Source organism: Anabrus simplex, chromosome 2, assembly GCF_040414725.1.
Source record: "Anabrus simplex isolate iqAnaSimp1 chromosome 2, ASM4041472v1, whole genome shotgun sequence".
Taxonomy (NCBI): domain Eukaryota; kingdom Metazoa; phylum Arthropoda; class Insecta; order Orthoptera; family Tettigoniidae; genus Anabrus; species Anabrus simplex.
The window spans coordinates 262,452,935-262,741,292 of NC_090266.1; the positions used below are offsets into that span (position 1 = coordinate 262,452,935).

Below are 288,358 nucleotides of genomic sequence, written 5' to 3' on the forward strand. Positions count from 1 at the left end.
CCTAATTGAAGGTTAACTCCTCATATGTTATAAGTAAGACTCCAAAGAGCAGCAGTACAGTGTTGCCAAGTTTCAGTTTCACGGACTTAGTGTAGTCTGACCATGATTGAGACAGTCCTTAATTAGCACTGGAGAAGGTTCCAGATACGATGTAAAATAATGCTGTAAGACTAACAGTAATAATTACTCAACAGTACGTACTAATCTGAACAAAAATGCAAAATTGTGGGAGAAAGAGCCCCGGAAAGAATATTAAAAATTTTCAATTAATTGATAATAACAACGGCAAAATAAAAAAACAGAAATGGCCAATGAAAAAGTAGAACGGAGCGGAAGAATACGTTCTCGGTACCAATTAGAAATGAAGTTGCCGGCGACGCAAACAGTCATGTCAAGGTGATGCAACCAATCAACAAGCAAGAAAAAATGACGTAAGTCAACGGAGAATAGAAAGAAAAAGGCAAGCACTATTAATCTAACCTATGACATGATTGCACGTCGAAGGGAACTTATATTAAATCAACCAAAGGCTACAAAACCGAGAACAATTAAGGTAAGAATACATATAACATAAATTCAGACAAGTAGGAGAGGTACCGAAAATAGTAAAAATTACCAACAAATCGCATGCATGAACCTGTCTGTGTCGGTGGGACGTAAAGCAACTTGAAAAGGAAAGGGATGAAGTACCGATATCTAAATTGCTTTTTATACCCTGAACATTCCAAGTCAGGACATTTAAATTACGACTGATATTCAGTTTCTCAGAGCTATTACCGTCAGAATAAGTAAGGGGCCTAGAGCCCTAACTTCACCTCTAATATAATTATACGATGTCTAATATTTTGAGCGAATTAAATAACCTCACTCGATCATCCAAAGGTAAACTAGGCCTAGGTCTAAATGGAATAAAAAGCAGATAGTGTTCAAAATACGTACGAAGTATTTTTATGTATTTTATTTACAACTTATAATCATAACACATAAAATGGCGCTTAAACGTCTCTCCTGCCTTAACATATAATACATTAACACATACGGTATATGTTACTGTACCGTACAATGACCTGACTACCAAATAAGTCCATGAATAGGTACTTTAAACTATGTACACTAAAGTAATCAGTGAAATTCACGAATTCGATTTTCAGTGTGAAATAAATCCTTCTTTGTCTTTGCACCTATACAATCCGTAAGCTATAACCGACGGGACCCTTAGCTCGCGGTAGTGGGAGCTATAATTGTCGGTGAGAACCGACGGATATCGGCCATTCGAATCGGACAAACATTCACTGAATAGCCCTCGCCTATCTTGATGTTATTAATTTATCGTAAAACTTAATTAGAAAGAGTTATTATTCCGCTTATTTCAGAATTGGCTCTTTGATATTTTCCGGGTTCTTCTGTGTCATCTTTTATATTGTCTGGAAAATGACCACGGTCAGTTGGAACCCCCCCCCCCCCACAATTCCCAACATTAGCATTATATCAAAACATATACATATATTGTGCTGCTCGCTGGTTATTTCACTCTGAAGTTCAGAGGAATGATTTGGCTTAACAGACCTGTGGCGCAAAATTTCCTCCGCTTCTTCAACACTTACTGTACCGGAACAGCTGTCCGTTAAGAAGTGCATTATTTTCATTAATTATTCTTTTGCATACTTCGGAATGGCTAGGTTGTACATCATCAGTATAACGGTTTTCGGCTCTTATTTTGGAAAAGAAGAATTTACAGTACTTTTACTAATTTTTTCAATCACTCATTCCTTTATTCGTTTTTGCGCACCACGCAAGTGCCGATACTCATTACTTGACCGAAATGGCCTCATTTCTGAACAGCAATATGAAACACAACAAGAGGGTTGCTTTGTTACCGTATCACAAACGACACATTCGCACAGCACTAGAATTGAGCGTTTTGCTTGTACAACCGAAAAAACAATCAGCGGTAGGGAGACAAGCACTGTTTTGTTTTAAACTTATCACAATCATACCACTATACCATTGCATGCAAGATTAGCGCAAGTGATTAGCAGGTAAATTTCCAGTAAGAAGTGAGCTATTACGTAAATGAGTTAATAGATAAATTACATTTTCATTACATTTCTTTAAAATTTCATCAGGGATGCCATCATTACCAGTAGTGCGAATACCAGTGAAAATGGAATGCGGTACAAAAGAAGACAAATAAATTTACGACGATAAATAGTATTCTGCATTGATTTTCCTCTCCGTGTTAATTTTGGCAGCGTCGAATTATTGTATTAAAATACCCCTTATGCAAGCAGTAAAAGTGCTTAACAAGTAAATGTGCTTCAATGTAAATTGGCTGAAGGAGAGGCGTGAGTGAGAGATAGGTCGATCGGAAGAGTGAGAGAGGAATGGATATTAACACTTTCAACAACAACTACAAAAATAACAAAAACAGCTCCAATTGTGAATATGTTTTTTGCTGATCGGTTTATTTGACACTTTGAATAATATAAAGGATTTTTGTGAAATAAACACGTTTCGCTCCGCATCATTCCGGCTAGCTCATTTAATGATAAATTTCCTTGGTCTACAAACAGATGAAGGTGAAAAATCTTTCAAAGCTTGAAGTTGAACGCCTGTAATAATGAGTGACGGGCAAGAAGAAGCTCGAAAATTAAGTCCCTGTGTCGAAAATTCTCACAACATGACGGAAGGCATGGGTGCCGAGCAACTAAAAGAAGCTGCTAATGCATGCTTTAAAAGTACGTAAGCGTGTACTTGTTTGGTACCAGAGGCATTAGCCGACAAATGTTTCAGTGCTGCTTCGTATAATTGGTTAAATAAAGGTTATTTTTGCAATATAGATGATTTCATTTGTGTCTAGTACGTCATATATTAGTGTTAATGATAGTGAAGTCGTTAATTCTCTGAAGATATAGGGGTTAAACGGTCTTCAGCCACCCTTCACACGATTTTTCTGTTATCACTTCAATTTTTATTTTTATTTTTGTTTCTCCAGCTATCGGCCGTACGGAATTACGTATTGAATGGGACAATACTGTTTGTATTACCGTACCGCTTGGAACTTTATGTTGTACGGGGTTCAACTTAATTTAATGGTCAATGTTCTGTTTTGGTTTTAACCTTTACGCTAGACCTCGATGGCTAAATCCCGCCGTCATTTCGGCTTATAAAAAGTAGCACTTATTGGTAGCATTTATTGGTTATTGCCTGACTAGTTATGATCTATGTTGCTGCTAGTTCTGTGGATTTCTGACAATTCTTCAGCTAGATGAGATGATTTCCTGTGTGAATGAGGGGTAGGCATGATTCAGGCTGAAGAGGTTGCCTGATGTATTAGAGAGTATCGCAGCCTGGGAGCTAAATTTTAACCTTCATTTCAGGAACATGAAGGAAGTATAGGAAGTAGAATGTCTGAACTTAATAATGACAGCCGGGCTGAGTGGCTCAGAGGGTTGAGGCGCTGGCCTTCTGACCCCAACTTGGCAGGTTCAATCCTGGCTCAGTTGGGTGGTATTTGAAGGTGCTCAAATACGTCAGCATCGTGTCGGTAGATTTACTGGCACGTAAACGAACTCCTGCGAGACTAAATTCCGGCTCATCGGAGTCTCCAAAAACTGTAAAAGTAGTTAGTGGGACGTAAAGCCAATAACATTATTATCTTAATGACTTATATGTTTGATTCATTGTTATTACTGTCAACTCTGATTAGAACAGAAGAAATTGATGTGACACTGGGGACTGATATGAATATAGTACCCCTACCCCACTTTCCATACATATTTTATGTAGTTTACCATATCTTGCAGATCCCGAACCACTGTACATTAGTAGCATCATGTTCTATTCTGGGAGACATTCGTGACATGGATAGAGGGATTTATGGCACGTGAAGAGCCAGGCGGGTAGAAGTTCGACAAAAAAATAAAGTTCTAGATTCCAATGATGGCACCTTTTTTTTAACATTTAATATTGCATCAAAGTGATAAGTTGAGTAATTACATTCAGAGAATAGCAGCTGCATCAATGCTAGCAATAACACGCTTTTGGTGTTGAAGACAGTGTGAACTTGTGATACTTGAAGGAAAGGGGGGATTCTTAAGACTTGCCATTGGAGGTTAAAGGTTCTTCCTGGAACTAGGAATTGTTAATAATAAAAGCTAAAGGAATATTATAAAGTTTTTGAATGAGGGGAAAGTCTTCAATCATATCTTTCTGTTTGATGGTGCTAGAAACTACCATTCTACACTTGTGCCAGAACCTTCATGTAAAAAAACAAGTTTACAAAAATCCTTTCTGTTCTTGTCGAGGACAGGTTCTGGATTTATTTTCCTGCTCCTAGTTCATAACTGTTGTTTGCTGTTAGAGAAATAGGTGTAGCCCTACTGACTTAATTTTTTTCTTCAAATATGGTACATTACTTACGTTTAATTTTGTTTCCTTGTAGTATGCAACAAAAGTTGAAGAATATTCCAATTGTCCTGATTCACAAAGGCATAATTGTTTTGCAGAATTACACAGGATAATGATTAATGTAATTTATCATATGTCCAAAACTGTAATTCAGTGTTTGATGTAATTAGAGGTATCTAGGTTTAGAGATGACTTCTCCCAGAACTGAAGAATTGCAAAGTTGTGCCTTCTTAACTTTCGAACTGGCTATAATGTATCCTATAGTGGCAGGGATATTTTACGGGCATTGTAAACTTTTAAGTATAAATTCTGCCCTATAAAAACACAATTCTATTCAAAAAATTCCATTGAATAAGGGGATGATATTACTAAAACATTATCCATGTTCCAAAAAGCTTAAATTGAAAAAAAAAAAAAAAATTCTGAATTTAAGTTATTGTTGTAAGACTTTTATTGTATCTTGTGTGTTTAGCCCATATTGAGATTAAAAACCAGTTATACAGAAGGAGCATCTTGGAGCAAATAAATGTATATTATATATAGATTACAATACCATACATAATTGAAAAACATGCAATTTCTACGCTTCACTCAGGATACAGTGGCTGAGTCTTTACTTTTTCCTCGATGATTGTCAGGCCTCTTTAGGTACTCTAGCTTGCGATAACAGGGCTAGTTAATACAATCAATCAATCATCATTGACCTGAATTTAGGACTACTGCCCAGATGGCTGATACCTACCCTATCAATTGTTTACTGAGATTTTTCTTAAATGATTTCAAAGTTCTTGGAAATTTATTAAACATTTCTCTTGATAAATTACTCCCTTCCCTATTTCCTCTCTTTATAAATTAATATTTGCCCCAGTTTCTTCTCTGGAATTACAAATTTATCTTCATTTTATGATCTTTCCTACCTTTATAACCTCCACTTAGGCTTATTCGTCTTCATATGTCATTCCATGCCATTTCTTCACTGACAGCTTGGAACATTCTGCGTAGTCAAGCAGCTCGTCTCCTTACTCCCAAGTCTTCCCATTCCAAAGTTAGCAACATTTTTGTAACACTACTCTCTTGTCGGAAATCACCCAGAGCAAATCATGCAGCTTTCTTTTGGATCTTTCCCAGTTCTTGTATCAAGTAATGGGTATGGGTCCTATACACTGGAACCATACTCCAAATAGGGTTTTATCAGAGAACTATACGGCCCCTCTGTTGCAACCTTACTACAACCCCTAATACTCCTGTATCCATATGAAGAGGTCTGTAACCTTTATTTACAACCTTGTTAATGTGATTACCACAATGAAGATCTTTTCTTATATTAACACCTAGGTACTTACAGTGATCCCTGTGATGTGCTTTCACCTCATCAACACAGTAATTAAAACTGAGAGGACTTTATCTCTTGGTGAAACTTACAACCTGACTTTTCATCCTGTTTACCATCATACCATTGTCTTCTGTCCATCTCACAACATTGTTTAGGTCTTTTCGCATTTGACCGAGCTCGATAGCTGCAGTCAATTAAGTGCGGCCAGTACCCAGTATTCGAGAGATAGAGGATTCGAACCCCACTGTCAGCAGCCCTGAAGATTGTTTCCTATGGTTTCCCATTTCCACACCAGCAAATGCCTGGGCTGTAGCTTAATTAAGGCCCCGGCCGCTTCCTTCCCATTCCTAGCCCTTTCTTGTCCCATCATTGCCATAAGACCTATCTGTGTCAGTGCGACATAAAGCAGCTTGTAAAAAAAATTTCCATTTGCTCACAATCCTGTAAATTATTTACTACCCTGTACAGTATAATATCCTCTGCCAAAGAGCCTTATAGGAGATTCTAATTCATTACTCTTATATACATAACAAACATAAAGGTCTAGTGATACTGCCCTGCAGGATGCCCCCTCTTAATTGTTGCAGAATCAGATAATGCTTTACCTAATTCTCTGAGTTCTGTTTTCTGGAAATTTAGCCACCCTTTCAACCACACTTTTGTCTAGTCCATTTTTTTTACTAGCAGCTTTATGTCGCACCGACACAGATATGTCTTATGGGAGAGGAGAGGCCTAGGAGTTATAAGGAAGCGGCCATTGCCTTAATTAAGGTACAGCCCCAGCATTTGCCTGGTGTGAAGATGGGAAACCACGCAAAACCATCTTCAGAGCTGCCGACAGTGGGATTCAAACCCACTATCTCCCGGATGCAAGCTCACAGCTGCGCCTCTCTAACCACACGGCCAACTCGCCCGGTTGTCTGGTTCAATAGCCCTCGTTTTCGTCAGCAGTCCTCCATGATCTACCCTATCAAACCTTGGATAAGTCATTAGTGATACAGTCCATTTGACCTCTTGAATGTAAAATGTCTCCTATATCTTATTGGAATCCAACAAGTTGAGCCTCAGTGGAATAACCTTTCACCGAGTGAGTGGTCACGTGGGTTGGGGTACGTAGCTGTCAGCTTGCATTCGGGAGATAGTGGGTTCGAATCCCACTGTCGGCAGCCCTATGATGGTTTTCCGTGGTTTCCCACTTTCAGCCCAGGGAAATGCTTGGGCTGTACCTTAATTAAGGCCGCGGCTGCTTCGTTCCCGTTCCTAACCCATTCCTATCCTAACGTCACCATAAGATTTATGTGTATCGCTGTGACATAAGCAAATTCTGAAAGAAAAAAAAAGAAATAATAATAATAAAAATAAAATTCTATCATCCTATTGAATAACCTTTCCAGAACCCAAACTGACTTCTGCAAGCCAGTTAGTAATTTCACAAACGTGTCTTAATATAATCAGTAAAAGTGCTTTCCCAGAGCTTACAAACAACACATGTCTAGCTGACTGGCCTTTGTTTATCCACTATATGTTTAATACCCTCTCCATTGTACAATGAGGCTACTGTAGCAACTCCCCATTCTTTGGTATAGCTCCTTCATGCAAACAGTAATCAAGTAAATATTTCATATTATGCTACAGTATCGTAACCCATTGCCTTTAGTATATCTCCAGAAAACTTTTCAACCCCAGTTAGTTTTCTGGCTTCCAACTTTTGTATGTTTTTTAAATAACTTTATTATCATAGGCAAATTTCTGTACTTCACCCGTATAGTCGCCTGTTCTACCTGGACATTATCCTTATATCCAACTATCTTAACATACTGCTGACTGAATATTTCTGCCCATGCCTTTAAGGGTGGAACAGTTTTCCAGAGGGATATTCAGTTGATCATTAATGAGCACTGGGAGTGGACTTGCGAGGTCTTACGGGAGGCACTGGTCGCATCCTGTCTCTCTGATAAACACTCCAGTTCTTTGAGAGAATTTCTGCATCCATAATATAGCTTTCTAGCCATGATTCATCTTCTATTACAATATCTGCCAAATATGAAAATGAAAATCCACAGCCTGTTTCCAGTCATTCGACTGGGTCAGGAATGGAATGAACGAAGCCCCCATCTAGCGGCGAGGATAGGAAATGTGCTGGCTGCCGAAGCCTGTTGCACTCCTCTGGGGCAGTGATTAATGAATGATTAATGAAATGAGATGATATTGGAGAGTGTTGCTGGCATGAAAGACGACAGGGAAAACATGAGTACGTGGAGAAAGACCTGTCCTGCCTCTGCTTTGTCCAGCACAAATTTCACATGGAGTGACCAGTATTTGAACCACGGTAATCTGGCAAATGTATTTGTATTAAATTACATAATTCTATTTCTTTCTTTACAATAGTTCTACAGTTTAATAACTTTTGTCATCCTTACTGGGCATTCACCTCTTTATACTCTCATAACTGCTCCCCTACATCAGCCTGTTTCCCTGAATGTACCTCCCTGTAACTGTTCTAAGCAAACCCCTAAGTGATATGCACCACTGCGGTTTAAGTGAAAGTCATCAGAGTGTAGATCCCTATGTCCTATCTACCCATAAGGATCTACAAATCTCGCTTCCAATTACCCGCATACCCACTCTGTGGTCTCATTTAAATATCCGATCACCCTCCAGTCAGTATCCCAGTGATAACAATCTCCACTTCTTTGAACTTCTCCTGCTGTCATAACCAGGTCCCAAACATTCCCAGCTATGTTAGTACCTATGTTGTTACCAGTGTGGAAAATTAGCAACTTTTCCTTACTCGCCTTTTTCCTTTCTTCTTCCTCAACGTCTGCCGTAAACTAATTCCTGGATATCCTCTACCCCGGCACTCTTCCTCCACATATTTTCCTCCATTACACTCTGGCAGATATATATTATTAACCTCTTCCCAATGAAAATTTCCTCAGTTGCACTCATCTTTTTCACTCTAAAAAATCAGGCCCTTATCATCACTGAAACTGGCCTCAAGTACTTCTCAAATATGAATGGTATGATCCCACAAACTTATCAGCAATAGTAACAGTATTTACACACTCATAAACTCGAAACTGAGCACTACACTGTGACATTAGCATTTAGAGATATAAACACAAGACAGAACTTTATACAGCAATGTCAACAAGGAAAAGTAGTGAAAGAGGATGGAAGTTTAATGCTTTCTTGACAATGTTTCACATATCATTTGTACAATATTCATTAGTGAAGCAGTTTCTTGAAAGTGATTGAACATTTCTCTACTATTCATTGATATGCAATTAGTATAATATTCAGTAAATAATAGTGTGATTATTGTGATGAAATAAGGAGCATGTCCAAACACCTGTTAAAAGATGCTGCCACTTCGTGAACGGAACAAATGCCTGATTTCAGAGATTTGCCAGCTCAACTTTTAACTATAACCCATTGTTTGTAAGTTAAAAGTTTTATCATAGTGATTCAAAAGAATTACATTATAACATTATAAAATTATCTGTTTCAGGACATATTTTTTGCAGCCTGTGTTGTTTTTCTCTCTTGAATATTTGAATAAGTAATAAGCCTCCTGAAATGTCCACTCATAAAGCTGAAGTTCAACATTTTCAAGTTAAATGCAAAGAAAATGTGTACACACTCCCTTTCTCTTTATCTCTTGGAAGAATGATGTTTAGGACTTATAACATCAGTTACCTCCACCATTAAGTTGGTAACAACACCGGGCGAGTTGGCCGTCCGGTTAGGGGTGCGCAGCTGTGAGCTTGCACTAGGGAGGTAGTGGGTTTGAACCCCACTGTCGGCAGCCCTGAAGATGGTTTTCCGCGGTCTCCCATTTTCACACCAGGCAAATGCTAGGGCTATACCTTACTTAAGGCCACGGCCACTTCCTTTCCACTCCTAGGGCTCTCCTATCCCATCATTGCCAAAAGACCTATCTGTGTGGGTGCGACGTAAAGCACAATTGTAAAAAAAAAAAAAAAAAAGTAACTTTTTCTGTTTAAGCTTTCTTCCTACTCTCTTTCTTAGAGACCATTAGTTTTTTTCCAGGCACTGTTCCACTGATGTCTTCAAAAATAATTCTCCAATCAGATTGTACTTGAATTCTACTGAGCACACCTTCAAAGATGTGTGGGTGTAGATAGCAAATTAGATTTGCGTTTTTCAGATATTAAATCTAATTTGTTGTGTAGTTCAGAAAATTCTTGATGTAGGTTAGATATTTTATTATGATCTGCACTTATACGACAAAGATATAAAATGATGATGTAAAATTTGTGAATGAATGTAATGTACCATCCTCCTCCTTTCCCCTTACTCAGCTCCTGCCTGCCACCTCCTGGACAAAAATATATTTATACTGGTCTGTCTTCAAACTGCCAATGTATCAACAATAAACCTGTGGCTTCTAATTTTGTTATGGCTGATGGCAATTTGCCAGAGTTGGTTTTGATGTAAACCAGATCTTGCTGCGCATGCTTATTCCTGAATGCTTTTTGTGCATCTTTTATACTAACTGCACCATCGGGAGGAACACTGTTGACAACCTAAAATCAGCAAATATACTGATAAAAATTAAATCATATTTAGCAGACTACAATGTAGTAAAGGAATGATTTGGCTCCGAACTTTCTATTAAGCATCAAAATTCTCTTAGTAGAAAATGGCAACATTCAGCCAGATACCCCATCTGTTAAAGACGGGCTGTGATGACAAAGGCATATCTGGCAGACTTTCATTATATGCAGCAACATGAACAAGAGCTTTCAGGAAGGCCTTTAATGTGAAATTTATGTCAAGTAATTATTTTAATACCATACTTGTATTTGTGCTACCAAGGAACTAGGGAACACTTCAAGCACAGTATAAGCTACTATACCTTCCTTGTAGAGGACTATTCATATTGTAATATTTGATGTGTATCGGTTCTGCATTGTGGTGCAAAGCATTGGCCAGACGCATAGGCAAAGGCAAATCTGTGCGCAGCTGATAGCTTGCATTCGGGAGATAGTGGGTTCGAGCCCCACTGTCAGCAGTCCTGAAGACGGTTTTCCGTGGTTTCTGATTAATTAAGGTCACGGCTGATTCTTTCCCACTTCTAGGCCTTTCCTATCCCATCGTCGCCATAAGACCTATCTGTGTCAGTGTGACGTAAAGCAAATTGTTAGGAAAAAAAACACAGCAACACAAACAGGAGCTTCCTGGAAGACCTTTGATATGAAACTTGCATGTCATTATTTAATTATTTTAATACTGTACTTTTATTTGTGCTACCAAGGAATTAGGGAACACTTCAAGCAAATTATTAGCTACTGGACTGTACCTTCTTTGTCAAGGACTGTTTATATTGCCATACTTTATGTTTATTAGTTCTGCAACATGGTGCAATGCAGGTGCCTGGCACATAACTTGTTGGGATAGAATACATTATTTTCCTAGCTTTTCCCATATACAGACGCACTTCACTCAGAAGCAGGATAACACTATCCTTATTTAAACTTGATGATAAGATACCATAAAATAGAGTTAAAAAGTAAATGCATTTTAGAATGAAAAAGAAAGTTTACATTCTGTTTTTAAATATGGTCTCTTAATGCAATCAGCAATTTCACAGTCATCGAGTTATTTGCTTGTCGCAAAATTTAGCTGCACTCAAGGTCCTCCTCCTTGGCTGAATGGTAAGCATAGTCTCCTTTGGTTCAGAGGGGCCTGGGTTCAGTTCTTGACCAGATCACATATTTTAACCTAAAATGGTTCATTCTCTTGTTTGTAATATCCCAACATCCCTGCAGCTTAGACATAACACACAACACTGTCCTCCACTACAATAACACGCAGTTTCGCATATACGACACATGCTGCCTACATTCGTCAGAGCTGCAGCAGGCTAGCAATAGCCGCATGAAATGATTGTTGTTGTTGTTATTATTATTATTATTATTATTATTATTATTATTATTATTATTATTATTATTATTATTATTATTATTATTATATTTAGATAAACACCCAGAGACATTTAATAAGAACAATAAAAAGGAGAAAAGCGTCAGTTTATGGTCACATTTCTCCGGCATAATGACTTCATAAAGAACTTGTTCGAAGGCAAGGTGATGGGAAAGAAAGGTAGAGGGAAACCACGGAAGTAGATCATTGAAGAGGTAGTTGACATGATGGGATGCCAAGGTTATGGAGATATGAAAAGGATCGCAGAGAGAAGAGATCGATGGTTGCAGCGACTAGGCAAAGCCTTTAGATGATGATGATGATTATTATTATTATTATTATTATTATTATATTGCATACAAGATTGGAACTTCCAGGCTCATTGCAAGTTATAAATCTCATTCCGTATTGACAGTTGTCACTTTACAAATGAAAATATTTATAAAATCCTCCCTATCAATACAAATCAAGTCATCTGTTAGGTGAAACAAAGTCTATACATGTTTCAGCCTAATCTCAAGGCCATCTTCAGTAGTAGAACAATAATTACATAATCCACAAACAGATTAAAAATCGTGATGAAGTGAAATGACAGTGATAATGATTAGAGAAATAAAAACATATTGAGGTACAAAGTCCTCTCGTCTGATAGGTCGTTCTTGAATTGTCAAATAAAACTTGCTGACTGTTAAAATGAAAACACTGTGCTAAGCAGTGTAGTGAGACCGTCAATGTGACTTGAGGCTGGCAAGGTCATCTCCATTCGAGACGACAGCTTTTATTTACAAATGTTACACACGTTTTAATCCGTGGTATTGACGGTCTCACTACACTGCTTAGCACAGTGTTTTCATTTTAACAGTCAGCAAGTTTTATTTGACAATTCAAGAACGACCTATCAGACGAGAGGACTTTGTACCTCAATATGTTTTTATTTCTCTAATCATGATCACTGTCATTTCACTTCATCACGATTTTTAATTTGTTTGTGGATTATGTAATTATTGTTCTACTTCTGAAGATGGCCTTGAGATTAGGCTGAAACATGTATAGACTTTGTTTCATCTAACAGATGACTTGATTTGTATTGATAAGGAGGATTTTATAAATATTTTCATTCTAGGCTCATCCACAATTAACTTCCCAGCAGTCAAATTTGCGACTTATCAACCTGCAGAATCAGTTATTGCATTGACAAGAGTCCTTATATTTGGGTCTTCCAGATCCTTGCAAATTTCGCCCTTGACCTGACAAGTAAAGATTTGAATTTATTTTGAAGAGTCTAAGCTAGATGTTTAATATTTTTACTTTAGTAATACAAAAATATGGTTTCTCATTTCCAAATTAGATTTCAAAAATAATTTTAAAATAGTAAGTTACAAAGAATGTTTAGCAAAAATGTTTTAGATATTTATTTTTTTGTATGATATTGGGAGATTTTTTTGCAGAGCAGGGTGATTTGGAATATTGTTATTGGTATGCTTTTCCATGAACCCTTTCGGTGCTAGATTGTTCGTATTTTCTAGCAGTGTGTTAGCTCATGCATACATTCTTAAAAAATATGTTAGGTGCTACCAGTAATGTCAGAGTAGTGATGAATATTTGGACCTCTTGTGAATTGCACAAGTTTCCTTTATTGTGCTTTTGTCATATGCAAAACCAAAGTGACATGCTGATTAATTTAAAACATTTTTGAACATTTGATCTGCAAGCATAAGATAACAGTGCTTGGTGTTAATGTTTCACTATTCCTAAAATTAAATTCAAAACAAAATTTCTCTGAAAAACAGCTACTGAACAGTTTCTATAAAAACACGGTCAGATTGTTGCTGCTGGGAAGAAACCTCCTATGTGTGAAACATAAAATTTTACAGGAGAGACAAACTCTTTCATTTTTTAGGTGATATGGTAAAAGACTGAGATTATGAACAGTTCTTGCTTATCATTGCCCCTTAGCATCTACTTGATGTTTAAATATCTGCAGAATGTTGATATTTGCTACCAAATTAATATAATTTTGTTAGATATTGCACATAGAAGATTTCATTTCTTCACAAAATGACATATAGGAGATTTGTTTCATTAGATTACATTGTTTATTATTTTTAAATGTTTACCAAATTAATAGTTGAGATTACAATAATAGCAGTACATAAATAAAAATTCTCACACTCATACACGCTCAAAAACACACAAGTGTGCTTGCATAGTCACTGAGCCACCTCTGAAGTGGTTACATAGCCTGTAGATGTCTCATAAGGCATTAATATACAGAGCTGAGCTTTGCAATCACTTAATTTAATTCATATTAAAAAACCTAATGTACAGTATGTTGGCAGCCACTTCAGTTGCTTATTTACCAAACTGAAACATACAAAAATATGCTTCACATTGTCACATACAGCCACCATAAATGACAGCCTTACTAATCTAACTTATCTACTGTGCGTTTTTTGTGCCATTTTTGAAAGTTACGAGACCACCGAATGTTCTTTTTTTTTTTTTTTTTTTTTTGTCGGTGTTACAGCCGTCATGAGGTTGAGTGAAGTAGTTCCTGGTACGGTTCTAAGATGATTTCTGTGGCGATACGTAAGGTTAGAATTTTAGCGATTTAATTGATGTAACGGGTATTACTGGAAATCCTGATGAATGCTTTAATAAAACTGCGCATATGAATTGAGTTGGTTAGGAGAATCTGATAGCGAAGTTCACTCGTAAAAATGTCTTCCGTGAGATCTAACATAATTATGTACATCTCTGTTGTACTCACATATGTACTGTCCCATTGAGGGCCGGTATTATAATATAGGTTTGAACTGTTGGTTCAGTTTAAACTTCGGTTTATCTGTTAGTCGTGTATTATAAAACTTAATCTTAAGTTTAACTAGCCCTCAAACGTTGTTGTGGCTGACCTGTTAAATATACGTTGTTGTGGGGTCGAAAATGATACCACATTAATTAATGGTTTATAACATGCTTTATATTATTTATATCATAACCATTCATAGATAATGTTGTAATATGTGTACACCAGAATAATTTGTAATATTTTAAACAAAATTCTCATAAAAGAAGTAACATTAAAAGTTATTAGAAAATGACTGTATGGAAATTAATCGATGGAACATGAATATTTTAAAAATATATTATAAATATGATAATTATCACCAAATTTTAAAGTGTTATATTAAGAGTAATGTTAAATAGTTGCAGTGGCGTTATACGTAATGATATTTAAATTTAAATCACTTTTAGCTTGATTTCGCAAGGGTTCAATATTCATGACATATCATCATCTCTACACTGTTTACACACTACGGAGCGACAAGTTTGGCAGACTGGGCAATCACATTTGACTCAATAGAGGTTGGTCTTCTTCTCAGTAGAACGGGGGCACAATGCACATCGTTTCCTCTTTAATCCTTAAGCAATTATTTGCTGTTTAGGACAAGGCTTTTTCAAAATCCTGGAGATTACCATACGGAGTTCCTTTGGTAGCCGGTTATTGATGAGTCTTTCGTTGAGATATGTTTCAGAAAGCTGTGTAGCCAGTGTTTTTATGAAGTCAAATCGAGAAATAGGAGTGTACTTCTTGAATGATGTGTGTAGTATGTATGAATTTACTATAATTATGTTCAACATGGCATAGAAAATAGCAAGGGGCCATCTACGTGTTCGTCTGCTTGTGCTGTACGTAACACGCTTCTGGTCGAGAGAATCTACTCCACCTTTAGTACTGTTATAAAATGAAATGATTTCCTCCTTGCCGGTTTCAGGGTCGGTACTTCTTGAGTGATGCATGCTGGAAACTAAGATGACAGCTTTACCCTTTTTTGGGACGTGCGAAATTAGAGTATGATCATTTGTAAATCCATACTCCGTTGAACCAACAATTCGTTTCCTTTGTGGCTGGAATTCGGGTGGTATTTCTTTTTTATTTCTCCGCAGCGTTCCCACGTATGTCAGGTTCCAATTCCTCAACTCTGTAACCACTTCCATAGATCCAAAATAATTATCGGCTGTAATATTACGGTTCGAGCCATTCAGTGGCTTTGCCAATCTCAATACGCACTGAGTTGGTTTGGTGAACTTCTTTTCTTCATTTGTCAAGCCAGCGCCATCACTGTCCTTCCCAGTATAAAAGTAGGCGTTTAGAAGGTAATTTGTGCGGGCGTCAGATAAAATCATGATCTTCAGACCATATTTTTCTGGTTTGCTTGCCATATACACCCTAAATTTACACCTACCATGAAAGCCAACAAGCATCTCATCTGTACATGCATACGAACCTATGTTGTAACAATTCTGGCTATTCTCAATCATCCTCTGAAATATCCATGATATTGGCGCAGCAGGATCTGTTTTCTTCCTTTCATCTCGGGTGGTACTATTGTCAAATCTTAGACAATATATGAGAAGTGAGGTCCTCTGTTTCGATAATATGGCACGAAAAATATCCCTGCCAGTACCATCTGTGGCAAACATTGATTCCAAAGTTTCATGGTTAGATTTAAATATAGCACTGAAATATAGAAGCCCAAAAAAAGCCCTAAGCTCTGTGACATTGGTGTCCCTTAGTTCAGTTCTGTTTAGGGCAGAAAACTGAGTACGATAGGAATAAAGTTTCTCATTAGTGCGCTTGACTACTTCTTCTAACATGTCTGTGCTAAACAAACACTCCCGTGCTTGTAACGGACTGCATGAATCCCCCAAAATGCATTTGCAGGCCCTTTGACAGTAGGAAGTTTGATGATCAGGTTGTGGGCAGGTGTTCTCACATTCCTAGTGGGTTCACTCGATGACCATTTGTATCTATTTTTACCAAAGAAATTAGCTGTTTCGCTATTGGGCTGGTTAATTGTATCACTATTAGCATCGTCAGAATCATAGTCTTGTTCGGAATCGGTATTATGTTCAGAATTATAATCCGGATTGTTTTCGTTTTTGCGATCACTTACATCACTTCCTTCATCTTGTTCTGACACACTGTTTACAAAATCAGGAAAATTAGGATCAAGCACAGGCATACGTCCACGAGATGTAGAAGCCATAATACCACTGAAAAGAAAAGAATAATATTAAACAATACTCAAAATTACACGAAGTGTCACGGGTGTAGACGTTGTTATCAAACGTAACATACAAACACTTACGCTGTCGTGGGGTCAATAATGGGACTACTTGATATTTCAACTTATGCACTGGGAAAACAAATCACACCACTACACATCCACTTCGGCTGCAAGTCAAGCTTGCACTGCTGATAAGGTTCAAAGAATGTTGAAGGTCAGAGTAGCAGGCTGATGCAACGCCAGGGCTGTCCAGTTCTACTGGTATCATAAAAGACCCCACAACAACGTTTGAGTGCTAGAGATTAATTTTAATGCCACTCATCTACCGTTTAAACTGAAGTTTAAGAATACATAAGCTTACAGCATGGCAGAACAAATGGATCTCGAAGATACTTTTGAGGTGTTTGAAGGAATACTAAGCAACGACGAAGAAGTGGATCAAATTATTGAACGACCACGGGCACTACGAGTTTTCCGAGCAAGGGGACGTCACTTTCATATATGGAATGAAAAATAGTTTTTAAATAGGTTTAGGCTTACAAAACAGACTGTCATAACCCTATTTCAGCAAATTGGTGCTAGATTAAACATGCAACGAAAAGGTAAGAATGTAAAAAATTACTTTTTGAACTCAAAATTGAAATATTGAATATCAAAAGTGTAAATTTTAGAAAATAAAGTAACTTCCTTCTATTTCAGAAATCATGCTGTAGAAACCCTCAGTCAGCTATTAATAGCATTGCGGTTTTATGCCTCCCGTAGTATGTTTATTGAAATGGGAGATTTCGGAGGAATTCATAAGGCCACTGTTTCACGGACAACCATTCTAAGATCAGTTCATCATACCAACTGTAGGTAGAGGAGGAAGAGTACATGATAACTGATGCAAAATGAACTGGATGAAGTTTAAGAGTGTCTGTCTTAAATTGGTGTTAAAAAGAGTTCAGACATAGTCGAAAAAATTAATTATCAGTGAGAAGGTTCCAAGGAAGATGGCTAAAATTGTGCAAACATTCTGGTCACAATAATGGAAATCTCTTCTGAATTCACTTGGTGGATGTGGAAAATGTTACATTACCACTTGTTGCACCTTGTCATCAGTATGCTGCAGTAGCTGACAATTTAAGTACGCTCTCTACCAACTTAGAGCAAGAGAACACCACACCCTTTGAACTGGAATGCAGAAGATTGGGAAGTTGTCTAGTACAACAAGTTTTGAGTTCCTGTTGCATCATGTTAATGGAACATACAGAATGTGCTAAGGTCAACTTAAATCCATAGACCTGTCATGTCTGGCAAGCTGGAGAGCAGTGTACTAATTGCACAAGCAGTTCTATTTCCTTTCAAGTAAAATTAGGACAACGTTTATTGCTTTTATCGGCCATTTTACCTACAAGAAGTAAACAAAACATTATCGATAGTCATCTTTTCTTGCAAGTCACTACAAAACATTATCGACAGTCATCTTTTCTTGCAAATCACTGCTACCAAGATCGTATATTTCCTTCTTCACCTCAGTTTAACTTAGGTCAGCCATTATGAGATTCAGCATTGGTTTAAAATCAAGTTACAGTTTAACTCAATCTTCATTTTAAACCCTCATAATACCAGCCCTAAATTGAAAGTCCAAATAATCACCATTGTATGAATGCAACAGAACAACCATTCTCAGATCAGTTCATCATACCAACTGTAGGTAGAGGAGGAAGAGTACATGATAACTGATGCAAAATGAACTGGACGAAGTTTAAGAGTGTCTGTCTTAAATTGGTGTTAAAAAGAGTTCAGACATAGTCGAAAAAATTAATTATCAGTGAGAAGGTTCCAAGGAAGATGGCTAAAATTGTGCAAACATTCTGGTCACAATAATGGAAATCTCTTCTGAATTCACTTGGTGGATGTGGAAAATGTTACATTACCACTTGTTGCACCTTGTCATCAGTATGCTGCAGTAGCTGACAATTTAAGTACGCTCTCTACCAACTTAGAGCAAGAGAACACCACACCCTTTGAACTGGAATGCAGAAGATTGGGAAGTTGTCTAGTACAACAAGTTTTGAGTTCCTGTTGCATCATGTTAATGGAACATACAGAATGTGCTAAGGTCAACTTAAATCCATAGACCTGTCATGTCTGGCAAGCTGGAGAGCAGTGTGTTAGTGCAGGGAATAATTTATTATACACATTGGGCCTGTTGGCACCTATAGATTCACATCAGAACACCATATCCACAAACCTGCTACGCTGGCGTAGCAGGGGGAGAAATGCTACTCTCACGTGGTGCGTCCCAGGTGGCAGATAGGGAGGTCCTAACCGGCTTGCTGGCGGACTTGAGGGAAATAAAATACTTCTCGCAGACCAAACACACACCTCCTGTGGGTGGGGGAGACAGACGAAGAATTCACCCACGGTATCCCCTGCCTGTCATAAGAGGCGACTAAAAGGGGCGACCAAGGGATGGTCCAATTAGAACCATGAAACTACTTGTAATTAGTACCATCACGCAGGGAACACCATGGGTTGCATTTACTTGCACGTAGTACCACTATGTTAGGTACGCAATAGGTTTGTGATTAGTAGCGACAGTGTGTGAATCAGCAGGTGGGTCCTACAGTACCTGTGATTTGTACCCCTATATGAGCGACACCATGGTTCTGCCTTACCTAGGCTCAGTTCCCACTATGTGAGGAATTCCACGGGATAGTACAAGTCCCTGTGGTTAATCCACTTATGTGAGGAACGCCATAGGTTTGCGTTGCCTGCAAATAGCGCCGCAATGTGCGAAACACCATAAGTCTGTGTTACATGTGCGCATTGCACTACCTGTGAATAGTACCATAATATGTGGAATACCGCAAGTCTCCGCTACTTTTGATTAGTACCGCAACGTTACACATAGCACGGTTCTACTTTCCTAGCGATAAATACCATTATGAGGGGCTGATGACCTGGATTTTGGACCCGTTTCTACTATAAGCATAATCGATTCAGCATCGTGCTATAGAAGCAGTCCTTTGGTCAGTAATACTATTTGTTTTGTGCCAGCTTCTGTGCATGTGAGGCACTGTGGGTCGGATCCACTGATCGTTTTAAATTCATATCCGTTCATCCATTCATTCTTCGTCCTCATGCTTTGAATTCTGGTCAGTGGAGGATTTTGGACTTTTAAGTTGTCATTTCATTTCATCTCATTTCGTACCATTAGGGGCCGATGACCTCGATGTTAGGCCCCTTTAAACAACAAACATCAGTCATAAAGTATCAGAATATCCAAACTAAGTGCATCTCTTTATGGCAATAATAATTCATGGTCAGTTGCTATTTTCCAGCAGAGTGTTATGCTCACATACAAACCCAAATCATAGTGCGGTTAGGGTCGCGCAGCTGTGAGCTTGCATTCAGGAGGTAGTGGGTTGAATCCCACTGTTGGCAGTGCCAAAGATGGTTTTCTTTGGTTCCCTATTTTCACACCAGGCAAATCCAGGCTGTATCTTAATTAAGGCCACAACTGCTTCCTACCCACTTGTAATCCTTCCCTATCCCATCGTCGCCATAAGAACTATTTGTGTTAGTGCGGCGTAAAGCAAATTGAAAAAGAAAATATCATAGTGCCATTGGTTTCAGAAAATGGCAGTGACCTCGCATTGTTCGGTAGCCTATCCATTCCTCTAATTACAATTGTATTTAGCATGTTTATGATGAGCTGAAGAAAGGCAATTTGTTGTAGGTTTCCATTTCCATCTTATCTATGGGATTACATGTCACGCACATTATACATGGAACATTGTGCCTGTACGTTTTCCACATTTTACTGAATCCACACCTTGATTGTTCTGGATACTGAATGAGGGTTGACGCCCTGTAGATCTATCTATGGAATTGACATCTCAATATATTTTCTCTGTTTCCACATAAAGACACATACCTTGTGAGTGAAAAGATCATTATTGATTAGTATGGATTCTAGTATTCAGTCTGTTAGTGACTCTATGAACAAACTAAATCCAGTCCCTTCTGGTTTCACACTTCTTACCTTGAAAATCCTCAGGCTGTTTCCAGTCATTTGACCAGGTCAGGAAAAGAAGTAATGAAGCCTTTATCTAGCGGCGAGGATAGGAAATGTGCCGGGAGCTGAAGCCTGTCGCACTCCTTTGTGGCAATGATGACGGAAAACTGGAGTATCCGTAAAAAAAACCTGTCCTGCCTCTGCTTTGTCCAGCACAAATTTCACATGAAGTGACCCAGGATTTGAACCATGGAACGCAGTGTTGAGAGGCCGGCGCGCTGCCACCTGAGCCACAGAGGTTCACGTCTTATCTTAAAATCATTAAATACCAATTGCAACCATTTTCCCTTAGTCCCATTGTTTCAGTTACTATCTTACAATTGAGCCTGTGAGCCTGTTGATCTCTATTCACCACTCTGACCTCAACATGTCATATACTTACCTGCCCAATATTGTTCCCACAATTGTATATTAATAAACAATATATACATGATACTTTTAGTTTTTCAGTTTGTCGAAACATGAAATGTAACACAGTAATATACCTGTAAAAAATGAACAATTATAAGTAGAATAGTTAATATAACTTATAGTTTTCAGTCTGTCAAAATACAAATTGTAACTTTATAACATACCTGTAAAAAATTAACAATTATAAGTAGAATTTGACCTTTGAGATAAACCTGCCTTCCTCTATTCATTTCTCTGCATTCTACCATCTTATGACTATCCTTTTGTTATTCTTCCCATCTGTATATACCCGCAAACATTTGTGGTATTTTTATGCATATTACCTCTAGTTTAATCCTTGCAACATTACTCATCGATTCTGCACTATATTTGTTGTCGACTCACTACTGCATTCATGGTGAATGACATAAACCGAACCAAATCTACTACATTACTGTTCGTTTATGTACAGAAGAGAAACTACAGGAACTATCCTGTATGCTATGCTCTTTCTGATGATGAACTATTTTGCTTCACACACAAACTTACCTACATGTTATATATGTTTAGTACTCAACTCAAAGGCTGGTTGGATTTTTAATCCTTGCAACATTACTCATCGATTCTGTACTATATTTGTTGTCAACTCACTACTGTATTCATGGTGAATGACATAAACCAAACCAAATCTATTACATTACTGTTCATTTATGTACAGAAGAGAAACTACAGGAACTATCCTGTATGCTATGCTCTTTCTGATGATGAACTATTTTGCTTCACACACAAACTTACCTACATGTTATATATGTTTAGTACTCAACTCAAAGGCTGGTTGGGTTTTCAACAGCTCTGCCATCAGCTGGCCAGGGTGTTACTGAAGAGGCATACTTGGGAAATGAAGAGTGAGTTGGTTTCCTGTTGCTTTCCTCACAGACCATGAAGTTGCTACTACATATCAGTCCACTAAGCTCATTCAAATGTATACACCAACCAACGCTATGAACAAAAAATATTTATCATTCATAACAGGGACTTGGCTGCATCAAGAATGACATTACTAGCATTGCTCATACCTCAAGTCACTTTCATTCTGTTAAAGTCAAGGAGAGAGTGAGACAGGCTCATTCTTTTTCTTCTTCTCCTTTCACTTTTCCCGCACCTGTGAACTGAGTCACACATATGTTGATTTGACCCTGTTTTATTGCCGGATGCCCTTCCTGATGCCAACCCTATGTGGAGGGATGTAATCACTATTGCAAGTTTCTGTGATAGTTGGTAGTGTGATGTGTTGTCTGAATATGAAGAGGAGAGTGTTGGGACAAACACAAACACCCAGTCCCCAAGCCAGGAGAATTAATCAGACTCTATTAAAATCCCTGATCCGACTGGGAATCAAATCCGGAACCCTCTGAACTGAAGGCCTCAATGCTGACCATTCAGCCAAAGAGTCTGACTGAGACAGGCTCAATGAAAGTAAGAAATTTGTTCTAGCCCATCCCAGAAGACGTAGTGCACTGTAATCACTGGGCCTTGCCAGTGAAGGCATTACATCTGTTACTGGTAAGGGGATTGTACAGTGCAAGCTTCAGTTGAGTTGCTCATTATTTCCTGTGCTGTGTGTGGGTGACTGTAGTATGCCCAGTGATGTCGGCTAGTCTGTGATAAGCGTACAGTGTGATTGGTTTTTATACTCCATTATTTGATCAGATTAATGCATTTAATGGCTTCTGAATTAAGTGTTGAACAGCATTTTTTTATGTGCTGTCTATTTTTAATGCACAACTCTGCTGGGAGAAAAAGAGAATTCTGCTAAGAATTTCCTGGAGTGCGAGTGCCAATGCATTATGGAATTTAGAAAATTGCAAAAAAAAATCAAAACTGTACGTTTTGTGCTAAATAAAATGTCAGTTAAACAACAGACTGTCTTAACTGACAAAATGTTTCTAAATCCTGCAACCGGTAACTATATTACCTCCAACCGGTAACCATTTCTGGGAGTTGTGCAAGCAACTTTTCATAAAATCACACAAAAGAAAATCGTTAGTAATTTTATTCAGGAAAATATAGTAAGAAATAAAACTCACCAATTGAGTGTTTTAAGGGTGTATTGATGAAATATTCCACACAAAAGTAAAAAGTCTAAAATATTCCATGAAGTTCTAGGAAACGCAGATGTCAAAAAAAGGAGCTTTATCTCTGTTACCGGTATGTTATATATAAACTGTGTGCCATTTTATGCTGATCAAGAATATATACACTTTTCACTATCCTGAACAGTTCTAAAGGTAAGAAAAGTAAAAAAGGACTGAATAATATAATACATGCACATCGCTCCAAAACACAGACCTCTTAGTTGGCCTCATCCTCGGCATCTTCAGGGTGGCTTCTCTTTCTTCCTGCCTTCATGGGTCTCCAGTAATCTTCTAATTTACGAGAGCAGTGTTGATGAACACCGCGATTACATCCTGGGCACGAGAAGTGGCTGCGTGATTTTTTTCTGCAGTTGAACAGACAGGGCACAAGAACATGTCTTTCCTGGGGGGGCTGTACCAGCTGATGTCAGAATCATCATTTCCTTCTTCCAGAAGGACATCAGTATCTTCTTCACCTTCTAAATTTAGTACAGTCAGGAATTTCACTACTTCGTGACAATTCATTCATTTTACTGTAGATAAAAATACCATGGAAACATTTGCTAGGCAACCACAACAAAGAAGACTGTCTGCAATATGTTCTTTTTTCTGCTCATATGTCAATCTTCTCCATGATTCTAAATAACTTTACTGATGTGTTATAATTATAAACAGACTTTCCTCTTTAAAGTGGTGCATAATATCTGACCATTACATTGACAATAAAGGAGCTATCGAGAGATTAGTAAGCGCTGACATAATGCGTCACGATGGCGACTTTAGCGGTAGAGCTACACGGAAATACATCGCAACGTTTACCGGTTGTAGGGTTAAGGACGTGAGCAATCGCCACAAAATTCTTTAACGAAACTGGCTTAGCAATGTGAGGTTTCATATTCTTCTGCATAACAGGCAGGAAGAAAATTGAATTTTATGCCGTACAAAGTTAGAGAGGTGCAAAGTTTGAGCCTATAGTATCCAGCTGCAAGAAAACATTATTGTAATTGAAGGGTACAGGGAAAGAAGTGGCTCATCAACATTTGACTAACTTTTCAGTAGAAGCATTCTAAACTTCAAAACCTTGTAGAACCAGTCCTTTTATGAATTTTAATGTCCATAAATTCACAAATCTTGGTACATTCATTATAAGTGTGTAACATACTTCAATTGTAGAATTTTAACATGCAAAGAGGTAAATTTTCTTTTTGTGACTATGTACATGTGTAGGAAAAAAGGGGCTCATTGCACTGAACTATTACATTAAGTGTCTGTCATCTCTATTTTAATTTTTGATGATGATAAGCACTTAATGTAATGGTTCAGTGCAATGAGTCTGTATTAATGTTTATTTTCATTTACATTAGTAAAATAACATGAGCATTATATAAACTATGGACATTTTTCAAGCCTCTGATACCGGGCGAGTTGGCCGTGCGCGTAGAGGCGCGCGGCTGTGAGCTTGCATCCGGGAGATAGTATGTTCGAATCCCACTATCGGCAGCCCTGAAAATGGTTTTCCGTGGTTTCCCATTTTCACACCAGGCAAATGCTGGGGCTGTACCTTAATTAAGGCCACGGCCGCTTCCTTCCAACTCCTAGGCCTTTCCTATCCCATCGTCGCCATAAGACCTATCTGTGTCGGTGCGACGTAAAGCCCCTAGCAAGCCTCTGATAAGCACAAAGTCACATTTTACAATATTTATAATAAATTACCAATTACTTCAGTAACTATTACATCTAATACATTCCATAACACAAGCTACAGTTCACCATCCGCGAGGAATTTCTGAGAAATAGGCCTAATCCTTTGCCTCATCACCTTAGAATCTTGTTAACTCTTGTAAGTCTTTGAACTTCTTGGCAGATGTGGGTGAAGCTCCTAGAGAAGAAAAGCATTGTGCTATTTTGGGGTAATTAAATGAAGGTGAAAATTTCACCATGAAGAGAATAATACACTTACCTTCATAAACATCCTCTGCCAGGTCAAATTCACCATCAGGATGGTTGGAAGCACCATGTCAATTCCATTTCGCTGCTATGGAGACGGATTCCCAAGCTCCCCGTTGTAATTTATCTGGGAGATCAACAGTGTTCCTCTCGGGAGCTCAACAATGGTCCTCTCTGAATCTTGATCTTTGTTACTGGCCGGGATGGAAATGGTGATTCCTTTGCGTACCTCTCACATATGAAGTTCTTCCAACTCCTAAACATTGTGTGGTCAACTGTTACAATGTTGAACTGTGAGGGCTTCTGAGGAGTGGTTTTGATGATAGAGATCCAGTCACTAGGAACAATTGCCTGGGCTTTTGAATTCACCAAACCTATGTTCTTATCACACTCAAGATATGCATAGCCATGTACTGGGAAAGTTACATTGATGGACTCCAGTTTTATCTCCATGTTCATGTTGAAGAGTTGCCAAAAGAAAGTGAAGTTCTTTCGTTGTCCACTACATGTGGATATATTTGTAAAACTTTGTCAAGAAATATACTTAAAAGGGGAATGGCCAAAAGATTTTCTGGAAAATATAATACCTATAGAAAAAAGGAAAAATAGTAAGAAATATGAAGAACACAGGAGACTACATTCTCAATAAGCTAAAATACTATTAAGAGCAATAAATAGAAGGATTTACAGACGAATGGAGAGTTATATTGGTGAAGAACAGTATGGATTTAGGCATGGAGTAAGCACAAGCGATGCCATTGGTTTACTGAAAGTCATAGGAGAAAGGTACATAGAGAAGAACAGAATACAGCCATTGTAGACTTACAGAAGGCATATGACAAAGTGGAGTGGGATAAGCTCTTGGAGGTACTTAAACATGGAGTGCAATGGTCAGAGAGAAGACTGATCAAGGAATTATATTACAACCAAACAGCAAGAGTAAGAATAAGAGGAGAATTAACAGAAGAAATAAGACTGGGGAGAGGTGTTAGATAGGGTTGCTGCTTATCACCAGCTTTTTAAAATATTTACTTGGAGGAAATTATTTGCGAATGTTTGGATGGTAGAAGGGGTGTCAACATTGGAGGTAAGAGAATTGAATGCATAAGATTTGCTGATGATATAGCGGGAATAGCTGAAAATGTGAAGGACCTCTGCAAAATGCTGAGAGAATTAAACAAAAAGTGTGAAGAGTATGGAATGAGCATAAACAAAAATAAAACTAAATTCATGACACTTGGACGTAAAGGTGAAAAAGTGACAATCAAGATAGGGGACGAAATTATTGAACAGGTGAATAAGTTTAAATATCTTGGAAGTATTGTGACTGAAGACCTTCACTCTATAACAGACATAAAATCTCAAATTGCCTTTGTCAAGGAAAGCTTCAACAAGAAGAAAAAACTGTTTTGTGGCCTGCTAGAGAAAGATCTGAGGAAGTGATTTGCAAGGTGTTACATATGGAGTATAGCTCGATATGGCGCTGAAACACGGATATTAAGGAAGGAAGAACAGAGAAGAATAGAGGCATTTGAGATGTGGATTTGGAGAAGAATTGAAGCTGGGAAGGTAGAATATCAAATGAGGAATTTCTGAAGAGAGTAGGAGAAGTGAGGAGCATGCTGACTGTAATCCAAAAAAGGAAGATGATTTAGGTAGGGCATAATCTAAGACATAATACTTTACTACGAGTAGCAGTGGAAGGGATGATAAAAGGAAAACAAGGAAGGGGGAGGAGACGATATCAGTTATTAGACAGTATTAGAAAAAGAAGGAAGATTATGCAGAAGTGAAGAAAAGGGCACAAAATCGAGAGATATGGAGGTCACAGCCATGACTGGACCTGCCAGATGGCAGAACAACCTATGATGATGATGATGTTATGAGTCAGAGAACATACTCAGGTGCTTTACATTAGAATGGTTGTAGATGAAATGATGCAACAAGGAGCATACATTGTCACTTCCCTTTTTGCCTTCAATCTCCAAATACACATGAAAAATACTTTGGGAAGTGGACAGTACATGGACGCTAAATGCAGACACAGATAACTGTCTCCTGTTGTAGACATCATTCCTGGACATGCTAGGAACAGCCAAATTTTCCCCTACAATTAAAGCAAATCACCTCAAATTCACATTGTCTTTTTGATTTCTCCATACATATTCTTTTTCTCAAATAAAATGCTTCTCCATTTTTTTCTTTCTTATGAATGGTGTTCATTAATGTCAGCTGACGTAATTCATAGTCCAGTCTGCAAACCTCTTCTGAGCTAGATTTTAGTTTCCTCTCTACTTCTATACCTTTCCTTTTACCGGGCGAGTTGGCCGTGCGCGTAGAGGCGCGCGGCTGTGAGTTTGCATCCGGGAGATAGTAGGTTCGAATCCCACTATCGGCAGCCCTGAAAATGGTTTTCCGTGGTTTCCCATTTTCACACCTGGCAAATGCTGGGGCTGTACCTTAATTAAGGCCACGGCCGCTTCCTTCCAACCCTAGGCCTTTCCTATCCCATCGTCGCCATAAGACCTATCTGTGTCGGCGCGCCGTAAAGCCCCTAGCAAAAAAAAAAAAACACCTTTCCTTTTAGCAATATACTCATCGCATATGCTACAGGTATCCGTCCTGCGATAACTGAAGGCAATGGTGAAATCCCTACAGATTATGCTCTTGTAAGTTTTAATAGCTTTCTTGAATGTCTGGATGTTTTTCTTCTATCATATGGAACATTGTTAATATTAAATCTTCCGGCAGGTAAAGTTTGGATGAATCATGTAAGCTATAGTGGCTTTGATGGCCTTTGAAAGAATTTATGTACTGACATATACTACTTAACGGTGTCAACACTGAGTTTATGGTGGTGGTGTTCATGTTTCCCTCACATATCTATTGGCGCTGAACCTGTGTTTTGCAAGGATTTCACAAGATATTCAATTCTTTCCTATGTTATACCATGTACAGTCATAAAGGCTTTGTTGGATTCATCATATTCTTTCACAACTTCTGTGTCATCTTCTGTAACTGGACTACAAACCTTGTACCTGTATGCTGCACCATAATGTACACCTGATTCACTAGTTTTAAGGTCTGTTTACCGGTAGAACAGAAATGAATCCGCACAGGTACATATTCTGTTCGTGTGATTCAACAATACTGATTAGTTGCAAGATCTTGTATCTTCCGAAACAGTCTGAAAACAGTGGAGTGTGCAATTACAGACATTCCCCAGTTCGTGGGAAAGCAGTTTTAGCTTTTACACTCATACACTGAGCGCGAGAAGAATACAATAAACTCCTTCTTCCCCTGCAGGTATGTCGATGAGAACCTTCATTTCCTACATACATACATCATCATTATAGACCGTTATGCCTTTCACCATTCAGTCTGCAAGCCTCTGTGAATTTACTAAATGTTGCCACAATCCTCTACTTGCAACTAGTGCTGTGACATCATTTAGTTCTACGACAGAATACTGTTGGTCGCAACTGCAAGTTTACTGCACCACTTACTATATTACCATCCTGGGAGAGCACACATCCTAAATACTTGAAATTATCTACCTGTTCCAGCTTTGTATCACCAATCTGGCATTCAGTTCTCTTGGATTTCTTACCTGCTGACATCAGTTTAGTCTTCGAGAGGCTAATTTTCATACCATACTCATTGCACCTGTTTTCCATTTCCAAGATATTAGACTGCAGGCTTTTGACACAATCTGCCGTTAAGATCAAGTCGTCAGCATAGGTCAGACTGCTTACTACATTTCCACATAACTGAATCCCTCCCTGCAATTTATACCTTTCAGCAGATGATCCATGTAAACCATGAACAACAAAGGTGAAATATTACAGCCTTGTCTAATCCCTGTAAGTACCCTGAACCAAGAACTCATTCTAAAATCAATTCTCACTGCAGCCCAGTTGCCAACATAAATGCCTTTGATCGACTTTAATAATCTACTCTTAATTCCATAGTCCTCCAGTATGCCAAACATCTTTTCCCTCGGTACCTGTTATATGCTTTCTCTAGACCTATGAAATATAACTGTCTATTCCTCTCATAGCATTTTTCAATTGCCTTCCGCATACTGAAAATCTGATCCTGACAGCCCTTCTGTGGTCTGAAACCATACTGGTTTTCATCCAACTTCCTCTCAACCACTGATCGCACCCTCCCTTCCAAGATGCCAATGAATACTTTGCCTGGTATACTAATCAATGAGATACCTCGATAGTTGTTGCAATCCTTCCTGTTCCCTTACTTATAGATACGTGCAATTACTGCTTTCGTCCAATCTGAAGGCACCTTACCAACCCTCCATGCTAATCCTTTTACTCTGTGAAGCCATTTCATCCCTGCCTTCCCACTATACTTCACCATTTCAGGTCTAATTTCATCTATTCCTGCTGCTTTATGACAATGGAGTTTATTTACTACCTTTTCCAGTTTCTCAAGCGTGATTTCACCAACATCATTTTCCTCCTCCCCATGAGCTTGGTTGTTTGCGACACCACCAAGAAGATTTTCAAAATATTCCCTCCACCTGTCCAGTCATTCCCTCGGATCTATTATGAGTTCACCTGAATTACCCAAAACACTGTTCATTTCCTTCTTCCCTCCTTTCATAAGATTATTTATTACTGTCCAGAAAGGTTTCCCTGCTGCTTGACCTAGCCTTTCAAAGTTATTATCAAAATCTTCCCCCGACTTCTCTTTGGATTCAACAATTATTTGTTTCACTCTGTTTCCTTCATCTGTATACAATTCCATGTCTGCATCAGCCCTTGTTTGGAGCCATTTCTGATAAGCCTTCTTTCTATGTTTACAAGCTGCTGTCACTTCATCGTTCCACCACGATGTTCGTTGTTTCCCATCTTTACACACAGTTGTTCCTAGGCATTTCCTTGCTGTTTCCACTGTAGCATCCCTGTATGCCGCCCATTCTCTTTCTATATCCTGAACCTGCTTACTGTCCACTGTTTGGAACTTCTCACTAATCATATCCATCTGTCTAATTTCTTCGTCCTGGAGATTTTCTATCATTTGTTCGCAGACAGGTTTCACTTTCTCTATCGTAGGCCTAGAGATACTCAGTTTACTACAGATCAGATAGTGGCCTGTATCATCGAAAAATCCCCGGAAAACTCCTACATTCCTAACAGATTTCCTGAATTTGAAGTTGGTTAAGATAGAGTCCGTTATGGATTTGGTACCCCTAGCCTCCCATGTGTAGCGGTGAATGGCCTAATGCTTGAAGAATGTATTCATAACTGCTAAACCCATACTAGCACAGAAGTCCAGCAAACGCTTCCCATTCCTATTAGCTTCCATATCTTTCCTACATTTACCAATCACCCTTTCGTATCCTTCAGTACTATTTCCAACTCTCGCATTGAAATTGCCCATTGGCACTATCCTATCCTTGCTGTTGACCCTGACTACGATGTCACTCAATGCTTCATAAAACTTGTCAACTTCACCCTTATCTGCACCCTCACATGGTGAATACACTAAGACAATTCTCGTCCTAATTCCTCCAACTGTCAATTGTACGCACATCATTCGCTCCTTTACGAGCCTAACAGCAACTGTGTTGCATGCAATAGTATTCCTGATGGACAGCCCTACTTCACACTCTGCTCTTACCTTTTTAACACCCACCAAGTACACTTTATAATCTCCTATCACTTACTTGTTATCATCCCTTACCTGAATATCACTTACTCCTAGCACATCCAGATGCACCCTCTTTGCTGACTGAGCCAGTTCTACTTTCTTTCTTCCATAAGCCCCATTATATTGATAGCTTCCCATCGAATTCCATTTTGTTCACCAGGTTGTTTCCAAGGAGTCCCTTGTCTGTCAAATGGCAGTGGGACTCTGTTACTCCCATAGGTCTGAGGCTTGCTTAAAATATTCTGAGCTCGGTAAATTCGTGAAGCAGGATGCTACTCCACTTACACATAGTCCAAGTGATGATCTCTCCTCTAACGGGTTAGAGACCACCTGTGGATGGTATAGTTATAGCCGCCTGAGTACAAGGAGGGCCATGACTCAGAATATGTCCGAGATGTCCATTCCCATTCCGTAGCAACTAGTATCCCGACTCTCAGGAGCACTTACTAGGCCACTCAGCCGTTGCCCATGGTTCACGAACTAGGACATGACTACAGTAACCCACACCATGTGGGTATGCTGTATGCTCTTTATTCTTCATCTCATTTCTCTGCAGGGAACTCTTCTTTCACAGACGGAGTTGCCCGCTGGGAAGTTCAAGTGAACGTGAAGATCGCCATTTTTCCAAAATATGCAGTAAGCCATTTCTTTCCCTTTCTGACCCATAGAATTAATGACTGAACAGGAAAAGTTGCTCAGAAAATTGCTGCAAGAAGGGGGTACAGTACATACTGCTCATTATTCAGTGGACACAGTGTGTGATGTTTTTTTCGGATGAAAATTCAAATGCAATTTTGAAGATTCATGAGGCTGAATTGCAGAGGGTGAACTGGAATGTCATCACATGCTGCAATACTGGTCTACAGTCTGAGGGAGAGCATGTTCAACACTTACTGTAATGGGGTAAGTTTCATTGTTTTTCTGTCTGTTTTTCAGTCTGATTATCCATTCAACGAAGTTGATGGTTTTTCTACAGTTGTAAGTGAATGGTGGGCATGCAAGAATGACTTCATCCCTTGGGGGACTTGCCATGTATAATATTCTACCTCTCCTGATTTTCTGTCCTTATCTGAATATCCTTATTCTGAACACATTGCTTGCTTACTCAGCCATTTCTTCGTTTTTTTTTTTTTTTTTTCCATAAGTGCTATTGATGTTAATAAAACAGCATTACATTTCATGTTTTTTCCTGGTCTGTTCAATACCGGGCGAGTTGGACGTGCGGTTAGGATCGCGCAGCTGTGAGCTTGCATCCGGTAGATAGTGGGTTCGAGCCCCATTGTCGGCAGCCCTGAAGATGGTTTTCCACGGTTTTCCATTTGCACACCAGGAAAATGCTGGGGCTGTACCTTAATTAAGGCCACGGCAGCTTCCTTCGCACTCCTAGCTCTTTCCTATTCCATCATTGCCATAAGACCTATCTGTGTTGGGGCGACATAAAGCCAGTTGTAAATACTGTAAAAAAAGGTCTGTTCATTGAAAGCAAGATCCTCTGACTCTCTTAGTTAGCTTCAATGAATGTTAAATAAATGGGTTGTTAGGCTTATTTTTACATATAGTCCCACTCAACTTTTAACTCTAACAAGTTTTTTAGGTGTCTTTAGCCTTTCCCTATAGCTGGGGTTGGTGATTTGAATTTTTGTAGCCCAGTTTTACCACTGGATGCCTTTCCCGACTTCAGCCCTACACATTCACAAACTGCTAATAATATATCATTTATATATGTAACAAATTCATTGTCAAAGTATTCCTACACCGAGTAAAAGAGATGCACGAATAACCCCTTCTTCAGTATATTTCTGAATATATTGAATGGTATTTCCTTCAGATCTGCTGAACCTGAAGTGTAGGGGTAGTGTGGCTGCCTCTTACCCAGAAGTCCCGGATTCGATTTCTGGCCAGGTCAGGGATTTTTACCTGGTTCGAGGTCCACTCGACCTCTTCTTCTTCTTCTTCTTCTCCTTCTTCTTCCTGACACGTTTCTGTTTATGCAGGTCGTTCAGAGCCTCTTCAAGTCTTCTCTTTTTTCCCCGCATTCTATCGTTCATCGCTGTCTGCCACTGTAGTCCTCTCTGATTTACGCCATCTTCCACCTGATCCCTCCATCTTGCTCGTGTTCTTCCAATTGGTCTACTTCCAGATTCTGTACATTCCAGAGCTCTTCTTGGTAATCTTTCTTGTCCCATTCTTTTGACGTGGCTGAACCATTTCAGCCTATTTCTCTCCATAGTTTCTTTTAGAGGGTTGATCTGTAGCGTGTTTCATATGGTTTCATTTCTTATCTTGTCCCTCCTTATTTTACCCAAGATCCCTTGCAGAAAGCACATCTCTGACTCTTGTAATCTACTCAGACCTTTTTTGTCCAAGTCCAACATTCTTATCCATAGGTCAATATTGGCAAATAATACGATATATATATATCATGGTTTTTGCTTTGATGGGTACTTTCCAAGTTCTAATTATGTCTGATACACGGTAATAAAATTTTGAGCAATTTCCTGTCCTCTCCTAAATTTCCTCCTTGATGTTTCATTTCCCAGTCAGCTTACTTCCTAGGTATTTGAAAGCATCTACTTCTTTAAGAATTTTCCCATTACACCTAACATCCTTCATATTTTCTTTTGTTTTCTCTACTGATTTTCATTACCTCACATTTTGTTAAACTTATTTCCTGCTTGCTTCTTCAATTGTCTTCTGCCAGGTATTTAGTTGTTCTTCCAATTTTTGTTCATTCTCTTCCCATATCATTACATAATCTGCATATGCTATGACTTTCATATCATTTGCTGTTGACCCTTCGCGAACTTTCCTCATAGTGTTGTCCATCACTATATTAAAGAATACTGGCTTAAGTACACTTCCTTGTCGAACTCCTCTGCTGTTCTAAACCATTCTGATTTTTTGCCATCTATTATAACACATTTCAGACATTTATTATACATGTTTCTAATTCTGAATTGCTATTCTCTTGACAATTCCATTCTATTCAGCCCTTGCCATATCTCTTCTCTTCTAACTGTATCATAAGCCTTTTGTATATCTATGAATGCAACTGCGATGTCTTTCCCAAATTCCCATTTCTTTTCTACTACTTGTCTAGCTGTAAATATGGCATCAATAGTTCATCTTCAAGGTCTAAATCCTTGTTGTTCTTCTCTTAATTGTGAATCTATCTTGTTCTTGATATTTTGTAAGATTATCTTTTCATAAATCTTCATGCAATGACACAGTAATGCTATTCCTCTGTAGTTCTCACAAACTGCCTTATTACCTTTTTTTAAAAATAGGTACAATATTTACCCTTGTCCAATCATCAGGAATCTCTCCGTCGGTCCATACTATCTTCACTATTCTATACAGCCACTGCATTCCAATAGGTCCTGCAGCTTTAATCATTTCCACTGTGATGTCATCTATTCCAGGAGCTTTGCTATTTTTCATTTCTGTTACATCTTTTTCTATATTCAACATTTGTAGATCTTCTCTTCCTATTTCATCTGATCATTTATTCATCCCTTCTACTGTAATGATGATATTTATTTTATCTTCATCTATTTCCTTGGGTTCATTTTTGTTTCATTTTGTCCTTCATGTAGATTTTGGAAGTATTCCTTCTATACTTTCAAAACTTCTATTTATTCCCACACAGGTTCATCTCTGTTGATGACTTTTGATGTATTTTCCTTTTGCTTCCTTCTGTTACCTAATATGCGGTATAATATTTTCTTGTCATTCTTATAATTCTCTTCTATCTCTTTTGTAAATTTTTCCCAGGACATCTTTTTTAGCCAATGCTATCATTTTCCTTGCTGCTCTGCTTAGTCATTTCCATTTGTCTCTATTGTGTTCCGTTCTGTTTCTGAACCGTTCTCTCCACGCATTCTTCTTCTTCTTGACTGCATCTGCAATTCTCTCAATCCACTATGGAGTTTCTTTGTGTCTGACTTTTGTTGATGTCCTTCCACAGGTTTCTTCTGCTGCTTTGACTAAAACCTGTTTGAACCTTTTCCATTCTTCCTCAACATCCTTCCTCTCATCTTTAGGAAGTTGAGTTTTAATCTTTTCCCTATATATCTCTTGGATTTCTCTATCTTTTAGTTTCCAGCATTTGATTTTTGCCAGTCTTTTCCTCCCATATTTACCCAGAGCAAATCATACTCCTTTCCATTAGATCTTTTCTAGTTCTCATATCAGGTAATCCTGGTCTGGGTTTCATGCACTGGAACCATACTGTAATTAGGGTCTTACCAGAGACTTATATGCCCTCTCTTTTATACCCTTACTACAGCCCCTAAATATTTTCATAACCTTATGAAGCAATCTGTAACCTTAATGTAACACCTCATTAATGTGATTACTCCAGTGGAGATATCTTCTTACATTAAAACTGAAGTACTTACAGTAATTAAAACTGAGAGAACATTCCCTCTTGGTGAAACTTACAACCTGACTTTCCATCCCGTTCACCATCATGCCATTGTCTGCTGTCATGTGTGATATCTGAATCCATCTCATTTCAGTTTCAACTCGGTTAACCCCCTGCGGGTGGGGGACGCACTTGTAGAATACACTCGCGTTATCCCCTGCCTGTTGTAAGAGGCAATTAAAAGGGGCGACCTAGGCGCGGACATGGATTGCGGTTTGGTATAATGTGTTGGACCTCCTGTGGATGGGAGAGGCTGAATACATTCACAGGTAATCCCTGCCTGTCGTAGAAGGTGACTAAACGGGTCATATGGCCATGGTCCCTTCTTTATTTTTTATTGATTTTTGAGGGTTAGTTGTAGACCATTTCTAAATTTTTGATGTGTGTGCTGCTCGGAGAAGGGCCTCTTACGTATGCTGTTACGCCCAAAAGCCCACGTCAGTAACCACCCAGGAAGCGGTGGGTGGGAGCACCATTTACCCTTGCGGTAGCATCCGCCTGACAACACAGGTCCCCGCACAGCCGAATGCCAGAATAACATATTAATTTTAATGATTTATTATTTTTTCTCTATATTTAGTGCTCTGTACATGCTGTGGGGTACATTCTATTGTGGGTGACTGGAGGAAGGGAGTCCTCATGCTCATTGCCTCAGTCATCCCGTATTAGGCATCGTCCATCATCAAACCCCAGGCCGTACCTGCTATGACCAGGTGGATATCGCCTTGGCAGCTTGGGTTCGGCTACAGAGACCCGTGATTGGAGTGGGTGGCATTCGGGGAAGATGATTTCGGGCATGGCTTCGAAATGAAGTCGCCCATCCCAAGGTGGTCCCTCACTGAAGTCTTTAACTTTTGTTTCCCTGAGATGTTCAACTCCCTGGGAACATGCGCAGCGTGAAGGAATGGGATCTAGCTTCCCTAGGTTTCTGGTTGCTACCAGACCCGATGGGCATGATTTTAAGCTGGTAAAATCGATCCTTTTTAGTAGACACATTGAAGGCGTCTACGGCGAACCTGAGGATCTCAAGAAAATGCGCAACGGTAGTTTGCTTTGAAGACTCGTACAACACTGCAAGCTGATCAGTTGCTTAAGTGCGACCACTTTGGCCAAATCCCCGTCAAAGTGGAGGAGCACAAATTCTTGAATCTTTCATCGCGACCTTATTTTGAACATTGACGAAGAGTTGATGGAAGACATGAAGAACCGTGGCGTGACACACGTCCAGCACATTACGTGCAAGGTCAACGGTGAAGACGTTGCCACTGGTGCCTTCATTGTCTCTTTCAAGTTGTCAGTGTTACCAGAGAAAGTCAAGGTAACAACTTATTGTTGTGATGTGAGGCTGTATATCCCGCCTCCTATGCGATCCTATCAATGCCATAGATTCGGACATATGGTATCTCGTTTGAATCAGTCTGTGTGTGGTACAAGTGGAAGAGTAGCTCACAGCGCGGAGGAGTGCACAACTTCGTATAAGTGCACTAACTGCTCTGGTCTTCATTCTCCTCAGGATCGGAACTGTCCGACATATCTGAGTGAGAAGAAGATCGAGGAGATCAAGACCCTGGATGGTCTTTTTTACCAGGAAGCGCGCCACGAAGACACCTGCCCGTACACTCGATTACAGCATGATAGCTCAGAGTCTCCCAGGTTTGTCTTTCACAACGTTGTTACCCGTGATGATTGCTGCGCCCAAGGTGACTGTTGCTCCTCAGAGTAAAAGCTCGAAGTGGGGGACCACCCCACCTTCGACCAACCAGAAGTCTGTGCCAGCTGGCAGGTCTAAGCCGGCACGGCAAGGGGGGGAAGGCTGTCTCCCCCCCTAAGAGGTCGGCGAAAGCCATGCCCCAGTCGGCGGAGGTGGCATCATTGACCAGCGCTGGGGGAAATCATCTCTCAGCCTGTCTAAACTAGAAAAGAAGGCAGCGAAGAAGAAGGCCCTTACTGAGCACTCCCGCACTTCCCCTCCGAAAGGTAAATCATGCCCTCCATCTGGAGGGTATGAGTCTACGCCAGCAGGTACTCCTGCTCCAAAACCTGCACGCTCTCCTCATAGGGGACTTCCCGCCCCCGAAAAGCGTCAAAGTTTTGGGCGTCAACCCTGCCATCTGGAAGCAGTTGGGGTGTGGGTATCGCTGCCTGTCATAGCAACAGTGTGTAACATTTATTTTCCACCAGGCCAGCCTCTTAACATAAATGATGTCACTGATCTTATAGATCACTTTCCACCTCCCTTCCTCTTGTTGGGAGATTTTAACGCCCATCAACCCATATGGGGGGCTCTGAGATGCCTTGCCCCCGGGGAAGAGAGCTCAAAACGTTAGTAACAGAGCTGGATTTATGCATTTTGAACACAGGAGAACCAACTCACTTTAGTGTACGTTACAGCACATATTCTCGCATAGATGTAAGTCTGTGCAGCCGAATGTTGGTTCTGCTGTTTCGGTGGAATACACATGATGATCTCTGTGACATTGACCATTTTCCCATCATCCTTACCTTGTTGTTGGATTCCTAAACATGCTGATTGGCCAAAGTACACATCACTAGCTGTCTTTAACGACGATACCAGGCGGACCGTCAGCGAGGAAATAACTTACATCCTTGTTGCTGCTGAGGAGTCCATTCCGTCCTTTTCAGGGACTCCTCGCCAAAATCTCGTTCGTTGGTGGAACGCGGAAATTGCAGCAGCTATCAAAGAATGCCGTCGCGCTCATAAACGTTATTGTAGGCAGCCTACTGTGGTCAATTTGGTAACATTTAAAAAACTCTGTGCTAAGGCGCGAGTTCTTATTCGCCAAAGTAAGAAAGCTTTGTGGGAGAGATGTGTTGTCTCTGATGTCACATACTCCATCATCTCAAGTGTGGACTAAATTTCGACATATTTCGGGTATCAAAGGATCATCTTCTGTACCGGAAATTTCCATTGCAGGCAGTGTCGTCACTGAACCACTCTTGATTGCTAACCATCTAGCTAGTCATTTTGCGGATGTATCTGGCTCCGAGAATTACCATCGTGATTTCGTCGCTCTGAAGCGGGAGGCAGAACGTCATCACCTTAGTTTTGCCACTCAAGCTCCAGAGGACTACAACGTGCCGTTTATGGACTGGGAACTCCGCAGTGCCTTAGCGCTTTGCAAGGACTCGTCTCCTGGACCAGATAATATCCATAACCAGATGTTGAAAACACCTTAGTGAGGATAGTCTATTATATCTCCTTCGTGTGTTCAACCGAATCTGGATAGAGGGTGATTTTCCGTCTCAGTGGCGAGAGGGCATAGTCATTCCAGTCCTCAAGCCTGACAAAGATCCTAAGTATGCAGGAAGTTACAGACCAATTTGTCCTACAAACTGCCTGTGTAAGCTATTTGAGAGGATGGTAAATCGCCGACTTGTGTGATGTCTGGAGAAACAAGGACTCTTGTCCGAGTACCAGTATGGTTTTCGAGATGCTCGACCTCTGACCACTTGGTATGCCTGGAGAGCTCTATCCAGGAAGCGTTTCTCCGCAAACAGCATTTGGTATCTGTTTTCTTTGGCTCAGAAAAGGTCTATGACACCACATGCAATATGGTATCCTTTCAGTCTTGCATCAATGGAGATTCTGAGGTCACTTGCCGGTATTTATTGCGAATTTTTTGTCCCTACGTCTATTCCCTGTCTGAGTAGGGAGGACATATTCGCAATACAACGTTCAGGAAAATGGAGTTCGACAGGGATCGGTTCTTAGTGTCACTCTGTTCACGATTGCCATAAACGGTATTGTTGCTGCTGCTGGTTCAGCAGTAATACCGTCACTATATGTGGACGATTTTGCTCTGCACTATAGCTCATGTAATATGGCAGTCGCAGAGCGACAATTACAGCAAGCTATTAGGAGAGTGGAGCAGTGGACCTTCGAACATGGCTTTCGGTTCTCCACCGCAAAGACCTCTGTTGTCCATTTTTGTCGCCAATATACTCTTCACCCTCCTCCTGAACTTTATTTAGGAAATGTCGCTATTCCCGTAGTTGACACTTACCGATTTCTTGGGCTCCTTTTCGATAGTACATTATCGTGGGAGCCACACGTGTGGCAGCTAAAAGTGCAATGTACCAAGAGGCTTAATCTCTTGAAGTTTCTTAGCAGCACTAATTGGGGAGCTAACCGCACGGCGCTCGTACGATTCTATAGGGCACACATTTTATCCAGAAACTACGGTAGTGCAGCATATGACTCAGCAAGACCAAGCATTCTTGCGAGACTGAACAGAATCCACCACAGCGGGTTTAGGTTGGCAACGGGAGCTTTTTGAACAAGCTCCATAGCTAGCCTGCTCACTGAATCTGGTGTGCCACCTTTACACCTGAGGCGTCAGCAGCTCCTTTTGTCGTATACTGTAAATTTGTGACAGATGCAACTTCACCCAAGCTATCCTTGCATATTCAACAATGGACACTGTCGGCTGTACGCCGCTTGTCCTCGAGCAACACGGCCGGTCAGAATACGCTTGGATAGCAGTCACAGATTGTTTCACGTACCTTCGGTTCCTTGCCTCATCAGACAACCAAGTGGGGTACCTCTGTGGGCAGTATGACGACCTAAAATAATCCTGGATCTGCACACTGGTCCGAAGGAAAACATGGACCCTTCAATTTATCGGAGGCTCTATCTGTCCGTTGTTGGCCAGTATCCAGGTTCATTCGACGTTAACACAGATAGCTCGAGAACAGACACTAAAGTGGGCTGTGCGTTCGTTGTCGACACTGGTAGGTTTCTTTTTGCTCTCCTGGAAACCTGTAGTGTGTACACAGCAGAGCTCTATGCTATCTGTGAAGCTCTGCGGTACGCACTGTCCGATGAGCGCCGACACTTTCTTCTGTGTACTGACTCCTTGAGCTCACTACAGTCTATTGATACCTGTTTCCCTCGGCACCTGCTGGTGTTCGGATGCCGGCACCAGAATCACGTTTCTGTGGCTCCCAAGCCACATGGGTGTAGAGGGAAATGCATTAACAGATAAGGCTGCCAAGGAGGCAGTAACACTGCCCCCCGTTGCCTTGCAAGATTCCAGCAAGTGATATTCGCTCTCAGCTGAGACATCTGGTTATGTCCCATTGGGAGATGGAGTGGCAAGCCACTCCTCTTCCAAATAAGCTGAGAGCGATAAAAGGTACAACGAAGGTATGGAGAACTTCCCTTCGGGCTTCTTGGAGGGAAGCAGTGATATTATGTCATCTTCAGATTGGCCACGGTATACTAACGCACTCCCATTTATTGAAAGAACCCCCTCCGGTGTGTACTTGCGGCGATCATTTTACCGTGGTACACATCCTTACGGAGTGCGTGGACCTGGTCGGTCTGCGCCGTAGTCTAAAACTCCCACGTACCATCTCCCTCATCCTGCCCGATGACGAGCAGTCCGCAGACCTCATCATCTGTTTTATGAGGGATAGTGGTCTTTTTTCTCGTGTGTAATATTGTATTTGTTTTAGTGTATTTTTTGTCGACTGCGCTTTTACCCCATTGACTCTATATTAGTTCGTGTTGCGTATTTTAACGTGTTATTTTAACTCATAACGTGAATTGTATGTACAAAGGGCACTAGAAAAGTTTTGCAATACGCAAAAACGGTTGGCTGGACACTCCTGTTATGGTGAAGGATGAAAAGAGGGGTGAAAACTGGTCTAGAAGACAGCAAGGCGCGACCTTCACACCAGTTCTTACCAAGCAGTGGGATTGAAAGCAAGTTAAAATGTCAATGTGGTCTAAAGGTGAATATCGTGCAATTATCTGCTACACTTTTTCACCATTGCATGGAGGAAATAACTCCTGTGCTGGGGAAAGACTGTCTACATCGGACAACAATTTTCTGCTGGTACAAAGAGTTCCAGAGGGGAAATTTTGGGGTTGAAGACAATTCTCGTTCTGGGCGACCGTCTGAATCAGCGACTGAGAAAAACATTGAAGCTGTGAGGAAAATGTTGCAGCAAGAGTGGCGGTTGACATATCAGCGGGTAGAAGAAACCCTCCACATCCCTGCACCAGCTATTCATTCAATTCTACATGACCATCTCCATGTTAGAAAGGTTTGTTCTCTTTGGGTGCCCCATTCACTTTCAGAGGAACAAATCGCACATCGAGTGAAATGGTGCCAAAAAATGCTAAAACAGTTTGGAAATGGAACTTTGCGTAACGTCAATAGCATCGTTACAGGTGACGAAACTTGGCTTTGTTATTACGATGTCTCAACAAAATCCCAGAACAAGGTGTGGCTGTTTGAAGATGAGGGTACTCCTGTGACTGTGCGAAAGTCAAGGTCAGTGAAGAAAGGATGATTGCAGTATTCTTCACTAAACGGGGCATCCTGACTTGGGTTGTGCTAGAAATAAAAAGGACAGTTACTGCGAAGTGGTACAGTGAGACTTGTCTGCCTCAGGTCAAGCAGCTCCGTCCAAGGTCACTGCTCAACACTTAACTCTTGCATCACGACAATGCTCCAGCACATCGTGCTAATATAACAATGGATTTTCTTGCCAGATCAGGGTTGACTGTGCTTGATCACCCTCCATATAGTCCTGATCTTGCTCCATGTGACTTCGCACTCTTCCCAGAAGTGAAGATGAAGCTGAAAGGGCGGCGTTTTGCATCCAACGAGGAGCTTCTGGCAGCATGGGATCAAGAGTGTGAAAATGTAACCGAAGAAAAGTGGCAGAGTTGATTCAGTGACTGATTTTGACATATGGAGAAGTGTATTGAGTGTGGTGGAAATTATTTTGAAAAAGTCTAAAGCATTCACTCACATTGCAAAACTTTCCTACTGCCCAGGTATATCTCTGAATGTCCTGGCAATGCTTTATTCCATTATCACCTCTGTTTTCTATTCTTTTATTAGAAAATAAGGCATTGCAGATTAGATCCACTGATTGTTTTAATCTCATAATCATTTTTCATCACCATTTATTTTAAACTCTAGTCAGTGGATACATTTTAATATTTTACTTATCTCATGTCGTCCATCTCGTACCATTAGTGGTCAATGACCTTCGATGTTAGGCCCCTTTAAGCAAAAAGCATCATCATCATCAATTTATGACTGTTGAGTTTTTCAGCCTGCTGAAACTAATTATGAATAAATAAACTACCTGAAAAAAAATGATAGTCGAATTTTACCTGAAAAATAAAGTTTTGTCAGGCTGAAGAACCTAACTGATTGAGTCAAACAGAAAATTTGCTGTCCATCTCACAATATTGTCCAGGTGTTTTTATAGCCGCTCACAATCCTATAACTTATTTACTACTCTATACAGTATAACATCATCTGCAAAAAGCCTTTTATGAGATTCTGGTTCATTACGCATATCATTTATGTACAAAGAAAACATAACTGTCCAATAATAGTGCCCTGCGTCACCTGCTGTCTTAATTGGTACAGGATCAGATAATGCTTCACCTACTCTAATTCTCTGAGTTCTGTTTTCTGGAAATTTAGCCACTCATTCAACCACTCTTTTGTCTAGCCTAATAGCCGTGATTTTCATCAGCAGTCTTCTATGTTCTAAACCCTAACTAACCCCATGGCACTACAGCCCTGAAGGGCCTTGGCCTACCATGCGACCGCTGTTCAGCCCGATGGCGTACATATTACGAGGTGTTGTGTAGTCAGCATGACAAATCGTCTCGGCCGTTATTCCTGGCTTTCTAGACCGGGGCCGCCATCTCACCGTCAGATAGCTCCTCAATTCTAATCACGTAGGCTGAGTGGACCTTGAATCAGCCCTCAGATCCAGGTATAAATCCCTGATCTGGCCGGGAATCAAACCCGGGTCCTCCAGGTAAGAGGCAGGCATGCTACCCCAATACCATGGGGCTGGCCTTCTATGATCTACCCTATCAAAATTAATGAATAGGTCAATAGCAGCAATACAGTCCCTTGGACCTACTGAATGTAAAATATCTGCTATATCTTGCTCTAAACTACAAGATAAGCCTCACTGGTACACTGGATTCTCTTTTATTCAAACTGCAAGGGGAATCAGAAAAATTCTAATTATCCAAAATTCGAATTAACCAAGAATGATTATTTTAACAAAAATATAGTACCGTATTGTATAAATACATAAAATGTAATAAATTCATTGTAGCCTAATTAATAATTATTACAGTATTATGCATTCTACCGTAACTTAACAGCTGCCATGTTTTCCTGTACTGTAGATGAAAGTTTTCACACAAAAATATATGGTATAAACACTAGTAAAACAACAGCATTTACAGTATTAACATGAAATTTGGCACATGTAACGATACACTCATTCCATTGCTCACTTAAAAAAATAGTGATTTTTGTTTGTTAGGGTTTGTTTAGGTTTACATAATAGACAAAATTTTCAATTTCATTTAAAGCTTGAAAGATGTTATCATAAACATTTGACTGAGTTGCAACAAATTTTCTTAAGCTTCCTACCATTTCGCCAAGCTTCAGAGTGGTTGGTACAGACTCTTCTATAATTGCAGAATCTTGTTTCCTGTCTGATCTGCACATACTGCAACTTCAGTATCAGCAGCTAAGTGTATGTCATAACTGACATCACCACCTCTGTTCCAATAAATTCACTGTGGTATTTGAAATCAGCCAGAATGGTTAAGTTAATAACTGACATCAGTCACTACTTCTTGCCATCACTCAGGTTCCATGTCCATTTCTAGTTCTTCTGGAATGATTTCTGCATTGGTTTCTTTATCTTTGAAACCTTACAGAAAGAGTTTGCACTTGTTTGTTCACATTCCAATGTTGATGACTTTGAAATGGGGTGAAGATTTCCGGTCGCCAAGTGCGTATGCCCGTAGACAAGTGGTGGTCAAGGCCATGCCATTGTTACACTCATTGACAGTCGCAGAGATGACGGTTAGTCTGTTAACAATAGCGACTACCTGACCGTAACTAGGAAGCTACAATAAAAATAAAGAATTTTTCGGAATTATTTGATGGCTACAGTTTGTGGAACCATTACAAAAGTAACTTAAGAAAAAATCCTGTCTTTGAATTATCCAAATTTAAGTTTCAAAAATTTGAATTAAATACACATATTTTTTTGCATTGAATAGCATAGGAATTTCAAGGGGAATAAACTTTTATTCGAATTATCCGATTTTTTAATTATCCAATGTCGAATTAACCAGAGTTCACTGTATAATCTTTGCCAAACTCGAACTGCCTTCTGTCAAACAAGTTAGTAAATTTGCAAATGTATTTAATACAAAATCAGAAAGCATCCTTTCCCAGAGCTTACATGAAACACTTGTTAAGCTGACTGACCTGTATTTATCCGCTTTAAGTGTATCACCATTTCCGTTGTACAGTGGAACTACTATAGTAACTCTCCATTCATTTGGTATAGTCCCTTTGTGCAAACAGTAATCAACTATTTCACATGTGACACTATATCCCAACCCATTGGATTTAGTATATCTCCAGAAATTTTATCAATCCCGAATGCTTTTCTACCTTTCAACTTTTGTATCTTTTTTAACTTTCAGTATTTTGCCAGTAGTTTTAACCTCCTCTGCCTGGATGTTTCCTTATATCCACCTGTCTTACACTGGGCAAATAATGGGGTTGTTCTGCTGGGACCACTCACTTCCTTCCCACTTCTAGCCCTTCTCTATTCCGTTGTCGCCTAAGACCTATTTGTTACAGTAAAACATTAAGCAAATTGTTCAGCTATCTTTACATACTGTTGATTAAATATTCCTGCCTTCTGTTGGTTCTCGCATATTTACTCCCCTTGTTCATTAATGATCCCTGGAATGTCTTTCCTGTTTCTGCCTTAAAACACCTATACATTCCCTTCCATTTTCCCTAAAATTCATATGGCTGCCCATTATGTTTGTTATCTTGTCATTCTTAGAAGACTGCATAGCTGTGAGCTTACATTTGGGAGAGGGTGGGTTCGAATTCCATCATCGGCAGCCCTGAATATGTTTTTCCGTGGTTTCCCATTTTTACATTAGGGAAATGCTGGGGCTGTACATTAATTAATGCCAGTGCCACCACCTTCCCAATCCTAGCCATTTCCCATCCTTGCGACTGTCAAAAACTTTCAAGGTGTTAGTGCAGTGTTAAAAGCACTACCAAAATAGAAACATTCATAGCAGACTGTTTTGCTAAATTCAATTTCCTACCAACTTCCTTCAGTGTCCCCTCATTTCCTTATTAACACTTATTTCTTTGTAACCTGAACCTTGTTCTTTATCACTTTATTTCTCTGTTATAATAAAGTGGGTCTATTCCTATCTTTACCATCTGTAAAGATACATACCTAGTTTCACATTCCTCAACATTTACTTTAAACCCGTCCTGTTGCGAGTCTATGTGGGATTGAGATGTACAGAGACCAATAAGAACTAACTGGGATAGATACAGAGAAGTTATAGGGAAGGCTGTACAAAAAATTCCAATGAACCTGAGAGGAGAGAAAGAATTGGATGACCGAGCTCGATAGCTGCAGTCGCTTAAGTGCGGCCAGTATCCAGTATTCGGGAGATAGTAGGTTCGAACCCCACTGTCGGCAGCCCTGAAGATGGTTTTCCGTGGTTTCCTATTTTCACACCAGGCAAATGCTGGGGCTGTGCCTTAATTAAGGCCACGGCCGCTTCCTTCCCATTCCTAGGCCTTTCCTGTCCCATCGTCGCCATAAGACCTATCTTCTGTGTCGGCGCGACGTAAAGCAACTAGCAAAAAAAAAAAAAAAAAAAAAAAGTTGGATGAGGCAGTGGAACTATTAGAAGAGGCCATTATTGATTCATTCCATGAAAACTGTCCTCTCAAAGAAAAGAATACCAAAAACTAAGGTGGTGGAACAACAAACTAGCCAGAATGAAAAAAGAGGTTAGGATGTTGTATAGAATAACATCTAGAAATGGTACATGGGGCATATATAATAGGAAACTCACTGAGTATAAACTAGAGATACGGAAAGCAAAAAGAAAATCTTGGAGACTGTTATGTGAGAAAGTGGAATCACACACTGAAACAGCAAGGCTCCAGAAGATTATGAAAGCAACCCATATAAATCAAGTGGGGACACTGGAGAAACCAGATAGGTCATTTACTCAGGCGGGGAGGGACATGCTGGAGATACAAATGGTGTGTCACTTTCCCGAGGCTGAGGAGATGACAGAAGAAGAAACGGTTGGAACAGAGACTGGAGCTCGAAGAGCAGACTGGAACCGTGCCAACAGAATAATAAAATATAACCATGTAAAATGGGCAATCGACACATTTCATCCTATAAAGGCTCCGGGGCCAGATGAGATACTTCCGATTCTCCTACAGGAAGGACGGGAGATACTCGTCAATGTCTTGACGGACCTTTTCAGAGCTAGTTTAGCTTTAGGGTATGTGTCAAAATCATCGTCTGAAGCTAAAGCAGTATTCATACCTAAGCCTGGAAGGGCAAATTATGCCCAAGCCAAAGCATACAGACCATTATGTTTAACCTCCTTCATGCTGAAAGCAATGGAGAAAATTCTGGATAAATATATCAGAAGAACGGTGCAACTGAACTCAACGTTACATGAAAATCAGTTTGTATATACCTGGCAGATCCACTGAAGTAGCACTCCACCAGTTGGTTTGTAAACTAGAGGAAAGCCTAGAATATAAAGAAATTGCACTGGCAGCATTTCTAGATATAGAAGGAGCCTTCAGCAATACAACCAATGACTATGATCAAAGCATTGGAAAAGAGCAAGGTGAGTAAAACCGTCGTCAACTGGATTAAATCCATGTTAGACGGAAGGAAGATAAAAGCAACCCTGTTTGAAGAAATGCTGACGGTTAGGGCCAGCCGAGGCTATGCTCAGGGAGGAGTTCTTTCTTCTCTGGCGTGGAACCTCGTGGTGAACAAAATCATAGCTATGCTCAACAAACAAGGTTTTATACACAAGGATATGCAGATGACCTAGTGATTGTGGTAAAAGGTAAGGTGATGAGTGTTATCCAGGACCTCGTGCAAAGATCTCTTAACCTTGTGGAGAACTGGTGTCGGGAAGAACAACTATCAGTCAACCCGAACAAGATAACTCTGGTCCCTTTTACGAGAAGGAGGGTATTAGAGGGAAAGAGATCACTGAAGCTCTTTGGGCAAGATATACATACATACATACATACATATCTTTATTGCCCACCCTAGTATACACCATCATCGGCTTACAGGTAATAAAGACAGAACAAAACAAAACAAATAACCACTGCGTCTCTCTTAAAACTACTTAACTAAATTAACTACTTCTACATCTACTCAGTATCATCCCACACGTGCGTGGATAGCCAGCACACATGCAGGATGCCACTGCACTACAAACTACCCTAATCACCTACTCCTTCCCACCACCTAAAAAATTTAGTAGACTGGTCGCTGCGTCAGCCCCGGTATGGAACACATGCCCACCAGCCTTGAGAACGGATACCATATCTCACCGACACTTGCTGACACTGTGTTCCTTCCCTATCTTGCATGGCAAGCCACCTGTGGCGAAACCTGACCCAACACGTGGCCTGCCATACTCTTCCAATGTGTACGTCTCACCTACTCGGATCCATTTTCAGCGCACTTCCTTCCCTCTCCTTTTTCTTCACGAGCAGACATGCCCAAGCCTAAATTCTTTGGGATGGGTCAGGTCCCCACCCCTCCCTCTTCCCTTGATACGTCATGCTCTCCTCTCTCGCACTCTTCCCTCAAGCTACTGAATTAATATAACAGTTCATCCTTTTTAATTCTCCATCACATACTTTCACAATTTTCATTATACCAACCCTTTCTACTGTACTACACTACCCACTTCAACTCTCATAATTTTCTATTCCATACACATTCACTTACATCATCTCCTCAACACATATACTTCTAAACAAACCCTTATTCTACCACACCGCACTTACACACATACAAACAGTTACCATTCCGAGTCCATACGTTCACAGTCTTCTCGATCTACAGCACCACATTTACACACATCAAACTGTTTTCTTACCCAAACAGTTTGTTCACTCAGACTTTTCCCAGTTCTTTCCATCTTATTAAACATAAGACTTAAACATCAGCTATCAATCATTTTACACCCTTCATCAACGCACCTAAAGCAGTTTAACTCTTTTCTTTTTTTTAAAGACACTTTTACATACTGGCAACATTTTCTCCTTCATTACAGTCCCACTTAATCTACCTTAATTACTATTACATACACTTTTTTTTTTTTTTGCTATTTGTTTTACGTCGCACCGACCCAGATAGGTCTTTGGCGACGATGGGATAGGAAAGGCCTAGGAAGTGGAAGGAAGCGGCCGTGGCCTTAATTAAGGTACAGCCCCGGCATTTGCCTGGTGTGAAAATGGGAAACCACGGAAAACCATCTTCAGGGCTGCCAACAGTGGGGTTCGAACCCACTATCTCCCAAATACTGGATAGTGGCCGCACTTAAGCGACTACAGCTATCGAGCTCGGTATACCCTTTCTTTATCCTCCCTCCTCACACATATACACCTGAACAGTCGAAATTTTTTCCCACACCTCACTTACAAACAGTTTTCCATTCCAAGTCCATTAGTTCTCTCAGTCTTCTCACAACATTTTTTTTTTACTAGCTTCTAACTAAGCGTCATTTCAGCCATCAACAATAAACTTAAACTGTATACCAACTTCTTAAATTTACACTACCCTCAAAGCCTACTCAACCTGCCCTTTTCTCAACTCCTAACTAATTTTCTCAGGCTTCCCGTGTTACAAACTCTTTTCATAAACATATCTACTCTCGTATTCCTCATGTCTTAAATATACTACACTCTCCCATACTACTACTCCTCGATCTACTTCCCAACAACCTGCCGTGGACGGATCACCATTCCACAGGGCAAGGTGCTCTCCCCCTTCCCCTAACACTACAGCCTACCGGGCGAGTTGGCCGTGCGGTTAGGAGCTCGCATCCGGGAGATAGTGGGTTCGAACCCCACTGTCGGCAGCCCTGAAGATGGTTTTCCATAGTTTCCTATTTTCACACCAGGCAAATGCTGGGGCTGTACCTTCATTAAGGCCACGGCTGCTTCCTTCCCCTTCCTAGGCCTTTCCTGTCCCATCGTCACCATAAGACCTATCTGTGTCGGTGCGACGTAAAAACAAATGGCAGAAAAACACTACAGCCCCTTCTGATATCATGGTCACCATGATACCCTTCCTGCTTCTGCTTAGGGTGGATAACCATTCCTCTGAGCAGAATGTCTTCCCCCTTCCCCCCTCAGCATGAACCACTTTATTTGTACAACCTCTGTTATTCCCTCAGTTTCTTTAGAAATCTAGCTCTAGCCACATTTAAGAATTTCACTATATTTGTCCCTTTCTCCCACTCTCTACATAACCAAGATGTCATCTTATAGCTTTTTCCTACCTTATCCACCTCCTTCTTACTTAGTAGTTTAATCTTTACCTCCTCCAAAGCTCGACATTGATTGAAAATATGCAGGTCTGCCCTCCTCTCTCCACATAACACAACTATCCTTATTCTCACTTCCTACCCATCCCCTGTTTCTCGGAACTCCCAGTACCCACCAGTACAAACCTCTCTTATCCCTTCTACCCTCAAACTCAGTTTTTGGGTTTATTACTTCCACCATTTTATTTAATACTGATAAAGAGACTCTCTCTCTACATTCCCTTATTTAACTCTTTCTATGTCTAGTAGTCTTCCCTTTATCCTTTCCCATATCCATTTATTCCCACCTCCCCCCAAACATCTCCATATACCCCCAATCCAATCAGTTGTAACTTTTTTTTTGCACTTATTCACCCAGTAACCTTAATTCGTCATACTTTTCTGAAAACGAAATGCTTCTTGTAATAGTAACCCACCCTTACCGTCCTCCAATCTAATCCAATACTCAAACACCCTCTTAGCTATTTCAACCTCCATCGATTCTTTACAGACTAATCTGGCACCGGCATTGGCTGTACAGTTTGGTAGGTTCATCATGATCTTACTAAATTTCGCCACTACCTGGTTTAGTTCACCCATGCCCTCCTCCATCCCTCATACTTCCACCCCAAAAAGTTTTTTTCCCATTACCAGTGATTTAAACACCGTTTTCTGAATTTTGTATTTAACATCTGGAAATTTATTTTCTAATGCCCCCACTGCCGCAAGTGCTCCTCTTCCCTTTAATTTAGCCCTCCTACACTGTTCTTTCCAAGAACCATTCTTAGTAATTATTACACCTAGATACTCAATTTTTCCCCCTGGTCTAATTTCTTCCTGATCAAGCCTCCAGACTTCCTTAGTCTTTCTCCCACCCCTTTTCCTTCAAACCATTATCTGAGTCTTTCCTACATTTACTCTGAGAGACCACTTCCTAGTATACTCAACTACCTTGTCCAACCCGTTTTGCAGCCCACTTGCCGTCAAAGCCAAAATCAATGTCATCCGCAAGTAGCAAGCCCGGAACCTCCATTTTCCCTATCCAAGGACATTGCCAACTCTCTCCTCCATGGCCAAGTGAAATATTATTTATAAATAATATTGGGGATAGCTTACACCCTTGTCTCACCCTGCTCTTCGATTCAGAACACTTACTCATCCTTTCACCCTGCAATTTAATCATCACAAACACTTCTTCATATATTGTTTCTATTGCCCCCATCATTTTCTTCGACATTCCAACCTCCCTTAATCCCATAAATAGCGCCTCCCTACTGAAGGCTTTTTCTAAGTCAATCGCTGCTACATATAATTTACGTCCTGCTATCCTCACATACTTTGTAATCAAGGTGTCCAGAATCCAAACATTATTGACTGTGTTCCTTCCTTTCCTAAATCCATTTTGAAACTCAGATATCCTCCCATACTGTTCCGCCCAATTTTTTATCCTATTCACCAGACCTCCTGTGTACACCTTTGACAGCGCATCTAGGAGTGTAATTCCTCTGTAGTTGTTAGGATTGCTACTAGCCCCTTTATTGTTATAAATTGGGAATAATACCCCCTTCCTCCATTCCCTCGGAAATTTCCCCATTTCCAGCAACCTATTAAAAAATTTTACAATCCCCCTCAACATCAGTTCATTTGCCCCAACCTTCTTCCACATGCTATTGGAAATACTGTTCACACCTCCTGCTGCCTTGGGTCTTGCAATTTTTAATACTCTCATTACCTTCTGCCTTGTTATCTCCTCATCCAGTATTTAAATTTCTACTTCCAATTCACTTCCTACATATGACTTGTCTGTTTCTCTACCCGAATTCCCTTCTCCTTCCAAAAGCCTTTTAAAATGCCTAACCCACTCGTTTTCTCGTATTTTATCCCCCTTCCCCACCAGTTTCGTTCTTCTAATCTTGTTTATAGACTCCCATGTCCTCTCAAATTTCTTTTCTCTACAATATCTATTTATTTTTTCAGCTTCCGCCTCCTTCCATCCTCTTTTCTTCTCATTCGATACCTCCTTGTATTCCGTTCTCAATTTACAATATTCCTTCCTTTTTCCTTGCTCCCCCTCCTTCCTAAACTCCGCTAGGGCTCTCATTACAACCTCTCATTTTCTCCTGCAGTCTTCATCAAACAATCCATTCATTTTGTTCTTTATTCCCTCTACCCTTCTCCTCACTTTCTTCCCCACCCTCCATACAGGGAGTTCTATTAATTTTAGCACCCTATCCATGTCATTCCCTTCTGCCACCCTTTCAATTCCTACCCTTAATATTTCTCCCTCTTTCAAATCCCGTCTCAATTTCTCTTTCGCATTATTATCTCAGACATACTTCCATTCTCCATTCCTATATCTCTCCCTACTTTCCTCCAGTTTGCCCTTCTCATCAGCCACCACAGTTCTCAATTTTATTTTGATAGGCATATATTCAATTAACCCACATTCTAACACCTCAAAACTTATTATTCTCCTTAACTCTATCTCTGAGCTTATTCCTATATCCACTACACTCCCTCCATTTGTTGTAATATACGTCAAATCTCCCACACCATCCCCCTTCATCCACCCATTTAAAATAAATAAATGTTCTATAGCACATAACTCTAATAACCTTTCTCCATAACTATTTACACAGAGGTGCCAACTATTACGAATTGTCCGTAATTATTACGGAAAAATGATGACAAAAAATCTATGAAAAAAGGAAAAATGACAATTCTTTTGAGTATTACTGCTCAGCCCTCCTCGTTTCACTGCTTCTGAGTTGGCAATGATCCTTATTCAATAGTTACCAGTACTGGATATTAGGCAGCTTTACTCCAAGCATCATCATCAAACTTTTGCTGCCCGTGAGCGTCGTGAAATTCATTGCTCTTTTCCACTGTAAAACCTTACGTAATTTTTGTATTTGTTACCTGACAGTAACTGTCCCACAGGAAATGTTTTCAGTGTTGATGGAAAATATCAGGCAATTCAAGGCTATATTAAGCACAGCTACATAGAAATCGCTTATGGTTCAGAAGACAAAAATGCCATCACAGGGGGGGAAGGTTGCTTCAAGAAATAGTACACTGAAAAGTAGCTGATGGGGGAAAATCAAGCTAGCCTACAAAGAATGTTTTATCACAGAAATGGTAATGTGCACATTTTATTGTGTAATATGACATACTTTAAATTAGATTAGATTGCTGTCAGGAAGGGTGAAGGAAGTGTCATTATCAAGATGCGAGGATTATGCTTTGGATTTGACTCAAACATTTTTGAGGTGGTGGTGGTGGTGGTGGTGGTGGTGGGGGCTTGAGAGAGAGATTACTGATAACCAACTTCAGAAGTTGGCACCTCTGTTTACACCATTATCCTTACTCCTTCTTTGCAGCCCCCCGCCTGCTTTTACTTCTTTCCCATACACCGGTACTCTATCGCTCACTCTCGCATTCCAATCCTCCAATAAAATCATCCCATCTTCTACATACAGCCCTTTAATTGTGTTTATTTCTTCAGTTAGTTTATTAAAGAAATGTATATTTGCGTAAACTGAATCGCTTAGATGGTTATAAAGCAGGGCCAGACAAATTGCTTCCGATGCCCCTTTCCCCATTTTTACTCTCAGCCACACTACACCCTCTACCCTACTCTGTAACATCTCCACCCATTCAGCTACCTCATTTCTTATTAGAACTACTATGCCCCCTGGGTTTCTATCCCTCTTCCCTATTTTTTTTCCTTAACATATTAACTACTCTGTAACTGTCCCATGTATTTTCAACCCCTTTCCCTAGCCACGTCTCCACTAGAGCAATTATCTCAAAATCTTTCACTAAATCCACAATTTCCCTATTCCATAACTTCCCCATCACCCCTCAGTATTCAGCATCCCTATCACCATATCTGGTTATTTCCTCCCCCTCTATGCTTCTGCGTTTCACCACTTCCCCCCTTACTTCTCGTAATTCTTCCTTGTGGTTCCTCCCCATCCCTCTCCACTTCCCTCCCTTTCTTCTCGCCCCCCTCCGTCCCCTTTTTGGAGCCAGAGCCTTTTATCCCTCCCCATAGATCTTTTAAACTTAACAATCTCCCCTTATTTACCGCCTGATTTCTCTCCAAGTTTCTTTCTACATATCTCTTATACGGGGATGTTGAGTCACTACCCTGACTCTTTTTTCCTCCTATCACCTCTTCACTACCCAAACTCACTTCACTTCGATCTAGTGTCATATTTGTTGATTCACTCATTCCTGCGTTGTTCTAACTCACCAAGGTCTCTGCTATCCCCGTCACCTGACCACTGTCACCACAGTCCTGTCTTCTCTCTTCCTTCTCCCCACTGATGACACCCTGCTCTCGATTTCTGCAACTCATTTCCTCCTCACATTTTTCCATCCTCAGCAGTTCCTTTTGTGCCCATGATCAGGTTCAATTTCTGCCTGAAGTCACCAAACACCTCCCCACTATCTTGGCTCTCAGTCCCTGCGCTCTGGCCCGCCACATATGCCGCTTTAAGATCTCCAACTGCATCCTTTCTTCTTTCTCTGTCTCAGCCTTCAAATCAATGTTCGACCCTTTCAAATTTCCAGCATTCCTCAGAATTATATCAGCCATCAGGGTTGAAATTAATCTTATCTTCATTAGCCTATGTCCCTTTTTCCTTCCTACTCTATATATATCATCTGTATCCACTTCAGAGAAGTTCATCTTCATTTTATTCAAAACTGTGTTCACCACTTTCAATACTCATTCCACTTTTGATTCTAATCCTTCCTCTGGTACACCATAAACAAACACATTTTTTCTTGATGATGTATTCCTTGTTAGTTTCACTTCTCTCTTCATAGCTGTCAATTCCTCGTCCAGTACCAAGACCTTCTTTTTCAAACTCCCCACCTCATCTTCTATCTCCACTAACTTGTCATTTACCCCTCCAATTTCTTCTTTATTTGCATTGCCCAGTGTTCCTGCATCATTTCCTTTATTTCTTCTCCTTTGCTCGCTTCCTTCACCACTCTCTTGATCTCTTCAAGTTCCTCCCAACCGAATGGTCCCTGATTTGGACCCGGGTTCTTTTCTATACCTCCTACCACCAGCAACGTCGCAATAACCGTCACACACATCATTTCCAGCAGTCCTTTAGAACCACTAATTTCTCTCCCTCTCTCTGCTCCACTTTTCTTCCAACACCACCTTGCACCATGCCATCTTTCAATTCTTAGCCTGTATTGCTGTAACGTTACTCCCATTTTGCAACCTCAGCTAAATCACACGTCCGCACTTCCCGCTGTCTCGCTCATGACTGTGGGCAAAATATATATATATGGAAGAACAGGCACTGCACCTAGGTGTAGTGTTAGATAAAAATCTAACCTGGAATCCACATATAGAAATGAATATAACCCGGGCCAAGAACTTGCTATGCATGTAAAAGAGCTGTCGGGAAGACATGGGGCCTAAGACCATCAGTGGTAATGTGGATATATACAATGATCATTAGACTGTTGATGGCCTATGCTGCAATCGTTTGGTGGCAGAAAGTAAGCCAAGGAAAAGTTAGTAGTAAATTGGATAGCCTACAGATAGCATGCATAGCCATAACTGGGGCTATGAGAACTATGCGGACAGAAGCCTTGAATACTTAACTAGACTTCCCATCACTATGCAATTTCATAAAAGGACAGGCTAGAATGAGTTCATGTAGATTGGTACAATCAGAGTGCTGAAATGCACAAAGACCCAATCGAGGACACTAAAATTAACAGAGGAAGTTCTGCACATGCCTTCTGATCATATGATACCAAAGTGCAACTTTGAAAAAATGTTTGAGACCCAGATAATAAAAAAAGAAGACTGGGATATCAACAAATGGAATACTGAAAAAGAATTTATAGTGTCATGGACTGATGGCTCAAAGACTGGGGATGGCACAGGAGGAGGGATCAGCGGGGGAAGACCTGAGAGATCAGTCCAGATGAGCCTGGGCAAACACACTATAGTCTTTCAAGCGGAAGTGATAGCTGTCACAACATGTCTTGAAGAAAATCTGAAAATGAACTATAGGAATAAGAACATTTTCATTTTTATGGGCAGCCAAGTGGCCATTAAGGCACTAGAAGCAATCCAGATAATATCTAAAATTGTCTGGTATTGCTATTCACTTCTCCTGAAGCTCTCAAAGTATAACATTGTCAAAATAATATGGGTACCAGGGCATGCAGGTATAGAAGGAAATGAACAGGCAGATAGGCCAGGAAAGGGGCAGAAACACATTTTGTAGGCCCAGAACCTGTATGTGGGATTTCCTATGGACAAGCCCGATGCTACATAGGAAAATAAATGTGTACAAAGGAAACAAATGGAGAAGTGAAAAAATCCTCCAGGATGCAGGCTTGCAAAGGAACTGATAAAAGGACCAAGCAAGAAGCATACTAAAGAACTGTTGAAAGCAGAGAAAATATAAGATGGGTAGTAGGACTGTTGACAGGACACTGCCATCTGAAAAGCTCAGATGGTTGAGGCGCTGGTCTTCTGACCCCAACTTGGCAGGTTCGATCCTGGCTCAGTCCGGTGGTATTTGAAGGTGCTCAGATATGTCAGCCTCGTGTCGGTAGATTTATTGGCATGTAAAAGAACTGTGGGGCTAAATTCTGGCACCTCGGCATCTCCGAAAACCGTAAAAGTAGTTAGTGGGACGTAAAGCAAATAACATTATGATTATTATTATTATTATTATTATTATTGCCATCTGAGAAACACCTACATAGAATTGGAATAATAAGAGAGAATATATGTAGGAAATGCAGTGAAGCAGAGGAATCAGCTGAACACATACTTTTCGAATGTGAGGCACTGGGTAGAATCAGACTCTCCACTCTAGGACTACCAGGTGAAGATAGAGAAAAAATCCAAGAAGACCCAATACGAACAACCTGCAGCTTTGTGAAGGGAGCAGGTATATCTGGGTGGGAATGAAGGGAAAACATGGTAGCAAAAGATTTTGGAGATTGACGCTAATTAGGAACTAATATGTAGAGGCCCCATGAAGAAAAGAAGAAACCCATCCCGTGGGCTGTTTATATTTTTGTTTTACATTATCCACTGATCATAATTACTTTTTTTAAACTGCCCCATGCCTTTCTATCACATTTATGTTTAACTACGGCAAAAACATCTTTGTGATTTATTTATTTATTTATTTATTTATTTATTTATTTATTTATTTATTTATTTATTTATTTATTTATTTATTTATAAAGTGGTGAAGTTAGGGCTTTTGGCATTCTCTACACTGATTACTTATACCATCAATCACTAAGGTTTCTCTATAAAGCTCTTCCAGTTTTATCAGTACCACATATAGAATATTCTTCCCTCTATTTGATTCTGTCACTTTCTATATCAACTGTTCTTCCCAGATTAACTGATTTACCACCTGTTCGACTGCTTAATATCAGTCAGACATAACTACAAAATCACTGTTTTGGGATATAGCTATTTTAAGTTTTGTGATCACAATTAAAGTACTTTGTCATGTTGTTTAATAAGCTTAATTGTTAGAAGATCGAAGCACATTTAATATGCTGTTGTTATGTCCTATTTTCTCTAATTAAGGCAATCCAGTTTAACCGCAGAGGTAATTAAATAAAATGATGTATGCATATACGTCTCTTGCACCCTAAATGTTTACATGTAGATACGCTCCTCTGACCCTAAACCAAAAGCAGTGGTGAAGTTATTGTCAGGCTAACAGGAATTTCACAGCCATAAGAAGCATAACTCAACTCTCAATTTAGTTCAGCTTTATTAATCACATGCTTATGCTTGTTGTTTAAAGGGGCCTAACATCAAAGGTCATCGGGCCAGCGTATTAATCATGTATATGATAGGTTATAACTATGTAAGGGGTGTACACCTCAAAGGTTAACGTGCACTTCACGTCCTATTCTGGTATTATTGCACTACACTCTCAAAATCTAAAGCTTATTACGGGTAACATAAAACTCACTGAATGCAGGGAAGTAAATGAAATTATTAAATTATTGTTAATCGTGGTCCAGGACACAAAATTTAGGGAACTTGTTCACATTCAGTAATAATGAAATTAACTGCAAGAATTTTAAACACGGCTGTAGTACAGGTTAAGTGCATGAATGAATGCAATAAGTACACTGAGCTCTGATTTTCATTCTGAAATTTCCCTTGAACTTCCTTCAATGTTTTCTGTATCTTGGGCAAGTTCCTTAAATCCTTGATATATTGGGTGGTACCTATCTGGTATTATTATACATTTGTGACAAGAGGTCAAACAGATCTTTCTTTTTCTCTGCACTGATGTGTTGAGGACACTCATATGCTGGAACTAACTCTTCTGTTGAATTACTTGGTCATCACTGACTGGTTCTACCTCTCATAGGAAGGACATGAAGATCTGGTTCATCATATGAGTATTTGAAAAAGATTTTGTACAGCTCACATTTGCAATACTGGACCCATACCATCTTCATTCAATTTTTTTTCTTTCCTATTTTCTTCTTTTGTCCTGTTCGTTATCATTTCCTTTTGAAGTGTAGCAGAGTCTGAGAATTTACATTCATCCATCTCTATCACCATGTGCACTACTGTGTACCACCCAGTTGGATCAAAAATGTCAATATTCTTACTTTTTCTTTCTGTAGTGGCATGAACAGAATCCACTTCCATTTGAGAATGTCCAGGCTCGAAGAAGCACTGGTTAATCTATGGCATGTGTAAAGGACTAACAGCATGAGGACAAATGGTACTCATATTAATGTTTCCGTTCTGACCCCCACATGTGCATCCATTTGCATGCTTCTGAAGGAAGATCCAAATGCAGGACGAGATTTCTATTGAAACTCAGTGTACTTTCTAAGACCTTTTTAATAGGTGCCACCGCCCTGCCATTTTCACAGACCGTCCGGCTAACATAACCTAGATATGAGTTAGTTTCATAACATTAATACATATTTGAGTCATTGGGTGTTCCAAATTAAGATGTAAATACTGTAAAACTGTTTATTTAAATGACAAATCTCCATTATTGTCAGCATAATTGCATCAATTACATCCAAGTTCAAATGTTCAGCTTGACTATCACATAGTATATTGCGCAAGCAGTGTGGATTAGCACGGCACTCCACAGCAACCGAGCGGTGTTACATGATGATGCATGATTAGCAGAACATGAGAAGTTCAAAATACTCATGTCTCGTTCATGATAATGACACTAAAATAGTTCAATTTCGCAGTTAATGTTTACCTGTTTGATATTATTGTTAATGCTGCTCATTCTGGGGAGAGCACTGAACCTCTTTTCCTTTTCAACTCATCCCACATAAAGCAATCGACTTTGTTAGAACCCACATCAGGAACAGTAAGGTTGTATACCGTCAGCCGTCTCTTTTAGAAAATAGTCCTGGAATTTGTCTTCGTACATTGAAGAAGGGCTTGTAAATCAAACTTCACTAGCACAATTTCACCATTTCTTTTTTGTCTTCACATATTCAGTGTTCTTGAAGTCCTTGGCCATTTATTTTCTTATGTGATCATTATTCTCAAACCAAGGGAGTTGGCCATGCGGTTAGGAGCCCACTGTCAGCAGCCCCAAAGATGGTTTTCAGTTTTTCCTCATTTTCACATCAGGCAATTGCTGGGGTTGTACCTTAATTAAGGCCACAGCCGCTCCCTTCCCACTCCTTTCCCATCATGTCCATAAGACCTATCTGTGACGTTGCAATGTAAAGTAACTTGTAAAAGGAAAAAAGAAAGGAAAAGAAAAATCATTGTGTTCAAGCTTCAAAGTTGAAGCATTTGTCACATCTCTCCTCGGTCTGTAAAAACTAATATTGATCTCTGTCATAAATATCTGCCGATATAACCAAGGCTTCTCGGGTGTTTTTCCTTCCTCCTCACAGTGCTGCTTGTACAAATCATACATTATTGTCAAGTTCATATGGGCAGGTAGGTAATCACGCATAGAGTCCTTTCTTTTGTAGAGTGAATGGAGAGAAGTGAAACTTAAAAAATAATAGTGATATTGTGTTTACATCACACCAACTACTTTTGACTGTTTTCAGAGATGAGATGCCGGAATTGTGTCCTACAGGTTTCCTTTTATGTGCCAGTAAATCTGTCGACACAAGGCTTGCGTATTTTAGCACCTTCAAACACCACTGGACTGGGCCAGGATCGAACCAGCCAAGTTGGATTCAGAAGGCCAGCGATTCAACTGTCTCAGCCACTCAGCCCGGTGAAGGAAAAATTTGATATGATTTCTTGTGATTTCTCTAGGGTCTTCTGGTCTCTTTTTTCCTTCTTTCGTTCCCAGTTATATTGTGCTCATTCCTTTTTCATATGGTTGATCACACAAAAAACTCTGTAATAACACAGGTCTTCAGAAAGAATTCCATATATACTTTAATTTTTTAAATTCCCCTTAATCAGAGTGATGTACTCACTTTTGTCCTTAAACTTTGCTTGTTGTACTCGTAAACCAGTGTGTTGAGATAACATCTACTGTAATAATCGTAGCACTGTCTGATACACTTAGACCAATATTTTCCTTTTATGCTTCATACAGGAACTTCGACATTTGTTGTAGAAATATACAATTTTCCTAGTAACGCCTGAGATGATCTGTCACACTAGAGCAGAGTTCTGTTGAATAACTTCAGTTTTGTCATACGAATATGTTTTTGTACACTTAGCAGATGTTTCGACACCTCTCTCATAGAAATGGATGTCCAAAACACTGTCATAAGAAACTCCCCTATCAATTGCATCAGTGATGGGTATGATGTGCGTTCTGGATTTTCAGAGCTGTGAGTACTTCTGGAGCATAGACAAAATCATTTTTATGGTTATTGTGCTTTCAGACCAAGGCCACTTCTTAGTAGAGATAAGAAACCAGCTCCTTTTACCAATTGTAAACTTGCCAGATGAGCGATATTTGTCTTCCTGAACTTGTTCAGACCCATACCTGCATAGACTCGACTTGCCTGTCTCTGTAGTCGTCACGTGCGTATATACTTTCCAGGTGTTTACTGGTTTGCACTGGGATTGTACTCGTGTGCTCACCACTCAAGTAGAGTGAGTCTTGAAGCGCATGGAGAGGAGCACAAGCACAGTGGTTGACAAGTATACTTGTGGACTAACTGCATACATAAACATGGTTCCAACTAACAATCTGGCATCTCCAAAATAATTTTAAGTTCCTTTTTTTGACACCAAAAAATATGTAGATATTAGTAATCTATGACATTCTCGATTTTAATTGCTATTATACTGTATGTGTTTTAAATTGTTTAAAATAACTGAGTAAATTTTAGTACCAAAAGTTACACTGAAAGTTAACTAATAATATTAGTTTAAATTGGTGCAGTAGTATTCGATAGCTTATTGCACATTGCAAATTCTCCTAATAATGTTTAATACATCAAAGAAAGCTTTTGTAATACTGTGATCAGTACACTTGACTTCATTGAGGAATGTTATGGTTCAGTACCTGGTGAGTCTTATTAAGTATTCATCACCAATGTTCAGGTGTACAAATTGAAACGTAATATGATGAAAATATGCAGGTAATTGTCATCTATTTCATAAAATGGTTTTGCATGTTGAATGTGATGGGATCTGGGATTGTCGAGGTATTTTACTGTAGAGTGCCTCACCCAAACCTGGCCGTTGGTAACCTAATCATTGCCCCCAGCTAAGCCAGGGACCACAGACCAAATATCCTAAGTCAGAGTTCACTGACATTAGGGAGGCTAGGTTTTTTCTGCTCCTCCTCATGCTAATAGGAAGTGGGCAACCATTCAGGTTGTGACCTCACCCAGTATTAATTTCAGATATTTCACAAGATCCAGTGTTTCAAAATACAGCTACGTCATTGGCCTGTAGTGTTCACAGTCACGTAATCATGGAATAGAGTGATTATGAAAACTGATGTGTTCATTTAAATCTTGCAAATACGGTGTGCATGGTATTCCACTCATCACTTTTTCTCATTTGACCCATATTTGTCATGAATATACATTGAATGATTTACACTTCAGACCACCTGCGGAGTAGGTTTTATCCTCACCCGCCATGATTGTCTCCCATTTTATACATCCTAATTGCTACGTAGGACACTAATACGCATTTACCTTCCATGCTAAATCACAACTGAAAGCACAGTCAGACTGCTGCACGCTGGGCACACCTATTAAGTACAGCAGGAGGAAGGAATACCAGTGTCATATTCGTCAGAGTCACCATACTCTTGGAACTACAGTGTGAACGCCCTGTTAGACTTATAAGAGGTAGCCAGAATTGCTCCTGCATAAACAGCAATGTCTTGGCTCCACATGTAGACAACCTGAAACACCGGACTTGTACTCGTTCCATTTCTGATGTCTATTACTTAGCACCCTGGACATCATTTGTCTCGAAATGTTAATCTCTCTTGCCATTACTTTATGTTTTCGCACAGGATTTCAGCAGATTTGTTTTGTTTCACAGCACTGATGAGCAAACCTCATATGGCCTGAACAACGGTGGTTAGACTACTCCTGGTTCCACCAAAGTATTTGATCAGAGATGGTTGAAAGTTGTCTTCCTACGTTGTGCAGCTCTATTACCATGACACAGTTTTCATAATCACTCTATTCCATGATTACAAGACTGTGAACACTACAGGCCAATGATGTAGCAGTATTTTGAAACACTGGGTTCTGTGAAATCTCTGAAATTAATACTAGGTGAGGTCACCACTTAAATGGTTGCCCATGTCCTATTAGCATGAGGAGGAGCAGAAAGAACCTAGCCTCCTTACTGTAAGTGAACTCTGGCTGAGGATACTTGGTCTGTGGTCGCTAGCTTAACTGGGGGTAATGATTAGGTTACCAACGGCCAGGTTTGGGTGAGGCACTTGGTAGGTTACAATATAACAGAATCAATTTAGAGGTTAATGCAGACTGTTTATGGAAGTGATTCTCCTATATACTACCAGATGGTAGATTTACTGGCATGTAAAAAGCTCTTGCAGGACAAAATTTTGGCACTTCGGCATCTCCAAAAACCAAAAAAATAGTGGGACGTGAAGCCAATAACATTATTATTATCACTACCAGATGATGTCAATGGAAAAATGGCGGAACTTGTCGGGTAGTTTGTAACAGTAATTTTGGTCAGATTAGGTAGAATATCTTGCTTACAGTACTGGAATATATTTGAGAAAATAATCTTATTTAAAATTACCTGTCTTTTTGTACTTATGATCCAAGTAATGTAGTTACTTGGTGCTAGTATGAACCATTGCAGAAATTATAATATTAGTACCAAAAGCTGTTAAATACTGTACCAGTATATGAATGATATGTCTCATAAGGGAACTCTTTTTAGTTCTAGCTTAGGTGGTAATAGTGATAACACAGTGTGTTAACATCCCTTTCAAACTGATGACTAAGTTAAGGGCTTCAGTAAGCAAGGATTTTACTGTGTAAATAGTTATTTAACATGTTAGTAAATCTAACAGCAGGAGTCGCTTACATTTAAGCAATCCCAAATGCAGAGTTCAGTCACACAGCCTTGAGAAGGAAGGGATCACCAAACCAAGTGCATTATACAGCTGTCCATTTCTTGCTTAAAATTGGGATCAAATTCACACAAATCAAGGAAATAGTTTAGTATGTGTATGAAGTGTGAACACTTCAAATGTAAATTAACTACATGAAGATGTCTTTTATTTGTGATACAAGTAATGTAGTTACTTGGTGCTGGTAGTATGCATGGAAAGTAGGTCACCTTAATGCCTGTGTATGAAGAAGTAAATACTTGTGTTTCAGGAATTATTGTTTCAAAGTGGATAACCAGAATTCATCTTTACTTTTAGGATCATAATACACACAGTAAGGAAACAAGAAAAAAGATTCAAAGTCTGTAAATGTCATATAAAAAGAATGATGAATGCTCACATATTTGACTCTGTTATGCCGAGTATTAAGTATACAGTACAGTTGCTGCAGGATTACCTATTACTCAGTTTGAAACTTATGAAATGAACAACTGTTATAAACCATGTATAAGCAATCAAGTTAGTAACATTCAGATTGTCTCAAGGTCAGTACTGAACTGATCCAATTTTAAAAATAATAATACAAAACCAAATATTACTAATCTCTAAATCTTGCAGACTCCTTATCATAGAATTTAAGATTAGGAAAGGGAGGTTAGTTCATTATTATCTCTTCAAAAGCATATTTAATATCTTTTGGTAGCGGTTCAATGTTGCATTAGCACCGATATGACTTTGGCAATGCTGAGATTGGAGATTACTAGCACTGGGAAGGTAACAGCCATTTCCTTGATTAGGTAAACATCAATATGTGGCTGGTATGAAGATGGGAAACCGTGGAAAACCATCTTGAGTACTACCGATGGTGGGTTTGAATCCATTGTCTACACGACACTGCAGATCTGACTTGCTTGGCCTCAGATTTTATATTTTGAGTACTAACATACAAGTTCTTAATCTATATAAATAAAATTGTAGGGGGTCCGCTGTCTGTAATTTCTTTTGTTTTGCCAATTTTTCAGATATTTATCCGTTTTAGGTCAACTCAAGACCGAATCGGTGGTTTTTACGTTTCGTGTCTGTCTGTTTGTCTGTTTGTCTGTCTGTTTGTTTGTCTGTTCCACCATCACGTCGAAACGGCTGGATAGATCTCAACCAAACTTCATATTTAGAGTAAACTCATCCCGGGGATGGTTTCTATATGCATATCATTTTAAAATCTTTCAATACTCGGGGGGTTTATAGGAAAACCAGAATGGTTTTTCCACCATCACGTTGAAACGGCTGGATAGATCTCAACTAAACTTCATATCTAGAGTATACTCATCTCGGGGAAGGTTTCGATATGCATATTATTTTAAAATCTTTGAATAGACCGGGGGTTTATAGGAAAACCAGAATGGTTTTTCCACCATCACTTCGAAACGGCTGGATAGATCTCAACCAAACTTCATATTTAGAGTATACTCATCCCGGAGAAGGTTTTGATATGCATATCATTTTAAAATCTTTCAATAGACGGGGGTTTATAGGAAAACCTGGATGGTTTTTCCACCATCACTTCGAAACGGCTGGATAGATCTCAACCAAACTTCATATTTAGAGAATACTCATCTCGGGGAAGGTTTCTGTATGCATATTATTTTACAATCGTCGAATAGACGGGTGGTTTATAGGAAAACCAGAATGGGTTTCCTCCATTTTCTCTTATACTATTGATTTTCTGTAAACTTCATTTACCGTACGTGAAACGTCTCTTCATTATAAACAACTTTCATTATGTTCATAATTTACCTTACTCTTCACATGACGGAGAAAGTTACAATTTTCCGCTGGTATCATGCTCTGCATTGAGTGACCGACAGACCGACAACGAAACTACAGGTTACCATGGCAACGTCTCTGACTGCATGCTAGCAGGGAAGTAACGTATTGCCATTTTCTACATCATGCTTTTAAATTCGTGGTTGTTCCTTGGGTAGAAGGCAAGAGAGGCGTCAATCGGCCTATCTGCGGGATATTGGCGGAATATCGTTGGATATTATAACCGCCCTCAAATAGATTAAGTAATAACACCATTAGTCATCTTCTTATTATTTGTTTACCTAAGAATCACTGACCTAAATTTCTCCTCTGTTACTGTTTTATTATATCCATTACTCACACTAGCATAATTTATTGAGGGGCATTTGATTTTCCAATACATTCACTTGGCATTTACATATTTGTCGTTATCCGGCTGTCCGCAGTTATAATCCATTTTCTATTACTTTCAACTTTCTTAACTGTATTATTTCTTCCTTAATTACGCCGTATGTACGCGAGTGCTACAAACTACTGGATGTATTTCCACCAAGACTCATATTTAGAATACACCTGTCCTTGATAGGTTTTGGGCAAATATTGTTTCTAAATCCCTGAACTGACTGGGGGTTTATACGAAACCGAAACAGTGATTTTGCACTTCCACAAAATATACACAACCAAACTTAATGGAAATCTACCTACCTTCGTAGATAATAATTTCTAAACCTTTTTTCTCATGTGCATCATTTTGATACGAGGATTAATAAGGGAGATATCATTAACGGACCGTTTTTCTGTACAAGTCCCATCGGACTTAACTCCCGAGCGGGTGCGTGTAAAGTGTACTCCTTACAATTTGAAAACTACTGAAGACATTCGAACCAAAATTTATATTTAGCATTCACCTGTCCAAAGGTAGGTTTTAAACGTAAATAACATTTCATGTTCCGGAATGGACTGGCGGTTTATAGGGAACCGAAATGGTGATTTTACTCTTCCACAACATATACAGAACAAGACCAACCTGACTGGAAATCGACCAAACGTGATGGAATTCCACCTCTAAACCTTTTTTTCATGTGCATTCTTTCGTCAGGAGGATTACTAAGGGAGATATCATGAATGGTCACTTTTGCAGGTTAAGTCCAGCGGACATAGCCCAAAAGGTGTTTTACATGGAGCAGATTCCTTATCTATATAAATCAAATCGTAACGACTGTGTGCCTCTACACTGACTATTTTGGCGAAATTTTCGTACAGCTTTCCGTTTAAGGGGTAATAATGACCATCTCCATAATTTTTGGTTTAGTTTCCTGAAAGTACTAATTTTTACCCGCCTCGCCCAAAATCCAAATTGCGCCATAATCTGCCAGAAGAAAAAGAAGATAATTGAAATTTGACAAAATTATACGTTTAAGCCTGTAACGAACGGAAAACTTCCTAGATCATTAAATTTTTCACTTTGAATCCCCAAAGAATATCGAAATACGCAGGCAATTTTAATGATGGTGCAGACCTTCGGAAATTCCTATCCTATAACGGATTGCACAATCTCCGTTCAATTTGGAATGATCTACAACCGTGGTCTTATGACTTTTTGCCGTATCTGTATCCCTTTTACGTTTGATTTTTCTCTTTAATCGATGTTAAGTCAATTTTGAATTTTCACATGCATAATTCATACTTTCAATTACTTATATGAAATACAGAATCATTAAACTCTTCACGAAAATTGGCCCACCCAGTAGCCATATGTGAGCCAAATGCTATGTATGTATCCGAAAAGTAATGTAATGTGAGATAATCTTACAAAACCTTTACCCTGTTCCACGTTTCTAATTCAATCTTACCCAAGAATAGATGACATATCATAGGACCAGCCATTTAGGCCAATAAATCCGGCGTGTCTTATGGTATAATCCTTTGTCGATATGACGTACGTTTAGTAGCAGTTAATCTGTAAATGAAGGTCTTCAATATTGTAAATACGCATATACTTTCGTATGTCGATCTATATATATTCACTGATGTCGGTTTTTAGCGATCGAGAAAGGGTGGGTCTGCTATTGTAATAAGTACTCCCCACACCGACTTTGACTGGCAGTAGGAAAGGGTTCCTTCTCCAACTCCTGTGTAACTGTCATTAGTAAGGAAAGCCTACAATTATAATGAATAGTTCCCTTCTCGATTTGACTTGCAGAAGGCAAGTGAGCATGCAGTTTTGTTTAAAACTCCCCTACCCGATTGTGTTTGGCAGTAGGCAAGGGTGCCTATCATTATAAAGAAATGTCCTCATCTAAAATGTGACTGGCATTAAGCATAGTGGCCTGCTATTTTGATGGAAACTCACCAACTTGGTGTGACTGGCAGTAAGCTGGCTGGCAGTAGGAAAATGGGCCTGGCATTATAATGATAACTGCACAACTCAATTTCGAGTGATAGTAGGGTAATTGCCTGCCATTATAATAAAAACTCCTCAACTGAAATCTGTCTGGAAGTAGGAAGGGGGCTGCCATATTAACGAAAACTCCCCAAATCGATTTTGTCCGCGTAGTAGGCAATGGGGCCTGCAATTATTACGTAATCATCCCAACTCGATTGTGAATGGCAGTAGGCAAGTGAGTCTGCCGCTATATCACAAATCCGTAACAAACACTTTACATTGGAAACAACGTACGGGGAACTCCCCATGCTCTTTCTCGGATAACGCTAAGAGACATGCAATTTTAAAACAATCTTATTTACTGCATGTACACTATTTACTTCGATAACCGAATACAATGTAGAATACCGTAGCGAAGCACGGGTACATTCGCTAGTGTTTTTAATAAACTTGTACTGTAATACAAATAAAATAATACACCTCCCTTTGTTAAAAATCATAGTTCTAACCAGAAATATTTATGAGTTTAGTAATAACTAGCTAATACACTGTTTAGTATTGGATGTGACGGTATTCTTCAAATTTTAGTTTTCTAATAACAGAATCCAGTATTATTATTATTATTATTATTATTATTATTATTATTATTATTATTATTATTATTATTATTATTATTATTATTGTTCAGTCAAATAATAATAATAATAATAATAATAATAATAATAATAATAATGGTATTTCTCTATCTACCACTTTTCCCCACACCCATGGGGTCGCGTGTGCAAACTGTGTTGCACAAGTGGATTTGGCCCTGTTTTATGGCCAGATGCCCTTCCTTATCCCAACCTTATGTGAAGGGATATAATCACTATTGAATGTTTCTTTGGTGGTTGGTAGTGTGGTGCATTGTTCTGAATATGAAGAGTAGATTGTTGGGAGAAACTCAAACACCCGGTCCTCGAGCCAGAAGAATAAATCATGTGCGATTAAAATCCCTGACCCGTCCAGGAATCGAACCCAGGACCCTCTGAACCAAAGGCCTCAACACCGGGCATTCAGTCAAGTAATCGGATAATAATAATAATAATAATAATAATAATAATAATAATAATAATAATAATAAAAATAGATGGTAGTTGTACATGTGTATAATATTGTATTCATAATATGCTAAATAATAAATAATAATAGTACTTATCAATGGTTATAATGGACCTTCATTTCATAAATTTGGTAGAATTAATATTTAATTATATATTCAATAAACTGAAGTGTTACTTATGTATATAATGAAAAAAATGACTAAATTCTAGCACCTCAGCATCTCTGAAAACCATAAAGGTAGTTAGTGGGGATCATTTTGTATATCCTATTCATGTTCCTGTCTTTCTACATAAGACTTGATTTGTCACTTGCTTGTTCCTTTCCATTTCTTATCCTCCAGTCTGTTAACTTGAGCGAAGTCCCATGCATCTCTTTTCTTTTTCTTTTCTTTCAAATTTATATTTGGCATGTCTTTTTAACCATGGTTCACCTCAGCTGCTGTCCCTCTTCTCTTCTTTCATCCTTGGAGCCATATGTCAAAATTGGTATGGAATAAGATGAGTTGCCTGCATTTCAGATGTACATTCTTATCCTGTACTATGTCTCTAAAAACATTGTAAGCATTCCTCTAGTTTGGATCCAGTTGATACGTTTAGTGATGGAAACTGTACTGATATTATGTTGTCTTATTATTTGCATTAACTAACTCTTTAAATTGTGTCTTCTATTTTAATAAAACACACTGACTGGCCATTTTTCTGTGCTGTTTTTTTGTCATGATGATGATGATAATAATAATAATAATAATAATAATAATAATAATAATAATAATAATAATAATAATAATAATAATAATAATAATCACCACCATCATCATCATCATCAACAACAACAAATGACCTCCGTTACAATGTGCAAGCTTCTTAATCTGATGCCTTTTAGGCTTCCATTGTGTCAGTTTTGAAGTTCCATTTTGCTCTACTGGATGGTACAGAGAAAGTGCATGTCTGTTGGATGAACTGTTGCCGAGTTAGTGAACCATGGACAACGGCTCAGTGGCCTAGTAAGTGATCCTGAGAGTTGGGATACCAGTTGCAATGGAATGGGAGTGGGCATCTTGGACATATTCTGAGTCATGGCCATCCTTGTGCTCCGGCGGCTAGGACTATACAATCCACCGTGGTCCCTAACCCGTGTTGCGATACATTGACACAATTAAACATGAGTATGTATTTCCAAGTACTTGCAGCAATCGCTAGGCAAAAACCAACGAAAGTTCGATATGAAGGAAGCGAAAGACTCCGAGTAATATGTGCTGGTATGCCGCACAGAGAACTTAGCAAAGCAGAGCGCAGGGAAACGTGTAGAATGGGGTAATGGCACTATTCAAATGTCATGCTTCGAACAACCACAAACGGTGTAGATCAGATCCCAAGTCATGTGCCGATTACAATTATGGGCCTTTTCCCAAGGGGAATTTCCGCGGTAGGTACATATTAAGCAAAACAAAAGAGAACACAAAAATGAAAACTCCCACAAGCACAGGTTTAGAAAAGATGAACATATATATTGAAACAACTTCAAAGAGATACAAATGTTTTCACAACAGAGAGTAAAATTAGACCATTTGATACACCATAGAAAAAGGGAATCGTACAAGTTATTGACAGGTCTTATTTTGGTTCATACAGGCACTAAAAGGGGTAACCACACAAACCACAATAAACCTTTGGTGTGCCCAAGTACGAGATAAGGGCTATAGGAATAAATTAATGTTCTCATTATATTCAAGTTCCAATATGACAATGTCCACATGAATGCCGCGCAAAAAGCAGCAAGAAATTATGAAAAGGAACAAGTAAAAATAATACAAGTTAAAGGGAACTTTCCAGTACCCCAAATGATACGTAATAAAACAACACCATATCCCCCTAAAATCTAACACACACTTGTTTAAGACAGGAAGATACTAGAACATTCGAAATGTAAACAACAGACGCAGTGCGAATTTGGCAGAGCACAAAGTTACCAAATTTTTATTAGCATATTATGAGAAAATACGAATGGTAAACGAAAAGGAGAATGGAAAGAGGAACGGGAAAAGAAAACCAAGAAACAAAGAGCAGGGAAAGGGAAATGATCAGGCTATCAAGTCCCACTTCAAGCAAGGAAAAACAAAGTTCCTGCACAACGCTTTAAAAGTTGAGGGTCACCATAGTATCGCTAGTCCAGCACACTCCTTCCTTCACATTTCCACCACAAGTCTAAAGCCAATAGTTTGGCACAGCGAAATTTCGTAGAGTCCTGAAGGGACTAGAGTTCGAAATCCAAGCATTAGCCAAGCCCATATGGTGAATGAGAGGGCAAAATTGAATGGATGACAATAATAATAATAAAAGTCTGCTCACCCAGTACGTAATGAAGAATGAAGTAAAATTGAAATGCACACGGTCCAGCCGCGTGCACTGCTCAAGCTCTCACTGCCGATTACAACATAGCAATCACACCTGATCGCCGGACAAGAGAAAGCGGCGAGTATATATACGGAAGCGAAGCGAGCTCGAGAAAACACTGGAACCAGGTGACGTCACGGTGATTGCGCGTGGAAGGGCAACAGTCAAAGCAGTGGTGAGACAGACTTGTAAGCTGAAGGTTCGTGAAACAGCGCAATATAATGTGCACAAAATCGGAGCAGAGAAGTATGCATAAGGTAAGCGAAGTTGAGCTCGTAACATACTCCCACCACCAGAAGAAATCCGAAGGATTGGTGTCCAAAGTTGACGAGATGGCACGATGAGAGCTGAAGGTGGTGAAAGCAGTACAGGTGATCCAAAGCGATGCGGACGAAGATGAAGAGTGGCGGAGATCCGACTACGGTAGAAACGACGACAGCCGAAGAAGCAGAACCGACGTAGAGATGAAGACAGTAGAAGCGGCAGGTCCCACGAAGTCCCAAGGAAGCGCCATCTCAGGGACAGGCAGGATGATGCAGCATAATAGGAAAGAAAAAAATAAAGAGAATAAGTAACAAGAGAGAATAAGGGAAGAAAAGGGGGAAAAGGACGGGGGGGAAGGAGAGGGCAAGGGAACGAACCGGATAATTTTAATGATAAAACATGATTATCTAGTGCTCTGCATGACAATTTGACAATAGAAAATTACAATATTTATCATTAATATATCCCGAGGGGATAAAAAAAAAAAAAAACTTAGTTATAAGAGGGGGAGGATCAGGCATGAAAATTTAGGCAGTGGGAGGAGAGCTGGGTGAGCAGGGGCAAAAGGAAAAAAAATAAACAAGAAATATGAAGGAAGGAGAGTGATAGACAGCAAAATAATACTGTAGAACCAAGGATATACAAAAAAGATAACAGAGCTGATCAATACCCATCTCCCGCCCTAAAAAAAAAAAAAAAAAAAAAAAAAAAAGGAAACATAGGGATTAGGTATCGAAAGGCTTTTGTCGAGAGAAATGAGCCTTTTGGAGGTCAGTAGGGGATTCCACAGACTGGAGCTGAGCGGTATTAAGCGAGGGAAAAGAAAGAATACGAAAGGGACCCATCCAACGAGGGGAGAGTTTAGCAGAAATATTCTGAGGTGTAGAGCTAAGGGGGTGATTTTTAAGAAGAACTAAATCAAACAATTTAAATTTAGAAGGTAAGACACGAGAATTACACAGTTTTTTATGAACTTTGCTGGCCTGAAGGAGCTTTTGATAAGCGGAATACAATTGGGAATGATTAAGACGATCGGAGGGGGCGTCCAAAAGCGAGGGTAGATCCCACGTAAGAGCAAGAGGAGTATTCAACTCACGGCCGAGAAAGAGTTTAGCCGGAGTACAACCAGTAGAGGAATTAATGGTGGAGTTGGGGGCTAGAACAAAAGAAGGAAGTTCGGTGTCCCATGATTTCTGGTTATGGGAGTGAAAAATAGATAGAAACGTTTTCAGGTTACGGTGGTAGCGTTCAATGGTATTTGCCTGAGGGTGATACGGGGGAGTACAAACTTTTTTTATACCAAGAGAAAAACAAAAATTATAGAACTGTCTAGAGGTGAAAATCGAAGCATTATCAGAAATGAGAACTTTAGGGAGACCAGTGATAGGAAAGATGTAATTGAACAAAAGATTGATAACAATTTGTGAGGAGATATTTCTCAAAGGACGAACAATAAGAAATTTAGAAAACCCATCTAACAGAGTGAAAATATATGAATTGGACTTAGAGGATTTAACAATAGGCCCAACAATGTCAATGTAATACTTTTCAGACGAGTAAGTAGCAGGAGAGGCGGCATAGGAACCATAAGGAAGGTGATTTAACGGTTTATGTTTCTGACAAGAAGGGCAAGATCGAACCCACGAAAAAATGTCTTTACGCATTTGCGGCCAAAAAAATTGGGAGGCAAGGCGAGCGTAGGTCTTAGCTCTCCCAAAGTGGCCGCCCATAGGCGAATCATGAAAATATTGAAATACCATAGATCGGAGAGTGGAAGGGAGAACCAAGCGAGGAGTAGCTTTAGGGGTAGGTTTAAAAAGAAGGAGTTGGTGGTGGACCCGAAATGGGCCAGAATAATTAGGAGAAGTAATTTCTTGAGAAATTTGTTGACAGTATGGGTCAAGCTGTTGATGGTGCAAGCAAGATTGAAAAGAGAGGGGAAAGTTAGTTAAAGAAGAGACGGAAATAACAGAGTTAATGGGAAGGGAATCAAGTTCGGAAGGTTGAAGCTGGTGGTCATCAGAAAGACGGGAAAGAGCATCGGCGACAGAATTATTATAACCGGAAACGAATTTTAAGGAGAATTTGAAGCGAGACAGGCGGAGTAACCAACGACCAGTACGACCAATTTTTGGGGCATTATGTAGGAGCCAAGAAAGAGCCTGGTTATCAGTGCTGACAATGAATTCACGATGGTCGAGATATTCAGCAAAGTGTTCTATTGAGAGAATAAGAGCCAGGGCTTCCTTTTCGTAAGTAGAATACTTTTGTTCAACAGGGGATAACAGGCGGCTAAAATAGGCCACAGGAAGCGTACGGTCATTAACAGTTTGTTGAAGGACAGCACCAATGGCAATGTCTGAGGCATCAGTGGATAATTCAAAGGTAAGATTAAAATCCGGAATTTGTAAGAGGGGAGCATGAGATAATTTCGATTTAAGAAGATCAAAGGCCATTTGTTGCTGAGGGGACCAGTGAAATTTCACCCCTTTCCTTTTGAGTTTATTCAATGGATCAGCAATGGATGAAAAATTAGGGATGTACTTGGCGTAGAAGCCGACCATTCCCAAAAAGGATCGTAAATGTTTCAAGTTAGTAGGAGGGGGTATCTTATTAATGGCGGAGACACGGTCAGGATCAACAGCAATACCATCAGAGCTCAATATGTGGCCGAGAAATTTAATCGAAGTTTGGGCGATCAAAACTTTAGAGGGATTAACGGTGAGACCGACATTGCGAAGACGAGTAAGGACTTTGCGTACATGAGACAAATGCGATTCAAAATCAGGAGAAAAAACTAAGATATCATCAACGAAAGGAAAAAAGATACTTATACTTAATGTCAGCAAAAAGGGAGTCCACAAAACGCTGCATTATTTGGGAGCCTAGATTAAGGCCAAAAGGAACTTTTTTAAATTGATAGAGCCCATTAGGAGTAATGATCGCCGTATACCGAGAACTGAGGTCATCTAAGGGAAGCTGATTGTAAGCAGAATTGAGGTCGAAAATTGAGAAAAATTTGGAACCGGAAAAATGTTGGAATGCCGAATTTAATTTAGGCATGGGATAGGCGTTGTAGACGATTTTCTCATTGAGCTTCCTGTAATCAACAATAAACCTCGCAGAACCATCAGGCTTGTCCACCACAAAGGCGGGTGAGGCATAATCGGAAGATGATGGAATAATGGTATTGTCTTTAAGCATTATCTGAATCAACTGATTTAAAGCGTTCATCCGAGGAGGGCTAAGGAAATAAGGAGAAGAACGGACAGGAGTAGAATCCACTAGATCAATATGTGCAAAAAAATTCTTAACCGTACCCAAATTAGGGGTAATAACGTCAGAAAACTCAGTGAGCAAAGCCTGAACCTGGTCGGAATGAATAGAGTTAATAGCAGGAAGTAGGGAATGTGAACGAAAAGGAAAATCAGAGATGTTAATCAACGGAACAAACTTGTCCGAAAAGGAAAAAAAAACTTTACACTGGGCGGAATCAAAAAGAAGACCAGTATGCGAAAAAAAATCATAGCCTAAGATAACCGGGAATGACAAGTCCTCAACAATCTGAAAGGTGAAAGGCCAAGAAAGGTGCTGTAGTTTAATATGTAACAAGATACTACCCAAAATTTGCAAGGGTTGATTAGAGACTGAAAGACATCGAAGGGGAGATGGAAGATATTTCAAATGAGGATTATTGTGAAGTAAATCTTTATAAAATCGGGAACTAATAAGTGACACTGCCGCCCCAGAATCGAGGAGCGCAACAGAAGGAAGGTTATTAACAGTAAGCAAAACATGACAACTCGGGGGTGAAAGAGAAATAGAATTATGAATGGATTGGGAAGATGCGGATACAGAGGTAAGCTGGGAGGAATAAGGCAGATTTTCCCTATGTGAACGTCTACTGCCTAAGGACGCGGGTGAAGGGCGTTTCTCGAAGGCAAATTAGTACATTGACGGGCAATATGGCCCGGTAATTTACAGCGATAGCAGGTTATGGGAGGACTAACACTAAGGGGAGGTACTGCAGACAAAGAAGAACGTAAGGGAGAAGCAGTAATCGGTGGAGGAGAGACGGAAGCGTAGTAGGAACGATCCCCTAAAGAATGTATGGTATGTTGTTGAGCAAGATTGTAGAGTTGAAAAAGGGAAACGGGGGGGGCAAGAACATTAAAAAGCATGCGGAATGATGGGGCGGCATAAAACTGAATAATAGATATCAGTTCGGAAGTATTATATGAAATATTTAAAACATCACTATAAGTGATGATAGAGTCCAAATAGTCGCGCGCAGGTTCGTTGGGTAGCTGGTGGCGTCTGATGAACTCGGTACTTAATTTGTGACGGACTTCTAGGGGTAAGAAATAATTGTGTATCGCATGTCTCAATTCATACCAATTTGTAAAATTTGACATATTATCCAACCAAAAGGTGGAAAAAAAACCCGTAGTTTTGGTGGACAGGAGGCCAATTAATTGGGGAAAGGAGGCAACTTTTATATTTAAGAACTTGCGAACCGAAAACAGCCAAATGGTAAGATTTCGGGGATCTGTTGCTAATAGTTGGGGAACTTGTAATAACGACTGCTTAATGATTTGTACATTAAGTGCACTATCAACAGAGGGGGTAGTAGGTACTGGGGGTTGAGAATATGGAGGAGGAGGTGGGGCCATGTGATGTAGTAAAACGGAAGGTTTAGTATCATCAGATTGAAAATCAGGTGTGTGGTTGGATGAAGACGGGTATATGGAGGGAGAAGACGAAGCAGAAGAAAAAGAAATTAAATTCGGTACAGAAGGGTTGGGCAATGATAAATTTGGTGGTAGCGGAGAAGATAATAATGAAGAGTCGTCCCCTAAAGGGAAGTTATCGGAAAAGCAAGCCATGAATGAAAGCACACAAGAGAATGAGGGCAGTCAAAATAGGAAGTAATCTGCTACCATATGCTGCGATACATTGACACAATTAAACATGAGTATGTATTTCCAAGTACTTGCAGCAATCGCTAGGCAAAAACCAACGAAAGTTCGATATGAAGGAAGCGAAAGACTCCGAGTAATATGTGCTGGTATGCCGCACAGAGAACTTAGCAAAGCAGAGTGCAGGGAAACGTGTAGAATGGGGTAATGGCACTATTCAAATGTCATGCTTCGAACAACCACAAACGGTGCAGATCAGATCCCAAGTCATGTGCCGATTACAATTATGGGCCTTTTCCCAAGGGGAATTTCCGCGGTAGGTGCATATTAAGCAAAACAAAAGAGAACACAAAAATGAAAACTCCCACAAGCACAGGTTTAGAAAAGATGAACATATATATTGAAACAACTTCAAAGAGATACAAATGTTTTCACAACAGAGAGTAAAATTAGACCATTTGATACACCATAGAAAAAGGGAATCGTACAAGTTATTGACAGGTCTTATTTTGGTTCATACAGGCACTAAAAGGGGTAACCACACAAACCACAATAAACCTTTGGTGTGCCCAAGTACGAGATAAGGGCTATAGGAATAAATTAATGTTCTCATTATATTCAAGTTCCAATATGACAATGTTCACATGAATGCCGCGCAAAAAGCAGCAAGAAATTATGAAAAGGAACAAGTAAAAATAATACAAGTTAAAGGGAACTTTCCAGTACCCCAAATGATACGTAATAAAACAACACCATATCCCCCTAAAATCTAACACACACTTGTTTAAGACAGGAAGATACTAGAACATTCGAAATGTAAACAACAGACGCAGTGCGAATTTGGCAGAGCACAAAGTTACCAAATTTTTATTAGCATATTATGAGAAAATATGAATGGTAAACGAAAAGGAGAATGGAAAGAGGAACGGGAAAAGAAAACCAAGAAACAAAGAGCAGGGAAAGGAAAATGATCAGGCTATCAAGTCCCACTTCAAGCGAGGAAAAACAAAGTTCCTGCACAACGCTTTAAAAGTTGAGGGTCACCATAGTATCGCTAGTCCAGCACACTTCTTCCTTCACATTTCCACCACAAGTCTAAAGCCAATAGTTTGGCACAGCGAAATTTCGTAGAGTCCTGAAGGGACTAGAGTTCGAAATCCAAGCATTAGCCAAGCCCATATGGTGAATGAGAGGGCAAAATTGAATGGATGACAATAATAATAATAATAAAAGTCTGCTCACCCAGTACGTAATGAAGAATGAAGTAAAATTGAAATGCACACGGTCCAGCCGCGTGCACTGCTCAAGCTCTCACTGCCGATTACAACATAGCAATCACACCTGATCGCCGGACAAGAGAAAGCGGCGAGTATATATACGGAAGCGAAGCGAGCTCGAGAAAACACTGGAACCAGGTGACGTCACGGTGATTGCGTGTGGAAGGGCAACAGTCAAAGCAGTGGTGAGACAGACTTGTAAGCTGAAGGTTCGTGAAACAGCGCAATATAATGTGCACAAAATCGGAGCAGAGAAGTATGCATAAGGTAAGCGAAGTTGAGCTCGTAACACCCGTTAGAGGAGAGATCCTCACTTGGACTATGTGCAAGTAGGGTAGCATCCTGCTTCATGAATTTAATGAGCTCAGAACATTTTAAGCAACCCTCGGACCTATGGGAGTAACGAAGTCCCACTCCCATTTGATAGGTGAGGGACTTGTTGGAAACAACTTGGCGAACAAAATGGAAATCAATGGGGAGCATTCAATATTAATGGGGCTTACGTAAGAAAGAAAGTAGAACTGGCTGTCAGCAAAGATGATGCATCTGGATGTGCTAGGAGTAGGTGACATTCGGATAAGGGGAGATAACGAGAAAGAGATAGGAGATTATAAGATGTACTTGACGGGTGTTAGAAAGGGAAGGGCTGAGTATGGGGTAGGACTGTTTATCAGGAATACCATTGCACACAACATAGTTTCTGTTAGGCATATAAATGAGCAAATTTTAATTTTTAAAAATTTAATTTCATGTGGCTATTTCTAGCCGGGTGCAGCCCTTGTAAGGCAAGACCCTCTGATGAGGGTGGACGGTATCTGCCATTTGTAGGTAACGGCATGTTATTGTGGTGTAGGATAGTGTTATGTGTGGTGTCTGAGTTGCAGGGATGTTGGAGACAGCACAAACACCCAGCCCCCGAGCCATTGGAATTAACCAATGAAGGTTAAAATTCCCGACCCGGCCGGGAATCAAACCTGGGGCCCTCTGAACCAAAGGCCAGTACGCTGACCATTCAGCCAATGAGTCGGACAAATGAGCGAATGATCTGGGTAGATTTGGCAGTTGGAGGAATTAGGATGTGAATTGTCTCAGTGTATTCACCATGTGAGGGTGCAGATGAGGATGAAGTTGACAAGTTTTATGAAGCATTGAGTGACATCGTAGTCAGGGTCAACAGCAAGGATAGGATAGTGCTAATGGGCAATTTCAATGCGAGAGTTGGAAATAGAACTGAAGGGTACGAAAGGGTGATCCAGGAGATAGTGGGTTCGAACCCCACTGTCAGTAGCCCTGAAGATGGTTTTCCGTGGTTTCCCATTTTCATACCAGGCAAATGCTGGGGCTGTACCTTAATTAAGGCCATAGCCGCTTCCTTTCAATTCCTAGGCCTTTCCTGTTCCATCGTCGCCATAAGACCTATCTGTGTTGGTGTGATGTAAAGCAACTAGCAAAAAAAAGCTATTCACCGCTTCACATTGGAGGGTAGGGGTACCAGATCCATAATAGACTATATCTTAACTGACCTCAAAGTTCGAATGGGGAGACTGCTCCAACATAGAGAACTGATCACCCTTCAGTTTGCTCTCCATCATGTACAAGATGCAGATTGGGGTGGACCAACTAACCAGTTCCCCTTCTACCGGCTAGGTGAACAGGCTTGATTCCGGAGAGGTTTCAGTACAGTAGACCAGCTCCATTTACTCATTGAGAAAGCAATGGAGTACAACATCTGACTCCACTTGGCCTTTGTCGGCTGCCAAATGGTGTTCGACTCCATAGAGATGTGGGCCATGGATGAAGCATGGATTGTCTTTCAGTACTCCAATCTCATCCAGGACAGTTACACCAATGCCACACTCCAGATGAAAATCGAGGATGACATGGTAACAGAGAGAATCCTGCTTGAGAAAGTACAGCAGGGAGGTGCCATCGCTCCAAAACTGATTACCTTGGCCTTAGAGGCATTCTTCAAGATGCTGTCCTGGGAGAATAAGGGGGTCGGCATCGATAACACCTTCCTCAAGTTCTTGAGGTTTGCTGACAACATGCTGAGCTGAAACGGTCTAGACGAACTGAGGACAATGCTCGATCAACCCCACGAAGTTTTAAGAAACGTTGGCTTGAAGATGTACCTAAAGAAAATTAATATCCAAGTCCGGATATCATTTGAATGGAAGTGCACAACCATGCCCTTGATGTAGTTGACCACTCGGTTTCCTTGGCCACAAGAAGCTTAATAAAAAGAACCAGACAGCGGAGATGAGGTGGATTGGCCTGACGTGGGCGGCTTTCAAGAAACTCTAATTCATCCTTAAGAACCCTACGATCCCAATAAACCTTAAACAGAAGACAGATGAGTCATGTGTGTTGCTGGTCACCACAGATGGTTGTGAAACAGCAACACACACAGAGCAGTGGCAGGAGCCTAAAAACTCGCCAACAAGTTGTGAAGCAAGCCATGCTCAGGACCAGTCTCAGGGACAGTGTGTAGAACGAGGAGATACGTAGGCACACTGGGGTCACAGACATTGTGTGATGCATTACCAGACTTAAGCGGCAGTTGGCGTGTCATGTATCATGAGGCAGAATGATGAGTGGCGGTTGAATAAAATCCTCCAGGAACAACCAAGAAACACCAGCAGAGTGTGGGTAGATGACATCAGGAGAGTTGTGGGAAGAGGCTGGCTGCAGGGAGCTGCCAGCAGAGCAACATGGAGGGGGATGGAGGTGGCCTGCATCCAGAAGTGGATGGCTGTTTTCAGAAGAAGTAGAAGAATAAGATGATGAAGATTGGGAATTATGTACCTGTGCTGGAAAGTAAGATACTCCAAGTAATGTGTGCATGTTTCATCTGGCTTATATGATGTCTAGTATTCAGCCCGAAGGCATGTTTGATGCTTAACAGTTCCACCAACAGCTGTTATAGAGGGCCTATGCATCACTGAAGTGGCATTCTAGGGAAATGAGGAGTGTTGTAGTTTCCCACTGCTTTCCTCACTGAGCCATATATTGCTATTGCCTATTGGTCTGGCAAGCCCACTGAAATGCATGCACCAGTCAACCCTGTGAATGACATTTTCACACCATTCATAACTGGGACTGGCTGCATAAGGAATGGCTTTTCTAAGATCGTTCATACCTCGGTCAGTTTCATATTATCAAAGCCATGGGTGGGACAGAGACAGGTCAGTGAAAGTAACAAATTTGTTCTGGTCAATACCAGACGACATAGTGCACTGTAAACACTAGGTCTTGCCAGCAAAGGTAGACATCTGGCTTGAACATAGCTTAATTTACTTTGCTCTGTCATTATTCCCCATCACACAAGCTCATTGCTGTCTTGTCCGGCTCCATGGCTAAATGGTTAGCATGCTGGCGTCTGGTCACAGGGGTACCGGGTTCGTTTCCCGGCAGGGTCGGGAATTTTAACCATAATTGGTTAATTCCGCTGGCACAGGGGTTGGATGTATACGTCGTCTTCATCATCATTTAAATCCTCTTCATGATGCGCAGGTCACCTACGGGCATCAATTTGAAAGACTTGTACCTGGCAAGCTGAACTTTTCCTCAGACACTCCCGGCACTTAAATGCCATATGCCATTGTATTTCGTTGCTGTCTTCTAGAGTATTTTCAACAGATTTAGGTTTTCTCAGAATGTTAGATGGGTTGATTAAGGCAGTTGCTCATCAAATGTGTAAAGCCTAAAGTAGGTAAAGTACTTTCCACTGCTTGATTTATAGCACCACTTAATTCACATTTAAGATCATACAAATGATTAACATTGGGAACAAAAATGTGTATGTCACTACCTGATGATGAAGCAAAGACTCTGAAATGCATAGTGGAGCAAGTAATCACAATATAAAGATAAAGTTGGAATTCAAGAGGACAAATTGGGGCAAATATTCGCTTATAGGAAGGGGAGTTAGGGATTGGAATAACTTACCAAGGGAGCAATTCAATACATTTCCAGTTTCTTTGCAATCACTTAAGAAAAGGATAGGAAAATAACAGATAGGGAATCTGCCACCTGGGTGACTGTCCTGAATGCAGATCAGTAGTGATTGAAAACTTGTGATTAATATATTATTTCATAAAGAATAATGTTATTACTTCAAGATACAGATAATTCTCACTGCAGTTTTGTGAAGAATGTAGTTATACTATAAATAAATTTCTTCCTAAGAATGGTGTGCTCTGGGGCATGATAGCAGAGTGGCTTGGTCACTGGCTTCTCACCAAGGTGGCTGCGATTCGAATCCTGGCTAATGCCTGTGGTATTTTTGGAAACTCACATCCCTGTGGTTTGGGTTCTATGTAAAACTGAAAGTCCATGGCTATGATCACGATATCAACAGCCACCTAAAACTTACGGCTTATTTTCTCTAGTGATGTGTTGAAAAATGTCCAAGTTGCTGGGCATGACAAAATTGAAGATGACCTGTTTTCTTCTTTTCTTCTACTCAGTTAATAAAGTCTCTTACTTTCTTGTCTAATAAAGAAGATAAATTCAGTGGTGATACTCAGAAAGAAAAAGAAAATCATGCTTCTTGGCTGAATGGTCAGTATAGTGTCCTTCAGTTCAGAGGGACTTGAGCCACGTCTGGTTAATTCCTGTAGCTGGGTGTTTTGTTTTAAATTGAACACACATTTTCATAAAATACATCACACCACCAATGACCACAGAAACTCGCAATAGTGAATTCATCCCTCCTAATATGGTTGGCATCACGAAGGGTATCCGGCCATAAAACTGGGCTTAAACTACACATAGTGCTGACTCCAAGTTATTGGAAAAGAGACTAGGAAGAAGAAACAGAAAAGACTGAGTAAAGTTTAAAGGCATTTCATAGCTCTTCAGCCGGATGACTTCTTTTTTAATGAATGAAGCATAAATTTTTTGTACATATAGTCTGACCGATTAAATAATCATACGGAAATTGGCATGGAACAGGGACATGTGGAAAGGGAGTGCAGAAAGAATATGTAGGAAACTGTTTTGGTTACATTTACAGGATTGATGACCTGGAGCAAGGCCGTACCCAGGATTTCTTTTGGGGATGGTGGGGGAGGGCAGTAAGATTTTTTCGGGAGGGGCTTCAAAGAGAAACAAAAACTAGAGGCACAAATAAAGATGTTATATTTTAAGTTATAAAACAGGTTTTATCCAATAAAAAGTCTTCAAACATATTGTGAGCAGTACAATACCTTTTAAATAAAACTCTGTGGTTTAAGTGGACAGGTCAGTTAATTCATAACTGTATAGTGGGCGCTATCCTGCGTGCATACAGTGCAAGACCAAAAGTTCTGTCATTTGTTTAAATATGTTGTTTAAATTAATAAACTTAATTGTTTGCCCATACTGAACTAAGATTACATTTTATTAACATTTTTGGGTCCACTTTATTCAAAATTGTAAGGTATTGAATAAGGTGGACCCAGAAACTTTTAATAAAATGTTGTAAACATGATGATCAAAATATTTTTTCACACTAATTACTAAAAATGTTCACAGGTTTGTTACATTGCTGAAAAATTTTTCAGCAGCTCAATAACATGAAAATATTTCTGTATGTTCACTAAAAATTTTTGTGAATTCATAAAAAGCCACCCAAGTCTCATATTTTTTATTTAATAGTTCATCCCTGTTTACATAGAGTTCTATGTGAATTTCATTAATTTACAACTTACATTTATAAAGTTATTTGCTGGGCTGAGTGGCTCAGACAGTTGAGGCCCTGGCCTTCTGACCCCAACTTGGCAGTTTCAATCCTGGCTCAGTCCAGTGGTATTTCAAGATGCTCAAATACGTCAGCCTCATGTTGGTAGATTTACTGGCACATAAAAGAACTCCTGCAGGACTAAATTCTGGCACCTTGGCATCTCTGAAAATCATAAAAAGTAGTCAGTGAGACTTAAAAACAAGTAACATCATTATTATTATTATTATTATTATTATTATTATTATTATTATTATTATTATTATTATTATTATTATTATTATTATTATAAAGTTAAGAAATACATTTGTTTATCACTTATACAATATTCTGAATTTTGCCAAGTTAAGCCAAAGTATATTTCACTGAATATATCTACTATCATTTATTTATTTTATTTTTTGTATTTTGGTAATAGTGAAATAGGGGTCCAATTCACGTTTTTGACATATTTGTATTGTCATCACTTCATTCTTCAATTCTGTTAATTGCAAAACAATACTTAAAAGATGAGGGTTTAAAAAAAATTTTTAATTGGGAAGGAATTATACTTTAGCTCCTGTAAAGAACACGCAGAAACAAAAAAGTTTTTACATCATCTCGGACCAAAGAGTTCCTGACTCTATATTTTAAAAAACAAAAGAGATGCACACAGAAGTAACATATCAGCATTATTTATTGTTCAATCAAAAGTGCCTCTACAACAATACAGTTTTTTTCTCAATTTGAGTTACGGAATACAGCACACATCATTACTTTTGCATTGATGGATGCCTGAATTCGTCTTGCCATACTGTCCACTAGTTCATGAATGCAGTGTTTATCCAAATTGTCCCACTCCTGAGTTGTGATTCGGCGTATATCTCGCAGAGTGTCCAGTAGTTCTTGACGTCAATAAACAGCCTTCTTTAATTTATCCTAAGCATGCTCAGTAGGATTCATATCCAGGAACATGGCAGTCACTGTGTGATAGTACATATATCACACCTTCGCACTCTATTCACAAATAAGAGATATTATTGTCATTATTTGTATTATTACTATTAATATTATTATTTTATTTGTTATTTGTTCGTAATATTTTAAGCTGGAAGGTCTTCATATGTGATATGAGTAATTTGTTTTGTAGAAGCAGATGGGGAAACAGTGCTATTTACAACTCGAAAGTTTTTGTGAGTCATCTGGAATAGCCCAGAGTCCAATAACTTGGCCTTGTTATTGTCTTGGGACCTGGAAGATGTTTGGGGTGTGGTCTTGGTATGGCAAGAGAACCTTCCACTTGTGATTGGATGGCCAGGATCAATATAGACGTACCATGTGAGAGTAGGGGGAAGCTGAGGTCTATTTAGGTGTGTGAGAAAATGGTGGAATGCGACTTGACTTAAAACTTTGGTGGAATGGACTTGCCTTAAAACTTTGGTGTAGCCTGCTTGACTTAAAATTTTTGTGGACCGGGCGAGTTGGCCGTGCGCGTAGAGGCGCGCGGCTGTGAGCTTGCATCCGGGAGATAGTAGGTTCGAATCCCACTATCGGCAGCCCTGAAAATGGTTTTCCGTGGTTTCCCATTTTCACACCAGGCAAATGCTGGGGCTGTACCTTAATTAAGGCCACGGCCGCTTCCTTCCAACTCCTAGGCCTTTCCGATCCCATCGTCGCCATAAGACCTCTCTGTGTCGGTGCGACGTAAAGCCCGTAGCAAAAAAAAAAAAATTTTTTTGTGGAATATGAAGTGTGGTGCTGGCCTACAAACTGTAGAGTGTTTAGGCACTGGGTATTATATCACTTGTGGTGGATTGGTGTCTTACACATTGGTGAAAGCTATGGGGTTACTGTATTTCAGACTTTCCATAATTGATGGTCTAGAACAACAGGCATGTGTTTCTCAAGTGAAAGTATCTTTAAACCAAGTGTTAGAATCAGTGAACACAGAATTATAAAGGTACAGTATCAATGTGAAATAACCTATGCCAATAATGAGATTATGCAAGTTGTGTTGATACACAGAGACAGTAAAGGGTATTTATCTACATGCACGTGCTTTGTAATTAATGTTCATCGGGCTGACTACAAATGGTAGCTTGGTCCTCGCTTTTGGTTTCCCACCATTTTTGTTGTTGTTGTTGGATAATTGTGTAATTGTGGAGTCTTCGAGCAGTATTTTGTGAGTGTATTCTATGTATATTTTGGTGTGTTGATGAGGTGCTCATGCACGGTTATTTTCAGAATATAGCTAGTTATTTTAGAGTTATTGATGAACCTAGGTGCAGTTCCTACCTTTTTAGTCATTTTCAGAAGGTTAGGTAAGGCCTGAAGCAGATGTACCAGTTCACAGCTTTATGTACACGCCTTGGAGAGAGAATTATCATGCTCTTATCAAACTTTGGGGGATCCATTAAGGTGAACTCTGGCGCCCATATTATGGATATTTCGATTATTTTTAATTAATCTATTTTATTTCAATTACTGTATTAATTTATTCAGTTAATTTATATGATAATAATATTACGAGGGGGAATCAAATATAAACGGGATTTTATTTTTTATTTAAATTCATTTATTGAAAAACACAAGGTAATTATACAATTTCTTTTTCCACATAGTTTCCTGTTTTGGAAATGCATTTGTCCCAGCATATGGGCTGCTTTTTGATGCCCTCATCATAAAAAGAACAGGGTCGTATCACCAGCCATTTGCACACGAAGTCTTCCACACTCGTCATCTTCAAATCGTTGCCCTCCTAGAGCTTCTTTAAGTGGTTCGAACAAATGGAAATGGCAGGGCAATAAGTCCGGGTTGTCAGGAGGATGATCAAGTGTAGTCCATTGCATTTCCTGTAGGTTGGAGACAGAGCTGCAGTTTGTGGCTGCGGATTGTCGTGGAGGAGGATGACCTGTCGAATTGGTTGGTCTCGTCTTTTGTGGCAATATGCAACCCTCGCCTTGTTCAACAGCTCGCAGTATAAGCAACATTTATTGTACGTCGCTCATGCAAAAAAAAAAATCTGAAAAATGCTTCGCCGATCGAAAAAAACTGTTCCAAGAACATTGCTGGCTGACAGTCGAGTCTTGGCTTTCACTGGTGCTGCTTCCCCTTTCCTCTGCCACTCCTTAGTGGCTTGTTTTGATGCAGGAGTGTAGTGGTGGACCCATGTTTTATTGCAGGTGATGATCCGACTCAAAAATGCATCACCTTCTTCCGCAAACCTTGCTGTAAGCCTCTGACAGACTTCCAAACATCTCAACTTCGGATTTTCGGTCAAAAGGCGAAGGACCGATCTGGAACACACTTTACGGAACTGTAGGTTATTTGTGATGATTGATTGACAGCTCCCATAACTGGTTCCGACTTGTTCTGCAATTTCTGATACTCTCGATCGCCGTCAATATTGTCTTGAACCGCACAAATGTTTTCGTCTGTAATGCTGGTCTGAGGACGGCGATCGTGTTGCTGATTTTCCACACATTCTCGCTCTTCCTTGAACTTTTTATGCCAGGCAAACACTCGCATCCTTAACAGTGTTTGATCACCGAACTGTGCAGTCAATCTCTGGCAAATTTCAGCTGCTGTAACTCCTTCTCGAGCAAGAAATTTTATAATTATGCATTGCGCAGTGGAGGGGTGCACCTGTTGTTCCGACATCGTGAGCATTACTGACAAAACGGTGGGAAATGTCTAACAGCATGCTTTCCCCACTCCTAATGGTCCCGCCTAAGCGTAGCAGAAGCACGGGGCCAGTCCTACCAACTGCTGATGTTTAGGAGCAAAAATCCCGTTTATATTTGATCGACCTTTGTACAATTCTAGTCGTGATATCATGAAGTTGTTAACGAGAACCATACGACGAATGCACACATTATTGTCCATTAAGACAAATTGTTCTATGTCACTGTGGGTCAGAGAATGTTGTTCCTGTATTGTACAGACGTGATATTGCCGTACATGACTAGGAGTGGCGTACAGTGGCCCAACGTAACAACACTCCAAAACAACAGACTCACCACCTTGCTGTATGTGCTGGACAGTGTGTCCGAGATGTGTAGCCTGACTAAATTGCCTCCAAAAACATTGCCGACGATCATCAGAAACAAGGCTTTTCGACACTCATTGTTGAAAAGACTGTATGCTGATTCTGAAGAGACCATTCAGCATAATGTACTCATCTGTACCGCGTACCATGATGTTTAGGTTTGGAAGCTGGGCTTCGCCATGGGTGTCAAGAGTGAGGTTGTGCTTCATCAACCTGTTTATTCACAGTTTGAGTTGAAACACAGTTACCTGTGGCTGCCCAAAGATCATTTTTCAGTATGATGGCATTGCGTTCCAGGTTCCTCCGAGCTGAATTTCGAAGGTAACTGTCGTTGAGTGCAGTCGTAGCCTTGGACAACCTGTGCGATGCAAGACATCGACAGTTCCTTTCTTCCTCTACCACTTCCGTGTTCAAACTAAATCACTTTGACTACGGCCTACATCTTGAACAAGTGCCCTTGCTGACCATCCTTCTTGACATAATGTTGACTCTGAATGTGTACATTGCATGTCGTGTTATCCTTGATGTTCACTCACTGCTTAGAACACACCTCTGCTTCCTCTCTACTGCTAAAACTTAATCCAAAATTCTGCATCCCATTTGAGTGTGGTGTTCTGCCATCATCATCACGAGTCTTTTTACACATTACTGAGCATCTTGAACGCATTAACTATGCTTCTTCATTCTCGGCGGTTTTACGGTCTGCAGAGGAAGTAAACCAGCGAGCTTCTTATGTTGGCCAATCCATCTGCCTGCTGTCCTTCCCCCTGTTCTTATACCTTCCACCTTCTCATGTATGATGCATTTCTCAAGATTTTCTCCATCTCAAGATGTGCCCAAAAAACTGAATGATCTTCTGATTGACATGGGAAGAAAGATGTCTGGAGATGCCGAGTTGCTCAATGATGGACATATTCGTTCTTCTTTCAGCCCACTGTACATGCAGCATTCTGCACCAACAGCACATTTCAAATGCATTGATGTGTTGTTTGTCACTGGCCTTCACAACCGTACAGAATTACAGAGAAAATAAGAGCTCCAACAAGTCGGATCTTTGTGTGTGTTTTTATTTATTTATTTCAATATCCTGGAGAGTTTCTTCGTAACAACTCTCCCTAAGTTGAAACATTTTCTAACTTTTGCCCCATAACATCTTTGTAGTTGATAGTTGGACCAGGATGGATAAAATCGTGTACTGCCTCCAGTCTCCTTAATTGACCTGTGCTCTAGATGTGTGTTTCTTGGTCATTTTTCATTACTGGTCTGAGGACGGTGATCGTGTTGCTGATTTTCCACACATTCTTGCCCTTCCTTGAACTTTTTATGCCAGCATTGCTTGCATTTTTCACTCTTGCTACTAAGTCAGCAAGTTCATCTTTGCTGTTTTGCAAGAATAGTGTCGTCAGCAAATATTAAATGGTTAGTACACAGTAAAAAAGCAAAGCAAAGTCACCTCCGTACAGGCCATGAAGGCCTTTGGAGGAGTGGAAGGTAAAGGCTTCCACCATTGTTAACCTCGTCACGTGATGGGGTAGAGTGGTTAGCTCTACGCCCGGCCGCCTTTGCCCACAGGAATTAACCTGGTACTCATTTTTGGTGTAGGCTGAGTGAACCTCAGGGCCATATGCACCTCCGGAAGTGGAAATCTCGTTTCTTAAATTTTACGACTTCCTGATGGGGATTCAAACCCACGTCCTTCCGGGCGAACCGAGCATGCCTTTACCGCCTTGGCCAGGCAGCCCCTGTAATACACAGTACAAGTACATAAATATATTACTGCCCACACATCAGTAAAATATAACACCTCAAATAAGTACCTATTAAAATACCTTTTTTATTATTGTTATTTATATACTGTATTTTATAATACCTTTTCATAAAACTTGGTAAGTCTGTTGTAATCTTAGACAGGTAATTTGTGAAATCTCAATCAAACTATCGCTCTTAATAAATAATTAGTAGCTATCAGAGAGTCGAAATGATGCGATGGTGAGATTTGTGATGACCGAAAACAATTTTGACCAACTTCACTTAATTTCTCCATGAATTTACTGCAGAGAATGACCCTTTAGATGAAGAAAACAAATAGAACTAAAAATTGTGACTATTTTTTTGTTGTTTGTTTTTTACACACCTGTTATAAGTTCATGCAGATCATGTTTAACATACAGTGGAACCTTGGATTGCAAGCATAACTCATTCCGGCAACATGCTTGTAATCCAAAGTGCTCATATATCAAAGCAGGTTTTCCCATAAGAAACAATTGAAATGCGTATGATTTGTCAACGTAAAACAAATTAAAGTGAACATTTCCTTACAATAGAAGCATTGTTGGTGTGAGGGAGACGAGAGATGACATGAGAGGAGTTACTGTGTAGCACAAATTTCACTAACGGAATCACTGCTGTCTGTTGGCTCACTGGAATTGTTTTCTTTTTGTGCAACATTAACGAGGAACTTGTCCAATGACTGTTGCTTTTGCCTCTTTTTGAGAATTTCATGAAAATGTGACATTGCATTGTCATTGAACTGATTCATCGCTCACACTGCTACAGCCTTAATGGGTGGTGATTTTCTACAAAATTTTGCACCGTTTTCCACATTTTTTACTTCTCCCGAATCTCAGTTGAAGTGAGAGATTCCATTGACTTTTCCTCCTCCTCTTGCCCGGACGAGATCTCCATGACCTCCTCCTATTGCTCGCGATGCAGATCCATCAGTTCGTTGGTGGTCAGTTCCTGGCTATGTTCTTCCACCAGCTCTTGAATGTCCACGTCATTCACCTCCCACCCCATAGTCTTCCATAAGGACACAATTTCATCGACAATCGACGGCTCATTGTCACCAACAATCCCCTCAAAGTCATGTCCAAGAACACAGTCAGGCCACAGCTTTCCCTACACCCCAGACTTTATCGATGATCTTCAGGCAGTTTGCGTTGGGGAAATGATTTCTCCCAAACTCTCGGAGGGTAAGGTTTGATCCTTCGGTTACTTCAAAGCATCGCTGAAATAGTGCTTTGGTGTATAGCTTCTTGAAGTTCGAAATGACTTCCTGATCCAGAGACTGGAGTAGTGGAGTAGTGTTGGAAGGAAGCAGCTTAACCTTAATGAACTTGAATTCCTCCAGTAAGACGTCCCCAAGGCCTCAAAGTCTGGAGGATGAGCAGGAGCATTGTCCATAACCAGCAAGTCTTTGAGCAGCAGATTATTTTCTGAAAGGTATTTCTTCACTACAGGACCAAAGATCTCGTTTACCCATTCAACAAACGAACAGAGGAGGGGAAAACGTAGACACACGTGATGCTCGTATTGCGGAACCTCACTCGCTTATCAAGTTACAATTTATTTAAAATGTTTGCTCGTCTTGCAAAATACTTGTAGACCAAGTTACTCACATTCTGAGGTTTCACTGTATACTTAATAGTCTGAAAAAGGGGAAAAACTTTTTCCATAGTGTATAGTAATAAATTCAAACAAACAATTTGCTTTCTAATCAACATATGGAGTTTGTAGTCTCCAGTTTGTCAGGGTTCTACTATACTTCGTCCCGAATAGCTGTCACAGTCATATTTATTTTTTGAATAATTCACAGTGGTCACTAAAACAAATTATTTCATCATTTTGAATTTTCATTTTGCATAACAGTATTTTAAAGCCCTTGCCTGATTCAGCTGATTATCATATGGCTAAATTTTGACTCAGAAGCATGAAAATAAGGCTCACAGAGAGAATCTCACGTTGTTTGTTGTTTGAGTCATCAATCCAGACTGGTTTGATGCACCTCTCCATGCCACCCTATCCTGTGCTAACCTTTTCATTTCTACATAACTACTGCATCCTACATCTGCTCTAATCTGCTTGTCATATTCATACCTTGGTCTACCTGTACCATTCTTACCACCTACACTTCCTTCAAAAACCAACTGAACAAGTCCTGGGTGTCTTAAGATGTGTCCTATCATTCTATCTCTTCTTCTCGTCAAATTTAGCCAAATCGATCTCCTCTCGCCAATTCGATTCAGTATCTCTTCATTTGTGATTCGATCTATCCATCTCACCTTCAGCATTCTTCTGTAACACCACATTTCAAAAGCTTCTATTCTCTTTCATTCTGAGCTAGTTATTGTCCATGTTTCACTTCCATACAATGCCACGCTCCACACGAAAGTCTTCAAAAACATCCTTCTAATACCTCTATCAATGTTTGAAGTGAGCAAATTTCTTTTCTTAAGAAAGCTCTTCCTTGCTTGTGCTAATCTGCATTTTATGTCCTCCTTACTTCTGCCATCGTTAGTTATTTTACTACCCAAGTAACAGTATTCATCTACCTCCTTTAAGACTTCATTTCCTAATTTAATATTGCCTGCATCACCTTCCTTCGTTCGACTGCACTCCATTACTTTTGTTTTGGACTTATTTATTTTCATCTTGTACTCCATACCCAAGACTTCGTCCATACCATTCAGCAGCTTCTCGAGATCTTCTGCAGTCTCAGATAAAATAACAATATCATCGGCAAATCTCAAGGTTTTGATTTCCTCTCCCTGGATTGTGATTCCCTTTCCAAATTTCTCTTTGATTTCCTTTACTGCCTGTTCTATGTAAACATTGAAAAGGAGGGGGACAAGCTGCAGCCATGCCCAACTCCTTTCTGGATTGCTGCTTCTTTTTCAAAGCTCTCGATTCTTATCACTGCAGACTGATTTTTATACAGATTGTAGATAATTCTTCGTTCTCGGCATCTGATCCCAATCACCTTTAGAATCTTAAATAGCTTGGTCCTTTTCTAGATCTACGAATGCCATGTATGTGGGCTTGTCCTTCTTGATTCGATCCTCTAAGATCAGACGTAAAGTCAGAATTGTTTCACGTGTTCCTACATTTCTTCTGAAGCCAAATTGATCTTCTCCCAACTCAGCTTGAACTTGTTTTTCCATTCTTCTGTAAATAATGTGTGTTAAAATTTTGCAGGCATGAGATACTAAACTAATGATGTGATAGTTTTCACACCTGTCAACATTGGCTTTCTTGGGAATAGGTATAACAACATTCTGCTGAAAATCGGATGGGACTTCTCCTGACTCCTACATCTTACACACTAAATGGAATAACCTTGCCATGCTGGTTTCTCCTAAGGCAGTCAGTAATTCAGAGGGAATGTCATGAATTCCAGGTGCCTTGTTCCTATTTAGGTCATTCACAGCTCTGTCAAATTCTGACCTCAAAATTGGGTCTCCCATTTCATCAGCATCAACAGCCTCCTCTTGTTCCAGAACCAAATTATCTACATCTTCACCTTGATACAACTGTTGGATATGTTCCTGCCATCTTTCTGCTTTGTCTTCTTTCCCTAGAAGTGGCTTTCCATCTGAGCTCTTAACATTCATACACCTAGATTTCCTTTCTCCAAAGATTTCCTTGATTTTCCTGTATGCAGCATCTACCTTTCCTAGGACCATACAACCTTCGACATCCTTGCACTTCTCCTTCAGCCAGTCTTCCTTAGCTACCTTGCACTTTCTGTCCACTTCATTCTTTAATCGCCTGTATTCTTTTCTGCCCTCTTCATTTCTAAAATTCTTGTATTTTCGTCGTTCATCAATCAGGTCTAGTATCTCCTGAGTTATCCACCGATTCTTAGTTGATATTTTCTTCCTTCCTAACATTTTTTCAGCAGCCCTGACTATCCACTCTTCCTCTATTGTGTTTCCTTCAGCCTTTTCGTTTAGTCCTTTTGCAACATGTTCCTTGAAACAATCCCTCACACTCTTTTCTTTCAACTTGTCTAGATACCATCTTTTTGCATTCTTTCCTTTCTTCAATTTCTTCAGCTTCAGATGGCATTTCATGACCAACAAGTTGTGGTCAGAGTCCACGTCTGCTCCTGGGAAAGTTTTACAATCCAACCAACACCTGGTTTCTGAATCTCTGCCTAATCATAATGAAGTCTATTTGATACCTTCAAGTGTCTCCAGGTCTCATATATGTATAAAGCTGTTGTTTATGATGTTTGAACCAAGTATTGGCAAGGACTAAATTATGATCAGTGCAGAATTCAACCAGCCGACTTCCTCTTTCTTTCCTTTGTCCCAGTCCGAATTCTCCTACTGTATTACCTTCTCTTCCTTGGCCTACCACTGCATTCCAGTCTCCCATCACAATTAGATTCTCGTCACCTTTTACATATTTTATTAAATCTTCTATCTCTTCATATATTCTTTTGATTTCCTCATCATCTGCTGAGCTAGTAGGCTTATAGACCTGCACTATTGTGGTGGGCATTGTTTTGGTGCCTATCTTGACGACAATAATTCTTTCACTATGCTGGTCGTAGTAGCTTACCCACTGTCCTATTTTCTTATTCATTATTAAACCAACTCCTGCATTTCCTCTGTTTGATTTTGTGTTGATAATTCGGTAGTCGCCTGACCAAAAATCCTGTTCTTCCTGCCAACATACTTCACTTATACCAACTACATCTAACTTTAGTCTATCCATCTCCCTTTTCAGATTCTCTAATCTACCACGATGATTCAAACTTCTAACATTCCACGCTCCGACTCACATGTAAGAAAAATTCAACAGTCCATATTTCTCACTAAAATTGTAATATATATATATATATATATATATATTTTACATTATTCAGGCAGATGTTAGCTACATTCATAGAGAAATATTTGTTATAAGTTAGTTTAAATTCAGTTGTTTTATTTACCAGTGTTTGATTTCCTAATAGTATTGACTTAAATATTGATTTAATGGCTTGAATTATCAAGAACCTGTATGTGCTGTTTAAACTTCTCATGTTCCATTTCATTTTGGGAGAGGGTTAAGCCCACTTACTGCCCTCCGAACCCTGGATATGGCTTTGACCTGGAGGATTACTAGAGTTGAACTATAAAAATTTGGTAAGAGAAGAATAGAAAAGGGAAAATTGAACAAGACTAGATTTGAACAGAAGAAAAAATATCTGGATGGAAGTTTGTACAGGATCATCTTTTTTTTGCCAGCCCACTGATTAGATGGAACAACATGTAATATCGGCGTATATTGACTTTGATGATGGTTACCTCATTGTAGTTCCTCTTTAAACAATGATCACCATCACCAGATATTTATTTCTTAAAAATGTATTGTTTTCTTTACATTTATTTTTTTACCTATAATTACTGTAATAAATGTGTATTGAATAGCTGGAACTCTTTCTTAATTTGAATTGTAACTGTCTTCAATATGGACCACTATAAAAATTTTAAATTATTATCTTGAATGTCGTTGCACTTATGCTGAAAAAATTGATCTCTTGGATAGTTCAGTTGGATCATTTGGATGAGAATGGCTTAAGCTTGGCTACTGTTTGGCAGATCATTTTCAAATTTAGTTGAATATTATGTGATAGGAATATTTACTATTTAGTGTCTGAATGGTCCATAATTTTCTCTCAGTTATGTAATTGAAATGTTACAGTACTCAACTTCTTCTGATTTCAGATCAAGATTATAATAGAGCAATTGAATTATACACTAAAGCTATTGAGTTAAATCCTTCAGCTGTGTATTATGCTAATAGAAGTTTTGCATATCTTAAGACTGAATGTTTCGGTTATGCATTGAATGATGCTTCAAAAGCCATTAGCTTGGATAGTTCCTATGTGAAAGGATATTATCGAAGAGCAGCAGCTTATATGTCTATGGGCAAATTTAAACTAGCTTTAAAGGATCTCGAAACGGTAAGTTGTAAGTTGTGATTTATAATTTTATGTATCTTTCACCTTCATTTTTTTCAATTTTCTTAGAATGTGTACAAAAATATAATTTTATGCATTTGCTGCTTTTGATTTTATGGCATGTGAAGCAAGACAAACTGTTTGGAAATCATGAAGACCTTTCCTTAGCTTCCTCAGGAGAAATCTGCATTGACCTCTTTCACATATCTGGCTCAGTTATCCAGAAAGAGAGGGAGATTGTGTGCCATAAACTTATAGATGACAATGTGGTTTGAGTAAGGCACGTCATGAGAGAGAAACCACAGGCTACTGCATCAGCTCAGTAGAGAGACTGGGTTGTCATGTGGCTGTTGTCATACGGCTGTGAATAAAGTCATTAAACTCTACCCATACAAAATTACACGACTGCATGCGTTGGGAAATCCTGATTTGCCAGCCTGCATACATTTTTTGTTTGTTTTTGTTTTGTGGGCAACTGTGAGACTGAGGGATGTTGTTTACACCAGATGAGTGTTGGTTTCAGTTGACAGACTACATAAACACTCAGAACTGCAGAATATGGGTATCAGAGCCATCCAGTGAGCATGTGGAGGTATATGTGAACCGTTGCACAGAAAGGGACCTAAAGTCGGCAGTGGAAATTACACAGCAGAGCTGAACAAGGTGTCTGGTGCGTAAAAATTGCAATTCTATATTTTGACTTCTTACACTACCTTTAACCAGTGGCGGCTGGTGCAGAAAATAAGTTGTGTGCTGTAACCCATCCCCCGTCCAAAAATAAAAATATTTCGAAACTTATGCGGTTTTCAAGAGGCTCTCCACTGAGTTTTTCATACTGAACAAACACGCAAACAACCCCAACACATATACACATTCCTCATACAAAACTAATTAAACACACAATAACACTTTCAATCGCAAAACATTCACAAACTCAGAAACACTTGCTGTGAGCCCGCAAAAACAGAGCTTTGCAACGTTATAAAAATCATTGAAATAAAATCAGCAATGTCGTAATGCAAGATTACATGTTATGTTGTTATAGTGAAATTTATGTCCGCCTCCGTAGTGTAACAGTTAGTGTTATTAGCTGCCATCCTCGGGGGCCCGGGTTCGATTCCCGGTACTGCCAGAAATTTAAGAAAGGCAGGAGGGCCGATATGTGGTTAAAATGGAACATGCAGCTCACCTCCATTGGGGGTGTGTCTGAAAAGAGCTGCACCACCTCAGGATGAGGGCACGAGTTTAGTTAGTGAAATTTATAAACTAGACATTTTGTAATTAAAGGACATCACAACATCAAGTCCTTTATTTTGATAACATAAAAAGTACATATTTTATAGTTCATCAATTTAAAAATGTGGCTATGGAGTAGGCAAGTTGGGTGTATTAAGAGACCTGCAGCTGATGGCTTTCTCTACAGTATTTTGTTTCATGTTTGCTTTGAGCGATCCACTCGTAAATACTACCGCTGAGTCACCTCCCACGTTCTCATATCGGTCGAAATGCTGGTGTGACCAGTGCTGCCTCTCTGTGGCCGAACAAAGACTCGCTGTGAAGTGATGTCTTGGCTGCTCTTTACACAACCTATTGAAGAAGTTAGGCACGCATGCGCAAAAGGCAGAGTTCCTGCTTTGTGGCAAAAGGCTTAGAAATTCTCGCTGAGACACGCTGAGCTGTGATATGCACAGCCAATACCCAGCATGGAGCGCACGACTAACGTGGTTGTGAGGAGAGTTGAATGATTTGTTATTCTTTGGCTGGCGTCATTTTCATTGCACTGTATGTGATTGTAGATAATATTATTAAAGTCATTCATTTTTCAAATAGACAATGTGCTGCAGCACTTCAGCACATAAGGTACGGCCACCCCTGCCTTTAAGTCTTCTTAATAAAGTAAGTTACAGAACAGTTCAATTCTTTGCCTCTAGATGTCATGAAATGTACTTTTTTTGAATTGCCATACAATAATAATACAAGTATGCAGTATATAATGTTACATAGTAGAAACCTAGTGTAGACACTTCAACATATAATACATAACTTTGCGAGTAAATATATATTTGCATCTTAACTTAAAATGCTTTTAGAAGAGAGAGATGTGTTCATTATGAATGCCTGGGACTAGGGACCTGAAAAATTAGCATCTATTTGTTTCAAAATTAGCATCTATTTTTCCAAAATTAGCATCTATTTACAAAGTTAAAATAATCACATGGTATTATTAATTTTAACGATTCAAAGTTTATGAATGTGCAATTATTGTCCTTGGTTCACACACAATACAAATTCATTGTTCATACGAAAGCATTGTCAGTACTTCGGCATTGTTTTTTTCAAATTGCACCGTCTGTCTGTAATCACTGTGTTGTAATGAGACAACACGCGCTCACTATCTACATTATTCGTTGGGGTCCACAACAACTCAAGACAGTATTTAGCAGATATGCTGAACTCTGTCTGAACTGCAGTTAATGCAAGCATGACATCACATTTTTCACTTTCTTTCATCTGGGTTTGAATTGCATGTTTCAGAGAACAGTAACCAGACCAGATATTGTTTTGTGAGAGATCTGTTACTCCAGATAATTTCTCAAGCTCATCTAATTTATCAGTGTTATACAGAATTATATTTTTTGGATACAAAGCTTGAGAAATTGACACAAAATGCTTATGGTTGGGGTCTTTAGCTTTCAATGTGGCTAGCTTGCACTGTGAATAATGAGCAGCTTTGACAAATGTGTCTCTACATGCAGCCTGCTGTAGAGGAGTGAGCTTAATCAAAGCATCATTAGTTGCTGCACAAAAATTCCCCTCACAAATTAAGGTAAAACTGGCGTCAAGGTTATATAGTTTGGGGTAAAGGAGATGAGAGGTAGGATACAGAGACCCTTCAAGTTCAGTAAGGAGGTCAACCAATCCAGCTGCATGATCTGTGACAAAAACCATGTGGGAGTGAAGCCTATTCACTTCTCGGTCACTCAGATCAGTCAGGTACCTTCTGCTGCATCATGACAATGCATCTACACACAGGGCTGCCAGAACAAAGGACTTTTTAGAAAGGGAAAAGTGCGAGTGTTACCTCATCCCCCCCCTATTCACCTGACCTGGCCCCATGTGACTTCTTTCTGTTCCCTAAGACCAAGGAAAAAATATGTGGGCAGCGGTTTTCGTCAGATGAAGAGGCCATTGCAGCGTATGAGAGTGCACTAAGTGACACCCCGAAAGAAGCTTGGACTGAAACGTTTTCTAAGTGGTTTCAGAGAATGGAAAAATGTATATGTGCTATGGAAAGTATTTTGAAAAGTTGTAATTGTTGTTTCGCAAATAAATTTTTTTTCTCACACTCTGCTAAAAGCTTTCGGTATAGCCCTCGTAATTATATTTTCGCTTTCTTGTGTTCATAAATGCAGACTTTACCATTGCAACCACATGATTTAAATCTGTCATGACCATGACCCAACTATTGCCAACCAAGCTGATCTTATGTGCCCAGCACTGTACATGCATTAAATGACCCGCTATGACCACACTTAATATTTCATAACACCGGGTCATGTACGGGGCACTGTTACTAACAAACAATTTAACTGCGTCATATGGTACACTATAACTGCACAGAGCTTCTAAACAACATGAGAGCAGTTTGTAGCATTTCCTGCATCAAGATAGTTCACAGAAACAACGTGCAGCTCTCTTTTTGATCTGGCTGGAACTTAGAATATGGTGATAAAAACAACACGGCCCATTCCATCTGTAGTTTCATCACAGAGTATGTTGATGTTCTTCCCCACTAGAGCCTCTGCTGTTCTTTTCTGGTGGTCAGATGCAACTTCTAGAAAGGAAGAAAGACCTCAAATTATAACAAAATAATTTAAAATTACTGGATCAATTGGGTATGGGTAACATAGTTCGATATGGAAATCGCACTCAAATTCGGTATCCTTCAATTTTTCACGTGGTTTCGATGTCGTAATACCTAAACCGTACCCAATCAATGAAATAGAAACTTGCCCTGTAAATATACTTCACGTAGAGTTCTCACACATGACAGCTCTTCATTTGAAAACTCAGTAATCCAGGCTCTTAGCTCCTTGTTTTCCAGCTTTTCTAGAGGTATATTTGCTTTGGCAAATACTTCAACTGTGCGTTTTGAGAAGTTATCTCTGGAAGTTTTTCGTCGTTTACAACTATCTAACTGTGTAAGCATAGAAGATTGCTTTCTTCGAGACGTACTAGCAGCAGGGGTTGAACTTTCGTTATCGCGTCGCTTACCCACGTGTTTATCAGATTGAACATGTTTCACAATGCTATCTTTTTTTTTTTTCCCACCCAACTCTGCAATTACAATAGTTGCAAAACACTGTTGCTGAATCTGTGACATATAAACCATCCTTTGCATATTGCTGAGCCCTTTCGTGCGCAGTTTTTGTTGTGCGCCCCATAACCTAAATGATCGCGCGACTTGCTACTCTTCACTAGTTTCAATTTTGAACAACAGGAAAACAACGCTGTGTCTATCTTGTTATTTCTGTGACACTCGATTTACATTTCAATAATAATCGATACAGATCTTATCTCCCTTGCTATTCCCATTGTAAATATCAATTAAAGTCAGCAAGCAGCAATCAATCGGCTACTTCTCTTCATCGATCAGAACGGTCGAAAGATTTATGCATCATATTTTGAGTATTTCTGACGATTTTGCCGGTAAAATAGCGCATTTTTGTAGAATTTGCACCAGAATCGCATATTCATACTAATTTTGTATTTTGGGTCACAATTCACACTTTGTTGCACTTCTATTTATGCATAAAAATGATTTTATTCCACATTAGAATTACCGTAGGCTTGGATTCAGTACAAGATTTAAAAATTCGCATTTATTGCAAATGCGAATTTTTTTCAGGTCCCTACCTGGGACCCACCTGCCCTCCCCAAAAGGAACACATATTTGTATAACATAACGGGACATTTCATGCACCATTGTCCATTAGTTGACCAACTATTAGCAGTGGTATTGGCTGACATGACATCATTCCCAGAATTCATAAGTCACAGTTTCTGTAAAAATGAAATGGCGTATGGCTTTTAGTGCCGGGAGTGTCCGAGGACAAGTTCGGCTCGCCAGGTGCAGGTCTTTTGAATTGACGCCCGTAGGCGACCCGCGTTGTGATGAGGTTGAAATGATGATGAAGACGACACATACACCCAGCCCCCGTGCCAACGAAATTAACCAATTAAGGTTAAAATTCCCGACCCTGCCGGGAATCGAACCCGGGACCCCTGTGACCAAAGGCCAGCACGCTAACCATTTAGCCATGGAGCCAGACACAGTTTCTGTTACCAACCTGCAGAGAATGAAAACACAAGAAAAGGCTCTGTTAGTGGCTGTAACCTATCTTTGCAAATCCAGGCCATTCTCTGTTGTGAGAACAGTGGCCCCTTTAGAGTCAGCCTCCCTTCGAGAGGCTTTTATCTATGGTTGCGGTGCATACTGACTGCATGGCAAGAAAAAAGGTAATTTTGTATCTGTAACCTGTCTTTTGCAAACCCCTAACCTGGAGGCCTATGCCCCCAGACCCCATTTGCTTGTAACAGTAATTACTCTGGGGGCTTAGCGCCCCCTTTAATTTTTTTATTACCGCGGTGCATACCGTCCGCACGACACTCACTCACATATATGTGACCAGTTGTGCAGAAATGGACCCAAAGTTGGCAATGGAAATTTTACAGCCGAGCTGAAGAAAAGTGTCTGTGATGTAATAATTGCATTTCTTTGTTTTGACTTATAGCACTACCTATTGGTCTTCTTAATAAACTAAGATATGCAGCAGATCAAATCTTTGCCACTTGATGTCATGAAAACTTTGTACAATTGGTAAAAGAATAAGTGAAAGCTGTAAGTGCATATTTTGCAAAATACAGTTTTCTTACTAGCAACAGTCAAGAAGTATTGCACTTAAAGGCATGAGCTCTTTGTTTAAATGCTCAGTATCTTATGCCAATTTTAGAACCACAAAGAACTTAAAAAATGAAATATCCAACTTTCAGTCCTTTTTTTGCACAACAGGTCACATATATAAAAATACTGTAAGTATAATAAAAGGAATATTGAAAACCTACCTTATTGCAGGGTAGGGTAGAGTTCTCCGGCTGCTCAGAAGAAATGATGCACTCTCTCTGGTAACGGAAAACCACTCTTGAAAAGAAATTCCACACCATAGTGTATGAAATGTCCCTTTTTTCTTTCGAATGCTGAAATAAAGTAGCCCCCCACACTTCAGATGACGCCACCTATTCTCAGTATTCTGCTTATGAACAGAAAGCTCACCACCCGGCATGTGACGTCGAGGTGAACAAATTCCTCAGCCTCTAAGCAGTCATTTACTTTCCAGCAATGGGAAATAATTATTGAGCCAAGCAATACCCACTCTTTAATTAAAGCCAACAGTGTATCTTTATCTCGTCTCTCAATGGAAACAACAAAGAAATTCATAAAATTCTCCCTTTTCACTCCAAAGAGCCACTGTTCTGTAATTCTCCGTCCCCTGGGATATTTGGATCTCCTAAATTTATTTCAGTTTCCACCACCAATTTTTTTTTTTGCGTGCATGTGCCCCCCCGCCACACACACACACACACACACACACACACACACACACACACACACACACACACACACACACACACACACGACACACACACCACACACACCACTAGTCAATAATAGTTTTTCTTGCTACACCTAGTTCCAACTGCAGAAGAGGGGTTTGTGGCTTACTCAGCAGACATCACAAAATAGAAAAGAACCCTATCTGATACAAAGATAGCCTGGACTTTTTGAAAAAGGTTTTCTTCCTTCCACTAATGTTCCACGAGCACTTGACACCAACTACGCGTCGATTGCTCTTGTAAATAATGTTATTTCTAATAACACTCAACTTTGTCATCCCTCCACACTTCTCACAATTCCTCTCCCTTGTTATTAAACCATGGCATTTATAAAGGTTCAAAAGCTCCTCTAAATTATCCTCGAAACCACTAAAAGAAATAATTTTCAGTTCACAACCTCTACACAAAATATTTAAATTTTAACACTAATGATGGACTTTAGTGTCCGAAAACCAGTTATGAATTAAAATTAGTGTGCTGATACGACTGTATATGATTAATAATAATAGAAGTACTACATCAGCACTGTTATTAAGAAATGGCTTTGATATTTTATAATGATTATAAGGCATGTGCCTGTCACACAAATAGTTAATCATTGGAGAACTGTGTGAGAGATACATTATAGTGTCTACTGGGCTTGTCACACAGTTCACACACACATAATGCGTCATTAGGGACATGAAACTCTCTCCTTCTGCGTACACAAAAATGAAAACCATGGATTGCAAAATGTGTCATGGTGTCATGTAGATTGTAGTTGGCTCTTTTCAAGTCAGATGAGAGCATTGCCTCTGTTCCGTAAAAGTAAATCCATATTTCTTTCTTCTTTACTTGAAGCTGTGAACAGTTCCTGATATTGACCAGTATATGGTAGTAACAAATTTATTCTTATGTACTCGATAAGAAATTGTTCATTAGCAAGTTCATATGTCAGCCGGAATGGAGTGAATTTTGAGACACAACACCTTCTGTAAGGAGGTAGATTTGAACTGTTGTATTTCTTCCAGATTACTTTTAGTCAAACAAATCCATATTAGTTCCATACCATAAGTTAAACTAGTGGCTAAGGACAGCCTATGCAGATGCTGTATATATTTCATAGCTATTAGTGCAGCAGTCACTCTGTTTCTCACATGATTTGTGAAGGTGATTCCCATTGTCTGTAGAATTACTCCTAAATAATGTACCTAGTTGAAATTTTTTACTTTAGTTTATGGCAGATTTCTCTGTTTGTAGTAAATCTTATCCCTGTTTGATACCTTACCTCATTTATGGAAAGCCATATGAACTCTTTTATTCTTGCCTATCCTTAATTTGTTTCTCTGTGCCAAATGAGTAGGTGATTCATACATTCTTGCAAATCTTCCAAATTACCATCTATTATCATCTGTGTGAATATAAAGTGATACCTTATCTTCCAACAAATCTGTGATATCAGCTGTTGCTGAAATAAACCGTAGTGGACTTATTGGGTCACCCTATAGGGCACCATTTAGCTCCATAATTGGATTTTAGAACTGAAGGCCATTGGTAATGATCACAATGTTATAAGGCAAAGTGGTAATTGTAATCATTTTCAAATAATTCCTTTCACCAAGTACAGTCTGAAGTTTGTTGTTTATGACCTGGTAGCTCAGAAGATCAAATGCCTTCTTAACATTTACAAAAACAATATGAAATTTTCTTCTATGGTGTCAAAGCGCCTCATCAGTATCATATAATACCAATATAAATGGTCCGTTATTGGACATTAGAAATTTTCCAGCTAACTCATTCCTGGTTACCAGCATTTTGCCCTCGTGTGCTAGGTTGGGCTCATCAGTTGGTACCTAGTACACCCACCAAGACGCTGGCTAGTGCGTACCGTGGAGGCCACTGCATAGGCTACTTGGGGCCACCGGCAGTGCCAATGCACTGAGAGACTTTGTCTCTTTACCAAAAAGTGATGCCTGCTTGTCTATCAACATCTATATCATCAATATCAGACATTAAGTTTCTTATGCACATAGCGTTGATTTTACCCTTTTGGAAACCAAACTATTGATCTGGGATTTTGCTGGAAATTTTTTCTACCTATCTCTCCATCAGAATTCTTGTAAAAACTTTGAAGATGGAGATCTCAAATGCTATTCTTCTATAGGAGTCTGGGGAGCGGCACTTCCTTTACTTTTATAAAGTAGCGTGATGCGAGATAGTCTCCATGATATGGTATTGTGTTAGCTTCAAGTCAGTATTCTGCTCAGATAAGGCATTGCCTCTTTCAAATGTTCATTATGTGTTTCATATGGTCCTGAGGCCATCACATAACGATGACAGTGAATCTGATAAGGATATGGATGATTATGAAATTAGTGAAGAAACATTACTAGTCATAGTTTCAGTTGATGATGTTCCGTTTGTAAGTCAGGTAAAGTGAATAATTTTATATTTTTGCTGAAACGATGTCGTTCTACCACCAACTCTACAGATTTTTGCTATTTAGGTCATTGATTAAGGCTTGTCATGGCGACTAACCTATTTATGGAGTTTCAATTTCACAGAACCTGTTCTTATAGATTATATCACATGATCATCTATTTATAGTGCTAGACTTGATAATATAGCTTTTCGACTTGTGTCATATCAAGGAAACAAGGTTAAATTCTTTACATTTTGCAGTGAACTTTTGTCCACATCTTCAGAAGAAAATCATGCCATTCTGTTGTAAAGAAACTAAAGATTTATTGTGCCCCCACAACCTGAAGTAATTGAACAAAATTCTTCACCTGATGTAACGAATGATATGACAGCGGCCAGATTTCAGCAATCTAACTAGAGAAGGAGGCGATGCAGAAGTCTTCAGGAGGAGGAAAACGAAGAGAACAGTGCAGAAGAAGATCCCTTACCCTCAAATCCTAGTACTCCAGTCAAGCGTACCTGGTGGCGTATAATTTAAGACAGTGTCTGTGCCATGTGTGAATGGTTAGCTATTGTAGATGTTCATTCTAATAAAGGGTCTTTCTAAACTTTTAAATAAAAAATAAACTTTTCACACTTAATTTGATGTAAGTTATGTCATTTTATGTTCTGCGTATGTTTAGCTTAAAAATAATTAATTGCTAATCAGACAAGACTGGGTAAGTAATATCACATAGATAAGCAATGTTTTTCTTGTTCTTACATTCGTTTTTAATGTGTGATTGATAATAATGAAACCTTCTTTCTTAAATACTTGAAAAGTTTGTATAATAAGTAATAAAATAAGCAAAAACTTCAACTGCATTTTTCTCAGAACACATTTTCTTAATGTAAACAGTCAATAATTAATATCTACTAAAATATTGTGCCTAGAAGCATGGACTTTTTTTAGATGCTCAGTATCTTATGTCAATTTCAGAATCACAAAAATCTCAAATGGAAAATCCTACTTTAGGTCCCTTATTGCACAACAGGTCACATATTTATTCCTTGTTCCTTTATTCCTTTGTTTTGTAGATTATTCATTTTTTTGTGGAGAACATTGATTAGTTTATATGAGCTGTAAGGTAAAACTGTATTGTTGAAAAGAACTGATCCTCTGCTGAGTATCAAAAACTTTCCATTTATTACATTTGTAAACATGATAAGTTAGTTATAACTGCAAGAATTGCAGAAGCATATGGAAGAAGTTGAAAATGTGAACAAGGTTAAATTCACACTTCTCTTCAATATATCCATGCTATGGAACATCTACCACTCCACACTAGCTCAAAGTCACCCATACCGTGATGTTACAGTATGAAGTGACAGACTTTATCTTCTGCACGCTTTCTTGCTCCACGTCAATGTTGTCATTCATTTGAAGTTGATGTCGTTCAAGGCTGAAAAGGATTGATAACTCCGTAGAAAAAACAAAATGAAGAGAAACGATGCTTATACTGATATGGTCATAAAGTACGGTATGACTGTCAAAAGTCTGCATTCATATCTTTTTTAAGGAATATCATAAATTTATGGAAAGAAAGAGTGATTCAGGAGCACTAGACAAGTCTGACTTCCGTATGGTTTGTGTAGAGGTGTCTGTAATTTATTGCAGGCTTTCTTTCTGTTGTTTTGTTGTCGCTATCTTCAGTTTCACTATTCCCAATAGCATGTAGAAATTTGTAATACACGTTCTAATAAGGTTCTTAAACAGAACATTATCATTTAATTCCAATTTCATCATAATTCCAACATTCTGTATTTTAAAATAATTCAGTATTTTATTCATATCGATTGTCTTTATTTTCCACATCCATCTTTCAACACAAATATTGCACCCCTTATACCAGTTAATGTAACAGCTTCAGTTTTTTCCAATGCAGCTTCATGTCTACACTGGTGATAAATTAAAAACTAATCATGCACCAGTGTGGACAGCATCCAGTGCATTCATGGGAGGCATGTGCTGAACTAACTCAGTGTTGAAAGCAGTACTGACAATTGAAAGCAAAGTTGAAGAGGAAAGTGCACTGGTGTGGATATAGCTCACAAGGTTTGTATACATGCCATGTTGCTCAAAAAGTATACAGTTAGATATCTTTCTCTTTGTTTATGGACTTGGTATTTTTTTCTAATCCCTAACATATCAAGCTCTTCATTTCATATTTTTTCTTTGTTTACACAATAATTTACTCTTTATCCTGTCGTATCCTAGATAGTATTTTCCTTGACTATCTCTCATTGCTCTTCTTATTTTTCATGGAAATCTGCCCTCTGACACTCTGGTCTGGTGAATTTATTTGGCCTTCACATTCAAATTACGATGAGTGATATTGACTTCATTGCTATTTTCAGTGATAAGTAAATCACCATGTTGAATGCCTTAAACCATTTTGGAACATTCTGAGTTGTATATGAGGGGTACTCTACTTTCGTGGACAAGATGCCAGCTGTAACCTTTCAGTATAATGCTCGTCTGCTGAGATTTGCTATAAAGTCCTTGTTCACTAAAGTACCGGTATCCATTAACTCGATTAATCTCTCATTGAACAACAATGATGCATTCCAAAAGGGTTGAATTTGATCCATTGCGGTAGTTCATTTATAATTAAAAGCAGTCGTGTAACCGAACGGAGCCAAGCTCTGCATTTGGATACAAGTAGGTTCGAACCCCACCATTGGCTGTCCTGACAATGTTTTTTTTGTGGCTTCCCATTTTCACTTCCAGGAAAATGCCGAGACAGTTCCTGTTTATAGACCATAGCCGATTGATTCCTTCCACCTCCTTGCCCATTTTCATTCACCATCATTCAGTTCATCTTCATTAGCTCCTCAGCTGAGGTTTTTGGCATCAGGAAGGGCATCTGGCTGTAAAGACATGCCATGCAATTTTTCATCTCGCCTCATCGCCAAGTATGTATTGGGAAACGAGACTACACATGCAAAAACAGTAGTGTAGTTGGTATCATTCATTGCCATTTCTTATCACCATTATATAACGGATATCAACATTGAAGAATTAAAATTTAGTCTTATTTCTTGTATCACTGCTGAAGAATCATCAGGCTTCCATTCATTAAAGTATTAAGGTGTACATCACTACTACATAGTGAGCCACGTGATGGCAAATGTGGTTAGTTACTTTATCATTAACAGAACAGCAGTTAGATTTCATTTGAATCTTTCTTCTGAGAGAACTAGGCAAAGGTCTTAACTTCACAAAATGTCAAAATTTCCAGGAAGTTGAATTTGTTTCACATGCATGATTATCATGCCTAGTCTCCTGGGATGTGAAAGCATAAATCAGAATATTTACTTCATAATCAAAGAGAATCAGTTCCAATTTTCTTGAAATTTCTGAAAAATAACTGTTTCCATGTGTGTGTTCATAATTCTGTTTTGTTGCTTATTCAGGTTACGAAAGCAAGACCTAATGATAAGGATGCTAAAATTAAGTTTACCGAATGCAGTAAAATTGTTAGGCAAATGGCATTTGAAAGAGCCATTGCTGTAGATGATACCAAAAAGAGCGTTGCTGAAGCCATTAGTGCTGATTTAGAAAATATGGGTAGGTATTTATTTACATTTCTTTGTTAGTGGAATGAAATGAAACATTTAGTTTAATAGTGAACTAAAGCACACTACCTAGTAAGAAATATTTGTATATTTCAGTAATTGAATCTGACTATGCTGGGCCTATGCTTGTGGATGGTACTGTGACTTTAGAGTTTATGTTATCTCTCATGGAAACATACAAGGCAGAAGGCAAACTTCATCGTAAATATGCATATCAGGTATGTTCAATTCTCCTTCATTATTTGGGCACTATTGATTTGCATTAATTGGGAGTAAAGTTCTAATTAACAATCACTTGGGTTTTTCTGGGCTGAAGAGTTGTTGTTATTCTCTATTTTTAACCATCAGCAAGGTGTAGTACCTGTTTCAGGAATATCCAGAAGTCGTGAGATACTTGCACCATATACAGTGGAGTCACGTTATTAGGACCACCTACTACATCCGAAGTTGGTAACACATAGCCTGTGAACTATGTCCCATGTCTTGAATTGGTGTGGTGGGTATACGATAAGGTGTATTATAGACTCTCTGAACGCACGTCACTCGCTGCTGTGAGTAAAACGGGTGATTTATCCGAGTTATGAAAGGGGGAAGAAACCAATGTGAAAGGCAAACGCTAGCTACAAAGGTGCATGAGGGCCGCTCGATATGCCACAGGGGGGCAGTTCACTGTCAGAATGAGCCTGTGGGCTACGAAACTTGTGTCTAAAATGACAGTTGAGCAAACCCTGCTGAGGCAAACAGATGTTTAGTGCACCTCTGCTAATGAAGATGTATCTGAAACAAATGCTTGAATTGACACAGCAATATCGGATTTGGAACTCTACTGATTGGTTGAAGGTTGCCTTCTCCATTGAGTTCACTTTTGTGTTTCATTGCATGGATGGACATTGGCGTCTCAGGCATGAAACTGTGGAAAACAAATACCTGTAACTATTTTTAGAAGAACACAAGCCGATGGCAGCAGCATTGTAGACTGAGAAATATTTCCATGCTATTCTGTGGAGCCACCCACGGATGTGGAAGGTGCTCTCTCTCTCTCCATTTGTTTGTGAATTCATCCTTATAGATCACATACCTAAGTACATCGGCATGTGTTCTTCGTCTTCCGTGGAGTGGAGGGGATATTCCAGCAAGATAGTGAACATGTTACAAAGATACAAATGTCTGACAGTGGTTGAAAGAACATGACCAAGACTTCAGAGTACTTCCCTGGCCCCCTAATTACCCGAGAGTTGTGCCCAGTTGAGCATCTGTGAGACAACCTTGATTGTCATGTTCGCTCTAATGAGTCCTCTGCTATGCACCCTCCAGCATGATTCAAGGTGCCTGTGGTGGCTAGCTGCCAGCACCTTACTGATTCACTCCCACCCCATCGAACTGCTGTCCATGCAACACACGTTGGCTACTCTGGACATTGGTAGGTAGCTATAATAACGTGAGTCTACTGTGTTAAACGTTGTGTAAGAGTATACAACTCGAATTGCATACCGGTAACTAAATATATAGCTATGACAGTTGATGTCTGACTGAAGATATGTCTATTGAAAAAAAGATTTAGGGCTATAGTTACTCTGTGCAATTTTATTGTGCCTTATTGAACAGACTAATATATATGAGACGGGTGGTGGTATTTTGTTGCATACTCAGGTTAGAAAGATAACCCTAATAATTAGGATCCTAGAATTACATTTACCAATTGCATGTAAGTGACAAATATAATTTGTTGTTAATTTCTTCCAGTTATTATACAGATTTCAGCATATTTAATTGTTTGTATTTAAATATAATCATCCCAATTAATTTTAAATATGTCTCTCAGATATTATTACAGGTAAAGCAGATGTTCATGACATTACCATCCCTTGTTGAGATATCAGTTCCTGATGACAGCAAGTTTACTGTATGTGGAGATATTCATGGCCAGTTTTATGACCTAATGAATATATTTGAACTTAATGGACTTCCATCACCGACAAACCCATATGTATCCTTTTATAATTTTACTGAAGTTAGTTTTGTGAATTCTTAAGTGTGGATAAAGGTATTGGAAATTAAGATTTTATTTTTTCCCCCTGCTATTCTTACTCCCACCATCTGTAGTATATACTCATATTTGTGAGGTGTTAACTTACCTTCATTTTTCCTGACTTTTTAATGGATTTAAAAATGATCAGGCAGTGAGATTAGTGAACTGTTATATATGTTTAAACCTCTTAACCGGGGAGTTTCGACTGAGAAACCAACATTTGTAGCGGGGAATATATTTTGACTGAAAATAAGTTAATTCGTCATGCCCATTATCATGATGTGGGTGACAAGTTACCTCTTCATGCCCATTATGCTTCCGCAAATGATGAAGGAACTCGTCCCACTCATTATTTATTTATTTATTTATTTATTTATTTATTTATTTATTTATTTGTGTCTTTATTAAGTGGCGAAGTTCGGGCTCATGGCCCTCTCTTACACTTAACCACATACAATTTTTATTTTTATTTTTACAGTATTATTCTAAAATATCATTGTAATCAATTACTGTTATTGAGATATGTGGGTCAGATAAGGAATTACAATAATACAATTAATTAAGGTTACTACTGATGAAAAATTATAGGATAAATAGAATGGATAATAACAAAAAAATATCAACTTATAACCTAAAGAATATATCTACAATTAGCTTAAAGGAAAACTTATTCAAATATGAGACTAAAATAAATTAACTGAATATTAGTATGTTACAATCTGAGTGTACTAAAATCTATGTTACTATGTAGTCTGTTTCTACGAACAGTCTATAGCCTTAAATGAGAGTAGTAAGAATGTAAATGGGATAGCCTAAGAACTTAGATCTAGTACATAATTTTTGGTTTAATTCACACGTCATTCACTCTTACATTCATTTGAGTCAACTGTACATACTCTGGAGGAATTTACGGTAGGCTGTTTTAAATGTCATAGACGAGCAAGACTTTTTAATATCTTCCGGGATCGTATTCCATAATCTCGAAGCAGAGACCAGGAATGAATGGCTGTAGGTATTTGTTCGATGCAGTGCTATTTCAAGTAGTGATCCGGAGCGAGTGTTCATTTTGTGAAACGAAGAAAGAAGCCTAAAATTGGATGACAGATAGGTGGGGCTGTTTCAAGAAAGCAACTGATAGACAAGGGTCATTTGGTGCATTTTTCTACGGTCATTTAGACATAGCCATCCCAGCTTTTTGTAGTATGGTGTTATATGAGCATCATGTCAGAGCTGGAAGCCATATCGAATGCAAGAGTTCTGTACATGTTGTAGCTTTGTTGCTTGTTCACAGGTTAGGTCACCGGGCGAGATGGCCATGCGCGTAGAGGCGCGCGGCTGTGAGCTTGTATCCGGGAGATAGTAGGTTCGAATCCCACTATCGGCAGCCCTGAAAATGGTTTTCCGTGGTTTCCCATTTTCACACCAGGCAAATGCTGGGGCTGTACCTTAATTAAGGCCACGGCCGCTTCCTTCCAACTCCTAGGCCTTTCCTATCCCATCGTCGCCATAAGACCTATATGTGTCGGTGCGACGTAAAGCCCCTAGCAAAAAAAAAAAAAAAAAAAGGTTAGGTCAGTCAATAAACTGTCACAGTAGTCAAAGATAGGAAATAGAAGTGTTTGTATGAGTTTTAATTTAAGGTCCAGTGGGAGAACATTTTTATGATGCTTCAAAGGATAAATGGATGCATGTACTTTTCTGGACACATTAGTTATATGCTCATTCCAGGTCAGAGTCTCGTTTAAGATGACCCCAAGGTTTGTAACAATCTTGGAGTATGGCACTTCGGTATCATCAATGGTAATTGGAGGAGGATTGTGATTACTATTTAGAGCACATAGTAATTTTTTGTGTCCAATTATTATGCTTTGGTCTTTCGTGGGTTGATGAGTAAGGCATTGTTTCTGGCACACGTTGTGAGTCGTCGTAGGTCTGTATTCATATGCTGGATCGCTTCGCATATACTATCTACACTGGTATGGTAATATACCTGTAGGTCGTCAGCATACAGATGGTATTTACAGTGGACAAGTGGGGACGAAATATAATTGATATGCAGGCTGAATAATAAAGGACCCAGCATGGATCCTTGAGGCACGCCAGATAATTTGATAGCCCATTTGAACATAACATCATTTACTGAGACACACTGATGACGATTTGTGATGTAGGATATAAAGAAATTGAGCGCATTCCGGTCGACGCCAAGGGAGCGCAATTTTGAAAGGAGTAGTTGTATGTTGACTGTATCAAATGCACTGCTAAAATCAAGGAGTGTGAGTACCGTCACCTGTCGTTTATCCATAGCAAGCCTGATATCATTTGTCGTCGTACTGTGGCCCTTCCTGAAGCCAGATTGCAACGGGTCTAGTAGTGAATGATTTGTGTGATATTCAGTTAGTTGCTTGTGAATTAGTCGTTCAAGGGCTTTTGCAAGCGGAGGGAGTATTGATATAGTGTGGTAGTCTGATGGATAATTTGATGTGGTGTTCTTTAATACTGGAATCGCTAGAGCATCCTTCCAAATGTCTGGAAAAGTTCCTGTATTTATGCTGTAATTGAAGATATGAGTAATGATTGGTAATACTGCACCGATGACATTTTTTATGAAGCCTATTGGAATATGATCTGCTCCTTTCGCTTGAGATTTAATGCAATTTAAGATTCGTTTTACTTCGTTTAACGGGATTCCGGACTGGGGTCGAGTTTCTTTGATTTGTTTACCAGTGAAATGAGAGTTAAGTGTGTCCAGCGATATTGTTGGAATATGAGGTTCTTTAATTTTTCCTGTTCCTATTGAACGTAACTGATTCCACGCATTAACTGTATTGAGATTTTTGGTTTGATTTCTGATATATTTAAATTTACTGTTTCTAATTAATTATTTCGTTTTGTTCCGTGGACGACAGTATTGTTCGAAATCCGTTTGCTCTTTTGTTGCTCTGTACCGGCGAAACAAAGCATCACGGCGGGCCATTGTTGCTTTTATCTCAGTGTTTAACCACGGAGCAGGAGAGCGAGAAACCCTTGCCTGCAGAACGGGAGCATGCTTGTCATAGAGTCCTAACAATAAGGAGTTAAATTGATGTACTTTCAAGTTCACGTCGTGCAATTGTTGTATGGCATCCCAGGGCAAATTATATGCATCATATTGTAGTAGAGATAAGTCTATATTTTTCATGTCTCTGTAGTTTATATACTTAGCTTTACACTTCGGCACCCGCAGTGAGTAACACAGATAAGATCGTGTATAGAGATACCAGGGACAGAGATTTGTCCGTGCTTGACAGCCTTATGGGGATTATTTGTCACTAAGTAGTCAATTAGAGTGTGGGTTGAGCCGTTATGTGTGTGTACGTGATTAGTTGCGTCTAATGGTAAGATGGTCATATCCATTGAAACGAACAGTCTGCGAATTCAGTCCGAGTCGCTAGTCTGGGTCAGGAGATTTATGTTAAAATCACCGAGCATTATGATGTGTTCGTAACCTGGTATAAGTTTCAGCAGATCCGCTTCAAGTGCGTCTATATTACTTACCTTGGGTGGCTACTATTAACACTTTCTGGTGGTTGACAATCGCCTCAAGGAATATATATTCAGTATGCAAGGTGTCATTAGGAGAAGATTTACAGATTATTTTGCTCTCAATGTCATCTCTACAGTACATTGAAACACCACCACCTCGTTTACCTGCGCGGTCATTCCTGTATAAAGTATACCCATCAATTTTTACAAGCACGGAACTGATACTGTTAGTCAACCAAGTTTCACTCAGACCGATTAAATGCATATTTGTATCAGTAATTATAGAACGGACTTCGTCAAAGTGACTTAAAAGTGATAAACAGTTAATGTGGCAACATTGCAGGGTTCTAGGAAACTGCGACAAGGCACGTTTCAATAGGATTCCAGTGGTCTCGGGTTGGGGTAGGGGAGCTACTGGTGATAGTGAAAGAGGGTTGTCATTGTCTTGGAATACGTCCAGGTCAATGGCATGCAGGAATTCCTCATCCGCTACAAGCACAGGCTCATTAGTCTTAGCCATTATCATGCATAATTGAAGAAACACTTACCGAGAATTTCCAAGGTACATTCGCTGACTCAATTCGCACACACTCAGACACACACACAAATATATACACATGAAAACTACTGAACATTTTAAGACTTAAAATTTAATTCACTGTTACACCTGCTGAGTTTAGAGTTCTGTTCAAGTCACCTACAGTACTAATATATTCTTTCCTTCTATTACTTAGTAACACTACTATGTGTCCTTCGACTGTCCATACCCGCTTATGTCCTAGGATATCCTTAGCTCTGTTTAGAATCTGTTCCGGATACTCGTAAGCGATTCAGTTATTAGAAATTTAGATCCTTTGAGAAGTTTTTTTTTTTAACTCTCCAAACCTGGTTATGATCTTGAAACCTACCGAGCTCGATAGCTGCAGTCGCTTAAGTGCGGCCAGTATTCAGTATTCGGGAGATAGTAGGTTCGAACCCCACTGTCGGCAGCCCTGAAAATGGTTTTCCGTGGTTTCCCATTTTCATACCAGGCAAATGCTGGGGCTGTACCTTAATTAAGGCCACGGCCGCTTCCTTCCCACTCCTAACCCTTCCCTGTCCTATCGTCGCTGTAAGACCTATCTGTGTCGGTGCGACGTAAAGCAACTAGCAAAAAAAAAGATCTTGAAACCTAAGGAAGTTCACGATGATCGGTTGTCTTCCCGTCACTATGGCTTCAGCTGTTGTACGTTTCCGCTCACCAAGCCTGTGGCAGCGGTCAATGTCTCCTAGTGAGATGTCCGGTTGTAGCTTATCATTGATGAAGTCCGTAACTTTTTTATACACGTCTTCATCAGGTTCCTCGGCAACACCGTGCAATAGGAGGAAGTTACAACAGCTATACTGAGCCAAATCGTCAATCATTTCTTCATGACGGGTTAGAGTCTCATCCATCGTCGATATCTTAGTCCTTAGTTCAGCAATTTCAGTGGTCACTTGGTCCTTGAAGGTTTCAAAGTCAGCAGCCAGGCTCTGTATTTCTTGTCGTGGGTTGGTAGTAGTGTCGCCAGCACTGGTGGTCGCTGCTGCTAGGCGAGCTTGGAAGTCACTCAGTTGACTTTCAAAGACAGTTATTCTTTGATTAGCTTCTTTAAGTGTCATGTTTTAGTGTTATATTTCAACTAGAACACTGTACAAATGTTTTCCGTGACAGAGTTCGTACCTAGATGTGGTTGTTCTTGCTGTTTTCGCAGGATGTAACAAAGAGCACTTAGCACTCACACTGCACCGGCTGCCATTTTCTCCAGGCTATGTGCTTCTGCGAATGATGAAGAAACTTGTCCCACCCATTATGTACTTCCGCGAATGATGAAAGAATTTGTCCTGCCCATTATGTGCTTCCGCAAATGACGAAGGAACTCGTCCCGCCTGTTACGCGTGTATGCCCTCATGGAAGATGAGTTATCTAGCCTGCCCATTTTGACATAAATATATCTTACGACTGGTGGTCATCTGAAAATTTGTGTTATGGAATTTAGCATCACAAAAGGTGTGATGGAAGTGTAACTCTTGCAGGCTGTGATGTAAGGTATGGATCGATGGTCATACAGTGTTACGTAGCAACCGTGCAGGCTATGTCTTATGGCTGGTGAACATCTGAAATTAGAAGCCGTTGATGGATGGCCATGACCGAGAGACATATTTATGATCATTTGATTTTCGCAAAGGGAAAGGTGGTTTCTGTTGATTTGCATTTGTTATTTCAAACCATAATTCAGTATTTGATTTGACTTCTTGCAACTCCTTCAATATTTATTTTACTATTCGATGCAAACATAAAAGGACCACTAAGGGTTACCTTGGCTATGCCAGTGCGAAATGGCTGCATCACTTGTTGTAGGCAAGCTAATATCTTCTCCCTCTCCTTCATTTTCAGTAGCAAGTTCACTGTCACTATCCATCTAATTCATCATTTGAATCAACGAGATGAACAGTTTTATCATCCAAACGAGCACGCTTAGCCATTATGAATAGTAACACAGTAAAGGTTTCCACCTATTCAATACTAATATGTATTTACAATATTATAAATTACATGGAACTAGTTTCGACCCACCTAGGGGTCATCATCAACCATATTAAAGCATACATAAGTTTTTTGTCGAATCCTAAAACATGTTATTTTTAACTGTAATAATTTATAAAGTGAAGTGTGGTAATGAGATGAGAAATGTTAGTATGGTACAGGTGAGTAGTAATTAATAATAATAATACGAGAAATATATATACAAAGAAGTTTGGAACAAAGTACAAGTGGTGTAAAAATATAAACTCATGGATATCAGTAGTCCTCGTACTAAAGAATACAATGTAAAATAACACGGAAGAAAATAAAATGAAAATAAAATAAAATGAAATATTGGCACGCAATGTGGCGTAGCAAGTCGGGAACCTACTGACATCGATCATAGAACTACACTCAGCAACAATAAGAGATGAGGTAACACGACCCGTCCACCAGATAACAATTTTCGAAGGCTCTAGATGAGTTAACTTGTCATTACCCGATTGAGTAACAATTATTGATATATGAATTAACTCGTCACGCCCAGATAAGTGGTTAATGGAGTGTTTGAATATAATTCAGTGCCTTTATTATCTCTTATCAATAAATATTCCTTGACATAATCTAGCTTTTCAATGGAGATTTTGTGGATCGTGGGTCTTTCTCTGTGGAGTGTATATTTGTCCTGTTTGGATTCAAACTGCTCTATCCAAATCACTTTTATATGGCAAGAGGTAAGTACCATATGTTATTACCTCAAACTTTTTAATATCTGGCAAATGTATTTACTATGTTTTCACTTTGTAGAGAAATGTTTTCAAGAAAGCTCTTGTAGGTGTTGACCATGGTATTCAACGTTAACCCATTCGCAGTTGGCCTTTTAAATCTCTCGCTGGCACTAACATGTTGCCCAAATAAGCCTTGTGATTTCACTGTGTGCATTGAATTGGTAAACAATTCATATCTTTGGTCATTTTTTGTGATATTTGTATGAAACTACAGTGATTGTGAATCTTTCCTCTACATACTTAAAAAGTTACAGACTTATTACATCAGTACTTGAGGTATTATATTTAGTTTTATCTCACTGATTTTTAGAAAGTTTCTTTGCAAGAAAATGAGAACAGTAGTTAAAAATTGTGTTCAGACTGTACAATCTACACGGTCAGATGTTTCCGCTTGTGTTATGAAAGAAACCCAGATGGAGTTCAATGGCAGCAGTGTATTTCCTCATACCGGTACTCAAGTAGATGTGCTGGCTAATTTCTCACTACGAGTTACAAAAGCAAACAGCTACAGTCTGACACTTTTGTTTACCTTTTAATAAAGATAAAACCAACCAAAAACCAAACCCCATGGCACTACAGCCCTTGAAGGGCCTTGGCCTACCAAGCGACCGCTGCTCAGCCCGAAGGCCTGCAGATTACACGGTGTCGTGTAGTCAACACGACGAATCTGCAGATTACACAGTGTCGTGTGGTCAACACGACCAATCCTCTTGGCCTTCACTTTACAATGGCGAAAAATGAAAGTATCCTCCTATTCAATACATCATATATTCCGTCATTAGACGGAGTAAACAAGTTCACGTCATTAGACGGAGTAAACAAGTTCAATGACGGAATATATGATGTATTGAATAGGAGGATACTTTCATTTTTCGCCATTGTAAAGTGAAAACCGTCAATACGGAATGATTCTAATATCTTGTAATCCTCTTGGCCGTTATTCTTGGCTTTCTACACCAGCGCCGCCATCTCACCGTCAGATAGCTCCTCAATTCTAATCACGTAGGCGGAGTGGACCTCGAACCATCCCTCAGGTCCAGGTAAAAATCCCTGACCTGGCCGGGAATCGAACCCCGGGCCTCCGGGTAAGAGGCTGGCATGCTACCCCTACACCACGGGGTTTTAATAAAGATACAGACCTATAAATAACACATGGGATTACACATGTATTATATGTATATTGAATATTTAGATCAGATCACTCATAACTGTGGCTCAACAATTAGAGGATGTCGATGAGTTTGCGAAATGTAGTTTTGATTTGTGCATCAAATTTGATAGCAGCCATTCATATCTATTTATTGCTTCTAGACAACAGATTGTAATGAGTTGGGATTTTAAAATCATTGAGGATTAATTGACTAACCAATCATTATCATCATTCATTTTGTCACTTTCATTGGCATTGGTAGAAAATCTAAGTAAGTTTGCTATCTAGCAACCCCCTTACAGTGGCAATTGAGACCATCTAATTGGTCTGAAATTAAGTAGTCTAATCTAGGTTGCGGCTCTTTCTTCACATTTCAAGAGCTATGTTAGTTTACATCATTTTTTGAAATGGAACAAGCAGCTGGCTTATGTCTCACTATGAATTACAAAAGCCAATACTCATTGTTTCACTGATGCACCTCTTCTTTAATGACCTCATCAGTTGCATGATTATAATCAGAATATGGGGAGAAGGTAGATTTAGTTGGTGAAGTGGCACAGGCATATCGATCAAGAGGAAAAATATGAAGTGGTTCTATAAATTGTTCCTTCACTTGTTGGACATAGCTGTTTACAACAGCCTGGTCATTTGGAGAGCCTTAAATGTAGGGAAAAGAATGATACATGTCAATTTCCATCTTGGGGTAACATGCAACCTGCCAGAACAAGACCATCTACATGGAATAAAAAGATCAAAAAGCTTTCGCCCTTTATGCTTAAAGAGAGACATTTCATCTCCAAGATACAAAACTAACAGATGCAAGCAGGTTCAACAAAAGGTGTTCTCCAATGTGCTGTATAAATGCAAAATGCAATGTAATGAGAGTCAACAAAGAAACCAGAAAATATTTATTTGGTGTTTTTTTTAAACTGCCAGCATTCAAACTTCAGTTGTAAACTTGCACGGAAAAAAGGTAATCTTCTCACCTAGTGAATGGGCGGATGCTATCTTGAAATGCAGGAACAAAAGTAATAGTACCTGTATGAAACTTGAGAAATTCCTATCAAGCAAAGAATTATGTGATGCAATCATGAAGAAGGCGGTAATTGAGAATATCACATTTTCTTGGCTGAAAATCCACATAATATTTGTTAGAGAAGAGCCTTTTAAGTTATATTATGAAGAAAATATTCAAGATGCTTTTTCCTTCGGAAGTGTTTCCTTGTACTGTTCTGAACAAAAATCATACAAGAAGGATAATCAAGAACAGGAACCAATTGTTTTGCTTGAAGAAGCTGAATCCGTATGCAGCTCCTCATCTGGGGGCAAAGGAGAAGAAAAGGGATATGATGGACTTACTGAACTACATACCACCAAGTGCACCATGCCTACTTCCAAACCCTGCTTATCTGTAATACTGTTGAGGACATAGGCCCATTGGAGGATATGTACATAAAGAGGAAATAAATTGACCAAGTGTGTATCGGGGTTGGGTAACAGCTCAGACTGACTGCGCCCGAGGCTAACTCTGGCCCGGGTATTTGTTATATTGTCAACACAGCCAAGACGAGAATCGCTCAGAAAGTATACATACCACTTTAAAGAACTTTTATAACAGCTATACCGTGCGTTAGTGTCCTCTGTCGTTGTTTTCTCGAACATATAGCAGCTTGTTTTTGCTCGAGTTCGCTTCTACACTCCATGCTTCCAGCCTTGCTTCTAGCTGCTCAAGGCGCGCGCTTTCAGAGTTTTGTTTACATCGTGCAAAGTGTTCAGACTGCATTTTGTTTCTGCTCTAATGATTGTATCATTGAATGAAGGTGGAATTGTCGAGATTTTAGAAGATATTTTTTATGACAGTGGTTCAGAAGAAGTGGTAGATGATTCAGATTTAGACCCTGATTTCGAACTTCATGTTAGTGATGAAGGTATTTATAACCTATTCTATCATACTCCACCCAGGTGTGATTTTGCACTTTGTAGTTTATTTAGCTAATGTATCATGATCTTCATATGGTTTGATTTTCATTTAGAATGAAGTGACGCCAGCGATGATAATTCAAAGGCAGGGACTGATTCACATTCGCCGGGTACTTTTGGTGATTTGGATGCACCTGCAACACCCGTGCAGATAAAGGAAAAGCGGAAAATGGGAAAGTAACGAGGAAAGAGACATACTGGTGGTATCCAATGTGTTCTGTAGCACTTTATGTCCCTGAATGCTTCAAACTATTCCGCACTCAAGCTCATTGTTATTGTAAGACTTTGTTGTCAGACTTTTTTGTTGTTGTTGCAAAAGGCATACCGTTGGAAAATGTGTAATGCGAAGAGTATTCAATAGATCTTAATGCAAATTTTTAATCTGTAGAATAGACACTTTTAATTTTTTGATGATATGTATGTGTTACAATTGCAACCTACCTACTATTTTTTACAATTTTTTAAAAACCTTCAAAATATGGCAGTCTGCCTGCCCACATGCCACCTTAAGACACGGTATCCAATGTGTTAAGCTTTAGACAAAATCATATACAAAATTGACCTTCATTTCATTTATAACAGTGTACTAGCTGATAAACTTTTGCACTCTGGGAGATGACATGTTTGAAGCCCACCATCGGCAGGCCTGAACATGGTTTTCTGTGGTTTCCGTTCACACCAGGAAAATATTGGGGCTGTACCTTAATTAAGGCCATGGCCCGCTACTTTTCCAAACCTAGCCCGTTCCCTTCCTTGCATCACAGAAAACATTTGATATGTTAGTGCGACATTAAACCTCTAGCAGTTTTGTATTATTTTGTTTATTTTTTCAGTCAATCAGTCAGTCAATCAATCAATCAATTAATAAATCAATCATTCACTACTGATCTGCATTTGGGGCAGTTCCCCAGGTGGCAGATTCCCTATCTGTTGTTTTCCTAGCCTTTTCTTAAATGATCACAAAGAAATTGGAAAATTATTGAACATTTCCCTTAGTAAGTTATTCCAATCCCTAACTCCCCTTCCTATAAACGAATATTTGCCCCAATTTGTCCTCTTGAATTACAACTTTATCTTCATATTGTGATCTTTCCTACTTTTAAAGACACTACTCAAAACTTATTCGTCTACTGATGTCCTCCCACGCCATCTCTCCTCTGACAGCTCGGAACATACCATGTAACATCACATGTAACATACCATTTAATCGAGCAGCTCGTCTCCTTTCTCCCAAATCTTCCCAGCCCAAACTTTGCAACATTTTTGTAACGCTACTCTTTTGTCAGAAATCACCCAGAACAAATCAAGCTGCTTTTCTTTGGATTTTTCCCAGTTCTTGAATCCAGTAATCCTGGTGAGGGTCCCATACACTGGAACCATACTCTAGTTGGGGTCTTACCAGAGACTTATATGCCCTGTCCTTTACATCCTTACTACAACCCCTAAATACCCTCATAACCATGTGCAGAGATCTGTACCCTTTATTAACAATCATATTTATGTGATTACCCCAATGAAGGTCTTTTCTTAATTAACAACTAGGTACTTACAATGATCCCCAAAGGGAACGTTCACCCCATCAACGCAGTAATTAAAACTGAGAGGACTTTTCCTCTTTGTGAAACTCACAACCTGACTTTTAACTCCGTTTATCATCATACCATTGTCCACCGCCCATCTCACAACACAATCGAGGTCACCCTGCAGCCGCTCACAGTCTTGTAACTTATTTATTACTCTGTACAGAATAACATCATCTGAAAACAGCCTTATCTCTGATTCCACTTCTTTACACATATCATTGATAAATATAAGAAAACATAAAGGTCCACTAATACTGCCTTGAGGAATTCCCCTCTTAATTATTACAGGGTCAGATAAAGCTTCGCCTACTCTAATTCTCTGAGTTCTATTTTCTAGAAACAGAGCCACCCATTCAGTCACTCTTTTTTCTAGTCCAATTGCACTCATTTTTGCCAGTAGTCTCCCATGATCTACCCTATCAAATGCCTTTGATAGGTCAATCGCAATACAGTCCATTTGGCCTCCTGAATCCAGGATATCTGCTATTTCTTGCTGAAATCCTACAAGCTGAGCTTCAGTCAAATAACCTTTCCTAAACCCAAACTGCCTTCTGTCAAACCAGTTATTAATTTCGCAAACATATCAAATATAATCAGAAAGAATGCTTTCCCAAAGCTTACATACAATGCATGTCAAACTGACTGGCCTGTAATTTTCAGCTTTATGTCTATCACCCTTTCCTTTATACACAGGGGCTACTATAGCAACTCTCCATTCATTTGGTATAGCACCTTCAACCAAACAATAATCAAATAAGTATTTCAGATATGGTACTATATCCCAACCCATTGCCTTTAGTATATCCCCAGAAATCTTATCAATTCCAGCTGCTTTTCTAGTTTTCAAATTTTGTATCTTACTGTAAATGTCATTGTTATCATAGGTAAATTTTAATACTTCTTTAGTGTTACTCACATCCCCTATCTGGACATTATCCTTGTAACCAACAATCTTTACATACTGCTGACTGAATACTTCTGCCTTTTGAAGATCCTCGCATACACACTCCCCTTGTTCATTAATGATTCCTGGAATGTCCTCCTTTGAACCTGTTTCTGCCTTAAAGTACCTATACAAACTCTTCCATTTTTCACTAAAATTTATATGACCACCAATTATGCTTGCCACCATGTTATCCTTAGCTGACTTCTTTGTAGATTCTATTTCCTAGTAAGTTCCTTCAATTTCTCCTTACTTCCATAACTATTTCTAAATCTATTAAGTTCCAACCTGCACCTCCTTCTTAGTCTCTTTACTTCTCTGTTATAATATAGTGGATCCTCTCCATTCCTTACCACCTTTAAAGGTACAAACCTATTTTCACATTCCTCAACAATTGCTTTAAACCCATCCCAGAGTCTGTTTACATTTTTATTTACCATTTACCAGCGATCATAGTTACTTTTTTAAAAACTCCCTCAAGCCTGTTTTATCCGCCATATGGTACTGCTTAATAGTCCTAATTTTAATACTTTCCTTTCTTTCACATTTATTTTTAACGACAAAAACAGCCTCGTTATCACTAATACCATCTATTACTTCGGTTTCTCTATAGAGCTCATCTGGTTTTATCAGCACCACATCCAAAATATTCTTCCCTCTAGTTGGTTCCATCACTTTCTGAATCAGGTGCCCTTCCCATATTAACTTATTTGCCATTTGTTGTTCATATTTCCTGTCGTTCGCATTACCTTCCCAGTTGACGTTTGGTAAATTGAGATCACCCGCTACAATCACGTTCCTTTCCTTATTGTTTCCCACATAGCTGATTATCCTATCAAATAATTCCGAATCCGCGTCAGTGCTACCCTTTCCCGGTCTGTACACTTCAAAGACATCAAGTTGCCTATTATCTTTAGAGATCAGCCTTACACCCAGAATTTCATGTTTTTAATCCTTAACTTTTTCATAGCTTACAAATTCTTCTTTCACCAGAGTGAATACTCCACCTCCTACCATTCCTATCCTATCTCTACAATACACACTCCAGTTCCGTAAGAAAATCTCTGCATCCATTATATAATTTCTCAGCCATGATTCAACTCCTATTACAATATCTGGTAAGTATATATCTATTAAATTACTTAATTTGATTCCTTTGTTTACAATGCTTCTTCAGTTGAGCACTAACATTTTTATGTCATCCCTACTTGATTTCCGGTTCCCTGTTCGCTTAACACCGCTCCCTAGGCCACCCCGTTTACCTGAATGTACCTGCCTATAACCCTTCTAAGCAAGTTTCCTAACTTATATGTACCACTGCGGTTTAAGTGAAGGCCATCTGGGCACAGATCCCTGTCTCCTACCCACCCATTAGGATCTAGAAATCTCACTCCCAGTTTCCCACATACCCACTCCATAGTCTCATTTAAATCCCCAATCACCTTCCAGTCAGTATCCCTCCTACAGAATATTCCACTGATAACAATCTGCGCTACTTTAAACTTCATCCGTGCTGCATTTACCAGATCCGACACATCCCCAACTATGTTGGTACTTATACCTGCTTGCCTTACATTGTTAGTACCAACGTGAAACACTACCACCTTCTCCTTTCCCTCTTCCTTCTCTTTACTTTCCTCAACATTTGCCTCAACCTAATTCCTGGATAACACTCTACCCTGGTTCCCTTTCTTCCTCACACTTTCCCCACATGTCTAACGATGGAATCCCCCATGACCAGAGTCTCAACTCTACCCACCTCATTTGATCCCCTCCCATCCTTGTCAGCCTTATCTTCTCTCACTGCTGCAGAAGCTACTTCCTCCTCCCTTTTCTCCTTCCCATGACCCTGTTCCAGCTGTCTTTTCCTTTCTTTACGCTACATTTCCCTTTCCTACCTTTTCCCTTCCTCCTACTTCTACACATCTCAGCAACAGTTCCCTGTTCCTCATCTTCCCTCGGTTGTTCTACCTGCAGTGACTCGTACCGATTTCTAACAGACACCTGTCCTGAATTCTGATCCTGAACAGAGCCCTTAGCCTGCAATTTCCTTCCCCTTAAAACATTAGACCACCTGTCTTCTACAATTCCCCCATTTCCTTCCCATCCCTCCTTTACACCTACTGTATCCTGTACATAATTTGAGGGAGGCCTACTTTCCTTCCTGTCCTCTGAGAGAATCGTAATTATCTCCCTCAAACTCTCCAACTCCTCCCTCATACTCCTTAATGCCTGGCCACACCCACAGTTCCTACAGTTGCACTGTTTAGTCATTATTTATGGAATAATGGGAAGAAAAGGAAAAATAAAATAACTTATTCTGTGCAAATAAAAATTAAAGGAAAGAAATAATGCCTATAAAAATGAAAGAAAAGAAATATTGCCTAGGATAGTTCACAAAAATCACACAACAGCAAGGTAATTAATATAAGCTACTACTACACTACAATACTACCGGTACTTAGTTGCACAAATTTTTTTGTACAACACCCTAACAGAATGAAAATTGCTGTTAATTACTGAAAACTGAAAGTAATACACAGGAATTAGGTCTACACAATTCTAAACTGCAGTTAAGTCTGCCCTAATTACTGTAACAGAATTCTAGTAAGAGAGTTAATACAGATACCACAGATACTATAGATACTACAGATGCTATACTACACAAATATTTCGCAGTAATAGAACAAACGCACTAAACAAAATACCTACTATAATACACTACAATGATTTTAAACTACGTTCAGACGTAACCTAATTATAATACAACAGGTTTTTACTAAGCACAATCTGAAATGGAAATTACAATTAAAGTTTGGAATTCGCAAGACTACTCACAATAAGCACTGAAAAATACGAGGTTGTCTACAATAATTTCTCAAAAATATTTCTGTCAAAACAACTCCTACTACTCCAGGAACTTGAATTGCAATTACTGGAATATATGAACTTGATTATTATTATTATTATTATTATTATTATTATTATTATTATTATTATTATTATTATTATTATTATTATTATTATTATTATTATCTAACCGCTCATAAATACTGAAAGATCGAGGGAGCGCAATATAAATTACGGATACTTTAACTACCTACTCAGAACTACAAATGATTGGAATACAAGATCAGCTGATTTTTATTTACTTGACTACACTGCACACTTTGTTCACGGCTGTAGCCAACAATGCAATATGTGAATATGAAGAGGGACAATAATCAATAACAATACGACTGTAAACTATTACCATGTAATCTCTTTAACTTCTTTTTAAATGGAAGTTTACAGGCGTGTCTTTTTTTTTTTAATGTAGTAAATTATTACCTTCGTGATAGTTTGAACGGATATCTATACGAAATAGCGGAGAAGTTGCGGCAGAGGTAATCTACCTTTGTAAGTATTATACCAACGAACCTACAGGTATTTACAAATATTTTTAAAGTTAATATTATTACCTAAAGTATTTCCTAAACCTAAATTCGAAACAAGGTACACCTAGCTAGCCTACTTAACCTAGAAAACGTAATTTACTGAAGACCAACTGAATTACTTGTTATAAAATTTAAATAAATATCACTACTCCCAATTTCTACCAACAAGCACTAAACACCACTATATAAACAGCACTAAATGAATCAGAAATACACAAAATTAAGCTATTTCAATAGGTTTTAACTACTTTATCACTACAATAATGCAAGGTCTCTCTCAACAGCCAACCGTTTTCAAGCACATCCAACAATGCAGATGTTCAAATTAATATTTGCATTATATTTTAAATTATCTGATTTGTCATTTGAAGTGAAAGTGACCAAAGTCATACATAATCTTAGGCAAGTGTTGCAAGTTTGACTTAACCACTGTTCCACTATAAGTTTCAGTGCAAGTCATTATTAAATCTGAAATATTAATTTAAGGCAAAGCAGTTGTGCACTTTTTTAATAAAGGCAACTGTGCTGAAAACAATTGCTACAAGGACATACACACTGGGCGAGTTGGCCGTGTAGTTGGGGGCGTGCAGCTGTGAGCTGGGAGATAGTGGGTTCGAACCCCACTGTCGGCAGCCCTGAAGATTGTTTTCCTTGGTTTCCCCATTTTCACACCAGGCAAATGCTGGGGCTGTACCTTAGTGAAGGCCACGGCCGCTTCCTTCCCATTCCTAGGCCTTTCCTATCCCATCATTGCCATAAGACTTATCTTTGTCGGTGCAATGTAAAGCAAATAGCAAAGACATACACAATTGTGTAATTTCAGTAAAGTCCATTTATCTCAACATTAGGTTAACCACCTAGCCGCATCAACCGCTTGTACATGTTGTGGCATACTGTCCGCTAGTTGCGTGAACCGCTTTCGAGCGTCAAGCCATTTCAAATGAGCACTGTACATCGCACAAGCTGCTTACAAGTGTAAAACCTTTCTGAACCTTTCTGTCATCTCTTGAGTGTCGGTTTTATTGCTGATTGCAGAATTCAAGTGGGAGTGGGGAAATTGTCTTCAGGATCTTCGCCTTTCCTGCCTATAGCACACTGCTCTTGCATCTAGTAGGTAGTGCTATCGGCATGGTGACTTACAGTGGTTATGGAGCTAAAAACAAATGGATTGATGATATTGTGCATATGTTGTTAGATTCAGAAGACAATGATGTTAATAGTGACAGTTATTTCAGCAATCTGAGTGGTGGCAATGATGCAGAATATGGTGACAGTGACATTATGGACATGCAAGCAAAGTGGGCAGAGTTTGGAATTGAAAGGTTCTTATGTACCACCGATTCTGGTTTGCATGTACACTTTGAAGATAACTGAAGTTATAGATATTTCTGAGCATCTGGATGTAGCGCTGCATGAAGGACAGTATAGAGTGAATAAGAATTTTCAAGCATTTCTTTTCTGATGAACTATTAGGACTTATAGCATTGGAAAGAAATTGTGTATATGTGCAATATCTTTTGTTTCATGTTAACCTTACTCTAATGAAAACAAAAGTTCATGAGGGAAAGTTTACTAGAATAAATTATTCAACAGGTGAAAAATAAATACTTGTTTAAGGGGGTTAATTGATTTTACTTTCACCCCTTCGCCTTTGACACGCCTAGTTAATGTAACCACTAAGGGGAAACCAAGCTTTGTCAGACACGATCAAATGTGACGGATATAAATCTCTCTAATGCATGGATTATAGCACCCATTGGGATAAGTTAACACGAGCGACAGGATCTGCAACGTTTAACTTGCGCTCTGCGGAAACATTATAGGGAAAGAAAAAGAAAAATCAGAATTTTAAGCACTCTCAGCACTGAGACAGATGAGTTGCCACACTCCTGTGCTAAACAGCTAGATGGTTTACGAGGGTTAACCTGAAGTCTTGCTCGGATATCTTCAAGATTTTCATCAGTTGAGACCCTCTTTTATAATGCCCCTCTCTGTTTAATATAGATCCAGTTGCATGTAACATTTCAAACAAAGCACGGATATATGGTTTTGATAGTACGGAACTTTCTGGAAATCGTTTGCAATATACGATAAAAAGATATCAGTTGCTCAATGATGTACCATAATACAGTAATAAGTTAAGGTGCATTTTATAATTACTGAGAGCGTCAAGTAATGTGTGACTGGGAATGTCAAGGAAATCATGTGTTTCACTAGCACAAGTACAGAACCTTACAGGACAGAGGATGGGATAAAGAAGCTGTTGTCTCCTGTTGGGTAGCTCCTTGCTTATTCCTTGAATAGCGGAATATATCCTGTCCTTCCTGTCAGCTCACTAACCACGTCTCACCTGAGATTGCCATAAACTCCTGTTTGGTGTTCAGTGTGTAACACTTCCACCAATGATGATATAACAGTTCATGCTAGATGGAAAGTCAAAAACCCTTTTGTTTAAGCCACCACCATAGTTTAAAGATTAACTTAGAAGGTTCCATTTGTTTGAGCCTGGGTCAGTTCTTTCCTCTGACACAAATTTAAGAATTGGGGGGTTCAGGATGTAGTTACATTGAGCTGCCGAACTAAGTAGCCCAGATGGTAGAATTGCTGGGCTTCTGAGCCCAAGTTGGTGGGTTCAGTTCCAACTTAGTCCACTGGTGTTTGAGAGGCTCAAATACGACAGATGTCTTACCTAAGACCGTATGTGACAATTTCAGGGGAACAACACTACTCAGTGTGACGTATAAAGTATTACCATAATAGTAGCAACACGACTGAAACCATTCATGGAAAGTGCACTGGGGGATTACCTTGTGAATTTAGGAGTGGTAAATCCACATCTGAAACAGGCTTTCAATATAGTATTAGACCTCAGTTGTACACTGCATCATTGGCAGCATGTGTGGGTTTACAGTAAGGATTACTGTACACTCTGAGAATAAACATTATGCAGTACAAGGATTTCATAGCTGACAGTTTCCTCACTTTATATCTTACACCTGGTAAACCTACTTAGCATTATTCATACATTCCACAGCACCTTACGCTCCCCACTCTCCATTATTTTCTGCTACACCCCGCATTTGTGCAGAACAAAATAGTTTTCGTGACTTATGCCCCAACCCTCGTATAGTAATACACAAGAACCTCATTTATCCAGATTAGGTGGGACTGGAACTGATCCGGATTATCAAAAATCTGGATAATCTGGAGAAACTAAACAAACAAATACAGTACATGGCATATAATCTTTTAACATAATTTGTACCCTTTTCTCAATTTAACAAAAAAGTATAACAACACTTTTCTTACATTTACAACTGTTTTATGCACTAAAATGATGTGTGAATTTTTTCTGTTTTACATTCGTATAGTGTTTGCGCCCAGCACGATCATAAAGACGTTTTACTATCAATAGTTCTGCCGGTGTGGTTTCAGTCTAGGTTTCTAAATTGGTCATCAGTTTGTCCAGCTGCATTGCTGCCTCTCCACGAGTCATTGTTTCTTCTGATGGAGCACTGGTTTCATTTTTGAATTCGCCATCAGTGAATTAGTAGTGCGTTGCATTCAGAAGAGGGTGGGTTCGAATCCCACCTCGGCTGTCCAGGGAATGGTTTTCCATGGTTTCCTATTCTCAATTCCATGTGAATGCCAGGACGGTACTTTTGATAGACCGTTGCCAAATTACTTCCAATTCCTGTCCTTAACTATCCTTGGCGGAAAAACATTCAAGAAGAGTCAAACCCGTAAAAGAAATACTGTATGAGTAAAAATACATTCCTTTTATTTTCAATCTGGATAAACCAGAGATCCGAATTACTGAGGGCCGGATAAACAAGATTCTTGTGTACTGTATAAAGTTAACAGGATACTTGCCTCCAGCTTGAAAGTATCATGGCTAGAAGAACTGGCTAAAGCATTCGTTCATAATTCAGTTTGAAAGAACCACAGATGATAAATCAAGTCATATGTAGAAATATAGGAACATGAGAAAGAAAACATAATAGAATCACTGACCCTTCACTGTCATATCTATATATATAAAGTAACTTGTCCTGACTGACTGATTCATCATCGCTGAGCCAAAACTACTGGACATAAAAGAAATTTTGGGGATACATTGATATTAACATATAGGTGCTTGTTAAGAGAGAATTTTTGAATATTCCATCGCTAAGGGGGTGGAAAAGGGGGTGAATTTTTAAAATTAGCATATCGGCAGTATATCTCAAAAAGTTAACATGTTGCAGACGTGAAAACTAGTATTTGGTAGGGGTGGATGAAAACGGAGATGAATTCCTTTTACGAGGATACATATATCTCAAAAACTGAAGATGTTACATTTTTGATAGTTCGTATATGGAAGCTCTTCTAAGGAAACAGGCAAAGTGGGGAGTGTGAAAGGAAGTGAAAAAAATTGAATTCTTTTTCTGGAGAAACTTATATCTCAAAACGGAAGGTTACAGACATGGAAATTGGCATCTGGAACCTTCTTTAAAAATAAAGAAACATGCACTTTTTGGGTGGGGGGAAAACCAACTTAACAGGCGGGGGTGGAGTGGAAAAGGAGTTGAATTATATTCATGAGGATACTTATATCTCAAAAACTGAAGATGTTACAGACATGAAAATTTGTATTTGGAATTTTCTTTCAAAGTAAAGAGACACATAATTTTTGTCTTTGGAAAATCCACTTAAGGGGGGTGAATTAATACTTTGTATGAGGATACTTATATCTCAACAACTAAAGATGTTACAGATGTGATAATTAGTATTTGGAATTTTCTTTAAAAATAAAGAAACACGCATTTTGGGGGGGAAATCAACTTGGGGGCGGGGGTGGTGAAAAAGGAGTTTAATTCCTTTTTGTGAGGATACATATATCTCAAAACTGAAGATGTTATAGTCGTGATAATTGGCATTTGGAAGCTCTTTTATAAATAAAGAAGCAAGTATTTTCAGTTTTCGGAAAATTTACTTAGGGGGCCGGTGAAAGGAAGTGAAAAATGTAATTCTTTTTATAGTGAAACTTATATCTCAAAATCTTAAGGTTACGCACGTGAAAATTTGTATTTGGAATCACCTTAAAAAATAAAGGAACACGCATTTTTTGGAGGGGGGTGGGGGGAATCAACTTAACGGACTGGGGTGAAAAAGGAGTTGAATACTTTTTGTGAGGATACTTATATCTCAAAAACTGAAGATGTTAGGGTCATGAACATTTGTATTTGGAATCTTCTTTCATTGTAAAGAAACACATGTTCTTTTGTCTTTGGAAAATCCACTTAAGGGGGTGAATGAATTGAAAAATTAGTTGAATTCTTTGTATGAGGATACTTATATCATAAACTAAAGATGTTAAAGATGTGAAGATTGGTATTTGGAATCTCCTTTAAAAATAAAGAAGCACGCACTTTTGGGGAGGGGGAATCAATAATAATAATGCTATTTGTTTTACGTCCCGCTAACTACTTTGTTAAGGTCTTCGGAGACGCCGAGGTGCCAGAATTTAGTCCCGCAGGAGTTCTTTTACGTGCCAGTAAATCTACCGACACGGGGCTGTCGTATTTGAGCACCTTCAAATACCACCGGACTGAGCCAGGATCGAACCTGCCAAGTTGGGGTTAGAAGGCCAACACCTTAACCGTCTTAGCCACTCAGCCCGGCAGGAGGGGGAATCAACGTAACGGTTAGGAAGGGGTGTGAAAAAGTAGTTGAATTACTTTTATGAGTATACTTATATCTCAAAAACTGAAGATGTTACAGACGTGAAAATTAGTATTTGGAATCTCCTTTAAAAACAAAGAAACACACATTTTTTAATTTTTTGGGGGGGAAAATCTACGTAAGTTGTGTGGGGTTAAAAATAAGTAAATAAGGAGTTGAAATATTTTTATGAGGATACTTCATCTTAAAAACTGAAGCTGTTACAGACGTGAAAGTTGGTATTTTGAATTTCCTTTCAAAATAAGGAAACACATGATTTTTGTTTTTGGAAAGTCCACTTAAGGCGGGAGAGGGGTGAAAAGAAGTGAAGAAGAAGAAGTTGAATTATTCTTGTGAGTACACATTTATCTCAAACCTGAAGGTGTTACAGACATACAGACATGAAAACTGGTATTTGGAATTTCCTTTAAATATAATGAAACATGTATTTTTTTGTTTTCGGAAAATCCAGTTAAGGGGCTGAAAAGAATTGGAAAAGCGGGTGAATTTTTAAAATGAGTTCCGGTATATCTACATTATATGTCAAAAACTAACATGTTAGAGACTAGAAACTTGGTGTTTGGAAAGTCCTTTAAAAGTACAGGAACCTGTACCTTTTTGTTTTCGGAGAAGGCACTTAACAGGGGGTGAAAAGAAGTGAAAAATAGTTGAATTATTTTTTATGAGGATACTTATATCTTAAAAACTGAAGATGTTACAGACGTGAAAATTGGTATTTAAAATCTCCTTTAAAAATAAAGAAACATGTATTTTTTGTTCTCGGAAAATACACTTAGATGGAGGTGAGGGTGGGCGGAAGACTGATCAAGGGGTTGAATTAATTTTATGGGGTTCTTATGTATATCTCAAAAACTGAAGATGTTACAGGTGTGGGAATAGGTATTTGAAATCTCCTTTAAAAATAAAGATACATATATTTATTCTTTCGACTTGAGAGAAGAATGTTTCTCACATGTACAGTTCTATCTGCATGGTCGTCTTAGCCACAGAAGGTAATACCACAAACATCGTTTACAAAGAATTTGTGGGGTAAATGAAACTCAATTTTTGGGTGAGTTTTTATACTTTAGAAATTTTCAGATAATGTCTTAGTACAATGCCGAGGAACGATTACTTTGATCAAATTACGAAACCCACGCGAGCAAAGCTGCAGGTAATTGCTAGTATAGAAATATATTAACGTCGAAAGGAACATATACTGTAAATACATTACAACTAGTACTCACTATGTTACTTTGAAAGACAGATGTTTGTGTCTTCCTTTTGATGTTCCAGTCTTTCTACATTACTATAAAGACAGCGGTTTATGTGTTCCTTTTGATGTTCCTTTCTGTGTATGATTTGACTTTCACTTGCCATTCTGTTTTATCCTATTATGTTCCTTTTTATGCTCCTCATTGACACTCAAGCCATTCAGATGACAATGCTTGCACTGTGGCTTTTTCTCATCGTCTGCACTCCGAAATCATTAAGTACAGAATATTCATCTAGATTTCCTGCTTTTCTTCCCATCTATGCCCAAGTCCTTCATTTTCCTTTGTAACCTATTCTCCTTCATTTGCCTCTCATAATAATCCCATCACAAAATCAAATTCATATGCTTAGGATTACTTATAGTTAACTGAATTTGAGCTTTTCAGTTGATCAGACTAGGCAGATTGGATGTGTGGTGTGGGCCATGTAACTGTAAGTTTACATTCAGGAGATGGTGAGTTCGAAGTCCACCATCGCAGCCTTGAAGATGACTTTCCAAGATCTCCCATTTTCACACCAAGCAAATGGTTCCTTGGCAGTCCTAGCCTTTTCCTACCCCATTGTTGCTAGAAACATTTGTGAGTTAGTGGAACATTAAACCACCAGCAAAAATAATCAAAGTTATAAAGTTTTAATTTTAAAAATGTAAATGCACATTTTAGGTACAAGTAAAACATTAAATTACATCAGTTGTTTAGTATAATGTTATAAAACTGCATAGAAAAGCATGGAAGAGTGGTTAAGACAAAAATGATAAGCACCTAGAAGAGAAGAACATAATATATGATGCACTGTGTAATCTTACATTATCCTGAGTTGACAGACTTAAAACTTAAAAACCAAACTAAGGAAATGCTGAAAGGTAAAACTTCTGAACAAGGGATATGCACAGCCTTATCTAGTTTGTTCATTTTTAACTTTACCGTTAAATCTGTACTGTAAATATCCTCCTACTATTGCTCCTACTTGTTTATATTTGTAATGATTCTTGCTATTTTTAAGCCTGTTACCTCCGGTTTACAAATTATATGTATGGAGTTTAGCTATCTTTAGTTCCTTTACAGCACAGTCAGCGTGATAACAGTGTTGTAAGGTAAGGTTCTTCTTGTACGTTTTTCTTCTTACAGAATATGATTGACTGTTGGTTCGTTTTTAAATGTCAGTGCTTGCATGTTTCTATTATCATAGGTTAGGATTTTCATATCCGTGTTGACGTATAATTAATATAGTAGGATTTGAGGGATGTTCCACCATTCGACACAATGTAAAATATTTGAAATTTATTTAAATAAGTAAATAATAAATGAATTGATTAATTAATTTAATTAATAATAAATTAATAAATTAAATAAATAAATAAAATTTATTAAAATAAATTGCAAATATTTTACATTGTGTTGATTGGTGGAACATCACTCAAATCCTATTATATTATGTTTCTGTTATGAAATCTGTACTTTCAACAGTGGCTGTACTTGATAATATACTTCATTAATGGATTGGTTTGTAAAATAAAGTGATTTTGGGTGAAAATAGGCAGTTAAAATCCTCATTCTTGGCTGATGTGAATTTTTTCAATTTGCTTTACGTCGCACTGGCACAGATAGGTCTTACGGCGATGATGGGATAGGAAAGGCATAGGAGTGGGGAAAGAAGCGACCATGCCTTAATTAAGGAACAGCCCCGGCATTGCCCTGGGGTGAAAATGGAAAACGACAGAAAACCGAACCATCTTCAGACTGCCAACAGTGGGATTCGAATTTGCTATCTCCTGAATGGAAGCTGACAGCTATGTGTCCCAAACCGCACAGCCCCTTGCTCGGTGCTGGTGTGAAAATGGGAAACCATGGAAACCCCATCTTCAGGGCTTCCAGCAGTGGGGTTCAAACCTACTGTCTTCTGAATATAGACTTACAGCTACATGAATCGTACTGCATAGCCAACTCAGTCGATCAGTCTGTTTTGTATATTAAGTAGTACACTTTTTGTAGTTTTTATTGTATATTAAGTAGTACACTTTTTGTAGTTTTTATCACTAACTCTTTATGCTAATATGGTAATTTAAGATAAATATGGTTGATTGCTCTTGGCTTATTTGTGGTAAAGGGGGAAGATTGTATAATTGATGAAATACCAATATTTGCTAGTATACAGGTTAGTAATTTGCTCGTGCAACTTCACCATTTGAATCCTGCACAGAATTGGAGATGAAAATGTTACTGGAATATTTCCATCCAACAGAATAAAGTATTGCTGCATTACACTGTTGAAAATATCCAACGTGCCACTCTAGGTCAGATTTTCTACTTTTACATGAGCTGTTGAAGTTTGATTTCCTCTTAGTTTAGAAGATAATTTCTGTCAGGTTAACAGCTTCTTTTCCTAATAAATATTTTTATTATCTTTATTATACTGTTCTGGTGAGTGGCGGCAGAAGCAAATTGCAATTTTATAGTACCTTCCATTATGCTTTATCAGTTTATGTTGACATCAGCAGTTTTTGTGTACAGTTGAATACTATGTAGAAGTAAATTTTCTTTACTCAATTTTATCATTGGCCTTTGTATTCATTTTAGTTGTGAGTTGGGGTGTATTTCCTTTATTAGACACACTATATAGTGTCGTAGTATTTCTTTTGACCATAGAGCATCCTTTATACAGTAATTTGTGATATATAATGCTTTGGGAAATTGAGGTTTATATTTCTGATTTGTATCCCTTAGGTAACCATGAGAGTGAGAGTATGAATAAAATGTATGGCTTTGATGGAGAAGTGAAGGCCAAATATACTCCCAAGATGAGTGAATTATTCACTGAAGTTTACAATTGGTTACCACTTGCTCACCTTATTAATAAAAAAGTGCTGGTAAGTGAGTCTCTCTAACATAGGCAATGACAATTACAGTAGATGGTACAATATCAAACATGTAGTAGGTAAGAAAAGAATTAGAATAGGTGTTCGAATAACAGTTAATACATTATGATCAGGATCAGTACAATGGAAAGTAAATTAGAAATCTAAATAGAAACAGAAATAGAGATTAGATTGAAAATAATGTCTTTTCCAAGCAAGCCACAAATGAAATATATATATAGTATAATCCATGGGGCATTCATTTGTGTGTTCTTTTGAGGATTTTTACTCACTTCTTGGTGAAGTAGTAAGCCCATACTTTGTATGTGTATTTTTTGTATAGTGTAGTTTTCCCAAAAAAACTTAAAAGTACGAAAATACAATAATGTTTGCATAAATAATGACATATCGCTCGCACTCTCTCTCTCTTATCATGGCCATTGCAATGTCTCACTTATCCATGTACAGCCACCTCCAATAATAATGACAAACATCATACATGCATCTTTATTATAAACTAGTTGATGTACCCGTGCTTCGCTACGGAATTCTACATTGTACACAGAATTCTAGGTTAGGTAGTGTACACGTTGTGAGCAAGATTGTCTTAAATTGTATAGCTCTAAACGTTGCCCTAAAAATGCGACGGGAGGTTACCAAACAACTTTTCTCATATGAAGACTGAGGGAATTTTCACTGTAATGGTAGACCCAATTTCATACCATCATTCACAATCAGGTTAGAATGTTTTCAGTATAATGCCTTTTTACATTCTCAGAAAGACTGTCTTAGTGGTTTTCCCAACTGAAATGAACATACAATGACATCAATAGGAATGGCGCGATTAAAAGCAATGCTTTCATATTACAAAATACTCGTTCAAATTAAACACCACACATTTTCTCACTTTTAACGAACAGGGCTATGCTGCCTATCTAACAGTCCAAAGTTCCAGACCAAAGACCAAACCGCAGACAGTCGTAATCCGCGAACACTCTTCGGCTTTCTCCGGCGGGGAGAGGGTCGAATAGTGGAGACTCCCAGGGCAAAGCTATGCCCAATTACTATTTTGTTTTCTAGGAGTACCCGATGAGTCGGAAAATATAAATTCACTACACTGGCGGCGTAAAATCTATCTGACTTGAAGGCAAATTTTTCCTCCAAGCCAGAAGAGAAACCCCCTCTTCACTGCTAGTTTGGAATAAATTGAATGTAGAATTTAATAAAAGTGAAGAGAAAGAAGCTTTTCTTAAGAAACGGCTCTTTTCAGAGTTGAATTTTGAGTTATTTAGTGAATATTGTGGTGCTATAATTTGGAAAAGGCCTAAATTGTTATTCTAGACCAGGCCATACTACTACTAGTACTAAGTGAGGCTCTGCCTTAAGTATGCACACTGCTCGTTCAAAACAGCGCGTCAGAGTAGCGATGGAATAGCTGAAATACTATGATGATCCAGTGTGTTACGTACCAGCTGTATCAGAAAATGTATGAACCAGAGGAATGGCATGCTAAAGAAGAAAGTTTTCTAACTCCCTGGCTATTTCCCGCCAATATTCAGTCAGGCTGTTATTCTCGGTACGCAGCAGTAATCCCATCTATCGGAGTTGAGAGGCAGCATAAGAGACACAGAACATCGCAATAAACAATGGTCAATGTAATGTTATTGTTGATCAATGTTACGCGCTTTTGATATTATAGGCCTTCACATTTCGTTTTATTCCCACTCTGAAATATCACTCTTATCATAGACGGTATGGTAAAACTGAATAAAAGATAAATGATCTGAAATTGTATTCTCCATAACTTTATCATACAGTACTTTTCGATAGGCCCAATAACATTGGTATTTAAAAATGACATTTTAGGCGCCTTCCCCTAAACTACAATTTCATCCAGGATGAATAAAATTGTATATAGCTTAGACTGTAGTTTCTTATTCCCCTACTCTATATACCGATTTTCATTCAATTCTGTTAACCCATTTTCTTGTGGCTCGGCATTGATATGGACTTGGCAACAAAAATACAAATTCATGAATATCTGTGTTATCATAGCCGGTACGGTAAAAATGGTCGGAAATTTAATTCTCTGTAACTTTGGTTATGTATTATTTATCGATACGACAAGTAATAATACAAATATTTGAGAATTACATTTAGGCCTTCCCCTAAACTACCATTTCACTCAGCGTAAATACAATTACTTATAGCTTAAATTGTAGTGGCTCATTCTCCGACTTTGCATACCAATTTTCAATGAAACAGGACCACTAATAACGTAAATATTTAAAAATTAAATTTTAGGCCTTCCCCTAAACTACCATTTCTTTCAGCGTGAATGAAATTATTTATAGCCTAGATTGTAGCGACTTATCCTCCGACTTTGAATACCAATTTTCATTAAATTCTCTTTGGCCGTTTTCTAGTGATGCGTGTACATACATACATACATACATACAGACAGACAGAAATTACGGAAATGTAAAAAGGGCATTTCCTGGTTACTGTGGACATGACCGATGCAGAAATACAATTCTTTTCAAATTCTGAGCAATGTACAGACAAAACTCTTATTTTATATACACTGACTGACAGAGCAAATGCAACACCAAGAAGGAGTGGTCAGAACTTTATGCCAATTGCAGGGTAGACTGACGTCACTGAGGTATGCTCATGATGTGAAATGCGCCGCTGTGCTACGCACGTAGCGAACGATAAATGGGACACGGCGTTGGCGAATGGCCCACTTCGTACCGTGATTTCTCAGCCGACAGTCATTGTAGAACGTGTTGTCGTGTGCCACAGGACACGTGTATAGCTAAGAATGCCAGGCCGCCGTCAACGGAGGCATTTCCAGCAGACAGACGACTTTACGAGGGGTATGGTGATCGGGCTGAGAAGGGCAGGTTGGTCGCTTCGTCAAATCGCAGCCGATACCCATAGGGATGTGTCCACGGTGCAGCGCCTGTGGCGAAGATGGTTGGCGCAGGGACATGTGGCACGTGCGAGGGGTCCAGGCGCAGCCCGAGTGACGTCAGCACGCGAGGATCTGCGCATCCGCCGCCAAGCGGTGGCAGCCCCGCACGCCACGTCAACCGCCATTCTTCAGCATGTGCAAGACACCCTGGCTGTTCCAATATCGACCAGAACAATTTCCCGTCGATTGGTTGAAGGAGGCCTGCACTCCCGGCGTCCGCTCAGAAGACTACCATTGACTCCACAGTATAGACGTGCACGCCTGGCATGGTGCCAGGCTAGAGCGACTTGGATGAGGGAATGGCGGAACGTCGTGTTCTCCGATGAGTCACGCTTCTGTTCTGTCAGTGATAGTCACCGCAGACGAGTGTGGCGTCGGCGTGGAGAAAGGTCAAATCCGGCAGTAACTGTGGAGCGCCCTACCGCTAGACAACGCGGCATCATGGTTTGGGGCGCTATTGCGTATGATTCCACGTCACCTCTAGTGCGTATTCAAGGCACGTTAAATGCCCACCGCTACGTGCAGCATGTGCTGCGGCCGGTGGCACTCCCGTACCTTCAGGGACTGCCCAATGCTCTGTTTCAGCAGGATAATGCCCGCCCACACACTGCTCGCATCTCCCAACAGGCTCTACGAGGTGTACAGATGCTTCCGTGGCCAGCGTACTCTCCGGATCTCTCACCAATCGAACACGTGTGGGATCTCATTGGACGCCGTTTGCAAACTCTGCCCCAGCCTCGTACGGACGACCAACTGTGGCAAATGGTTGACAGAGAATGGAGAACCATCCCTCAGGACACCATCCGCACTGTTATTGACTCTGTACCTCGACGTGTTTCTGCGTGCATCGCCGCTCGCGGTGGTCCTACATCCTACTGAGTCGATGCCGTGCGCATTGTGTAACCTGCATATCGGTTTGAAATAAACATCAATTATTCGTCCGTGCCGTCTCTGTTTTTTCCCCAACTTTCATCCCTTTCGAACCACTCCTTCTTGGTGTTGCATTTGCTCTGTCAGTCAGTGTATATAGACTTATGCCTTTCACCACCCAGTCTGCAAACTTTTGTGAATTTATTAAACATTTCCACAATCTTCCTATTTGTAATTACCTTTGTGGTCTCATTTAGTTCCATACCTCTTATCTTGAATTCGTTAGAAACTGCTCCCTCTACTTCTTGTACCCTCCATGACTGAGTCCATTATTCTGTTTGGTAACCTGTTCTCCTCCATTCTTCTCATCTGACCCCACCTCCAATGCCAGTTTATGCATACACCTTCATCAATCAAGTTCATTCTTAACTTATTCTTTATCCCCTCATTCTGAGTGTCGTCCTACCATTGTTCCCACTTGTTCATATATGTTACTTCTAACTTATAAATGATATATCCTGAGTCTACCCAGTTTTCATTCCTGTACAGCAAAGTTGGTCTGAAAACAGACCGATGTAGAGATAGTTTCATTCGGGAGATTTCCACATGACTGAATCCTTGCCTGCCTCTTTATACCTTTCAGTAGATGATCCATTTAGGTTATGAACAACAAGGATGAGAGATGTCAGCCTTGTCCAATCCCTGTAAGTACTTAGAACAAAGAACTCATTCTATCAATTCTCACTGAAGTCTAGTCGTCAACATATATGCCTTTGATTGCTTTTAATATTCTACCCTTAATCCCCCAGTACAGCTAACATCATTCCACTTGGTCCTCTGTCATATGCCTTCATTGATCTATGAAACATAGACATAACTCTGTATTCCTCTCATAGCATTTTTCACTTACCTGACATATACTGAAAATCTGATCCTGGCAGCCAGTCTATGGTCTGAAACCATACTGGTTTTCATCCAACTTACTCTCAACCACTGATCGCACCCCCCCACCCCCTTCCAAATTGCCAGTGAACGCCATGCCTGGTAAACTGTTTAATAAAATAGCTCGATAGTTGTTGTAATCCTTCCTGTTCCCTTGCTTATACAGAGGTTGCCAATAAAATGTATACACACTTTGCAGAAGATATCTATTTAATATATTACAAAGCTGGGCCAAAAAACAACAGTAATGTGTAATATGATGTTCTGTAAGCAGATATACTGTATTTTTAGGTAGGTATATGTATTAAATTAGGCATATACTTCATGTCAAGTAAATAATGCGAAAATCAATTCGCATGCAGGTATTTCCTCTGCTACGTGCTGTGCACTGTGCCAGCTCACGCTACTGTATTGCATTCCATTCAGACAGAAGATTGTGTTGTGTTGTGTTGTGTAGTTAATCTACAGTAGTAGCCATGAGGTAGGTGCACCAGTGGTAGAAGATAGAGCAAAAAGCACGGGTATGTTATGCTAATGTTGCTACGTGACAGGCAACAATGAACAAATGTAGCCGAGGTCATCGTATGATGATCTATAAACAGATGTAACTCGCATGACATTACGCTAGTTTTGCTACAATGAAATGGAGCCAAGATTATCGTTTGAACAACGGAAAGTAATTTTGAATTGGTACTGGAAAACCGAGAATGTTGAAGTTCAACAGCAATGGAGACGTGTACAGAACAGAATCGCCAACGTGAGTGACAATTGCATGCATTCGATACAAATTTGAGACTCATGGTACCATATGCAATGTTCACAAGGGCAGAGCTGAGAAACCTCACACAGCAACAGGCCCCACATTCTCGGCTATGGTTTTAGAACGCTTTGAGCACTCACCGCAGAAATCTACAAAGAAATGTACACGTGAAACTGGGATTAGCAGAACCAGTGTACACCGTATTATTAAAACAGCAAAGTTGAAAGTATTCATTCCAAGACTAGCGTGCATTCAATGAAGATGACCCTGACTGGAAAATGCAGTACTGTGAGTGGTTTTGGAACATGGTGCAAGAGGATGAGGCCTTCATAGGGAAAGTTGTTTGGTCCATTGAGGCACAATGTAAGTTAAACGGAACTGTTAACCAGCATGACTGTGTCTACTGGTGTGCAAACAATCCATATGTTTTTGTGGAAAAGGCTGTTAATTTACGTGGAATTAATGTTTGGCACGGGTTGTCATGTAGGGGGCGAGTTGGCCGTGCTGTTAGGGCCGCACAGCTGTGAGCTTGCATCTGGGAGATAGTGGATTCGAACCCTACTGTCAGCAGCCCTGAAGATGATTTTCTGTGGTTTCCCATTTTCACACCAGGCAAATGCTGGGGCTGTACCTTAAGGCCACGGCCGCTTCCTTCCCATTCCTAGGCCTTTCCTATCCCATCGTTGTCATGAGACATATCTGTGTCGGTGCGACGTAAAGCAAAAAAAAAAAAATCTATCCCATCGCCACCATAAGACCTATCTGTGTTGGTGTGATGTAAAACCACTTGTAAAAGAAAAATTGTCATCTAGGGGTCTAATTGGACTATTCTTTTTTTGAAGGAGCAGTAACTGGCCAAGTGTACCTGAACATAATATGCACATCCATCTCACACATCATTTGCAGACTCTTATGTAAATGAGGAATTTTACTTCCAACAGGATGCTACACCACCACATTACCACTGAGATGTCCATGCGTACCTTGATGATAATCTTCCAGGGCACTGGATAGGACCTAGAGGTCTGATTGAGTTTCAACCGCGTTCTCTAGATTTAACTCCGTTGGACTTCTATCTGTGGGGAACTGATAAGGACGATGTTACCGTAGAAAACCAGTTACACTGGCAGCAGTTCAGGAGGAAATTGAAATGGCATGTGCTGTAATTGCTGAACACACTTGAGCAAACGTTGCTCGATCAGTAATTAAACGTAGTCATGATATGGGCCTTTGGGCTTATGCCGTGTCAAGAAAACAAGGTGAAACTCTTTACGTGTTGCAGAGAACTTTGCTCAGAAGAAAATCTTGACTGTTCACGAGGAAGTCTTCTACAATTATGAGGGTTTGAATTTAAGAATACCTTACCGTTGGAGCTGTAGTGGTACGCTCATTTGTCACCAGATGGCTCGGTTTATGCTGGCACAGCGGTCTAAGCGGGAGCTGACAACAACATTAAGCTCCAATTAAGATGTTCTACCACACTGTGTGTGCCTGAGAAGTGTCAGAGAGGACATCATATGAATCAGGGACGAATGTGGTAGAAGAAATAAATAGAAACTGATAAAATAAAATTCAATGAAAGACACCAAGATAGAATAGAACAGAGCTGAAGAATGATTTATGTTTGTAGTTTAAAGGGGCCTAAAACTAGTTCATCGGCCCCTGAGCTGAAGAATAGGAAGAAAATATGTGGAGAAAACCAGAGGATAATGGTAATGTGAGACCGTGTGAGGGGGGTTGGGGGGTGGATAACCAGTGTACACATGTTATGAAAGTGACATTAACACATAGCTTGGAATGAACCAACTGATGATGGCGAACGTACAAAATTGGAAAACACCGAAACAAAATAACAATATATAGAGGACAGAGAAGAGAACTACCTATGTAAATCCTTAATGGTTGGCAACCACATATTACTTAATTGATAGGCAGTGTCCCTGTTCAAATTGTTAGAATTTTTACACATTTCCACAGCTTTACATGTTATGAATCTCATTTTTTGGTCCATATTGAGCTTCAGTGTAGTATTAAAATCTAATTTTGAGTAGAAAATTGTCCATCTTTTCAATACAATATATTTTCTTTCCACATTAGAACCTTTCCATTATTGTTGATTCTATTAATGGGACATGTTTTGCCCTTATTTTTTGGGCATCATCAGCCATGTTTCTTAACTCAAAATCATAAAAATATATTCAGGATCCTGTTTATATTAATCTTGTAGTATTCTTTAAAATGCTAGGTTATGAAAGTTAGTTAAAATATCCTTTTGGCTTAATAAGTGTCCACATTTGACTAGATAATGGTGGCCAGTGGGATTATACATATATATTGAGTAAATACTAAATAAGAGTATTAAAATAACACTCAAAACCTATAATTTAAAATTCTTGAACAACTTTGGCAGGTTTTAGCATTTGGTCTTATTGTCCACTGTTGTATTGATTCATTTTTGAAACATGTACTCTTGAAGATACAATTTTAGTTCACACTGGAAAATTCTCTAGCAAAGTTATTATACTAGCTGAACGTCTAGTAAATTTTGTTAACAAACGTACTTAAATACCAGTAACATTAATAACTAATAGCTAGGTTTGTAACTTATTGTAAGTGATCTTGTGGTGTTGACGTATTATCATAACATTTTCACCTTTAACATTGACTAGCTAAAATCTATATGATTATATGTTGTTCCATGTGCACTGCTAATGATCAAGAAGGCAGTGATTCTTTACGTCATATACGTCGTTTAATTACGGGAAACATAATCAGTGTAATAATGCAAGTAACCCACCACTTGGTTATTGTTTTCTCTGTTGTTTGGCGAATGTTGTGTTTCTGTTGTGCTAGTGCCACTTTCTTTCCAAACTGCCAAAATGGAGTTGTAAGTTTACAGATGAGCTTTGGGAAGAATATCTGTTTTGGAAAACACTGTGTAATAAAGAAAGCAGGGTACGTGTTCACATTGTGGCAGTGTTTTTTCTGTGGCATATAGAGGTCAGTCTGTTATTGTAGACCATGTGCAGAGTGCGAAGTACAAATCAGCTGACTGTAGTTTGAAACTAATTTTGCAGCTGTTTGACACAAAATTTAGTCTTGCTCATACGTCATTGATATGCATCTTTATCAGTTGACAAAGTCAAGGAAGATGTAAAAGAAGCCTCTTTTTTGTAATCATGTCCATTGATACTTCTGATATGTGGGATGTAAAAATGTTATCAATGTTAGTGAGGTATTTCTTACCTTCAGAGGCAGTGAAAGTAAAACTTTTAGATATTTTGTCAATTCCAAGGGAAACATTTGAGATATTAAGCATCTTTTTAGCATCTGTCATCAAGAAGTATGAACTTGAGCAGTAAGTTACAGGTTTCTGTGCAGATAACTGCAATGCAAACTTTGGGGGTGTGAAAAGAAGAGGTGGAAAAATGTGTACCATCAGCTGAATAATTAATTTTACAGAGAACGTTTAGGTACTGGCTGTGCTGCCCATTTAGTGCACAGTTGTCTTCAAACAGCAGTGGATGTTCTTCCTATACATTTTGAAGTTCTTGCGGTGAAGGTATTCAAGTACTTTCACATATATACAGTGCGTGTCACAGAGTTGATATCTTTTTGTGATTTTGTGGATGTTAAATGCAAGAAGCTCTTATAACATGGGAACACAAGGTTTATTTCTCTTCTTCCTGCCTTAGAAAGGATCATCTAGATGTTCCAAGGACTTAAATCCTACTTCTGCTCACAGAGCAATGTCCAACAGTAATTAACCCTACAAGTGCCAATGCTATATTTTGTAGTGCCATGTGTTAATGTTGAAGCTGTAGTGGTTTAGAGAATACTTTATAAAATTGGTAAATATTATCAGAAACCAACATTATATGCACCAGTTTGATCAGAAAGTGTTGTTTCATGATAAAAAGACATAAAAACAAAGTAAAATTGCAAGAAAAAAATGTCATCATTAAAAAAAAGCAGAAATATACAAAATTTTCCACATACAATCCTGAAATAACCCTGGAAGTTTCAAGAAAATATGTACGTAATTAGCACTCCTAGAACACTTTGTCACAATGGGGGGAAAAGAAAACATTCACTTTTTCCTCGCAGCTTATTCTGATTCTACTTGCTCTTCCTGGGCTTTCTTCCTTTTGTATCCCCTTGTTCTGAAGAAGTACTCTAACTGATCCCAGAATGTTTCATGGACTCCCACATTACATCTGTTGTCGCACATACAGCGCACTTCCTCAGTTGTCTGCAATGGTGTACATCTGACAAATTATCCAAACTTCCTCTAGCCTCACCTAGATTTTCAGTGTCCTCAGAATCATTTTTACTATTAATTTCTTTAAAGTCACTACCCTCATCAAAAGCTTGTAAAATATCCGATTCAGTTAGCAGTGTTTTTGATTTTGATGCTGTCATGTTTGTTTACTACAGTCACATGGCAACTACTAGATACGAGATTTGTATGGACATGAAACCCTTAACAAATACTACGAAAGTGACAATAGTGGTGATAAGTGTGAACTAGAGACATTAAAGTTGATGTAGTACGAATGTTGCATCAACAGATGACTTATGAGTCAAGAAAACATACGTTTACTGAAGATCTCAAAAAGCAATCCTGGCACCTGGCACTTCTTGAGTTAATAAGTTCTTCGAGAATGAATGTTCAGTAAGTGTACTTGCAGTTTGTTTGTGGACAGCTGCATTTATATAATCAGGCAATTCTCAGAATGGAGAAGACTAAGATCACTGTAACAGAAGTGGCCTGTGAACTCAAACACCTGAAGCAAAGCCTAGCAGACAGAAAAGAGAACTACTTCATACTAGAAGGAGCTAAAGTTCTTATTAGAGAACTTGAAGAAAATGGAAGTATGGAAGTTTGTTTTGATTTTCTCATAAAATTCCCTGCAGGTAAAATTGAAGTTTAATTTACAGTAGAGCAAGACTCGAACTGTTTTTTTGTCCAGTCCATTTCTGTCAAGTGACCACACATTTTTCATTATGGAGAACACGTTCCACAGGAGCTGATGTCCCAGGTAGAGAAAAGGAGAAAATGGTTGCATTTTATTCAAGATGTGTTGAGTATATTGAATTGTGGGAAGGAATCTTTCACGAAGTGGAATCCTTCAACTGAATAAACCAAACTGAAATTAAGTGGTCTGAAGTTGGGAAACAGCAGAACTAATTAAAACTAAAGTGGTGCAGTCAGAGTGTAGAATAAACATTGATGACTTGTTTGATAAGGTATCTTGGATTAAGAGGTCTATTAAACAGCAATATTTTATCTCAAGGCCAGGTTTTGGGCTAATTAAAGAAAAACTGATCAAAATTTTCAAACACTTCGATCAGCAGAATATTCCGATTCGTAATTTTCACAAAGTACCTGAGTTAGTTTTTTCTCTACCTGGGACATCAGCTCCTGTGGAACGTGTGTTCTCCATAAAGAAAAATGTGTGGTCACTTGACAGAAATGTCTGGCTCCATGGCTAAATGGTTAGCGTGCTGGCCTTTGGTCACAGGGGTCCCGGGTTCGATTCCCAGCAGGGTCGGGAATTTTAACCTTAATTGGTTAATTTCGCTGGCACAGGGGCTGGGTGTATGTGTCGTCTCCATCATCATTTCATCCTCATCATGACGCGCAGGTCGCCTACGGGAGTCAAATCAAAAGACCTGCACCTGGCGAGCCGAACATGTCCTCGGACACTCCCGGCACTAAAAGCCATACGCCATTTCATTTCACTTGACAGAAATAGACTGGACAAAAAAAACAGTTCGAGCCTTGCTCTACTGTAACTTAAACTTCAATTTTACCTGCAGGGAATTTTATGAGAAAATCAAAACATACATCTGCTTAGGAAGGTTCATTCCAGTGAAAAATATACCTGGTCCTATAAGAAGAGTGAGGCTACTCCTCCTCGTTAAAAACTCAAAACTGATGGTAATCATAGAAACTATCTTACAAGGTTAACACAGTGAAGTAATAATTAATGCGGAAGTTTAAAAATCAGCTGTTGTCGCACAGGTTTGATCTCTGGACCATTTTCTGAAGCCGGAAACTTAATTAATTGAACATCCAACTAGGCCTTTGGAATTGAGGATCTGGGAAAATGTTTACATCAAGAAAAGTAAACAAATTCTCATCAGTTTTAAAATACCCGAGAACCATGACTTAGTTACAAAGTTTGTTTGTCTTCCCGAAGCTGGAACTAGGTATTAGTTGAGTTTGAGTGTTTATTTAAAATTAAATATTTCAATGGCTGATAATGTAATGATGGTGATTAATAAAATTTCTCTTTACGTTTGAGAATTCAAAGTGTCCCAGTTTGTGGAAAACAAAATATGGTAACCCTACTACTACAGCATCCCTGTACGCCACTCATTCTCTTCCTTTATCCTGAACGTGCTTACTGTGTGTTGTTTGGAAATTTCAATAAGCATATCCATATACTTCTGTCTAATTACCTCATCTTGGAGATCACATATAATAATAATAATAATAATAATAATAATAATAATAATAATAATAATAATAATAATAATAATTGTATGTCCCACTGGCTACTTTTACATTTTTTGTAGATGCCAGTATGTTGTAATTTTGTCCTGTAGGAGTTCTTTTTATGTCTAAGGATGTCAAAAGCCCCTTAAATTTAAATAGCATATATATTGTGGATGTGGAGCCTCCGTGGCTCAGACGGCAGCGCGTCGGCCTCTCACCGCTGGATACAGTGGTTCAAATCCCGGTCACTCCATGTGAGGTTTGTGCCGGACAAAGCGGAGGCGGGACAGGTTTTTTTCCCGGTACTCTGGTTTTCCCTATCATCTTTCATTCCAGCAACACTCTCCATTCTAATTTCATAACATCTATCAGTCATTCATAAGCCACTTTGGGAGTAGCAACTCCATTGTACTAATAGCCTATATTTGATTCATTCATTACATCCCTGACCTGGTCAATGACTGGAAAACAGGTTGTAGGTTTTCATTCATCGTGGATGTGGCAAGCCTTTATTGGTTGCAGCGAGCAGAACTATTAGCTGTCTGCTGTATGATAAAATCTTTCTTCAAATATGGTACAGTCTTCACAACACAGCACATTACACCGACACATCAGTGAAGTCAGTAAAGGAGTAAGCTATGTACATGTGCAGCTAGATTCAGTGCAGAATCTGTGTTTATTATTATTTATAAGTTTCATATTCCGTATTGATTGTATTCAATGTAATAGACAAGAAAAATGTTCCACCGATCAATACATTTATTGTGAATGAATTATTGCACTAGTACCGGTTTCGACCTATCTTAGCCATCATCAGCTAGCACACAAATTTACAGTCATAGGACAAAATTACAAAGATGTTACGTAATAGCATCCGGATGTCTGATAAAAAAATGGAAGTAAAATATATTGCAGTAAAATATATCTCCAAATCGGTACACAACCTCCACAGCAACAACAATAACAACCATATAACGTGCATAGACGAGAGAAGTGTCACCACCAACTGCTCTAAAATTAAACCCTATCTTACTGTATATATAAATCTTACCTGACTACATCAACAGTTGAATTGCACAGTACTCAATTTTCAAATTTTACTGACAAGATTTCTTATAACATACCAATACAAAGTATATCAGCCATAGAACATTCTCGATATTCAACTTAATCAACACAAGAACTACAAGAGGATTGAAGAATGAATGCAACGCAACATGAACTCAAATTTTAATAGACGTTTTTAAAATATACCATGTTTTAATGTGTTTAATGTGCTATATTTTTTAGTGTCTTATGATGTGGCATATATATTTTAATGTGTTTATGTACTCATGTCCATGCTCAATCAATAGGTTTTAGTTTATTCTAACCATCACCACTTTTAATCAGAGATATTTTAACGCAACATACTGCAATATATTTTACTTCCATTTTTTTATCAGACATCCGGATGCTCTTACGTAACATCTTTGTAATTTTGTCCTATGACTGTAAATTTGTGTGCTAGCTGATGATGGCCAAGATAGGTCGAAACCGGTACTAGTGCAATAATTCATTCACAATAAATGTATTGATCGGTGGAACATTTTTCTTGTCTATTACATTGAAATTGTATTTAGTCATAGTGAACATTACATATTGTACTGTTCCAACAGTTGTTTCCCATTGATTGTACTCATAGTTGCCATCATTTAATTGCTAATAGAACGGAGACAACTCCAAAAGAATAGAGTGTAGTAATAGAATCATAGAGTAGGAAGATAATGCCCTGAAATTTTGTAAAAAGGGGGAATATAGGTCTTGCCGTTCTTTTACTGAAAGCTGTTTAAAGAACTACTATAATTGTAAGTAAACGTGAAAAGATTTCTTGACATCACTAGTGTCAGAACAAGAAGGGCAGTTCCAAAATATTAATGCCTGGTAAATATGTATTTGTTCTTGTCAAATGGAGATGGAACTCAAGAAATTCATTGTGTGTTATGCATAAAACTGTTTATAGTGTTAATAAGTTCGCAAAAAGTTACTATTTTTCAGACTTATGACACCAAAAGAAAACATTAAGAAATTACAACTATCTCTCACTGTGGGTCCTGAAAGAAGTGAATCACTGCTTTGTAGTGGAAATACTAAAAAGGACTGAAAGAAAGTGTGCATATGTAGACATTAAAAGTAAGTAAGAAAGAATGCTAAAACCATAACATATTAGTCAAGCAGGAGCTTGAACATGTTATATATCGGTTCTAACTGCAGTTATTAAGATAATGATCAGGAAACTGGTATTGCGATGGCTGATGAATCTGAGGGTAGTTTGAAAAATGGAGGGTAAGAGTTGACTGCTCGGTCTGATGAAACTGCACTAGAGAAAAAGCCCACCTCAAGCTGAGGAAATTGCCTATATCTCCAGGTGCCAGCCTAAACACGATGTGATGATTTTGCCAGCTGATCGGTGTACACACTAGGAAGTGAGCAAGCCCAGCAGTTCACAAGGTCAAGTCATGACGAACTCAAATATCTTGGGCCTCATTTGTGATGAATCCAGAATACCTGTGTTCAGTTCAGTGCGGTTAGATGCTTGTTGAACATGGATATTCAAAGTGAAGTCGAGAATAATATAAAAAATAGAATCCATAGAAAGAAAATAGTGCTGGGAAGAGTGAAATGTGGGAACAATTTCATGTTGTTGTTGTTGATGACAAGAGACAGAAAACGTAATTTGTGCAATTCAAAATAGGACAGTGCCTCTTATGAAACTCAAATACCAACTAGCACATTAGCAAGGCATAATTGCACTCATTCTCCTTGAAGTCAAATGAGTGCTTCATGCAGTCAAGTTATTTCTATCTCTATAAAACATAAAATAACAGAGGCTTGTGTTAAAATGTATGCCTTAGATCTAAAAACCAAGAAACTAAACCCCACAGCACTTAACGCTCTTGAAAGGGCTTTGGCCTGCCCAGTGACCACTGCTCAGTCCGAAGGCCTGCATATTACGAGGGGCTGTGTGGTCAGCACAACACATCCTCTCGGCCGTTAGTCTGGGCCTTTGAGACCGAGGCCGCCATCTCACTGTCAGATAGCTCCTCAATTCTAATCACGTAGGCTGAGTGGTCCTCGAAACAGCCCTCAGTTCGAGAGAAAAATCCCTGACCTGTACCTTAGATCTACACCCTTTTAATATTTTGTCAGGTACAGGGTTTCAAACGGTAGCACAAGAATTAACGTAGGAAATGACTTCGGTAAAATAAAAGTGTCGGAGATGCTACCGCACCGGTCTGTTGTTTCCTGGCGAATTCATGGCGTTCCCGATGATATTCGTCGCTCTATAATACCAGACATTGGTGATGCAATGCAGTGTTATTCATGTGCTGCTACTACAAACATGTAGGTGGATGATTACAAAAAGAATAATTTTATTTTAATTATGGTTCACTACATTAATGAGTAGGCAATGAAAAACACAGTCCTTTTAACCTGCCTCTTCCCCAATACTCTGAAGTCTGGTGAAAACATCTTGAAAGAATTTACCACCCAGTGTGCAGCGTTAAGAATTCTGATGCCATATTTACAAAGGGTTACGTTTGTAACAGATCAAGGTTCAATGTTAGGAAGGTCTTAACTGTTCACAAAGGCTTTCCGCAAATATTTGTGCAGGACATGGTTTAAATACAGTTTTGCTGCACACTTTCCAAAATGAGTTTCGGAATTTGCAGGTGCAGGATTTACAATACATAATCAAGGAAATACAGAAAGCCGTGGCCTATTTCAAACTTACAGGTTTAGTTATTTAATCAAAAGGTGTAGTCGAATGTTCCACCTTTACAATTAAAGATTTTTTATTTATTTCATTAACATTTAAAAAATATCGGTACACGTTTCATCTATCTTGTTGAATAATTGTAAGATTAAGAACAATGGACAAGGACAAAAACACATTAAAATGATTTGGTTTACCGAATACGTCAGTTAATTCATAGAATAAGATTTAGTTTGCCGAATACGTCGATTAAAACTTAAGTTTGGAGAATGTTATGGAGCACAAATGTTTAGTTCTAATAAAGTGAAGACAAAAAATATTAAACATATGTTAAACATGATAGTTCCGATAAAATAAAATTGAGTTGTTCTTGTTGGCATGATGATGTTTACAATTCTTAGTTGTAAGGCAGGAGGAATATCTGACTGTGGTTTCATAGCTAAAGAAATTGTGTGCAGTTGAGAGTCCCTAGAACGAAAATGGTGGCTATTAGTAACATTAAAAGTAGGCAAGTTTTGAAGCATCTTGTACTTACAAAAGAATGAAATAATATGTGACACCTGACTACTTAAACCCCTGCCTGCCCAAGAATGGTTAGCTTAAAACATGTGTTGATGTTGATGGCTGACTGGAGGTGAACTGTGGAGGCCGTGTGTGATGGAAGCTGGTTTGAAGGGAGAGTAGGGGAGGGTTGGATCCAGTAGGCAGGGAGCGAGGCGTAGAGGTTTGTTGTGAGACTTGTTCAAATAGGAACCGCTGAGTAATGCTTTGAATAGCACATTCACAGTTTCTGAAATTTCATTTAAATTGTAAGCAGGATTGCATTTTTGGTTTGTATTTATAAAGATGTTTTCTAAAACATTATGTAAACTGCCCTTATTATAAAAGTAGAGAAATTTTTAAGTCCTGCTCTATGGAGGTGAAGGAATGATTGGACTCAGTTATGTGAGTACTCATGGTGGAATATATTTTGTGTCTGGAGGCGTTGACGTGTTCTTTATATCTAATTAAAAAGCTTCTTCCAGTTTGCCCGACATAACTCGCTGAATATTGGTTGCAATTTAACGTATCTACACCTGATTTATGGTATTTATTTCTGGTATTATTGATTTTGTGCTGGCTACAAAAAAGATTAGCATTGTTATTGATTGTTTTAAAGACAATGTTGACATTATGTTTTTTAAGAGTATTTGTGAGTTCGTAAATATTTTTATAGAGCAGGACTTCAAAATTCTCTACTTGTGTAATAAGGGCAATTTACTTAACGTTTTAGAAAACATTATTAATGTAGACCAAAAATGCAATCCTGCTTACAATTTAAATGAAATTTCAGAAACTGTGAATGTGCTTTTCGAGACATTACTCAACAGTTTATATTTGAACAAGTTTCACCCTCCCCTATTCTCCCTTCAAACCAGCTTCCATCACATACGGCTTCCACAGTTCACCTCCAGTCAGCCGCCAACAGCAACACACGCTTTGAGCTAACCATTCTTGGGCAGGCAGGGATGTAAGTAGTCAGATGTGTCGCATATTATTTTATTCTTTTCTAATTACAAGTTGCTAATTACAAGATATAGCAAATATCCTGGATTCAGGAGGTCAAATGGACTGTGTCGTGATTGACCTATCTAAGGCATTTGATAGGGTAGATCATGGGAGACTACTGGCAAAAACCAGTGCAATTGGACGTGACAAAAGAGTGACTGAATGGGTGGCTAAGTTTCTAGAAAATAGAACTCGGAGCATTAGAGTAGGCAAAGCTTTATCTGTCCCTGTAATAATTATGAGAGGAATTTCTCAAGGCAGTATTATTGGACCTTTATGTTTTCTTATATATATCAATGATATGTGTAAAGAAGTGAAATCAGTAGATAAGGCTTTTTGCAGATGATGTTATTCTGTACAGACTAATAAAAAAGTTACAAGATTGTGAGCAACTGCAAAATGACCTCGATAATGTGAGATGGACAGTAGGGAATGGTATGATGATAAACGGGGTTAAAAGTCAGGTTGTGAGTTTCACAAAGAGGAAAAGTCCTCTCAGTTTTAATTACTGCGTTGATGGGGTGAAAGTTCCCTTTGGGGATCATTGTAAGTACTTAGGTCTTAATATAAGGAAAGATCTTCATTGGGGTAATCCCATAAATATGATTGTAAATAAAGGGTATAGATCTCTGCACATGGTTATGAGGGTATTTAGGGGTTGTAGTAAGGATGTAAAAGAGAAGGCGTATAAGTCACTGGTAAGATCCCAACTAGAGTATGGTTCCAGTGTATGGGACCCTCACCAGGATTACTTGATTCAAGAACTGGAAAATCCAAAGAAAAGCAGCTCGATTTGTTCTGAGTGATTTCCGAACAAAGAGTAGCGTTACAAAAATGTTGCAAAGTTTGGGCTGGGAAGACGTGGGAGAAAGGAGACGAGTTGCTCGACTAAGTGGTATGTTCTGAGCTGTCAGTGGAGAGATGGCATGGAATGACATCAGTAGGCGAATAAGTTCCGGTGGTGCCTTTAAAAGTAGGAAAGATCACAATATGAAGATAAAGTTGGAATTCAAGAGAACAAATTGGGGCAAATATTCGTTTATAGGAAGGGGAATTAGGGATTGGAATAACATACCAAGGGAAATGTTTAATAAATTTCCAATTTCTTTGCAATCATTTAAGAAAAGTCTAGGAAAACAACAGATATTGAATCTGCCACCTGGGCAACTGCTCTAAATGCAGATCAGTAGTGATTGAAATGAAATTCAACTTGCCTACTTTTAATGTTACTAATAGCCACTATTTTCATTCTAAGGACACTTAACTGCACACAATTTCTTCACCTATGAAATCACAGTCAGATATTCCGCCTGCCTTATAACTAAGAATTGTTAACACAATCATGCCAACAAGAACAACTCAATTTTATTTTATTGGAACTATCACATATGTTTAATATTTTTTGTCTTCACCTCATTAGAACTAAACATTTGTGCTCCATAACATTCTCCAAACTTAAATTTTAATGGACATATTCGGCAAACTGAATCTTATTAACACATCATCATTACGCCAAGGACTCAATTACCATACTTTTACTGAACTATCTCATGTGTTAAAAATCTTTATTCTTCATTTTAATAGTACCAAATATTGTGCTCCAGATCATTCCAACATAATTTCTAACTTGAACATTTAACTGACATATTCGGCAATCTGAATCATTTTAATGTGTTTCTGTCCTTCTCCATTGTTCATAAGCTTACAATTATTCGGCTGATGATGTCTATAAGATAGATCAAATCATGTACTGATATTTTTTAAATGTTAATTAAATCATTAAATAAATAAATAAATAAATAAATCAATAAATCAATCTTTTAGTATTGTAAAAGTGGAACATTTGACTATACCTTTTGTTTAAGTATACAAACGACAATACAGACTTTATAATGAAATTTATTTTCTGAATTTCTATGCCAACCAGGCAAATAAAGCTAACGTCTATTTGAATTACAAGTTTAAGTTATAAAAAATAGGCAAGGACATCTTTTTTTTTTAAAGAAATGTTTACATAATTAACTTATGCCTAATTTCTTGAAGTTTAATCAAAACAAGAACAATACATCTTTCTGCCACCGATAACCCAGTTTAAATCTAATTCACTATGGATTAGAAATGAAATTAAGCTCCTATTAGAATGGGACTCTTCAGAAATTTGCAGTTATGAAAATAGCCAATGTAATCACCAAAAAACAGACCATTCTAGACAACAAATTCAACACACTCATGCGTAATAAGGTAGAAACTCGCCTTCATATAATAGGCATACTAATGATTCCATCTCGGGAAACTTGAAGTTTCACGACCCTGTTTTAAATCTTTCTGGCACCCAACTCAGTGCTTCAGATGTTAATATCTTGGAAAAAGGCCCTGAATTCAATTGGCCAACTACCATTAAATTAAAAGACTCTTATTTCCATTACAGCTGAATCTGAGTATGCTACTATACAGAAATTGCCATTTGGCAATCAAACAGAAATTAGATTTCATGTTTGTAAAAAAAAAACCTCTCCAACCTAATTGAAATCAATAAATCTACAGCTTATTTATTCCCTAAAAAAGCTATTGATTCTTTGAAACAAAAAATCAATGAGAATGATCTGATAGTTACTAAAGCAGACAAGAGCAATGCTATAGTAATTATGAACAAAGAGACCTGTGTGCAAAAGACCAAAACATTTTTTTCTGAATATTTGTTTAAATTGATTAAAAAAGATCCAACTAATAATATTCAAAAAGAATTTAAAACAAATATTGAAACAAACATCCTTCATTCTCAGTGACTATGATTCTTTGAAACTAATCAACATAAACCCCAGTATTCTTACAGCTAAAGCATTACCTAAAGTCCATAAAACAGATATTCCCATAAGACTCATAGTTAACTGTAGACTACATAGTAGGGTGGGCCGAAAAAACTTGAATTCTTGTTTCCAAGTAGTAACACTGCAGAAAAGTTGCTAATTGGGGAGAATAAAATGGGGTAAAAAAAAAAAGAAACAGAATAGGTTCATTTCTTCCGGTTGCGCATGTGCTCTAAAGTTTTCCAAAATTTGGTAAAATGTGTATTTTTACGATAATTTTCTACCTTGCGTAACTTGTCAATATTTAAATGTAATAGCTCTAGTCGACTCTTACCCGAACCAATAATGATTTAAAAAAAGAATAGTTCAAATAGGGTAAGTTCTTCCGCTTGCACAACAGCTGTAAAAAATCTAACAAATTCTCGCGCTCGTCGTAACTCGGTCGGGTCAAGGACTCTGACGCTCAGCCCACCTACCACTCTCACCACCACGCCGTGCCATTGTTGTGTCAGTCTGCACTTATCCCTCGTGTTTGATGTTTGTTTCATTCGCTCTTCCAGTTACTATTGTGGCATTTGCATCTACTGTATTTCGATGTTTGTTTTGTGTTATGACATTTTTGTGTAACTTTATGACTTAACGGTGGTATACTATGGCTGTACCTCAGAAACTCATCACAAGACAGGTATTTGATTGCCCTATATTTGCTGCACCTAAAGACTTTTCATCTAACAAGCTTCCTACTGGTGAGGACGTGATTCGGTGTTATTCACAGGAGAGATACCACTTGGCGCTTAAAGTTAATAATAAGAGCGTCAGTTTTTCACACGTTGCCAGTACAGTAGCTAACAAAATAATTGGTTTGTATCTGAAAGCATCCATCCCAACAGTAACAGATAAGAGAATTGTGCAACTTACATAAGTGTTGCATGATAACTATTATAGCATTCGTAAATCATATACTCGGGATTCATTTAAGCAGAAAATTGACGAGTTTAAGCAAAAATGCTCATTGCTTTTTGATGTAGCAGCTTGCAAATGCCCCATTGTTGTTAACTGCATTTGTAACAGAACCCCTGATTTATGTAAATGCGATATAACTGTCAACTGTGTGCAAAATCAAACAAAATACCTGCTATTGAGCTAAGATTTGTTTACATATTATGAGCACACGGAATAGGAAAAATTAGAGGGTTGGATGTTTCTAAAACAAAGAAACGTATTAAATCATTGGAAAGGAGATCGCGTGGCAGCCATAACTCTGGATGATGAATCTGAATCTCATCTGAAACCCTCGTGCTCGTATTCAAATGTAAATATTGTTGAAACTGATGATGAAGACCAATATCTTGCTCGCTATCGCTACCTTTAGTAGAAGGATAACAACTTTAGCTTGTTTGATGAAAAGTCTTTTGGTGGAGAAAATAGAGGGCAATCAAATACCTGTCTTGTGATGAGTTTCTGAGGTACAGCCATAGTATACCACCGTTAAGTCACAAAGTTACACAAAAACATCATAACACAAAACAAACATCGAAATACAGCAGATGCAAATGCCATAATAGTAATTGGAAGAGCGAACACACATCACATACATCAAACACGAGGTATAAGTGCAGATTGACACAACAATGGCATGGCGTGGTGGCGAGAGTGATAGGTGGGCTGAGCATCAGAGTCTTTCACCCGAGCGGGTTACGATGAGCGCGAGAATTTGTTATATTCTTGACAGCTGTTGCGCGAGCGGAAGACCTTAACCGATTTGAACCATTCTTTTTTCTAAATCATTATCGGTTTGAGTAAGAGTCGACAAGAGTTATTACATTTAAATATTGACAAGTTAAGCAAGGTAGAAAATTATCATGAAAATGTACATTTTTCCGAATTTCAGCAAACTTTAGAGCACGTGCGCGACCGGAAGAAAATGAACCTATTTTGTTTCTTCTTTTACCCCATTTTATTCTCCCCAATTCGCAACTTTTCCGTGGTATCACGACTTGGAAAAAAGAATTTGAGTTTTTTCGGCCCACCCTACTATATAGTCTATAGACTATAGACTTACAAGACCAATATAAATGGTCCGTTATTGGACATTATAAATTTTCCAGCTAACTCATTCTTGGTTGCCAGCGTTTCGCCCTCGTGTGCTAGGGTGGGCTCATCAGTTGGTACCTAGCACACCTACCAATACGCTGGCTAGTGCATACCGTGGAGGCCACCGCGTAGGCCAACTGGAGCCACCGGCAGTGCCAATGCACTAAGAGACTTTGTCTCATTATCAAAAATTGATGCCTGCTTGGCTATCAGATGATATAGATGTTGATTCCCATAGGGAATCTGAAACATTTGTCCTGAATGAGCAAATTTATAATACCAATATAAATGGTCCGTTATTGGACATTATAAATTTTCCAGCTAACTCATTCTTGGTTGCCAGCGTTTCGCCCTCGTGTGCTAGGGTGGGCTCATCAGTTGGTACCTAGCACACCTACCAATACGCTGGCTAGTGCATACCGTGGAGGCCACCGCGTAGGCCAACTGGAGCCACCGGCAGTGCCAATGCACTAAGAGACTTTGTCTCATTATCAAAAATTGATGCCTGCTTGGCTATCAGATGATATAGATGTTGATTCCCATAGGGAATCTGAAACATTTGTCCTGAATGAGCAAATTTATAATACCAATATAAATGGTCCGTTATTGGACATTATAAATTTTCCAGCTAACTCATTCTTGGTTGCCAGCGTTTCGCCCTCGTGTGCTAGGGTGGGCTCATCAGTTGGTACCTAGCACACCTACCAATACGCTGGCTAGTGCATACCGTGGAGGCCACCGCGTAGGCCAACTGGAGCCACCGGCAGTGCCAATGCACTAAGAGACTTTGTCTCATTATCAAAAATTGATGCCTGCTTGGCTGTCAGATGATATAGATGTTGATTCCCGTAGGGAATCTGAAACATTTGTCCTGAATGAGCAAATTTATAATACCAATATAAATGGTCCGTTATTGGACATTATAAATTTTCCAGCTAACTCATTCTTGGTTGCCAGCGTTTCGCCCTCGTGTGCTAGGGTGGGCTCATCAGTTGGTACCTAGCACACCTACCAATACGCTGGCTAGTGCATACCGTGGAGGCCACCGCGTAGGCCAACTGGAGCCACCGGCAGTGCCAATGCACTAAGAGACTTTGTCTCATTATCAAAAATTGATGCCTGCTTGGCTATCAGATGATATAGATGTTGATTCCCATAGGGAATCTGAAACATTTGTCCTGAATGAGCAAATTTATAATACCAATATAAATGGTCCGTTATTGGACATTATAAATTTTCCAGCTAACTCATTCTTGGTTGCCAGCGTTTCGCCCTCGTGTGCTAGGGTGGGCTCATCAGTTGGTACCTAGCACACCTACCAATACGCTGGCTAGTGCATACCGTGGAGGCCACCGCGTAGGCCAACTGGAGCCACCGGCAGTGCCAATGCACTAAGAGACTTTGTCTCATTATCAAAAATTGATGCCTGCTTGGCTATCAGATGATATAGATGTTGATTCCCATAGGGAATCTGAAACATTTGTCCTGAATGAGCAAATTTATAATACCAATATAAATGGTCCGTTATTGGACATTATAAATTTTCCAGCTAACTCATTCTTGGTTGCCAGCGTTTCGCCCTCGTGTGCTCATTCAGGACAAATGTTTCAGATTCCCTATGGGAATCAACATCTATATCATCTGATAGCCAAGCAGGCATCAATTTTTGATAATGAGACAAAGTCTCTTAGTGCATTGGCACTGCCGGTGGCTCCAGTTGGCCTACGCGGTGGCCTCCACGGTATGCACTAGCCAGCGTATTGGTAGGTGTGCTAGGTACCAACTGATGAGCCCACCCTAGCACACGAGGGCGAAACGCTGGCAACCAAGAATGAGTTAGCTGGAAAATTTATAATGTCCAATAACGGACCATTTATATTGGTATTATAAATTTGCTCATTCAGGACAAATGTTTCAGATTCCCTATGGGAATCAACATCTATATCATCTGATAGCCAAGCAGGCATCAATTTTTGATAATGAGACAAAGTCTCTTAGTGCATTGGCACTGCCGGTGGCTCCAGTTGGCCTACGCGGTGGCCTCCACGGTATGCACTAGCCAGCGTATTGGTAGGTGTGCTAGGTACCAACTGATGAGCCCACCCTAGCACACGAGGGCGAAACGCTGGCAACCAAGAATGAGTTAGCTGGAAAATTTATAATGTCCAATAACGGACCATTTATATTGGTATTATAAATTTGCTCATTCAGGACAAATGTTTCAGATTCCCTATGGGAATCAACATCTATATCATCTGATAGCCAAGCAGGCATCAATTTTTGATAATGAGACAAAGTCTCTTAGTGCATTGGCACTGCCGGTGGCTCCAGTTGGCCTACGCGGTGGCCTCCACGGTATGCACTAGCCAGCGTATTGGTAGGTGTGCTAGGTACCAACTGATGAGCCCACCCTAGCACACGAGGGCGAAACGCTGGCAACCAAGAATGAGTTAGCTGGAAAATTTATAATGTCCAATAACGGACCATTTATATTGGTATTATAAATTTGCTCATTCAGGACAAATGTTTCAGATTCCCTATGGGAATCAACATCTATATCGACTTACAAGACTTCCAAATTTTTTCACAACTTAAAAAAAATTTACAAGTTTGAGAACCTCAGCTCTATTAGGAGGGTGAGACTTGTTCAGATAGAAACTATTGAGTAATGCCTTGAAAAGCACACTCACAGTTTCTGAAATTTCATTTAAATTGTAAGCAGGATTGCATTTTTGCTCTATATTAATAGAGATGTTTCCTAAAACGTTAAGTAAATTGCCCTTATTATAAAAATAGAGAATTTTTAAGTCCCGCTCTATGGAGGTGAAGGAATGATTGGACTTTATTGTGAGAAACTGTTTTTGCAGGCACTTCGTAGACAGGATAGTCAGTAAAATTGTTAACAAATCCACCTCAGCTGTGCTCAGAGATAGACAAAAGAGAAAACAGGTAACTATGCCACCTTCACTTACACCAATAAAAATATTTATGAATATTTACGAATTTTGTAATTTGCCCAAAAGCCTAGTGTTACAACCACAACATAAAATGTACTCTTTTGACATAAAAAACATGTATTCCGATGTACTGGTCAAAAAATACCTTAAAGATAATCAAGGACAATTTTTGAAAACATAGTAAATTGAGGACACAGGAAATTGAAGAGTTCTTAAACATTTTAGAATTATTTGTAACTTCTAACAACTACTTCACTTTTAAATGTAAAATCTATAAGCTGGACAGTCTTCCTGGCAGAAATTTATTTGAACCATTTGGAAAACACCAAGATTCAGAATAAAATCAAAGGAATTGTGTTCTGGACGTGCTATGTCGACAATACCTTTGCCGTAATAGATCACATCACCACCAACGGCGATATCATCCTTGAACAACTAAATGTGGTTGACCGATTGATCAAGTTCACTTCAGAAGTTGAAACCAATAATTCTTTAAACATTTTATATCTCACTATTAATAGCAGCTCGAACAAATTTTCTTATAATATCTATAGAAAGCCCACCCAAACCGTAAACACTATTCGTCAAGATTCTATGCACCTGGACTCTCAAAAAAGAGCAACATTTCATAGCCTAATTCATAGAGCTTACCGGGCGAGTTGGCCATGCAGTGAGGCGCGCATGGCTGTGAGCTTGCATCTGGGAGATAGTGGGTTCGAATCCCAATGTCGGCAGCCCTGAAGATGGTTTTCCATGGTTTCTCATTTTCACACCAGGAAAATGCTGGGGCTGTACCTTAATTAAGGCCACAGCCGCTTCCTTCCAACTCCTAGGCCTTTCCTATCCCATCGTCGCCATAAGACCTATCTGTGTCGGTGTGACGTAAATCTGCTAGCAAAAAAAATTCATAGAGCTTTTAACATCCCTTTATCTGTCGTGAATTGGAAAAAATAACTCAATACATCTACTTTATTGTGAGAAAAAAATGTTTTTGCAGGTGTTTCATACACAGGATGGTCAGTAAAATTGTTAACAAATCCACCTCAACTCTGCTCAGAGAGACAAAAAAGAAAACAGATAAGTACGCCACCTTCACTTACGCCAATAAAAGTATTTACGAAATCACAAATACTCTTAAGAAACATGATGTCAACATTGCCTTTAAAACAATCAATAACAAGCAAATCTTCTTTATAACCTGGACAAAATCATTAACATCAGAAATAAATACCACAAATCAGGTGTATATATGTTAAATTGCAACCAATGTTCAGTGAGTTACGTCGGACAAACTGGAAGAAGCTTTTTAATTAGATATGAAGAACACGTCAAGGCCTCCAGACACAAAAAATTTTCCAGCATGAGTACTCTTATAGCAGAGTCCAATCATTCTTTCACCTCCATAGAGCGGGACTTAAAAACTCTCTACTTTTAAAATAAGGGCAATTTACATAATGTTTTAGAAAACATCTTTATTAATATAGACCAAAAATGCAATCCTGCTTACAATTTAAATGAAATTTCAGAAACTGTGAATGTGCTTTTCAAGGCATTGTTCAGCAGTTTCTATTTGAACAAGTCTCACCCTCCCCTGTTCTCCCTTCAAACCAGCTTCCATCACACACGGCCTCCACAGTTCACCTCCAGTCAGCCGTCAACATCAACACATGCTTCGAGCTAACCATTCTTGGGCAGGCAGGGACGTAAGTAGTCAGATGTGTCTCATACTATTTCATTCTTTTGTAATTACAAGATGCTTCAAAACTTGCCTCCTTTTAATGTTATTAATAGCCGCCATTTATGTTCTAGGGACACTCAACTGCACACAATTTCTTTACCTATGAAATCACAGTCAGGTACTCCGCCCGCCTTATAACTAGGAGTTGTTAACATCATCATGCCAACAAGAAGAACTCAATTTTATTTTATTGGAACTATCACGTTTAACATATGTTCAATAATTTTTGTCTTCGCTTTATTAGAACTAAACATTTGTGCTCCATAACATTCTCCAAACTTAAGTTTTAATCAACATATTCGGCAAACTGAATCTTATTAACACGTCGTCATCATCACACCAAGAAGGACTCAGTTACCATAATTTTACTGAACTATCTCATGTGTTCAAAATCTTTATTTTTCATTTTAATAGTACCAAATATTGTCCTCCAGAACATTCCAACATAATTTCTAACTTGAACTTTTAACCTACATATTCGGTAATCCGAGTCATTTTAATGTGTTTTTTGTCCGTGTTCATTGTTCGTAATCTTACAATTATTTGAATGATGATGTCTACAAGACAGATGAAACCTGTACTAATAGTTTTTTTAAATGTTAATTAAATAAATAAAAATCTTTTACCGGGTGATTTGTTCATGCAGTCAGGGGTGCGCAGCTGTGAGCTTGCATTCAGGAGATACTGGGTTCGAATCCTACCGTCGGCAGCCCTGAAGATGGTTTTCCGTGGTTTCCCTTTTTCACACCAGGCAAATGCTGGGGCTGTATCTTAATTAAGGCCATGGTCGCTTCCTTCCAACTCTTAGGCCTTTCCTATCCCATCATCACCATAAGACCTATCTGTGTCGGTGCGACGTAAAGCCACTAGCAAAAAAATAAAAATAAAAATAGTATTGTAAAGGTGGAACATTTGATTATACCTTTTAATTACGTACACGAATGACAATACGGGCCTAAAATGAAATTTATTTTATGCAACAGGTTTAGTTAGTCGTGTCAAGCAACTCTGTATCAGCATGTAGAAACAAGATGGAATATGAAGCTGAGAATGCTAAACTCTGTTCATAAGCAATGCGGTAAAATGATTAGAAGACCTATCGCCTGCAACTGCAGGCAAAAAAGAAAAAAGTGAGAAATAAACTGGAAGCAGTCCTTAAAGAACTCATGAATGACTTGATTTACTTCCTAGAACCTCTCAAAGAAGCCATGGATGATTTAGAAGGAGACAGCAGTTCAACAGTACAAAACATGCTCTTTTGGTTCCACCATCTAGTACTGCGAATCGTACCTGGACGTGGATAAGGAACTAGAATTCTAGCCTGAGATTACAGCGGTGGTTAGTTGTGATTGTTACAAGTACATTATTTACAAAACAGAACCAAATGTCTGTTTCGTGTAATTCAGAAGAGAAAGGTGCAAACTGTTGGAACGCAGCACACCTGTAAACAGCCGCTCAGCCATCCTGGCCGGTATGCCAGCCGTAGCAAGCCCAGCCTGTAAAGGAAGACAAGTCCTGTTAGCCGAGCTGCCTTGATGTGGCCGTCGTGACGTAACAAGCCCAGCCTCGCTCTGTAGTGCAGGCAGACACGCACGAGCCCAGCTGACCCTGAGACCACTTATTGCCCATCTCTAGACTGCACATTATACTTTAGGCACCACATGTTTCAAGACTACTGTAAAGTCAGTGTGAAGTCAGGTAAGGAAAGGGGGAGAGTGTGTATGTTTTTTTATATAATAGATAAGTGACATCGTCACCGACTTCTTCCCAAGGCGAATGTGATTTAAATCCCAGCCAATACACATGGGATTTTTAAAATTATAAGTCGTATATATTCAGATTCCATGTAAAACTGGAAGTCTCGAGGCTGTGTTAATGATTTCAACATTTTTGTGGAAGTATATAATAATAATAATAATAATAATAATAATGTTATTAGCAGGTAGGGACCCTCTTTGGATGCAGCCTTGCCTAGGGAGTGGCGCACCTGCCTACGTGAGTGCCAGAGCACACTGACCCGTTGTGTATCATCTGGTAAGGATCTCAGCTCAGGGTTACGAGTGAAGACCTCAACGGCAGTGAAGGTGGAGATGAAGATCATTGGTGTGGCGGAACTGGTGGAAGAGGCATTTTTGCTTTTTAGGATAGTAATAAAAAGCCTGTTTAAAATCCAGGTGTGTCTGAGTGGTATCCACCGGCTTCCTAGTCCGCCTCTGACACCTTGTGGGTTCGGCGGCAATACCAAGCTCCAGGAAATAACCATACCTGGTTCTAAGCACCCAGCACTGCTGGATCTCCTGTTACAAGCCAAACATTATTTGTGGGCGCAGTAACAACATCACCCCAGGTGGTACCCAATCCATCCGTCGCATTGAGACGGCAACCAGGCTTTGGGATTCTGGGGAGCCTGGACGACCACGAAAACATGGGAGAGAGTCTGAGCTTTCTGGTAAACTGTCCCACAAAACGCCCACATACATTAGTACATTCAATATCAACACTTTGATTCAACCAGGAAAATTACTAAATTTAGTCACAGAAGTTGATCGACAAAAGATTCTTATCCTTGCCCTGCAGGAAACTCGATCTACTGATGATGCCACCTTGGATTATGGAAATTACCATATATTCAAAAGTAAAACAGACCAAAAGATTCTAAATAGGACCACTTTATTTTGTATGAGCTTCATAGTACGTAAAAGTATACTGAACTCGATCCAAGAAGTTAATTCCATCAACAATCGTCTAATGACTGTGAGGATTCAGTGTACCAATAAAAGATACACATTAATAAATGCACACACTCCTATAAATATAGACAACAAGAAGAACCCCAAAAACGTGGACAAATTTTGGTACAAAGTTGAAAAGGTAATGTCAAAAATTCCAAAGGATGACGTTAAAATCCTCTTAGGCGATTTCAATGCACAAATTGGCCAAGAAAAGGAACACAGGAAAACCGTCGGACTTTAGCCCGGCGCATAAATTCACCAACAAAATCTGTTCAAGACTCATTGAACTATGTCAACAGTGCAACCTTAAAATCATGTCGATATCCCTCAGGAAGCATCCCAAGAAACAAAAAACCTGGAGGTCACCCATCAAATCCATTGGCAGATTTCAGATTGATCATGTAGCTGTCTCATATCCGCCACAGAAAGAGGTACATGTTGTACAAGTGAGACGAGGAGCAAACATCGACTGTGATCACTATCTGACAAGAGTTAAAGTAAAATTTACTCCAAGAAAATACCACCCCAAGAAAATCCAACAACAGAAATTTGACTTAAAAAGCATTCCTGTTACAGATCTCAAAGAAGCATGGTTAAAATCAACCAGCTAAAACATGGGATGAATTCCACACCAAAATCTTACAGAAGGTACGAGAAATGGTACCCTTAAAAAGGAATACAAAACACCCCTGGTGGAACTCGGTATGTGATCAAGCCCTAGAGATAAGAAAATCTGCATTTCAGAAATACAACAGTAGAAAATCCCAGAAAACTCAACAAGAATAATATGAGACCAGAAAATAAGTATCCAAAACCATCAGGCAAGAAAAAAGAAAGCGCCTGAAAGAACAACTGGACTCAATTGAAGAAAACTTTAGAAATCACAACACAAGGGGTTTCTACAGGACATTCACAGAAAAAATCAGAGGATACATTCCAAAGAAGTTATGTTTCAGGAAACAAGATGGAAAATTGGCGCTTACTAATAAAGAAAACGACCAAGAACTTGCTCGGCACTTCTCAGAACTTCTTAACTGCCCCGAACCCACTGAAAGATTTCTTGAAGAAGCATCCAGTTTCACTCAGCCAGAATCACCTCCACCAAACCAGGAAGAAATTCAGCGCCACATTAAATGACTAAGGAACAACAGAACCTCAGGAAGAGACGGGATTGTTGCAGAATTCCTTAAGAATCTTGGTCCAAATTCACTCATGAAACTTACAGAAATCATACAGAAAATCTGAAAATACGAAAAATTCCCCGAAGAATGGAAATGTGCCTTAATTCATCCACTTCACAAAAAAGGAGACAAAACTGATGTCAACAACTATAGGGGAATATCCCTCCTTGAAGTCGGCTACAAAATTTTCTCTGCATGCCTGTTGAAAAGAATACAAGAACAACTCGAACATAAGATTGGTGAATATCAAGCTGGGTTCCGCTCTCACAGATCGTGCACTGAACAGATCTTCAACTTCAAAACTGCTCTAAAATTCAGGGCCCTCAGAAACCTTCCAATCATCTGTACCTTCATAGATTTCAAGAAGGCTTATGATTCAATTGATCGTCAATCTCTGTTCAGCATCCTGAAGGAACAGGGACTAGACTCTAAAACGCTGAACTTGACCAAACAGACCCTCACTGACACGAAGTCAAGAGTGAAATTCATGGGAGAAATCTCAGACGAATTCCTGATAAAAACTGGTGTCCAGCAAGGAGATGGATTGTCACCCCTCTTCTTCAACCTCGCTCTAGATAAGGTGATGAGGGAAAAAAGACCTGAAAGCACAAAATAGCTGGAACCCAGTAAACATTGGGACACAAAAAAACAAACTTGAAATTCCATGCTAAGCCTTTGTGGATGACCTGGCCCTTTTGTCCAGCGATGAAGTCACAGCGATAAAGCAAGTTGAAATTCTCCAGGAATGTGTCAGAAAGGTTGGACTTCACATCTACTTCCAGAAAACTGAATTTTTCTGTTCAAAACTAGACATCCATAGTCTCAATGCAAAATACAGACAAATCAACAGAGTCCCTCACTTCAAATGCCTGGGCAAAATCCTTGAACCAACCGGACAGGAAAAAAATAACCCAAAACAACCGTGTCCAAAATCTACGAGCATATGGGAGAACAAGAGAAATCTACAACAAGAAATGTATGTCTCTCCACGTTAAGATTAAACATTACAATACTGTAAGCAAACCTGAGGCTTTATATGCAGGGGAAACTCTAACACTTTATAAAAAGGGCGAGCTGGAAAATATCATAAAAGAAGAGCAAAAAATCGTGAGGAAAATTTTAGGACCAAGACACACATAGAAGGGTACCGCCTCCAAATGCGGAAATCCACAGAAAAAATATCTAATATTGTGGCAGAACTCAGGAAAAGAAGGCTAAAATTTTATGAACATGTTAAGAGGCTTCCATAAACCAGACAAACCCACAAAGTTCTTGGAAGATTTATAAACTGAAGAATTTCCCTTGGATACAACAAACAAAAGTGGACATGAAGAATGCACAAATTCAACCTGAAGAAATTTAGAATAGAAATATATATAGAAAGAAAATTGACAAGTGGGAAGTTACTCCAGAGAATGAAGTTCCAAGTCAACAGATGAAAGCATCCTGGATCCTCTGCAACCAAAATCATAAATAAAGCTTTGTATGTTCCAAAAGGGACCATTCACGCATAATAATAATAATAATAATAATAATAATAATAATAATAATAATAATAATGTTATGGTTTTGCATTACAATAAATACTTCTACAGTTTCCCAAGATGCCAGAGTATGTATTTGTAATAGTACAAGCTTGCTTTCTTTTATATGTATTTTGGAAGTGAAATTTCTTTCTCAGTTGTCATTTCTGTTTTATTGTGTGGAGATTAAATATCTTCTCACTTTTAATTTAAGAAATTCCTTCTTCTCTGAACTTATATTTTAAGTTTTTGTACAGTAATTTTTTCCATGTGGTCTTTTCTTTTTTTACCAAGATTACGTGTTTATTGTGTCAATCGATAGAATGCCCTAAAGTAGGTATTCATTAGCATGGGTGTACATCGGTTGCCATTTCCTGCATGTACTTCATTGTTTGGTAATTTTTTTAAATGAAGTATATTATGGTACCTTAAATTGTAAGTAATAAATATTGATTCTTTTTCATAGGCTATGCATGGAGGTCTCTTTTCCAGAGATGATGTCACGTTGGATGATATTAAGAAGATAGATAGGAATAGACAACCACCAGAAGAAGGTATGATATTTATGAACTCTCAAAAATCAGTTCTCAAGTCTCTTTGTAATTTTAGTAAGCGAGACCTATCACGCCCCAATAACCTGGTCCCCGTCGTTATGGACGGCATGTTGTCATCAAGCAAAAAAAAAACGCCTATTGCATGTTATGGATGTAGATTTATCACGGATTATTTTGATGAAATATTTCTTGTACTTTACTGATTGTTTTGGAAAAAATACTTTTCTTGAAATACTAGTAGAATTTATTTGTATGTGACGTTACATGTTGAGTTTAGTATGGTATGCTCGAAACAATGGTTGAAGCATGATGGTACATTTCAGCAGTCAGCACATGTGGTTCTTACATTTTTTCTAACAAAACGTATGGTGTTGGTTACCATATTTTTATCTGTCTAAAAGCCTGAAGTAAGTGCGGCCAGTATTCGGGAGATTTTAGGTCATTTTTGTGATACTTTTATGAAACTAAAACTACAGTGATTGTGAATGACCTGTTTTCCAGTTAAATGCACAAAGTGAAACCACAAGGGCTGTTGGCAATGTGCTAACACCAGCAGGAGATTTAAAAGGCTAACAATGAATGGGTTAACAGAAATAATAAAGAATCTTGAATGAATGACATATCAGAACAATGAGTCAAGAAATGAGGTGAGTCAATGGGAGGAGTTGGTAGGTTATCTCAAGAGAGAGTAATCACACTTCATTTACAGTACATTTAGTTCAGCAAAACAAAATCATCGAGATGAAAATAACAAAACAGAATAAAGAGGAAAACTTACAAAAGGGTTTACAGCATGCAGTTTTGAAGGTAGATAGGTTTTGCTTTCAAATTACATAATCAAAATGAATAAAAGTACGTGTAAGAAGTTAATGAATATAAATTGCTCAAGTCTACAGCCAAGTAAAATAACATAATTTTATAAAGTGTGGATATTAGGCCCAACCATTCATTACCACTATCTTTATAACACTGTACCACAAGATAGAAGTTTAGTCAACATGTTACAGAATTGAAAACAGAAAGGGCAGAATTGGGTGACAAGCCTCTAAATAAGTGGAATGTAAGTAGATGAAAAGAACAAACAAGTGTCAGAGAATTGTTCCCATGTAGATGTTAGTGTGTAGTCGGACTAGTATAACATAAGGTTCCTTGACACCATTGAGCTATTTTCCCATTCTGAAAAAAGAACAAGTAAAAAAGGAAAGATAAAAATAACAATGCCTGGTTACATTAAAAGTACTTGCCCCATCAACAAAATGCAAGTACTGTAGTCTTCAGAACGACTACGTTCGAGAAAACATATTGGAGTACAAAACGTTTCTCAAATCTGCAAAAGGGCATCAAAACATGCGAGCCTTCAAATTCTGAGAAAGGTCATGGCTACTCAGTGGCAGTGCTATAACACATCTTCTGTACCTGACGCTTAGTAAAAGTAAGTTTTATATACAGCAGGAATATTTTCGTGATGTATCATTGTAGTGTAAAGATATGTGGAACAGGTACTGCTGGCAAATTTTCAACGGGTTCTCGTTGATATTATGATGCCAATTTTAAGTTAATGGTTATTAAAAACTGAGAAATGTAGAATAATTGTACAGGCACAAAAAAAAAAAAAAAAAAACCGCACCGGGCGAGTTGGCCGCGCATTTAGGGACGCGCAGCTGTGAGCTTGCATCCAGGAGATAGTGGGTTCGAACCCCACTGTCGGCAGCTCTGAAGATGGTTTTCCGTGGTTTCCCATTTTCACACCAGGCAAATGCTAGGGCTGTACCTTCATTAAGGCCACGGCAACTTCCTTCCCACTCCCAGACCTTTCCTATTCCATCGTCGCCATAAGGCCTATCTGTGTCGGTGCGACGTAAAACAAATATCAATAATAATAAATAAAAAATATGGCCTAACTAGCAAAGATATGGAAGCAAATAGGAATGGGAAGCATTTGCCGGACTTCTGTGCTAGCATGAGTTTAGCAATTACGAACATTCTTCAAGCATAAGGCTGTTCACCACTACCAGATCCATAATAGACTATAACTTAACCGACTTAGAATGCAGGAAATCTGTTAGGAATGTACAGGTTTTCCGGTGGTTTTTCGATGATACAGACCACTATCTGATCTGTAGGGTACTAAGTATCTGTATTATTTAGTTTATTTTCTGGGTTGAACTGTGTTGTTGTTATCTGTACATTATGTACAGTTTGCCGACGTTTCAAATATATTGCAGTATTCTTTTTCAGGGCGACTGAAATACCCCTACTCGATCTGTGGTAGTCAGTCCCCAGGCAGCAATCACACTATAAGGGTGTTTCCTGACCTTGGTCTTTTATATCCTAGCCTTTCTGGCTGACGTAAGCCCCCTGGCTGTCTCGTGATAATTTTGAAAGGTATGTGTCACAGCCAGGTAGTGGGGCCTGCCCGCGCTGTTATGTAATTGAAGGTTCGGACTGCGTGTTAATGTTGTGGTCTGTATGTCTTAAACTATGAATGATAGGCATCCAAGAATTACTTCTTATGTCAGCCAGAAAGGCTAGGATATAAAAGACCAAGGTCAGGAACCAGTCAGCCATAAAGGCTAGGATATAAAAGACCAAGGTCAGGAACCACCCGTATAGTGTGATTGCTGCCTGGGAACTGACTACCTCGGATCAAGTAGGGGTATTTCAGTCGCCTTGAAAAAGAATACTGCAGTGTATTTGAAATGTCGGCAAACTGTACATAATGTACAGGTAACAACAACACGGTTCAACCCAGAAAATAAACTAAATAATTCTACACACCGTGGAAGCTTCATCTCTAAGATAAATATCTCTGTGCCTGGGATAGAGAAAGAGAAATCTGTCTGCGAATGCGTAAGGATAGAAAATCTCCAGGATGAAGAAATTAGACAGAGGTACACGGATATGATTAGTGAGAAGTTCCAAATGATGGACAGTAAGCAGTTTCAAGATATAGAAAGAGAATGGGTGGCATACAGGGATGCTGTAGTAGAAACAGCAAGGGAATGCCTAGGAACAACTGTGTGTAAAGATGGGAAGAAGCGAACATCTTGGTGGAATGATGAAGTGAGAGCAGCTTGTAAGCTTGTAAATGTAAAAAGAAGGCTTATCAGAAATGGCTCCAAACAAGGGCTGATGCAGACATGGAATTGTACGTAGATGAAAGAAACAGAGCGGAACAAATAGTTGTTGAATCCAAAAATAAGTCGTGGGAAGATTTTGGTAATAACCTAAAAGGTTAGGTCAAGCAGCAGGGAAACCTTTCTGGACAGTTATACAGAATCTTAGGAAGGGAGGGAAAAATGAAATGAACAGTGTTTTGTATAATTCAGGTGAATTCATAATAGATCCGAGGAAATCACTGGACAGGTGGAGAGAATATTTTGTAAATTTTCTCAACGTAAAAGGAAATCATCTTGATGGTGTCGTGAATAACCGAGCTCATGGGGAGGAGGAAAATGATGTTGGTGAAATTACACTTGAGGAAGTGGGAAAGGTGGTAAGTAAACTCCTTGTCATAAAGCAGCAGGAATAAATGAAATTGACCTTAAATGGTGAAGTAGTAGTGGGAAGGCAGGGATGAAATGGCTTCATAAGTGTAATAAGATTAGCATGGAGTGTTGGTAGGGTGCCTTCAGATTGGATGAAAGCAGTAATTGTTCCTATCTATAAGCAAGGGAACAGGAAGGATTGCAACAGCTATCGAGGTATCTCATTGATTAGTATACCAGGCAAAGTATTCACTGGCATCTTGAAGGGAGGCGCGATCAGTGGTTGAGAGAAAGTTGGATGAAAACCAGTGTGGTTTCAGACCACAAAGGGCTGTTAGGATCAGATTTTCAGTATGTGCCAGGTAATTGAAAAATGCTACAAGAGGAATAGACAGTTATGTTTATGTTTTGTAGGTCTAGAGAAAGCACATGACAGGGTACCAAGGGAAAAGATGCTCACCATACTGGGAGACTATGGGATTAAGGGTGCATTATTAAAATCAATCAAAGGTATTTATGCTGACAATTGCCCTGCAGTGAGAGAATTGATGGTAGAATGAATTCTTGTTTCAGGGTACTTACAGGGTTTAGACAAGGCTGTAATCTTTCACCTTTGTTGTTCGTAGTTTACATGGATCATCTGCTGAAAGGTATAAAGTGGCATGGAGGGATTCAGTTAGGTGGAAATGTAGTAAGCAGTCTGGCCTATGCTGACGACATGGTCTTAATGGCAGATTGTGCTGAAAACCTGCAGTCTAATATCTTGGAACTGGAAAATAGGTGCAATGAGTGTGGTATGAAAATTAGCCTAAATTAGACTAAATTGATGTCAATAGGTAAGAAATCCAAGAGAATTGAATGCCAGATTGGTGATACAAAGTTGGAACAGGTAGATAATTTAAGTATTTAAGTTGTGTGTTCTCCCAGGGTGGTAATATAGTAAGTGAGATTGAATCAAGGTGCAGTATAGCTAATGCAGTAAACTGGCAGTTGCTATCAACAGTATTCTGTATGAAGGAAGTCAGCTTCCATATGAAGCTATCTTTACATCGGTCTGTTTTCAGACCAACTTTGCTTTACGGTAGCAAAAGCTGGGTGGACTCAGAATATCTTATGCATAAGTTAGAAGTAACAGACATGATATTTAGCGAGATTGATTGCTGGTACAAACAGGTGGAAATAATGGCAGGAGGGTGCTTTGAATGAGGAGATAAAGGCTAAGAATTAACTCGATGGATGAAGCTGTACGCATAAACCGCCTTCGGTTGTGGGGTCATGTGAGGCGAATGGAGGAAGAAAGGTTACGTAGGAGAATAATGGACTCTTATGGAGGTTAAGAGAACTTGAAGGAGGCCAAGACTACAATGTTTAGACTCAGTTTCTAACGATTTAAAGATAAGAGGTGTGGGACTAAATGAGGCCACAGCACTAGTTGCAAATAGAGGATTGTGGCGACGTTTAGTGAATTCACAGAGGCTTGCAGACTGAATGCTGAAAGGCATAATGGTCTATAATGATGTATGTATGTATGTATGTATGTATGTATGTATGTATGTATGTATGTATGTATGTATGTATGTATGTATTTTTAAATATTCTTGGGTAATATTACATATTTTTACATATTATGTGAGAAATATAAAATTTTTGTTCATGTCTAATCAATTTCTTTTTTAATGTGTCACTTTTAGTTTTCAGATTATAGGCCTAGTAAAATTATTGCCGAATTTCATCATATATAAAACATATTTCAATTGCTAAAGTTGGCTTTAAAATTCCTTTAAAATTTGGATTTCTAACCCTTTGTCTGTCTGCATATGGATTAGAGTAGAAAAGCTTCAGGATATGGAAAAGGGTTGTTTAGTGGACAGTCTAGCAATTCTCTGATACTGCTATTATGAAAGATCGGCTGAGAGTTGCTTGATCTCACAGTGCATGGATAGTGGTGGCTCAAATCCATAGAAATTACAGTCATTAGTACCAAAGCTTAACATTCCACTGGTATTGATCTTAAGAATTTACCAATGGAGTAGTAGACATTTCCTGACATTTCAACTAAAGAAGTTGAGGGGACTGAAATCATCATGACGGTAGTTGACACTAATATTTTCTATAGCAGTGTGAAGATTTTGCCATTGAATTGAGCTTTAATCCCCCAAAATAGCAGATACCATATAATCTTGAATACCACCCACCACCGAATAAGACCCGAACCCTTATTTTTAAAGAACAAATTTTAAATTAAAAAAAGTGAAGTCAAAATTATTTACAATCTTTACTAACACACATCAGATGATTAAAAAATACAAATAAAAGTAAACAAACATTTCCAGAATGATATCCAATGAGTTCATTCATCATCATCAACAGTACAAACTTCGTAACTTTCATCACCATCACCTTCCCACAAAATGTTGGCATGGCTGCCATCCATAGCATTAGAAATGCTACATTCCCTGAAGCTCTTCCATATGAGGTCCCCAGGGATATGGTTCCATGCCGTCAAAATCCACAAACACAGCAGCTGAACTTCCGGGCGCTGAATGCGACCAGTTGGCGTCGGTGTGTGATTATCAGCTGCCATCCATTCTGTATAGAGCTGTTTCAAGGCTGCTTTAAATGGACGGTTCACGCAGACATCCAGCGGCTGTAGCATAGACATCATCCCGCCTGGAATGACTGCTAGGTTAGTTTTCCTGTCCTTGATATGTTTCTTCACAGGGTCTCTTGTGTGGCCGCGGTAACTGTCAAGAACAAGTAATCTCTTTTGTCCCAATAGTGCACCAGGGTGACGTTGCCAGACACACTTTACCCATTCTTCCACAAGTGAACTGTCCATCCAGCCGGAGTTCTGAGTTCTGACGATAACACCAGCAGGTAGATTTTTAGGAAGCATCTTTCGCTTGAAAACAATGTACGGCGGCAATTTGGTTCCGTCGGCGAGAATACACAACATTACCGTACACCGTTGTTTTTCATTACCACCTGTTCTAATGGGAACACTTTTCGCACCCTTTTCGCACCCTTAACATTCACAGTCCTGTCCAGTGGCATTTCAAGGTAGACTGGCGTCTGATCTGCATTGCCAGTTTGGGAAAACAAATATGCATTTTCCTTCCGCAACCGAATTATGTGACGCTGAAACGACAATAACTTCTCATCGTAGGCACCAGGAAGACGCTGTGAAATTGAGGTACACCTTCGTATGCTCAACCCAGTTCTTTTATAAAAATTACAAACCCATCCTCAGCTTGCCTTAAACCCTTCTGATGAAAGTTCCTTTGCGATCTCTAATGCCTTTAGCTGACACATTTCGGTTGACACTCCATATCCCATTTCCCGCCTTTATGTCACATACTTATCAAGTCTTTTTTTTTCAGTTTCTGGAAACTGTACATTCAATCCATGTAAAGCTCTACGATCACCAATACATGCTAATAGCACATTTTTCTTCTTTCTCCAATCGCGGAAACACGACTCGTCAATATCGTATTTCCTACCGGCGGCACAATTTCCAATAAATTTGGCTTCCCGAACTACTTTTATTTTCTCACTCGCAGTAAAAGATCGCAAACACTTTGTGGAATTCATGTTGATACTCCGAGAACATGCGTGAGACTGTCGCCAAGTGTGGAAGTAGCGTATACTGAGAGCGGAGAGAGCATTGTTGCCAAGCTGCACCGGCGGTGATGCCCGATTTACGCACATTCGGAAAGATAAATTTCCCAAAATTTTAAATAAGACCCACACCCAATTTTGGAAGCGATATTTTTGAAAAAACTGTGCGGGTGGTATTCGAGATTATACGGTATTTACTGCAAGTTCTTGACGAGCTCTTGATAATGTTCTCAAAGTTCAGAGAGGGCACGAACACTCCTCAGTTATGGTTTCGTGGTAGAGGATGATCATGTGGTAGAGGATGATCATTCTGCCAGGCTGAGTGGCTCAGACGGTTGAGGTGTTGGCCTTCTGACTCCAATTTGGCAGGTTCCATCCTGGCTCAGTCCGGTGGTATTTGAAGGTGCTCAAATACGTCAGCCTCGTGCTGGTAGATTTACTGGCACATAAAGAAACTCCTGTGGGACTTAAACACCGGTACCTCTGCATCTCCGGAAACCATAGTAGTAGTTTGTGGGACATAAAGCAAATAACATCATTATTTATTATTATTAGAGGATGATCTATGAGAGCTTCACCAATTTAAATATTTGTGATGTCTAATTAACTGTATGTGGAAGCTGTCCTGGACCTTATCATGGCGGAACAGAAACAAAATATGTTAAAAGATGAACATTAGAGCTTTGAGAAGGATTCTGCTCAAACATACAAGGGGAGGATGTCACTAAAATTGCGGAAAGTCAATGTACAGTATCCATTATATCATAGCTCTATAGAGTTCATAAAGTTCAGAGAGGCCAACAGCCATGGTTTGTTATTGGGGAATGTGCTATGAGAGCTTAACCAAGCGGATGTGGAAGTTTAAAAGCTAGCAAGCAAGCTCGTAGTTTTGCATGACTGATGATATCATGATCATGGCCACAGACCAGTTTTACATGGCTTCCAAACTACAAAGACGTGACTTTTCTCTTTTGTATTATAGATACAGTTGCACTACTTCAATTCATTTCCTTGTTTAATTTAATTCCACTAGTATCTGTCATAAATACATTTTCAGTCATTAAACTGTAGTTACCGAGCGAGTTGGCCGTACATTTAGGGACGCACAGCTGTGAGCCTGCATTCGGAAGATAGTGGGTTCGAATTCCACTGTCGGCAGCCCTGAAGATGGTTTTTCGTGGTTTCCCATTTTCACACCAGGAAAATGCTGGGGCTGTACCTTAATTAAGGCCACGGCCACTTCCTTCCCACTCCTAGCCCTTTCCTATCCCATCGTCGCCGTAAGACCTATCTGTGTTGGTGCAATGTAAAACCACTAGCAAAAAAAATATTGCACTATTGGCTAAGTTTTTTTTTCTTTTCCTTGTGACAGTGACCATTGTGTTCTCAAATTGCGAGGAAATGTATTGTACCACTCGCTCGTCCCTCCATTTGCCCACCATAAATCCCTCAGCGTACTGAGCGATGGTTCCACCTTTAGGCAGTATTGCCGTCTTCACAATTGGAGGGTTGTGCTGCCAGTCAGCTCGGAGTGTTCTTGTACTGTATGTGTTTTCTGACAGCAGCTTAGACGCTGGCGCAAAACTATTATAATAATTGTCCATGAACACGGCATGGCCATTATTCAGAAGTTGCTCCAAAAGATCAGTGACCACGTTTGTAGAGTGTCCTCTCCCAGACAACTGGTCGTTGGCTCCGGCATACACAATAAATTGGAAAATGAGGCCCTCAGGTTCATTTAGAGGGGCATAAAGTTTTATACTATACTTATGCCATTTCCCCTTTATATCTTCTTCTTTCTTAATCTGCTTCTCCCTTGGACACAGCAAGGGATCCTACCCCTATTGCCTCAAGGGCAGTGTCCTGGAGCGTGAGACATTGGGTCAGGGCCTAGGCGGCCTCACCTGCAATGCTTAACAGGGGCCTTGGTGGGGGATGCGATGATTGGAGGGGATAGACAAGGAAGAGGGAAGGAAGAGGCTGTGGCCTTAAGTTAGGTACCATCCCAGCATTTTCCTGGAGGAGAAGTGGGGAAATGACGGAAAACCACTTCCAGGATGGCTGAGGTGGGAATCCAACCCCCCCCCCCCCCCCTCCTACTCAGTTGACCTCCCGAGGCTGAGTGGACCCCGTTCCAGCCCTCGTACCACTTTTGAAATTTCATGGCAGAGCCGGGAATCGAACCCGGGCCTCCGGGGGTGGCAGCTAATCACACTAACCACTACACAGAGGCGGACCCTCCCCTTTATATACTGCTCATGGTGTGGGTTATTGTAGTCACGTCCTAGATCGTGAACCATGGGCAACGGCTGAGTGGCCTAGTAAGTGGTCCTGAGAGTCGGGATACCAGTTGCTATGGAATGGGAGTGGGCATCTCGGACATATTCTGAGTCGTGGCCCTCCTTGTGCTCAGGTGGCTAGGACTATACAATTCACCAATGGTCCATAACCCGTTAGAGGAGAGATCCTCACTTGGACTATGTGCAAGTAGGGTAGCATCCTGCTTCATGAATTTACCGAGCTCAGAACATTTTAAGCAAGCCGCGGACCTATGGGGGTAACAGAGTCCCACTCCCATTTGACAGGCGAGGGACTCCTTGGAAACAACTTGGCAAAAGAAATGGAATTCGATGGGGAGCTATCAATATTAATGGGGCTTATGGAAGAAAGAAAGTAGAACTAGCTGAGTCTGCAAAGAGGATGCATCTGGATGTGCTAGGAGTAAGTGATATTCGGGTAAGGGGAGACAACGAGGAAGAGATAGGAGATTATAAAGTGTACTTGACGGGTGTTAGAAAGGGAAGGGCAAAATCTGGGGTAGGGCTCTTTATCAGGAATACCATTGCACGCAACATAGTTTCTGTTAGGCACATAAATGAGCGAATGATGTGGGTAGATTTGTCAGTTGGAGAAATTAGGACTAGAATTGTCTCGGTGTATTCACCATGTGAGGGTGCAGATGAGGATGAAGTTGACAAGTTTTATGAAGCATTGAGTGACATCGTGATCAGGGTCAACAGCAAGGATAGAATGGTGCTAATGGGTGATTTCAATGCAAGAGTTGGGAATAGAACTAAAGGATACGAAAGGGTGATTGGTAAATGTGGGGAAGATATGGAAGTTAATGGGAATGGTAAGCGTTTACTGGACTTCTGTATTAGTATGGGTTTAGCAGTTACGAATACATTCTTCAAGCATAAGGCTATTCACAGCTACACATGGGAGGCTAGGTGTACCAGATACATAATAGACTATATCTTAACCGACTTCGAATTCAGGAAATCTGTTAGGAATGTACAAGTTTTCCTGGGATTTTTCGATGATACAGACCACTATCTGATCTGTAGTGAACTAAGTATATCTAGGCCTAGGGTAGAGAAAGTGAAATATGTCTGCAAATGAATAAGGGTAGAAAATCTCCAGGACGAGGAAATTAGACAGAAGTACATGGATATGATTAGTGAGAAGTTTCGAACAGTAGACAGTAAGCAGGTTCAGGATATAGAAAGTGAATGGGTGGCATACAGGGATGCTGTAGTAGAAACAGCAAGGGAATGCCTAGGAACAGCTGTGTGTAAAGATGGGAAGAAGCGAACATCTTGGTGGAATGATGAAGTGAGAGCAGCTTGTAAACATAAAAAGAGGGCTTATCAGAAATGGCTCCAAACAAGGGCTGAGGCAGACAGGAATTTGTACGTAAATGGAAGAAACAGAGCGAAACAAATAGTTGTTGAATCCAAAAAGAAATCTTGGGAAGATTTTGGTAATAACCTGGAAAGGCTAGGTCAGGCAGCAGGGAAACCTTTCTAGACAGTAATAAAGAATCTTAGGAAGGGAGGGAAAAAGGAAATGAACAGTGTTTTGAGTAATTCAGGTGAACTCATAATAGATCCCAGGGAATCGCTGGAGAGGTGGAGGGAATATTTTGAACATTTTCTCAATGTAAAAGGAAATCATCCTGGTGGTGTTGCGAACAGCCAATCTCATGAGGAGGAGGAAAATGGTGTTGGTGAAATTACGCTTGAGGAAGTGGAAAGGATGGTAAACAAACTCCATTGTCATAAAGCAGCAGGAATAGATGAAATTAGACCTGAAATGGTGAAGTATAGTGGGAAGGCAGGGATGAAATGGCTTCATAGAGTAGTAAGATTAGCATAGAATGTTGGTAAGGTACCTTCTGATTGGACAAAAGCAGTAATTGCACCTATCTATAAGCAAGGGAACAGGAAGGATTGCAACAACTATCGAGGTATCTCATTGATTAGTATACCAGGCAAAGTATTCACTGGCATCTTGGAAGGGAGGGGGCGATCAGTCACTGAGAGGAAGTTGGATGAAAACTAGTGTGGTTTCAGACTACAGAGAGGCTGTCAGGATCAGATTTTCAGTACGCGCCAGGTAATTGAAAAATGCTACGAGAGGAATAGGCAGTTGTGTTTATGTTTCGTAGATCTAGAGAAAGCATATGACAGGGTACCGAGGGAAAAGGTGTTTGCGATGCTTGGGGACTATGGAATTAAAAGTAGATTATTAAAATCAATCAAAGGCATTATGTTGACAATTGGGCTTCGGTGAGAATTGATGGTAGAATGAGTTCTTGGTTCAGGGTACTTACAGGGGTTAGACAAGGCTGTAATCTTTCACCTTTGTTGTTCGTAGTTTACATGGATCATCTGCATAAAGGTATAAAATGGCAGGGAGGGATTCAGTTAGGTGGAAATGTAGTAAGCAGTCTGGCGTATGCTGACGACTTGGTCTTAATGGCAAATTGTGCCGAAAGCCTGCAGTCTAATATCTTGGAACTTGAAAATAGATGCAATGAGTATGGTATGAAAATTAGCCTCTCGAAGACTAAATTGATGTCAGTAGGTAAGAAATTCAACAGAATTGAATGTCAGATTGGTGATACAAAGCTAGAACAGGTCGATAATTTCAAGTATTTAGGTTGTGTGTTCTCCCAGGATGGTAATATAGTAAGTGAGATTGAATCAAGTTGTCGTAAAGCTAATGCAGTGAGCTCGCAGTTGCGATCAACAGTATTCTGTAAGAAGGAAGTCAGTTCCCAGGCGAAACTATCTTTGCATCAGTCTGTTTTCAGACCAAATTTGCTTTATGGGAGCGAAAGCTGGGTGGACTCAGGATATCTTATTCATAAGTTGGAAGTAACAGACATGAAAGTAGCAAGAATGATTGCTGGTACAAACAGGTGGGAACAATGACAGGAGGGTGCTCGGAATGAGGAGATAAAGGCTAATTTAGGAATGAACTCGATGGATGAAGCTGTATGCATAAACCACCTTCGGTGGTGGCGTCATATGAGGCGAATGGAGGAGGATAGGTTACCTAGAAGAATAATGAACTCTGCTCTGGAGGGTAGGAGAAGTAGGGGTAGACCAAGGCGACGATGGTTAGACTCAGTTTCTAACGATTTAAAGATAAGAGGTATAGAACTAAATGAGGCCACAACACTAGTTGTAAATCGAGGATTGTGGCGGCGGTTAAAATTCACAGAGGCTTGCAGACTGAACGCTGAAAGGCATAACAGTCTATAATGATAATGTATGTATGTATGTGTGTATGTATGTATGTATGAAAATCAAGCGACCCTGCCAAAGTACCATAGCTTCGTCAATGGACAGTTCCCATGAAGGATAATAAATGCTGGACATTTTATTGTTGAAAAAATCAATAATTTGTCTCACCTTTTCCAGCCTGTCTAATGACTGGGGTTCAGGATCATTAATAAGTCTAACCGGGGAAAAGTGTAGGCACTGTAATACAAGTAGGAAATGATCCCGGTTCATGTACTGTCGAAACGCAGGAGCGTATAAAAGCCTGTTAGTTTTCCAATAATCTTGTAGTCTGCTCATTTGCAGTGTTCCTGTATGAATAAGCAAACCCACAAATGTCTTTAGTTCATTGACATCGACATCCTTCCATCTCATAATGCACGATTTCTCCTTTGTGCTTGGCCCACAAAACAACAAAACAAATTGTTATCAAGCAACAGTAGAAACTGGTCATTTGGCTTGTTTCCTCCTGGTATCGGCACTAGCAGTTTGTTTTTTTTCCTAAATTGTGTATTCTTCAAGCCAAATATTCGATTTGACCAGGTTGGGTTGAGTTCCGGTTCATCCTCACATTCCGTTTCAGAATCAGCACTTCCTTCACTCATAAACTCATCATCACTGCCGGAAAAATCAACACAGCAGTGAGCCATCACACACTCATGATAAAAACAATTTAAATATATTTCAAAGTTATAACATATAGGCTCACTACTGCCACAATCGTAAAAAAATCACCACAAGATGTGAGCGACGAACGTCGAGCGAAAATATATTACGCCACTACTACTCAAGGTGCGTACGACATACGATATATCTTTGTCAAGAGCTGAGCTTACACTGATGGCTTAGAAAAAGCATGGCAACATGGGCCGGATCCGGGTCACGCGCACTGACAGGAAGCGTGCTAGGGGCCGGATCCAGTCCGTCAGCATTGATCGTGTTAATGTAGCCATTTCCTCCTAATGCAACGCCGAAGCTACACAGACAACAATGAACACAGAGAAATGATAAAATTGACAACAAGCTCAAAATTACTTACCTTGGGGTCAGTAGCATACGAAAATAAAGCGTGGAGGGCCCAGAATAATAAGGAATAAAGAGGACAGGATCTTAATAACTACTTGAGGGGTTGCCTGATCAATATCACTAACTACCAAATCAAAACTCCAAATTAGAATAAAATATTTACTTAATGAATTAGGCTTTAAAGTTCATTTGATAACTACAATTGGATATCTTTTAAAATTAAATCAGTGAAAAATAAATTGAGGAGCAGGTATCACTTATTCAGTTATTAAATAATATTCAATTGAACCATCTGTTTCAAAGCTAAAAATGTTGGATAGCTGATACTTCATAGATTTTTACAATGAAATGAAATAATATGAAGATTTTAAAATAAAACAGATATATTTAAATAAATGAATAAATAATATTTAATTAAAACCTTGAAAAATTAGAATACCGAAAAGGTTGCAAATAATTAAATAAATTATAATGACTTGGACCATAAGGAAAATTCATAGGTAAATTCCAATAAATAGATGATCATCTAAGTTAAATTAATTCCTACTTAATAAATAAATTATGGGTCTGTAGCTAACTATAAATCAGGTTAAAATTGAAATGTTTAAAATGTTCACTCGATAATAATTAGGCAATGACTAGAAGACGAACACACTCCCAAAAACGAAATGCGACCCCAACAAAAAAAAAAAAGAAAAAAGAAAAAAGTTACACGGATAAATAAAGAAGATTTAAATGACAATAAATAAATGAAGCAAATTTTCCCAACTAAGTAGAATTTCACAAGGGAAACATAATATAAGAGTTCCACAATTTATGGAACAACATGAACTGGCATTTACAACCACCCAAGCCAAGCTAACAAAATCCTCTCATAGTAGACAATGCCACCCAAAATTAAAGCATCCACAAGATAAGATAAAAGGTGATACAACAAAAGATCAAAGCAAGAAAATAAACAAAACACAGATATGAATTAGAGATGAGAGCGTTAACAAAGGAAAATAAATAACGGTAGAAACAAATTTCAATTTTCTACAACTGTAGTATTACGTTATTCATTGCATTAATCATTGGTTATAACTGTCTGAATTTGAAATTTAATTTAACAGGGTATTAAAATGATAACCAGAATTACATTTTTAATTTTAACGGAAGGAGGCTTTGGACACGTCATAATTGCATATGAGGCATAATTTGAACACAACCCCAGGAAGGCAAGAAAACAATCTCATAATAATAAATCACCAACACTGGGTAACACACGAAAGATACAGAATAGGAGGTTACATTACAAGCATGAAAGAACAGAATGAAATCGAGCAAAAATAAAAGGGGGAGAAAATATGATACACACGATAATCTCACACAAACTAAACAAATAGAACAATACTAAGACTCATAAGCTACTTATGCCATGTTTTCAAATTACCCCACAATCAAATTACAGTTATGTGTGAAAATCTTAACAATACAGATTTAATATAACTGATCTGTAACAATTTTTTTTTAAAATTCCGATGAAAATGTCATTTTGATTAACGTAGTGGTTTACGGAAAGTCTAGTTGACCAGTTTCAAACTTTAGTAGGGATGTTGATTTGATTAATTCATAATAATGTTGCCAGAAATTCCATGCTGTTAGTTGCAGATAATGCCTTCTTCAAGTAATCCATGGCAGTAGATGTTCACCAAAATATTAAAAGGTATCATTACTTACATTTTCACGGTAGATTATCCTTATTCATCTTTTCCAAGTGCTCAAAACTTACGATACAGTTTGAAGTTAGGTTCACACTCCCAGCAATTCAGAGCTCACATGTTATACAAATACACCAAAGGAAAATAAAATTAGGAAATCATGAAACATTAAATATTAAGACAATGGCCTCAGTTTACAAGGGCACTAGCGCGGAGTATCACACTCCATGTTCCCAACACTTAAATATGTTTAGGGAGATACACGCCAAGCGACCTCCCTGTTGTACCACAGTTCAAGGACAAGTAGCCGCAGGCCATAGCTCACATTTCAGGAAGGAGTTATGTGCATGCGCGCAATTAACGATCGCTTATCGAGCGATGAAAGATCGTAACTCAGCGCCACAAGGCAACTTGCAGATTTAAGTATATTTACATTGTCGATTGCACCAATCAACAGCAATTCGGAACAGTGAGTGATAAACGGAGATAACATTCCAATACATAGACAAATACACCCATATAGATACTTACTGCCAAATTCATGTCACACTTAAATATCTTAATCTCTTCTCATAGACACATTTCCCTCGGTGTATAATACCGGTACCGGTACTCAAATAAAACTATCTTCACTTTACTGGATCACATATTATCTCACATGACAATATCTACCTTCCTATTCCACCATAATATTCCTTCTTGTTTTCCCATTGACAAAAACAACACATCTACTGCATGTCACTACCTAATTCCAAATACTCGTTAGGTTACTCGATCCATTCATAACATCCACTTCTCAATAATTGATCTTTTTCTGTCGTAGTAAACTCTACCTATTCCTGATAACAATAGAAAGATTACCATAGTTATTGCAGCCTATTCTTATTTATACACACTGTCAATTATTCCAAACTATATATCGATTCTAACATACCTTATTTGTGAGAGCTTGACTTTGAGGTTACACTTCCCTGAATGTATCCTCACTACAGGTACATACCTTAGGCCCCGAGCTCGATAGCTGCAGTCGTTTAAGTGCAGCCAGTATCCAGTATTCGGGAGATAGTGGGTTTGAATCCCACTGTCGGCAGCCCTGAAGATGGTTTTCCGTGTTTTCCTACTTTCACACCAGGCAAATGCTAGGGCTGTACCTTAATAAACGCCACGGCTGCTTCCTTCCCACTCCTAGCCCTTTCCTGTCCCATCGTCGTCATAAGACCTATCTACGTCGGTGCGACGTAAAGCAACTAGCAACAAACAACAACAACATACCTTAGGCTACAATTTCCAAACATTGTTTTGCGTTAATTCAATTAAGAATTGCAATTTAGGAAAACTTAGCTTATCATTCTCCGGTCCAGGATGATTCATCAGCCATCCAGTCTAGGGCTGCTCCACACGGGCGGTTGGAAACCAAAGATCAGCTGGTTTCACACTCCGCATCAGGTGGGCTGGATCCATTGTGACATCTTCAAGACTGCCCACTGCACATCTAGTTGTACATTATGTCATTCTTCAGGCTTGTGCTTAGGTTAACAGAATACAAATATGAGATATTGGAATTCATATAGATATTTTTAATGAGTTGGTAATTTATAATTGCATTTCTGATTTTGATATCCAATGAAAACTGCTTTCAGTTGTACTATATTAGCTTCAGTACTGCTTCAGTCTCTATTTTATTTATAAGAGAGCTAGATTTGGATAATTTACTTGTTTTCTGTCGTGTTAATTTTCCTTATTCTTCTTCCTTTCTGAATTTATCGCTCGAATTTCGCTAAGCAATCTTGGTATTCTGCTGGTAGCTGCTACTTTTTCTCATATGTCAACTTGCTTCTCTTATTATTTACCTTCTCTCTTATTTTACCATGAGATCACTGCTTCTTTATAATAAACTAGCAGTTACCCACGACTTCGCTCGTGTGGATTTCGTAATTTGATAAAAGTAATTGTTCCTCGGTACTGTACTTTTTTTATAAATCCCTAAAGTATAAAACCTCACCAAAAAATTGAGTATCATTTACCCCAGAAACTCTTTGTTAACCACGTTTGTGGTATTGCCTTTTGGAGAAAAGATGACCATGCTACATAGAACTGTACATGTGAGAAACAGTCTTCTCTCAAGTTGAAAAATATAAATTTTAAAAAATGTTTCTTTATTTTTAAAGGAGATTCCAAATATCTATTTCCACATCTATAACATCTTCAGTTTTTGAGATATAAGCAGAACGAATAAAAAGAATTCAACCCCTATATCAGTCCTTCTCCCAACCCCACATAGGTGGAATTTCCAAAAACAAAAAAATTCAAGTTTCTTTATTTTTGAAAGAGATTCCAAATACCAATCTTCAAGTCTGTAACATCTTCAGTTCTTGGGATATAAGTATCCTCATAAAAAATAATTCAACTCATTTTCACTCCCGTTAAGTGCCTTTTCCGATAAAAAAACATGTTCCTGTATTTTTAAAGGACTTTCCTTATACCAAGTTTCTTGTCTGCAACATATTTAGTTTCTTGCGTATGTATGTTCATACAAATAATTCAACTAATTTTTCAATTCTTTCACCTCCTTTAAATGGATTATCTGGAAACAAGAGAATACATGTTGCTTTATTTTTAAAAGAGATTCCAAATACCAATTTTCACGTTTCCAACATTTTTAGTTTTTTGAGATTTAAGTATTCTCATACAAAGATTTCAACTAATTTTTTAATTCTTTCACTCCCCCCCCCCCTCCCAAATGTTTTTTCCAAAAACAATAAATACATATTTCTTTATTTTTAAAGGAGACTACAAATACCAATTTTTCACGTCTGTAACATCTTCAGTTTTTGAGATATCAGTAAAATATTTCAACCCCCTTTTCAGTCCTTTTAAACCCCCCACCTCAAGTAGTTTTTCCAAAAAAAAAAAAAGATCATGTTTCTTTATTTTTAAGAGATTAAACATACCAGTTTTCACATCTGTAATATGTTAAGTTTTTGAGATATACTGTAGATATGCTATTTTTAAAAATTAACCCCCTTTTTCTGTTTCCCTTAGGTGGAATTTCTAAAAACAAATTATCTATATTTCTTTATTTTTAAAATACATTTTAGTTTTTGAGATATAAGGATCCTCATACAAAGAATTCAACTCATTTTTCAATTCTTTCAACCCCCTTAAGTGGATTTTCTAAAAAGAAAGAAATACGTATTTCTCTATTTTTAAAGGGGACACCAAATATGAATTTTCACCTCTGTAACATCTTCAGTTTTTGTGATATAAGTATCCTCATGAAAATAATTAAAATCATTTTTCACTTCGTTTTACCCATCTCCTTAAGTGGATATTCCAAAAACAAAAGAATATGTGTTTCTTTATTTTTAAAGGAGATTCAAAATACCAATTTTCACATCTGTAACCTTCCGTTTTTGAGATATAAGTATCCTCATAAAAATAATTCATAAATAATTTTTCCACCTTCTTTCACTCTTTTCCCCGGATTTTCCGAAAACAAAAAGTATGTGTTTCTTTATTTATAAAGGATATTCCAAATACCCATTTTTATGACTGTAACATCTTCAGTTTTTTTCATATAAGTATCTTCATAAAAGGAATTCAACTCCTCCTCCCCCACCCCACTCCCCTGCTAAAGTGATCCTTCCGAAAACAAAAAATATGTGTTTCTTTATTTATAATGGAGATTTCATAAAATTGAAGCCAGTTATGAAGCCTTCCTCATGCAAAGAAAAGCTACAGCTAACACCATCCGCAGTGCCAAGAGAAATTACCTCAGGAGCCTAATGCAACAGGCTGAAAATAATTTTCAGGGAAACAACTCAATAGACCTGTACGAAGTACTTAAGAAGCAAACGACCCAGTACACAGCTCCTACGCTCATCCTCCACGGGCCAGATGGAAAACTTCAACTAAACAATAAAGACTGCACCAAAACTCTTGCAGATTATTTCCAGAAGCTACTAAATGCAGAGGAACCTAAAGAAAAGCTTATTTTCCATGAGCCTTCACACAGGAACCCTGATTCTCAACCACCTACGAGAGAAGAAATGAAGGACATCATCGGTGGTCTCAAGAACAACAAAGCTTCAGGTGAAGACGGCATAGTTGCCGAGATGTGGAAACATGCAGATGACCAGTCTTTGCAGAGCATCCATCAAATCATAAAGGACATATGGACAACAGAGTCCTTACCCGAAAGATGAACGTCTGCCGTGATTCATCCCCTCCACAAGAAGGGAAGTAAGACAGACCTCAACAATTATAGAGGTATTTCCTTGTTACAAATTACCTACAAGATCCTCTCTGTAGCCCTGCTCAATAGAGTCACCACACAGCTAGGCTCATAGTTAGGTGAATACCAAGCTGGTTTCTGTAAGCCTAGATCTTGTCCAGAACAGATACACAATCTTAAGAGAGTTCTCAATTACAAAAGCCAAGGTGGACATCCCTGGGTGGTGGTCCTAGTAGATTTTCAGAAAGCTTATGACTCTGTGGACAGACACACCCTTTTCTCCGTACTATGGGAATTTAGTCTGGATGGGAAGACCCTACGATTGGTTCAAGCCACTCTGAGGAACATGACCTCCAAGGTCAGGTTCAGAGGTGAACTATCCAAAAGCTTTCCAATCAGAACAGGAGTTAGACAGGGTGATGGTCTCTCCTGCATTCTCTTCAACTGTGTCCTGGAAAAGATCATTAGGGAATGGAGAACGATGCTACCACCGGGAGCTGGACTGGGGCTAGGGTACAAGAGAGACAACCTCATTGTCCCGTGCTTAACCTTTGCCGATGACCTCATTCTACTGGCAAACAATATAGAAGAGGCTACCTACAACTTACAGAGTCTTTATAGTGTAGCGGTTAAGACTGGTCTGAAGATCAGCATCCAGAAGGCTGAATTTATGACCTATATCAAGGAGGCCCCTGCTACAATTCCTCTCACAGATGCTACCATACAAAAAGTACCTGCAGTTAAGTACTTTGGAGAATGGATCTCTGTGAATCAGAGCGAGAACCTAGCCATAGATGCCAGATGTACCAAGTTTGAAAGGACTTATCACTCGTGTCGTAGTATCTATTCATCTAAGTGCCTCTCCAAGAACCTCAAACTCAGACACTACAACTCTGTCGTCAAACCATCTGTTCTGTATGGTTCCGAGTGCCTTGTAATGGCTAGGAAGGGCCCACTCAGAAAGCTGGAGTTAAAAGAGAGGAAGATCCTGAGGAGGTTATTGGGACCAATCAGAGAGGAAGGAGGCACTTACAGAATCCGCCATAATGATGAACTGTATGAACACCAGGAGGACATCGTCACGTCTATAAGGAAAAGGTGCCTGACCTTTTATGGTCACTTGGCCCGTCTGGATTCCAAAAGACTCACCAACAGGATATTCACACTAACAGGAAGAGGCAAGGCTTCTGAGAACAAATGGATCACGTCAGTTAAATCGGATATGGAACAACTAGATATCCCACTGGGCCAGACTCATGACTGACTACCATTCCGTCAAGCCATCCGACACGGAGTTTTCCCAACGTCCCTTACAAGTAAGAAGACTACAGGAACTAAGTGGACAGAGGAGAGAAAGCTGGCACATAGTCAGCAAATGAACGAGTATTAGATGAAGAAGAAAGCAACAACTTTACCGAAGAGTAGATACGAGCCCCGTGGTCCTCAGTAGGCCTAAACGACAAAGAAGAAGAAGAATGGAGATTTCAATACTATTAGAAATAGGACAATTAGAAATAGGAAAGGATTTCCACCTATCAATACCTATTTATTGCACTTAATATGCTACAAGACCGGTTTCGACCCCTTACATAGGGTCATCTTCAGCTGAACCATACATTCACATCTATCTCATGAAGCTATGATTAAGATTACATTGTCTAGGGAATGCCATATGACAATAAACATTTGGTCACATCCAAATGGAGCATGTGATCTGGCGTGTATGTCACTATGTGCGACAATGCAATTGTATCTCTAAAATGATATGTTTTAGGTCTTAAAATTAGTTTATAAAACACATCTCTACTTAAAACTAACATACATATATATATAAGATGAATACGATATATATAGGAACACTTCGTGCACATGAAGGTTCGTGTCTTGCGTGTTGTTCAATTCATCGGTTGACTTCTGTGTTCAAGTCGTATTTACAAAGTTGTTCACTTGGTTGCTATTCCTGGAGATGAAATGATATGATTTGCTTGTAAAATTGTCATGTTGTATGGATAAAAGATTATATCTTCGTGTATATACAAAGAACAAAACACTTTCCAATTTTTAAAAAGGTGCCAGACGTATGGATAGAATTAGGCTAAAATATGTTCAGCTCTGCTGTATGTTGAATCTTGTTGCTATATGTTAAAATAGAATATGTTGTCCTGTGGCGTCCATAAAATTTGGGTGACATTGGGTTCAAACTAGTGGCTCCTTTCCCATTTGTAGTTGTGCAGTGAAGTTATATTATCTGTGGAAGATATGATTGAGCTATGGGTGATATTTTATGTTGGAGGAATGTCTAAGGGTTGTGTGTGCTAATTTGAATATGTACTTACTGTTACTGGTGTGGCTGAGTTGTGTTTGATATGCGAGCTTGTTGTGTACTTCTTCGTGTTCTTCTTGGGCTCATACTAGCTGCTGTGAGGGGAAGGGAAGGAGGGGTGGGGAGAGTAGCTGTTGTGGGGGTGGGGGTGGGGGTGGAGGTAGGTGTGTTGTTTGATGTTTCTCTGTCGCGTGTCGTGTTCTGTTTATTGATTATCTTAAGGTAAGAGTTTTTTAGGGCGGGGATAACTGTATTGAAGATGATGTTAGTTTTTTCTGTAATTTCATTTATGTTGTAGTTTGGATTAGTATACTGATCCAGAGTGATGTAAAATTCTTCTGTTATGTTGAGCAGGGGTCCTTTGGGGTTTATGTTCAGGATTTGCATGTCATTCTCAATGTCTGTGAAACTGTGTTTATAGTCTTTGACATGTTGGCCTATTGAGGAAAAATGATTGTGTTTTTACCGCATTTGTGTGTTCATTATATCGGGTTTGGAAGTTTCTACCGGTATTGGATTAGTATACTGATGTCTAAAATGATATGTTTTAGGTCTTAAAATTAGTTTATAAAACACATCTCTACTTATAACATACATCTATATATATAAAATAACTTGTCCTGACTGACTGACTGACTGATTCATCATTGCCGAGCCAAATCTACTGGACATAAAGAAATGAAATTTTGGGGATACATTCATATCAAGATGTAGGTGCTCGCTAAGAGAGGATTTTCGGATATTCCGTCGCTAATGGGGTGAAAAGAGGGGTGAAATTTTAAAATGAGTGTATCTATATCTCCAAACTTTACAAGTGTACAGTTGTAAAAATTGGTATTTAGAATCTTCTTTAAAAATAAGGAAACACGTATTTTTTTGTTTTCAGAAAATACCAATAGGAGAGGTGAAAAAGGGTGAAAAGGGGGTTGACTGCCTTTAATCAGGATACCGGTACTTATATCAGAAACTGAAGATATTACAGACCTGAAAATTAGTACTTTTGATCGCTTTTAAAAATTAAGGAAAACGTATTTTTTGTTTTTGGAAAATCCAATTAATGGGGGGGGGGGGGTGAAAAGGGGGTGAATTTTTAAAACGAGTGTATCTATATCTCAAAACTTTTAAAGTTTTGAGATGTAAAAATTGGTATTTAGAATCTCCTTTAGAAATAAAAAAAACATGTATTTTTTGTTTTCGGAAAATCCCAATAGGAGGGGTGAAACGGGTTGAATGCCTTTAATTAGGATACTTATATCTCAAAAACTGAAGATATTACAGACCTGAAAATTGGTATTTGGGATCTACTTTAAAATAAAGAAACTGGTATTTTTTCGTTTTTGGAAAATCCAAATCATGGGGGTGAAAATGGGGGTGAATTTTTAAAATGAGTGTATCTACACCTTAAAACTTTAAAAGTTTACATATACTATGTACAAATTGGTATTTAGAATCTCCTTTAAAAATAAAAAAAACATGTATTTTTTGTTTTCGGAAAATCCCAATAGGAGGGGTGAAACGGGTTGAATGCCTTTAATTAGGATACTTATATCTCAAAAACTGAAGATATTACAGACCAGAAAATTGGTATTTGGGATCTCCTTTAAGAATAAAGAAACATGATGTTTGTTTGCTTTTGGAAAATCCAAATGGGTGGGGGGGGGGGGTGAAAAGTGGTTGGATTTTTAAATTGAGTGTATCTGCATCTCAAAGCTTTAAAAGTTTGCACATGTAAAAATTGATATTTAGAATCTGCTTTAAAAATAAAGGAACACTTTTTTTCTGTAAATCCCAATAGGAGGGGTTAAACAGGAGTGACAAATTGGGGTGAATTTTTTGAAAGACTACATCTACAGAATATCTGAGAAATGTAGAATGTTGCAGGCATAGAAAGTGGTATTTGGAATCTCCTGTAAATGTAAAGAAACATACGTGATTTGTTTTTGGAAACTCCTCTTAAGGGGAACTAAAAAGGGGTTGAAATTTTAAAATGAGGATTTATACAGTATATCTAAAAAACTTAACATGTTACAGAAGTGAAAAATGGTGGTAGTTTTTCTCTATTAGAAATAAAGAAACGTGTATTTTTAGTTTTCGGAAATACCACTTGGGTGGGGGGGGGTAAAAGTGACTGAAAATGGTGTTGAATTCTTTCAATTAGGCTACTGTTATCTCAAAAATGAAGATGTTACAGACGTGAAATTTGAAATTTGGAATCTTCTTTAAAAGTAAAGAAACACCTATTCTCGGTAAATCCAATGAATGGGAGGGGGGGATGTAAAGAATTTAAAATTAATTGACTTAATTGTATGAGAATACTTACATCTAATAAAAACTAAAGTTGTTAGGGCCTACAGACGTGAAAATTGGTATTTGGTTCTCCTTTAAAAACAAAAACAAAAAACAGTTTTTTTTGGGGGGGTATCATCTTGGGGGTCGGGAGTGAAAAAGGAATTGAATTCCTTTCATGAGTACACATAAATCAAAAACTGAAGAAGTTAGAGTCGTGATAATTGGTATTTAGAAGATCCTTTACTATTAAAGAAACAAGTATTTTTTTGCCGGAAAATTCACTTATGGGGGGAGAGGAGTGTGAAAGTGAAAAAAAGTGAATTATCTTTATCTCAAAACAGAAGGTAATAGACGTGAATATTGGTGTTTGAAATCTCCTTTAAACATAAAGAAAAACGCCTTCTTTTAGTTTTTTTGGTGGGGGGTGGGGGTAAATAAACTTAACGGCGGTGGGGTGTAAAAGGAGGTGAGACCAATTGATTTTACTGTTCATAATGTATTTATAAGGAGCCTCCGTTGCTCAGGCGGCAGCGCGCCGGCCGCTCACAGCTGGGTTCCGTGGTTCAAATCCCAGTCTCTCCATGTGACATTCGTGGTGGGCAAAACGGAGGCGGGACAGGTTTTTCTCCGGATACTCCAGTTTTCCCTGTCATCGTTCATCCCTGCTACACTGTCCAGTATAATTTCATTTCATTTGTCATTCATTAATCATTGCCCCAGAGGAGTGCGACAGGTTTCTGCAGCCGGCACAATTCCTATTGTCGCCGCTAGATGGGGGCTTTATTCATTCCATTCCTGACTCTGTCGAATGACTGGAAACAGGCAGTAGATCTAGGATGTACTTATTCTGATCATAAACCAATCATTTTTAATCTTTCCTGGGTTTGTTTTCAACAGCCATCTTTTCCTTCGGAGAACGTTCTTAGATTTCAGTAGATTCTCCTGGCATATAAATAAAAATTTTAACACATTTGAAATAAACGATAGGAATGAGATTGACCGTCCAATTGTTCACCTCTATAATAAGGTGAATAACGCACGGAAGTATGTCATTCGTATCGCCAGAAATCCCGCACACTTGCCTACGCGCGACAATGGTGCTGGTCACATTCTCAACAATGACAATGGCAGCAGATGTTATTTACAGCCAAGTACGGATCTTGCATCTTGCTGTGGGGTCCAGAACATCTAAGATAATAATAATAATAATAATAATAATAATAATAATAATAATAATAATAATAATAATAATAACAATAATAATAATGTTATGGACCGTCGTCAAATGTGCGGACCGCGCTGGAAACGGGTCCTGGACGGATAATGACTAAGAATGCAGTCCGGCCGCGGGTTCAGTATCGCCAAGGCACCCAAGACGACACCACGCTGGATCTCCTGAAGGATTTGATCCATATTAAAAATGCTTATAGGAAAAGATGGAAAAGATTTAGGGACCCAACTGACCGGGTGGAATACCTGGACCTAGCCCGGGAAGTACGAAATCGATTGTTGGAAAGAAAGATTGAAAAATGGGAGGAAACTTGCCGTAATCTATTAGAAAACAAATCAGATCGCGAATTTCGGCGGATTATGTAAAAAAAAATAAGCATTCAATTCTAAATTTCAGTATAATACTGTAGCGAAGCACGGGTATCTTGCTAGTATATATATAAGATGAATACGATATATATAAGAACACTTCATGCACATGAAGGTTCGTGTCTTGCGTGTTGTTCAGTTCATCGGTTGACTTCTGTGTTCAAGTCTTATTTATATAGTTGTTCACTTGGTTGCTATTCCTGGAGATGAAATGATATGATTTGCTTGTAAAATTGTCATGTTGTATGGATAAAAGATTATATCTTCATGTATATACAAGGAATAAAACACTTTCCAATTTTACAAGTATGTAGACCCCCATATAAAATTTACCACGGAAACTGAAAACAATCGCAATCTGAACTACTTGGACATAACGATAACCAGTCATGAAGACCACCTTTCTTACAAAATATTCAGAAAACCCACGCATACCTCAAATACAATCAACATAGATTCCGTCCACCCCAACACACACAAAAGAGCAGCTTACTACAGCATGATACACAGAGCATTCAATATACCATTAACAAAAGAAGATTTAAACAAAGAATTACAACTAATTCATGACATAAGATGTACAATATTATAGGTTAGGATCCACCTTTCAATACTCCGTAATAAGATGGTAAAAAGTAGTTACAACCTGTTTAATGGGACCGGTTTCAACACATTTTAAGTGTCATCATCAGCCAATTTGCGAAGATCTTAAAACAACTAGCACATTGAATACAGGCAAAAAATTAACATTGTATCATAACGTAGCAATTCAGTAAATGTTCAAAACACAATAATCACAGTCAAGAGAGTAAACAGAACATCACTATCTTGCGCCGAAAACAAATATAGCTGAAGTTCATAAGCAGGTCAAATATTCGCTTATGTAAAGTCGTTGCTAGGCAGGTCTTGTAGGCATTTGTTTCTCCGGCCGAAGAGCAAAAGGTGACGTGAATGAAGTCCTAGGAAAACAGTGTAGGATTTAATTTCGTCAAATTTCAAAGTGGATATATAGGTTTTATAAAATAATTTAAAACGTTAAAAAAGAATAAAGCCAAATAAAAAATATATTTAAAAAATAGGAAGAAATAATGAAAGAAATACGAGGTTCAACTCGAAACAACTTGCCGTAGTAATTGATAAAGAAATGATAAATAGAGAAAGGGGGGGACGTTAATTAGAGGGTGGTGATGGTGGTGGTGGTGGTGGTGGTGGTGGTGGTGGTTATTGTTATTAGAGGAAATACAATTGGGCAACAATCCTTAATATAATACTAATTCGAAGAAAAAAGAAAAAGAACCGACACTTCGAAAAATGAAGATATCGGTTAAAGGAAGACAAGGGCCACGAAGGGCGTGAAAATGAAAGACTCCCTAGCCCTCGCAAACCTAATAGCATCGGGGTCGGAAAAGAACAAGAATTGACCAAGGGAGGTCGGACAGGATAGATGAAAGTGAGGAGCCTGGCACAAGTAAGTGGAAGCAATGCCAGGACTCAGCTAAGGGCCCCGTGGTCGCCAACCCACGCTCTGAAGTTCAGAGCCCCTGGGGGATGGAGGATGGGAAGGAAAGAAAAAATGGAAGGGATCCGATACTTCGAAAAATGAAGATATCAGCCAAAAGAAGACAAGGGCCACGAAGGGCGTGAAAATGAAAGACTCCCTAGCCCTCGGAAAACTAATAGCGTCGGGGTCGGAAAGGAACAAGAGTTGACCAAGGGAGGTCGGACAGGATAGATGAAAGTGAGGAGCCTGGCACAAGTAAGTGGAAGCAATGCCAGGACTCAGCTAAGGGCCCCCGTGGTCGTCAACCTACGTTCCGAAGTTCAGAGCCCCTGGGGGATGGAGGGTGGGAAGGAAAGAAAAAATGGAAGGGATCCGATACTTCGAAAAATGAAGATATCAGCCAAAAGAAGACAAGGGCCAACGAAGGGCGTGAAAATGAAAGACTCCCTAGCCCTTCGGAAACCTAAAAGCGTCGAGGTCGGAAAGGAACAAGAGTTGACCAAGGGAGGTCGGACAGGATAGATGAAAGTGAGGAGCCTGGCACAAGTAAGTGGAAGCAATGCCAGGACTCAGCTAAGGACCCCCGTGGTCGCCAACCCTTGGTCAACTCTTGTTCCTTTCCGACCCCGACGCTTTTAGGTTTCCGAAGGGCTAGGGAGTCTTTCATTTTCACGCCCTTCGTTGGCCCTTGTCTTCTTTTGGCTGATATCTTCATTTTTCGAAGTATCGGATCCCTTCCATTTTTTCTTTCCTTCCCACCCTCCATCCCCCAGGGGCTCTGAACTTCGGAACGTAGGTTGACGACCACGGGGGCCCTTAGCTGAGTCCTGGCATTGCTTCCACTTACTTGTGCCAGGCTCCTCACTTTCATCTATCCTGTCCGACCTCCCTTGGTCAACTCTTGTTCCTTTCCGACCCCGACGCTATTAGTTTTCCGAGGGCTAGGGAGTCTTTCATTTTCACGCCCTTCGTGGCCCTTGTCTTCCTTTGGCTGATATCTTCATTTTTCGAAGTATCGGATCCCTTCCATTTTTTCTTTCCTTCCCATCCTCCATCCCCCAGGGGCTCTGAACTTCAGAGCGTGGGTTGGCGACCACGGGGCCCTTAGCTGAGTCCTGGCATTGCTTCCACTTACTTGTGCCAGGCTCCTCACTTTCATCTATCCTGTCCGACCTCCCTTGGTCAATTCTTGTTCTTTTCCGACCCCGATGCTATTAGGTTTGCGAGGGCTAGGGAGTCTTTCATTTTCACGCCCTTCGTGGCCCTTGTCTACCTTTAACCGATATCTTCATTTTTCGAAGTGTCGGTTCTTTTTCTTTTTTCTTCAAATTAGTATTATATTAAGGATTGTTGCCCAATTGTATTTCCTCTAATAACAATAACCACCACCACCACCACCACCACCACCACCACCATCACCACCCTCTAATTAACGTCCCCCCCCCCTTTCTCTATTTATCATTTCTTTATCAATTACTACGGCAAGTTGTTTCGAGTTGAACCTCGTATTTCTTTCATTATTTCTTCCTATTTTTTAAATATATTTTTTATTTGGCTTTATTCTTTTTTAACGTTTTAAATTATTTTATAAAACCTATATATCCACTTTGAAATTTGACGAAATTAAATCCTACACTGTTTTCCTAGGACTTCATTCACGTCACCTTTTGCTCTTCGGCCGGAGAAACAAATGCCTACAAGACCTGCCTAGCAACGACTTTACATAAGCGAATATTTGACCTGCTTATGAACTTCAGCTATATTTGTTTTCGGCGCAAGATAGTGATGTTCTGTTTACTCTCTTGACTGTGATTATTGTGTTTTGAACATTTACTGAATTGCTACGTTATGATACAATGTTAATTTTTTGCCTGTATTCAATGTGCTAGTTGTTTTAAGATCTTCGCAAATTGGCTGATGATGACACTTAAAATGTGTTGAAACCGGTCCCATTAAACAGGTTGTAACTACTTTTTACCATCTTATTACGGAGTATTGAAAGGTGGATCCTAACCTATAATATTGTACATCTTATTTCTCTATTCAATACGGAACAATAATGAAGTTTTTAACTTTAAAATAATTCATGACATAGCTAAAAACAATGGATACAAAAAAAGAAATGGTCAACAAAATCATTCACAAAATAAAATCCCAACCCAAAACCAAATTAACAAAAGCAGACAAATCCAAGAAACACACAACAGTACCAACATCATACACAATGTCAGGACAATCAACAGCAACAACAAATACAACCACTCAGGTGTATACCTTATCAAATGCAATAACTGTGAGACATGCTATGTCGAACGTACCGGTAGAAACTTCCCAACCTGATATAATGAACACACAAATGCGGTAAAAACACAATCATTTTTCCTCAATAGGCCAACATTTACCGTTGGTCTTTATAGCTATTGTTGAGAGTGAAGGAGAATTTCCTGTTGTGTGTATTTATCAGGAACTCAAGGGGAACTTCATTAGTTAGTCGGAACACAGAAAAAATGATGAACTCTTCTCAGAAGAACTCTTAAGGTTTCACTTTACTTTTTCCTGCCTGCTGGCTCTTCAGAAATGTGTGCGCGTGCGTTTTGTATTCAGGGATCATTCAAGGCGAATATTTTCGCACTACAAGATGTGTGGTTAAGGTTATTTTTAATATGTATAACTTTTTCTTTCTCAACGATTCATTTGTTTCTATATTTGTCCCTGTTTTTATCTCCTTGCAAGATGTGTATTGTTTAATATAACGCCTTGTGTAATATAAATGTCTACATGCTAGCCTATTTCCCACTTTTTGGCTGAAGATGACGCCAAACAGCGTCGAAACTAGTTCCAAATGTAAATATATGTTGTAATAAACTATAACAATTTTGTATTGAAAAGGTGGACCGTTTTAAGTTTTCTATCTTCCATAGGCCAACATGTCGAAGACTATAAACACAGTTTCACGGACATTGAGAATGACATGCAAATCCTGAACATAAACCCCAAAGGACCCCTGCTCAACATAACAGAAGAATTTTACATCACTCTGGATCAGTATACTAATCCAAACTACAACATACATGAAATTACAGAAAAAACTAACATCATCTTCAATACAGTTATCCCCGCCCTAAAAAAACTCTTACCTTAAGATAATCAGTAAACAGAACACGACACGCGACAGAGAAACATCAAACAACACACCTAGCTCCACCCCCACCCCCACAACAGCTACTCTCCCTACCCCTCCTGCCCTTCCCTTCACATCAGTTAGTATGAGTCCAAGAAGAACACGAAGTAGTACACAACAAGCTCACATATCAAACACAACTCAGCCACACCAGTAACAGTAAGTACATATTCAAATTAGCACACACAACCCTTAGACATTCCTCCAACATTAAATATCACTCATAGCTCAATCTTATCTTCCACAGATAATATAACTTCACTGCACAACTACAAATGGGAAAGGAGCCACTAGTTTGAACCCAATGTCACCCAAATTTTATGCACGCCACAGGACAACATATTTGATTTTAACATATAGTAACAAGATTCAACACACAGCAGAGCTGAACATATTTTAGCCTAATTCTATCCATACGTCTGGCACCTTTTTTAAAATTGGAAAGTGTTTTATTCTTTGTATATACATGAAGATATAATCTTCTATCCATATAACGTGACAATTTTACAAGCAAATCATATCATTTCAACTTCAGGAATAGCAACCAAGTGTACAACTTTGTAAATAAGACTTGAACACAGAATTCAACCGATGAATTGAACAACACGCAAGACACGAACGTTCATGTGCATGAAGTGTTCCTATATATATCGTATTCATCTTATATATATATATATGTATGTTAGTTTTAAGTAGAGATGTGTTTTATAAACTAATTTTAAGACCTAAAACATATCATTTTAGACATACAATTTCATTGTCGCACATAGTGACATACACGCCAGATCACATGCCCCATTTGGATGTGACCAAATGTTTATTGTCATATGGCATTCCCTAGACAATGTAATCTTAATCATAGCTTCATGAGATAGATGTGAATGTATGGTTCAGCTGAAGATGACCCTATGTAAGAGGTCGAAACCGGTCCTGTAGCATATTAAGTGCAATAAATAAGTATTGATAGGTGGAAATCCTCTCCTATTTCTAATTGTGTAATTCGTCAGTACGGAAATGAAGATTATAGATTACAGTTTCAATACTAATTTTCATGCCTGTAACATTTTCAGTTTTTTGAGATATAAGTATCCTCATAAAAATAATTCAACCCCTTTTTCAGTCTTTTTTAGCCCCCCTTAAGTGGTTTTTCCAAAAACAAAAATATGCGATTCTTTATTTTTAAACAAGATTCCAAATACTAATTTTCACACCTGTAACAATTTTTTTTAATATACTGTAGATATGCTGATTTTAAAAATTCACCCCCTTTTCTCTTCCCCCTACGTGTATGTTCCCCCCAAAAAAATGATGCATGTTTCTTTACTGTTACAGGAGATTCTAAATACCAATTTTCATGTCTGAAACATGTTACGTTTTTTAGATATACTGTAGATATACTCATTTTTATAATTCACCCCTTTTCTCACACCCGTTTACTCCCCTTAAGTGAATTTTCGAAAAGTGAAACATACATCTCTCTTTATTTTTAAAGGAGATTCCAAATACCAATTTTCATGTCTGTAATATCTTCAGATTTTGAAATATTAGTATCATCATAGAAGGTATCTACCCCTTTTTTTTTACCTTTTTATCCCCCCCGTATGGGAATTTTCCGAAAACAAAAAAATACGTGTTTCTTTATTTATAAAAGAGATTCCAATTTTTAAGTCTGTAAACTGTTAAATTTTTGAGATATAGATATACTCATGTTTGTAATTCACCCCCTTTTCTCACACCCGTTCACCCTCCCTTAATTGGATTTTCGAAAAACGAAAAAAAAATTGTTTCTCTTTATTTTTAAAGGAATTTCCAAATACCAATTTTCATGTCTTTAAACTGTTCACTTTTTGAGATAGATACACTCATTTTAAAAATTCACTCCCCTAGTGACGGAATATCCAAAAATCCTCCCTTAGTGAGCACCTGCTTTGTAATATGAATGTATCCCCATAATGTAAATCCTTTATGTCCAGTAGTTTTGGCTCGGCGATGATGAATCAGTCAGTCAGTCAGTCAGTCAGGACAAGTTATTTTATATATATTAGGCATTGCAAATTAGATCCACTTATTTTAAATTCATAATCATTTTCTTCATCATTTAAATAAAATCCTAGTCAGTGTGTAAATTTTAAATTTTATTTATTATTACATTTCATTTCATCTTGTACCAATTAGGGGCTATGACTGAGATGTTAGGCCCCTTTAAACAACATACATCATCATCATTGTCACCATCAGTGTTTGTATTATTTATTTTGTCTTTTCTGATGTCTGTAGGACTCATGTGTGAACTTCTGTGGTCAGACCCTCAACCTCAGCCTGGGCGATCTGCAAGCAAACGTGGAGTGGGTGTCCAGTTCGGCCCTGATGTTACCAAGAATTTCTTAGAGCTGAATGGTTTAGATTATATTATTCGTAGTCATGAAGTCAAAAGCGAAGGATACGAAGTTGCACATGATGGCCGTTGTATTACCGTTTTTTCTGCGCCAAATTACTGGTAAGACAAATGGAATGATAGTACAGTGTGTTTTACTTTCATGAAAGGATATGAGTTGATGTTTAAACTCCAGAAGGGCTGCATGATCAATGTTTTTAATTGAATACCACCCTCGAACAACGTTGTAATCCTAGCTGTTATGAAAACTGTATATGGGCGAACAGTATTGTAACTGATGCCTGCTCTTTTGATTGTGCATACTTGCTTGTAAGAAAATTGGTACATGGGGAAAAAACTGTACTGTAAAAGTTGGCACTTCGTACATTGTACATGATTTTGCATGGTGGACGTGGAGTTAAAGCATATTTTGGAATGTGGATGGAAAGAGGTTAAATAAGGGAACAAAATGTCAGATCAATTTGAATGGTGTGATAATAAAATAAAAAGTTTTAAGAGCATCTGGAAATCCATATAAAAGCAAGAGTGGTACTTTTGTTCCCGGAAAATTAGGACTTGGTCAGTCAAGTAGAACAACGTAACAGATATGGGAGCTTTTGATTTGTATTAAGAGTGTGATATCAAACTCCTCCCAAGATATTGGTGGGCCTTTCGTACCATTGTCAACCTGATTTTTATCTTTATCCCCTCCACTCTTTAGCACCTCAGTTTGTTCTTCCCAACATTTGCCGACATCTTTACTATCAAAAAGTAAAAGAAAATATTGTGACAAAATTTTTAATATTTCTGCCTAAAGGTGAACTGGGATATGTAGAAGAAGATGGCAGATTCAGGACAGCAATTGTGACTAGTGCAGAGAGTACATGTTATAGTCTGTCAGGAAGAAACATAGAAACACCTTAGTAGAATGAAAAAGTTGAGGAGACTGTCAGATTTAAGAATTCAATATATAAGAATTGGATAAAGGATAGAGCACCTGAGAACAAGGAAGCGTACTGTAATGCAAAACAGATAAGCCAGATATAATACAAGAAAGATAAGCCAGAGATGGTTTCAGAAGTAAAATGTAAATTCTTGTCCTCTTCCTGAGGTGGTGCAGCTCTTTTCAGGCACACCCCGCAATGCAGGTGAGCTGCAGGTATTTTTGTAACCACATGCCAGAATTGCTGTACTGGGAATTGAATCTGGACCTCAGAGGAAGGTAGCTAATAGTGCTAACATTTACACGAAAGTGAAAAGTAAGAGCTAGCTGAAATTTACTGAAGAAATTAAAGGAAAGTAAGAAGATATTTAAGTATTTGATAAAGAAAACTAAAAGATGTAATCCAAAGCAAATTTCATTGAAAACAAAAGTGGCGAGCTATTAACAAAGGTAATATTGTAAAAATGGGAGAAAATCTAACTATTGAATAGAATTAAGGACACATGTGTAACAATAATTATCTTTGTCAGAAAATTACCTTACAGTGAGGAAGGTGATCCTGAAATAACATTATAATAAATAGAATGGACAGTGTTAAATATAATATCTGATAAATCACCAGGAACGGAGGAAGTTATAGAAATATTATGAAAGCTGCTATTGCGGCTAGTACCCATTGTCTACACAGACTGAAGTCATATAAAAGGAGAAGGCAATACCAGAGGAATGGTAGAAGGGAGTAATAATATTAGTTTAAAAAAAAAAGGGTGATAACAGATGAGAATCATTCTGAAGACTATAGAGGTTGCAAGTTATAAAACCGGGCAAGTTGGCCAGGCGGTTAGAGGCGCGTGGCTGTGAGCTTGCATCTGGGAGATAGTGGGTTCAAATCCCACTGTCGACAGCCCTGAAGATGGTTTTCTGTGGTTTCCCATTTTCACACCAGGCAAATGCTGGGGCTGTACATTAATTAAGGCCACGGCCGCTTCCTTCCAATTCCTAGGCTTTCCCTATCCCATCGTCACCATAAGACCTATCTGTGTCAGTGCGACGTAAAGCCACTAGCAAGTTATAAACTTCATATTGGGGTCCGTATTGAACTACGTATAAGTTCATGAATGGTCTCATAGAACCTTTTCAATACACTTTGTGAATTATTAAAAATCAAAATCGAAGTTACATGTTAAAATATTGGGACATCTTTCGCCTATAATATAATAGGCATCTTCAGCCGTATTGTCCTTAACATTAAAATTAAAGATGTAGACTAGACTTAAGGCTAAACTTAAAATTTTACATGAAGTGGCTTATAACATTAAAAGAACTATTACAAGAACACACTTGTTCAGATAAAATAAGCACTTGAGTGAGATTGACATTTGTGTTGTGTCATTAAAACATCGTAGTGGGTAGTTCTTACTCGAATTCAACCTCATTTTTCTCAAAATGCCAGTTTTGCTCAGTTATGTACTCTTTTCTCAGAAACTATAAAGTGTACAGACAAAAAGTGTCTATCACATACTGAGAAAATACCAACACATACACTGTAGCAGGATGGGTTTTATTTCATTAGTACTTATTGAGATAATTAAATATGAATCACTAATTGTTTTAAAGAAGGCTCAAAAAATTTGATCGATTAGATTTTTCTTTAGAAAATCAACCACAAAAGCTATCGCTATAAATCTGATACAGAGTATTAAGCACGTGCATTTCACGGTATATATCAATATTCGTGACTCTGTGTCATCTAGATCACAAGAAGAAGGTACACAAAAAAAGCAGTGATTTTTCGTTTTCAAAAATTTGTAAATTCCCTTAAGAAGGAAGTCATATCCCAGACGAAACTAGCCTATCTGTACATCAGTCTGTTTTCAGACCAACTTTGCTTTACGGAAGTGAAAGCCGAGTGGACTCAGGATATCTTATTCATAAGTTAGAAGTAACAGACATGAAACTAGCGAGAATGATTGCTGGTACAAACAGGTGGGAACAATGGCAGGAGGGTACTCGGAATGAGGAGGTAAAGGCTAATTTAGGAATGAAGTAGATGGATGAAACTGTATGCATAAACCGGCTTCGGTGGTGGGGTAATGTGAGGCGAATGGAGGAGGATAGGTTATGGTACCTAGGAGAATAATGGACCCTGTTATGGAGGGTAAGAGAAGTAGAGGTAGACCAAGACGACAATGGTTAGACTCAGTTTCTAACGATTTAAAGATAAGACGTATAGAATTAAATGAGGCCACAATACTAGTTGCAAATAGAGGATTGTGGCGACGTTTAGTAACTTTTACAGAGGCTTGCAGACTGAATGCTGAAAGGTATAACAGTCTATAATGATAATGTATGTATGTTCACTGCTCACTGGATCAATTAATCCCTAGTAAATTCAAACGATGTATACCCACAAGTTATTGTAATATTAATTAAACATTTCACAAAGATTGACCAAGTAGTTTAGATTATATTAAAGATTTATCGGTGACCGGCGTTTACACTACCCGGTCCCCTTAAGGTGGTGATATTCTGTAAGTCAGAAATAGATGGATTCATTTCACAGAGCAATGGATATTATTCTTTTTGAATTCTTGGTTTTAGGATCATGATATAGTAACATACATGTTCTTTCTTCCAGTATTCCTGTGCTAATGAATTATAGTAACATTTAACATAACACATTTAATATATGCTCAATTATAATCATGTTATATTTGATTTTGCATTAGTTTTCAGTCTCATGAAAAATGTTTATATCTATTTTCATGATGTTTCAGTGATACCATGGGAAACAAAGGTGCTTTTATTACATTAAGAGGATCAGATATGGTTCCTCAGTTTACAACATACAGAGCCGTGGTAAGTAATGATTCAATCAATTTAGTGTTTCCATGTTGATGATATTACAGTACATCATGTCTCAGGATGGTACCTTCTAATTTTCGAGAATGTTTTCTGAATTCATGTTTACATACTTAAAACTTGACACATTCTTTACCACCATGTATTCTATCCAATTCTCAAAATAGAGAGAGACTAATGGCCGGTTTCTGGTACACTACAGTCACCTGTCAGTTACCTAAATGCTCTTGTAACTTTAACTGAGCTGTTAACTTTAATGAATTTCCGGAAACTTAAATCCAGATATATAAGCCCTGGTAATAAACAGTACAGTTATCGTCATGTTTAGTATCTCTCGTCCTCCAATAGATGTCTCTACACAAATGTTTTAGGGTTATTTTGGTAATATCTAGTTACTTTTACTAGCAGAAGTTTTCTACAATGAAAAATGGTTGACAAATATGAACACAGTCATCTCAAACAGTCTGATTCAACATGTAATAATCTCTCATAATATGAATATATGTACGATCTAATAATGCATAGATATATTTCCCCTTCTTTCTTATTCACAGTACGCAGACATCGTCTTAACTTGCACCTTGATCGTTGTCATCAGTAAAATTATAAAAATACACAGCAATTACCAAACAGATCACTTTTCCCTGACCCAGAACACAAAAGCTTAAATGAAAATAATCACATGAATGAAAACATGCAGCACACTTTGGAACCTATCATTCCGGCACTAATGATGTGATATCTATTTGTTCTTGCTGCAGGTGTTGCAGATTTTTTTAGTAGATTGCAAACCAACCGAAAAATCCTACTTAAAGCATGCATATACTGTTTTTCTCTTCAAGGATGCTGGACATGTACGGCAAGATTGCCGTTTCTTCAGGTTTTTCTTCCGTATCTCGGCGCGAGTCTTACGTGCAAAATGTTGCTTATTCCTGCTCGTATCTCTCAGGAACTTGCTTATTTATCATTCTTCTTTGACATGGAATTTGACCTGATCAGATGCCAAACCCTTTAAGAATTCCAATTCCATATCTTTCTGGGGTTTCATAGCTCAACTTGAACAACACGAAAGCATTACAAACTGCGATCTCCAATAGCCAAAAGAAAATAGCCATATAACTAAATTTTTCAGTAGTAGTTCCCTAATGTACTCCTCGAACTGAGAATTTGTAGTTCTTAATAACTGCAACGGACTAGTAATTTGAGATGTTTTACTTACACTGACCACACAACATGCATTGACAAAAATGCTCTCGTAACTGCTGACGTGAAGTCCGCTTGAGAGTTTCAGTCGAACGTAGCGAGCTAACCCTGACTCAGGGTGTGAAGTGTGTTGACACAGATAAGAAGGTAACATAAACCACAGCTCCCTGCAAGATTTTTAGTTAAATAAGTCCAGATATTTTATGTTTATTGGGATTCTGTGAGACCTCACGTCACTGGTTAAAGGATATAATAACATTAAAAATAGATTTTATTATTCAGCAGGATTACATTAAATGCATACTGGTACCTAAGATATTTATTATATAGTACAAATGTAAATATTAGTGGTAAATACTCCATAATATCAGATGGGTGTTCACTAACTGTTGGTGGGACTCGTGTTTCAAAGCCTGACGAAAGAGATATTAACATTATAGCTACACTGAAAGATCAGTTTGAGCCTGATGAAAATCTATTTTATTTGAAGATTAATTTCCCGTATTGGAAGATACATCTACAGTAGAGGCGTCATGCTCCGAAGAGATTGTAACCTCTAAACAGCTGAGACAGATGACACCATACAAGTGGAATCAGTGACTAAGGAGAGTGATAACGTAGAAGTAAACGTACTGACCGAAATATTGTCGACTCTAGCACACCCAAACAACTTAAAACTACAATCAATGACTGTAAATATACTATAACCAGTTCATTATCAGTAGGGTCCGGATTCATATGCACTAGAAACTCCAAAAATATGCATGCACATATGCACTAAAAATGTTGGAAATATGCACGAAAATATGCACTAAAATAAAACAATATACTCTTACCAAACGTATTATTTAATTTTAACTCGGTGTTTAATTGACAAACATGTTTCATTCCTTGCAAAATGATGCATGGTAGTAGGTTTTCAAGAGTTTTTCAATGTTTCCAGGGGTCAATGACTTTTTGTTGTCGGGCAGAATTAAATTATACGCCGAAAATGATCGTTCTACGTCGACGAACGTAACTGGACAATACTTGTACACTGGCATTGACTGCTCAGAACATTCTTCTGGCAAAGACTGCCTAATTCCACTTATGTGGTTGCTCATGGATTGAATCATCTTCAGTTCTGGGTTTGAGTCCTACACCACACTGAGTTTCCTTTTTTAACTTTTTCTCCAGTGTCACCATGGACACGATTTAGAGAACTGATGGTGTTTTGAATTAACTGAAGGGATCCGTCTAGGAGTGCTCCACGAGTTTCTAAGCCCTTAATCGCCTTCGAAATTGACGAATAATGCACATGGATGAATCTGATATATTTTTATACAGTTTCAGATTCAAATGCGCACTTTGATTCACGAACACACGCAGTATGACTATCAACAGTACTTTTAACTATATCCTTCACTTGGTTAAAGTTCTCCTGGTAGAACGATACTGCGGATAACCAAGTTCCCCTTTCTTGTGAGAGCAGGTTCCGGCGCAAGAAAAACCTGACGCAGATGAGTTTTGTACAACTGTACACGAGCCGGTGCTCTTAGGAACAGTTTTTCCCACTTGAAGTTACTTTGTTGACAGATGGAAAGAGGGTATATATCTTTTCTGTAATTCAGTGTCATCCATGGGCCAAACATGTGACATGGATGATATTTGGAAATAATACTCAAAGAGCTGACCAGCTTTCAACATATACGAAGCTGTATCTGTGACTGAAAGGCACACTTTGTAACAATCACTCTCCGATTCTCTAGGCCACAGAAATTGCAGGGAATCGTTATCAAATCTTGCAACTGTAGCGTGGCTGGTTTCTTCTAACACTTTGCACGAAAGTACATGAGGTTTGCTGGGTTCTTCCGGACATAATTTACCCACTATGAAGTTTGCAATGTATCGACCGCATGAATCGGTTGTTGCATCTGCTGATATCCAGACACAGTTCCCTTCTATGTCAGATCCTATCGAAGCAACGAGAGAAGCATGCAGTGAAAGTAAACAGTTCTTCCTAAGGATAGATTCATCTGGTATTCTTTGATTAGCACAATAATTTTCGAGAAACGAGCGTACATGTGGATTATCCATTTTGTACACTGGAATGTTGCTGCATACAAAAGTTTTCAAATATCAGCGGAAAATGTACTAACTTCACACCGTGTTTTCACGTCGGTTGCGTGTTCTTACTCTGCTCTTTTGATCTAAGATGTGAAGCTGTTTTCGAATGCTATTCAATTTGAAATTTTTAATCATATTTTACACTCTTGTTGCACACTTGACAGTTTACTACATCACCGTCACTTGTATAGTCACAATTGCCTGATATCCACTTTTTAATTAAGAAAAGACCTAGAGCTCTTATCTTTAGGCATTTTTACAGTTTAATCTGTCAAACACTGCAATAGATGAAGAGCAAGGTAACAGATGAACACACTTCTTTAAGCAAACCTTGGTTGGCTACTGTAAGGAGAATGGAATGTCAGAATGAAGGAAATAGCTGTTGTGAAATGGGTCATTATCCATCTAACTGCTTGTATTGCGACACTGAAAGCCCTTTCCTTGATGAGGGGAAAGCTTCTCGTGTTGCCAAGGGTTGTACAACATATACAATTTATTAGGTCTTTCATTTCATTCAGAAATCTTAAATAATCGATCACTCATAAGAGAAAAATACTGTATACCTGTATATGCACTAACATTCAAAATATGCATTTGCATATGCGCATATCCAGGCCCTAATTATCACTTACTAATGTTTATGAAACTAATATAAGACCTTGTACGAAATGGTATGGAGTGGCGCCTCATATTGCTATTTGTTGGAATCAGCTCTAACATAGAGGTAACTACAGCACTAGCTGCAGTTACCAGTCGTTGTGGAGATAACTGTGAAGAAGCCGATAACTGTTGTTTCGGAAACTCATTTTAAACGTATCACCATGTTAAGTCACTGATAACTACGTATCCACAGATAACTGTCATTCCGGAAACTGGCCATAAAACATGAATAAGGAATGTAAATTGTAGAAAATGTGGACTGTAAAAATGATACAATGATGGAAATATGGTAGTTCAGGATTTGATAGTAGGGAAATTTATATCAAAGCAGTAGATGAATTGATAACTCATCATCTTTGTGAAGGTTGTAAATATGTATATGTGGTGGTACTTCCTTACCTGATTCGGGACTGTAAATTTATTTAAATGATGTTTTATAGTACCTGAAGTAGCAGAGAGGAGAGATCCTTCCTGGATGCTTGCTTGTGACCATCCACTCCCCGCCCCAAAAGCTACTTGTACTTAAATAGTGGAATTAAAACTGGGGCAACCTAAAACTGGAGATCGCTACCATTTTCTTTCTTCCTATTGGCTAGCATCAATCAGTTGTGAAAGGCTTTGATGAAAACAGTGTTATTATTCTCTCCGATAGGGTTCGCATGAATTGTAGCCACAGGGTTACAACATTCGGCAAAAGAAGGCAATAGCGGTTGTTTGAAAATAGAAATGGCGTGTGCTGGATATGATTGCAATATAAACGACATTTGTGTTTTGAGCGTGCCGCATAACGTTACTTTTTGTATTTTGTTCCAGGGCCTTATCCAGACCAGTGGTCTTGTCACGCTTGATACTAGAGGCCTAAGGGCCACTTCGCGGCTCTAATCTGGGGGCTTAAGCCCCCATGCCCCCTTTACCTAACATATCCAGACCAATTGCACTCTTAAAACAATAATCACCACCACCACTCTGGCCACGCAGCGACTCATAGGTTGGCAGCCTTGTATAGATCGTTGTGACGTCAACTGAACCTCATCATGTTGTTTGTGTAACAGCTTTGACATCATCCTGCCGCGCTAAGTTTTGCGGAGCCACGCCATGTTGGACCTGTCACGAACCGGGTACGGAACATTTACCAAAAATTTAACTCCTTTTATGGGGATACGTATATCTCAAAAACTGAACATCACAAACGTGAAAGTTGGTATTTGGAATCTACTTTAAAAATAAAGAAACATGCATTTGTTTTCAGAAATTTGACTTATGGTGGGGGGTGAAAATAAGTGAAGAAGTTGAATTCTGTTTATGAGGATACTTATATCTCAAAAACTGAACATGTTACAGATGTAAAAATTGGTATTTGGAATCTCTTTTAAAAATAAAGAAAAATGTTTTTTTCCCCCCGACTTGAAAGAAGACTGTTTCTGGCATGTACTGTACAGTTCTATGTCGCATGTTCATCTTAGCCCCAAAAGGCTATACCACAAATGTGGTTTACAAAGAACTTCTGGGCTAAATGAAACTCAGTTTTTCGGAGAGTTTTTATACTTTTGGGGATTTTCAGATAATGTCTTAGTACAGTACCGAGGAACAATTATTATCAACAAATTAAAAAATCCACGCGAGCGAAACCGCCGGTAATTGCTAGTCTATATATATAAAATATGTCCTGACTGAATGACCGACCGACTCATTCATCATTGCATGTAATAAACTTCATGATTGGTCTGTATTGAAAATTATAAATAAATATGAAACAAGTAAGTTTATTGAAGTGGTCAACCTATTCGATACAATACATTCATGTGAATATTTATAACTTAAGCATGGCACTTAAATTGTAACGTTTCGCCCTTGTTGTGGACATCAGGATCCCGATCAGGACCGTCACGTGTATTTTTAACCCATACTACTATTTTAGTTGTATGTTGGTTCAATATGAATGTACATTGAAATTGTGTGCGACAGCATAACACAATATGGAGACATTTTAAGAACCGTATCATCCAACAAAGCACTAAAAATAATTCAACTAGGAAATTCAGCAAATCAACCAAATTTCAAAACTCATTACTAAAGCTATTAAAAGCAACATACTACAGTTGGACATAATGACATAATGTGAACTTAACACCATACCTCAGTGACCTTTTGAACTCTAAGAATTGTATCCTATTGGAATATATGGCACTCATGGGACTCCAGCAAGCCAGAGTCCTTTAATTGTACCATATGTATGTATCTCATATGACATATTGTTGGCATACAGCATAGAATTTTTAACTTCACACCAAAACCCCAGTGACTCTTTGAACTCCAAGAATTGTGCCTTATTTTTAACCTTTTAGCAGTACTGTTTTTGAAAATGTGGCATTCATAGGACTCTAGCAAGTCAAAGCCCTTTATTGTACTATATGTAAATATCATAACATTATGTATTTTATTGGAATAGTGGCATTCTTGTTTAATTTTAGTAGTGTTTTATTCTGCACAATCGCTATTAAGCAGGTTCATCAACAGCTGATGATGACCTATTTACAGGTCGAAACCGGTACTGTCTTTTAATGTGAATATTCTAGACACTTTGTAAAATAAAGTATTGATTAGCTGGACAACTCATCTTTCATACTTGTGTACTCAATTTATCAATACAGACATGAAGCTTACAGATTATAGTAAAGAGATTAAACGTGACCCAACCAATAAATTTCCAGTGATAAAAGAAATGGAAAATGGAAAAAGGAAAAAGAAAAGCTTACCACAAATCCCAAGATCCCAACACTAGGAGCCCCAACATACACAAGACACATGTACCATCAGACCAAAAGTAATTTCAAAATCACACGAAGTTACAATCTAAACAAACTGCTCAACAAAATGCTAAAAGAAAAGATATTAATAAAAAGCGAGAGGTCGGTCAAAAACCCACAACTAAGGAGGAACTCAATAAACTGAAAATAAAAGAGAGCATAAAAGAAAGCATCTTTTGACATCACCAACCTGTACACTAACATACCACTAGAAAAATCAATTAAAATTATAGAAAATCATATAAAACAAAACAATTCACCACAAAAACAAAACATAATTAATCTGTTAAAAACAACCTTAAACCATAACACGTTGTTCAACAACAAAATATATTCTCGAAATAAAGAAATAGGCATGGGTTCAGTATTATCAGGATTAATCTATATACCGGTATATAAAATAGCTTGTCCTGACTGATTCATCATCGCCGAGCCAAAACTACTGGACATAATGAAATGAAATTTTGAGGATACATTCATATTAAGATGTAGGTGCTCGCTAAGCAAGGATATTTGAATATTCCGTTGCTAAGGGGGTGAAAAGGGGGGTGAAATTTTAAAATGAGTGTATCTATATCTCAAAACTTTAAAAGTTTACAAATGTAAAAATTGGTATTTAGAATCTTCTTTGAAAATAAGGAAAGACGTATTTTTTTGTTTTCAGAAAATCCCAATAGGACTGGTGAAAAAGGATGAAAAATGGTTGAATGCCTTTAATCAGGATCCTGGTACTTATATCTCAGAAACTGTAGATATTACAGACCTGAAAATTGGTACTTTTGATCTCTTCTAAAAATAAAGAAACACGTATTTTTTTGTTTTGGGAAAATCCAATTAATGGGAGGGGGAAAAGGGGGTGAATTTTTAAAATGAGTGTTTCTATATCTCAAAACTTTGAAAGTTTACAGATGTAAAAATTGGTATTTAGAATCTTCATTAAGAATAAGGAAACACGTATTTTTTGTTTTCGGAAAATCCCAATAGGAGGGGTGGAAAGGGGTGAAAAAAGGGTTGAATGCATTTAATGAGGATACTTATATCTCAGAAACTTAAGATATTATAAACCTGAAAATTGGTGTTTTGGATCTCCTTTAAAAATAAAGAAACACGCATTTTTTGTTGTTGGAAAACCCAATTAATAGAGGGGTGAAAAGGGGGTGAAATTTTCAAATGAGTGTATCTATATCTCAAAACTTTGAAAGTTTACAGATGAAATAATTGGTATTTAGAATCATCATCTATATATATAAAGTAACTTGTCCTGACTGACTGACTGACTGACTGACTGACTGACTGATTCATCATCGCCGAGCCAAAACTACTGGACATAAAGAAATGAAATTTTGAGGATACATTCATAATAAGATGTAGGTGCTCGCTAAGAGAGGATTTTTGGATATTCCGTCTCTAAGGGGGTGAAAAGGGGGGTGAAAGTTTAAAATGAGTGTATCTATATCTCAAAACGTTGAAGGTTTACAGATATAAAAATTGGTGTTTAGAACCTTCCTTAAAAATAAGGAAACACGTACTTTTTTGTTTTCGGAAAATCCCAATGGGAGGGGTGAAAAAGGGTGAAATAGTGGTTGAATGCCTTTAATGAGGATACCGGTACATATATCTCAGAAACTGAACATATTACTGACCTGAAAATTGGTACTTTAGATATCTTTTAAAAATAAAGAAACACGTATTTTTTTGTTTTTGGAAACTCCAATTAATGGGAGGGTGAAAAGGGGGGTGAATTTTTAAAATTGGTGTATCTATATCTCAAAACTTTGAAAGTTTACAGATGTAAAAATTGGTATTTAGATTCTTCATTAAAAATTAAAAAACACATATTTTTTTGTTTTCGGAAAATCCCAATAGGAAGGGTGAAAAGGGGTGCAAAATTGTTCGAATGCCTTTAATGAGGATATTTACATCTCAGAAGCTGAAGATATTACAGACCTAAAAATTGGTGTTTGGGAGCTCCTTTAAAAATAAAGAAACACGTATCTTTTTGTTTCCGGAAAATCCAATTATTGGGGGATGAAAAGGGGGTGAATTTTTAAAATGAGTGTATCTATATCTCAAAACTTTTAAAGTTTATAGATGTAAAAATTGGTATTTAGAATCTCCTTTAAAAGTAAAGAAACATGTATTATTTTGTTTTCGGAAAATCCTAATAGGAAGGGTGGAAAAGGGTGAAAAAGGGGTTGAATGCCTTAAATGAGGCTACTTATATTTCAGAACATGAAGATATTACAGACCTGAAAATTGGTATTTGAGATCTCCTTTAAAAATAAAGAAACACGTATTTTTTGTTTTTGGTAAATCCAATTAATGGGGGGTGAAAAGGGGGTGAATTTTTAAAATGAGTGTATCTATATCTCAAAACTTCTAAAATTTATAGATGTAAAAATTGGTATTTAGAATCTCCTTTAAAAATAAAGGAACACTTATTTTTTTGTTTTCTGTAAATCCCAATAGGAGGGGTTAAAAGGGTGAACAATAGGTTGAATGCCTTTAATGAGGATACATATATCTCAGAAACTGAAGATATTACAGAACTCAAAATTTTTATATGGAATCTCCTTTAAAAATAAAGAAAAACGTATTTTTTTGTTTTTGGAAAATCCAATTAATGGCGGTTAAACAGGAGTGACAAATAGGGGTGAATTTTTTGAAAGACTATATCTACAGAATATCTGAGAAACGTAAAATGTTACAGACGTAAAATGTTACAGACGTAAAAAGTAGGTATTTGGAATCTCCTGTAAATGTAAAGAAACATAGGTAATTTGTTTTTGGAAACTCCACTTAAGGGAACTAAAAAGGGGTGAAATTTTAAAATGAGAATTTCTACAGTATGTCTCAAAAAACTTTACATGTTACAGAAGTGAAAAATGGTATTTTTATCTCTATTAAAAATAAAGAAACGTGTACTTTTAGTTTTCGGAAATACCATTTGGGGGGTAAATAGACTTAACGGCGGTGGGGTGTCAAGGAGGGGAGACCAATTGATTTTACTGTTCGCAATGTACTTACAAGGAGCCTCCGTTGCTCAGGCGGCCTCTCACAGCTGGGTTGCGTGGTTCAAATCCCGGTCATTCCATGTGACATTCGTGCTGGACAAAACGGAGGCGGGAGAGGTTTTTTCCGGATACTCGGGTTTTCCCTGTCATCATTCATTCCAGCAACACTGTCCAGTATCAATTCATTTCATTTGTCATTTAATAATCATTGCCCCAGAGAAGTGCGACAGGCTTCGGCAGCCGGAACAATTCCTATTGTCGCCGCTACACGGGGGCTTTATTCATTCCATTCATTTTTGCTTGTTGTGCTCATTATGCATACTATGTACTTGATAAGCTCACTGGACAAAAAAATTAGTCACCCCAGTGCGCACGCACAGATGGATCGTTAAGCCTGTACAGATGGCGCAGCAAAGAAGTTCTGTACTCAACTGCACATGCACTGCCTCTACATAAACGTAAGGCAGTAGCAATCAGTGAGACATTGATGTTTCATGCAGAGAGTGTACGTCAACATGGTTAGATGTAAGGATGTGACAGAGTGGCAAAAAGGGGCAATTGTGTTTGGCTGTGCCCATGGCCATACGGAGCATGAAGTTGCTCGATTTGTTAGTGTTTTGCAGCGGACTGTTCAACATGTCTACAAGCAGTTGTGTACTACACGTGACCACGAAATACGACGCCAGATTGTGATCAGGAAAAAATCCTGACAGAGGGTTCGGAGATGTGTTTCATGGCTTATTAATCAAAATCGCTTCCAAACCCGACAGAAATTGCTACAGTCATTGAATGAAAGTCCACCCAACCTATCAGTGAGAGAGCATTGCGATGGGAACTGCATGCACTGAACATTTGGAGTCGGTCACCTTGTAAGAGTCCATTGCTCATAGGAGCACATAAAGTTGTTCATCTTCAAAGAGCTAGAAATCATTGAACATGGGCAGTAGCTGACTGGCGGAACATAATGTGGTCTGATGAATCATGTTTTTGCCTGTATTCCAACGACTCACGTTGAAGAGTGCACTGAAGGCCAAATGAAGCATTTCATCCAGGATGCGTGCAAGGTCAGGTTCAAGTCGGAGGTGGGTCTGTGATGTTTTAGGGGGTGTTTTTCCACTAACGCTAAGATGAACCAGCATGTTTATTTAAACATTCTGGATGATCAGGTGTTGCCTTTCAGTCAACATCTGCATGATGAGTTTGCTATTGATATCCCGATTTTTCAAGATAACAACAACAAAGTTCATCGGGCTGGGCGCATATGCGACTGGTTTTATGAACACTCTCCCACCCTATTACATCTTGGGTGGTCTGCAAAATCACCTGAGTTCAACCCCATTGAAAATCTGTGAGACATGTTGGAACAGCAGATAAAACGCTGACATCAGCATCCCTGCAATTTGGTAGAATTGAGCAATCAAATCATCAGCGAGCGGCATAACCTGGATTCGACGTACCTGCACAACCTTGTGGGCTCACTTCCTAACCGAATCTTGGCAGTTATTAAGTCCAGAGGCAGAGTTACACGGTATTAAATGATGCTTGTAATGATTTCTCCAGGGATGACTAATGTTTTGTCCAGTGAGATCAATATTACTGGGGCAGCACTGATATCTATAGTAGCAGCCAAAAGTATTTTGTAGCTAGATATTGTCTGTTATCAGCACTGTGTACACGTAGGCATTGCAGGGCACATGCATGCAGTGTATAGTGGCATGTTACTGCGGTCGCATGCCTAAGACAAGGTACGTTTTGACTAATATCCATAGAATCACATTTTAGGTTAGCTCATAAGTATTTTGTGAACCATTCTGAATAGATATCATACGATTAACCCTTAACTACTGACATTAACATGTGCATAGTTACTGACGTGAGGTCCCACAGACCGCTACTGGAAATATGGGTTAGAAAATGCCAAAGTAGTAATTTTGATGTATTAACCATGTATTCTAGTAAAACACACATTACTGAATTAAAATACATAAAATGTAAGCAGATAATAGCAATTATAAAGCACCAAAAATAATAATCCTTGTAACGTTGCAGTTTTTATGGTACAAAAAAGGAGGCTTTGGAAATGTGTGATAATTCACAGTCTGTAATACACGTTTACCTAACTGCATCCTAAACGTACTGTTCGCATAATGGAGCATATTAAACGTACTTACAAAGTTGACCAGCGTAAACACAAAAGGACCTGCAACACTTTCAACCTATCTTTCTTCAATGCAATTGAGACACAATTTCTTGGTGCATTCTAAGCAGACTGAATGTTTGCACACATGACACAGGTATCTTGTTTTCCTCTTTTTTTTTTTTTTTTTTTCCCGGGTGGACAGAGGAAACAGGTCTTCCGGAATTCGCTTGGCAACTTTTCATCAGTGGTGTGAAGCAAGTTCTGTTCCCATAACACGCGTGATAGCTAACCGCAATTCTGGAGGCAGCTTTGTGTTCATCAGCCTGTCCTCTAGATGAGGTTCGAACAGCTGCTTAGCTAGTTCTTTTATGAAAACCAATCTAGATACTTCATTTCTCTCTTTGCATGACTGGTGTATGAGCTATGCATTCACACAACTTATGCCAACAATACGGAAGTAGATAGCCATAGGCAAACGTCGTGTTCATCTGTTTGGGTTGTACTTAGCACGTGTTTCATTCATCATATCAACACCTTTTGTGGTATTATAATACTCTAACTCTTATCATTTCTTCTTTACCAGAATTCTCATCAATACCTTTAGAATGGTGCATGATGGATACCAGCAAGACAACTTTGCCTCTCTTAGGCACATGAGATAACAGGGTCATGTCTTTTGTATAATCATACAAAGAACTTCCAACTGTTCTCTTATGATCAGGCAAGAAGGCATTTGGCAATGCCGTCCTATTTTTCTTCATAGTTCCTATCGCAGTCAGGACCCTTTTTCCCATATTATTAGCGAGTTCCAGAGACATATACCAGTTATCTATGGTAATGTTCCTATTACTTCCTTCCAAGGGCTTGCATAGCCAAACCACAGCCTGCGTGGGAATACAGAGTTTCTTCTCTTCAGGAGAAAGGCCTATGCTATCAGTCTTCTTTTCTCAGTACAGGTATGAATTATAGAGATAACTGGTCCTTGAATCAGCTAAGCAGTGCATTTTCAATCCATATTTTGCTGGCTGAACATTTTAAATTTACACCTTTCCCTGGAAGTCAGAAACGTTTCATCAACAGTAGCATTCGGACCTAAAACATAGGCTTGTTAACATTTTATGTTGAATTTCTGCATTGTATATGATATTGCTGCTGCAGGATTGGTCTCTTTATGGACATTCCTGTTTTTGGCATTGTCAAACCTTAGACAGTCCAAAAGTATACAAAACCTTTCACGGGACATACCAAGCCTAAATATTTCTCTTCCTGTACCATCAGTATTAAAAATGGGTGGAATGTCCTCATTGTTTGGTTTGAAAATTGAGCTATACACAAGTAGTCCAAGAAAATCCTAATTTCCACTGAAGTACAAGTTTTAGTTCTGCCTGACCATATCTAATTTCTTGTTTCTCCAGGTTAGTATTTCATGTGTAATATCTTCACTTAAAATCAGCTTAAGGGCAGAAAGTTGGTCTATTTTGTCATCTTGCCTGAGATGGGAATGCAGTGATGGTATCTTCACTTTATTATGAGCTGAAACTCTTAACATTTCCTTCCGGCTCTTTCGAAGGCCATCTTCATTTTCCGAAGATCCATTGTTGGACGCACTTGTGAATGGTTGGCTGTTGAGAGTGCTCTTGCATTATTGTAGTGTTAAAGTAGTTAAAACCTATTGAAATTGTTTAATTTTGTGTGTGTTTGTGATCCATTTAGTGCTATTTATGTATTGGTGTTTAGTGCTTGTTGGCAGAAATTGTTATTTGAAGTTTATATCAAGTAGTTCAGTTAGGGTTCGGTAGATTACGTTTTCTAGGTTAAGTGTACTTTGTTTCGAATTTAGGTTTAGGAAATAATTTAGGTAATAATATTTTAAAAATATTTTTTAAAAATATCTGTATGTTCGTTGGTATAATACTTACAAAGGCAAATTATCATAAGGAGTTGTAACTTCCGTAGCTTTTACATTCGTGCAGACAATAGACCCAGTGTTTTGTAGAGATATCCGTTCAAACTATCACGAAGCTAATAATTTGTTCAGTTAAATAACACGTTACGCCTGTAAACTTTGATTAAAAGGTAAGAAGTTAAAGAGAATACACATATTTCACTGGAGAATTACTCAACAGTCTTTGGATTGTTGACAATTGTTTGCTGCATTCTGACGAGATCAAAGAGCATATGGTAGTTGTGTAAACAAATACAAGAAACAGCTGATTACTGTATTCCGATAATTTCTAGTTCTAAGTCCCCGGCATACTTTGCACTTTGCACCTTCGTTTATTCCTCAAATAAAAGTTAATAGTCAAAATTCCGATGTTCCAATAATTTTGAAATTCAAATCCCTGGCATAGTTTTGACAGAAGTTTTATATATATATATATATATATTGTACCCGCTCAAAGCCTGAGTCCCAACCAGCATTTATCTCAGGGAGTGTTACGGTCCGAATCTATCGCAACTCATAAACAATAAAAAAAATATTTTGAGATATAAGATCTCAAACTAAATGTAAGGGCGCCATCCAATCAGTACTACAGGGTTGAACGGGACACTCTAATCTTTAACTTTAAGGCTCATCATAAAACACACAAATTTATATATATATATATATTCAGATCAAAGGGAAATTATGAAGGCTCCGTCCTAGGAATGGGGACGGATATTTAAACGGTCACCAAGGGTTTACTATTCTACAAGAACAAGAACCTGGAACTGTTTCCTTGCAAATGCTAAAGGAGCATTTTATTTAAGTAAACAAATGAAATTTTACACACAATCAAAATCTGTTGACCCTTGATTTGCCGGTAATTTGGCAAATTATTCCTGAAAATGATTACATAATATTTGTCACTTTTGACCACCCTTCCATTTTGGTGGTAGAACCGTTTGATATCTGAAGGTATCAGATTTACCTTCGTTAACACCATGACCATATTTGATCATGGACCAAATACCTGTTGGCTAAGTAGGCGCGATCACATGGACCATGTTATCGCCTCCACTTTGATTGAGATGAGACCAACCCGGGAAACTACAAACTCTCCCCGGGTTCCTAACCAAGATATGCTAATCGTTAGTTGAAGGAATACGACAGAGGGACTCCAACCTAATGGTCCAGATGTAGGGATTTGCCTTCATTGTACACATATTAACTTAACTTATTATTTACAACCAATTGACATTATTACGTTAATTTGCCAGCTGACTTCCCTAGTATCATCCATCATCATCATCCGAAATAATAAGAAAAATAAATAAAATAAAAAATATTTTATTAAATATTATTATTATTATTATTATTATTATTATTATTATTATTATTATTATTATTATTATTATTATTATTATTATTATTATTATTTGTGGAGATCATGATTATCGTAACCCGTAATCATCCTCGGAATAATATTTCAACTTTTCGCGATTTTTTAATTTTCATCTGAAATAAATAAAAGTAGCTTCTTTGATTATTCTTCTTCTCCTTCTTCAAATATTCTAATTATTATTATTATTATTATTATTATTATTATTATTATTATTATTATTATTATTAGTTAAAATCTCAGTTTTTTCATTTCAACTCCCAACATCATTCTTATGTCCAAATTTTAAAAAAAAGTAAATTCTTCTTCAAAAAAAAGTAGTTTTTTTATATTTATTATTATTATTAATTTTAAAAAAAAATAAATTTCGCCTGTTACACGGTAGTCCACTCTTAATATGTTTAACGCATAACCCCTTTTACAATTCCGATTTATTTTGGCACTAATCAATCCAGATATGATTTACTTGGATTATTATTATTATTATTATTATTATTATTATTATTATTAATTTAAAAAATTAATTTCGCCTGTTACACGGTAGTCCACTCTTAATATGTTTAACGCATAACCCCTTTTACAATTCCGATTTATTTTGGCACTAATCAATCCAGATATGATTTACTTGGAAAATTATTATTATTATTATTCTTTCGAGAATCTTTATTTTTATTCCTCATCTTTATAATTTAGTCACAAACAGAAATCACCAAGATCCGAATTCACATCGGTCGGGACATAATAGTGTTCGAACCCGCAACCTCATTTTCGTACTGTCGTCAATTCATGGAGACCATATGCTCCTAAGACAATTCTCAAATCCCATAACACCTCGCAGTTGGGCAAATACGTTCAATCTCTGCAAGTGTTAAATTATTCCTTCCTTTTCCATTTTGAAGTCCATTTATCCATTGGAACTCTTCAAAACATTTTCACAAATTAACCCTCGGTGTGTGGACTCTATTCTGCCACTCAATACACCGGTATATAAATACAACCTCTATGTGGGCCTTAAGATCCATCTATTTCTTCATCAACATCAGTACAATTTACTTTCATTTCGGGCCGGATTTCTGTCCCACAAAACTCCAAATCTCAACTTTTGGCTCAAATCCCTCTGGATCTCAAACATAGCGTGACCATATTATAAAAGTGCCTATCTCGTTTCTACCAAATTTATTTATGATTATTATGGAGTCCAAAAACGTTAAATCAACAATTAGTGTTAAAACCGGATTCACTGCACAAATTATAATTATTCACGGCACATGTGATCTCCACATTTAAATTACTTTAATTTGCAATCATTCTATCCAACTAAGCCCGTGCCTTTATTCTCAAAGATTATTATTAAACACGCCTTTACACATTACCAAATTTTAATGTATTACTTCGACACTTGTACATATTATTATTATTTTGTCCACTGGCGAACTTCGCGATATTTACAAACAAATCAATGGACTTCATTCCGTCCCATAACAATTTAAATCACTTGGCAATCCTACCTCTGGATTATCTTAACAACATGCGTTAATATCTATACAAGTTCCGATAACGGAAAAACACTTTGGAAGCACTTCTAAATGAATATTAACATTATCTTTACGTGAAACGTGCTCCATATCATATCAAACAACTCAAGCACTTGAATGAACAACTCAACCCTACTATACTCTATTTAATAATCAAAATTATGATGAGTGCTCGATCTAATCTACATATTAATTTGTCCCTTTGTCTATCTATCTTTGAATTTATACGAGCCGAAAACGGCTCGTTTCACAATCAAGTTACCATGATAAATTAATATGATTTCCTCCCCCTAACGATAGCAATCTACAGATATGTTAAAAGGTACTCAACTCTGCCATTGTAGTCTGCTAAAACCGGACGAGAAGCCATAGCCCCTCCGGTTTTTAGCAATGCATTCCACTGGTATTCATGCCAGCTTGAAGAATTAATCCTTGACCCTTTTCAACTTTACACATTTTGAATAAAAAACAAATAAATTAACTGTTGCACTTTGGAATAATTTCCACCCTAAATTCTATTCACAAATTTTACACTCTCGGCCTTGTATGTAGCCCACTTAATGTAGATATACATTCTTCATTCCTTTCCCGGACACTAGGAACATGGGATACCTCCGGTTTCCCTTTTCAACGGCCCGTGCGCGCACTTGAATTTCCCGTCTCACGTTCGTGTAGCTGACCAGGTATCAGTTTTGAATCGACTGTTTAATAGGTGACATAAACACTCGTGACCGTTCTCATGTAACGCACTTCCTAATCTGTTGGTAGAATCTCACACTCCGTAAATTATGCTTTACTGAGTCCTGTCTATTTGAAACACTTCATACTACAGTAATATACTGCTCAAAACTGTAATATGAGCTACATCACGTCATGAATCACTGTACTATGTAACAATATAATACTTCGAACTCTACTCCACGCGTAAGTACACACTCGCACCCCTGGCGTAATCACGGCTCGAACGCTTTGTCAAAAGTAGTTACGCACCACTGGCGTGGTGACCGCCCGAACACTTTGTCAGAAGTACTTGCGAGTCCTTGTCTACGACCTCATATTTATACTTGTATCCCCTCTCTTCCGAGTTCAACGGAGGTCATCTTGGGACGCACAGTCCCGATATCTTCATACGACAGTTTGCGGTTTGGCCCGTGGCTTTAATATATGATCCAATGATGTAATTATGTTCTCAAATGCTCTATACCAATTCTCAACTATTATCGTTCGCTGGTAATGGATATATTCGCGAATTTAGCTGCCGTATCCCGGCTCGGGGTTTCGCGCTCTTTTGTGGCTTCCTTTGACTTCAGCCAATCAGCGAATAGCGTCCATGAATTCTCAGAATTACACCATGCAATCTCCCGCAATTATTAACTTTATATGAGTTTTATGGTATAGTAAGGCTCCTAAATTCCACTTTATTCAGAATCGATATTTCACTTCTTTCTATCAGTTTAATCCACGCAGTTAGCCTCGCTAGTGCTTCTTACAATACGAAGTTGTCGCCTTGCTTTGGTCAAGTGAATTTTTCCATTGGTCCACCTTAACCACGTGACCGGGAAGGCTCATATTTTTTTCTTCCAGTGCCAACCCCGCTTTCAACTCCCGCTAGTTACATGGAGATACCCCTACGTCATTTCTCAGAAATTTGCACTCGGCTCTCTGCGCTGTTGCTACTACCAAGACTGCCTGGGGCTAGGAAAACTTTGGCAACAAGTTATCCTCTCTCTTTCCTCGTTGTTACAATTTCTGAGAAACCTAATTCTGTCCCTCATTGTGTTTGTTAATCTCACTGGAGACAGCAGTCTGTGGTATGGTGAAACCTGCCATCTCGGCCTGGCCTGTTCTTACTGTATGTACAGTAAGATACTATTTATTCTGAACATGAAATATATATTCCTCAATAATTCATCATAATTACAATTGCACGACGCTTATCACACCCCCACCAGGGTGCAATATATATATAAATTATTGTAGACAACCTCTTACTTTTCAGCATTTAAGGACACTTTTATTCTCCGACCACCGAGCTCGATAGCTGCAGTCGCTTACGTGCGGCCAGTATCCAGTAATCGGGAGATAGTGGGTTCGAGCCCCACTGTCGGCAGCTCTGAAGATGGTTTTCCGTGGTTTCCCATTTTCACACCAGGCAAATGCCGGGGCTGTACCTTAATTAAGGCCACGGCCGCTTCCTTCCCATTCTTAGGCCTTTCCTATCCCGTCGTCGCCATAAGACATATCTGTGTCGGTGCGACGTAAAGCAAATAGCAAAAAAAATATATATATATTCTCCGACCCGTATAGTGGGGAAAACAATAATAATCCACCAGCTGTAAAAACTGTATAACCACATTTCAATTGAGAATTGTAGTGTAGATATGATACATTAGATAGTATCTTGCCTGCTATATTCGTGTGTATCTGTGTGTGTGTATCTTTCGTGTGTATCTGTTAGAGCATGGCAGGATAAAATAGTACTAATAATAATCTCTCCATGCATTTAGCTTTGTTGGTAATCTTTGAGGAGTTCTTGCGAATTTCAAACTTGCAATTTTCATTTCTGTTTGTGCTTAGTAATAACATATTGTAATTAGGATATATCTGAACATAGGCCTAGTTTAAAAATATTGTATGGTAGTATCTTATTAGAAATTAGCAGGCTTATTCTGTGATTGTAAAATATTTGTGTATTATAGAAGAAGTATCTGTAGAAACTGTCTTACTAGAATTCTGTTGTAGTAACTAGGGTAGTCTTAACTGCAGTTATTATCCTGTAAGGGTGCTGCAGAATAAAAATATAATATCGTACGACTAAGTAGTATTGTAGTGTAGCAGTATATTAATTACCTTATTGCCATGTGTCATAGGTAATAAATTTCATATTAATCCATATTGAAGAGCAATATAGTGTCAAACAAAAGCTAAAGGTTTCCACCTATTCAGTACTGTATGTTGTACTTTTCTGAAAAATATCATATAAGTTCTGCCATATTTTTTCTTCACTGTTATGTATGTACATAATAGTAATTGTAATTCAGTAATGAATTATGATTATTTTGGGGTAACTTCGGCCACCATATAAATAACTCAACAAACAAAGTTTCCTCTGACTTAGTGTTACTTCGGCCACTGTAAAGGTTTTTAAAAACTTATAAAACGCCTGATATCAATAATTGGCAAACAAATTAAAACCATTCATGGTAAAACAGACGTATAGTGATCAAATTTACAATATATTTTCAAACAACTCACATTTTCCCCAAACAAGAAACAAGTTTATTTAACTTAAGCCTACAAGCATTGAATGATACAAAAATTATGTATTACATTACCTAACTATTTTTGTTGGCATGAAAGATAATCAGGATAGCAAAATCATATTCTCTTGAATCCAATGTATGAAGAAGAAAATGAGTTGAAAAAAGAAAATACTTTTGGATTGTTCTCACAATACACTGGCTTCTACATTAAAAAATATCTGGCCTGTCAATTAAGCTCTTGAATTTGTATCGCCCACGTCTGACTGGGTTCCAAACTTCCAATTTCCTCACAATATCATCTTTCATCATCAATAACTGGGAAAGTGAAGTACACATCCTTTCCAGCTTTCTTTCTCAAAAACTTCACTACCAAGTGCTCTCCAGTTCCTTTAACTTCTCCGACATAAAATCGCTGAATTTTGTCCTTGGAAAATGTTACAAGTACAAAGTTTCCTACTTCATATTCATCAGTCCCATCTTCTTGCATTTCCAAACTGACCATCCTGTCTTCAGTTGAAATTCTCTCTCCTTGGCTGCGAAGTTCAAAATTTCCTTCAAGCTGCTCCTGTTGATCTTGGGGTTGCTCTGATATGTGGTTTGTAGTTAAACTTTGTCCAGGCCTCACGTTCAGTTGTTTTCCTTTGAATCTGTTATTCTTCTCTCCTAATCAAGATTTTTTCAGGAGATTCGTGAATGATTCGCTCCATGACTTTTCCGAACTCTGATTTTCAGTAAAGTCAGGAAGTCCTTTTAGGACAGCATCTCTATTTAGAGGACAAAGTCCTGCAGCTTTGAAGCCAGATGTCAGGCTAGCTTTCAACCTTTCATCCCCTATATCCTCCAGGGCCGCCTTGAAAACTCTGGGAAATTCTGTTTTAGGTAGGCTTCCTCTATTCTTATTCTTCCATTTGTTCATCTGTTTTCTCCAAGATATTTTAAGTGGACAGAAAAGTGCAACTTACTTTCAATGGCTGTGTTAGATGAGTTGAATTTGGTGACAGGAGAACGAACGATATATTCTTGTTCTCACACTGGTCGATCACTTCCATTGACAGATGGCTGGACAGGCTGTCACCTATTATTACTTTTTACCAGGTAACTTCTTGAGATACGGCGGACAAATTGTAGAAAACCATTCCATGAAAATGGCCATATCAAATCAACCACTTTCATTTCTGTTATAATGTACACCGGTAACACCACCTTCCGTCCAGCCTGGGTACAAATGTTTGGCTCGATAGAGCACATATAGGGGCAACAACTCTTCTGAGCCTGATCCTGCCAAAATGACAGAAGTTCCACTCTTTGATGAGTCAGTAATCCTCTCAGGGTGTTCACATCCTCATTTTACAATCACTTTAGCTTTACCCGGATCATCTACAAAATTAGTTTCACCATAGTTTACAATGTTTTCTGGAGGTATTCCGTCCTGTGATGTTTCTAAGTTGTTGAAGTATTCACCAATTTCTACTGATCCTATAGAGGCTCTAGCTCGTTTGATATTTTTTACAAAGCGAAACGATAAATCTCGATGTCTGTCAAGAAAACTTTTTAGCCAGTCTGCACCAGGCACATTATCTTTGAAGATGGAAATTGTTTTTCCCTCTCTGTCTAAATAATCCTTCACCACAGTTCTCCAGGTGTTAACGGATATCCCCATACAGCACACGTAGTAAGTCCATGAATGAGGTCGGCTTTTTCCTGAAAACAAACACCAGAGATAATAGGTAAATAAAAAATCTTGGTTAGCAATACCTAGGAGGTATAAAGGAAGCAGATACATATAAACGCCAAAGCAAACCTCAGCTAATAGAATGCATGGATGTTCTATTTTTCCCCTGTGCTTCTTGTTTAGCTTGTCTTGCAGGGTCAGTCGCAACCAACAAATTGTTAGTATATCACTGCATATTTCTCTGAGGCTTGCCGAATCGTTATTGTGCCTTCCTTTATCTCTTCTAATCCAGTTTTTAGGTAAACGGTATTGTAATTACAATACTCGCGGCCGCCTAAAACTTTCTCGTATCTTCTCGGCATGACCGAAGTTACCTTGGAAGAGGACAACATTTATCACAAAACTATTCCATGAAAAACCTATTTCAATAAAATGCATCAAATTCAGTTGATCAGTTACCAGACATACTTACTTTCTAACACCATAAACTGCTGGAGTAGTGAATCAGATGCTGGGGCTGGAGAACACTTTGTTTTCCAATGTTACCCAACAAGACAATAATCGGTGCTGCGAAACAAATCGCTTTACTCGACAATGAGCCTGCCTATATTCTTTGAACTAGCGAGTGTTGATAGAGCATTCTATTGCGTACATATTTTCGTTGTTGCAAGTGATTCATCTTTTAGAGTATAGGGGGCAGGAGAAAATCAGTGTTAGCATGCGTCAGTGGCCAAATTTACCCTGGATAGCCGAAATTACCCTGTTTTGTGGTACATATACTTGTTGAAACTAGTTTCGGTCTTACCAGAGACCATCATCAGTCAAAAAAAAATGAAGAAAGCATGAAATTCAATGTAAGATAAGTAAAGATTTGAAAAACACTCATCACAAACGTATGTCCTGTGCAAGCTCTCGGCTTTCCTCCAGTTTGAAAACTGCACCTCACAGAAGACCAGGTATTAAAATACCAGCACTTGAGGATTTTAATACTTTACCTGGTCTTCTGTGAGGTGCAGTTTTCAAACTGGAGGAAAGCTGAGAGCTTGCACAGGACATACGTTTGTGATGAGTGTTTTTCAAATCTTTACTTATCTTACATTGAATTTCATGCTTGCTTCATTTTATCTATATTCATGTCTTGCCTTAACTTTGATTTTGACTGATGATGGTCTCTGGTAAGACCGAAACTAATTTCAACAAATATATGTAACTTTTTTAAGGTTACAACAAACAGTATTTAATAGGTGGAAAACTTTAGCTTTTGTTTTACACTTTATTGTCGTGTGATCCTTGTATACTATCCTAGACAATATTTCTTTCATTTTCTTTTTGCACAGAATAAATTATTTTATTTTTCCTGTTATTTTCATTTTTCCCTAAGTAATGACTAAGGAGTGCAAATGTAGGAACTGTGGGTGTGGTCAGGCATTAAGGAGTATGAGGGAGATAATTAGGATTCTCTCAGAAGACAAAATATACAGGATACAGTAGGTATAAAAGAAGGATGGGAAGGAAAGGGGGGAATTTTAGAAGACAGGTGGTCTAATGTTAAAGGGGAAGGAGATTGCAAGGTAAGGGCTCTATTTAGGATCAGAATTCAGGACAGGTGTCTGTGAGAAATTGGTACAAGTCACTGCAGGCAGAACAACAGAGGGAAGATGAGGAACAGGGAACTGTTGATGAGAAGTGTGGAAGTAGGAGGAAAGAAAAATGTAGGAAAGGGAAATGTGAAGTAGAGGGTGCAAGAAGATAGGTGGAACACGGTCATGGGAGGAGAAAAAAAGGAGGAGGAAGTAGCTTCTGCTGCTATCAGGATAGATAGGGCTGACCAGGAGGGGAGGGGATCAAATGATGTGGGTAGGGTTGAGGCTCTGGTCATGGGGGATTCCATTGTTAGACATGTGGGGAAAGTGTGTGGAGGAAAGGGAACCTGGGTAGAATGTTATCCAGAAATTAGGTCAAGGCAGATGTTGAGAAAAGTAGAAGAAAAGGAGAAAGTGGTAGTGATTCACGTTGGTACCAACAACATAAGACAAGCAGGTATAAGTACCAACATAGTTGGGGATGTGTGGGATCTGGTAAATGCAGCAGGGGTGATGTTTAAGGAAGCAGAGATTGTTATCAGTAGAATACTGTGTAGGAGGGATACTGACTGGAAGGTGATTGGGGATTTAAATGAGACTATGGAGTGGGTATGTGGGAAACTGGGAGTGAAATTTCTAGATCCTAATGGGTGGGTAGGAGATAGGGATCTGCGTTCAGATGGCCTTCACTTAAACCACTGTGGTACATATAAGTTAGGAAATTTGTTTAGAAGGGTTATAGGGAGGTACATTCAGTGAAATGGGGTGGTCTAGGGAGCAGTAATAAGGGTACAGGGATCTGGAAGTCAAGTAGGGATGACATAAAATTGTTAGTGTTGAACTGTAGAAGTATTGTAAAGAAAGGAATAGAATTAAGTAATTTAATAGATTTATACTTACCAGATATTGTAATAGGAGTTGAATCATGGCTAAGAAATGATATAATGGATGCAGAAATATTCTCACGGAACTGGAGTGTGCATCGTAGAGATAGGATAGGAATGATAGCAGGGGGAGTATTCATTCCGGTAAGGAAGAATTTGTAAGCTACGAAGAAGTTAAAGATGACAAATATGAAATTCTAGGTGTAAGGCTCATTTCTAAAGATAATAGGTAACTGATGCTGATTCAGAATTATTTAATAGGATAATCAGCTATGTGGGAAATGATATGGAAAGGAACGTGATTTTAGCGGACGATCTCAATTTACCTAATGTTAATTGGGAAAGTAATGTGAATGACAGGAAGCATGACCAACAAATGGCAAATAAGTTAATATGGGAAGGACAGCTGATTCAGAAAGTGATGGAGCCAACTAGAGAGAGGAATATTCTGGATGTGGTGCTGGTAAAACCAGATGAGCTCTACAGTATAGAGAAACTGAAGTAATAGATGGTATTAGTGATCACAAAGCTGTTTTTATCATAGTTAAAAATAAATATGATAGAACGGAAGGTCTTAAAATTAAGACTATTAGGCTGATAAAACAGGCATGAGGGAGTTTTTAAAAAGTAACGTAAATAAAAACGTAAACAGACTATGGGATGGGTTTAAAGCAATTGTTGAGGAATGTGAAAACAGGTTTGTACCTTTAAAGGTAGTAATGAATGGTAGAGACCCACTACATTATTAACATAGAAGTAAAGAGTCTAAAAGAAGGAGGTGCAGATTGGAAAGAAATAGAGATAGAAATGGCTGTGGATGTGAGGAGAAATTGAAGGAATTTGCTAGGAAATTGAATCTAGCAAAGAAGTCAGCTAAGGATAACATGATGGCAAGCATAATTGGCAGTCATACAAATTTTAGTGAGAATGGAAGGGTATGTATACCTATTTTAATTCAGAAACAGGTTCCAAGAAGGACATTCCAGGAATCATTATTGACTAACGGGAGTGTGTGTGTGAGGATCTTCAAAAGGCAGAAGTATTCAGTCAGCAGTATGTAAAGATTGTTCCTTACAATAATGTCCAGATAGAGGAGGTCACTAATACTAAAGAACTTTTAAATTTATGTATGATAACGACAACATTTACAATGAGATATAAAAGTAGAAAACTAGAAAAGGGGCTGTAATTGATAAGATTTCTGGGGATATACCAAAGACAATGGGTTGGGATATAGCACCATATCTGATGTACTTATTTGATTATTGTTTGCTTGAAGGAGCTATACCAAATGAATGGAGAGTTGCTATAGTAACCCCTGTGTATAAAGGAAAGGGTGATAGTCATAAAACTGAAAATTACAGGCCAGTCAGTTTGACATGCATTGCATGTAAGTTTTGGAAAGGCATTCTTTCTGATTATATTAGACATGTTTGCAAAATTAATAACTGGTTCGATAGAAGGCAGTTCAGGGTTTGGAAAGGTTAATCCACTGAAGCTCAACTTGTAGGATTCCAGCAAGATATAGCAGATATCTTGGATTCAGGTCAAAGGGATTGTATTGCGATTGACCTTTCTAAGACATTTGATAGGGTGGATCGTGGGAGACGGCAAAAATGAGTGCAATTGGACTAGACAAAAGAGTGACTGAATGGGTGGCTATATTTTTAGAAAGTAGATCTTAGAGAATTAGAGTAGGTGAAGCTTTATCTGACCCTATTTATATAAGGAAAGATCTTAATTGGGGTAATCATATAAATGGGATTGTAAATAAAGGGTACAGATCTCTGCACTTGGTTATGAGGGTATTTAGGGGTTGTAGTAAATATGTAAAGGAGAGGGCATATTAGTCTCTGGTAAGACCAAAACTATAGTATGGTTCCAGTGTATGGGATCCTCAGCAGGATTACTTGATTCAAGAACCAGAAAAAATCCAAAGAAAAGCAGCTTGATTTGTTCTGAGTGATTACTGACAAAAGAGTAGCGTTACAAAAATGTTGCGAAGTTTGGTCTGGAAAGACTTGGGAGGAAGAAGACAAGTTGCTCGATTAAGTGGTACCGAGCTCAATAGCTGCAGTCGCTTAAGTGCGGCCAGTATCCAGTATTTGGGAGATAGTAGGTTAGAACCCCACTGTCGGCAGCCCTGAAAATGGTTTTCCGTGGTTCCCCATTTTCACACCAGGCAAATGCTGGGGCTGTACCTTAATTAAGGCCACGGCCACTTCCTTCCCACTCCTAGCCCTTTTCTGTCCCATCGTTGCCATAAGACCTATCTGTGTCGGTGCGACGTAAAGCAACTAGCAAAAAAAAAAAAAATAGCGATTAAGTGGTATGTGATACAAATTCTTATAATTTTGTTAATTACCACCTATTCAATACAATAAAAACGTAATATAAACTTACATATTTATTAAGATGTTGATATGGTACATGTTTCACTCCTTTTTCGTGAGCATCATCAGCCAGTTATTTACTTAAGGTTATATAAGATCATGAAACATTTCTTTTGGATTAAGATTATGCCTATAAACCTGATTGACAAATCTTATAATATTTTACAAGTCATATAACAATAAAATTATGTCTTCAAGTTAAAACATATTTGTCTAAAATCTATCTAAGTCTAACATTTTATTGACGAAACTCATCTGGTGAACATCCTTTAAAATTATTTTAAAAAATAAAAATATTTTGAGATCTGGCTAATTGTATTGATTCAATGTTGCTTAACTTGTATGATTGTCGTTAAAACTTCTTTAACTATATTGACAATTTTCTGCAGTTGATAATTGTCTAGGTTATGGACATTTAACTTGTTCTCGTTGTTGCTGGAGTAACATTTATACAAATGTATTGGCATTAATTTTATATTGTCAATACGAGAATATTGTTCATGAACAAACTTGTTGATGAAACACTTTCTAATGTGATATAGAATTTAAAATGTTCTCGTATGTTCCAAAATGGGCTTGTTGGTATATTTTTCTTTCTGCTGCGTAATTGTCTAGTGTTACTCCTAGCCTCTTGAGAACTACTTGTTGTTCTGTTTGCACTCCTTGTATTATCTATATATATAAAAGAACTTGTCCTGACTGACTGACTGACTGACTGACTGACTGACTGACTGACTGACTGACTGACTGACTGACTGACTGACTGACTGACTGACTGACTGACTGACTGACTGACTGACTGACTGACTGACTGACTGACTGACTGACTGACTGACTGACTGACTGACTGACTGACTGACTGACTGACTGACTGACTGACTGACTGACTGACTGACTGACTGACTGACTGACTGACTGACTGACTGACTGACTGACTGACTGACTGACTGACTGACTGACTGACTGACTGACTGACTGACTGACTGACTGACTGACTGACTGACTGACTGACTGACTGACTGACTGACTGACTGACTGACTGACTGACTGACTGACTGACTGACTGACTGACTGACTGACTGACTGACTGACTGACTGACTGACTGACTGACTGACTGACTGACTGACTGACTGACTGACTGACTGACTGACTGACTGACTGACTGACTGACTGACTGACTGACTGACTGACTGACTGACTGACTGACTGACTGACTGACTGACTGACTGACTGACTGACTGACTGACTGACTGACTGACTGACTGATTCATCATCGCTGAGCCAAAACTACTGGACATAAAGAAATGAAATTTTGGGGATACATTCATATTAAGATGTAGGTGCTCGCTAAGAGAGGATTTTTGGATATTCCGTCGCTAAGGGGGTGAAAAGGGGGGTGAAATTTTAAAATGAGTGTATCTATATCTCAAAACTTTAAAAGTTTACAGATGTAAAAATTGGTATTTAGAATCTTCTTTAAAAATAAGGAAACACGTATTTTTTTGTTTTCAGAAAATCCCAATAGGAGGGGTGAAAAAGGGTGAAAATGGGGAAAAATGGGTTGAATGCCTTTAATCAGGATACCGGTACTTATATCTCAGAAACTGAAGATATTACAGACCTGAAAATTGGTACTTTTGATCTCCTTTAAAAATAAAGAAACACGTATTTTTTTTGTTTTTGGAAAATCCAATTAATGGGATGGTGAAAAGGGGGTGAATTTTTAAAATGAATGAATCTATATCTCCAAACTTTTAAAGTTTGCAGATGTAAAAATTGGTATTTAGAATCTTCATTAAAAATAAGGAAACACGTATTTTTTTGTTTTCGGAAAATCGCAATAGGAGGAGTGAAAAGGGGTGAAAAAGAGGTTGAATGCCTTTAATGAGGCTACTTATATCTCAGAAACTGAAGATATTACAGACCTGAAAATTGGTGTTTGGGATCTCCTTTAAAATAAAGAAACACGATTTTTTTTGTTTGTGGAAAATCCAATTAAGGGGGGTGAAAAGGAAGGTAATATTTTAAAATGAGTGTATCTATATCTCAAAACTTTTAAAGGTTATAGATGTGAAAATTGGTATTTAGAATCTCCTTTAAAAATAAAGAAACACGTATATTTTGTTTTCGGAAAATCCTAATAGGAAGGGTGGAAAAGGTTCAAAAAAGGGTCGAATGCATTTCATGAGTCTACAGTACTTATATTTCAGAACCTGAAGATATTACAGACCTGAAAATTGCTGTTTGGCATCTTCTTTAAAAATAAAGAAACACGTACTTTTTTGTTTGTGGAAAATCCAATTAATGGGGGGGGGGAGTGAAAAGGGGGTGATTTTTTAAAATGAGTGTATCTATATCTCAAAACTTTTAAAGTTTATAGATGTAAAAATTGGTATTTAGAATCTCCTTTAATAATAAAGAAACACATATTATTTTGCTTTCGGAAAATCCCAATAGGAAGGGTGGAAAAGGGTGAATAATGGGTCGAATGCCTTTATTGAGTCTACTTATATTTCAGAACCTGAAGATATTACAGACCTGAACATTTGTATTTTGGATCTACTTTAAAAGTAAAGAAACACGTATTTTTTCGTTTTTTGAAAATCCAAATAATGGGGGGGGGGTGAAAAAGGGGGTGAATTTTTTAAAATGAGTGTGTCTACAACTTAAAACTTTAAAATTTACAGATGTAAAAATCGGTAGTTAGAATCCCCTCTAAAAATAAAGGAACACTTATTTTTTTGTTTCCTGTAAATCCTAATAGGAGGGGTGTAAAAGGGTGAAAAATGGGTTGAATGCCTTTAATGAGGATACATATATCTCAGAAACGAGGGATATTACAGAACTGAAAATTTGTATATGGGATCTCCTTTAAAAATAAAGAAACGCGTTTTTTAGTTTTTGGAAAATCCAACTAATGGCGGTTAAACAGGAGTGACAAATTGGGGTGAATTTTTTGAAAGACTATATCTACAGATTATCTTGGAAACGTAAAATGTTACAGACGTAAAAAGTGGATGTTTGGAATCTCCTGTAAATGTAAAGAAACAGAGGTGATTTGTTTTTGGAAACTCCACTTAAGGGGAACTCAAAAGGGGTGAAATTTTAAAATGAGAATTTTTACAGTATATCTAAAAAAACTGAACATGTTACAGAAGTGATAAATGGTATCTTTTATCTCTATTAAACATAAAGAAACGTGTATTTTTAGTTTTCGGAAATACCACTTGGGTGGAGGGGGGGTTAAAGTGACTGAAAATGGTGTTGAATTCTTTTAATTAGGCTACTGATATCTCAAAAATGAAGATGTTACAGACGTGAAATTTGATATTTGCAATCTGCTTTAAAAGTAAAGAAACACGTATTCTCGGAAAATCCAATGAAGGGTTGGGGGGGGGGGTGAAAGAATTGAAAAATTAATTGTCTTAATTGTATGAGAATACATACATCTAATAAAAACTAAAGTTGTTACAGACGTGAAAATTCGTATTTGGATCTCCTTTCAAAACAAAGAAAAACGCGTTTTGGGGGGAAACCATCTTGGAGGGCGGGAGTGTAAAGGAGATGAATTCCTTTCATGAGGACACATAAATCAAAAACTGAAGAAGTTAGAGTCGTGATAATTGGTATTTAGAGGATCCTTTACTATTAAAGAAACAAGTATTTTTGCGGGAAAATTCACTTGGGGGGGGGGGGGGAGTAGTGTGAAATGAAGTGAAGAACGTAAATTATTTTTATGGGGATACTTATATCTCACAACTGAAGGTAATAGACGTGAACATTGGTGTTTGGAATCTCCCTTAAACATATAGAAACAAGCCTTCTTTTAATTTTTTTGGGGGGGGGAGGGGGTGGTAAATAAACTTAACGGCGGTAGGGTGTAGAAGGAGGTGAGACCAATTGATTTTACTGTTATTAATGTACTTAAAAGGATCCTCCGTTGCTCAGGCAGCAGCGCGCCGGCCTCTCACAACTGGGTTCCGTGGTTCAAATCCCGGTCACTCCATGTGACATTCGTGCTGGACAAAACGGAGGCGGGACAGGTTTTTCTCCCGATACTCCGGTTTTCCGGTCATCAGCCATTCCAGCAACACATAATAATAATAATAATAATAATAATAATAATAATAATAATAATAATAATAATGTTCCGGACCGTCATCAAATGTGCGGACCGCGCTGGAAACGGCTACTGGACCGGTAATGACTAAGAATGCAGTCCGACCGCCGGTTCAATGCCGCCAAGGCACCCAATATAACACCACGCCGGATCTCCTGAAGGATTTTATACATATTAAAAACGATTATAGGAAAAGATGGCAAAGATTTACGTACACAACTGACCGGGAAGAATACCTGAGCCTAGCCCGGGAAGTACGAACTCGATTGCTGGAAAGGAAGATTGAAAAATGGGAGGAATCGTGCCGTAAAATAAGAGGAAACGAGTCAGATCGGGAATTTTGGTGGATTCTCGCAGAAAACGAGTCAGATCGCGAATTTCGGCGGATTATATATCTAAAACAATAAGCATTCAATTATAAATTTCAGTATAATACCGTAGCGAAGCACGGGTATCTTGCTAGTATACAATATAACAAGCCCATTTTTGAACATACGAGAACATTTTAAATTCTATATCACATTAGAAAGTATTTCATCAACAAGTTTTGTATAAATGTTACTCCAGCAACAACGAGAACAAGTTAAATGTCCATAACATAGACAATTATCAACTGCAGAAAATTGTCAATATAGTTAAAGAAGTTTTAACGACAATTATACAAGTTAAGCAACATTGGATCAATACAATTAGCCAGATCTCAAAAGTTTTTTATTTTTTAAAATAATTTTAAAGGATGTTCACCAGATGAGTTTTGTCAATAAAATGTTAGATAGATTTTAGACAAATATGTTTTAACTTAAAGACATAATTTTATTGTTATATGACTTGTAAAATATTATAAGATTTGTCAATCAGTTTTATAGGCATAATCTTAATCCAAAAGAATTGTTTCATGATCTTATAACCTTAAGTAAATAATAATTGGCTGATGATGCCCACGAAAAAGGAGCAAAACATGTACCATATCAACATCTTAATAAATATGTAAGTTTATATTACGTTTTTATTGTATTGAATAGGTGGTAATTAACAAAATTATAAGAATTTGTATCACAAGTAGATCTTCAATACAGACAAAGAAAATGAAATTTATAACCTGCAATAAGTGGTATGTTCCGAGTTGTCAGTGGAGAGATGGCGTGGGATGATATTAGTAGACAAATAATTTGAGTAGAGTCTTTAAAAGTAGGAAAGATCACAATATGAAGATAAAGTTGGAATTCAAGAGGACAAATTGGGGCTAAAATTCGTTTATAGGAAGGGGAGTTAGGGATTGTAATAACTTACCAAGGGGGGTGTTCAATAAATTTCCAATTTCTTTGAAATCACTTAAGAAAAGGCTAGGAAAACAACAGATAGGGAATCTGCCACCTGGGTGACTGCCCTAACTGCAGATCAGTAGTGAGTGAGTGAGTGATTGATTGATTGATTGATTGATTGATTGATTGATTGATTGATTGATTGATTGATTGATTGATTGTCAGTAAACATAAGCACTGGTGAAATGGATATTGAATGCGAGGTCTAATTAATTATGAGTGGTTACGATAGTAGCCATCAGTTTCTGTACTTAGCCTACTCACTCGTGTACTTCCTGCTGCATACAATGCCAGAATGTGTATCCTTTATAATTATGTGATACTCTATCAAAATAGACCTCGATAGAAATGAAAGAAATGAACAGCCTCGTCTCTTGTGTTTATAGAATGGAGAAGGTCTGTTGTTGGCTTTTTGCATACTTGGCACAAACAACATTCAGCTCAGCATACCTGAAGGCTTACAACATGCTGCTCGACGCACAATGAGGGGACGACGCTCTTGAGTTCTCTCTAAATTTCTCGTGAGAACCCGGTGCTTGCACTAGTCTCGAGAATTCTCGAGACCCCGTTTCAGATGGCCCATCACCAACAATGAGTTGAAATCTGTTATAATACAATTATGCACCAATGTTAGACATCTCCTTGGCTGAATAGTCAGCATATTGCCTTTTATTTCAGTGGGTCTTGGGTTTGATTCCCATCTGTGTTGAGGATTTTTAACTGTGTGTGGTTAATTTCTTTTGCTTGGGGACTGGGTGTTTGTTTTAATGTACATCTCTTCATTAACACACAACACACCATACTACCATCCATCACAGAAACACACAATACTGAATATATCCCTCCACGTAGGGTTGATGTCTGTAAGGGTATCCATGCCTAAAAGTTATTCCAAATCCATATCAAGTGCTGATCCCAATAAAATGAGAAAAATGCCAGGAAGAAGGTATGCAGAAAAGTTTAAAATTCTTAAATTAGTTACAATTTCAAGGAGCATGGGACACTATGTGCATGATTCAAGTGTTTCTTTGTGTGGTTCGTTGTGCATGTTCAAAGAAATTACGTGATTTCAAAGCAGAGTACATACGTATACCTCACTAAGTCGTGCACTTATGGGCGCGCAGCTGTAAGCTTGTATTCAGGAGATAATGGGTTCGAACCCCACTTTTGTCAGCCCTGAAGATGGTTTTCCGTTGTTTCCCATTTTCACACCAGGTAAATACTGGGTCTGTACCTTAATTATGGCCACGACCGCTTCCTTCCCACTCCTAGTCTTTTACTGCCCCATCTGTGTCGGTGTGATATAAAGCAACTTGTATACATTACCGCTCATTGATTTCAATACACCCAATAATTGACATCTAGTTGTCTGTAGATAAGGTCTAATACCGTGGGTATGGTTGAGGAAGCAAAGGAATAGTACAACAGTTGTACACATGTCATGATTTTTGTTTGTGGTCATCGAGATACAATAGTATCCAACAAACAATGTTGTATATATAAACATTATATACCTATCGGATATCTTTGTTTACCTATTTGCCGATGGACGCCCTGTAGTGAAGTGATATCTGCAGCGAACGGCAAGCATTGCTACAATACATAACATGGTTCCTGCATGTCAGTTCCTTCGTGACAGTTGAAGTGTGCACATCGCTAGTATGGCTCCACGAGTGGAGATATCCATAGAAAAACATGCTGCAATTGTAGCACTTAGCCAAGCAGGTTTATCTATTCGCCAAATTGCAGAACAGTGTAGCGTGTCTATAGGGGGAGTGCAATACACCCTTCACCGCCAGAAGACAACAGGTAGCAATAAGGACATACCACAACCAGGACAACCTCGTAAAACAACTAAAAGTGATGATAAATATATCAGAATTACCAGTAAGAGAAATAGATTCAAAGCAGCGCCATAATTCGTGCAGAATTGGTAGAAATGGACACATCAACAATATCTGTTGCAACAGTAAAAAGGAGACTGATTGAAGCTGGCTTGAAAGGATGTGTCACAGCAAGAAAACCCCTTCTAAGGCCCATAAATAAACAGAAGAGACTTGATTGGGCTAGAAAACATCATAATTGGACATCAGAAGAGTGGGCGAAGGTGTTATTCACCTATGAATCAAAGTTCGAGATTTTTGTAACCAGAAGGAGAATTGCTAGGCAGGCAATAATTCCATTGTGGAGATTTATCTCCCGTATACAGTTATCAGACTGTGCCTCTTATAATGGGCTTCTGATAAGTTCACCTGCATACATCCCAGCGTCAGTGGGTAGGGTCTGACACATCCCACTCTGATGAGTCTAGTGTCAGACCTAAGACGAAACGCTGGTTGATAGAGCAAAACACCTGAAAAAAGCCTTACATCTGAATATTTGTTTGCCGATTTGCAGGAGAAAGGGTGGCCCAGTAGTGTGTTCTACCTACAGTTTAACACAGTGGAGGTTCTATTATGGTTTGGGGATGTTTTGCCGGAGATAGAGTTGGCGACATTGTGAAAATAGAAGGATGTACGGATCAGAAGAAGTACTACCACATACTTCAGTATCATGCAATACCAAGTGGATTGCGCTTAATAGGGAAAGAGTTCACCTTACAACAGGATAATGACCCAAAACATCGGTCGGCATACTGTACGAACTACATTGCATCAAAGTAAAAACAGAAAGTACTGAAAGATATGATATGGCCGTCCCAAAGCCCCGATTGTAATCCCATTGAAATGGTCTGGGATGAAGTGGACAGACATATCAGGGAAGTTAATATATACAGCAAGGAACATCTCTGGAATTTTGTTAAGAGATGTGTGGAATCCTATAGATTCACGATACCTACAAAAACTGATTGACCGCATGCTTCGAGTTTGTGAGGCAGTCATTCAATCCAAAGGAGGATACTTTGGTGAAAGTAAAATATAATGATTGTGATTGTATTATATATGTGCAAGTTAATACAATTATCTTTTGTGAGAAATAACGTTTGATTTGTGTTATAAATCTGAAATACCAGGGTGTATTGAAATTAATGAGCAGTAGTGTGTAAAAATACAAAAATCTTCGAAGCCTGTGTATTTTGTTCAGTGTGCATGGTTTTATCAACAGTTGAAAGAAAATTTCATGTATTTTCAGTATCTGTATGACTACTATGTTTTAGTAGACATTACTTTAGTTTCCATTTTACTTCTGTGTTCCAGCCTTAATGCAGTATATTTAAGTAGGTTATATAACATTTATCTTGCTACGTAGAAACATGTACTGAACCATATCAGTTATGGTTAATATGAAAGTGACATGGAGACCCTGCATTTGCTTATTTATTGTTTTTAAGTATATCTATTTAAAAATTTTGTTGTAATATTTCAGTACTACGTAAACAAACCTACAACTATTATTTTTGTAAATAGACACACAAGATACACAAAGAATGTAACATCATAATATAACTAACTGAATAAATTAGCATAAAGCATTAGGTTTAAAATAATTTCACCATTTCTACCTGAGGGCATGTTAAAAGTTTATATTTTGCAGATATTTTTTTGCCATGTAAATTGAATAAAAGGTAGTGATATGAATTTTTTGTATTTGTTTCAGTCACATCCAAATGTGAAGCCAATGGCATATGCTAGCAGTATATTAAGTCTTATTTGCTAGTACTCAAAACTTATTCCAAGTATGATGATCGATACGTGTGTGACCTTAGGGAGTAATTTGAAGACGGTGATAAAGTGATGGCTGTGTGTTGAAGTGCATCGTGATGTCAGCATCATCGCCAACCTACTGAGCAGTCCTGGCCATTTGCATAAACAAATTGAATGGCTAAGTGTGTGAGTCACTTGAGATGGGAAACAAGTTGTTATAGAAACTGAGAGCTACCAAAGTCAGTGAACTGAATATGAAATTTTACAGATATGCTCAATGATATAAGGCAAAACTTTGGAGCAGATCACCCAAGTAATTTGAAATGAATTAATAGTCATTTTTGTTCCTCCCTGGATGAACAGGAGATATTACAACCAGGCAGCAGACACACACACTTTGTCAAGATCTTATTGGCAGTTTTTCAGTATGTGATACCAATGCTTTTAATTTAAGAGAATTGTGAAATAGACATAAAAATATGTACATAGATATACGTAAAACGAATCATGTGAATGAGATGAAATCACGTAATAATGGTGTGCATTTATATATGCATATGCCATGAGTGAGGGAGTGCATGAGTGTGTGCATGTGCACAGGATGAGATACTAAGACTTCTGAATGTAGGTGTAACTTCAGAACTGAGTCATTCCATTATAATACAAAATAAAGGGTATTCTAAATTCAGACATAACAAAATTTAGCTCTTGCAGCATCTAGGTTCAATTTACTTGTATTTTGCTACAAAATTGGCTGTATTTAGAGTGAACCAACAGTACATGTAAGTTACGCCTTTATTTTCAACTTCTTTATCCTCATACTGTGTATATATATACAGTATATATTTATATAAATACTACAGTATAAGTGTGTGCGTATATGTATATATGCATCTATTAAAGGGATGATCGCAGAAGAAAAGCACGCCATGCTGCCTTCTAAAAAAATTCTTCGTTTAACATAATTATTATTTTCAGACCTCAGAATTCTTTGTATATTTTTATTTATTTGCTATATTTATCCACTAGTGTAATGGTTAGCACTACTAACTGATGTCCTCTGTTTCCCTGGTTCGATTCTCAGTACTGATGGAGATTTAAGAATGGCAGGAGGGCTGGTATGTGGCTAAAATAGTACATGCAGCTCACCTCCATTGGGGGATATGCCTGAAAAAACTGCACCGTGTTGGGACGAGGACATCAGTGTACTATACTTCTTCTTCTATTATTATTATTGACACACAAATGCCATGAGTTCAAATTTTAAATCAACCCTGTGCAGTAAAACTTTCTTACAAATCATTTGACTAAAACAGGTGTTTTCTTTAAAATTTTATTTTGTTTCTTTGTTGTTACATTTCCATTTGTTTTGAGTAATATTTTACTGTAAAAGTCTTTGGTTTAAATAAAGTTTCTATTCTGATGTTGTTTTTTTTATTTTATATTAGAATGATGAGGGGTGAAATGGAAGTTTTGGTTGAATTCATTGCTTCTAAAATTCATTCATAAAAATAATCCCCTGTTTTGGAATAATTTATTGATGTTGTTTGTGTATATAATATAGTTTCAAGATTAAGAGAAAACAGATTATGTAGCTCAAAATACTCCTTTTCAGTTATTGGTTTACCATTGTCATCAAATATGCTAACATCTATTATGTAAAAATGATCATAAGTGACACAGAAGTACAAGAGTTACGAAGGCAATGAAGCTCATTACAAGGGTTATAAAGCACGACTGCAAACATTGCAGTGCATTTTAAGATAGTTTATGTATTGTTCAATCTGCTGAGTGGGAAGAGAATGTTTGCTTATTACCTTGATTTTTAAAATTTATTTTAGGAGTATTAATCTATATATTGTCTGGCTCCTTGGATGAATGGTTAGCATAGTGGCCTTCAGTTCAGAGGACCCCGGGCTCGATTCCTGGCTGCGCCGAGGATTTTAACCATGTATGGTCAGTTAATTTGTTTTGCTATTTGTTTTACGTCGCACCGACACAGATAGGTCTTATAGCGATGATGGGATGGGAAAGTCCTAGGAAGTGGAACGAAGCGGCCGTGGCCTTAATTAAGGTACAGCTCCGGGATTTGCCTGGTGTGAAAATGGGAAACCACGGAAAACCATCTTCAGGGCTGCCGACAGTGGGGCTCGAACCCTCAATCTCCCGATTACTGGATGGTCAATTAATTTTGCTACGGACTGGTTGTTTGTGTTCATCTTAATACCCATCTTCATTTAGATACATTTCACACTACAAACCACCAATGAAACACATAATAGCGAAGTACCAACCCCATGTATTTGGGAGAGGGCCAGAAGGAGGAGTATTAATCTACAGTATATCTTACAAATGAAATTGAGTTTAAAATGTTCCATCACCTAGTCCTATACAACTTATTTTCAATAGTATTCGAGTGTCTTTCAGTGTATTGTTAAGGTTGTTCCTGGGTAAGACAAGCTGAACAATTATCCAGAGTGCCAAAGAGTTCTCTTTACTCTTCCCTCTTCGGTTCACTTTGAAAGGTGTAACAAACTCCAAACTGTTTTTAATAAAGGCCACTCACTTTTCCCAAAATACTGTTCTGAATGTGTTGTATGTCCGGCGCTCCCTTCTCGCTCCGCCAGCCAGCTACACGGGCGCCAAGTGTCATTCTTCTAGCCTCGACGCGCAGCCCTCAGTGCGCGTGCCTGAACAGTCGTGTGTGTACTATAAAGAGGAACTCCCAGCCTGTCCAGATGCCCACTTGCCCCGGTGTCCAGCTCCAGAATACACCCTACGTCGAGCACGGAGGCTACTCCTCTTGAAAATGTGCTTCGACCAGGTGGACTGAATTTCTGGCAGTACGAGGTATCACCTCTGGTCACCGCTCCTCTTATTCCGCTGCCCATATCCAGTCATATTATTACATACTGTTATATTTCCCTAATTAATGCAAGCTCCCTTGGTTTCGCCAAGTAAGAATTCTTCCTACATTGAACTTGCTTTTATGAACTCAGCAAGGAAGGACTTTCCAAACATTTATGTCAGTACTTCGGATAGTTTTCGACTATCGACTTGTCATATCAAGGACTATCTTTTCGAGATAGAAGTGGATGTAAATACTGTAAACTTGTATATAGTGTACAGAAGATAGACTCTTTCTCAAGATTCCTAATTCATTTTGCTTCAAGTTAAATTTCAGTTTTATTTGTGTAAATAGTGTATTTTGCATTTGAAGCGAATAATAAAGTTGTGTTTTGTAAATCTCAACCTTGGTTACAACAGAATGTTCATGTTGTTCACTGATCGAAAAACTATGCAAATGATGTATTATGACATTCCCAGGTAGGTGTGGGAGGACGCATGCCACTTGAAGGCTGGTAAATTGGGTGAAGTACCATTGCAGCAACAATGTTGCATATTCCTTCTTTGTTAGTGGTGTGATTAGAAACTCGAGACTGTATTACAGATTATTGAGTTGGGAGAACTAAGTGTTTATGGGACAATGAAGTCACAGAAGAGATGCTAATTGCACGTTATTAATCTCATTCCGTATTGACGGCTATCACTTTACATGCTAATACTATTAGATGACAAAAATATTTATATTGGTCTATACCAGGGCCTCTCAGAGTGCATGTGCCAGTGCACTGCACGGCGCAAGGTGCAGGAGACGACTTCACTAGGTTGACCAGAGTGCAAAACCCTACTCCTCTTTCCCTACATCTGACTCACCTGTTCCCTGTCTCCGCTTTCTTCACCTTCCCCGTTGATTCTCCCCTCACTGCGAAATGTTCGTGCGGTGAGCAGAGACACTCTGTTGTATGGGACAATATTACAAGTGTTACAAAACTCTTCTATCAGTTTGATTTGAGCAGACAATTTATCTTCTCGAGCTCTTCTTTTCCTTTTTCTTTGCAATTATACCAGTAATGTCTGGAACAGGGGATTGGCTGATGGCAATTCTGAGAGCGTTCTTAAAATCGCAATTGGAAATACTTGCACACAATCTAGTTTTTGTACAAGTCAAAACAGAAAAAAAGCTTTCACATTTGCATGTGGAATCAAACATACCTAGGTATAGATAATCTTAGCTGCTTCTCGATGCAGCTTAGGAAAATCTTCCCTCAACAAATTCTCGTAGAATTCAAGCAAAGCCTTTGTAATCATTGTCTCGCAGATTAAGCATTTGGCTTTATCGTCATGACTGAGGAAAAACACGAAAGTTCCCAGTTCTATTGAAATGTATTTTCGAAAGTCTTTGGTTTCTTCGAAACAGGTTGCTCCATTATTATGTTCTTGTCTTGCGCTTATGTATTTTACTGATAGACAAGCCGTCTATCACCGAATGCTTCGTCGCTCTCAGCATACTACACCATCCGAGTTGAGCCGAGTCGGATCAATGCACAGTGTGCGGAGCCTCTGTGCCTCAATTTGCACGCATGAGATTTTGGGTATTTTGAGAGGCCCTGGTCTATACGCTACAGGTGTATGGATAATGGTCTCAGGGCAGTACGGTATGCAGTGAACAAAATTATGCTGCTTACTCGCTGTAGAACGGCCTAGGCTGGTGTCATGTGTTGAGTGAAGATAATTTATTTTATTCTAATGAACTTATCACACACCGGGCGAGTTGGCCGTGCGCGTAGAGGCGCGCGGCTGTGAGCTTGCATCTGGGAGATAGTAGGTTCGAATCCCACTATCGGCAGCCCTGAAGATGGTTTTCCGTGGTTTCCCATTTTCACACCAGGCAAATGCTGGGGCTGTACCTTAATTAAGGCCACGGCCACTTCCTTCCAACTCCTAGCCCTTTCCTATCCCATCGTCGCCATAAGACCTATCTGTGTCGGTGCGACGTTAAGCCCCTAGCAAAAAAAAACTTATCACAGAAGAGACGTTTATATCAATAATTTGATAAGTGTCTGTGCAAATGGAAACTGTGAGAAAACTCTGAACAGATTTCAATGAGCGACACCTCATTTTATACCATACAATCTGAAGGTTATCAGGAAAAAGGACTTTTTATGCGATTGCCGATATTCCTAAGCACTGTGGTGCACAACTAGGTACATTGTGACCAAGGGTCTTACATTCAGATTAACCACAACGGCTGACTTGCTGTCATTGTCTGTTCGAGCATGACATCAAATTGAGATCTGCTCCTTGAAAGTCAGCCACTTCTGATCGCAGGAGAGCTTCCCAGTGGAGTTCATGGATTGCGATATGTTTTAACCAAACAATTATTAGCTTGCATGTCAAAATAACTTTGGAAATAGTGGATAATAAATCCAATAATATACAATACAATGTAGTTAATCATGTCACAAGACTGTAGTTATTGCTAACAGGATTTTAGTGGACACAGTGGACAGTGGACAAAGGAGACACCATGGTGGAATGATAGAGTGAAAACAGCAGTGAAAGAAAGAAACCAAATAAAGAAGGCACTGGACAAGGAGAAACAAAAACAGGGACAAGAACGAAATGAACAAGAAATACAAAGACTTCAAGGAGTATACAGGAACAAGAAACTTGCTGTAAAGAACATTGTAAGGGAAGAAAAAGAGAAGAAATGGAATGAGTTTGCAGACAAACTGGAAGAGGACAGTAGAGGAAATATGAAATTTCTATACAGAGTAGTGAAAAACAAGCGAAGGGATCAAGAGACCATAAAAGCAATAGAACGTGATGATGGAACTCTGGCACAAGAAGAGGAAGAAATTAAACAAGAACTCAAGATCTATTTCGAAAAGCTGCTGAATGGAGATAAAGAAAACATAACAACGGATAGAGGAGAGCCAAGTCGAGGAACCACAACTGAACCACCAATTACATGGCTTGAGGTTGAAAATGCGCTCAAGAACATGAAGAAAGGAAAGGCAGTGGGCGTAGATGAACTAAGTGCAGATATGCTGAAAGCAGCGGGAGTTCCAGGAATCCAATGGCTCTATAGACTGCTCAACAAGATATGGGAGGAAAATACTATTCCTGAGGACTGGAAGATGGGCATCATTGTACCTCTGTTCAAGAAAGGAAGCCGACGAAAATGTACTAATTACCGTGGTATCACACTACTGTCTCATGTCCTGAAAATATTGCAAAAAATAATAGAGACCAGAATCAGAGATATTGTTGAACCAATTTTGGAAGAAGAGCAGTATGGTTTCAGACCAGGAAGGTCAACTACAGACCTTATATTTGCAATTAGGATGCTAATGGAAAAATACTGGGAGAAGAACAAGCCTTTATTCCTAATATTTTTGGACATTGAGAAAGCATACGATAGTGTACCAAGGGAAAGAATTTGGCAATGCATGAAAGAACTTCAAGTGCGAGATAGCCTCATAGACAAACTGAAAATGTTGTATAGTGGGAACAGAAGCTGTATTCAAGTAGGATGTGGTTTGTCGGACTGGTTTGAAACAAAGAGAGGAGTGCAGCAGGGCAGCTCATTGTCACCACTTCTATTTATTATTGTAATGGATGTAGTAATGAAATCTATTAAAAGGAAAGAACATGGAGATATCAAAGCCTTCACATTTGCAGATGATGTTGCGATCTGGAGTGACTCAGAAGATGAATTGGGAGAGAGAATACAAAGCTGGAATGAGGAGTTTAAGAAATATGGTTTAAACATCAGCAAGACCAAGACGGTGGTGATGAAAGTGTATGGGGAAGGAGCAGAACCAATAGTCATGTTAAATGAAGCTCAACTGGACAGCGTTCCAGTTTTCAAATACTTGGGTAGCGTTATATCAAATGACAACCTAGCAAAACATGAGGTGAACAATCGAATCAATAAGGCAACACAATTCTACCACCAGGTAAGACACCTGCTGTGGGATGAGCAAATACCCATGAAAACAAAAATGACATTGTACAAGTCCTATTATACACCAATTCTTACATACAGTCTCGAAACCACAACACTGACCAATAGAGATAATTCCAAACTTCAGGCAGCTGAAATGAAATTCCTACGCACTATGATCCAGAAAACCAGGAAAGACAAGATTAGGAATGAGAAAATTAGAGAAGAAGTAGGAATAGACAATTCTCTCCTAAATAAGATTCAGGTATCAAGACTGAAGTGGTTTGGTCACATGAAGAGGATGCCAGTAAACAGAACTGCAAGGAAGGAATTTGACAGAAAGGTAGAAGGAAGACGACCCGTGGGAAGGCCACGAAGGAAATGGGTAGATTTAGTTAAGAGCGATGTAATGCTGAGAGGTTATGATTGGGACAAGTTGGTGGAGGAAGAATGGTACAAGGACAGGATGAGATGGAGGAGGCTCATATACCACACCCGGGAAACTGGAGATGGTTTAGGATGATGATGATGAGTGCACTACTGAAACCCAATAAAGCATTCTAATTAAAACAAAACTGAGTATTAAATATTACCGATAAACAAGCAAGCGAATGAAAGATAAACAAAGAGTGCTATTGTGATAAAGTGAATCTTACCTTAATTGGTAAGTCTTTGTCATCTTGATTTTATCCTCCATTATGTAGACATGTTTGTTCCTGCTTTTTTCTGTTTTTACTCATGTTTGTTTAAAAAAATTATACAAGCATATGCCCTCATTGTTACAAATGTCCCCAGATCACTACTTAAATTAAGATTGCTTGCACATGTTAAAGGAATCAGGTTCTGTATCACTTTCAGCCCTCTTCGGACTGTAAGTCTGTGGTAAGAACAGAAACGTTTCTCCCTATCTCTTAGAGTTTGTGACCACTTAGGTGTCGGCTCTGTAATATCACCATATGACAGACTTCGAATCTGGGACCCCAAACAATAAGTACTGTGATCTGTTCCTCCTATGTCTGTTTGAACAAGTGTGGATGAGTGCTTTTGGATATTTTAGCCATCCAACCTCCTTCAAACCTTCGGCTCCATTTCGCTGTCATTTTCACCAGCCAATGTTGGAACAGTACCGTATGTGCCTTCTTTAAAATAGCTTTCAACAGGAGAATCTTCTAACTCGCAAAACATTACTCCGCACTTCTGTAGAATTTATGAGATATATTTGTTACAAAGTAAAATGTTAATTAAGGTCAACCTAATCAATACTTGTATTAATTGTGATGTGTCACAATTGGTCAGTACATGTTTCAGCTTATTTCAAGCCATCATCAGCTGACAAACTATGGTAAAAAATAATCATTCACTTGTAAACTAAAGAACATACATAAAATATACATTTAAAACATATGAACCTTCATGAGAATGACTTAAAAATTATGTCCCTTGAAAATAGTGGAATGTCATGTAAAAATCAATGTACATACATAAAAATAAAATAATTGACCCTCTGTGGAATTCTTTAAATTAATGCCCTTTAAAAAGCATGTCATGTTAAAATACTGCATATGAATTTGGTGATGAGTGCGTGAAACCTCAGTTGTATTATAACCACTCGTTAGATCGATTAACGTAATGGGAGGTTTGCATTTTCATGTGGTTTGAAGTTGAAGAATGTGTGTTGCTCATGGAATGGGGCTAAAAACATATTAAAACACTGCACATCTTAGGAAATTCTTAAAAATGAGTGCTTCGTGACAAAGAGAATGCCCTGTTTGAAATGTGTGTTTCATTGGGTGTGAATGGCATACTTAAATTTTTTGAAGCAGAACATTAAACATTGGTTTAATTGAATCCTTCAAATAGAAGTGATAATATCTAAATTGAAATATTGAGAAATGTAGATATTAATTATGATGTGATCAACATGTTGTTGACTTGACAAAACAGATTCTTGATCTGGATGATATAGGAACAAACTGGATACTTTCTTATTTTCTGATGTTCTGTCAATATGGCCCAAATTATTGTAAGGGATGAGTTTGGAAAGCAGATAAAATTTATTCTCACTCTCTTGCCTCTTTCAGACGTTGAAGAAAGAAACTACTTAATTTTTTCAAGTATAATACTGTTGCCATATACTGTATTTTCTTTTCCAGGTGGTAGTTTATAAATTTATTACTCAAAATTAGTTTTGGCAGACTGAAGAGCCGAAAAGTTATAAATTAACTGAGTTGAAACTGAAAGGAGATAGCTTCAGATAACACAGAAAAAAAATTGGAGTGAATTTTTCTTGTGGTCTTTGTACGAGACAGCAGCTATCTTCATCATATCCTACATACCTCATAGTGAAAGCTGCTGATAAGTGTTCATCAGTCCAATTCACATGTTTTTGCTGGTTTGAGAGTATCTTTACTTGATTATCATTAAAATTTATTTTCATATCGTTCACCATTTTTTGTGTGGGTGCTCTGAATAGAATGTTTTATTTTTTAACCTTCTACATTTAATCAACTCCTTTCACAAAATAATTTTGGATATGTGGCTTTGACGCAATTTTCTTTCCACCGGCTCTAATTGCAATTTAAGAACATAATTTATCTTTCATTGTCCGGCTCCATGGCTAAATGGTTAGCATGCTGGCCTTTGGTCCAGAGGGTCCTGGGTTTGATTCCCAGCCGGGTCAGAGATTTTAATTTTCATTGGTTAATTCCAGTGACTCGGGGGGCTGGGTGTGTGTGACGTCTTCAGCATTAGAATTCATCATAGGTAGAGCCCCATTCTCATAGACGCACAGGTCACCTATAGAGTGTCAACTCGAAAGACCTGCACCAGGACTCTTCGAAGGCCACACACCATTAAATCTATATAAATAAAATTGTAGGGGGTCCGCTGTCTGTAATTTCTTTTGTTTTGCCAATTTTTCAGATATTTATCCGTTTTAGGTCAACTCAAGACCGAATCGGTGGTTTTTACGTTTCGTGTCTGTTTGTCTGTTTGTCTGTCTGTTTGTTTGTCTGTTCCACCATCACGTCGAAACGGCTGGATAGATCTCAACCAAACTTCATATTTAGAGTAAACTCATCCCGGGGATGGTTTCGATATGCATATCATTTTAAAATCTTTCAATACTCGGGGGGTTTATAGGAAAACCAGAATGGTTTTTCCACCATCACGTTGAAACGGCTGGATAGATCTCAACTAAACTTCATATCTAGAGTATACTCATCTCGGGGAAGGTTTCGATATGCATATTATTTTAAAATCTTTGAATAGACCGGGGGTTTATAGGAAAACCAGAATGGTTTTTCCACCATCACTTCGAAACAGCTGGATAGATCTCAACCAAGCTTCATATTTAGAGTATACTCATCCCGGGGAAGGTTTCGATATGCATATCATTTTAAAATCTTTCAATAGACGGGGGTTTATAGGAAAACCTGAATGGTTTTTCCACCATCACTTCGAAACGGCTGGATAGATCTCAACCAAACTTCATATTTAGAGAATACTCATCTCGGGGAAGGTTTCTATATGCATATTATTTTACAATCGTCGAATAGACGGGTGGTTTATAGGAAAACCAGAATGGGTTTCCTCCATTTTCTCTTATACTATTGATTTTCTGTAAACTTCGTTTACCGTACGTGAAACGTCTCTTCATTATAAACAACTTTCGTTATGTTCATAATTTACCTTACTCTTCACATGACGGAGAAATTTACAATTTTCCGCTGGTATCATGCTCTGCATTGAGTGACCGACAGACCGACAACGAAACTACCGGTTACCATGGCAACGTCTCTGACTGCATGCCAGCAGGGAAGTAACGTATTGCCATTTTCCTCATCATGCTTTTAAATTCGTGGTTGTTCCTTGGGTAGAAGGCAAGAGAGGCGTCAATCGGCCTATCTGCGGGATATTGGCGGAATATCGTTGGATATTATAACCACCCTCGAATAGAGTAAGTAATAACACCATTAGTCATCTTCTTATTATTTGTTTACCTAAGAATCACTGACCTAAATTTCTCCTCTGTTACCGCTTTATTATATCCATTACTCACACTAGCATAATTTATTGAGGGGCATTTGATTTTCCAATACATTCACTTGGCATTTACATATTTGTCGTTATCCGGCTGTCCGCAGTTATAATCCATTTTCTATTACTTTCAACTTTCTTAACTGTATTATTTCTTCCTTAATTACGCCGTATGTACGCGAGTGCTACAAACTACTGGATGTATTTCCACCAAGACTCATATTTAGAATACACCTGTCCTTGATAGGTCTTGGGTAAATATTGTTTCTAAATCCCTGAACTGACTGGGGGTTTATACGAAACCGAAACAGTGATTTTGCACTTCCACAAAATATACACAACCAAACTTAATGGAAATCTACCTACCTTGGTAGATAATAATTTCTAAACCTTTTTTCTCATGTGCATCATTTCGATACGAGGATTAATAAGGGAGATATCATTAACGGACCGTTTTTCTGTACAAGTCCCATCGGACTTAACTCCCGAGCGGGTGCGTGTAAAGCGTACTCCTTACAATTTGAAAACTACTGAAGACATTCGAACCAAAATTTATATTTAGCATCCACCTGTCCAAAGGTAGGTTTTAAACGTAAATAACATTTCATGTTCCGGAATGGACTGGCGGTTTATAGGGAACCGAAATGGTGATTTTACTCTTCCACAACATATACAGAACAAGACCAACCTGACTGGAAATCGACCAAACGTGATGGAATTCCACCTCTAAACCTTTTTTTCATGTGCATTCTTTCGTCAGGAGGATTACTAAGGGAGATATCATAAATGGTCACTTTTGCAGGTTAAGTCCAGCGGACATAGCCCAAAAGGTGTTTTACATGGAGCAGATTCCTTATCTATATAAATCAAATCGTAACGACTGTGTGCCTCTACACTGACTATTTTGGCGAAATTTTCGTACAGCTTTCCGTTTAAGGGGTAATAATGACCATCTCCATAATTTTTGGTTTAGTTTCCTGAAAGTACTAATTTTTACCCGCCTCGCCCAAAATCCAAATTGCGCCATAATCTGCCAGAAGAAAAAGAAGATAATTGAAATTTGACAAAATTATACGTTTAAGCCTGTAACGAACGGAAAACTTCCTAGATCATTAAATTTTTCACTTTGAATCCCCGAAGAATATCGAAATACGCAGGCAATTTTAATGATGGTGCAGACCTTCGGAAATTCCTATCCTATAACGGATTGCACAATCTCCGTTCAATTTGGAATGATCTACAACCGTGGTCTTATGACTTTTTGCCGTATCTGTATCCCTTTTACGTTTGATTTTTCTCTTTAATCGATGTTAAGTCAATTTTGAATTTTCACATGCATAATTCATACTTTCAATTACTTATATGAAATACAGAATCATTAAACTCTTCACGAAAATTGGCCCACCCAGTAGCCATATGTGAGCCAAATGCTATGTATGTATCCGAAAAGTAATGTAATGTGAGATAATCTTACAAAACCTTTACCCTGTTCCACGTTTCTAACTCAATCTGACCCAAGAATAGATGACATATCATAGGACCAGCCATTTAGGCCAATAAATCCGGCGTGTCTTATGGTATAATCCTTTGTCGATATGACGTACGTTTAGTAGCAGTTAATCTGTAAATGAAGGTCTTCAATATTGTAAATACGCATATACTTTCGTATGTCGATCTATATATATTCACTGATGTCGATTTTTAGCGATCGAGAAAGGGTGGGTCTGCTATTGTAATAAGTACTCCCCACACCGACTTTGACTGGCAGTAGGAAAGGGTTCCTTCTCCAACTCCTGTGTAACTGTCATTAGTAAGGAAAGTCTACAATTATAATGAATAGTTCCCTTCTCGATTTGACTTGCAGAAGGCAAGTGAGCATGCAGTTTTGTTTAAGACTCCCCTACCCGATTGTGTTTGGCAGTAGGCAAGGGTGCCTATCATTATAAAGAAATGTCCTCATCTAAAATGTGACTGGCATTAGGCATAGTGGCCTGCTATTTTGATGGAAACTCACCAACTTGGTGTGACTGGCAGTAAGCTGGCTGGCAGTAGGAAAATGGGCCTGGCATTATAATGATAACTGCACAACTCAATTTCGAGTGATAGTAGGGTAATTGCCTGCCATTATAATAAAAACTCCTCAACTGAAATCTGTCTGGAAGTAGGAAGGGGGCTGCCATATTAACGAAAACTCCCCAAATCGATTTTGTCCGCGTAGTAGGCAATGGGGCCTGCAATTATTACGTAATCATCCCAACTCGATTGTGAATGGCAGTAGGCAAGTGAGTCTGCCGCTATATCACAAATCCGTAACAAACACTTTACATTGGAAACAACGTACGGGGAACTCCCCATGCTCTTTCTCGGATAACGCTAAGAGACATGCAATTTTAAAACAATCTTATTTACTGCATGTACACTATTTACTTCGATAACCGAATACAATGTAGAATACCGTAGCGAAGCACGGGTACATTCGCTAGTATTAAATATATCCTTCATCATCTAACTTTTTTTCAACCTTACAATTTTTCAATCAAGGCCATAGTATTATTACTGACCTGGAGAGGTGGAGTGGCTGGAGGAAATAGTGAACTTGCAATAGTCTTGTTATATTCTGAATCTTGTGTTACATTCTGAAACTTTTAACAATTCGTCAGCCATTTTTTTTGTCCCTTCCTTCCTTCCTTCCTTCCTTCCTTCCTTCCTTCCTTCCTTCCTTCCTTTACCGGGCGAGTTGGCTGTGCAGTTAGAAGTGCGCGGCTGTGAATTTACATCTGGGAGATAGTGGGTTCGAATCCCACTGTCGGCAGCCTTGAAGATGGTTTTCTGTGGTTTTTCATTTTCACACCAGGCAAATGCTGGGGCTGTACCTTAATTAATTAAGGCCGCTGCCACTTCCTTCCAACTCCTAGGCCTTTCACATCCCATCGTCGCCATAGGACCTATCTGTCTTGGTACGACGTAAAGCCAGTAGCAAAAAAAATCCTTCCTTCCTTATCATGTGCCACTTGCTCCGTGCTAAGAAAAACACTCAAATTTATAGAAGGAACAGCATCTTTGTTAAACATGTATGGAAGGAAGCCCTAAAAATTTGCACTTTGGATTCCGTTCAAAATCACTATCAGAAAAATGTTCAGAACACATCACATCTACATCTCTGGATCCACTGCTTTCTTAGCTACTCCTCCTCCTTTTTTTTAAACTGAAGTATTTGGTGTGTCTTTTGAAGGGATCATCCTGGTTTTCGCCCTGCTGTTGTTTCAAGCAGCAACCATACATCTCATACCAGGAATGTTTATTTGCAACCAAAGACTTATATCAAGTTGAACTCAGAATAACGCTGGAATAAGAAAGCAACTTTTTACCATAGGCCTAGTTGCCAAGTCAGGGAAAGCACCACAAAACTATAAAGGCAAAACTACAACTCATTTGCACATACAGTATTAATGAAACTGACACGTTACTTCACAGACTTTGCGAGACTGGCGGCAGGTCTCTCTGTGACATAACCCAAGCACAGCTGAAGCTTTCCGAATGCAGAAACCTCTGTTCTGGGCAACCTCTCATATACTAACCTTTCATTGGGCTGCTGATATCATCACTACTACTATAGCACTATAGAAGGAGAACCACCAGTTTCAAGCCATAGCCCATTTGTGGGCTTGTTAAATTACAGAAAATTTCCACCTATACAATACAAGTTTACAATGTTTATTATAAGTACATATTTCGTTCTTCATAGAGAACATCATTGGCTTAAAGCTCACTTATTGTTAAAATTGAAATCAACGTACCATTATTGGTAAAATATAAAGAAAACTATAGTATTCCAAAAGTGTACTTATGTTAACAGATTAAATATTTAAAATACATTCACAAATTTGTACCATGTTAAAGTAACATCTTATAAGATTAGAGATGTGACATTTCAAAGAAGCAGGTGGTATATGTTGTAATGTGTCATATGGAGGAAGTTCTCTTATTCAGGTCAATACACTTTATTTAAAACTTGCACAGGAACTTAGTATAATAGGATAAAGTTCATATTACATGTTCCATGATATATAAACAAGAGAATTGAAGTTTGAGTTATGTCTAAGGATTGACACTATTTCAATTATTATTGAAATAATTCTTGATGTTGGGCTTTTCATGTAGTTGCAAATTAAGGCTGGACTGGTAAATGTTATGATATTAAATGTAGTAAATCTATAAAAACAGAGTCCTCATGATTATTTTATCAGAAGGAGAAGATAAAGAATTTGAGCGCTCTATTCCCTCCTCAACTCACGCCAAACTCATTCCTACCCACCCTTCAAGTACACTCCCCACTTCTCTTCCAACCTCTCCTCCACAGGTTCCCTATGGGAATCAACATCTATATCATCCTCTCCTCCACACTCATAGCACACACAGCAACAGTCAGCCAGTGTCAGACTTACAGCAACTTGATACAGGTCAAGTAACGTATGGCCAGGAGGACATAAGTGTTCAATTTTTAGTTATTTATTTATGCTCAAAGTTTCTTCTTCTGATAAAATATTCATTAGGCCTCTGTTTTTACAGATTTACTACATTTAACATTATAACATTTACCAGTCCAGCCTTAATTTGCGACTTCATGAAAAGCCCCACATCAAGAATTGTTTCAATATTAATTGATATTGTGTAAAACCTTAGACATAAAACAAACTTCAATTCTCATATCTCATTTGTATATATCATGGAGCATGTAATTTGAACTTTACCCTATTTCACTAAGTACCTATGCAAGTTTTAAATTAAGTGTATAGTCCTGAATTACATTACATTGGCTGTGTGGGGAGCAGTCACCCATAGTTTTGGTACATCGAGTTCTTATACTGGTACTGATAAAGACATCCAGTTCAGTGCGACAAGGTCAGTATCAGAAGACTCACGGTAGTATTTGAACAAAACTGGAACTAGGTTTGAAGGAACTTTGGGATCTTGGTTTCCATGGATTGGACAACACAGAACACTGTTCTTAAGAACATAAGGTTTAACGTGCTCGCGAGAGTTAATACAGTCAATGATAATTTTTATCTCAGGATTATCTTCATGTTTGGAAATATCCTTGAAGAGAAATTGGGACTTGTTTAGCATGACGTTAACAAAACTTTCAATCAAATTAGAAGGAAGATCTATGAAACCTGGGTGATGATGTGAAATACCAGGATAGAATATTCTGCTTAGGCCATCCGCCACCACAATTTCAGTATCATGAATGTGGCATAACTGAAATGCATCCATATAACCTAGCATACGAGACAACCAGTTCATCTTGGCTTGGCCAAAACCCAACACAGTGCCTGGTTGTCAGTTTCAAGATCGAAAGGGAGATGTTCTAAGTATATTTAGAATTCCAAGGAAAATAAATCATCCAAGGCTTTACAAACTAACACTGCATGAAACATACACAATTGGGTGTCACCCGCTTTCAAATTCTCGAAGAATAACTTTTCTAGAAGTGGCATCAGTCTGTAATATTGAAATCTGGCATCCATACTATAACCTAGAAAGGAAATGATTCTAGTTCTAATTCGTTCAACTGGACTATGTGAAACGAAAATAATTTCCTTTTGAGGTATTTGTATGATATTAATATCAATAGAAAACAGAAAATAAAGAGATTTCTATACTGCAAATCTTGAATTGCCAGTACAGGAGCATTACACAATGTTGATTTCAAATCATAGAAGGCTTCCAATCGCTTTTGACCCCAAACTAATTTGGCATCTTTTCTTCTCAAAGCATTTAATGGTGCTGCTCTTTCACCAAAATTTGGAATAAACTTTCAGAAGAAGTTAACCATTCCAATAACTTTAATGACTGCCCGAACATCTCTTGGAGTAGGAAATTCTTGAATTGCAGAAGTGCATGATTGGTCAGTAAAGACACTTTTTTCTGACACAATATCTCCTAGAAAATACATTTGTGGCTGAGGAAAACTAACTTTGGAAGGTTTAACAGTCAAACCTGCTTTGTGAAGACATTCTAAGATAAATGAATTGATCATCAGGACTCACATTGTACACCACCAGATCATCTAAATGATGATATACAAACTTGAATTTAATATCAGATAAAATGCTGTCCAACAGGCCAGTCAAAACAGCAGCATCAGTGGATAAGCCAACAGAACCCAGTTGAATTCAAAGAAGTTCCAATCAGTGGTAATAGAAGTGAGGTGTTTTGATTCCTTAGGAAGTGTAGTTTGGTAATAAGCCTGGTTCAAATCCAGGGATGTACATACCTTAGCAAAAACAAAAGTGTAAGTCAGAATGAGGAACAGACTGAAGAACAACTTTGTGCTTTGTTAGATTCGGGTAATAGTGTAATGTCGATGAGCAAGAAATGGTTCTGTACCATGAAGGATGTTTGTAAATTTCCTCCTATTGACTCATTATTGTGCTGCACTTCTAACTCCAACTTCTTGAATATCCTGGGTTCTGTTAAGATGAAAATTTGAGTGCATGCTTTTTGCTTGGAGGTTACATCTTAGTCTCTAACGATTTATTATGTACATTAATTAATTTTAGGGGCAAATTGTATTGCTAAGTCTGGTCTGATTTTGGATCTACAGTACAATTCTTTCCACTTTACATTTTAAAAATTGATCTATCCCTTATGTAAACATTCTCCTGTCTTTTCTTCTGGTCATTCTAATGCTATTCAGGGTGATTATATTGATGCATGTGCATTAAGTTTGATTATCTAACCATTGAGCAAACTGATGAAAAAAAAAAAAAAAAGGAAAATCCTCAGCCTGTTTCCAGTCATTCGACCGGGTCAGGAATGGAATTAGTGAAGCCCCCATCTAGCGGCGAGGATAGGAATTGTGCCGGCTGCTGAAGCCTGTCACACTCGAGCAAACTGATAAACTTCAGTTATAAGTTGGGTGTTACTAATGTCTTTCAGTATAAGATAGAGGTTACTGATAACATACCTGTTTGCTCCCCTCCACCAAACATCAATGCTCTTAAGACTGTTGAAGATTAAATACCTATGGATGGTGTCATCTGTCCTTCTAAGTCATCTTATTCTTCTCTTATGTTTCATGTTCCTAAACCACAAGGTTTTAGGCCTGTTGATGACTACCATGTTTTGAATAACAAGGTTGTTCTCAAGTCTGTTCCTCTTCCTGACTTTTGTTTTTGTTAAGGTCTTTACATCCCTGGATTTGAACCAGGCTTATTACCAACCTTCACTTTCTGAAGAATCAAAACACCTCACTGCGTTTACTACTGATTGGAACTTGTTTGAATTCCCATTCTTCTTATTCCAGACCACGCAATTTTCGCATGTGTCTTAACTGTGGTGCTCTGATCACTTGTGTAGTAATTGTTCTAAGATTGGACGCTTAGCCATAATGCTTGTAATTCTGCATTGAGCCATCAAATTTATCATTGTGCAGTTGACAAACATTTCAGCTGTGAATGTAATTGTAACCACTCTGACAAGTCTGGACTTCTGGACGGCCTGAGTTCAATAGTAGAATATGACCAGCCATGCATAAGAAACCAAGATTTTACAAGAAGAGTAAACCTGTTGATGTTAATTGTATTTCAGTGTGTCATTCTGCCAGTTTTGATATATAGAAGTGTTCCCCTGCATTCTTATGGGATCTTTGCTGTGCAACCTTGTAATGTTGAAGATCAAATACTTATGGATGGTGTCATCTGTCGTAAGTCATCTTACTCTTCTCTTATGTTTCATGTTCCTAAACCACAAGGTTTTAGGCCTGTTGATGACTACCATGTTTGGAATAAGAAGGTGGTTGTTTCTCAACTGCACAATGATAAATTTGATGGCTCAATACAGAATTACAAGCATTACGACTAAGGGTCCAATCTTTGAACAGTTACTACACAATTGAACAGAAGCACCACAGTTAAATCACGTGTGAGAATTACATGGTCTGGAAAAAGAAGAATGAGAGAGCGAGATATTAGCAGGAGGTGGCGAGGGGGCTATTCACAGCTAGTGCAAAGGTCAGTGCCCATGTGGAAAGAGAAAGGTAAAAGCAATAACTATGCGCAAAGCCTTCAGTGATACTGGCTACCATCTGAGCTTCAGAATAATAAAGCAAGAACACTCTGACATAAATCCTATTGTCTCCAATATACGAAGATAAAACTTCATTCAGATATTGCACATGAAAGTAGTATCTCTGTACGAGTGATAACAGTGCACAAGACAAGGTAAAGAATTCAAGAATCTGTGAGTGGAAAGTATCGATAATCAACCTTTCTGAAATAGCTTTTAAGAATCTGTGAGTGGAAAGTGTCGATACTCAGCCTTTCTGAAATAGCTTTTAAGGCATATTCCAAAAGAGTTCCAGACATATTTGGATATAGAATTTGGAAGACGTGATCATTGCTGAGGTTATACACAATAAACTGATCTTTAAATTTGAGGAACAAAATTACCTTGTCTATTGAAGTGATAGAAAACTTAAACACAGATTTCACTGTAGATGAGAGTGGGTGCGGTAGGTGACTTAACACCTGGGTCAAAATGGATGCATAGAACACTTGCATAATAGGAGCACAAGCTTGCCAAAGGACAGGGGTAGTGAGCACTTGTGCAGGCATAGCATTTGTTTGTACAGAAGTAGTGCACACTTCAAATCAAAACAAAATACTTTATTTGCTAATGAGGTGGCAAATGATACACAAAAATACATTGTTCTCAACAACTAAATTTTAAATTAAAAAGAAAAGAAGGCATTTTCCTAAAATACAGTATTATACAATTTACATTAACAATTTTTCTATTAAACACTTTGCTCATCCTTAATAAATTTATATTATTTACAAAATTCTACTCATAATATATTCTGTACTTGCACACATAATCAACTCATATACAGTATGTAGAATTTATAATCTACAACTGCTATAAGATTTAAATTTACATTGCTTTTTTTTAACCCATTTTAGTACCTAACGTGCATAATGACCTGCTGCGTCCTAAACCAGAGCCCCTTTTGCCACTGCTTTTCAGAGCTCCGAAGGGCCTTCACAGCTACCGTAGCAGTCCCAGCGCCCTCGAAGTCCCCACTGTACTTCACTCCTACAGGCAGTCCCCTACTTCAGGTGTCCAATCTCCATAGACAAGGGGATGGAATAAATTTATTCACTAAAATTCTTTATTTACAGTAACCTGCACAGGTCGAATGCCCTCTAACATTTCTTTTCTCTGTTGCTGTTTATTCTTTCCTTGAATATCTGTACAGCTTTTGGAAAAGGATCAAACACTTCCCCAGGTGAACTGTTCCACTCCTTCACGTCCTTCCCAGTGAATGAAAATTTACCCCAATCATTTCTGCTAAAATCCTGTCTAAATTTATACTGGAGGTCAGCCCTGCCGATATAATTATTTTCCAACTGAAGCCTCTCACGGATTTCCCCCCATGCTTCCTCTCCTGTATAGGCTCTATATAACCCTGTAAGTCTAGTTTTATCCCTTCTCTTACTTAACGCTTCCCACCCAAGTTTCTCTAACATCTCTGATACACTACATTTTCTCCTGAAATCCCCTGTTACAAGTCTTGCTGCTCTCCTCTGCACACCATCTATTTCTTTTACTAGGTATGCCTGGTGAGGATCCCAAACACTCATGGGCGTCCGCAGGATCTTTTCCAAGGGGGGGCACATTAACAATTTTCTTGAATATAAATACCAATATAACATCAGCAACATTAATATTTTTACAGAAATTTGCGAATATAACAGATGCTAGATGACTGTCAGTAAGTTCAGTTTATGAAATAATCTGGTATGATATTAAACAATTGAACATCAACTTTTTAGAATTCCAGGGGGGGCAAGCGCCCCCCCTTGCCCCCCCTTGCGGGCGCCCATGCAAACACTGTTTGCATATTCCAATAATGGACAAACTATACTTAAGTAACTTTTCTTTTTTAATTCTTTGTTGCATCCTTTAAGTAGCCTCATTATGATATGTAACGATCTGTATGCTTTCCCAACAATGTCATCAATATGACCCTTCCAGTGCAAATTACTTTCAAGTCTCACACCTAAGTATTTATACTCGCCATCTTTTGGAACAAATACCTCATGCAAAGTATACTTAAATCAGTGTTTAAGCTCCTGTTTTTAAATGTTGTGACAATTGACTTGCCTCCATTAATCTTCATATTATTCTCTTCAATCCATTGTTGGAGACTGTCAAGGTCCCTTTGTAATTCTGTACAATTCGCTATGTTATTTCCTTATAAACAATTATGTCATCTACATACAATCTTATTTTTAATGTTATATTGTTCCCTAAATCATTTGCATATCTTAAGAAAAGTAATTGGCCTATTATACTACCCTGTAGAATTCCCTATCTGTGTCGTTGCGATGTAAAGCAAACAGCATTCTCTTCCTGCGATACTTGTTTCCTACTTTGACTTTTTGAACCCTTGAATTTAGAAATGTTCTTATCCAACATATAACCCTTATGTCCAATCCTTTTCCCTCCAGTTTCTTTAATAATATTCCATGTTTCACTCTGTCAGATGCTTTGGAAAGGTCTATGGCTACGCAATCCAACTGACCTCCCGAATCCAACTGATCTGATATGTCTTGCTGAAATCCCACTTGAACAGGCATAGCATTTACCTATGAAACAACCAGAGTCATCAACCATAACCTTAATGGAGAAGTAGAAATAATACATTTTGGTGGACCAAGTGCTGGACCACAGAACTGTTCCATTGTCTCACTTTACTACTTAATTCAATTTTTTCTCAAGAGATGGCAAGTGATTTGCATTTGTGATTTGTATAGGGACTCTCTCTGCAATGTTATATGCTCTCTGCTAACATATATCGATAGTGTGCTGGGTAATATTAGTTTGAAGTCGGCTATCTCTAGACTTTGAGATTTGCTTGTAAACAACATGGCTGCCAGTAAATGACCAAAAGTTACGGATATACATCCCCTTTTAGAATAATGATTATTAGGGATGTAATTTAGTAGTGCGAGTAGTACTAGTAACAATTCTTTTTTTTTTACAAGTTGCTTTATGCTGCTCCAACACAGATAGGTCTTATAGCGACGATGGGACAGGAAAGGGTTAGGAGAGGAAAGGAAGTGGCTTTGGCCTTAATTAAGGTTTGCCTGGAGTGAAAATAGGAAACCACGGAAAACTATCTTCAGGGCTACCGACGGTGGGGTTCGAACCCACTATCCCCCGAATACTGGATAGTGGCCACACTTAAGCAACTGCAAGTATTGAGCTCAGTAGTAACAGTTCTGATGAGCAAAATGATGTGGAAATTGAAGAGGAAGTGCAAGGAGATGACAGTGTTTCAGCTTATTAGCCGGACTGGGTATGGATCTGTCATCATCATCATCATCATCCTAAACCATCTCCAGTTTACCGGGTGTGGTATATGAGCATCCTCCATCTCATCCAGTCCTTGTACCATTCCTCCTCCACCAACGTGTCCCAATCATGACCTCTTAGCAGTACATCGTTCTTCACTAAATCTATCCGTTTCCTTTGTGGCTTTCCCACAGGTGTCTTCCTTCTACTTTTCTGTCAAATTCCTTCCTTGAAGTTCTGTTAACTGGCCTCCTCTTCATGTGACCAAACCACTTCAGTCTTGATATCTGAATCTTATTGAGGAAGAATCATCTATTCCTACTTCTTCTTTAATTTTCTCACTCATAACCTTGTCTTTCCTGGTTTTCTGGATCATAGTGCGTAGGAATTTAATTTCAGCTGCCTGGAGTTTGGAATTATCTCTATTAGTCAGTGTTGTCGTTTTGAGACAGTATGTAAGAATTGGTGTATAATAGGACTTGTAAAATGTCATTTTTGTTTTCATAGGTATTTGCTCATCCCACAGCAGGTGTCTTACCTAGTGGTAAAATTGTGTTGTTACCTTATTGATTCGATTGTTCACCTCATGTTTTTAATTGTGATGGATATAGTAGGCTAATGAAATCTATTAAAAGGGAAGAACATGGAGATATCAAAGCCTTCACATTTGCAGATGATGTTGCGATCTGGAGTGACTCAGAAGAGGAATTGGGAGAGAAAATGCAAAGCTGGAATGAGGAGTTTAAGAAATATGATTTAAACATGAGTAAGACCAAGACGGTGGTGATGAAAGTGTATAGGGAAGGAGCAGAACCAATAGTCGTGTTAAATAAAGCCCAACTGGACAGCGTTCCAGTTTTCAAATACTTGGGTAGCATTCCATCAAATGACAACCTAGCAAACTACTCTGTATAGCAGTTTCATATTTCCCCTACTGTCCTCTTCCAGTTTGTCTGCAAACACATTCCATTTCTTCTCTTTTTCTTCCCTTACAATGTTCTTTACAGCAAGTTTCTTGTTCCTGTACACACCTTGAAGTCTTTGTATTTCTTATTCATTGCGTTCTTGTCCCTGTTTTTGTTTTTCCTTGTCCAGTGCCTTCTTTGTTTGGTTTCTTTCTTTCACTGCTGTTTTCACTCTATAATTCCACCATGGTGTCTCCTTTTTTCTTTTGATGGAACTTGTAACTCCATATAGGTTTTTGGCTTCTCCCACAAAGGTGTCTTTGAAAGCTTTCCACTCTTCATTAACGTTGGTTACTTCACCCTTCGGCAGACTGTTAAATCCTGAATTTGTATTCTTCCTTTATTTGGACTTCTTGCAACTTCCAAGTTTTAACCCTTGGTTTTTTCATAATAATTTTCTGCATTTCATTAGTCTTATGTTTGAAGTCTACTACCATCAATTTGTGGTCACTGTCCATGCTTTCACTAGGAATGACCTTTACATCTGTGTTGTATCTACCACCATCTTTATTCATGACTAGCAAGATACCCGTGCTTCACTACGGTATTATACTTAAATTTATAATTGAATGCTTAACATTTTATATATAATCCGCCGAAATTCGCGATCTGACTCGTTTTCTGAGAGATTACGGCGAAATTCCTCCCATTTTTCAATCTTTCTTTCCATCAATCGATTTCGTACTTACCGGGCTAGGTCCAGGTCCAGATATTCCTCCCGGTCAGTTAGGCCCCTAAATCTTTGCCATCTTTTCCTATAATCATTTTTAATATGGATCAAATCCTTGAGGAGATCCGGCGTGGTGACGTCTTGGATGCCTTAGCGGTACTGAACCCGCGGCGGGACTGCATTCATTGTCATTACACGGCCAAGACCCGTTTCCAGCGCGGTCGGCACATTTTGACGACGGTCCAGAACATTATTATTATTATTATTATTATTATTATTATTATTATTATTATTATTATTATTATTATTGATGGTCTGGACCCCACAGCAATATGCAAGACCGCTACTTGGCAGTAAATTACATCTGCTGCCATTGTCATTACTGACAATGTGACCAGCATCATCATCGCACGTAGGCAAGTGCGCGAGATTTCTAGCGACACGAATGATATACATGCGTGCATTATTGACCTTGTTATAGAGGTGAACAATTGCACGGTCAATGTCATTCCTATCGCTTATTTCAAATGTGTTTAAATTTTTATTTTTATGCCAGGAGAATCTACTGCAATCTAACTTTATGTTCTCCAAAGGAAAATATGGCTCTTGAAAACGAACCCAGGAAAGATTAAAAATGATCAGTCTATGATCAGAATAAGTACATTATGAACAGTAAAATCAATTGGTCTCAATTCCCTTTTCACCCCACCGCCGTTAATTTGTTTTACCCGCCCCTAAACAAAAGAAGGCGTGTTTCTTTATGTTTAAAACAGATTCCAAATACCACTGTTCACGTCTGTTACCTTCAGTTCTGAGATATAAGTATCCCCATCAAAAGAATTCACTTTAATCACTTTCTTTCACCCCCGCCCCCCCCCCCCAAAGTGAATTTTCCGGCAAAAAATACTGTTTCTTTAATAGTAAAGGATCTTCTAAATACCAATTATCATGGCCCTAATATCTTCAGTTATTGAGAAATGTATCCTCATAAAAGGAATTCAACTCCCTTTCACCCCCGCACCCAAGATGATTTCCCTCAAAACGCTTTTTTATTTGTTTTTAAAGGAGATCCAAATACCAATTTTCACGTCTGTAACAACTTTAGTTGTTATTAGGTGTAAGTATCCTCATACAATCAATTCACTTAAATTTTCAATTCTTTAACCCCCCCCCCCATTCGCTGGATTTTCGAAGAATAAGTGTTTCTTTGATTTTAAAGCAGGTTCTAAATACTAATTTTCACGTCTGCAAAACCTTTCGTTTTTGAGATAATAGTATCATCATACAAATAATTCAACTCATTTCTCAATTCCCACCCCCCTTAGGTGGATTTCCGAAAAACAAAAAGATAGGTATTTCTTTATTTTTAAGGAGATTCCAATTACCAAATTTCACGTCTGTAACATCTTCAGCTTTTGAGATATCAGTATCCTAATTAAAGTATTTCAACCCCAATTTCAGACACTTTTACACCTCCACCCAAGCGGTTTTTCTGAAAACAAAAAATACACGTTTCCTTATTTTGGTCAACGGTCTCTAAGGCGGAAGAGGAGATCTCCCAACGGCTTGGAGGGCGGAAGAACTAGCCCCAAGTATCACCAAGTTGGTATTATTCTTGGATAAAAGATATGGACCGAATACCCCCCGGGATAAGGGGGCCCCCTTTACTAAGTGCCAACGGCCTCCAAGGAGGGCGCATGAGCGGGTATAGGGTAGGGCACTCTCTTGCCCTTGGAGTGGGAAACTGCTCCTAAAGGCGGATGAACCAATAGGGTCAACGGCATAGGATGGAGAAGGCCAGAGGAAAACCACTCCATTAAAGATCCACTGGATATCCCTTGCTATGCAGCAATGATGGTGGGCTTTGGAACTAAATGTAATTCCGGAGGTAAAATAGTCCCCAATTCGGATTTCCGGCTGGGGCCAGGGACAAAGCGCGGAAGAAACACAAGAAATATCATTTTAGGAACTTGGAATGTACGATCTCTCAACACTTGTGCTAAGCTAGAGAACTTAAAAAAGGAGATGGCTAAACATGACATAGACATATTAGGACTGAGTGAAATAAAGTGGCGTGAGAAGGGGGACTTTTGGAGTGATAACTTTAGAATTATATACTCTGGAGCCAAAGGAAGCCATGCAGGTGTAGGAATAGTATTAAGTAAAAACGTAGGTGTACGAGTTCAGAGCTATGTACAATACAGTGATAGAATAATTATGGTGAGAATAGAAAATGAACCAGTTGACATGATAATAATACAGGTGTACATGCCAAAAACGAATCATACAGATGAAGAAGTGGATCAGGTATATGATCAGTTAGAGGAGTTGATGGATACAATTAAGGACAACGAGAACCTCATTCAGACTGGAACGCCTCTGTCGGTGAAGGAAAAGATGGGAAGGCTGTAGGTCAGTATGGCCTCGGAATAAGAAATGACAGAGGACAACAACTAATACACTTTTGTAAAGCAAAAGGACTAATAATTACAAACACCTTGTTCAAACAGCACAAGAGAAGAAGGTACACCTGGACTGCACCTGGAGATAAAGCGAAATACCAAATAGATTATATTATGGTAAAGGAAAGATACCGTAACCAAGTCAAACAATGCAAAAGCTATCCAGGGACTGATGTAGCGAGTGACCACAACCTAGTATTGTTAAAATCTGATTTAAGACTAAGAAAGAAGAGAAAAGACGCGAAAAAATATTGCAGATATAATGTGAGGAAACTAAAACAAGACAGAATCAAGGAAAACTACCAAACACTGGTAAAACAGAACGTCGCAGAAATACCCGATGGCACAATAAATGAGAAATGGACGGGCCTTAAACACTCTATCATAGAAGCTGCACATCAGGCAATAGGGAAAACGACGAAACAAGCACGAGAACCATGGGTTACAGATTATGTGCTTGAACTCATAGAGGAAAGGATGAAATTTAAAAACTCAAAGAGTGAAGAAGGAATCGCAAATTATAAAAGACTCCGAAACCTAGTCAACAGAGAAGCAAAGAAGGCTAAGGAAGAATATATAATGAGACAATGCAAAGAAATAGAAGAAAGAATGGAGAAAGGAAACACGGAAACTGCTTATGAATTGATTAAGAAACAATTCAGGACAGTCACTGGCCGTAGTAACAGCATATTAGGTGAAAATAGGAAACTGTTGTCTGAGAGCAAAGAAGTGGGAGAAAGATGGAAGCGATACATAGAAACATTATATGAAGATCCTACTGACATAAATGAACTTGAAAATGAAGACAACATAACAAGTGACCAAATGGGACCCTCTTTAACAAAAGAAGAATACCTCAAGGCTGTGAAAGAAATGAAACCTAATAAAGCGCCAGGATGCGATGAAATAACTGGAGAAATGATACAGAGACTAGATGATGAAACACACGGCTATATTTTTAAACTGATCACGGAAATATATGAAACCGGAGAAATTCCAGAAGATTTTAAAAAGTCTCTCATTATCCCTATACCAAAGAAACCTGGAACTCTAAAATGTGAAGAACATCGCACCTTGAGTCTGTTGTCGCACATGTCAAAAATATTGACAAGAATAATATATAACCGAATAAGCAATAAAATTGAACTACACTTGGCTGAAGATCAGTTTGGATTTAGGCGGAATAGAGGCACACGAGAAGCTATTCTAACACTACGACAGGTTATAGACAAAATGCTAGATGTAAGGAAACCTTTGTTTATTGCATTCGTGGATTTAGAAAAAGCTTTTGATAATGTGAAGTGGAATATGTTAATGAAGATTATGACTAGTGTTGGTTTAGATTTTAGAGATAGACGAATAGTATACGAACTCTACAACAACCAAAGAGGCATCATAAACATAAGTGGTGAAGTACGGGAAGCTTATATAAAGAAAGGAGTACGACAGGGATGTAATTTGTCACCAGTGCTGTTCAACCTGTATATTGAGAAAGAAATTGAAGAATGCAAAGAGGAAATGGAAGGGATAAAGATAAATGGAGTAGAAATCAAAATGATAAGATATACTGATGACATAGCTGTCATAGAGGAGAACGAAGAGAAACTACAAAGTGCATTAATAAGAATGCATACGATATTGAGAGATAAGTATAACATGAAAATTAATACAAAAAAGACCGAAATTATGGTATGCAACCGCCAGCATATTGCAGTCGACATCAGAATTAGTGATATACCACTAAGGCAAGTAAATGCCTTTACCTACTTAGGAAGTAAAATCACTCCAGATGGCAAAAGTTCAGTCGACATAAAGAGCAGAATTTCCCAAGCAAAAATTGCTTTTTACAAGAAAAGGATATTACTTACATCAAGGAATTTAAATGTGGAGACCAAGAAGAGTTTTATTAAGTGCTATGTCTGGAGTGTGGCCTTGTATGGTTCAGAAACGTGGACTATTAGTGCACGTGATAAGAAACGTTTGGAAGCATTTGAGATGTGGTGCTGGAGGAGGATGGAAAAGATCTCATGGACAGAAAAACTCACCAATGAAGAAATTCTTCGACGAATAAGTGAAAAAAGAACCTTTTTAGCAACAATAAGAAAAAGAAGAGACAAGTTAATTGGCCATCTCTATAGGCACAATGGATTCATAGTTAATGTCATAGAAGGAAAGATTCAAGGTAAAAGAGGAAGAGAAAGACCTAGACTGCAATATTCAAGACAGATCAAAGATGACGTAGGAACAGGCTCATATGTGGAAATGAAGAGATTAGCGGATTACAGAGAAGAGTGGAGAAGACGAATTGCTGCCAACCAATCTTAGGATTGAGAATTAAGAAGAGAAGATGTTTCTTTACTTTTACGGGAGATTCCAAATACCAATTTTTACGTCTGTAACATTTTATGTTTCTGAGATATACTGTAGATATAGTCTTTCTAAAAATTCACCCCAATTTGTCACTTCTGTTTAACCCCCATTAATTGGATTTTCCAAAGAAAATAGTGTTCCTTTATGTTATAAGAAGTTTCTAAATTCTAATTTTCAGGTTTGTAATATCTTCTGCTTATGAGATATAAGTATCCTCATTTAAGGCATTCAACCATTTTTCACCCTTTTTCACCCCACCTGTTGGGATTTTCTGAAAACAAAAGAAATGTTTCCTTATTTTAAAGGGGATCCTAAATACCAATGTTTACATCTGAAAACTTTAAATGTTTTGAGATACACCCATTTTAAAAATTCACTCCGTTTTCACCCCCCCATTAATTGGATTTTCCAAAAACAAAAAAATACAAGTAGAGTATCTAGAAGAAAGCTGGACCAGATTTTCGATAGAAGAATTCTGGACCAGCGGCAGCCACTGCGCATGCCCCGTGCGCTTCACTCCCTGAAGGGGCCTCTCACTTGGCAAGGCGTGTGTGGAATGTTAACTACACATACTGCAAGGTCTTAATGTGAGAGGTAATTAATTCTTGAAAGGTGTGGGGGGCAAGGTGCTGTGACTGGATTTTGCTGGAGTAGCTTTCACTGGCTAAGGGGGTCAACCACATGTAGAATGAGGACAACACACTCAGAGGTCTTTATGTAAGAGGTAATTAATTTTCTTGAAAGGTTACTCTTGTGGCCAAGGTACAGTAACTATGTGGCAACTGGATTTGCTTTAATAGGTCACTTGCTGGTGAAAGCTGAACAGGATGTTAGTTTATGTAAAAAAAATGATCCCTCACTCCTCTCTTACTAGAGGGGTGAGGGGGAAACACTAAGGAGTGCTACATTGCAGCTGTTACTAGGCAAGATCCGCTTTCTAACTTGTTGAAGGTTATCTCTGTCACGAACAGGATGTTTATTGTAGGTTGTAATTTTGAGTGAAGGTGAACTAGTGACAAGTCCAGCCTACTGGTGAGGAGTGAAGGTGGTGGCAGGGAGTATTTAAGGAGCAGAGCACAACATGAAAACTATCATCTAGTTGGAAGAGTTCTCTACTACTACTACTTTTCTTTCCTCTTCAGTAAGTGTAAGTTTATTTAGTTTGTTAATTTTAAAAAAGATATAGCAGTTTCAACAAAATGGATATGTTAATGAAATTAAACAAAATTGCCAAGGCACCACAATTTCATAATAGAAAGTTAAGTGAGTTGCAACTTAACCATCCATTTAAGGTTAAAGCGCTGAGAGCGGTAGAAACAAGATTTGGGAGGAAAATAATCGTTGATATAGAAGGGGAAGATGAGGAGACTGTGAGTGTTTTCCTGCCGGCGCAATTCTCAAAACTTACAGCAGAAGAAATAGAAGAAATAAATTCTTTAAAAAACAACTTGAAAATGATGTACAGAGGCATGGAGAGGGGCTACCATCAAGTGTGCTTCCTACAGTAGAATGTCATCAGTTACGACATCTATTTTAACTAAGTAAGTATGCAGAGAGTATTTTCGTTCTTAATGTAATTTTTATTTTTCGCCATATTCGCATAATTGTTTTGTTAATTGAAAATAGTATGTGGTGTTTCTTTTCAGGTCCGAGGTGGTAATATGATGAAGTGGAAGAAAGTTGAGATTAAACCAGGAACTGAACATCAAGCATATCCAAGCATACAGAGTCGTCGTCTGCAAGTACATCGAGAGGAGGATGTGGTCGCTACTTCACAGCCTGTTGAAGATGAAGCTGGACAACTGAGCGCACAACAAGAACAAGAAGTGAGTGCTAATTGTATTGAACTATGGAACAGAGGGGGTTCTCTTTTTAATTATACAGTATATGTGACGAACCTGAGTAAAGCTTATGAAAGCCAGCAGGAAGTGACAGCTGCTGTAGTGCGATTTCTTTTGTGTGAACTTTCAAGTAATGAACATTTTCTACTATTTCTTGGCTATAATACATTCGAAGAAATTTATAAAATTGAATTTTCCTTTTCGTCACAAGATTCAAATAACATTTCCTATTACCGTAATACATTGCTAGGGAAGCTTCAGGAGGAGTTTCCTAGCGAAGCTGTACACTGTTCACGCGATGCAGAAGGTAGTGACCTAGCTCGATGGTTATACTGTGTAATGACGGATTGTACATTCTTGATAAGTCGTTGCTACAGCAACTGCTGGACTTGTCTTGAGATTGCTGAAAAATTTAGCACCAAATCGTAATTTTTTTTTTGTAGTCATGGAGTATCCTTCGAGCAGCAAACGTAGGAAACTAGACATTAATTTAAAGACAGATGAAGATGCGGGTAGAATGCAAACTCATTTTGATAGAGCGTTTGAACGCATTCGCGCGTTTATGAGGGAGGTAAATGGATCAATACTAATTTCATATCGGTTCGAACCTAGCGACGAGCGAGAAGAAGCTCAGTTCAAGCTGATTGAAAATCTTAACGAGCTAGAGGAAATGCGTAATCAGATGTTAGAAATTTATTTTCACGCTCGCGCTGTTAATGGACTAACTTTTCAGATAGAAGATTTGTCTGCTTTCCAGTGTAAACAAATCGAGGAAGCTTTTCGGCGCAGAGTGTACACACTAGCGGTGGTAAATGTTAACAATGATTTCTTACTCCCCGAAGAGTTCCTAGATAAATCTTACGTGTGGTTTAATAAATACGTGAAGGAAGCACTCAAGACACAAGCATTAAAAGTAAATACCGTTCTCTGCACACAACATGTCCTTCACGATAAAATCGATAACAATTATTTTCATTCAAGGAACGCTGAAATTACTGAAGGTACTAATTTAAGAGAATGGTACAACGAACATGTAACGAGACCGATTCTGAAAAAATTATCAGAGTTCGAGGCTCGTGATTCGGGATGGTCTCTGCTACGAATTCGCGAATTGCGGATAAACATTAATAAAAATGTAGGTTTTCACGTGGGCAAGTCGCCAACTAGTCTAGCGTTGCCTACAGCAATTCGAAACCAGAAAGCAGTTATTAATCTGCGGAACACACGAGATGCTTGCTTTGCGTGGAGTGCAGTTGCTGGCTTAGTTCCAGCTAAACATCATGTAGATCGCATTTCTTCTTATCCACATTATAATGCAATTTTAAATTTAAAAGACATACCAATCCCGATGGAAATGAGATACATGAGAAAATTTGAAGATCAAAACGAAATCTCCGTGAATGTATTCGGAGCGCAGTATGACGAGAACAACTGGGTGTGCATAGGACGGAATGGTGACAAAAAAGAGTTTACTCTTGTACCTTTGTACATTTCACATAAAACGTGTGAAAAGATCGTAGATCTTCTAATGCTTCAGATCGGCGACAGTGAGAAGTATCACTTTTGTTTGATTAAGAATCTTCCACGTCTTGTGCGCTCATCTCTTACGAAGAACCATAATAGAATTTATATTTGCAGACGGTGTTTGTCTTACTTTTCTAATAAGGAAAAATTAGCTTTGCATACTAATAACTGTATACAATTTCCGGTGGGCAAAAGTATAATGCCTTCGGATAGCGAACGGCTAGTGTACTTTACCGAGTATAAGGTTAAAGAGCCAGTGCCTTTTATTGTGTATGCTGACACAGAATGCATACTGAAACCTGTGTCTACTTGTTTTCCAAGTGATGACACCTCACATTCAACTCCAATTCACGAACATGTGCCATACAGCGTAGCATATTATTTACACTGTAGTTTTGACAGAGATTTGTGCTCTTTCAAACTCTATCGAGGTAGTGATTGTGTAAAATGGTTCGTAGATGAGATGTATAACTTGGTGCACACGCTTGCGCCCTATTATTTTGATACGAAACCAATGTTAGCATTAACTGTTGAGCAAGAAAATGAATTTCTTTCGTCTACATTATGTCACATATGTGAGAAGGAAATTGCAGATAATGAAATTAAAGTTCGCGATCATTGTCATTTAACGGGTGTTTACAGGGGATCAGCACATCAATTGTGTAACTTACAGTATCGTAAAATTTCTATCTTGCCGGTAGCATTCCATAATTTGACAGCCTATGATGGTCATTTCATAATTAGAGAACTGCATAGGAAGGGAGGGGATGTTGTGACAAATCTCAGAACGAACATTAAACTATTAGCAGTGAACATGGAACGATACAAAGGATTTTCAAACTTTATACGTTATAACCAAAGACAGTGTGTTGAACTAAGATTTATAGACACTTACAACTTTATTCCTTTTTCGCTGGACAAAATGTCGCTATTACTTAGTGACGAGTCAAAGCTTGTAACGAGACGGTATTTCACCGATGATTTACAGTTTAAACTCGCTTCTCGGAAAGGGATATTTCCATACGAATATGTTACTAGTATGGAGGTGTTAGACGACACTAGTTTACCGTCAAGGAGTTCATTCTTTAGCTCTTTAAAGGGTGAAACTGTTTCGGAAGAAAACTACGCGTTTGCTCAGCTTATTTGGAATAAGTTTAACTGTAAATCGTTGGGTGAATATTCTGATCTTTACTTGAAAATCGATACTTTACTCTTGGCCGATGTATTTGAAAACTTTAGATTGAGTGGAAAAGAGACATATGGTATTGATGCCGCTCATTTCTACACGGTACCGTCTATGGCATGGAGTGCTATGAAGAAAATAACAGCTGTCCAGCTAGAATTACTTCAGGATATCGACATGCTGCAGTTTTTCGAACGCTCCATACGCGGTGGTAATGTGCAATGCGTTACGCGGCATGCAGTAGCAAATAACAAGTACATGTTAACATACGATGAGTCCAAACCGGAATCATACATAATGTACTTTGACGTGAACAATTTGTATGGATTCGCTATGCAACAGTTTCTTCCAACGGGCGGCTTTCAATGGGTCGAAAACGTTGAGAATTTAGACATTATGAATGTAGGAGATGAAGCAGATGTTGGGTTTATGGTAGAAGTTGATTTAATCTACCCGCTAGAACTTCATGATAAACATGCCGATTATCCATTGTGTCCTGAAAAATCTACGAAACTAATGAGCACTCTTTACAACAAGGAACGGTATGCTCTTCATTATAGGCTATTAAAAAAATGTGTAGAATTAGGTATGAAAGTAGCTCACATTTACAGAGCGATTCAGTTTAATCAGAGCGCATGGTTAAAATGCTACATTGATTTGAACACAGAGAAACGAAAGTTAGCAAAAAATGAGTTCGAGGAAAGTTTCTATAAATTAATGAATAACGCAATTTTTGGTCGTTCATTAATGAACGTAAGGAAGCTGCGCGACGTCAGATGGGTCACACAGTGGAAGGGACGTTATGGTGCTGGTACGTTGATCTCAAGAGCAAACTTCAAACGTCGTATTATAGTAGACGAACAGTGTATGGTTATCGAAATGAAGAAACTTCAAATTCATCACAATCAACCGGTTTACCTCGGTGCTACAATTTTAGATTTGTCAAAAATGAAAATGAACGATTTTCACTACAACGTTATTTTGAGAAACACAGAATCAAACTCACAACTACTCTACACTGACACCGACAGTTTAATATACAATTTTTCATTTGATATATATGAGTTTATGAAGGAAAATTCAGTTTTGTTTGATACAGGAAATTATGATGAAAATAATCCTTTCCAAATTGAAAGAAAAAATTCAGGTGAAATAGGTTTGATGAAGGATGAAAACGGTGGAAGTATTGTTGAAGAATTTGTAGGTTTGAGACCAAAGATGTATGCTATTAAGTTGTGTGAAAAAGAGAAACCTACATGTAAAGCTAAGGGTGTCAAAAAAAATGTTGTCGACCACCTTACAATTGATCAGTATAGACGTTGTCTGTATGAAGGTGAACAAGTGACCAAACTACAAGTGTGCATTACTTCTAATTCTCATTCTGTGTTCACGGTTCGTCAATACAAACTAGCACTCACAGCTAATGATGACAAAAGGTACATCACAGATAACAAAATTAATACATTACCATTTGGACATTACAGTCTTGCAGAGAAAAGAAGTATAACTAATGTATAGCTATCTTGCAAAGTAGGTTTGCTTTTTTTGTGAACACCTCCTCCACTTTGTCATCAGTTTACCCCTCTGTATGTAAAATAATGTAATTTTCTCTGAAGGTGAATATTAAGTAATAAGAGGAGAAGCTCCAATGATTACTTTAATCATTTTTATTTTAGAGAAACTTTTGTTTCATTCTGTAAATAATTAATGAAAAAAAATGTAATCTTATAGAATTTCAAACTAGATAAACATTTCACTCGCTGTTTCTTTTATTCAATGTATTGTACTGTATTTATACTTTTAAAGTACATTGCATACTATTATATTTATTTAATTATGAAAAAAAAGGAATCTTATAGAATTACACTCGCTGTTTAAGTACATTGTATACTATTGTACTAACTAGTATTGTACTGTAAGTTAATTTTCTATCATTTATATATTAAAGTGCATTGTAAACCTTTATTTAATCTTTTTTCTTTTTCGAAAAAAAATAAAAAATCTACACTAGATGATCAAAAAGTTGATTTTCTTTCAAACTATCCTGCGCAGCCTCTCCTTTTATTCCTTGTACTCTTAACTAAAGTAGGAGTAGGAGAATGAAAAAAAAGAGAACATATTTCTTTTTTACAATCAAGTTTATTGAATAGGAAACTACAGAGGTTTTTCAAAATATAAACTTCTGATTGAATTTGTAACTGCAACCACGAGGAGAGATCTGCAGAGACTGAATCTTCTACCGCCACCAGAGGAGAGTCCTGCAGAGGGGAAAAAAAGAAAGAAAAATTAGTTGATAGCAGCATAAAACAGAAAAAGCAAGCAAGAAAAAAAAAGGAAACTATTTTTTTCTTTACCTTAATAATTGATGAAATAGTAACTAATATCAAGCTCAGACGTCGTTGTTGTTGTTGTTGTTGTTGATCCCACTATGAGGAGACACCTGCAGAGGAGAAAAAATAAATAAATTAGTTAGAAGCAGAATAAAACCGAAAAAAAACAACCAAGGAAAAAAGGATGGTATTATATCTATATTTTTTTTCACCTTAATAATTGATGTATTAGTAGCTGATATCAAGCTCGGACGATGTCGTTGTTGTTAGCTCCTGAATCCTGACAAGCCTGGTGTAAGTTCGCCTTCAGATGATCTGGTAGATACTGCCAGAGCGCACTTAACTGATGTTGTTCGTAAATAGATAATATGTTTTCAGGGAAGAAAGCCCACTCAAATTTATTGAATCTGCTCACACCTTCTTTCTTAAATTTGTTTATCACTGAACACACTATTCTCATCACACCATCTGTCGATTTTAGCCAACTATGAACTGCGTGAACGTTGAACATAGCACAGCTGCCTGAATGTCTTGCAACATGTGGTAAATGGCGCGGACAGTCAACAGGGAAACACTCGTTACGCATTGTTCTTAAATCAGGTACACCTTCTATAGTGTTCAAGTCAATTATGCATGTACGAGGATACTCTTGCAGTGCTAATAGACGTAACTCATTAACACAGTTGCACACAACCAGATATTGGTATTGTTGTTCACTGAGAAGATTGAAAAACGACGTAAGCGTGAAATCTAAATTAGGTACACTCATACCTAATAGAGCAGTAGATAACACATTTGTAGACGAATCTATATTACAACAGGCTATCTCGTAACCTCCAGTAGGTAACCTCTGAATGTCAACTATCACTCCTCTGGGTTTTGCACTCATGGTGTGCTTGATATCGAAGAACTGAAGCAGAGAATCTTCACTCTCTCGTTTATATACACTATTCGCAAGGAAAAAAAGGAAGAAAAACTCGCGCAAGATTATTGGAAGAAAAATACTTCATTCGTTAGTGGTTTATAATTTATTATGCGATCATGAATAATAATGCAATGCAGAGTAGTGTTGGCTGGAATAGGTTCGTTCGTTTCAATTTCAACGCGAACATCTACAGAAGAAGATTTTATCGATTCAACCTGTTCCATGCAATTAACAACAACAATAGGACAATGCGAGTGAAATTCACTTCGTGATATGTTCGGTTCGGAACGATTATCATCAAGCTGATAGTACGCATTACGAAACTTGATGAACATATCATACAATTCACTGTAGTCACCATTGTTAAAATTAGCTACAGCCTTTTCATAGGGATAAAAGTTTGAATTTAAGAATACGCCAACGGATCGAATATTACAGTGATCGAACAGAGAAGAAGAAACATTAATTTTCTTACGATCGGTTTGGAAAGCAAGCATAAAAACTCTCGGTTTTTCTATTTGTGACGTAGTCATAACAGTCCAATTAATTTTCGTTGAATTTGGAATAGTAGGTAACTCGTGATAACTCCACGATCGAAATGCTACAGGAATAGAAGGATTTTTTTGGATTAACTTTATGCGTTTAACTTCTTCCTCGTCGGACAGTATTAGAGTTGGTAGCTTTATATACATTTTTCGTACTTTGACCTTAGCTGTATCTTCCGCGTTGGCTGAAAACAGTGCACATTTGTCATCTCTAGAACGAATAAAGATAAATTCAAGTTTACAGTTTATGAATGGTTTCCTGTAGTCTTCAAATAATCCACAAAGAAGACTCAGTGGGATAATTGCGTGGAACAGCTTTGTAGTTGCGTGGGCAATATTAGCTTCGTTTGGTGGTGTAGAAATTGATAGAAAATAGCCAGCATTTTGCAGCGCTAACATTTCATTTTTAGAATAAGAGGCGAAAGTTTTTATAGCACTAGTTGTGCCTACACGTCGTGTTCTTTCAATCTCTTTCCCATTCAATTCAATACGCATTTCATCGAAGAGATTTGCTGCAAAGTTTTGATCGGGAACGGCTGTAGCTGATGGTGTATTATCTGCGCTTGATCTAACTATTTCACCTGCGATGTGAACATCAGCTTCAGAGGGTAAAAATATATGTTCTTGGTTGTGTACAGGAACTCGAATTTCATCGTTGTTTTCATATTTCGTGCCAGCATATGGATGATAGCTCCTTACTTCCCGCCTAGCAACTCTGTTGTCAAATATAACTTTGTCCGTTACGTTGAACATATTTCTCCTTGATGTTAGCGTGATTGTACACAAAAAGAGACTAAAGTAGTTTTTGGTAGAGAATTAGAATTTATATGCTTTATCCTAGGGGGGTAGTCGGTAGCATTGTAAAGTGAATTCACACAAAAAGAGAGTGATGTTACCTTGATTACGCACACGAAAAGAGAGTAAAGTAGTTTCTGTAGGAGAAATAGAACTTATAGTAGTCGGTAGCCTAGCGATTGTAAAAAGTCTTTATTGTTTGTGGTTAATTTTTTCTTGTCGCGTACACGATGAGATTGTTTTTTTAGCTTTACTCTATATTTTACTACTCTAGCTGCTTCCTCTTTTAATCCTCGGTTTTTTGACTGGTTGTTGTAAATTACTACCATGATGTTGTTGTTCAACTGTTCCTTACTCGAATGATAGTACGTAAGTGTACGCTTTATGTTATATATGATTACTGTATTTTTACTGGACGAATAATTAACTCTACTGTTACATCCTCATTTTGTAAGTCGATTGGGTTTTCGAACTGATCTTCGAGTACAACGGATATATGTTGAATAACACTAGTGTTTACCGGTAAGAAGCTTATAGTTGACGGTTGAACTACGATAGGATAGCCTGCTGGAACAAGCGGTTTAAAATTGTATAACGAATGTGTTTGTTTACCGTTGAGGTAGGAACCGGAACCTAACACGAGATTACAACATACACGAATCGAGTTCACGTTATTAATTTTAATAATCTCTCCTGAAATATGTAATTTATTAGCAACATATTTTCGGCGTGAAAATCCTAACAAATCAGCAATTGAATCGGAAACATCAAAGTCTACGTCTAGGTTGGAGGACATTTTACAGCGAAGATAGGTCTTTTCGTAAGTAATAGTAATAAGTTTACTATCTCCATCTAGAGGGTCATTTTCCTCTTCGAGAATAGGAAAGTTGTTAATTATTGCTTCTTGAACTAGAGCTCCTATTTCCGAAAAAGTGTAACTACCTTCCGGTAATGTGAGTACAGTTGTTTTGTCTCCCTTCATTTTAATACCAATCTGGTTATTTGTGCTATTAACGATTACGTTACCTATTTCATTCAGCTGTGATTCATGGTTAGCATATTTCTCATATACATTTAACAGATAACCTAAGCTAGTGCCAACACTGTTCGGTACATTGAAATCAAAGTCAAACGGAGAATGCATAGTAGGTTTGTTGTTAGTAGTCGAGATAAAAAAACTAAGTTTTGGAGTATACTCCCGCAGAAATAGTTTCACATTTTTAATAGTTAGCAAACTTTCTATTTTTGCAACAAGATCTTCGAATTCATAAATGCCTTCTGCTACACTCAAAAGAATTTTTTTACCATTCAAATATATAGCAAAATTATTATTTTTACTAGTGACATTTCGAATACTATTAGATGTAAATAGTGCGGCAAGACCTATTTCATAGAAAGAAGCTCTATTCAAATAAATCGGAGTTTCTAATACTACATCAATCTTCGAGCCTCTACCCTCGAGTGTAATCCGTCTTTCATACGGCATCGTGCACACTGAACACAAATACTAAGGTCTTGCTTTATTTATACAGTATAAAAATAGTAAACACAAATGACCACAAATTGATGAATTAAAAGTTTGATAAGAATGAAAATTATATCGAATGTAACAGTTTCTTAAATATTCTAATACCTCTTTAGGGGGACGTAAATTACCAAAACTATCGAAGTAGTAGACATACGCACCTCGTTTACTGAACGCAACCCAGTGCGAACCAGATTTACTTATCGGATCTAAATTCAAAATACAACTCTCATTTTTACGAGAAATTTTCGGTAACGTATCTCGCATAAACACACCTCTGAAGTAGGGAATTTTTAAACGATATGCATAACGATACAGATCTATGTTAGTTAATGCTCTATTCGGCAGACCTTCCATTATCTTTTGTATGCTGGAGGATTTAAGTAAATGCCCTTTCCTTTGTTTCGAGTAGAAAGCCCTTTCCCACGCATCGCTTCTAGCATTCGATTGTGGCGCTTCATTTCCTTTAATTCTTCCTGTGCGGCTTTCGCCTTGTTTACAGCCGATGCTATGCCCGCAGCTCCACTTGCTAGACCGCCCAAGCCCGACAAGGCTGCAAATATCGGAAGGAGTGGAAGAAAACCACCTTTCTTTTTTTTTTACAGCATGTTGTCTTTTTTTTTGGTTTTACTCGTTCTCTTCGATGTTTTGATTTTCTTCTTCGTCTACCACCACCTACTTTAGTTTTCGCTTTCATAATACCCGTAACTGCTAGTGCAGCTGCTCTTTCTCCTAATGATGCGTCCTGAGAGTTTACACGAGACCAAGCCTTAGAGGCTAAGATTTCATCTGCTTCTTTCCTTCTGTTCTGGTCTTTGTATGTAGCGTAAGCGATATCGTGTTCTTTACATGCCTTATCTAATGGATTTATTCCTTGATCCCCACGCTTAAGTCGTTTTTCTAACTTTGTCCCAGGTCCACAGAATTCATAACCTGGTATGTGCAATTCTACTGGTAAATTATCTATAGCTTTATTAAGAACTTTGCCTATTATTCCTCCTTTCCCTACTCGTTTACATGGAGCTGCTACAATGTTGCGTCTTCGACGCAGCATACTCAAATAAGAGCTCCTGCTATCAAGTGTGTTGTTATATACGAATTACATTTTTACACGATGTGCAACTGTTGAGTACTAAAAATGTATGTAAGTTTATTTTTTTTTCTTTTTTTTTTCTGAAAGGTAGAAAGATATATATATAAGAGAGATATTTTTCTGCTCTCCTCATTTTACAGCGACATGGCGTACATTCCTCGTCCGTTAAATTTTAAATCTGAGGTAGATCGGATAAGGACTTTCGCTAGATGGCGTGTACCGTGGATAGACCCCTTAAGTTTAGCTAAAGCTGGATTTTACATCACGGGATACCTAGACGCAGTTAAATGTATTTTTGCGGAATCGAATTATTTTCGTGGGATAAAGATGATGATCCGTTAACAGAGCATAGAAAATGGTCGCCTTCTTGTCGGTATATGAGAGGTTGTGAAGTTGGCAACATAGTATTAGATCACTATAACAGGACAGCTCTTCCAGCACTTCTTAATACTACGTGTAGTGTGATGCACGAACCATTTTGGAACTAGATAAGTAAAACAGAAAGTAAAAAAAAGTTCGTGTTTATTTAGTAATCAACAATAACTTTGAGAAAAAAGAAATCCACTGTGCACTCGATCGTTGAAAATTATCATCATCAAAAGAAAGTGATGGTGAAGACAATAAAACAATCGATATCTTTACCTGTTGCAAATCTGAACGACACAAAACGTTCAGTAGGAAAGAAAAATAAACATAGTAAACTGTTGCCGGACACAATACGCTGTCTCATATGCGGACCATCGAATGCAGGGAAGACTAATGTAATGATTAATTTGTTATTGCAACCGAACGGGTTACGTTTTGAGAATGTGTATGTTTACTCAAAATCATTGTCGCAGAAGAAATATATTGAGCTAGAGAAGCTTTTAAAATCTATTAAAGAAATAAAATGCGAGTTTTACTCTGATCGTGAGCAAGTAATACCGCCAGAAAAAGCTCAAAGAAATTCCGTGTTTATTTTTGACGATGTAGCAAGCGACAAACAGCAGCACATGAAAGACTACTTTAGTAGAGGTCGACACCATATCGTGGATGTTTTTTACTTATGTCAGACCTATTCCTGCATTCCCAAACAACTTATTAGAGACAACGCTAATTTCATTATTCTGTTTAAACAAGATGCAAGAAATCTTCGGCATGTCTACGACGATCACGTGAACACCGATATGAGTTACAACCAGTTCACTGATTTATGTTATCGTTGTTGGTCACAGTCGAAATTCAGCTTTCTCGTTATCGATAAGGATAGCGAAATAAGCAAAGGTCGATATCGAAATGGATTCGATATATTTTATGTGATATAAATACGAGAGTGTATACATTAACGAACTCATTTTCGAATTGTTGAGTAGAGAAAGAACATCACGATGGCATCAAACAACAGAACCAGTAACGTGTATGTAACGCGACCATCATCACGTCATGATATTGCTACTAAATCATATGTAGATGAAAAAATGATGGTTAATACAAATTACGTAACATCAACATCTGACGGAAACTTAAGTATTCATGGTAAACGTTTAAAGAACGTCGGCAATCCTATAAACATGGAGGATGCTTGTAATAAAAATTATGTGTTAAAAACCGTTAAGGACAGTATTAATAAAGAAGAAATACAACGTGACATTTTAGATCTTAAAAATGAAATACATGACATATGTGAACTAGAAGAGGATGCAGTTGATTTTAAGAACAAAAGGCTGAAAGGAATAGCTCCAGCGATGAATGGAAACGAAGCAGTTTCGCTTGACACAATGCGTACGCACACTAACCATGTGCAGAGAAATTTAGAGAAACGAGTTAACGACGTTTCTGCACGCATAGAATATGTTGATTCTCTTTTACGTGATATTGTGGATGATCACCTTCCTGTAACTGACAATATCCTCAACATGAACAACAAGAGAATATCGGGTGTGGCAGATCCTGAAGAGGAACAAGATGCAATTTCGCTTTTATTTTTAGAAAAGCATACAAAAGGTAGACTACTACAAGTGAATGACGATGGATCGATAGATATGCAAAATAAACGAGTAACAAACATCGGCAAACCTATTCATTCGACGGATGCGATTAATAAAGCATACCTGGAAAAACATTCAGCAGCGCGTGAAGAACTCGAAAAACTGAAGAATGAAATAAGCAATCAACAGAAACTAAACGTTGATGGGGGTGGTACTTTGAGTATGGAAAATAAGCGAATTACTAACGTACATAATCCGTTAAATGAGAAAGATGTTGCAAATAAAGTCTTTGTAGAACAGTATGCAGCTGCACGGAGAGAAGTTGACGAGTTAAAACTTGTCGTATCTAAACTTCAGAAAAATTCTCTACCAGTAGAATCTAACGGAGAATTAAATATGAAGAACAAACGAATTACAAATGTTGATTCACCTATCCACGAGCAAGATGTTGTTAACAAACAGTATTTAGAAACGTTTGCAACTGCAAAAGAAGAGTTTGAAGTGATGAAAAAGGAACTGCACAAAAAACCAAGAAAAGCTCTTTTTCAAATTAACAGTCTACCGTCAAATCAGTCACCAATATATATGCTACAAAACTGTCGTCTTATGTATAAGCTTCCCTACACGGGTACACTTACACCGTTAACAAGTACACGTGGTTCTCTGGTATATGCGATGATTAATCACGTGAACAATCCAATCGAATTAGAAGTAGGTACACCAATTGCTGTAAAGGAAGGTGATGAAATTCAATTCCGCCTAAAAGACCCAGAACAATGGAATACTAACGATCTTCCGCTCCATATACTCTTTGGATATACTATATATGAGTAAAACAATAGACGTTACGCTTCAGTTTAAAAAATGCAGGCGAACATAGTGGAAAAAAGTCGTGTAAAGGATAGACTAGCAAAATTAAGAAAAGATGTAAAAAAAAATATAACTCTCTTAAAGCAGATATGGCTTTAAACCAACTAAAGTTAGAAGAAACATTTAAACCAATAACTGCACCATTAAATAAACTACAGCAGCTTACAGTTAACTCGAATAGATTAATTGCAAAGAAAAATCGAAAATTAAATAGTTATATAAGTGATGAGGCAGAAGAAGAATCGGAAGAAGAAGAAGAAGAAACTCTGGACAGAAAGGTTACAACTCTCCTGCAAAATTATCTTAACCCACAATTGAGACACAAAGTTGATAGAATATTCGGGGTTCGAGTAGTTCATGGAGAACACTATTTAGGGAGAAAAAAAGTACTGTTTCGCGATAACAATCTTATAATTGACAATTTTAACTATCCTTTAACTGAAGGTCTCCTTGAATTAATATTTCAGAAAGATCCGGACGCACAGTTGTATGATGATAAGGATCTGTCAGCTTACAGTCATATATTAAATTACACTAACGTGCACAGGAAACAGTATGACGCAGGCAAGCCAATGAGAGGCACGAAATCGCTCAAATTTCAAAAAATTATCAAGCCATTAGTAGAAGATGCAAAAGTGAAAAAAGGAAGGAGCACACCAAAATTTGTAAGTGTACACAAATACAAACGTACAGGAAGAGGATCAAAAGTAGCCAAGTGGAAAAATGAACAAAGAAAGAAGATCGAATTAGTTCACTGGAATGATCCAAACAGTCTAGTGGAGAGATTGAAAAAGTTAATAGCATCTAGAAGTGCTGGTCATTCGTCACACGAAAACGAAATCTTGTCAATCGAAGAAGAACTTCGAAAGTCGAGGTACATCGAATAAATGAACACTGCGCGGTGGGACGAACTTCCGTTCGCAAATATATTTAAAGCGGTTAGATTCTCAAAGGATATTTCAGTAATCTATGAAATTGGATGTGAAGACAGAAGAAGCAACTGGCAACAACTGGCTATAGATCGACTGCGATTCAAGAAACGAATAGACGACACAGAACGAATTCTTTTACCTATACTTTATGAACAATATCAGAGAAGAAATAGCGAAAGAACTCCACGCTCCAGTGCGAAAGAATTTTGAAAGACGGAGCGTTATTAGCCGGGGGAGAGATGATTTACATCAAGCGGATCTTGTTGATATGTCTCTGTTTTCGAAAGTTAATAGTGGATATAAATACATGTTAACTGTTATTGATGTTTATTCAAAGTATGCCTGGGCAGTTCCACTTAAAACAAAAACAGGAAACGAAGTAGTGGAGAATATGGAACGCATCTATTCAAAATGTAAACGCTATCCAAAACATCTGCAAACTGACAGGGGAAAAGAATTTTATAATAAGATTTTTCAACAGTGGATTACAATAAGAAAAATTAAGCACTATTCGACAGGGAGCAGCTTGAAGGCAAGCGTAGTTGAACGCTTCAATCGAACACTGAAGCAGTGGATGTGGAGGAAATTCTCGGCGTGCGGATCATACCACTGGCTTCGCATGCTACCAAAACTATTAGATGAATATAATAATCGAAAACATCGTACGATTGGTATGAAACCTATAGACGTCACAAACAATCTGCAACAACTTGCTACTGTGTACAAATTACGGGAAATGAAGAAAAAGAAGTCACCTTATCCACCAAAATTTAAAGTAGGTGACACAGTACGAATAAGTAAAATTAAGCGATATTTTACAAAGGGCTATACTCCTAATTGGAGTAATGAATTATTTACTGTAAGAAAAGTAAAAGAAACATCACCGAGAACTTACTTGCTTCACGACTATCAAAATAAACCAATATTTGGTGCGTTCTATGAACAAGAACTGCAGAAGACAAAACATCCTAAAATATACCTCATTGATAAAATTTTTAAAAAAAAGAACGATAAAGTTTTCGTATCGTGGCTAGGATTCGACGCCACGCATAATTCATGGATTCCGAAGGAATATGTATTCTAAAAAAAATCAATAGTAAGTACGCTAGTATAATATATTTTTAATTTTTTACTCTAATGTCTGATAGATTTACCATCTTATAGTGTCCTCTCTCTATTGTTGCAGACTTCCCTTGCTCAAGAAACTGTGCTGTTTGTTTTGTTGATGACAACGTTGGACATTACCTCAAGCAAGAAGATATTTCTACCTCAATTCTGCATAATTAATTCGAAACATTTGTGTAACATGTATCTTAATAAATTATAATAAACAAAATTTAACTAAAGATAACCTCTTGTAATTTTTTAATATTAAATTCCATCCTTTTTCCTACTCCTTTACGTATCTGTGTTAGTGCGACGTAAAAAAATTATATTTAATTAGTTTATCTTCCTAAGAGCAGAAAAGAAAGCAAGATAAATAAAATATATTTTTGCACTCACCTATAACAGTTCAAATAAATTAAATTCTCCTCCTCCTCCAGGCTCACTTCTTAATCTTCTCCTATATAGAAAGAAAAAGTTAATGTAAGATTAAAATCTTTCGCAATCCGACAATAGACGAAGTCTTGAAATTTAGAAAAAAGTTAAAACTCACCAAAAATATCGCCATCACTTCCGTGATCGTCCATTAGCTCTCTTAGTTCTGCTAACATCGCGTTGCAGGAAAAGAAACTAAATTTGTGGATAAATAATATATTGAAGTTCGGGCTTTCGCGCCGTAACAAAATACGTGTATGCAGCCTAACGAGAAGCCGAAACTCTTCGTTAGTCATATGCCGGATTCTGTTGACAATCGCTCTTTCAAATGAGCCCTGTACTTCTACTATATTATTTATCTCACACATTTCCATTAATCTAACTATTTCCCGCAGCGCGAGAAGCTTTTCAAAGAGAGTTTCTTGGACGGACGGCATTTCGAAGGCAGTTTGAAACTGTAACGTACCTACAGCAAGCGATCGCAGTATATATACCTGTTCTAACGGTGATATGTAATTTGAAAAAAACAACTAGTTTCAAAAAACCTGCCTGGATACAACATCTGCTAGTAAGCTGCGTAGCGATCCGCACTTGAGTTCACGCATCCTCTTTTTTTGTAGCCTTGATGAAACCGTGGTCAAAGCACGACCATGACCAGCAATGACCGCGAAAGAAGTAAGGCGTTAACCGGTTTATGCGAAAGCTGCTTGCAGAAAACATCCGGGATAGATATACACTACAAAGGAATGTTCTGCTTCAAACATATGTCTACAAAATAATAATTTTACACACAATAAAGTTGCGTCTGGTAATATAATGTGAGATTATCTTACACCTAGCATTAAAATTTTTATATAAAGCAAGTGAATTCGCTCACATCTAGATGAGTACAAGTTCGATCCTCCTCGTTGGCAATCATAAAATTATTCTCTCTAGTTCGCTATTTTAACACTAGGTAACTGCTAAGAGAAGTGTACTTTAAAGCTAACTGGAGTATACACCATGTCAGTGTGACGTAACGTAAACTGTAGCACACTATTTAAAAAAGTGTGTGAATAAATATTAAGGTATTGTCTTTGTTGGCAACAGTGTGTGCGTGTCATCAGTCATGGAGCGACAAGTAAAGAATGAGTTTGGTGAGAAGAGAAACCGTAACATCCAGTGTAAATGTGAACTTTGTACACCAAGTATTAAACCTGATCCTTTACGTACAATATATTTCTCATAAGTAAGTGAGGCTATTACATCATACTATACACATGGCAGTTTACTTCGAATGCCACAACATCTAATTCGCTATTTACCATCTGGGTTTCTCTCAACATATGCCGCTAAAGATTTAGATGAAGCATGGGAGAAACTACCCTACTATGTAAAAGCAAAACTGGAAATAGCAGTCTGCAGCCCATGTGTCAAACATTATTGCTACAGAGGACAAGACGAGGTTGATGGTTTTGACGGAGCGATTCCAATGATTAAAGACTGTGAAGCATGTAAGAAAGAATTTAATCATGTATTTTGAACTAACAGGTAAATAAAACAGTGTGATGTTCCACTTATTATTCGAGTTGCTTGAATAATTCATCCTAACCTATATATGCATACACATATTTTTTTTGTTTTTACACCATCCAAATGCTATAACCTTGAATCCTTTACCAGATTTTATTTTTTCTATCCTCAAATCACCAACCTGTGTAGGTGTGACAAATTATAGCTTTCACTCACACACTGTCTCAATTCAGAGGTTGATT

At 38.4% G+C, this 288,358-nt stretch overlaps 1 protein-coding gene across 1 annotated transcript; it reads left to right on the forward strand.

Annotated features, from left to right (window-relative positions):
- Positions 1–2,608: 2,608 nt before the first annotated feature.
- LOC136862772 (serine/threonine-protein phosphatase 5) lies at positions 2,609–242,296 on the forward strand. Its single transcript, XM_067139018.2, has 11 exons — positions 2,609–2,738; positions 94,810–95,048; positions 107,577–107,730; positions 107,835–107,956; positions 109,561–109,725; positions 116,466–116,571; positions 135,420–135,562; positions 168,408–168,495; positions 201,302–201,521; positions 205,119–205,200; positions 240,827–242,296. Exons 1-11 carry the CDS (start codon positions 2,621–2,623, stop codon positions 240,884–240,886), a joined length of 1,497 nt encoding a protein of 498 aa, XP_066995119.1. The 5' UTR covers positions 2,609–2,620; the 3' UTR covers positions 240,887–242,296.
- The last annotated feature ends 46,062 nt before the right edge of the window (positions 242,297–288,358 follow it).

Coding starts and splice junctions, on each gene's coding strand:
- LOC136862772 (XM_067139018.2), top strand. CDS start 2,621: ATGAGTGACGGGCAAGAAGAAGCTCGAAAATTAAGTCCCTGTGTCGAA. Junction 107,731..107,834: donor TGCTGATTTAGAAAATATGG/GTAGGTATTTAT, acceptor TGTATATTTCAG/TAATTGAATCTGACTATGCT. Junction 168,496..201,301: donor TAGACAACCACCAGAAGAAG/GTATGATATTTA, acceptor TGATGTCTGTAG/GACTCATGTGTGAACTTCTG.